Here is a 228,902-nt window from a genome sequence, read left to right as displayed (position 1 = left end):
AAACGGATGGTTAGATCGAAGCGCCAAGATCTTGCTCACCAATAATCATCCTTTTAGTAGCTAAAATAACGCTTCTCTCTTATGACTCAGAGACAAACGGTGTGTTGAGTAACAACTTGGGGAGACATCTGCCAGGCTGGAAGTGAGGAAGGCCACCATGTGCTTTTGCTTCAGACTTTTTAAAGCATAGAGGTCACCCTTTTACGGCAGTGTGGTCGTGTTGTCTCTGAGGACTGTGTGGTCTCACGGGCTAGACAGCTGGGAAGCACACTAGAAGTTAGCTGACCGTCTCCCTCTGCCACATTGGACCTTGGTGCAGGAGACAGGTTATAAAACACTGAGTGACAAACATTGCTGTGGAGGAGTGGGAAATGGAAGCTAATTGCATTTACATGCAGGTGAATATGTTTTCTGAGATGAAAGGATAGGAGATTCACACCATCTGACAAACACCCCCAGAGCGTGTGCACACACATCACTTCCCTGATCACCTAATTATAATCCTCACACAGTGCTCTCAGAAATAAATTGATCTTCCATTTTCAGCAGGAGTGAGATATGTTTGGTTTGATTGATTTAAAATAATCTCTTGATGTCCTAATGAGCAAAATCTTACATATGCTTTAAATATTGTAAAATATCATCTCCTTTTTAGAACAAACAAAGCGCAGAATGAGATACTGTCTGAGCCACACAATGGTTCTCAGCACCTCTGCTCATACAGAATGATGTAATGCTTTATTCATGTTTTTCGCAGGGACTGCTGTGAAATACTTTGTGATGATAATCACCGTACATCCACATTGCATTTTATCTCCAAATTCAAGAGTGTTAGTAGGAAAAATTGATTATGTGCCACCACTTATTAAACATAAAACCAACCTAGATGTCTATTGTAGTTCATTTACCCTTATTTGCACTAGGAAGCTCAAGCTTTGAAATGCCTTCTGGATGTTTATCAGAGTTTATTGAAGAGAAAATACACTTGGGGAAAAATAACCAGTTCACTTCCATTGATTCATTTTTTTTTTTGTCCATGATTCATTTCTTAGACATTTGGATGGTTCATTTGCTTTTCCTTCCAAATGTGTACTGTTTATTATTATTAATGATGTTTTTGTATTGCTGTGTTGTGTGGAGGCCCTAATCAAAACTGGGGCCCTGCTGTGCTGGATGTGCTGGATGGCGTGCCATTCTCAGAATAGAGTACATGCTCTAAAGAGTTTACAGATTAACTGGAAGGTGTGATCATGCAAGGTACAGAAAGCCTCCTGCAAACCAGTGAGAAAACTGGGGCCACACCACATGTTGCAGAAGGTACCTCTGAGTGCTTACTACAGAAATAATGTCAGCAGCATTAGTTAGAGAATATAATTCTGTTTTGCTGTAAGCAAAACCTTTTCATTCATGACCATCTGAAGTGTGACTTTCTAGCATAATAGATCAAATCCTTAAAGTCTTATTTATCCTGGCTTTTTTTTTTAGTGTGTGTATTTCAGTTCAATTTTATGGCACTCAGGGCAGTAAATCACGGCTAAAGAAAAACTTACAATACTTTAAAGTATTATCTGTTTATTGGTAACTAATCCACAATAACTGAATCCTCAAGGGCTGAAAAACAGATTGAAGACTGATGTTTATTATGCTAAACAGGCTTCATTTTTATCAGTGATAATCATGAGATTCTGCAAATATCTGGACTATTACTGGCTTCTTAATTTTATTCTTTGCCTGTTGTCTTTTTTACTATCTGAGCTTTTCTCGCTACCTAAACCTACTTTAAAATTTCATAGAAGAGTATTCACCATACTCATATGCACATTACTCATTATACATCATCTGACAGCCCCTCGAAGAATAGACTGAAGTTGATATGCAAGCCACAATAAATGGATTTCTATAATCAATCATTGATGGCAGAGCAAGAGATGTGCTTCCTTGTGTGAAATAGGTGGCATGGAAGCACAGCAATGACAGCAGTGCTCTTTCTACCCTGATTTTTCTTGTTCCTTGAGTCACTAGTTGTAGAGACAAGGAAAGCCCTGTGTTCTGGCAAGAGAGCAGAGGAAGGGAGGTAAGGGTAGAGGACTTTGTTTGCTGCTGGCAGGAGAGAAGGAGGCTGCCCTGGGGTAGCTGTGATGGGGCCTGCCATGTAATTAGCTGCCATGGGATCACTGCCTGTTCTGCGATGAAGCAAATTCCCCATCAGCACACTTTGGGGAAAGCTAAGGGGCACAGAGCCACCTTGTGCTTTTGGGAAGCCTGGAAAATTTGATGGGGTGAAATAGTTGCATTCAGCAGGAACAAAGTGCAAACTATTACCTTGAAGGAGGTGTTAAACAGACCCTACCTGGGGCAGGTTGCAGAAAACGCTGTACATCAGGAGCCTTTGAAGAAGCATGAAGAAAAGAAGTGACCTTAGACTCCTATGTTAGGGTGGGGAGGCCTGGGGACAAACATCTGCTTGTGGGACAACCTGGCGCCTCAAGAAATGAAGATAAGGTTGATGGTGATCTATGCCAGGAGGTTAAACCTTACAAAACTAACTGCCTGTGAAGCCCGTGGGCTGCCAGTGCTGGGCAGCCCATGGCCACGACATTTAGACAAACTTACATTGGGAGACACAATTAAGATCTCAAATTTAAGCACACCAAATTAACTGTTTTACCTGCGTAGCTAGCTTGTGCCCATGCACGGGGAAAATCTGTCACTCTGATCAGCAAGGTATATCCTAAAAGGAATATTACCTCCTTGTAAATCAAATGTCATTTGGATTAACTTTTAGTTAGGCCCTTAAAAGGGTTTTGTTATGTGTACAGTTTGTTTGTTGTTACGGATGGGACTGTGTCCCTGAAGCTTTTGAGGAGGGTGTAATCAGTGGCCCTGTGGCTGCATTCCTTGGTAAATGCTCTTTTGTAATTTGTCAGATGCCAAAACCAAACAACTGCTGATGATGGCAATTGCTTGCTTTGGCCACGGATACCTGCACTGCTGGTCTTTTCCTACCACTTAGTACTTTATCAAATTATCCGTTTTTTTTTTTCTACAGGACCCATTTCTGTGAGCAATGTGCACAATGTAAGAGGGTCGCTGAGTGAGCAGTTATTCAATGTATTGATCTCCCCTCACAGTTGGGTGTGGCACTACGCCCACTTTGCTGCACGCTTCAACCTCTGCTCTAAATGCAGAGTCACGAACTTCCTAATGCCCTTTCTGTGGCATCTGAATGCTTCACAAGCAATAACTTATTTTCAAAAAACAGTTGTTGTGTTCACCCTGTAGATTACAGTGTGAGGGCATAGAATTATTCAGGTGGAAATCTGCTCGTTGTGGGGGCTCGGCTACGGTATGCGGGCTCATGGAGGTATGTACCAGCACGGTGGCACTTGCTGTGTCCGGTGCGTGTTTCCCCGTCAGCTCAGTTGCAGCTGTGAGTCTGCCCTTCTGCAAATTTCGCACCAAGATTTCAAGTCAAGCAGTGAGAACATGAAGAGCAAACAGCCAACCACGACTTATGAAAAGTTTAAGTGATCAGCTGATTATTACATTGTAATTCTTTGGCAGAGGCAAAGTTGGATTCCCAGGAGAGCACTTAGCTATTAGGCAGTCCTTTTTCTTCCTGGAATTGCTTCCCTCATGACATCTGCACCTTCCAAGTTCTGCAACATGCTGAGCAAAGGTCAACGTATGGATAACACTTTTTTTTTTTTTCTTTCTGTACATCCCTGATTTATATCCAGAACAGATCCATCCTATAAGTCATCTATCTGGTTAGACTCTGCTAGGACTGAGTTGGATCTGGATGTTGTAAAGTGCAGTTACTGATGTTAAAAATAGTTGTCTATTGGAACCTAGATACAGCTTTTGAAGTTACATAGCATCAGCTGAATTCATAGCACTGACTGGAATTTGTCTGTGTGTTTAATGTATGGATAAACTAACTAGCTGATTGGGAAGTTCATGCTAGAAAGATGATAGCAGATGATCAGTGGGAGAATATGTGATATAAGAACTGATGACATGCTTATAAAGCCTGTTGTTTGTATTCAAGTTCTGAACTGGTAATCCTCCTGAGATGTTGTGTGATCATCAGTGGGCAAATCTTGCAAAGTTATTCCTGCTACTTGCTCTACTTGCCTTAATAAAGAAACTTCAATGAAAAAGCTGTTGTCAAGCTGAGTAGTGTCTGGCCAAGACTGAGTGAGTCTGGTTTCTGAGAGAGGTAGAATTAGAAACAAATTGAAGCAATCAGTCATTGTTAGTGAAAGAGCAATCTTCAGATGCTGGAAATTTTTGGGGTGCCAAGTGAGACCAACATGCAGTGTAGCTAGTGGTCAGAGAGAGAGGCAAGGAGAAAGAAGGAAAGAAGCAGTCAACATGATTGAGATCTCCTAACCTCCCTAAAGAGAGCTGAGCACTGTAAAGGATTGCTCTCAATCAGCAAAATTTTCTTAGTTTCAAATCTAAATCTCCCTTACTGCGATTTAAGTTCACTACTTTTTGTCCTGTCAGCAGACACAGGGAACAGATTATTCTCTTAGTCTTTGCAACTACTTCTATAGAACAAGTCTGGAAGCCAATCACCTTCTCACTCACTTCTCTTTTTAGGCTAAACAATTCAAATTTCTTCATATTTCCCTGAGGATATGTTTTGTAGTTCTTGATCATTCTCCTCACATTTATTTGTTGTTTCTGTGATTAGACCATATCTTTCTTGAAGTACAGGTCCCAAGCTGGAAGCTAAATTGCAGCACAGGTTTTACCAGTGGCATGTGCTGTAGGGGACTCCTTCAAACACTTCACCGACGGTGCTTTTGTGTGTTTCTGCCAATACAAGCACCTTTTTCTCCAGCAGTGTAATGCTGACCCAGGTTTGTCATTTAGTGCGTCTCTGCCATTGTCTTCTGCAAAATGATTGAGTAAGGCAATTTTTTATCTTCTTATGTTTTGTGCTATCAGTTATCCTGGGTGAACAATATTTTGTCCTTTGTTACTTGTTTACATTTCTCCTGAATTGTGTGCGACTGAGACAAGGTGGTTTCTTGTTACATGCATCTCTTGTTCTTTCTTCACTTTGGGTTACCCTGCAACTGTGCCATTCATGTTTTTCTAAGGAAGTACCGATTTTCTGAGACTTCTTTTCCCCTTGGGTATATTTTCTTTAGGATCTGTGAGTTTACTGGATTTCATAGAAAGCAGAGTTCATGATGTTTATCTTGCTGTTCTTCCTCACTCCCTTTATGAAAACAAGGAACACTTATTTCACAGTCTTAGCTACTTTTCCTCTCCACATTCTCAACCAGTTCCTCCCTACTGCTTGCAATCAAATGGAAAATGGGCTCCTTTCTAGCTGTATACTGAATAAACACATCATCAATGCCTTCCAAGAGTTTGCTGGACAATCTGTTCTGTATCTTTTTTTGCCTAATATATGTGCAGATGGCAAAGTCTCCATTATTTCCAAATCTGGAGCTTTGGCTGATTCTGCTAGCTGCTCTCAGAAAGCCTTGTCTGCATGATCTGCCCTGTTTAGCATCCCTGTGACACCACCCTTGTGCATTTTCTTCTTTATCCCACTGGATATGGATTATCCCACTCTCAGTTGTGCAAATTCAGTTGTAACTAACTGGATTATTGTATTTAAGGTTCTCAGCATTTCTTGTTCCTATGTTTCTTGCATTAATATACTGATATCTGAGATGTTCAGGGAACTGACTCACTGTCCTTCATGTCTTCCTTATGACCCTTATGAACACAAAGCAAAGATACCATCTCCCTTCTTTACAGGTGGACTGAACATCTGCCCACTAATTTGTAGAACAGTGTTTCAGTGCTCAGAGAAACCAGGTCCTTCTGCTGCTGCCATTTATGCAGACAAATGCTCATTTCCAAGATGTGTCTCTCACTTTCTCTCCCTTAATTCATAACTAGAAGAAGGAGTACAAGCTGAATCCCCTGCTGCCCCACCCTCGCCCTTTGCACGTTGCAGTTACTTTTGATCCCTTCAGGCTCCCTCCCAGCAGTATCCTTGGCACTCACACGGATGAAGAGCATGAGGAAATAATCAGTGAACTGGCAGGGCTTCCTCTTCTCTTTCCAGGAGTTTGAATGCACTTTTCTTCCAACAGCAGGGCAGAGTTCAGGAGAGGTGGACGCTACTTTTTGTTTCCTCTGTGAAGGCTGTGTGTCTTACATCTTTTGGAGAACGTGGCTTTCCTTCCTTCACCCCCAGCGCTAAATCCTTGCTTGCTGCGTGGACCCTGGCTCTTTGGCTTCCAAAGCAGCTGACTTCCTGGAAGAGCAGCTTACTCACCCCCAGCTGCTGTTGCTCCTGCAGACTACTCCAGCTGGCCAGCTTTCTTTCTCTGCATACTGACCGTAGTAAAGAGTTTGAGAAGTCAAGTAAGTTAATTAGAAGCTCCTGCCTGAGGTACTCTCAGAATATGCATGAAGACCCCAGTCCTGGAAAGAAGGAAACTATGAAGCAATGATTGAGGATTTTTTGTTTTCGAAGGCCTCTGACTGACAGGTGCTTGAGAGACCAGCATTGGCTGTACCACAGCTGGGACGGACCCATGTTTTGCTTCATGACAGTAGTGGTGCTGATCGTGCCAGGGGGATCTGCATTTCCACACTTGAACCACAAGGCATTTCAGGGACAAATGAAATGTTACTAACAGGTTTTGATTAATAATTAACAGCTAATGAAAACCTATGACTCCTACTGTGAGATCTGAGATGACGTTAAGAATGTTAGCAAAGTTTCCTCTTAGGAGAGAAAAAGGAGGAAAAGTGGACAGAAAATCACACAAATATTGACACAGTTTCTGATGAGTCTTTAAAATATGATAGTAAGATCTGAGGAGGTCGTATATCAACTTCTGTACACTGTAGTGGGGTCCTATTATTTTCCCGGGATAACTGCTGGGGATGAGGAACTGTATCCCCAAATCATCACAGTCAAGGATTAGAATTTGCTGCACTGGCCTGCCATATATATAGAATGAGTAGTATGCATGTATCCTGTGCAAAGCATTAAAGCTAACAGAAGGAGTTACAGCTGTTACCTGAATGAGATTGTTGCCTTGGAAGTCCCTTTTAATTAGAAGCATGTTTAAGCTCTGTCAGATGTAGTTCTATGTAGACTGACAATTCCAGGGTCTTTGGATGCAGAGCACAGATGAAGATCTTAACAGATACAGTCAATCCTGAATGCAGCAAACTGAAATAGAACATCACAGTGGTTTAAATTAATGATTTGTTGAAAGTCTGGTTTTGCTTATGTTTCAAGTTTTTGACTCCACCTCCCCTTTTGCCTTTGAAGTTCCCATTCATTGTACGCTGATCTTTGGTTTCTCCCAAGCACTTTCATCCTCTGCCTCAGGCCATGCCATGTACATGGGAGGAGATCTGTGCAAAATGCTTTTTTTCCAAATCTCTCCTTAAAATTATCTTCTGGTATGAATCTTATGAGCAGTGGCTTGCTGCTACCGCTTGCTGTGCCGCATATGGCATTTACCTTACTACTCCTCACTTTTCCCACCACATGTACATTTATTTTTGTCTCAAGCTCTGCCTTTTAAAAATAAGAGAGCCTGATGTGCCAGAAGGTGTTACCTTGGTAAGACCAGCTTTGCTTCTGTAGACCTCTGCAGCTGCCTGAGGATGTGAAACCAGAAGCTGCTGGTGGAAGTGGTGTTTCACTTTCTAAGGAGTTGTTTTATTTGGCCCGTTTAGACTCTAGTGTAGCTCATGCAGTTGTTTGTACGTAGAGATATGGATAGCATATAGTCTTGTGGCATAACATCTATTGGCAGTCCATACTCTGCTGAATTAAACCTGTGCTCTGGAGAAACCAATCCAGGATTAGGCACTGTGGGTCCAAGTCTTTTCTCAGCAGTGGAGTCAGTGCAGCTGAGCTCTTACATCCACGTGTCGCTGCTTGAGGATATTAACCTGACTTCAGGAGTAGTGCAGATGTTCAGCAAGGTGCTGGGCATTTCCAGAGCTAACATCACCTCTGCCAGCTCACGAATCTCTGCATTTCTTTGCTGCACACCAGAGACATGCCCTTAGATTCCTATGGGCAGAATTCACTTTCAGTCTGTAATTCTCTGTGAACAAACTTTGGGCATAAAAACGAGCGTGCAGGCAGAAGACAAAGATGTCAAAGACCACCCACTGAAACAAATAACCTGGCTGTGGACTGGGCCCCAGGATTACATTGTCCTCTGGAGCTGAACACAGCAATTACTTTGTGATGCCTACCCACAACAGAAGAAAAAGCCAAAAGGTTATGTGTTTTTTTTTGGATCTGATGAAAAAAGAAAGAGTAAGTGCAGTGATTTTAAAAGTAGGCACAGTGCATTTGTCCAAATTGGATGAATCAGGGTACAAAGACTTGCTTGCTTTTGCAATAATGCCTCCAGCGAATGACTACCAGTCATTGGAATCAGTTTTGTTTCTTGTCCAAAATAAAATGTGTTGTACAATCAATCATTCTTTGGGCCATCTCCTCCCTCTGTCTGGGTTGGCCCAGTCTCACTGTCTTCAGTTGTGCAGTGCCAGCTCATACCAGCTGGGACTCTATGCTATCATTTGCTTATTCATCAGATTCCAAGGGAAAAATATAAACAGTACTTAGCTTTCTTACTGCTCCCTGCAGAAAAATTGGGTAGTCTTATCTTCATTTAAACAGAAGGGAAAAATGAAATAGTGTTAAAAGTAAAGCCTTGAAATTTTGCTGTCTCAAGAAAAGGGGCAACTGATGTCCCACTGATGGGGCAACTAAAGCTGATGTCCCACTAAAATGGATAGGAACATTGTCACTGACTGGTAGATGTGGGATGAATCCCCAAATTGAAATAAAAGCCGTTTAAGAAAGTAGAATAGTTTTCAGAGGAATTCAGCATTTCATTGCTTCTACCAGTGTTACCAATATATTGATTATTTTTGTGATTTTCAATAAAGGCAGCAGCCAGTTTGGGTCCTTACCACATACAGAAATATCTGTTGTAAGAACTTGCAGAATGCTCAGCCTTTCTCAAAAGCAGTTGCTTTATACTGAAACAAATGTGGCCAGAAACAAAAAGTGGCACCCTCTCCTGTTGCCCCTGCACTGCCCAGGGAGCCACATTCAGTCCCTGGTCGGTTAGGCTGCCTCCCAGGTCCCCAGCACATCCAGGAGCATGCTTCCAGCACCGCACTGTTCAGAGAATCAGACTTCGAACTGGGACTTTGCTGGCATTTTGCTGTGCCAGGACCGTGTGAAGAATCCTAGCCTAGAGTCACATCCAATAAATCACTGTATTCCAGCTCTTCCACCAGCTGACTGTATGGCTTGAGCTTACAGAACAGATGTATACAGACTGTATACATCAGTCAAAACCATAGCAGAGAGTATTTTCTGTCCCAGGCTGCAAGCAAGCTTTAAGTTGTTTTTCATGCTACTTAGGTGGATAAAAATCTTATCCTTCAGGAGAATAAAACCAGAGCAAAGTCACTGTAGAGCCAACAGTACGGTAAATATGAGTCAGCTTTGTGTTGCGCAACGATTTAGTGCCATCTACAGTGTGAAATGGGTCTTGGAGACCAAATGCTGTTAAATTACATGCAAAGCAAAAAAACATGCACAAAAAAAAACCAAAACAAACACTTTATGACTTTAAAACAAATAAAGACATGATAAAAAGCTGGAAGAAATTAAATTAAAAGTTTAGTATGTATTAAACTAGCAACAAAAGATTAATGTTGTTTAATAAGCATTGTGCTTTTGGATATGATTCATTCAAACATAGAAGGATGTATTCATATTTACAGGGGTTTTTTTTTCTCAGCTCATTTATTTTTGCTATTTTTGATCAAACTGACCTTGAAGTAAATGAAAAATTAAAAGTCACCCCGTGCCCTTCTTAATAAGGCTTAGCCAACAGCATGCCAAGCCTTCTCTGGGTCCTCTGGTGTCTTCAGTACAACCTACCTAGACTTCAGGAGAGAATCAGGCCCCTGTTAAGTAAGTTCCATTTTGTGGAATTTTCCTTGTTAGTGCAGTTATTCACAATCTAGGACCATGTCGCCCTTTTTGAACTGGTGTGCTCTTCACCAAAAGCACATGAAGATTTTATTGCCCCTTAAACTTGTCCATGGGGGAGGTTCTCTCATGCCTGACTTCCTCTCCATTATCTCTTCTCTTACGTGCTCTGTTCAGGCAGTAAATCAAGTGTCTTTTTTTTTCCCACATGATGATAAACTGAATAATTTACTACTTTTTCCCCTTGTACAGTTGCACAGCAAGAGGGCTGAGCCTAGTTGCTCTCAGCCTTTATATGTCATAAATGCAATTTGGGATGGAGAATGAATTTCTGACAATTGGATGTGCACTCATCCTGAACTCTTACACAAATTGGCAGTCGGGCTCTGAATGATTGCAAGGGCAGCTTCCCAATTTCTGCAGTACCCGAGTGCTCAAGTGGAAACTCTAACCGTGATCTCAGAGAGATATTGATGGAGAATGACTTCTCCATTTGCCATTAATGATATTTCTAAAATTAAATGGATTTTAGAATAGGAACTGAAGCAGCAGGCTCTGATCTCAAGATCTCTCACAGTCTTTCTCACTGCTCTCTTCTCTCTCCTTCTCCTTTGCTTGTATCCCTCCTCAGTATTTTTAAGTCTTTGCCATTAGACCAATTGTTTTCTTATCTCAGTGATATTATATGTATTGTTCTTAGGGTAATACAGTGACAAAGTCAAGAACATATTTTATCCTTGTGTATACACACTATGTGGAGCAGGCTTATTAAATGTTGAAGCAATACTTGCAGTAATATAAAGCACCAGCCTTTCTTTCTGGTAAATTAAAAAATAATGAGAGATACCAGTTTTTATGTATTAGTAGGGCCATTGCTAGGTCCATGCAGAGAGCCCACACCAGTGGTGAAAGCCTTGTTGATTTTCTGAGCCTGGCAGCAGTCAGGCATAGATTTATCCCATCAAATGACAGTACTTAACCAAGATCTCTTAGGAGCTCAGTCACTCTTAAAGTCAGGAGAGGAAGACAGGCACCTGCATGTTAGATTCAGATCTTAGGTGCACATTGTAGGAAGGAAAGATGATCTATAAAAAGCAATGCTAGAAGGAATCTACGGAGTCCACACTCCTAACTTAGATGATAACCTCAATAAAGTCTGGGGGATTAATTCACTAGAGACTGGAGTTGAGAGGAAGGACACTATTTTTCTGCAAAATAAAAAGTTTTAGAATTGCGAAAAAGAGATTTGCTATGTCTGTGTTCAAGGGCACAAGAATTAATCAGTTGCTCTTCTTAAAAAAAAAAAAGATTTTTATCTTAAAGAAATACCTGACTTCAGTTTTTTTTTCCTTCTGCACAGAAACAGCCTGTAGAATATCAAATACTGAGTAAATGCTCAAGGCAAAATGATATCTATAATTAGCTTATAAAAGATTTGTTTATTCAAAACGCAGTGATGATGCTCCATCCCTGGAAACATTCAAGGCCAGGCTAGACAGGGCTCTGAGCAACCTGATCTGGATGGAGATGTCCCTGCTCCTTGCAGGGGGGTTGGACTAGATGACCTTTGAAGGTCCCTTCCAACCCAAACCGTTCTATGATTCTATGAGTCTGTGATTCTATGACTCTATGACTTGAGTGTTATTAAGCCTGCTTTGGCAATGCTCTTGAGCAACATGTATTCTGGATTATAATCAGGTAGCATCTGAATCCAGAGTTTGATTCTTTTCTCTTATATACTCTTGTAATTCAGGGGAAACTTCACTGAAGTTAGTGACCTTTTCCACTTTAAAATTGGAGTGAGTCTCAGCTCCGCAGTCCCCAGGCGGCAGCATTTGCGCTGTAGAGACACAAGAAGCACAGGTCATGGCTTGAAGAGAGCCAGGTCACCCTGTGTGCAGGGATGCTCCCTGCTCACGGTCAGGGCTATGCTGGGAGTCAGTTTGCCAAGTCTCCTTGCTGCATTCAGAAAAACCACTTCCAGCCTTTTTTCGCAAAAGTGCTTCTAAGAGCCTGTGCAGCTTAAACCAGCATTCCAATATAGGTTCAGAACAAAAAGACAATGAATTTTTGTTAAAATGTGTCTAGATTGGGTCTATCTGAGAAACAAACACTATAATAGTTTCTATTTGCAATTTGGAAAGTCCTGTATCTAAAGAAGTGACTAAGAGGAGAATCACCAAATCCTCTATAATCTACTGTGCTTATTATTGGTTTGCAATTTATTAAAAAATAGAATATTCCTGATATCAGGCACATTTCTAAATATAAAGTATATTTAATTTTATTGAAGGCAGGTTTTTTAATGTGTCCAAGCAGTAGAAATAGTTTTGATTTTCTTCCAAATATAAAACCTATGGTGGGAAAGTTATGACATAAGAAACTGGCCCTGCTCTAATTAAAAAAAAAAAATCCTGAAAAAAAAACCCAAGGTAGTTGTGGTTACTTCTTTTTCAAATTAGATACTTAAATTTCACCATAGTTCTACTGGTTAAATACCACTGTCACTATAACTGTCCTAAATTTACATTGCTGTAAAACTCCTGTTTTGAATTCCCCTCTATCTTGATGCATTTTTAGTCTTTAATCTTTTATGACAGTGATTGTTCAGAAACTAGTTCAGACTGACTGAAATGTTTTCATCTGTGAAAAAGCAAAAGCAATCAAACATAGTCTTTCAAAAATAATATCAAGGGTTTTATTTGTGGTAGTATTACTGTAGATAGACCAGGATAAAAAAAAAGATAGTGGTTAAAAATTCTCTTTCCAATGATGTCACTGCAGTAATTTTATCAGAACTGAAAAAAACTGCAGATCTGTAGATTAGTGATAATGAGTGATAATTTTCAGAGCAGTTTTAATATGTGTCGTACTTTTGTATGTTCCATTCTCTTTAAAATAAGGATTTCAAGGTGTACGTCCAGGGCTGGTTAACGATTCTCGGTGCAGCAGGCTTGGTTTCCTTAGCTGGTATTCTCAAACCGAGTACCATGGAAAATATGGACCAGCATTAACTTCCTGCACACTCGATTCAGCTTTTTAAGTAAAACAAGCAAGTGGCCTCATGCTGAAATAAAACTGCTGGAACAGACTTACGGTGTTATCTGCAATCTTCCCCCAGGAGCAGATGAGGGAGAAAATTAACTACAACCTCAGAGGGTTGGTGCTGTCTCTGTGTACGTTAATTGGAAGCGCTTTGCTCTGGCACCGATGGGAATGTTATGACCTGTATCACTGTAGCAGTGGCTGGAGAATCTACCCTCTCAGCAAAAATAGGAGGAAATGGTACTAGCTAACTAACATACAAGAAGGGACCTCAGTAACTCAAATTATTACAGTGGTAGCAGTCTAAAGAGCAAATGCTCTTAAACACAGGGCTCTGAAAGAGAGAAAGAGTGAGGAACTATCCTTTGGGATCAGGTTATGTTGGGAAAAATACGGAATGTATTTTTAAGGCAACAGAGAAGAAGCAAGCTGCTGGATAAACTGTGCCAGGAGAGCTTTAAAGTCCTCCTGCCGCCCTGAAGGGGACCAATAACAAACCTAGGAATAGCAAAAGGCTTTTGAAATCTAAATGCAATGTGAGAAAACTCCTCGGGCTTAGAAGTGGCGTGTAAGTACTGTCTGGAGGGCTGGCAATGCAAGCAGAGGTGAGGCTGGAGCAGACTGAGCATCCCCAGGCACTAAATGAGCCACAGGCTGAAGCTGAAGAATAGCCGTGCATATCTGGGGGGACTTGGACAAATACTGTTCACTGCTATGTAAAAATACGTAGACTGGCTGTAAATGCCACTATTGTAGGCAGATGGCTATGGCAATGGGGAAGACTGATTTGGACTTTACAGCTCTTAGTTGGAACGTTTGCTAAAAAAAAAAAATAAGATTATGCCTTGTTTTCTAGTGAATGTGCAGAAAGCTGGAAAATAATTGCCAAGCCTGGGAAGATTAATGAGAGGCACTGTTGCTATTGTAGGACAGTGTTTGATTTCATTTCAATACAGGAATTAATGCTGGTGAGGTCTGTGGAAGATGAAAGGAGAATCTCAGTATAATTTTATGAAGTTTCCAATCCTCACATCTGTAGAGAAAAATAAAGTTCATGTAGAAAGCATGAAACCCAAAAACTAAATACCTGAAAACAAGTAGAACCTGAAAACTGTTATTTTAAAATATCTTATATCTAGGAGAATCTCTTGGTGTTAGAGGGTCTGTCTCAGGAAGTTTCATTGCTTAGGGTGATCTACTGCATGTTTAGCTGCTATTGCCACAGCTGATGAATGCAAATCAGTCTTTTGCTCTCTAGTTACTTTAGACACCTGTCAGACATATTTATTTCTGTACAAATTCTGTATTTGTTACAGACAGGTCAGATAGGTGTTTGGGGAGGATTTACAGGAAAAAAAAAACTTGTTGTCTCTTCCTCCGTAAAATTGAGCAAGTAAATTTACCAAGATAATAAAATCACAGCACTGGTAAAATACATGCCAAACGTGTCTGTTTAATCACTGATCCACTATTGGTTTTTTTGTGTAGGCTGCTAACTCTTTGTTCTTCACACCTTGCTAATATATTCTGCACGTTATCAAAAATCCTCAGGCTGAGGCTCTCACCACCACCACCGCATTGCAGGCTGTCTTGGAAGCGAGCTTGGAGGCTGTGCTCTGATGAGGAGCCTAGAGAAGGATGCCATAGGTGTCTGCTTCAGGCTTTGGTAATTAAAGGCAGGAGAAAGCACAGAAGAAAAGAATAAGATGTATTTGGATAGAAATTAGTAGGGAATATAGCAAGTTGCACATTACTGCAACTGAGTGGAAATCTTCACGTCTGCATGCGACACAGATTTAATCTATTAGCAGTATTCATACTGGAAATGGCACAGCCCGTAGCTAAGGGGAGGATTATTTCCTTCCCTGCCTCTTAACCTTTGAGTGCAGAAGTAGCACATTTTACACAGATGTGTGGAGACTGTCAGATGTCTAAATGCTACTGGTAAAAGCTGGCTAGCTATAAACCATTTTGCAAACTAAGTTGCAAAATTAGCTTGGTGCTGGTCCTGGGCTAATAGCTCCTAAGCTTGGGCTTAGCCCCACGGCACTGTAACTTTCCTGCATCCATCCAGCTTTGTGGGCAGAGGAGTGGATACATCCCTCTCTGTGCCTGCCCAGCTACTTAATAAGCTGCTCTTAAATAATCTCCTACCAGTAATGCTGATAGCATTTTTCTGCCTTTGTCGGTTACCCTGCCACATATTCTGCTTTGATGCTGGACCAAGGCAGGTGGCTTCACATTTCCCTGCTGTGCACGGCTGCTCTCCCAGCAGGCTGCTTCACAGCTTTTTTCTACACCTGGATTAGCGACGTTTTGGGTAGGATGTGGAGGAAGGAGATATTCTCTGCAGTGGAGGGTAGGGAAGTATTTTATTTGAGGCATCGCTCATTTATTGGTCAGATCATTTTGTGGATGAAGGTGGTAAATGAGCTGCAAGTGTGGGCAAATGGGAATTTCAGAGAGTGTGCAATTGGGGGTGCAAATAATTTGTGTGGAGAGGCACATGCATGTGAATATAGGGAAATGAAGACTGTTAAGGCTCTAGATGGGAGGACAGGCAGTTTTCTCCATTTCGCCTTACGGCATCATCAACAGAGACAGACTCCTCCCATCTGCTGGGCTCAGCAGCATCATTGAGCAAGCGGTGGGAGGTGGCTGCATCATCCCAGGGTGCTCCTTTCCTAGAGAGCAGGCACACACACACATGCCTGCTGGTGCTGACCCAAGGACAGCAGCTACCCAGTATATTCTGTTTTGTGTTGGTGCTTCTTGCATCCAACATAAAAATGAAGGGACTTGACTGTCAAGGAGAAGGACTCCTTGCCTTCACTGAAAAGAGTTCAGCATCCTGCAGGCTTCGAGCGGTAGAAAATAGCAAAGAACTGGGAAACTTCTTGCAGCAGTAGTTACTGGCTGGTCAGGATTCCCCAGCTGTGCTCTCCCCTCACTGGGATAAAACAATGGGCCCTCTAATACACCACGGATCCCGACTCCTCCGCTTCAGGTCAGCCAGTTGGAGCAGCCGCTGCATCCACAGCTCCCCACCTGAGGAAAAAATGGGACTGGTGGTGAGTTCTGTCTTTGTGCCCTCATTTTCCCTCTCCTTACCCACAGCTTGGCTGTGAGTCCGAAGAGCTTCCTCTTGCTGTTCTTTCCCATATAGACAATATAGGTTTTCTTCACCCTAGCTAGAAGCCAGCTCTCCCCAGGAACTCCTCTCCATTCCTTGCAGAAGCTCTTCTCCTAGGCAGCAAGTTTGTTTCTGACAGGAAGGGAATATGCTCACAGCACCCCATAGAGATGTGTAACAAAATCCCATATCTGTGAGGTGCCTTTTAATGAGTTTTCATTATACTCCCCAGCACAACTACTCTAATATGTGATTACAGAAGACACATAACTAAATTTTTAGCACCAACTCTCTCTATTATATCAACTCCCAGTGTTAGTAGATACCCAAAGCTCTTGTGTATGATTAGCGATGAGCTGTGCTACTGCAACTATTAATACTGTTTCTATAAAGATTTTATTCATAAAAAGCTCAATAAATAGGCACTAAATGTACTGAGCCTGTAGGAAAATAAGAAATTTGCCATCTCTTTTAATGTGTCTTTTATGCTTTTAAATGTGTCTGGTGTATGCATGTTTGTGCACGGCATGGACTAAGATAATTTTTTTCCAACTGCTATGGGTTACTAGTGCTTCTAGTCCAAACATGTAAAATAATCCTCTGTGGATTATTTTTCCTTTAGAATCTCTCATGTCTCTGGGATTACAGCTGCATAAGTTAAATATCACATAATTTGGTTGGCAATAGACTGCTTACCCTGGGAGCATTCCAGTTTGTTTAGCTTTATTTAACCTTATTTCCTTTAATTTAGGAGACAGTCATTGGATTCTCAGCATTTTCACTGGCAGTTCTTGGACCAGCTGGATGGTTCCTGTGCCACCTTCCAAGCTATAAAAAGAAATAGAAAACATCCCTTCAAAATTAAGATCTGGAGGCTGCAATAAACTTTAACACTCCTAACTTGGACTTTCTTGAATGGGAGAACACAGTGGCTTGAGGGCCAGTTTAAAACAAAATAATTGAAAAATGAGTTCAGGTTTTATGTATGTCACATTGCTTCTGTACGAAAAAACCAAAAGTCCAGATAGAGAATAGGGCTAACTAAAGTCCCAGTTCACACACCATCATTGGTCCTGGGGGACAGGTCCCAGGTCAGAAAGCTTTTGCAAATATTGTAGAATTGGACCTGGTTATAAAATGGTGTAGTGATGCAAAATAGAGATAGGTCTACTCTTCCAGCTTTGGCTGCTATTGCTCCTGCATGGACCAGTCTGAATCTGTCATCAGAAAAATATTTTTATAGTACTTTTCATTTAAACTAATCTCAGACCCAAACTCTTGAGAGTTTAAGATTATTTTCTTGAAAGTTTAACCTTTAGATGTGTTATTTTGGTGTGTTCCCCCACCCAATCTACTCTTCCATCAGAGGAAATGTTTTTCTGCAGGTTGTGATTGTCAGATATGTCAATTTAGTTCCAATTTTTTGGTTAAAATTTGTGACATTTGAGGGATTTCCCCTGGTTGCTATTTATAATGAATGCTATGATAAATACTTTGAAGTCTAGACTATTTTTGAAATAAGTACAATAAGTAGTATTTGTTATGCCATGTTATATGTGTTATAAAGGAATGTCTTCTAATGATTTCGTGTCTGTCTTGCAAAAAGCCACAAAATATTAACCTTTTTTGATGCTTAAATATTAGTACAATACGATTTATAATTCCATTATGTAATTTGTAACATCTAATATCAAAACAGATTCTGAAAGTGGGGCTATGAATGTGTAAAAGTGTACATTCTTGCTGTACTTCTAAAGTATGATTTTCAAATAAATTGTCTTCTCTGAGTTGCCTTCAGTCTTTTAACCACAACTAATGTTTTCAGAGTGAGAATAGAGGCAGAGAGATAAAGTGGTACTGGTTTATTTTTTTCCAAAAAACTGTAGCTTTGTCACTGAATCAAACAGCCTGATCTGTAGCCCAGTTACGTATGTGGAAAGTTTCCCACAGATTTTGATGAGTTTTGGGTAGGCATCTACGTTCCTGGTATCCAGAGAAAACTCCATGCCAGTAACTGAAATACAGCTGGGCAAACACTCTGTGAAGTTCTGCTCCTGCACTCCATGAGCATGTCCACTGAAACCAATAATGCTATTTTGCAGAATCTTTTATAAAAAATGGTTTTGAACATTTCAGCGTGCCTGCTTGTCCTGCATCTGATTTTGTCATCCATCTCTCCCCTAGTAATAACTCAATAAATCAGTAAGGTATAACATTTCAGTCGTTGTACTTGTCCTTTTAAATTGTGGTCATAAATAATAAGATTGCCTGGTTATAATGCCTACTTGGAGTATGTGAGTGAAGCACTGAGAATTGCACTAGATGAAATGCGGTAAAAAAGTCATACAGTATTTAATATTTGGCAATATAGCTATATAGGGATATTTATATTGAAGCGGGGATAATTTTTAAAAACTACTTACCTAAAGGACTATGTAAAATGTAAGTATTTTTCATATTTTTTTTTTTCAGAATTCCAATCCACTGCAAGCATTTATTCCTAAAAGTAACATATATTACATTTTACAGGTGTTTTAAAATACTGCTGTTTTCATGTCGCCCTCTTTACTGATGGATTTCAAATGGATCTTTAACCCTGAGACTGGAAGCTCTGAGGAACGTGGTGCACAGAAAACCAAGATAAAAAGGAGGGAAGCCAGGTCGTTGCAGGCACCTTTATTGCTGTTAGTGTGGTATAAGTAAAGCTAAATAGCTTTACCAAATGCACATCAGTGGAGCCCTTTGCAAAGAGAGGCAAGAGCCACACTCCTGTAATTCTACAGACAGGGAGTACCAAACATGAACGCCTGCCCACAACCAGGCAGCAGGTTAGGAGGAGGTGGAAACAGACTGTTGGAGGAAGGTTCCCTGCTGTGTTTCTTATCGTCTATCTACATCAGTGGTTTGCATTTCCTGCAGATGTGCCAAAGCTGGTTTTAAGCTGGCTACAGGTTGTAGCTTAGGTAACACGTACATGCCTAAGGGTAAGTGGCTGAAGCCTGTCCTTTCATAGGAACATAAGTAACAGCCATTCCAGCTAAGGCAAAAAGTCTTTTATTGAATTAAACTTTGTAACATTCATATGGTTTGTGATTATAGTTATCTGCTGCAGCACATATTTATGCTAAAATACTCATTCTAGCTCTGCGTAAGTAGAAGGAGAAGTGGCCATGGTGCCTTTCAGACACTATGTTGCCTCTTCTCAAGAATGGATGCTCCGGATGAGCTCAAACTCAATTTAAGAGACCCAGTAGTATTCAGCTTATGGTCCATAAACACACTGTGTCTGCAAAAAGTAGATGAGGAATGTGAACCAATTGTCAGTAGACTTAAATTTGCTATAGATAGGGCAACATGTCAACTTGACAATTTGTAAGGATCTGCAGATTAGAAAAATGCCGACATTCCTGTGTAAACTGCAGCAGCTTTCCTACAGGCCGCTCTAAGGGTGCCCCGGTTCTATCAGTTAAGTTCACTTTGTGTTTCACACCAAGGCTCCAGTCTCTGACAGTCCACCCTTCAGTTCATCTTATGTAGCTCCTGGACTCCTCTTTGGAGCAGACCAATTTGTAGGAGAGACTGGCTAACTTACTGGCTGCTAGGAAGCTAGCCTTCAAGCACACAAGCAAGGTCTGTCAACTTGAGTTGTTACTGAGCCAGAGTCTGCACCCTGGCATGGGTCACAAAGATGGTACACACACAGTAAACCACTGAGGACCTTAGCAGCGTTGAATGTCACATGCTTTCTCCTTGCCTCCTTCATGGAAAATTCATGCCTTCTTTTGGTCTCTGTCACTGTTTTTGCCCAGCAGAGGCCTTTCCTAAACATTTTTACTTCAATGTAGAAATACTAAAGCAAAATAAAAACTGTACTCTGGGTTTTTTGTCTTCTATGTTAATGTCTTAGCCTTTGGGCCATGATGCTATGAAAGGTTTAAGAAGGCAGGTTTTTGACACTTGTCATTCTAATTCCTAAACCATTACTAACACTACACTGTGCTTTTATTTTAGCCATGTAGGTAGATGGTATAGTCAATTTTGCACAAGTCCAAGATTAAAGGTAAAAAAAAAAAATGCAGCTTATTAGGAGGACATCTAATTCAGCCAGGGTGATGCTGATTTTCACAAACATGGCCTGGTACCTGTCACAAATACTGTGCTTCTTAGAGCTAGTAAAGCAAATCTCTGATTTTATAATAGTCCTAGTACGTGCTCATTAGGCTTGTGCTAGTTCTCTATGCAGGTCACCATTTATTTCTCAAAACTCCACTGCTATGGCAACAAATTAAGTATTTTGTTCACTTAGAGGCTAATGAGATTACTCTAGAAGAGAAATTGAGGGCATGTATCGGAGCTTTTTTTTACAGTGACAGATATTGACAAATGTAATAATAAAGCTAACATCCACAGAGTTAGTTGAAATAATTGTCAGAATAAGAAGAAAATTACAGATTTGTAAATACAACCAAATAACCACTGTATTTCCTAACAATTTTTTTTTCTGAAGTCTTATTTATTCTAAATTGGAGAGGGAAAGAACAAACATTAACATCGCAAGCTGGCTACCCTGTTGTGATCACAATGCTAGCAATGAGACCCAGAGCTCTTTATTGCTCAGTCTCTCACTTTAAATCAGCTTAAGCCAGTGATGACTGAAATGCATTTGTCAAATGCCAGATGGCATAACTGATATGAGTTGGTGGCTTCAGCCAAGCTTCTGGTCACATCACGATCATTTCTGCCATGACTGCCAACAGCTATTATTCTATTCTATTCTATTCTATTCTATTCTATTCTATTCTATTCTATTCTATTCTATTCTATTCTATTCTATTCTATTCTACTCTAATTCGCTGCCCAATCCTAATTTCTATCCTACTATACTCTACACCTTCCTCCTCAGAATAGCTACATTCCTGTCCTCCCACAGCAGGAGGTCTAGTTGATTTTTTTTTTCTGTACATACTGCTGTGTGATAGTAACACCAAAGGCAAGATAGGAAGTTTTCCTTGCATTTTTAAGTCTCAGCATGGAGGCTAAGACTGGACATCTCCTCCTCAGAAGAAATTATTTTCCTGCACAAGACTATACAAACTGTCAGTAACATTGTGTTACTTTCGTGCATAGCCGTGATTTTATTTTCTGTGAGCAAGAAGAGGTGGCTTTGCTGTTCACTGTCTTTTGGCTGATGCCAGTTACGCCAGGTGTCTGAGCCCTCAGGAACAGCTCCAGAAATCATCCTGTGTCAACTGGTATACATGCTGTAGCATATCTCAGTTGAGCCTAATGGTTCAGTTTAATCCCAGATAGACATTTTCCTCAAGCGATTATCTATTTGACTATCATTCATGAGGATTAATGCTTATAGAGAGCAAAGATTTAGGAACAAATTAAATTTAATGGTCTCTACCTATTGCTGTCAAATGCACATGTCTGAGCCTGAGGGACTCCCATCTGCTGTTTGAACATAACAAGGAGGAGGTCGGTCCCTACATAGGTCCTGTTTAGGGGCTCCAGTCCCATCCCAAGCACCTTGCATCAGGGTGAGGTTAGCCTGGGTTTAGTGGTAGATACTCAGAGAGCACCATGTGGGTTGAAAAGTCCTGAGTGCCAGAGAAGCTCACCCTCTCCTGCCGCTGCTCCAGTTGACTCCTTATGTTTGGCTTTTCTACCTGGGATTACCACTGGCTCATCAGTCAGACTCTACTCTCCCTTGCCTCCTTTATTTCATGGCTGAGCCTTCAATCCAGATAGGCCTGTAGTGATTAAAGCAAGAGTTTGAGACATTTCAAGCATTTTCCCACCTCTGCGGCAGGGTTTAATCTCCCTATCACAACGCAGTTAATGATAACCTCCTGACAGAAATTGTAAGAAGTTTCAAAAAATCAAGATATTGGCTTAAAATAGATTAAATTGAAAGTTGGTTATCTTTAATAGTTTTGTGTTTATTTATAAAACTTACAAAGCATTTAGGTCCTTGCCTCTCATTTAGGCATTGAAATCCGCATTTGCTTCAAACATTATTTATACTGCATTTGAGTCTTTGAATGTGTCAGGCAAGAACTAACTTTTATTTAAAATTCAGATACAGACTCATGTAATTACCTGGCTCTGGAATCTGAGCTTTTAAGGAAAACACCAGGAGAATGTATCAAGAGTTGCTAACAGTGAACATCTCTATATACAAAGGTGTACATATATACCATAAACAGATATATAGACAGTTTTATTTTTTATATATGCACACATTCACTTTAATTTATGAACATTTTAAGAAATTTTCTGTACATGATTCAAGGTAGGAGAGCTTAAGATTTTTCATTTTTCAGAAAGGATTACCTTTCTAAAAGTAGATTTGTTAATGCTTGGAGATTAAAACCAAATGAACAACACTACATTTTGTGTCTCTGTTCAGAGCTGAATACTTGAAAATGTAATTCAAAGTAACAACAGTCATTTAAATAGTGAGTTCGGCTCTGGATGACTTATTTTCTTCTTACAATGTATTTCATTAATTTATTCTTGAATTATATTGTAACTGCAATGCACACGGTTACGGCAGACAAAGTTTAGTTAAAAACTAGCACAAAGCATACAAACAGTATGCTTTCAACTGCTTCCAAACCTTATCTACCTTATCCTGCAAAAGCCACAGTAGAAGGAAATAAGAGAATTAAGTCTCTTTAGTCAATGAAACAAATAATGTTGTTTATAACTAATTCCTCTGTAAGAGGCAGGTATATTCTGTAGCTCTCTTGGATATAGTTTTTCACCTTCATATCCAGACATTCATCTGACTGATTTTCAAGGATCACCTCCTTCAAGCACCAGAATGGTCCCTAGCAACATGGAGGAAGTCAAGCACAGGTCACAGGAGGCTTGCATGGATGAATGAGGCATTCCTGACAAAAGTCAAACACGAAAATAAAGCATAAAAGAGGTGAAAGCAGGAGCAGGTAACCTACAAGGAACACAAAAAACACTGGCCGAGTGTGCAGGGATGGAGTTAGGAAAAGTAAGGTCCACCAGGAATTGAATCTGTTGAGGGAACCTGAAGAGCAATGAAAAGGGCTTCTACAGGAACATCAGCAGCAAAAGGAAAGCTAGGGAAATTATGGGTCCATTGCTGAATGTGGCAGGGGACCTGCTGACGAATGAAGTGAAAAAGGCTGAAGGACTCAATGTCTTCTTTACTTTGGTCTTTTCTGGTAGGACCTGCCTTCAGGAATCCCAGGCCCCTGAGGCGAGTGTGACATTCTGGAACAAGGAAGACTTACCTGTCAGTAGAGGACAATCAGGTAAAAAAAAACAGACATACACAAGTCCATGGGACACAATAGAATGCACACACAAGTGCTGAGGGAGTTGGCCAATGTCATTGTAAGGCTGATTTTGATTATCTTTAAAAGGCCAAGGCAACTAGGAGAGAGTCCTGAGAAATAGCAGGTGGCAAATGTCACTCCTGTTTTCAAGAAGGACACGTAGGAGGATCTAGGAAACTACAGGCCATTTAGCCTCACCTTGATCCCTGAGATTATTCCTCTCTACCCAGCACTGGTGAGACCCCATTTGTGTCTCATTCTGGGCTCATCAGTACAAGAAAGACAAGGACATACCAGAGTGAGTCAAGGGAACGGCTAGATGATGAAGAGACTGGAGCATCTGTCATACGATGAGAGACTGAGAGAGCTGGGATTGTTTGGTGTCAACGAGAAAAGGCTTGGAGGGGGTCTTGTCAATGTGTATAAATACCTGATGGGAGAGTATGAGAAGATGGAGCTAGACTTTTCTTAGGGGCACTATGTGACAGGAGGCAATGGGCATAAGCTGAAATACAAGAAATTCCACTTAAATATAAGAAAAAACTTTTCTACTGTGAAGATGGTTGAACCTTGGAACAGGTTGCTTGGGGGCGTTGTGGGGTCTCGATCCTTGCAGATATTTGAAACCTGATTGGACATGGCCCTGAACAATCTGCTCTAGTTGACCTTGCTTTGAGCAGGGAAGTTGGAGAAGACAATCTCCAGAGCTTCCTTCCAACCTCAGTGATTCTGTGATTCTGTGAAATTTCCACTCATGAACTCAGAAAAGTACCATTTAGGTTTTTTTTTTGTTTCCATCAGCTGGTAAGTAAGTTTCCCATTCCTCATCAATTCATTGCTAAAAATATGTTCTTGCATTAATGACTTGTGGACTTTCAGATGCCTGCAGCTTTTATGTGTTCTCTTAAGTGAGTGCATGCAGAGGTAAAAAGCACATGGACATAAACCTTAGTGGCTTAAAAATGTTTCCAGTGGAGCACTGTACCCATTTTATTAGGCAAATTCATGAGGAACTTGCTGAGAAATGGTGACTTCTATTCAGCACACAGACTTGTGAAATTAATTCCCAGAGTGCCATGTTCCTGTATTTGCTTCTTTATGATATTTGTTCACAATTTAAAGCATGAGTCTCTATACTTGTATTAACAAAACAGGCAAAGCTATCAAATTGTTTGATGAAATAACAGATGATTGTATCAGGATTTATTTGGGGCTTAGCCATTGTTCAGGCACGCAGAAGGACTCATAAGCAATAAATTGCTTTCCATATACCTGAATTATATGCTGAACTGTACAGGACCTTGTTCAGTAAATGCAGGCACAGCTGCAATTTTCAGCTAAGAAGAAATTTTACATGAGAAATGGAATTAATATTTTCCCAGTGTACTTCTGCTTTATCAACCTGAGTGTCTTTATCAGGGTCACCACTGCAGTGTGTGAACACTTGGTATATTTTAAAGGATACCTATGGGAGCTCAGTTCCTCTCAGTGCGCAGTTCCCTATTGTTCTGTAATGAACAATAAGGCAGTTCAGATTGATTTGTCACATCAACAAAAATAAATTCAAGATAAAGATGAGACCTGCCTTCAACAGCTTATTCCAGTGACATCTGAAAGCCATTTGTCTATATTTTAATCACTTATGTTCTATGTTGTGAGACCTAGGTTTGGGGAAAGTGGGGCTTGTTGCACCAAGTGACCTGCCTGGGTGCTTCATGAAATGAAATAAATAGAAAAACTCTGACTGACTTCAGTAGGATCGGATATCACATGTCAGATTATAATAAAAGAATGAACTTAAATGTTTACTCTTAAATGATTAAATGTAAAAGAGTAAACTTAAATGTTCAGGTAGCAATGTATGGGATCTTGCAGTGAGCCCAATGGGAAGAAGGAGCAAACCAACACAGGGGAATGGGCCAGTGCTCTTTGCTTTTGTGAAGTACTGCTCAATAAATGGAGGCGATTCCTCTCCCAGTTAGCTCATGGCCTTCAGTTGCTGATCAGTCCCACTGTAGTCACTGCAGCTTGTTCATACTAACCAGTGGTCGTGGTTTGAGTTGGCTCCTCTGTCTTTTGGGGGCTTGCAAGCAGCAGGGAGTGTGGAAAGAATTATGGTCTCAAGGAAACGCATTGAGCTCTATTTTGGACCTAATTAAGTGGTGTTAGAAAAACACTGCACATTCAGTATTTTTAGAAGATTGCTTTGAGAAAAAAAAGCCAACCTGTTAAATGCCAGTGAACAGCATCTGCCCTTTCACCACAGTTCCTGGCATAGAATGTGCATCATCCCCAAACCAGGGCAGCAGTAATTTGGACGCACTGCCTTGCATGGTGAATAATAAAATGTACCTGTTTTTCTCCACCTCCACAGCAAGGTTCTCTTTGGCTGCCGCAGGCCTACTCATCTAACATAGCCCAGCGTTTTGAGGAGAGTATGTTGCAACTGCTTTTTTTAATCTATAAACATCAAGGCTCCCATGTCCTGGCTTATGAAATACTACTGCTTCCACCTTTCTCAGAAGTGTGAGGATCTGAAAAATTGCCATGGAAAGTTTCAGAGAAGAGACTTGCAGCTAGCCGTTCATTCCTGAGACCTGGTAAAAGATCATAGAATCATAGAATGGTTCAGGTTGGAAGGGACCTTCAAAGGTCATCTAGTCCAACCCCCCTGCAAGGAGCAGGGACATCCCCAACTAGATCAGGTTGCTCAGAGCCTCATCCAACCTGGCCTTGAACGTTTCCAGGGATGGGGCCTCCACCACCTTTCTGGGCAACCTGTTCCAGTGTTCTATAACTCGCATTGTGAAAAATTTTTTCCTAATTTCCAATCTAAATCTACCCCCCACTATTTTAAAACCATTACTCCTTGTCTTATTGCAACAGGCGCTACTAAACAGCCTCTCCCCATCTTTCTTGTAGGCCCCCTTGAGGTACTGGAAGACCGCTATCAGGCCAAGACAGGACACTGGGGAAGCTGACAGGACACACACGGGTGAAATAATTTCTCTCAGCGCAAATGAACAGTGATTATAATTATATTGTTATTACTGTTCTCCCACCACGACTGGTCTTCCCATCCAGGTAATGGCAGGCCCATCCCGGAGGTGCTTGGCCCAGCATGGGAACAGACTCGGCCAGAGCCACCTGCCTGCCTGCCTGCCCACCTGAGGTACACAGCAGGAACCCAGGGGGCCGAGGGGAGGAGAAGCAGTGAAAGAAATAAAATTCCTCTTTCAAGCAAAGATTAACGGGGAGTACACAGACACAGCACCACGAACAGCCCCTGACAAGAATGCCGCCATCCCTGCCCCACCTCCGGGCTCCCCCTCTTGCAGCCCCCCGCAGCGGCAGGGCTGGGGGGTGCGCACACCAGCCCCCTCAGCAGCCCCAAACATCCTCAAAGCCTCGTGGGGCTCCGCCGGGGCCCGGGGGGTGGGAGCTCCTCAAGATCTTCCGTCCCGGCAGCTTCCTGCCCAGCGCTGCAGCGAGCTCGGTGCTTCGGCGGAGGGCGGGCGTCCCCGGCCGGGGCAGGTGCTTCAGGGAGGGCAGGCGTTCCCCCGCCCCATCCCTTGCGAGGCTGCCCCCACCTCAACAACCCCCCCATCCCCGGCCGCCAGACGCGCTTTCCCTTTAAGAGTCCGTTCCCGCCCGGCCCCGCCTGCTCGCCCGCACGCCCGCCGCTCGCCGGCCCGCAGCCCTGCGGCAGCGGCACCGCTGCCGAGGCGAAGCGATCACCGCCGCCTTCACCGCGGCCGGGCGCTCCTCGGCGGCTGAGGGGCACAGCGGGGCGGCAGCATGTCCACCAAGGCGGAGCAGTGTGAGTGGCGGGGCCGGGCGGCGCGGTGCGGGCCGGGGCCTGGCCGAGGGGAGCGGGGGGATGGCGCTGCCTTGCTGCCGGTGCTCAGTCGCCCTGGCGAGGGTAGCGCTGCCCGGCCTCCTCCCGCGGTGTGTGGCGTCCGCGTAGCAGCTAGTGCAAGGGGAGGCGGGGGAGGGGGGCTGCCCGCATTCTGGCTCTTTCTGTCTCAGCCGCCGCCGAGTGTTTGGTGCCGGCGGCCCTCGGAGCATCTCGCCTCCGGCCCCGCGCCCTTCTGGGGTGGCGGCGCGTTTGTGGAAAGGCAGCGCCGGGGACCCGAGTGAAAGAAATGAGGGGTCGGGGGGAAGAAATGAGGGATCGGGGGGTGAGAGTTAAGATTGAGACCGCCGGCTTGGCCCTGGGCCCCACGCCAGGAAGGGTCCAGCCGGTGCTGTGCCCTGTCCCAAAGGATGTGCCCACCTGAGAGACTGGAGAGCCGGCTGTAGAGACCAGCAGCGACCCGTGCGTTGCCATCTCGAAGGTGGTCTTGCTGTGAGGTAGAAGGGAGATGTGCTGTCATTATTGCCCGTCCTGTTCTCCTTTTGGGTGAATGTAGGCTGGGTGTTGCTGTCTTGCCCGCCGTAGCCCCCAGTCTCCGAGCAGGACCCCCGACGTGCTGACATCCCCCTGCCCGGGGGCTAGCGCGCCTGCTCGCAGCCACAGACCTTCTAACCACCACGGTGACTGGATCCGATCAGAGCAGGATCTTGTGACATGGTGGTTGGGACATGGGCAGCTGGGCCATGCTGGCGTTCCCCACTGTTGTTACTGCTGGTGTGTCTGCAAAAGCACTGGTGGGAGGCTTAAGGAAAAATACCGGGGTAGTCCAGCTTCTCGCCCGTATCAAAGCTGCTTTCTCTCCTGGTACAGTGTCATGGTTGTGAGCTGGGCAGTCTGTGACCAGTAGGTTGGATTGATGTTTGTCATGATGACATGATGTGATCTGACACTTCTCATGCTGAGACTTGCTGTCTCCCTCCTCCAGGTCACTGGGAAGGATCCTTGTGTTTGTATGTGCTTATGCTGAACTGATCTAAGGAAAAGAATACTTGTATTTTTTTTAAATTAGGATTTACTGCTTATTTACAGTGATGGATGATGTTGCTATTAAAGTATTATGTGGATGCTAATTTATTGCTGTAGGGATGCACTTCTGGCCTCATAAACAGAGACACAATGTTCTGACCTCGCAACAGCCCAGAAGTGTGCAGTGTTCAGATCTGTACTGTTCTGTTCTTTCTTCCTTCCCCGCTCCCCACCTGAGTTCTGTAACTGTTTCTTCTTTCTTGTGATACTTACACATTAATTATGCTTCTTTCACACTGGCATGTGGAAGAATTTCTACTGCCTATTGTCCCAACACTGCCGTTGGCATTTTCTTCCTTTTCTATTCTGCCTTCTTTGTTCCTCCATTCCTAATGCTTTTGGTCTGCTCTGTCTGAGCTTTCTCTTTCATATTTTCTCCTCGTTTTTTTCTTTTCATCCCCTTGTACTGTTCAAGATACTGTATCTTGCCCTGCCATGTCCCTGTTGCTCTCTGTTTTAAGATTTGCTTGGGGTCCAACTTTCAGATCTTTCTACTTCCTAATGTTCTTTTTCCTGATGCTCCGGGTAGAGTATTTGGTTAATGGATGTATCCTGTGTGTTCTAACATACTGAATGTATTTTATTTACCAAGGCTGCTCCCCTGACTAGTTCTTATGGCATTACCAAAAATCTTTGTCTCTACATAACTTCAAGATTCCCTCACCTGCAATTTTTGACAAATGGTGGCAAACTCTGATGAGGATTATATTGATGTGCAAACATCACTACCCGGCAAACCTTCAAACTCCAGCTGTTGCTGTTGTTGCTTCTGCGCTCATTGACTGACAGGCAAGAACCAGACTGTCTCAGGAAGGAGTCAAGTCACATAAGTAATAATGAATCTCAGTTTACCAAGAACAGCAGCAAAACGCTACGAATGAGGAAACAGACTGATCAGAGCAGAAGTGGTGCTGGTCATGAATCTGTGGCCACCCTGCAGCTCTTTGGCAGGTTGTATAAACAACAGGTAAAATGGTGGCAATCTGGGAAATTGTCTCGAGAAGCCTCCTTTTTTTTTGTGACCACATGCATCTTGTATCTCATACCAGTGGTATTGACATTGACTTTCATGATTTGACTCATCATGGCATGGCTGAGGTGTTCTGTTGTATTCAAAGAAAATGAGTCCTTTTTCACCTTAAATAGCAATAACTGGTGTTTACTTGTGGTAAGTAATGTCCTGGGAATGCCTGATGCCCACTCTGGTCTTCTCCAGGACAGTGGAACAACCGAGATGATCTTTGAAGACTCCTAATGGTTTCACTCTTAATCCAGTCAATGCTTACAAGGGGGTTGGGGGGTTTAGTTAGGTCTGTGTAGATCCTAGGGAGATACCCAGCAAAGTATCCTGGAATAACTTTTTTCTTTTTTTTTTTCTCTTTTTAAAATTTGTTTTGTGTGATGACCCTAAGACAGTGGCTAAGTACTTCCACAGAGTGACATCACTTTTTGAAGTCTATCTTCAAAATGCCCCAGAAAACTGGGGCATTTACGCACTTTTGTATCTCAAAAGCTGACACTTGCTCTGGGGCTTTCCTTCAGAAGGTTCTTTGTGTTTTGGGAGTCTGTGCTGGAATTGTCTCTGTTCTGGGAAACAGAACTGAGAGGTGAGGTTAAAACCTTTAGCTTAAAGCTGGTGTGAATATTTAGGCTTTATTTATAAGTTTTATGTTTTGGTATTCTGCCTGGTGCAATTGTGTGACAACACTGATTAATAGAAATAGGTTTCCTTCTTTATTGAAAAAACCCAACAACTTATGCTACATACCCTATACCCTTTATTGAAAGTAAGTAGCTGTAGAGGCAGATAGTTCTCTGAAATACATCTAGTCCTGAATTCTGACACCATCTTTGGCATTTTGTTAATCTAATTCACTTACAGATATCTGACAGCAAACCATGGCAGCCACAGTAAACTTTGCATCTCGCTGTGCGTTTTTCTTTGTTGGTACTGTGAAATGTGGTCTGTTTTCTTTGCAAATATTTTCTTTACTTCATACTCGCCCCCCCCCCCCCCAGCAAGAGAAAGTAGCATCACAAAATATATTTATGAAGTAATTCCTTTCTTAATCTAACCTAATCTAGATTAGTTTTTATAGAGGTCTTCAAGACAGTTATTAAAAACAAACAAACAAAAAACCAAGTGTCTATCTTTAAATAATCTGATAAATTGACCTGCAAATCTGGGACTAAAACTGAGATAGTGGGCAGAAAGAATGAAGTGTGGGACGAGGGGAGGGAAACAGGTCTTGGACTGCTAAAATAAACTGTAACCTGGAGTGAAAGGCATGGTGACCAAATGTTGCTACCCCTGTGGTTTTGGGAGTGCGTAGGAAGCTCGTTATGGCTGATCTCACAGAGACAGGGATAACCTCCTGCAAAGCACAGTTCATGTGCCGTAGGCCTATGTGGTGGCCGAAAGGCTCTGATCTTGCTCCTGGCTATACTGAGGCAATCTGAGTCCCCGTGACAAAACTTTCATTTTCAGTTGTTTGATGGGAGAAAAATGTAGTGATTGACTTTAGTTAGCCATTAATGTCACCTTAAAATAAATTTGTGAAGTAAAACACCTAAAAGTGAGGAAATCTAATTAAAATTGGTTATGCATCCTTAGTGTGTTACTTTTTGCATATGCATTATGACAATGTCACTAGTTGCATTCTTACTTGCTATTTTCCCAGCCCTGTTCAGTCAGATGATGGGCTTTCTCCCTGTGATGAAGCAGGGTAATATTGTGAGGGAGACTTTTGTCTGTAGAAGCTTCGCTTGCTGCAGAAACTGGGACAGTACCACCAGTACAGCAGGAAACTGGAAAAAGGATGATCATGGTGAGGGCGGTTGAGTGCTGGAAAACTGGGTTTGTCATGCAATTCAGGCAAATAGTGTTCTTTGCTTGATAATTATTTGAGTGTTCCTCATTTTATGGATAACTGACTTGAAATTGTCAAACCTCGTTTGTTATGTGACTGAGGACTCATAGATGTTTTTGTTTACTGGATGTGGAAGTCGTGTACATGCTGCTATCTCATCTGGCAAAATGGCTCTTGGTATCTCAAGCTGAGCCTCCAATAGCAGTTGCAGATACTTTGCTTTTCGTGTCTGTCCTTTGGTCTTTTTCTGTAATACAGATATACTGTGTCACCCCATCTTATTCAACTTGTTGATGATATAGAAAAAAATCAGAATGCTCATAAAATGTTAAAATACTGAGCAGCAAGAGGCATAGGGATGTCTCTCAGGACGTTAGTGCCCTTCTGTTCAGTGGAGGACTTTATGGTATTCTTTCTTTAAAAAATGCCATTTGACAATGAGAAGAAAACAAAGTAGTGACTGATAGCTAGTTTAGGAAGCTCCTTCCACACTGAAGGAGCCCCGTAGGGGAGCAAGGTTTATCTTGGTGTAGTGAAAGACTGTTATAATCCATGTGCTTAAAGGCTGAAGTCATTCAGAAGCATCCCCCGTTTTAATTGCCTGTTACACAGTCTCGGTGCACTTTTAACATAACTAAGAATTCCCAGCCAGCTCTGCTTTTTTTGAGGCTGTGTCTGCAGTTTGGTGCCGTGAACACCTGCTGAGCAGTCGGCTGGAAGTGCAGTTGAGCTGGTGCAGCCCTCTGCCATAGCCAATGCACTCTGTTTCTCAGCAGAGTTATTTGTCTGAGCGGAGCAGAAAAGAGTTGAGAATGTGTTCAAGTGTCTCTGCATGAGGCTGTCTTGTGCCGTACAGGCGATGTAAGGCATTGCAGCTATAATGGGTAATCACTTTTTTCCAATACTGAGCAAGGATCTCTATTAGAAGATAAACCCACTATTATTTCTAAAACAACAACAAAAAATGGTTTAAGTAAAGGTGTAGAGCTTCTGCTGCTCTTTAAAATCCCTTCACTTCCTTGATCAGGCTTCCTAAGACACTTAAATAAACAGCACAGATCTTTTCCTATCTTTAGTTCATTGCATAAAGTAAATGTGTGGCCTAAAGTAAATCACGTAAGCTCTCTCTGTCTTAGCTTGTATCTCTTTGGCTGCAGAAATATTTTTCCGTCTCACATGAACCTCCTGTGATCCAATGACTCATTCATTATAAATGAGTCTTGAGATAATTGGAGACATGGAGGAAGTGTAGGGTGTTTTTGTTGTTGTTTTGATGGTGTTTTGTGTTTTTTTTTCTAATTTACTAGCACTAAGTTGATCTAATACAGATGCAGGCATTCACTTCCATGCTTTCCTGTTGGCATTGTTGCACCGGAGCATTCAGATTGTTCCGTCAAAGTGGAAGGAATGGAGGGACTTTTCTGTTTTTTTTACAGTTTAATTCTTAAATAAAAAAAAATCAGAAATGGTAGGAACAGACTTGATTCTGTCAAAGTCTGCAAAAAACCTTAATGAAAGTTTCTGTGTTTGTTTTTTATTGTCTTTTATGTAGTTGCTTCCAAAATCCGCTACCTTCAGGAATACCACAACCGGGTTCTCCACAACATTTACCCTGTGCCCTCTGGAACTGACATTGCAAATACTCTGAAATACTTTTCTCAGACGTTATTGAGGTAAGTTTTAACTAATGCTCTTGAAAAAAAAAGAGCTAAAGAATTGTAGGGAATATTGATTGACTTTGAATTGGTTGCAAGATTTAATGGGTCAATGCTCAGCCAAAAAGAGTCAGAGCATAATTTAAGAAAATAATGGTGTGAATTAATCTCTTCAGTGGCTGTTGCCCAATTTGCCCAGTTGAGCTGCTTACTGAGTGGCTGATTCTAAAATAAACTTGGTTGATTACACATTTGCTTGGCCCTCCTAAGACTTAGCTGAATGCACAAACATGCTGAACTTGTGAAGAAAGGAGTTTGTGACCTATAGATTTGTAAATATGTGTACTTGACAGTCCTGGTACCTCAGAATCTTAGAGCAATGAGCCAGATAAGCAGCTGGCTGTCAGATTTGGGTTCTGGTTCAGTCCCTTATAACAATAAGAGTAGACCACAAAGTTTGTATACAGATTTGGATTTGGATGGCAACAACAGGTCAGGGTTGTTCTGACCTGGAGTGTTGATTTAGTCCAATATTTAGTAATAATATTTAGTACTAAATACCATATGATTACAGAATGCAATAGGAAATACTACCTCTTGTCTTGCTAAAAATATATTAAAAATTGTGAGACTTAATTAGGAATGACATACATTCCATGGTGCTACCTAGTGGATTCATATTTTTGAACTGTTTTTAAAATGGATTTTTACAGTGGAAGCTGATTTTTGTCTGTCCAGGTTTTGGCTGACACTGGTTTTCATACCTAGAAAAATGTGGTTAAAGCTGCATTCCTATGCCTAGCTTTCTGATTTGTACCTGGAAAAATTGTCCCTGCTGTCAGAAGCTAGTTTGGAAATAGAGCTATTTGCCTTATTTGATGTGCAATCATTAACAAAATACAATTAATCCGTATGTTTGTACACATGCCCCTATGATCTATGCAAGTTGAGAAGCAAGAATTTAAACCTGGAAGAATCACCGTTATTCATTCTAACACTCATTTAAAGTGCATGGCGTGTATCAAAATTCTTGACCCTGACTCTAAGAAGGAAAGATACATAGACAGAAATGCTTGTTGTCAGTGGAACACCTGTGCACTGCAAACTTAAAAACCTCCTGATTTTAAACTTTTGAACATTTAAAGAGTAGAATTGTTCAACCACTGTGAAATTTGTTTCCCTCATCATTTAGAGTGTTGAAGAAACTTATGGCAACCAGTAGGGCATTTTTTTTAAGATTAATAAATTAAATTTTATCTGATTATACTGTAGCAGTGGGAAAAAAAGACGTTCAGTCACTGAAGATACCTTTGAAATGTGGTTCTCTTCCCACATCAGGCTGTTTTGACAGAGTATTTGCACAACACACTTAAATCACATTTAAATAAGATTCTGTATGACAAAACAGCCTCTGCTTAAATGCTGTGTGCCTTTGAGCTGTTAAAGGAAGAAAGTTGGACTTGATTCTGAACATTTTCTCTCTTAGCTGTAAACATCTAGTGCTATAATGAGATCTGTTTGGTTTTGGTCAGAAGTCCATGGGGACAGGATGGATTTAGAGTCTGCAGGTTAAAGAAAGTGTCTTTACACCACCCTGTTGTCTTCATCTTTCTAAGCAGTACAGCTGACATGTCCTGTCTGGCAAATTCTTCACACTCCATGAGCAGTGATGTTTCTGGGCTTGCTGAAAAAGCTTTATACTTAGTGACTGTGAAAGCAGATCAGAAATCAGGACAGCAATTGCACAATTGAGCAACTCCATTTCTTTGTTTCCTGTTCAGAATGGGACTGAACCAAAATCCTGTTGATGATAATACTGAACCCCATGGGGCAGAGGTGATACTCGTATCTGATATGCAGGTCTACACAAATGGCTTTGTCCTTCACAATCTGGCATCTGATCAGCCTCAGAGCTAAAAGGGCACTAGAAATTGAAGCCAGGATTTGGATCTGAATTTAAGTGGACTGAGTTCTGATGCTCAGCAAGGTCAAATCCACATTCTAAATGCCCATAACTGAGGAATTTGAACCATGGGTCAAAGCCTGAGTGCTATGATTGAACCAGTATAAATTTATACACTTGCTGATACTGATAAAGAAGCTGGATAAAAAAGCAAAACAAAACACACCCTGTTATTTAGTGTGGCAGATGGAAAGAAGGAAACTCCCACCCACTGTGTGCAGATCTCTGCAAGATTTACCCTAAAACTAAACAGACTGATTGAGAACCTTTCTGAAGAGTGTGTTCAGAAGTGTCTTTGAATATTCTGCATACTGATTCTTCTTTCTGCCTCCTACACTGAGACTCCATTGTGCAAGGTTTAACATCAATGGCAGAAGTACATGGTGGAGAATAATCCTTCTAGCTTGAGACACAGCACATGCAATGATTATGGGCTGCCAAGAGAATACTGATCAAACAGTAGCAAAAAATGCCCATGATTTCTGGAAATTTTGGGTCTAGTCTTCAGAACAGGTTGCTTGTGATCATCTACTATTTTAAAATAACTTTCAAAAATACTTCTCAGTTTGATGCGTAGTCTCTTTGCAGCTGTATTTTCTAGGACAAACGTTTCTTGATGAGCATACGTAGTCAAAGGGATAATGGAGGAATAGTGATTAGTCAGAGAAATTCCACATCATGATTGGGTTTTACAGTTGTAGCTTTTACTGTTTATTATACTTCTTACTTTTCCATGTTATGGACACGTTGACTGTGTTCTTTTCAGTGGGGCATGCTCACTGTTTTGGATCACGTTAATATCTGGTGTAATTCTGCTAGCTATAGTTGAATCTCACACGGGATTAATTTGCTCCTTTGCTCTGTACGTAGTCTCAATAAGTCACAGGCTCAGGGGTCGGGGGGAACAGTTGTGGAATGGCTGAAAAAATGAAATTCCTTATTTCTATGAACAAACATCACATAAAATCACCCTACTCAATGCATAACACATTGATTCATTTAGTTCTTCCTTAGTTTTCTCTTTGGGCAAAAGCATTTCTTTACATTACAGCATGAATTTGTTTCATGCCCTGCTCATTTTCAGTGTTTTCTCCCTCATTTGAGGAATGATCTAAGACTTAATAAACATCTTGCAGAACAGTTAGTTCTTTCACATTTTCTTGGAGAAAATTCTCCACATGTATTTCTAAGTAAAATGTTTTACGTAAGGAATAGCTGTAAATGCCCAGTGGCTGATTACCGGTGAAGCTTGTTTTGCTGCCTTGGCAAGATGCAATTCTCTTGTAGGCATTTTAGGAAACCTTTCCTGGAAGGCAGTAATTTGTGGATAGATTTGCAGCAAACGTGTACAAATCTTGAAAGAAGCCCTGGTAGCTTTGTCACTTGTTAGTATGTTCAGTATGAAGTTCGTTATGAAGTTATGATCTGCAGACACTCCAGGTTCTCAGTACTTGGTTTGAACAGAAACAGGAACAAACTGCAGTCATTGTATCTTGGTCTTAGGGAACTTCCTGCATTTGACTCTTCTGTTTATTGCTTTTAAAACATGTAGCCTGGGTCTAAAAATTTTTTTTTGTTTTATTTTCTAAATTTGGCGTGGTTGCATGTGGAATTTAGATACTGTCTCATTGCTGTTCCTAAAGTGAACGGAAGGTTGCCCTGGTCAAGATACAAGACTACGTGCTTTGGCCTCTGATCCATAGGTGGGCCACAGCTCCATGTTAAAAAGAAGGGAAGCCCATAGTGTAAGCTCTCCGTCACTGCCTTACACTTTCCAAAGCAAGGATTAATTAGTACAATAATATCCTTTCTGGAAATAAGTGCATTTGAAGTGATTGTGTTGGCAAGTAAAGGGATGGGTTATTGGTATCATCTGTTGGTAGATAGGGAAGGGATATAATTTAGTACCTTCATATCTCTAAACATGAGATGCAAAGTACAGCAAATGAACATCAAGCAAATTAAAAGGAATCAGCACTCTGATAATTTGTTTTTAAAGCCATACTTAAATCTTAGGTGATTTTCTGATATGATTTTCTGAACACTGTCATGACGGTCACCGTGTTTCTTGTACTGGACATTGGGTAACAGAAACCAAAATAATCTGCCAAATATGTAAGGCACAATAAAAAAAGGAAAAAAAAAGTAGTTTCTAAAAACTCAATATGTTTGTCATCTCTAAGTGCAAGTGTGATATGATAGTAGCCACTTGGCGTAGAGCTATACTTGTAAAAGTGTTTTATATATATGGCAAATGAACGATACCTTCTCTTATAAGCACCTTAGCAAGAGTTTAGCTTGTGTAAATTGTTGAATTGACTTGTGAGGTAAGATATTTCTATGCTAAGGTGATTATATAATAGGGATCTCTGTACTGTTAAAGAGCACTGAGGTTTCCAGAAGTGCTTGCTCTTGACATAACTCTGCTCTTCATTAGTCAGTGGAAATTTTAATGCCACAGACTTATGTCTTGTAACTTTTAACTCTGACTTTGCAAACAGAGTTAAAACGATAGCAACTGCTTTTGGAAATCCCAGCACGAAGATGTGCAAAATGTGCTTTTCAAAGGAAAAAAAAAAAGCATTGTGTATAATTTAATATATTCAAAAGGTGTATTATATTTTTATAGGCACATATGAAGATGATGAGCTAACCCTATAATTGCCTGATAACTAAAACATAACACTGCTTAAGTGACAATTTATTTCTATTTAAAATAGTGGGTTTTATTTTTTCAAAATAAAATTAGATTAACATGTTAACAACCATGTTTACAACATTCTTAAAATGACATAACAAGCTGGTTGACGTATAGCTTCTATTTTGATTCCCACTAAATCTTTTTATTTTTTGAAATTATCTCTCCTTTAGTTTATAATGAGTTTTGTTGAATAATAACGTAAGTAACAGCAGGAATGTATGGTAACATACTGTCTGATCTGCAGTTACGTAATTGGTCTTGCTTGCTTAGCCCTTAGATTTTTGAAGGTAACTACCCAAGAAGTGTTTGTATTCATAAAGTAAAATGTTTCTTCCCTAAACATGGGCAAAATTAAAAACACACATAAACAACCATTATCATTAGCTCACAAACATATGCTAAAGACCATCTACTATATATTATTTTATAACTTTTCCTAATATAGTTTAGTTAACATTTTAGAAATATTATATTATTTCTAAATCCATGTGCCTGTTTAAACTTCATTATCTCAAATGATACTGAGTGAGTGGTCATGAAACAGTATCATAAAATACATACAGACATTATTTTAATGCAATAAACATGTGATTTTTAAGATTATCTTAACAAACACACATGTTTATTCTTTGCTAAAACATGTTTCTGCAAGTGCCACACCTATATTTTGCATGTTTTCAGTCAGTAGTTCAAAAGATTATGGGAGGGGGTGGGGGGAGAATCTCTCAAAATCTCAGAGCAAAATACTAGCCTATTTTGACACAGCTGTTTTTCTATAGCAAGCACCTTTAATTCTCAGAATTTTTCTTAACTGTGAAACATGGGTAGGGCACTGAAACATGCATTTTTATATTTTTGCTCCTTATGAACCAGATAACACATGAGATGCAATGAAATTTTCCTAGATGTCAATTTTTAATTCTCCTATCTTGAAGCATGAAAGTGAATGGTTGCTAGATTTGTAGACACACTGGTTTTGGTAGTGATTGCATCTTATGTGGGAGGTATCTGGTGTTTTATTATTTGTTTTATAGTGTCATTTCAATGTAATGTGCTGTTCTTTGTGTCTTTGTTGTCTCTTTTTTTTCTTTGTCCCCCGAACAGCATTTTGTCCCGCACAGGGAAGAAGGAGAATCAAGATGCCTCCAATTTGACAGTGCCCATGACCATGTGTCTTTTTCCTGTGCCATTCCCACTCACCCCATCTCTAAGACCACAGGTCAGTTCCATCAACCCTACTGTTACTCGCTCCCTCCTTTACAGCGTCCTGCGAGATGCTCCATCTGAACGTGGCCAGCAAAGTCGTGATGCTCAGTTATCAGACTACCCATCTTTGGACTATCAAGGACTTTACGTGACACTGGTGACACTGCTGGATCTAGTTCCCTTGCTACAACATGGTCAACATGGTAAGCAGGCCCTTGAACCCTTGCAGTACACTTAACTTCAGTGCTGTGAATCCATGAATGATGCATAAATGCAGTAGAAGAGATGGGCCTAAAGTGACCAATTTCTGGAATTCAAATCTGCTGGGATGCATTTATATCAAATGTTTGGTTTGACTTTCTTAAATAAAATCTTTTTTTTTTGCTAACTGTGGATTTGGGTTTGAATTCTGAGGTTGTCTGACTTTTAGTGATATGCTGGTGGTATGTAACTAAAATACAGTGGTATGTAACAATAATAATACAAGTGGATCTAAAGCAAACCTGGATTTTGATTTTGATTGGGGTGTCTTCAAACTGGTCTATTTGGGGTGGCTCTCTTAAAAAGGCACAAATTACTTGCAAATGTGTATCTGGCCTGTAACATATATGCAGATTGAGTGTTTTGGTGAACGTCCATCTCTAAATAGAACAAAGTATACATTTAATTGAAGAAAAAACATGGTGATGTTGATTTGAGATGGCTTTAAAATATTCCTGAGTAAAAAGATAGCAATATCTCTGAGTTACAGAAAAGCCGTGTTTTCTTATGTTTTGACTTAGTTAATCACAAGATTTTTTTTGTGACTGTGTTGTATGTATATATATTGTTTGCCCTTGAGTTCTGCATATGTCTGGCTTTGTTAATCTGTGGCTTTCCATACTGGGATTCCGGAGCCCAGTGTTCTCCCTGTGTTACCTAAGCTAAATATTGATTTTTCACCATGGTGCCAGGGTATCTTACTTACATAGTTCAGTATAGGAAGATTGTTATCAATCTGATACACTGCTGAACTTCTTCAGGAGGGAAGTTGTTTCTCTTAAATAGTTAATTCCTTTTGAGTTGGCAGCAGCGTGTTTTGAATCAGACTACTGCACTAGGAAATGGTATGATTTTACAAGAGGCAGGGCTCCTAACAAATTATAGACTTAATTATTATAGACTTAATTATCAAAACAAACTTTTTCTTAATAGATAGCATGGTGATAATTGATAACCAGTGGAGACCTGTAAAGAACAAATAACGGTGGGCAAACATACTTTCCTTTTATGGCAGCACAATGGCTCTCCTCCTGGAGTTTTCCTGTCCTTAGTCAGGCTTTTGTTGCTGTGTCACTTGACATCCTGATAGGCAATCTGGGACATATGATCCCCCTTGAGTGAGGAAAACACTCCAGGAGTAATTACCATGGCTTTTCTCAGCTGGAGAGGTATACCAACTGGGCGTCTTACAGGAGTCTGTGCTGTGCCTTATTAAATATTTTAATTTTTTTATTTGGCTGATAGAAGTGAGAGCGCACTTGGATTTGCACAGGTTATCATGATGGCGAATAGCGTGGCCTTTGTGTGAAGGATATCAGGTTCCAAACTATCTTGGTAAATTGCATTCTATTTTGAAACATGTTTAGAAGAGAAATGTAAAATGCTATGTTTAAGCAGGAGAAAGCAAAGGCAGAAATGAAATGGGGGAAATACTAGCTTGAGAGCCATACTGCAGAGATCTGGGTGTTACAGCAGGTCAGAGGCAGACCATAATTCACTAATATATGAATATTATTCTAGCAATATATAAACAAGTGTTTTGTGTATGAGACACCCAAAGCATTTTGTTTATAATTCTGTCAGCCCTTGCAAGGCCTCGGCTGGTGTAAAGTTTTCAGGTTTGTCCATCTGGCTTCAGGAAAGTCATGGACCATTTGAGAGGAGTCCAGGAAAAAGAAACAAGAATGGTCTGAGGGCTAGAAAATGTGAACAGTGAGGAAAAATTGAAAGAACTTGGTTTGTCTAGCTTAGAGAAAAATGGGAGGGAGACATGATTATCGTGTACAAATATGTAAAACTTCCTGTGAGGAGAAATAAACTGAACCAAATTATTTGTGGTTACAGTTGATCAGAATAAGAAGTTATAGGCTTCTGCAGCAATGGAATTTTTGTTTTCTTAAAAGATGTTTTAATGATAAAGATGGTTAAGGACTAGGATGAATAGCCAACTGTTTTGTGGATTTTTAAGAACAGTTTAGATAAATACCTGCCAGGAGTACTTTGGTTGACTCATTCTTGAGGCAGGGGGAGGTCACTTCCTATTTTCTATGGTTCTATGTATGGAAAATTAAATTTTGCAATACAACTTGTTATTTATTTCTCCCTCAGCCTAGCATTTGACTGAAAGAAATATGTTTTTTATTAAATCAGAACAATCAATGTTGTTTGGGTAAGTACAACTGGCGCACTAGGCGGTCCTGAGCTTTGATCCAATCAGATTATGCAAAACCCTCAATGCTTAGCTGGTAAATGTGTGTTGCAAGAGATAAATACTCTCTAGCATTGATGGTCTGGTTGGACCCTTGCATAGAAGACTTCAGAACCACTGAAATGGAGTGCTAGTTTTAATTCTTATTGTAACTCATGATTACAGCTACAGATCTCTGAGTACTTTACACAGGCATTTTTAAGTCATTCTAGTTGTACAGATGAGACTGAAAGCCTGTGTAACTTACTTAAGGTTACAGAGTGAGTAAAAAAAGGAATCCCTCTGCAAGGGAAAGGCCTTATGATGAACTGGAATCATCATACAGGTTCAAACTTGGGGTTCATGTGCTGTAACTTTTCTTGGAAGTTTGTTGGTCTCAGCTCATTTGGAAGAGGGTATAAAGATGCCACAGTGCCCAGATACATAATAATCTATCCCTTCCCTTTGGATCTTGAAATGTTGCACATTTCTTGAGTATCCCTTCCAAAGGGCTACAGTATAATTAATAGAGTAAGTATGGAAATTCTTGATAATATTCCTTTACTTTTAAGCCTTGGCCATTTTTGGCCTTAATGGCTTCCCAGGCAAACAAGATTAGTTTAATCACATGTTGTTTGAAAAAATACAGTGGTGCTTCCTGTAGTCTCTATGTGAGGGGTACTTTGCAGTTTTCTTGAGGGTAATTAAGATAAAAATCTTACTTTTCTGTGGCTGATAAAGACTAGAATAGAATGCTTTTTGCAAAAGCAAGCCTTTGAATACCAAAGTGCATATCAAATTCTAATTCTAATAACGTCTGCTTAAATGCAGGCCATTGTATGTTAATCACTGTATGATTAAAATCAATGTTGATTTTAATCAATGATTTTATTGGCTGTAGTATTTGTATTCCCTCCAAACTCTTCTGAGTACTATTGAACAGTTATTTCCCTCTGTGTTAGGAAGGGCTTTAAAATGATGAGTGAAGTCTTGTCTATAGTAACAAGAGACTGTAGTTTTCCTCTCAGATTACTTTGAGGGGAAAACTTGAGTTTAAATGTAATTTTCAAAATAGTTTTGTAAACTAAAAAGTACATAGTCATAATTATTTTTCCATTATAATGATTCTATTTATTTCATTTTATTCAACAGATCTTGGGCAGTCAATTTTTTACACTACTACATGCTTACTTCCTTTTCTCAATGATGATATTTTGAGTACTTTACCCTATACAATGATTTCAACACTAGCTACCTTTCCTCCATTTCTGCACAAGGATATTATAGAGTATCTCAGCACATCTTTTCTGCCTATGGCCATATGTAAGTAGAACTCATTCAGGTATTGTTATGGCTCAGGATACATGGTGCACTGCTCTAATAGTATCAAACTGCAGGGGTCAAAGTTCAGTCTGTTGTAGAATTGTAGTGGGACATCAATGTACTGTATGTAGTTATGTAAAATAATTTTATGTGACTGTTTTTCAAAGGGAAATAATTCTATAATTTTTATTTATTTATTATGCTCTGTTTCTGTGTGAGTTCTTCCTTCATTTAAAAGGTCAAGATTAGCTTATTTAAGAAATGAACTGTTTTCAGACTCAGAAATTTCAATGCCAGCAATGGGAGTTTTGAATACAGAATCAATAGGCAAACTGCTCCTGAAACGATAGATGCAACAGCAACATCTGTAGTTTTTGCATCTGGACTAAATCTGGATATACAAGAATGACTCTTCTCAAAGTAATGATGTTGTGATGAATTTGCAATTTTTCTCCCTCTTAATCTCTTCTCAGCATTTTCTCATTAAGTTCTGTACTACATAGCTGTACCTGTAATGTCTCCTATCCATAAGTGTTAAGACTGAATCTGACAGTACGTGTCTGTTTTTTCTTTCTTTTTTCTTCCCCTCCCAGAGGGTGTCACATGATTACATAATTTCATAATCCCTGCAGAATATGAATCCTGAGGTGTATTCTGAATGCTCCTGTATGTGTGTGATAGAAAACTTGATGAGATTTCAGTAGTAGTGAGAAATTTAACCATATACTGCAGATGGAAGCCTTAGGGTCAATATTAAAAGTCATTTTAACCAACAAGCCTTTTACTATGTGGGTGATCAAACCCTGGGACAGTTTGCCAGAGAGGCTGCACATTTTCCATCCTAGCAGATGCTTGAAACGCAACTGGACAAGGTCCTGAGTACCTGCTCTAGTTGCCTTTTCTTTGAGCAGGGGCATTGGACAAGATGATCTCCAGAGGTCCCTTCTAATATCAACCATCCAGTGATTCTGTGAGAATGTTTCCTCCTTATCTGTATTCTAGACCTTTGGGGAAAAACGTGAACAACTTTTGTACGGAGATTAACATGGATGTAAGCATGTAGAAGATGCTGTTAGAACATCGAAAGAAGCATGATCCAGTGTTTTGAGGTTAAGATTTTATGGAAATTTATCACGTACATTTTCTGGCTTTACCAGTTAGTGATCTTGGAGAAATCCCTTAACTCCTCTGTACTTCAGTTTCCCCATGAAAAATAGTCCCTTGTAAGACATTGCAATGATGTTTTCTCTGTTGCCTTTGGCAGGTCTAATAACAATATGCAAATGAAAATTGCTAAGATGTATTTTATACATATGTGCAATAGGTCCTCTTCAGGTTAAGAACAGAATGTTGCATTAAACTCCTTTTTCTTCCATTAATGTTACCTGTTAAAGAAAAGGTCGTGTGGGTGACTTATCCTGTTCTGCCCTTCTTCAGATCTGTAAAACTATTCTCCAGAAGAACTGATTAAGCCAAATCCTTGGTTTACTTAAATAAATACTATTCCTCAGCTGCCGCTGGCAGAGATTGCATCCATGTAGAGCATGGGAGCAGCCTTCGTCATGCTGCCTTTTTCTGAAGAGTTTTGGTTAGATCTCTGTGCGAAACCAGTCTGCTGCTCTTTAAATTTGGCTTCTAGTACTCTTGCCTACTTTCCTGCTGATGGCCACATTTTAATTGCCAGGTTAGAGCTGCTGCCTATTTTGCAGTTTAAATCCATACAATCAGACCTTGCTGTAATAATCTGAGGGCTCTTATGTGTGTGGATGAGATTCAAAAAAGAAGAATGAAGTGCACTGAAGAGAGCCATATTGGGTCATGTGGAGAAGTACCAGATGAGAGAAGTTTTCTATTTTCCCTTCCTTTCCTTTCCAGTCGAGCGCTCTTTTAGTTAGCGTCCTAGTCTTTCCCCACTGGGAATCATCTGCCCCTTTACAAGGCGAGTGCAGAACCTTTCCTTCCACTAATGTTCAGCTCTGAGTCAAACTGAAAGGGAGGATGCAAAAGATTGTGTAAGCAGCTGGAGAGCCAGATGGGAGGGATGAAAACATCTCATTGAACTGGTAGCTACAGTTCTCTGCTTCTATCCCAAGTGCTTGGTATTTGGGTCCTGGCAGCCGGGCTTGGGAAGGTCCTGTGAGTGAGGATGGGGAAGATACACACCACATCTCAGTGTAGGAGGTTGTCTTCAGAGCTACATTGCCGTGTTAGAGTTCAGCAAATAAACGCCTACACTCTGCAGGGTTTTTCCAAGTGTACCATTTAATAGTAACCACTTAGTAGGAGACCAGAAGGAACTTTAGCCGCTTTATGTGCAAAGTCAAAGTTACAGCAGCTTAGCAGCACTTCAGTGCTGCTGTTCATTGTTATCTTAGCACAGTTCACGTAACAAGGGGGACTAATTTCTCTGATATGGAGCTGTAACTTGGACTCATACCATGTGCTCCCTGAGAAGTAATCTGTGCCATACACCAACAGCCAGCAGCTACCACCAACCCTAACCCTTCATCAGTACGCCTCAACAGCAGGCATTCGATTTTTTCTTGTTTCTGTACCCTCCACTTCCTTCTTACCTTTCCTACAATCCAAGCCATGGTTGCAAGTGACACTGTTTAGCCTGTAGGTTCTGAAGGAGAGTGCCTGGGAAGATCACTGTCTTCGGTTAGTGCAGCTCTGACAACGAAATCTTACTGATCTGAAAAATCAGGTGTGTGCTCTGTGAAGCAATACTATATTCTTAGTCATCTTTCTCTTCTAGCAGAAAAGATATTTCACCCCCTCCAATACAGAATGTTTCTAGTTTTTTTAGGAGTTTTTGGGTTTGGTGGTGTGTTTTTTTGTTTTTTGTTTTTCTTTTTTTTTAATTGATGTGGTACCTCAGGAATTTTATTTGCACCAGCGGGAATCATTTATATGCTATTCTCACTAGTTTTCCTTGTTACAGAATATAAAATGCTTTCTTTTTTTTTTTTTTTTTTTTCCTTTCAAGTGGGATCCTCAAAAAGAGAAGGTGTTCCAGCACATGTGAATCTATCTGCATCATCAATGCTAATGATTGCAATGCAGTACACATCAAACCCAGGTATGTGTAAACATACAATATGGTATCATTCTCTCTAAAACTATAAATCATGAAATACTGTGTCAATTGCTATCAAAAGGTTCACATGATGGGAAAAATCTGTCTCACCATCCAACACAGAATGAAAAATAAGTTATTTTAGTCAAAATGGGAATTTCTGAGCATCATGCTTGAAGTAATCATTACGTAGATAAGAGATCTCATTGTGATGAAGAAATAGGATTTGGCCCAGGATTGAAGAGTCTAATCTTCTCTTGCTTGACATCAGAAAATAGTATGATATATAACATCAGTGTTGGAGAGAAATCACCACTAACTTTAACTATAGAAATTCAAAGTAAGAGTTTGTCTTATATACTATGATTCCTGTCCCATGAAGTTCACAACTGATGGTAGTTTTTAAAGAAGACAGGTAATGCTGGCTGCAGACTCAACAGAACTGTAATGAATTTAAATGTAATTATAAGTTTCTAAATACAAGGCCATTCCCTCACTGCGGTGTGGTCCCAGTTAAATCAGTGGGATCACATAACCAAATCGAAACAAAAATGTAACCTAAGGGAGCTGTTACCTTGCACAGTAGTCAACTATCTCCAGTTTTAGGTAGATAGGTAGATGGTGTGTGTGACGGGGAACCCCACACTGCTGTATGTGCATGAGAAGTGTCGTATTATGCTAACATAGTTCACAGTGGTATGTAAAAGTACACCATTTAAAAAAGCTACTCGCATAAGTTAGTTTTTTTCATAAAGTGTTCTATTTTTGTTTGTCAATTCTACGTTCCAGCCATCTTCAGAAAATGTTGCTGTGTGCTTTTTGGGAAGTCCAACATGTAAAGTAGTTCGTTTGGCTCTCATGCTTGCTTGATGCAGAGTGGCTCCTATAGCCTTTGGTATACATGGGAATAATCGTAGAATCGTAGAATGGTTTGGGTTGGAAGGGACCTTTAAAGGTCATTCAGTCCAACCCCCCTGCAATGAACAGGGACATCTCCAAGGAGATCAGGTTACTCAGAGCCCCGTCCAACCTGGCCGTGAATGTTTCTGGGGATGGGGCATCCACCACCTCTCTGGGCAACCTATTCCAGTGTTCCACCACTGTCTATAAAAAAAATTTTTTCCTAATATCTAATCTGAATCTACCTCCTTCTATTTTAAAACCATTACCCCTTGACCTGTCGCAACAGGCCCTGCTGAAGAGTTTCTCCCCATCTTTCCTGTAGGCCCCCTTCAGGTACTGGAAGGCTGCTATAAGGTCTCCCTTCTCTTCTCCAGGCTGAACAGCCCCAACTCTCTCAGGTTGTCCTCATAGGAGAGATGCTTCAGCCCTCTGATCATCTTCGTGGCCCTCCTCTGGACTCTGTATAATATGTATTATTACATGTATAATGTATGATTACATGTGACTTCCATTACTGCCTCAAGATGAATGACAAGATACCCATTTACAGCTTTATATTGTGCCAGAGGGACAAAGTTTAAGTGAATTAGCAGATATTCTTAGACTAGATGTGTTTGAAAAAGATCTCCATTGCTGTGCAAAAAGCTATACACTCATAGTACTCGTTATCTTACTGCCTTCCTTGACAGAAATAAGTTACTAATACTTAATTTCTAATCTTTTGTGATACCTCTCAGGGTAATGATTCTTCTGCAAACCCTTTAAAATAAAAAGTAATTAAATGAGGTACAGACTTTTGGATGGACAAAGCAAAGCCAATCAACTAATTATGTCACTTCTGCAACTTGAGTTTCCATTTCAGTGTTATGTCTATACTATCTTTTCTCTCTCAGTGTATCACTGCCAATTATTGGAATGCCTCATGAAATATAAGCAAGAAGTATGGAAAGTAAGTTTATGATGATATATACTTTGTGGAAATGACTGTATTTGGACAGTAATGAAAATCAGATGGCTTGGAAATTGAACTGACTGTGTGCCAAGAAGTTATGAATGATCTGGAGAGGAAGGTCCCTCTGATTTTTAGTTTACAGAAGCAGCCCCATGTTTTGTAGAACAGGACTCTATTTCCTAAATACTGTGTGGTTGTGGCTCTAATTAGCAGAAATTCTAGTAACGACCAATCTTCTCAGTTCATATGCGACTAAACTTTTACAAGGACTGTTTGTGACTTTTGTCTTAGCCTGAATCTCATCTGGATCTAGTTATTTATCTATATCACACCTCTTTGCCCCAGAGGCTAGACAGAGGCTTCATTTGCTGTATGTTAGTATACTACGCAGGGTGGGTGGATGCTCCGATCAAACTCAGAAGCCGCTTGTGAACTTGTTGAAATTGATAATCTAATCTACCTGTGAGAGCATACAAAGGCTGTTTGGTAGGGCATGAAATATATATATATATATTTGTGTGTTCACATATCTTTGAACACAAGTAATATGTATTGAATTATGTTTTGTTACCTTGCAAAATGAACATTTTGTACGTGTCTTTCCTTAGGATTTGCTATATGTTATAGCTTATGGACCATCTCAAGTTAAACCTCCAGCGGTGCAAATGTTATTTCACTATTGGCCCAATTTAAAACCCCCTGGGGCAATCAGTGAGTACAGAGGACTGCAGTACACAGGTCAGTGCAGCTGGTTTTGTATAAGCTAAAATAAATATAAAGGGGAAATGATCAGAAGTGTGTTAATGTTACATGTTTACAGTTCTATGATGTGTTTTGCAATCTTTTGTTCGATAAGTTGGTACTTTCATAAGTATATACAATATGCATTTTTCTGTATTTTCAAAAGATTTTATGAAAAATAAAAACTCTGATCATTGTTAGTAAATATGTTGTGTTAGTCCTGATACTAACTAAATCAGAACAGGAGAAGAAATAAATACAGTGTTCTGAGTAGTCTGTGAAACTGCCTTCTTGGCATCGCAAGGGTTCTGGCTTATATTCCTCTCAATTATTGCTTTGGTTGCTTTTGTTGTGCCAGCTGCTATCCCTGCTGCTGTTGCTAAGACTCCTTATCTGGCTGCTACTGTAAAAAAAAGTCAGGTGATGTCTGGTGCAGTCAGTATAATGGATAAGTTCTCAAAGACTACAGGGTGAAAATGAGAGACAAAGTCAGCAATGCCGCTGGAGCTGAGTAGGCAGATGGTACAAAGTCCGCCAGACTCCCCAGTGATATTGATGGGACTGTGCTTCTATGGTGAGGGCTCTCCAGCAGCAATTCATGACTTGCTTTTCCTGCTTGCCTGTCTCAACCTGTTTCAAATAATCTCTGTCATATGGTATATGTTTTATTCACTTTTAAAGTTTGTGGACCAGAATGCAGCATTTTAAATAATAAAAATGGAGGATTGGAAGATACCCTAGAAGACCCCCTAGACCAACTCAAGTACATCCTCAGTGTTCCTGATACATGTTTGTCTGGTCTGCTCTAAAACCTCCCTTTGAAGGGTTGATAGATTTTCTTGACTTTTTGAAAAATCATTTTTCTTGTACTGCTCTGCATCACTTCCTTCATGCAAGCAGTGCTGTAAACTAAGCGTGATATTCCATCTGAACTTTTACTAGCACTGGGTAGACTGGAATAATTTTCTATCTATAAATTTTCTGTTAATGTATCGCAGAATGGGATGAGTATCCCATGCAATCTGTGGGCGCATGGCATTTTGAGCTGAGAGTGTCCCATACAGCATCCAAGTGATGCCACTTGAACATACCTTTGTTGTTTACTTCTTGTCATTACAAAGCTAAGGCTCTTTTTGTGGCTGGACTGTTTTTCCTTTATCATAGCTGTGGTTTCATTTTACCTGGGAATGTTACTGAATTTACTCAGCTACTCCTACCATCCTCCTCCTGGAGTGGAAGGATAATTACTTAATTAAAAGTGTTGGTGAGATCAGGAAAGATCTGCAGTGGGGATGTCTGCATCTTTTTCAATTTCTTCGCTAAGTTCATTTTTTAGTTATATCTGAAACAAGTCAATAGGCATATATATCCTAGGTTGTTTAATCAGCTGTGTTTTGGTTTTACAGCCTGGAACCCTATTCATTGCCAGCACATTGAATGCCATAATGCGATTAACAAGCCAGCTGTGAAGGTACTGCTATTTCTTCAGTGCTCAAACCCAACCATCTTGGGGATGGGAGGTTGCTCTTTGACCCCAGCCATATACTCTGGTTACGTGCAGGTGACCAAGAGCAGGAGCTAAGGGAACAGCAAAGCCTGTTGCGACCAAGGGGGCCAGAACTTTGTGAATATGTTCTTTGGCTGCCTAAAGCAATATGGGAGATTTCCTCCAACTACTGTGGGCCAAGTCTTGATATTAAACATAAGGATGGTTGCAGAGCACAGTCTAAGCTGACTCCTAGCTAATCCATGTAAATATTTTCCTGAACACATGTATGTCTGTAAATATGTGCATAAATATTACTATGTACAGGAAACATTATGTCAATTACATAGGTACATGTTTACCTTAGTATCTTGATTGAGGTCATATAGTGCACCTACTCTGATTGTGATCCTTTGCTTGGAATGTGTCCTAAAGGAAATAGTAGCAAAGCTTTGCTTAACTCTTCTGCGTACATCTTTGAGGGAGGTAAATGCTGTCTTTCCTGTTTACATGCAGGGTAACAAAAAGTGAAATTGCTTGACCGGGATTGTAGTGCAGTTTGATGGCAGAAGCAAGAACAACATCCCAAGTCCAGAGCATACCACAGTTAGGTGTACTAATTAATTAGATTGGTATCTAGTTAAATATGTAGATACAAGCAATTTTCCTGGCATCGATTCATATACTAACATAATTACATTTGTCAAAAAGTTCTTCAGAAAGCCTTTTCCACAGGCTATGATACTGATAGGGCATAATGGTGACACCGGTCTCACAAGTCCTGTGAGGGACCACTTTCCTGCCCACTCCAGTCATTCTCAGTGATCCCTTTTCATAGGAAAAAAAGCTGGAAGGTGTTGCTTTATGTTGTAGTGATCACTAGATTCAGAGTAATCCCTGAGTAAAGCAAAATAGCAATGCAATTTATGGATACAGGGTTTGCAGATGAAATAGAGATCGTCCAAAAATATTCAACTTAGCTTAACTTTGACAGAACCAGTCTTGATCAGTTGTCACTCAGAAGAATGCAGCCTGTTGTCTCTTGGATAGATGGATGTAAATTTGGTTAGCAAAGATGAGAAACATTCAAAGAGGCATTTGTCTTTATAAATAAGATGTTGCACTTGAATGGAGTAAGAAACATTTTGATTTAAGTGATTAAGATATTGTGTATGCATACTACTGTTCAGCTTTTCCTTAAATAGTACAAACCACTTAAACAAATGTGTATGCAACTGGCTATTAACTGTAACTGTTTTCTGTAACTGGCTAATGTGGAAGGATAAAAGCAAAGGCAAGACAAGGTTTGGACCTATGCTGCCAAGGAACTGTGGGTCCATAGTCTTTGTTCTGTCACTGGAATTGTGCTGTATAGTTAATAACTATGATGACTGAAAATTAGATTTTGCTGGAAGAGGTGTTCTTGAGAGAGAAAAACTTAGACTTTTACATTACCTTGTCCTAAGCAATGGATCCTCTGAGTGACTGTCTGTTTGGAAAAACATAAAAAGTCAGTCTGCCGTTACTATGCAGGGTAAGTTTGTAACACAAAATATGCTTGTCTTTCAGAAAGTAATAATACTGATACTGAAATATGTCCTATTCTCTTTCCATAGGTTTTTATTTTCAGTTACATCCTTCTCTTTATTAGAAATACTTTGAGATCCTGTATTGCCAGATGCTGAGTACCGTCTTTCAGAATACTGAATGCTCTCAGCACATACCGAAACTGTGTTATATTGCATATCCTAGTATTAACTTCAATGAACAGATGTGCTGATTCTTTTCCTTCTCTGTGTTTCAGATGTGCATTGACCCATCCTTGTCTGTGGCTTTGGGTGATAAGCCACCTCCTCTATATCTTTGTGAAGAATGCAGCCAGAGAATTGCAGGGTAGGTAAACTAAGAGCTGGAAAATGATCAGATGTAGTCAGACTCCAGAGTTCAGAACTCTGGAGTTATGCTTTATTTCAATATGATTAGTGTATAATTTATATAGATAATCCTGTTGAAATACATGGAGCACACTGACACTCAGTATGAATAAGGATTACAGAAATTTGTGCCACATGATCAGTATTTGCATCTAGCTTGAGCAGTAGTGAGTTTTGAAGTGAAGATCTCTGAATGAATCAATACTGTGGGATGCATTGACTATGATAGGGGAACCTCGTTAATGTATAAGCTTTTGCTTAGGAAACATTTTTCCTCTTCATCCTTTAGTTGTTAAAAGCAGGACATTACCCTGAAAGTTCTTTTACAGAGACTTCATTACTTTTCTCTAACATGTATTTCAGATTATTCTCTTGGGTATATTGTGAAGCAGCAGGGTAAAGAATTGAAATTGGTACAGGCTTGTCCAGTACCAGGAAGGAGTATAGGCTGAGATGAACTAACCTCACTTATTCTTTTATTTTCTTAATTTATTTTTTAAGCATTGCTAATTTGGTTTGCATTACTTTACAAGATCTCCTAATACTTACGGGAGTTCAAGTCATTAGTTCAAATGGACAAGGTTACAGAAGCCACATGGGGTTTTTTTTGTCCCCAGTTTAAGAAATCTTTGTATCACACCAGCTGTAGGAAAAGCAATTACATCTCACCTTAGGTTTTAAAGTCATCATTGATTTAAAGCTGCAGGAAAAAGTAATTGGACTTGGTAGAAGCATAGCTTCTAAGGAGCCTCACAGAAAATGATACTGGTACTTTTATTTTTTTTTCCCCTGTGTTCATCAGTTATTCTTCATTACCATTTCTTAGCCCTCAGACTTGCAGAGCACACACTAGTAATTTGATAAATTTATGCCTTAAGAGTAATTTTTTAAAAGCCATGAACATGGTGGACCAACATCAGCAAAGTGGTAATTTGCAATAAGACACGCACAACAAAGAGAGGTGATGTAAAGCAGCCTGCAATTTGTAAAACTACATTTGTAAAAAAACAGCTTCAGAATAATGTCAGTCCTACCACATTAATTTAGATAGATTTCCTCTGTGCAAAAATAAATGCATCTATAAATAAAGAATGGAAAACTAATTAGATATACAATTTTTATAGGGATCACAGTGAATGGTTGATTGATGTTCTTCTTCCACAAGGTAAGAGGTATTTTAAGGGTAGGTACAAGCTACTCATAGTTGTACAACCCTATGCTTACTGATATTTCTGCATACTGCATTACTTGACATGATGTGTTCTATTCTAAGGGAATTTTTTAGAATTTTAAAGTAGCTTGTATTTAATACTGCTTAATGTCTTTAAAGTACTATGAGAAATTAACTTATCCTCTACCTGAAATAGTGTGCAACTCTTTATATGTGAGGAAACAGAGATAATTGAAGAGATTTTCAAATCTCTTGAAGGATCCAGAGTTGGGGCCAAGTTTTTAAAAAGTATTTGTGTCCCTAACCAGTGTCCAAAAAAAGGGGTTAGTTCTTCCAGTAACCTGGGTCTGATTCAAAAGCTCTTAAAGCTTGTGAAAATCTGTTCTATGAACAGACGGCTGTAAAGGGTAGCAGAAAAGGACATAAAATATTTTTCAATGATCCAGTCATTGATCCAATCATTGTCCTTTGGCCAGTGAGAGAGCCTGATATTCTGTTATCCACCAGAATGCAGACAAAGCTTGCTGAACCCAGATTTTCCTGAATTTACAAGGACAGTCACATATTCCCTAAAATAACCCTTTCAAGGACAAAACAAAGACATGCCCTCTCTCTGTGTTCTGCAAACTGAAAATTCTTAGACAGTGGAGATTTTTTTTTGCTGTCTCCTTCTAGTTGAAATCTAATCCAGATTAAAAATGTTTTATTTACTTAAGGGAAGTACTTGTTTTTACTCAGCCACCTATATTTACTGAATCAGATGTTGCCAGGGCAACAGACTGGATAGCTGCTGCTTACAGGTTGACTCTGCAGACATTTTGCTATGGAGTTACAGGCCACAAACATAGTGGCTGCTTCTACGTAGTTCAGCCATATTCACTGATCTTTGATCCTGCGAGCTTTCAGAGGTGGTATAGGCGCATCAGCCATGTCTCCCACAGCGTGCCACAGTAGCATGCCTACCAGTGTACTATTGCAAGCCTGTCTGTGAGGCAGAAGTATAGGCAGAAGGAGAATGGGGTGCAGAGCCCAGCACACTTAATGCACCAAGGCTGTTCTTTCATTTCAGTGTAGAAATAGCCAGTAGGGCTAAGTACACAGTGTCCTACCTCATGCAGTCCAATAGGCTTAGAGTTTTCGATAATATCTGGAAACACAAGTTTAGCCTCAGAGGCTTACTGGCAGTGAGTCCATTTTCCCGTGGCTGCCGTAGTAAAACAGAGGGATCGTCATTCTGTGTTGATGTTTTGTATGCCTTCCCCTTACAGCTGAAATTTCTGCTATATGTCAGAAGAAGGTAAGATTCAGTCATTTGTGTGATGGGGCATGATTTCATGTTGTGTGTAGTGTCATTCCATTACTACGTGGTGTGTTCTTTTTTGTACCATTCCAAATTTTCACAATTTATCCATGAATGCATTTGTTGGTGGGTGGCAATGATTCGTCAACAAGGTTTCTTTTTGTTAAAACTGCTGATGTTTGATTTGAGTTGTAGGTTTTTATTGAAGTGGAAATTAGTAAAGCAGTTCAATTATGCAGTCGAGCTCAGTTTTTGTTCTAGAAGTCGGCTTGTGAAGAGGGTAGAGCAAAAGATTAATTTTAAATCTAAGTGTTTTGTATCTTCTCATCTCCTTGAAGTCTTAGATTAATCCTAAATTGGACAAAAATCCTACTGTAAACTGTGTAACATGGGCTGAAAGTCTTCAGTGCTTGGCTCTAAAAAGATAGCTGACAAAAATAATCTACTTGCAATACATACCAACCACTGTGTTTTAATAACATTTAAATAATGAAGAATACGGTGTATAATGTATTCTAGATCTTATGTGGTAAAGAAAGCTTTTATATTGGGCCAGATTACCAGGTGGCAAAAATAAAAGTAGTGCATATTTTGAAGGCTTGGACAGTCACATATGATAAGGCAGATCCTTACATAGCATAAACTGATGTGACACCATTGACTACTCCCCTAAGGATCTGCCAGTAGCTTAAAAAGACATTCTGAAGTATAAGCAGGGATTAAGAGAGCAACTGTAAATTTTAAAGGTTAAAGTTGAGATTGATGAATTAAATGTTGGTTTGGCCTACTCTGAAAGAGTGACCATGACATTTAAGTCCAGGCCCAGCATTTAGGCCTAAGCTCATCTTTCTGGAAGTTCAGTGGCACTTGGCATCAGGAGTGTCCACAAACACACTTACAGATAGTGATTTTGGAAATGACCAACACATGAGCCAGTTCCCCAGTGCTGACTTTCATCCCTGTTTTCAGTTCCACTTCCTGATACTTGTGACCTAACGAAATCTTTTCTGTTTTTCAGAACTGTAGTTCGCATGTCAGAAGAGCTGTTGTCACCTGCTTCTCAGCAGGCTGCTGTGGCCGCCATGGCAACAGGCCAGTCCGCTATTGCAAAAGATGCCATTCGAATCATCACAGCAGTGAAGTTGGGGCAGCCGCAGAAACCCATCTTTATCAGACCTCACCACCCCCTATCAATACCCGGGAGTGTGGGGCAGAGGAACTTGTGTGTACTGTGGAAGCTGTGATCAGGTAATATGGCAGCTTATCAAGCATCAATATGTAAAGCAGGATCAGGCTTTCATGTAAATATTACCTGCAAATCTTGTGAAAGTTGATTTTAGTTTCACCGGGATAAGTTCAGAGCACATGCACTGAACTCCTGCTGTGCTAGCAGAATACTGATAAGCTGTGAATGTTTTTCTCGTGGACGAAGTCAGCCTTGAATCTTAGAATTTGATGTTATTTTATTACTGGTCTAAGGAAAGAGATGACATCAGGTCCCTTAACCTTTAGTTATTCTTGATCAGATATTTGTATCCAGTGCAGGAAAGCTGCATTCACTGACCGCAGGCTTGTTTTATAGCTTGCTGAAGGAAGCAGAGTTTCATGCTGAGCAGAGGGAGTATGAACTCAACCGCAGGAGACAGATGGGCCTCTCTTCTTCCCATCACTCCCTGGACAACACAGACTTTGATAATAAAGATGATGACAAGCATGACCAACGCCTCTTGAGCCAGTTTGGAATCTGGTTCTTGGTAAGAAGTTCTTGCTCTCTGCTCTCACTCTTCTCGTTTCCTTCTCCTTATCTTTCTGAAGCCTCAATTTAATATCTTTTTTTTCCCATTTCTTGGATTTAGTTGGATACCTTTTCTGATTTGTAGGCAAAAGGGAGGAGTTCTGTGAAGCTGTCATACTTGGAGATTTCAGAACTAGTTTGGATAGAGCTGCTTGCTCACTCCTTTCTGAGTCCCGTTGTACAGAGTGTGTAACAGAATTATTCACCCCTTTCAGTTTTTGTATTGACTTTCTATGTACCACCATCTTCTGCTCGCAAGTGCCCTCTGCTGAGTGACATTATTTTAACCTTAAAAGGCAATCCTGTAAAGATGTGTCTTTCACCTTCCATCTTTCAACATCACTCTTTGGACCCTTAGCTTTCTCTCTTACCTCTGAAGAGGCTGGAAGAGTCTTAGTGGGCTGCTTTTGCTTCCTGCCTTCAAATTGGTCTAGCTGGATCAGTCCCAGTCATTGTACTCCAGCTAATTAATCTAGTGTGGGCTGACAGAGCGAAGCCCTGCTGGTTCTATCCCTCACAGTAGCTAGCAGAGATTGTTCCAAAATAGCAGGGCTGGTGCTAGCTAGTTCATGGGCAGGCCAGGCTGGAGCCTGATAGATCCTCAGAAATTGGATTCTGCATCTCCTTAAGGAGAGTTCACCTCAGACTCTTTCCAATTCACCTTGAGCTCTCAGGCTTTCTGCTCCTCTGTCACCCAGTGATAAGTGGGGAATTGTAGGACCCCTTATCCAGCATGTAAACAGAGATAGGGACAGCAGGGTGCCAGGTCTAGAATCCTATAATGCCAACAAAACTGCTCTGCTATTTCAAGTGACTACAGGAGTAAACTCTGTATTCTGCTGATATCTTGTGGGTGTTGTTGTTTGATGTTGTTTTAGACTTGAAGCCTTTTATTTTTAATTTTTTTTTTTTATTGTACGTTATTCATGTATTCTGTTTGAGATGATGTTTTGTAAAGACTGAAGGCCTACTTTTCCAGAAGTAGAATTGAAGTGAGAACAGAACAGGTTTTGTTGCACTGTACATACCTCATCCTTGACATTGCAAGTCTGTCTTTTCTGGTAGGGAGGGGGAGCTCACTGACTTCGTTCTGTTCTTACAAAATCTCTTGATCTCTCTGTAATGAGTATGGGCAGACACGGCAGAACAGATTGTGAGAAATAGTGGGTTGCTGTTTTCTTTTGTAAAATGAATACCATTCATCTAGAAAATGGTCAGAGCTCAAAAGTTCTTGTTAAGAAGCCTGCCAGCAGATACTGCCTTTGAGTTAACGCTCAACTGAGACAGGCACTGGGAGGCAAACACCTTGATTTCAGCCTGCAATGAAGTAGAACAGTGAAGACTACTTTGAATTGGCAAGGATGTTTTTAAGTGCCTCATTCCAAGGAAAAACATGAAGGAAAAGCACTTGTAAGATTGATTCTGGTCCTCTCTGGGAAGCATTGGTCTCAACCGTTTCCCCAGAAATGACATGAGTGTTTCTCCTTTGTTCACTTGCTACAAGGCAGCAGACACTGGTTTCAGATTGCCAAGTGCTGAGAATACAGTTTTCACTAGGAAGCGGCAACAAATAGCTGATACGTGGTTAAAGGAGCTTCCTAGATCTCCTGTTGTCTGTTATTTTCCATTCTTTGGATTCAGTGCAGCAGCTTGACTTGAAACATCATCTCCTGTCCCCAGAAGATACCAAGAGCTCAAATAGCAGGTGATAAGGGTTTAGCAGCATGCCCAGTCTATGAAGTGGGGTACAGACTTGGTCTCAAATTTGGGACAGTTTTACAGTGCAGACATCATTTTAGAAAGAGAGAATTTGGAGAAGGAGATAATAATACTAATTATTCATTATTATATGATAATTTTTGAGGACCTAAAACTCATATTCTCACTCCAACTAAGGACAAAAGATCAGAATTAGAATCTTTTTGCAAACCAAAGGTAACTTATTATGTTAAGTAGACATCTTCTTTCAGACTTTTTGAAACTCTTCATTTGGTTTGTCTTTTTATCTTCTACATTTTATATATATATGTGTGTGTGTGTGTGTGTATAATGTGTTTTAATGGGCATTACATTACCTTTTGAAATGAGAAGTCATCTTGAAGTTCAAACCAGAATGTTTCACTTTGTCAAACCTTTCTCTATTGATATTTTCAGTGTGCAAAATAAGAAACAAAAAATTCATTGTTTGGGTTGGGTTTTTTTTCCCCTCTCTTATTACTATTTTCTGGTTTGAAAATGTTTTGTCAATTGTCCTGTGCCAAACTCTACTTAAAACTGATGAGCTCATTTATCATCTATGTAACCTGCATCCTCGTATCTCTGGGAATATGCTAAGTATAGTAGACAAAGAATTTGCAACCTTTAAGCCTAGAAATGAAACTTGGTTTATGTTTCTGTCTTCCAGGTGAGCCTTTGCACTCCCAGTGAAAATACACCCACAGAGAGTTTAGCAAGGCTGGTTAGCATGGTATTCCAGTGGTTTCACTCTACAGCTTACATGATGGATGATGAAGTTGGTAGCCTGGTTGAAAAGCTCAAACCCCAGTTTGTTACCAAGTGGTTGAAGACAGTTTGTGATGTCCGGTTTGATGTCATGGTTATGTGTCTCCTTCCTAAACCAATGGAGTTTGCCAGGGTAAGAATAGTTTATCTGAAGGCTCCTTTATTTACCACAGAGATTAGTATCCTACATATGAAGACAATTTCTCCCCCAGCTCTGTGATGACAAAAGAAATCTCACTGCTTGAGGGAGCAATGGAGATCTGGAATTTTTCCTCTTCATAGCATTTTCAGTTTTACTATGTTAGAGGGCGAGGATTATTTACAGTAATGTGAAGACAAATTGGAAGGATATTGTAGGTATTGAAAGATACTGTACATTTTTGATAGCTGCACATTTCCATTATGCTGCTGAAGCATCCGAGCTTGTCTTTTTTAAAAGGTATCATTTGTCTGCTCCCAAATGTAAGCCGGTCCTTTAGTAGTCTGCTTTACTAATGTTTCTCTGTTCTTTGCATACTTCATCTCTGCAGCTATGAATGAAGGTTAATGAAATCATACAGTTGTAACTGAGAGGAACTCTAGGCATACTGATGCCATGTAGCTTCAGATACCTAATTTAAATGACTCAGTTAAGAGACTAGTCTGCCGTGGTTTGCCTTATTGCTGATGGAGAGAAAGAGGCTTAGATGGAAGGTCGTTCAGGGTGCTTAAGTGAGACCATTGCTGGAATTGCTTCTAGAAAGAGTCTTTCTTTCTAACATTTAATTATGACGCAGAACTCAACACTTAACCTGGATAGTGAAAACAGGCGATGAAGTCAGGCATGTGACTATTCCTCTACAGAACATGAAACATCAGCATTAAAATAGGAATTTATATTTGTGAGGGATTTAAGACTTTTTCCTCATTTATCACTGCCAACTATACCACATGAGCTTTTGTAAGAAGACTTATATTTTTTTGACCCTCTTATGTAAAATGTCCAGGGAACATGTTTTTTGTTTTCTAAAATTAAGTGTCTGGACTAGGAAGGGCCGTAAGGACTTGATATGATATACTATATCAGCAGGGATCAAGTGTGCATTCATGGATGTTTCATGACCTAATATATGGGATTTGCTGTATGTGCGCAGACCAGCATGTATGTGTGTCTTACTCTCAACCATTGCTCTGAAGATACACCTGGCTGTGGGAGGATTGGAGGGCACCTGAGGGAATTTGAGATGTGGATGAATGCATTGAATGCTAGAAGAAAAGAGATCAAGACTTTGAGGCTAAAGGGAAAAGAAGGACCGAACCTCATGCTATAATCTGTTATGGATCTTTTTCTTGTATTGGATCCAGCCCCTTTTATTTGAGTTTTATTACTCTCGCTGCAATACTTAAGACTAGACTGACAACTTGCCAGATTTGCAAGGGTTCGCTTGAACATGAAGACAAACAGCCATGAAATTAGCTGTGATGAATGGAGAAAAAACAGTTTGTTGGCTGAGATTAGTGGTCCTTGCTGCCAAAACAACAGGCATCTCTAGAGCCATTAGTCAAGAACAGCAGATGTGAGCCGAGGCCGGTTAGAATAATTAATCTCCCTAGGCCAGTTACTTATTTGCTTAGAAGTGTGGGTTTTGGCTTCCATCACTTAGAATCTTCCGTCAAAAAAACCCAAAACAAACAACCACAAAAGAACACCTGATACAGACCAAGATTTTCAAAATAAAGAGCCAGCAGTGTAACAAGTTGCCCAGAGCAAATAATTGACAGTGCAAGTTTGACCAAACAAATCTGTCCCTTGTTGAGAACTGTAAACGATGAGAGGTTACTCTGTGTCGTGTCCTGGAAGTGAGCAAACTTATCTGAATCTTGGACAGTGCTTTTGTGTACTGTGGGTGAAATGAGAGAGAGAGAAAAAATGCAATCCCCGTGGCTGAATTCTAAACTCAGGCTGGAAGGGTGCTCATGATCACCCTCCACAATTTCTTGGCTGCAACACACTGAGCATATTTATGGTGCTGGGCACGTTACAGGGACTAGAAGTGTTATTCATCAGTATGATTCCTGGAAATACCCACAGGTTGGTGGATACTGGGACAAATCGTGTAGTGCTGTGACCCAATTAAAAGAAGGGCTGAATCGAATCCTTTGCTTGATTCCGTACAATGTGATAAACCAGCCGGTGTGGGAGTGTATCATGCCAGAGTGGTTGGAAGCTGTAAGGACGGAAGTGCCTGATAATCAGCTGAAAGAGTTCCGGGAAGTGTTGAGGTAGGTAGACATATGCAATGACAGAATGATTCCTACTATGTTGATTGTTGAGGGTTTTAGCACAACAAATAAAAATGCTCATGTGCAATAGACAGTAGTGAGTAAATGCTTCTGAATTTTTTTAAAATTTTAGTTACATTTAGACTAAAGCATTTAAGCTTTGGGAAAGTTTCCTTTTATTGCTTCTGATATCCTTGAATCTGTATCAAGAGCCAACTGCATGGATGCTTCTTTGCTGTGAGCAAGGCACACTTTCAGTGGCTTCCTTCCAGCATGATGGAAGAAGCATCTTTCTCCTGGCCAGTTGTTGATGAGAAACGGTGGGGGTTAGTAGAGCTGGCACTGAAAAAGCGATGATTTGCATTGATGTAGATAATGTCTTCCCCTGTTGAGCAAAGAAAACACCAGAATAAGAATGGTGGCTGTCTGAGCCATTGAGTCGTGATTTCATGTGTGGTGTATGCCTTTGACAATACAACTTCACATTACCTTGTAATGGTTGAAGAGGCTCTGAAACTGACTTTAAGTTTATATTTGTAGGTACTGTTTAAACATTTTAGTGTAAACATGGAATAGTGGAGAAATGGTGAGATGAGAAATTTTCCAATTTTTACATTGGATGTTGAAAAAGATTGCTATCAAATGAAAGCATGCATGATATGGGATGTGATGTAAATTCTTAAGATGCATCACCAGGTTCAGAGGATGACCTTGTGCAGTCAGGACAGGTCGTGTCAGCAACCTCACTCAGCTCCCATGGAGGATGAGGATGCAAGTAAGATTACAGAAGCATCATCAGTGCTGATAGTGAGATCGCTTTTCTACCAGTTTTGTTATGTGTCATGCAGTGTATGCCATGGTAACTCAGTGATGCTATATTTTTGTTCTACTTTTCAGCAAAATGTTTGACATTGAACTTTGCCCTCTCCCGTTCTCCATGGAGGAGATGTTTGGCTTCATTAGCTGTCGATTCACAGGGTACCCATCCTCTGTGCAAGAGCAAGCGTTGCTTTGGCTGCATGTAAGTGTTCTCTCTTGATGAGTTGTGCTGAAGCAGCTTATGATTTCAGAAAAGAGAGGAAAAAAAAAGAAAGAGGAAAAAAGCACTGCTTTTCCAAGGATCGTGGAACCTTGCTGCCCTTCTTTTAGCTCCAGTATAGGGATGGTTGTTAGACAGATCCTGGGAATCTTTATGATACTAGCCCATCATGGGCAATATAGTGTAAGCCTGGAGATTCCTTTTACCTTTGAATGTCAGTTGTGTCTTTAGGACCATTCAGCTGTCTGACTTCTTGCCAGCAATAGTTCTTGATCTCCACAAAATTTGGTCTGTAGATTCCAAAATTAATTTCGGACTCCAGAAGTAGCTGTAGTTGTTCCTGCATATGCAGAACTGGATTAGATTAGCTCTGTAGCCGTCAACTTTTCTGCTGCTCTGGCCCCTTTTGTGCTATATTTGCCTACAAAGCTAGCATTCACTCAGTGTTCATACTCAAAAGCTGCAGGGACAATCATTTCAGCTGGGGACAGTGAATTCAAAAGGGTATAAAATTTTCCACAGCACCTCAGAGTAATACCTGTGTTCTTCATTGTCACTTCTTTTCTGCTGAGGGTTATTCTGGTTAAGCTTTTGCAAAGACCAGTTTACCTGATGACTGTAGCAGTTTTCAAGTATGCAGAGTTTTCAAGTAAAGTATGATTCTGGTTGTGAGTTTTTTTTTTTTTTAGATTTTTCTTGACCTGATAACAGTTAATGACAAATATGAATGAACTTATATTTGTCTGAGTGTTGGTGATGAAATAGATGATGAATGGTCACTCTGTGATTTGCAGATAACCATCCTGTCACTGTGTTGACACCTGTAGGCAACTGTTCTGACTGGGTTCTTGGAATAAATAGAAGAATTCAGTTTAAAGTAAAAATAAATATAGTAAATAGTTACTCATCCAAGTATTGGTAATACTTTTGGTTTACAGAAATATTTTTGTGGAACGATCTAACATCCCCATGTGTTTGTGCATAAAACTGATCTCAAGATGCACTCTTTTTTTTGACAGTTCTTTTTTGCACTGATTCTAACAGAAGTCTAAGCTTGCAGCTCACCTCATTGAATTCCAAAATTAAATGCGTGGAACTTGCTGAACTGAGGATCATGTGATAAAGGTGCTTATAAAATAGCTGGCATTTTGGATCAAACTTGAAACTCATGCGTTTTTTTTTAATTGTCTTTCCTCAGGTGTTATCTGAACTAGACATTGTTGTTCCCCTTCAGTTACTAATCAGCATGTTTTCTGATGGAGTTAATTCTGTAAAAGAGTTAGCAAATCAAAGAAAATCAAGAGTCAGTGAACTGGCAGGAAATCTTGCAGCTCGGAGGGTAACTGTTACTTATTCTGCTTGTTTTTTTTACTTAAACCACTTTTCCTGATAGAATGCATGTGAAGAATTAAGAAGTCATCTTTCAATATGGCACCATTTGATTGGAAACACTATAAATCTTGAGAATGGAAGAAAACTGGCATGACGTCTTCAGTTGATACCACTCTATCACATAGTCAGTGTAAAGTTAATGCAGATAGGAACTGCAGAAAAACTGCAGTTTTTCCTTAGTGAACTGGTTGGTTTGGGATACATTTGGGTGTTTGTTCTGTCTTTTCCAACTATTTTCATTCTCTGCACCTTCTGTTAATACCATAAACAACAAATTATTATCAACAGCTGGTCACTCAGAATGAGCTTTTATATTCTAGTACAAATTTGGTGGGCCTGGGAATGTTTTGTGAGGGTGACAGAACAGATGTTACTTCTGTTTCCCTGCATTTTTTTCCTCATCCAAGAGATGCAAAAAGTAATCTGAAGTTGTCTGTCAAAGGTTTATGGTCTGGAAGAAAATATGCACAAATCTATAGGCACTGCACAAGGTTGGACAGATGTGACTGATTTCCCAGTAGTCATGGATGAAGTGCTTCAATGACAGTAGGAACAAGAGTGATTGAAAGGTCAGATCTTTAGATTTAAGCATCTTGGCAGCTGATGATTCCTTAGAGGTGGTCTGCCTATCTTCTGACCTAGATCAGCAGAGAGCACTCCCACAGCTAGCCCATGACCACTTCTAAACTAAGCAGAAAAAGTGCTCAAACTTACTGTCTGGTCATTCAGACCATAGTTGACCTAAAAGTAGACCTTGTGTAATCTAACTATGTATCTCCCTGCAACACTTAAGAGGTTCTCAGGGTTCCTTAGGTTGCCTGCTGTGGTGTGGACGTAAATCAGTGCAGACATGCACATCCTGTTACTGTTGTGTCTAGTTTGTTTCCAGCTACCTGTATCCCTCCTATAGCCTTAGTTACACTGTTCTAATAAAGGAGACAGCCTCCTTTATTAACCTCCTACTATTGAAGTTTGTGTCTCTGGGTAGTGGAGCAGATCATTGTAATCTGATGGCCACTTTACTGCCTGCACCGACTTTCTGTCTGATTTATGATGTTAAAATTTCTCCTTAATAGGAATAAGATAATGGATGTCAGCCACTGAGTTTAAGAGAATGTATACAACTGTGCAGAGGGTGATTCCTATACTTCTATCATATTTTATCATTTACTAGTAGTATGGGACATGTGTAGATTTTGGAAAAAAAAAACTGCAGAAAGGAATAGTATGACTGTCAAAGTTCTTGCCATTCTCTGCACTTTTATATAGGAGATAGCTTAAATGTGTAACAGTCATTTGGACACATTGTTTTGTTGTCTCCAGGTGAGCGTTGCTTCTGACCCTGGGCGGAGAGTTCAGCACAACATGCTGAGTCCTTTCCCAAGCCCCTTCCAGAGCCCATTTCGGAGTCCAATACGTAGTCCTTTCCACAGCCCTTTCAAGAACTTTGGACACTCCAGTGGAAAGACAATTGATTTTGACTGTGAAGATGATGAAATGAATCTTAATTGCTTCATTCTGATGTTTGATCTCATCTTGAAGCAGGTACTTGTGGAAGAAAAACACCCACATTGAGGGGACACTGAAGTTCTGTGCCTCTCCTTTAATCCTGTGTTGAGTCCCTTTCTGCTGAGGGACTGACATGAAGTATAAAGCATTTAAATTCCTCTACAGCTGTCATCTGCCTTTACTCATGTAAGAGTTAGAGGTTAATGGTCAATGAAGAGAAGTTGGATACCTCCACATTTATGTTAGATAGCTGATATGAGTGAAAGGAAATTCTTCTTGGAAATGTGTTTATTTCTATAGACTAGAAGCAGAGGCTTGTTGATAGGGTTAGATTAGATGCATAATTTTTGGATAGCTAAATTTGTACATTGTGAATCCAAGGCCAAGTGTTTTGAATAACTGTCTCCAGGTAAAATTCATGGATCTTGTGCTTGAAATTGTCTATTTACTCTAGCTGTTTGAGCTTGGGCCTCAACATCGGTGGGAACTTAAAACTGTGAGTTCCAGTTCATCTCAAACTCTTCCCAGTACTGTAATATAACACTGGCAGAAATGTAGGAATAGGTAGAATAGTTAGTGTTCTGGCTTTTAACTAAATAATAATTCTTCACTCTTTTCACTCTTTCAGATGGAACTCCAGGATGATGGTGTCACTTTGGGCTTAGAGAACAGCATTTCAAAAGATATAATATCCATCATAAACAATGTGTTCCAGGCACCCTGGGGTGGTTCTCACACTTGTCAGAAAGATGAAAAAGCAGTTGAATGTGGTCTGTGTCAGTCCAGCATTCTGTGTTACCAGCTGGGTTTTGAGCTGCTGGAACAGCTTGCACCAAAAGAAGAAATCAGACTTGTGGTAAGTAGAGCAAGAAAGGGCCTATGTTACTGGTGTGCTGAAACTCCTCTTCTTCATTGTTCTTATTACATTGTGCACAATGAAGCAAAGCTGCACTGACCTTTGGCATGGAGGATTTGGGACGTTACAGCAAAATGCCATTGAATTGTAAAAATTTTCTAAATTTGAATTGATTGAAAGAGCCCAGGGAAGATGATTATTCATTCAGTGTGAACTCTTTCCCCGTCAACATTAAAGTGCTGTTTCACTTTGGCAGGATGCTCGTATGATACTATGTCTTAAGTGAAATGGGAAATGTCAATACTTACTGCTTTTCATCTTCTTTTAAAAGCTAAGAGTGGATATTTTGAAATAATTAATGATTTTGAGTGCATCAGTTGTCAAGCGAGCAAGCCGTTGTTGGTGCTTGGTTGTTGAAAATGCTGAGCACTGTTGAAAAAGAGAGTGTACTTCAGGTTGAGTATCCAGCTTTATCGGGCACAGATATCTGCTCTCCAGTCACTAGTGATCATTACAGTCCTCTGTAGCTTTGCAGGAGAATTGAAGCATTACCTGTGGTGTGACGAATTCATTTTAAGCTGTATGTCTATTATAGATAACTGTTCCATCTGATAGTTCAGAAGACAGCGTCGTTCTCCTTACTCTGAGTGCTCATTTGCTGTGACATGGTAGTGGCAGGATGGTTTTGGTTTTTTTTTTTTTTTCTGGTGATGGGCATAGCGATGCCTTTTGATGTGTAAAAGTTTCAGAATTCCATTTGGATATGTATGCTAATAGCAGGTACTGAGCATGTATTCAGTAACTTGTGCTAGAAAAATCATCTCATGCCCTTTCAGTTCAGATTCTTGCCTTATCCAAAAAGTAGCAAGTGGTGAAGTGTTTTGAGCGGTGGGACTTGGTACCATTTCTAAATCCACCATGCGATATATAACTTAAAGGTCATAATGGCAACCTGTAGTCCTGAGCTCCTGGACACAGGCAGAAGTAACTCCAGCCTGGTCCTTTCTTCAGTGTAAAAGTAATTGAGGTAGCTCCTGCCTCTAAGCCTGTAACTCTACAGTAGCGTAGGAAATACACCCCACTTCTGTCTGTTATTCCTCTGAGGTGAGGATGGCAAGTTTGGTGAAACCATGGCCCTGTGGTTGGATCCACCTGAACTCCAGTATGGATATACAGTGGTATCACTTAAATCTGTGTTTGAAACATAGTCTTTTCGGTATGCATTTCCTGATGCAGAATTTCAGATATGCAGGTGAGTTGAATGCACAAGTATACATGGAACAAGATTGTGTCTGCCTCATATGATCTCAGTTTGTCTCACCAAATGTAACTTAAACAGCAGGGTTTGGCCTCATGTGTTTAGATAATGTCAAGAAATGAATTTAACTTTATTATGTTCTTAAAGGAGCCCACAGATAACCTCGAGGATAGTCTTCTGTATACTAGACCTGAGTTTATTATAGGAACTGAAGGAGAAGAGGAAGACAAATCGGCACCAAAACATGGAGAAAACCCAGGAAATCACACAGAGACCACAGAAAATGCTGGTAGGTGGAGGGTGAGAAGGTTGAGTATTTCAGTAAGACTTTAAATGAAATGCTTCTACTCATATTGATTACAAGGTTCTGAAGCAGTCTTTCAAGTGCAACAATACACAGTCACTTTTTTTTCTCATGCATTTAATTCTTTCAACATATTAATTAAATAGGACGGCTGAATTTCTGTTGATAGCACTCTCAAAAAATGTTAGAAGAAATCTTGGCTTTTTGAACGTATAAAGTAGCAGAAACATACTACTTTGGCATGTAGCCGCATTCTGTGCTGTTGTAACTTTGCTGACTGCAGGGTTACCGTGGCTAGAATTAATTTGTCTCTCATCACTTTGACATTCTTTAGTTTAATTTTGAATCCACAGATGAGAGAATGTTAACAACGTTTTATGTAACTTACATTTTTAACAGCAATAAAGAATGACACAGAAAGAAAATTCTGTTATCAGCAACTTCCAGTTACCTTGAAGCTCATATACACTATACTGCAGGTAACAGTGATACTTGTTTCTTTAGTTTGGATTTTTGGTTAAGTAGTGTCATTGTGTTGAGAGTAGAACATCTACTTACACAGGAAATGTCAAGGTTTGAAGAACCAGATATTCTTTTTAACATGCTGAACTGTCTGAAGATCCTGTGTCTCCACGGGGAGTGCCTGTATATAGCAAGAAAGGACCATCCACAATTTCTTGCCTATATTCAAGATCACATGCTGATTGCAAGGTAGGTTTCTATTGCACATTTTGTCTTTGTATTTTGTTGGTTCTCCGTTGATGGCATCAAATAATTTGCAGATTTAGTATGGAAAATTAACAAAGGGTGGTAGGGAAGTGTGGGAATACCTTCCTACACTGTATAAGTAACTGTATAAGGGTACAATTAAGTCTAATTAAGAAATTGCAAATGACACCAAGGTATCTTGCATTGTCCATCATGGCTACTCTATCATGCACCACTTGTTTTGCAGTGAGTCGGAGAGTTTCTCATTGAACAACAGCATTGTCTGAAACTAAGGTATCTTCCCTGAGTCAACAAAATAAAATAAAGGGTGGTGTAAAGGCAGGCACATGATTTATAGATCTTTAGCATTAAAGCTGAGAGAATAACAGCATTGCACCTTGTTTTTAAGAGGTGAAGGAAGTTTTTTCATTTAGTATCTGAATGAATTGGATTGAAATCTGTGCATTTTAAGATTCTCTTTGGAAAAAGTGACTTTTGCAGAAAGCTCACTGAATAAACAGCAGCATACGATGTTCTGAAAAACAGCGTGTTCATCAGTGCTTACAGTTGCTCAGAGTCTATTTCGTTGAGCATCTCCTGAGACTGTAGAGTTTTAGCAGACTATGGAATCTGCCCTGAATCTAAATACTAGCAAATTGTGAACACTCAGCATCTTAGTCATTTGTGAATGCACGTGGTTCGTGGTGCCAAGACAGTTCATGTGGCTTATGCACTGAAGCTGGTCATGGCTAAGTCATAGCATAGGTTATGTTCCATGGCAGTTGTGCCTTGGCAAAATCTTGTCATGTCTGGAGCATTTCAGTGTAAGGAGTGTCTGAACCTGGATTTTCAAGAAAAACTGCTGTAGTTGAAAATTTGCAAGTAGCTCTGTTCTTGTACCAACAACTCTGTAGTATTCCCATAAATGCCCAGGATGCCTCATAGAGATTTTTGTGAAAAGTGCACTGCCACCAGCGTTACACTGGAGACTTATAGGAGAAAGGATGTCAAGAGAGTATTTTTTGTAAGCAGGCTTGCTCTTTTTGGTCTTTCCAGCTTATGGGGAGTTGTGAAGTCTGAATTCTCTCAGCTTTCTTCCCTGGCAGTCCCACTTCTTCTTCATGCACTCTCACTTCCCCATGGAGCTGACATTTTCTGGACCATCATAAACAACAATTTCAACAGCAAAGATTGGAAGATGAGATTTGAAGCAGGTAGACCTGAGAAATTTACACTGTTTACTCTTTGTTGCTTCACTGAAGAGGTAGAGCTTTCTCTGCTGTAACTGAGGAGATTATTATCTTTTTGCTGCTTTGGGGAGTTTTGGAGATAGTCTGGTGCAAAACAGTAGCACAACAATGCAGTAAAGTAGAGGAGAACATGAGACGTTTTGGATAATGAAAGTAAAATAAAAATTACAACACTTGCCAGCTATTTTTTATTGTTATTTTCTCAGATGTACATATTTTTAAGAGAGATATTTTAATCAGGACATAAAGAAGCCATTGCCTAAATTAATATGCATATTTTCTTTGTCTGGGAACATGACTGCTGCAGTGGAGAAGGTGGCTGTGTTGTGCAGATTTTTGGATATTCACTCTGTGACGAAAAACCACTTACTGAAGTACTCTTTGGCTCATGCATTCTGCTGTTTCCTGACTGCCGTGGAGGATGTCAACCCAGCAGTAGCTACCAGAGCTGGGCTGTTACTTGACACCATAAAGAGGCCAGCTTTGCAGGTAGGTTTTTTATATGGGGAAAAAAAAAACATTCAAACAGGAATCTAGGTTTTCACCCAAAGTTCAAAGCAGTTCAGGCATACAGCATCACAGTCACTGGTAGTAGCTCTTTAGGCAAGCCTTATGGGTCTTGGTAACTGAGATACGCACTGGCAATAGCCAAGGGAAATGATACTGCCCTAGCCCCAACTTACAATCATAGAATCGTTTAGCTTGGAAAAGACCTTCAAGATCGAGTCCAACCATAAAAACTTTGATAACTGCAAAAGATTATGATTGCATTTCAGTTGCTATTGTAGAAAGCTGTACGTGTTTTTTATTACTTTAAAATTTATTGACATTTTTCAGGTTAAAAAAAAAATTAAGTCTTATGACACTGTCGTAGTTCAGCTTGGGTGAATATTAACTCTGTCCTAGCCAGAACCAGGACAGACACCCTGCTGAGCTGACAGTGAGAAAATAAATTCAAGCAAAACTCAATATGGTTGTGACCTTTTCAAGATTTACTTAGGCATGTAATCTTAAGCATGAGAGAGACCCTGCCAATCAGAACTCTCATGATTAAAACTAAGCAAATATGAAAGTGGATCACAGCCTATGTATACAAGCAAGATTAAAAAAAGAATCTCATAGTACACAATTCAGTTGTAGTTCTCTGGAGAATACAATGAATATGTATTTTTAAAATGTTCAGTGTTACTGCCTACAAAAAGATGTTAATACTTGCTAGTTTTATTCCATACAGTGCTGTCGTAGTTCAGCCCCGATCGGGACCAGGCTATGCAGTCTCTCTCTCACTCTCCCCACCCTCCGAGAGATCAGGGGGAGATAATATAAGAAAAATGGCTCGAGGTTTGAGATAAGAACGGGAAGTCACCGTTAAGGGCAAAACAGACTCAAATTGGGGAAAACTATTTGTTTATTACTAAAACCAGCAGGATAATTAGACAGAGAACAAGATAACCTCCCCCCACCCCTCCCTCTTCCCAAGCTTAACATTATCTCTACTACCTTCCCCTCTCGAGCGGCACAGGGAGAAAGAGGGAATGGGGGTCACGGTCAGTTCATCACGCATTGTTTTACACCGCTGCTTCATGGTTGGGGGAAGAACTCCTCACATTCCTCCCCTGCTCCATTGTGGGGTCCCACCTATACGCCACAGTCCTTTGTGAAACTGCTCCAGCGTGGGTCATCTCTTCCACGGGGTGCAGTCTCCAGAACAGCTGTGCCAGCGGGCCCTCCACTGGCCAGCCACAGCCTCCTTCAGGCATCCACCTCCCCCGATGTGGGGCACTTCATGGGCTGCAGGTGGATCTCTGCTCCTCCTTGGGCCTTCATGGGCTGCAGGGGGACAGCCAGCCTCACCATGGTCGTCACCACAGGCTGCAAGGGGAATCTTGGCCAGGAGCAGCATTACTCCTCCCCCTCCTTCTTCACTGAGCTTGGCGTCTGTGGCTGTTCCTCTCACAAGAAAAGTTCTTCACAACAGGCTGCCAGACGCCTCTCAGAATCTCTTCACATCATCCATCTCATCTCCTCTCCACTTCTTGCAGCCGGGCTGGGCTGAGTTGGGCCCATTCAGCCGCCTGGCAAGAGGCCAGAGGGTGAGGCCTACAAGGCCCATGAGGCCTGCGCCTCTCCCTCTGCGCCTCTGCCCCCGCTCAGCTTCTTCACATCTTCTCTTCTCTTTTTTTTTTTTTTTTTTTTTTTTTGTTTTCCCCTTCTTAAATACGTTATTGCAGAGGCATTATCAGGGAACATTCTGCTACCAATTGGCTCGGCCTTGGCCAGCAGCAGGTCCGCCCTAGGCCTGGCCAAGTCCACTGAACAAAGGGAAGCAACTTCTAGCAGTTTCCTACAGAAGCTGCCACCTTAAGCCCCCCCTCACTAAACAAAACCACAACAAGTGCCTTTTCAAAATAGTTTTCAGAGAACTTGAATTCACTGAGTTCACTGAGACTGTTATCATTATACTGCACTTTCATATTTAATGTGTAGGTTTTATTCTCAAATGTAAGTCTTGACACTAAACCCAAGATTCTAGTGTGAATAAAATACAGAAGCATTTTGAGGCAAAGTGCTTCTGATACACTTCACCACATAGTCTTTCTTCCTCTGTTCTAGCTTGGTGAATCATTTTTTTTGTAATTATGGGCTTGATTCAGTTGCCTAAATATAAGCATTTTCACAGCCAGGGGTGTGTTAAGAGAATACTTTGATATTGTATACCAAATGTGTAGTAGGACAGAACTTTGCCTGTACCTTTGTATTCCTCAAAATTGTAGCAAATTCTACATTCTAAATATGGTGTTTGTTTACCTCCTTACTTACCTTACTTTACCATTAATATCAGTAGCATTAGTTCTGATTAAAAGGACTTGGTAGGAAAAGGAGCTAACCTTTATCCTGTCATAATTAACAGCAGAATTTGTGGGCTTTAACCTCTTTTTGCTTTAAAAAACGCATAAAGTTTTAGCATCTCAGTTTTGTGTTGTTTTTTTTTTCTTTTTCCCTCTATAGGGTCTCTGCCTCTGCCTTGATTTCCAGTTTGACACAGTTGTCAAGGACAGGCCCACAATTCTTAGTAAGCTTTTGCTACTTCATTTTCTAAAAGCAGATATTCCGGCTTTGAGCTGGGAGTTCTTTGTGAATCGCTTTGAGACCCTGTCTCTGGAAGCACAGCTTCATCTGGACTGCAACAAAGAATTCCCTTTCCCAACAAGTAAGCAGAGTCGAAATCAATCTGATCACCTTTTATCAGCTTCTGGAATTTCAGCTGCCTGCAAGGTCTGAGGGAGATGTAGGTCTCACCTGTATAAATTATCTGAAATTAAGTAATCTTTCAGGCCAAAAGAAAATAATTTAAAGTAAGCATTTTTTGACTGCCTGAATACAGATTAGACTATATTCTGTTGTACCTTTGGGTGTCATGTTTTAATCTCACTAGGATGTGATTGCTGGCCTTGGTTGAGATGCAGTCTGGTTCTGTGATCAGCTCCAACCAGTGTTAACGTGCTTGTTCTTTTGTAGATGTTCTTATGCTGTCAACATTGCTATTCTCAAAGGCCTAGGTCATGCCTGGCCCTATTCTGTAGTGGTCTGTACAAAGACAGCCCTAGGACCTGTATGACCCTTGAAAAACAAACAAGTGTATGGGGCACAGCACAAGAGGTACACTAACTGGTAGAGCTGGTGCTCAATTAACTGCTCTTGCAGTGACAATGTTTGTAAATGTTGTCCTGTCCATACTTGGTTTCTTGATAAGATACCACGTCTCCTTCCATTCACTAGGAGGGGCTAAAAAATAATTTGTGCATGATCATTTAACATGCTGAGTAATTGAAAACTTTGTTACCTAAGTGGTGGCCCATGAGGCAGATCTATTTCCATCTGATTTGCTTGGAGGAGGTGGGGACAGCTGTTTGGACAGCACGTGCTCCCTCAGCAACCTGATGCCTCCTCCTACACTTGCATGTAGGCCAGTGCCTACAGAAGCCCAGTGCTGCTGCATCCATACAGGAGATGAGCGGACCTGCAAACATATTTTGTTCTCCTTATGTGAGCAGCTTGACCCAAAGCTGGAAACTGCTGCTGTGGCCTCAGCACTAGATTCTAGCACCTCTAGCTGCAAATGTAGGGTTGTATCTTTAAATATGGGAGTGATTTAAAATTTAAAATATGCAAAAGTTATTTTTCAGGTTTCTTTTTAACCTTTCTCTTTGCCTTTTCAAAGATGTAAGTGTTGCAAAGGATGGAGTTACCAGCTTTAGTTGCTCAGATAATTAAACTCAAAGGGTTTGAATGCAGTATAGACATGCATATAGAAAAGTATTGGTGAACCCATTAAAACGTGCAGTTATACTGCTGGTAACACCACTGCAAACACATAATCACACTCACAGATTTTTGGAGGCGCTATTCAAATCCAGGATGATAGGGGTAGGTAGGACAGGAGGCCAGTGAGACAAAACAAGAGGCCACGTTTGGGTATGAGTCCACTAAACGTGATCCATACTTGTGAAATTTCTGCCATTTTAAGTAGAGGGCATCTCATATTGCCGTAGCCTGAAATTCAGGTTTTGTTTTCAAGAACTTGTTTTTGTCCAGTCTCTAAAGAAAGAAGTAACAGCATAATTTTTCACACACAGTTATGCCATTTCAGGTTTTAGATATTTCAGAATGAGAGCATGCAAATGAGTACCTTGCAGATGGACCCCTTGAGCCCATATGAAGTTTTCTTGACTTGAGTGGGACCTGAGGCCCAGTTGCATTTGGCACTTGGCAGCATTAGGGCCTCACTATGCTGTGGAATGAATCCTAACTTGGTCAATTGCATTTGCAAAGCTATCACTGCTGTCCGGACAAATGTCGCCAACCTCAGTGATGCAGCAATGTGGAAGATCAAGAGGGCTCGTTTCGCACGTAATCGTCAGAAGAGTGTGCGTTCCCTGAGAGACAGTGTGAAGGGACCAGTGGAGTCAAAGAGAGCGCTCTCCCTTCCAGAAACCTTAACCACCAAAATTCGTTGAGTATCTATTTATATTTTTGTGACACGCCTGTATCTTCTCACTTTGGATCGTATCCTGTTCCTGGGTACACGTCGGAGTTGTTAGTATTTATCCAATTGAGATAGGAAATTTAGGTTTCTGACTGATTTTGGCATTGTTCAGATAATGACAAGTTAGGGAGTTTGACAAAGAACACAGACAACACTATGTCTATTCTGTGTTTGTTTAAAATGCCAGAACAAAGTGCTGCAAGACTAGTTTGTGAATAGATCTCAATTTTCATTTGAGGCTAATACACAGTAGTTTTGTCTAAAATAGATAACAATGTTTGCAGAAAAATTCCTCTTACTAATTTATTTATTAATTGTAATTAATCAGTGTATGCAGCATATGCTAGACATCTTCAAAACAACTGCTAATGTATCAAATGAGCTTTTGGATATCTTCAGAAATCCTTTGTTAAGAAAACAATATCCATGCAATATAGCCTTCCTGCTAGCTTGTATAGGAGGACCTAGGTGCTGGAAATCCATAGGCCCAAGTGGAGCGCTGTACAGATGTCTTTCCAAGCAGAAATAAAGCTTACTCATTCTCATTCAGAGAATTTTACAAACACAGATTAGTCTTTATGTGGAAATCGGACCTCTCACATTGCTCGTACCCATATAAAAGGAATTGATAAAATGTTCAAATCTGGGTGCTGGTGAACTGTTAAGTTAAAAGGTAATTTATTTTCTCCAAAACAAACACCACAATATTTTGAGACTCTTTTAGGTAGTCTTTCTTGACCAATTTCTGATCCTGCATAGGGACTTCTGTGTGGTCACTCTTGTATGAGCAAAAATGAATTATGGAGAAAACTAGAGTTATAGAACTGGGTGCACAAAATCTGTAGGGTACAGAAATGACATGTTTCCAATGGTTACACTCACTGCCTGACAGCTGTACCTGAGTAAATGAACATAAATATACTAGCACCGAATATATGCTGAAGTATAAGGTGTCGGTAATTCCTTTTTAAACAGAGTTGCTCTTGTTTGGTTTTTTTTTTTTTGTTTGTTTATTTTTTTTAAGCTATGAGCTTGACCAGACACGAGCAGTCTGCTCCAGCACTTGGAGGAACACCAGAGCAAACACCAGGTGGGTTTGACAAAAAGGATGTTTTGATGGAACAGGAGAAGGAAGGCTCTGGTGCCAGCTTTGAGAGCTGACTCATGAGACAAACTTACACAAGATGAAGGTTGTCTAAAAGGCATAGTGAATCATGGCTCAGCATGGTTCTAAAAGGTGTAAATTAAAGTTTTGCTCTCAATCTGTGCTGAAAACTGCCCCTAGTTGTACATAGTACTTTGGGATTGAAAGAAGATTATTCAGACACAGGCAGTCAGCTGTGCTGGCAGTGCCTCATCCTCCTGTGTTTCATTACCCACAGGAACAAGTAAATCTTTAATAGGCTGGCCTCATGGGCCACCTGTATTCAGCCAGATCTTTGCATTTCAAGTTTCAGAGACAGCAGACAGAATGCTTTTGATTGTTGATACTGTAATTACAAGTGTAATTTAACACTTGTCTCCTCTCTATGCTTATAGACATCTTAAGTCCCTTGTTTTGTATTTACTGGCATTTTGTGAAGATGTCACCCTTCTGTCAGGCGTTTGTAGAATATCTAGCTCAGGAGAGTCCAAGTAATCTCTAAATAATTGTGATTACTGACAGTTCTTGCTCAGAGTCCTGTGTAGACTGACCATTTGGAAGTGAAAAATCTCAGATATTTTCATATTCCTTCTTCAAGATTTGCAGTATTTTCAACAGACACAAATTCAGAATTAGAACAGATCAGCTTACTGGATGATGAGCTTACTGGAAAATACATTGCCAGTGTGAGTGCAGACTAAGCTGTGAAATGGACTAGGAGAGTTTCTGAATTAGCAGTATAGAGCCCTCTCGTAGTTGCCCAGTGAGTGCAATCAGCTAGTTCCTTACAGAACAGTTTGTGCAGGCTGTCACAGGCTCATAGAAGGAGCAATGAAATAATGGTGCCATGAACAGATGCATCAGTGAATGGTTGTTCTTCATTTAATGGCACCATTCACCAACTGTGTACTGAGCTTAGAGAAACTTGTCACATAAGAAGTGTCGGTCTCACAGTAGGAATTGTTAGCCATTGGGATTTTATTAGATGTATTTTGGTATTTCACTGCGTCAGTTTCCAGGCTCAGGTAATTAATCACCTAAGCTGCAAGTTCAGGTTCCACTGAAAACGTATACGTAAAAAGTTGCGTGTAGCAAGTAACCACTCATTTGAAGAACAGTCTGATAATATGATTCAAAATTATCACAGATACATTGGAAACGAGGAGACAAATGACAAGATCTCTTCTCCTGCCCAGTATTTCTTTCTTTCTAAAATCTTAACTTTTTGTAAAATATTTTTATTTAAAGGTTTAACTTACAATTTTTAACACTTTGCATTGGCAGTACTGAGAATATCTGATTCAGCTAACTAACTCTTAACATAGATTGTACATCTGCTGTAGAAAAAACATTTGTCTGATGTAAGGAACACATGAATAAAGACATGAATCTGTGGACATTGGATTGAGTTCAGGAACGATGGCCATATATTAACTAACAGGCTGTGGTTTTGGTGATGTTAGAAGCTTTTCCTGGGCAGGGGGGGGATGTGTGAGCATGTGTACCTTGCATGTAGGCACGCACACACACACGCACATGAATTGTGCACGTGTATGCACACATTTTGAGGGGTAAAAGCCACCATAGCCACTGTAAAGACAGAGCTGCCTTGGTTTTGCATTCTGTGCTTGAATCTAAACAGCTTGATTTGGTACAGGATACCCTATATCATGTTAATGAGTGAAGGTTTAGTTCAAGCTTGATATAACTTAAGATCTATTTCAGACAGCAGAAGAAGGTTTTCTGGACTCTGAAAATCCATTGCCTTGACAGGACTGTAGGTTTTCTGTAGTTCTAAACAAGCACTTCTGCATTGCTGGTTCATTACAGGTTTCTGCATTAGAAGTAAAAACAGGAGATGATGGACATTCCCTAGACTTGATCCTTAGTAGAGCTGTGACAGACTGCTCAGGGTGAAACTCTGTTCACTGTGTCCTGCTGTATAGTTTTCAGTGAGAGTAAAAAATATGAGAAATGAGATTTTAATGCTTCAGAAAACTATCTAATATGATCTTTATGAAAAAGATCTTTATGGGCTTCTTCTCTGGGAAAAAGCTGTCAAAGTTTTGACATAATATATAGTGTCCCAAACACTAATAAATTATAGTGCCTACATTTTGGCCTAAGTTATTTGGGGGAAATAGGGACTCAATACTAAAAGGGGAAGTCTTCATTCTTTGTTTAAGCATTATTTGGTAGAATTTTCTCCATCTCCTACTTTTGCAGTTTTGTACATCCTCTACTGGCAAAGACTACTATCCACTAAATTTTGCTGAGGAAAGACTGAAAACTATGGCAGATAAGAATGTGGTGGCAGTGGGATTTGATTCTCCTTTAATGCATAGACGTGAGGGAATAATAACACTCAATTTGGCAGAAATGCACCGAGATGGGAAGAGAAGCAGCTCAGTTAAACATGGGGAAGCTGAGAAATGGAGTTCAGTGTACACAGTAGGCGTTAATGTGCTGTTGAGCCTGAGGCAACAGAGGAACAGTGCCCTCGGAAATGCATGCCTATCTGTCTCCTGTGTCTTCACCATGTGTATTTAGGCAGAAATGGAGCCCAAATTTCCATTCCCAGAAATGGAAAAAAAATTCTGTTGTGTTTGGTACCCTGTTTACAGCCTTATCCAGTGTCTGATACCAATGTCTCTTTTGTGCTGATAGGACAACCCTCCCCAGAGAATGATAATACAATAAAAGACCTACTGCCGGAGGATGCTGGGATTGATCACCAGACTGTCCACCAGCTCATTACTGTGCTAATGAAGTTCATGGCAAAGGATGAGAGCAGCGCTGAGTCAGACATCAGCAGCGCTAAAGCTTTCAACACAGTCAAGCGCCATCTGTATGTCCTGCTTGGTTACGATCAGCAGGAAGGATGCTTCATGATCGCACCACAAAAAATGCGTGTTTCGACCTGCTTTAATGCCTTTATTGCTGGAATAGCACAAGTAGGTGAAGGCACTTAGTACTTTTTGCAGCTATTTCTCATTGTGTGTTGTTGAAATAGTGGTTGCACAGCTTTCTTTGTGCCAAAATAATGGCTGAGTGCTTTAATTTGGGAACAAGGATGGCTGCTTGTGCTTTGCTCTCAGAAGGCTTCATGTAGCCTAATCAATTGCTTTCTGTGAGTTTTTGCTTTGCAGTTAAAAAGTAAATAGTTAAATAGAAGTATGCTAATTCATAACTTCCTGCTAGTACTGTAAACTTGCTGCATCATTAGCATAGAGGTAACTATTTTGTGTACATGCACACAAGCAAATACTATCACTGTATGAAAAATTTGAGACTCCTCCAAACCTCATTGCCCTTTTTCCTTATCCTTTGAATGCCTTGCTTTCCTCACATGTCATTTCTGTTTTCCCGTGCAGGAAGACCTGGGACCCAGGTGCTTTTGCCTGTTTCCTTGTGTGAATAGTCTGTAAACTCTTTGACATTCTTTACATGTTTTTACATGTTTTCCAAGTTTGGATTCCCAAACTTCTGTGATCATAATTGACCTGATTTTCAGAAGTACTACTTACTGCAACTCTAGACATCAGCCACGGCCCCCCCGCCCGCCCCTCCCCCCCGCTTTCCTCTTCCACCTTTAAAATGTCTCAGAATAGCTGGATCCACCATTTCTGTTTGAAAAGCTTCATAGCTCCCTGATGTCAAATGGAGCTTGATAACTTCAGTAAGACAGGATTTTTCTCCATGTAGCAGACATCAAAATTTTAATTTATATTTTGGGTGGATTTTTTTTCTTAGCTGTAGCGCTGCTTTGTGTTGGGAATCTCCTTTGCTGCAACAGAAATGCTATTTGCAGTCTGAAGATGCATTTTCAGAGTGAAAATTCAGTATGGAGCTCTTGAGATCTATTTCAGTTACACTCCCTCCCCTATTCATCGCTATTTGCTTTCCCCAGTCAGCTCCACAAAGGTTGGGATTGGGCTGATTTACTGGTTAATTTGTTTTGGTTCCAAGCTTGACTGGAATGGCCAGTTCAAGGAAAAAAAAATAAACTCAAATGTCTCATAGTATTTTTCATCGTAAAATATGAGTGCTTGAAATTCTTGAAAGCATAAAATGCCTTTTTCTCTCCGTAGCAGCAGGAGTGGGCAAGTTTTGGTGTTCGCAGCCAGTACAGTATTGCCCCGCATGGTGGCAATGTTGTACAAGCCTGCTCGAGTGGGGAAGCCAGCAGTGCCCGGCTCTGCCCAGCATCCCCGGCTGAGCTCTGCTCAACATTTGCAGCATCATTTATTCCAGAGTTTCCTATGGTGACTTAAGAAATTAGTTTTCTCAGCTTAAGACATGTGTGCGTTACAGTATATATTGTATGAAGGCAGGGCTTTGACTTCCTTGTATGGATGAGTTTTTCCTAACCATGCTATATAACTGTATCTCACCCTGAGGGAACAAGGCATTGCAGGATAGGACCATATTTGGTGATTATATATCATCTGTTTGACAAGCTAACCCTACATGGATAGACATGGGATTCGTCTATTTAACCCTATGCAGGCAGCACAAGAATTTGAGACAATTGCACATCGAAATAGAGAATTTTACAGGGAAAAACCTCCAGGCAGCTTGTTCTGGAGAGAACTTGACAAATGAGTTCTGTGTTTGTAAATTAGACTCATCCTCTTCTTCTAATAAAAACAAAACCAAAAAAAGAAAGAGACCTGAAGGAAACGTATGATGAGGATGAAACTCATGTTTGTGTTTGTTTAGATGTACAGGGCTACTGATAAAGCACAAGTCCACTGAGACTGCAGGGATGTGTTTGATCTTGGGGATGTACTGGAGTTTGGTTGGCCAGCTGTTATACATTCCTGGGTGTCAGCCAGTATAGGTCAGCATCAGAAACAAGGGCTTTGTGGATCTTTGTTATGATCTAGTTTAGTTGCTGATTTCAGGACATCAGCTATTTTTTGCCATGCATTGCAAGAGAGATGAGAAGATAATGAAAAACACCAACGCAGTTTGAATCGAAAACACAGTTTTGTCAGGGCAGTGAGAATATATGCCCACACTGCAGCTAACGGTCGGAATTCAAACCTCTAGGATAGGCACCAAATAGCATGATGCTCTTCAAATATCATGATGGAGGCGAGGCTTATGAGTAGCAGTAATAACAGCAACCTGTCTACAGCAACACCACCACTTGAAGTTGATGAGCATTTTATTTAGAACAAGATATTTTTCCTGAGCTTTATTCTCGGATCCTTTAGGATTTGCATGCTTAGACTTTCTGCATAACATCGCAGACACACACTTACCTTTGCTATACTGAAGAGTGGAATTCTTGTCTTGTTACCTGATTCCAGAACATGGGCCTTAAAAAACCTAACAGCTGATGTTGCAAGCCTGATGAGAAAATAATGAAAACTGGAAATGCAATGTTAATACAAAAACCCCAAATAACCAAAGTACACAACCCCCTGCCCCTAAACCCACAATTGCATCATGTCTGTTAAACATGGGATTTACTTAATAGAGTTTTTTTCTGTTGAAGCATGATCAACTTGTGCTATAATACAAGGCTATCCTAACATAATATATTCTATGAACTTGCCAATGTATGTTAAAATTCAGACTGTGCAGGACGAAAGGCTTTCAGAACACATCTTTTGCTTCATTTTACCTATCGAGCTAAAACGAGAACCTGGCAAGCTGGCAGAAAGTTTCACACTGATAATGAGACTTCCTTAAAAATGTCTGTTTCTGTTCACTTTCCTACTACCTCAACTATATTAGTTATTTTGATTTTCAGTGTCAGTGGATTTGATTTTGATGAGCTAACTCCTGTGCTGATATTCTTTTCAGGTGATGGACTATAACATCAACCTGGGAAAACACCTTCTTCCCTTGGTGGTGCAGGTGTTAAAATATTGCACTTGTCCTCAGCTAAGACATTACTTTCAGCAGCCTCCTCGCTGCTCCCTCTGGTCCCTCAAACCACACATTCGGCAGATGTGGTTAAAGGCTTTGCTTGTCATTCTCTATAAGGTGAGTGGTCTTAAAAAGCAACTGTCCACCTTAAAATGTACACCTCAATTTTAAACTTTTTACAGGGAATACAACTTGCACAACTGTGCAAGTGAAAGGAACTGTAAAGAACACTTTGATTTGTTTGCTCACTGTATTTAATTTCAATTAAATAGTTAGGCTTTCATCTGTGCTACTGACCTATTACTTCTGCTGTCTGTATTGTCTTTCACATAGTTACCTGAGGAAAAAAAATATAGATTTGAAAATAGGAAAATGCTATATCAAGTTCCAATGTATACTATTTTGAGTAACATAGAATTAGTGTTTAAAAAACTTAGTAACTTTAAATGGATGGAGGTGAGCTTAACAGCTTGTATTCTTTAGTTAAGTGATGCTTTTTAGGATGTGGTGTTAAAATGTGATGTGTTTTTATGCACTAAAATGGAGCTGTAAATACTTCTGATATGCTTAACAAATTTATACCAGGTCTGTAGGGCATACAAGGAAGTGGAGACACTAGAAATGAATGATAACATGCTGATTTGAAATCAAGTATTTGGAGAACAGTTCTGATGAGACAGCTTTTGCATTGTTATTACTAGTTGAATTTGTCATATAAAAGTCGAGAAAACAATATATTAGATCTTACTAATAGGGATTTTAAAAAATTATTTTTTAAAAAGAATTCTATGTGCCAAGCTGAAAACAGCTCTGCTTCTCATGATGTGTTTAGAAATGTATGATCAAAGGAAGGCAAAGGGCATCCAACTGACAATATTCTTGTCATTTTTCTGTTTTACTGCCTAAATGTTTATCTGACAAGAAAAGTTAGTTTTTAAGCTGAAGTTTTTCTCTTTTCACTGAACAGTACCCCTACAGAGACTGTGAAATCAGCAAGATTGTACTTCACCTAATCCACATCACAGTCAATACCCTCAATGCTCAGTATCACAGCTGCAAGCCCCATGCAACTGCTGGTCCTTTGTATAGTGACAACAGTAACATAAGCCGATACAGTGAAAAGGAAAAAGGTACTTTTAACACTCTCGTTTATATGGTAGTCATTGATTTAATTCATTAAGTCTTGCAGATGTTGTAGAAATGGGTGAATATGGTCTGAATTTTAGAACATAATACTCAGAATTAAGTCCAAGGTGACTTACCTGACCAGCTGTAGTCATCTACAGTAAAAGAACTTCACATTTTCTCTGTAGGCTAAGCATAGCACAGCAGTCTAACTTCCTTGGAGGGAGTGTACCTTAGACTTAGTAGTTCAGTCACCATGACTGGATAGATCTTGGCCTTCCTGTGGTAATATTAACTGATCATGTCCATGCACAAGGTGTGCAACCAGCCTGACACCACATTCTGATTATACTTTATAGTAACACGGCATGGTAGCAAATACTTGATGTTGAAAAGAGAAAATTATGAATTCAGTCTATAGTTTGCTTTTCTCTGTAAAAGGAGCTGAAGTTGACTAGCTTACATGCAGATGTATATGATGTAGATGTCTAAAGGCTGAAGAGAATGGTTCAACCCTTAGAGCCTGTGTCCGATTGTTACCTCTGTATGTGCTTGCCAGCTGTAACAGAGGTACTGTGATCATGTGAACTGGTGTGAGGTTGGGGCTTGAAATAACATGGTGTCACTAAATGTAGTTCCTTACAATTGTGAATTTTATTAAGTGATAAGTATTTATGATCATTTAACAGGTTCTTTTGATGTTAATCTGTAGCTGCCTTTCAGCTATTTTGCCTTTTAGCTGCTTATTTGCTATTTACATCCTCCTTCTCAAACAGTCTTCCTGGTGTGCAGCAAACTCTTCTTCTGAAGAGTACAAGAAGCACTCTTTATGCATGTCAGTACCTTTTCCTCTTTTGCTGCTTCTCGCTCATAAAAAGATATCCAGCAGAATGAGGAGACAAAATTTTGTTTACCTGAACACTCTGTTACTCAGCTCTAGCAAATTAAAACAACCTAACAACCTTACAATGAATGTAAATGATGTATTGCATATTCTCACTCACTTGGATGTTTTGTATTGCTAGAGGAGGGCTAAGAGGCTTCATATAATTGTCAACTTACTATAAATTGTCTTTGTTTTGAGCTGACTTAATGGCTTAATTCATAATTACTTAAGAATGCTGAGGATAGTAGTAATAAATTTATAAAATGCATTCAGTTTCTGGATTGGTTCTGAGATGTTTCTAAGACAAAGTGAGATGCCTAAGTACCCAGTTTGCTGTTCACAGGAAGTGTCAAGTTAGGTTTCGAAAAATCAGTGTTCCAGTCCTGTGTCCAACATTAATTCCCTGAGTGGCCATGTGTCTCACTTCATCATTGTTTCCCTGTGTTTAAAGTAAGGGGAGTAAAATTTACTTGCTTTCCAGAGCTGTTATAAAGGGCTTTGGGCTACTCAGAGGTAAGGGACCATAAATAGGCAAATTTTACTCTGTAAATGCTGACTTAATCGTAGGGCTGATTCTCCTTCTTTGCTGAAGTGCTGCAGGAAAAAGAGGATGTAGAAAAGTTTTCTTCCACCTGCAAAAAGCAGCCTGTATAATTCCGTAAGGACTTGGAAAGTTGAAGCCTTTCCCACCGTTTCTAAGGAGGCTTATTTAGTCCCTGGTCAGGTAGCATGTATGTGCTGTCATTATCAAAGGTGGTGCTTAGATGATCAACAGATGAGGATTTCATTGTCAGGCAGCAAGAATCCATATGCTAAAGGTGGATTTTCCCACTATTGAGCCTTTTTCCTAATTTTTATGCCAAGCTTTATTGGAATCATGGCAAATGTAGACTGTTGCAGAGCTGATGATAAGTCTTGTAAGAAGAAGCATTTGTTGCCAAGAGGAAGAAGTAGTTAGACACAGAGGACATGACATTAAAAGTGATCTCCTAACTTCTTAAACCCAGTCCCTGTAGAAATTTTTGTTATCAGCTTTGATTGATTTTTTTTTTCTGGATTCATCCTGTCAATTAGGTGCCTTATCAGTGATGCTTTTAGGTGGCAGTTCCATAGCTTCACATGTAGTAGCAACTTTCCACCAATTTCAAAGCTGAAAATATTAATGTTCAGTTTAAGTCTTCAGTTTCTGGTCATTCTAACTCTTTGTCTTACTTGACTTTTCATTCCTAGACATCAGATGCATTTCCTCTACATATTTGCTTACTAGAATAAACAAGGCAAACTTTTTTTTCTTCTTTTGAATGCTCTGTTTTCTGTATTGTCCCAGTAGTGTTTCTTATTTCCTTGGAGATGATAGATATGGATTTTTGCTTTTTTAATTTCCTTTTTTTTTTTATAGCCATTTCTTACAGGTGATGTGGTTATTTTTTGATGGGTAAACAGATTTGGATCTTTCTTACTCTCTTCCATGTCAACCAGCACGTCTCAAATTAGAGCATAAAGTTTTACTACTTAGGTCAATAATTTCATCATTCATACTCTTAGGTCTTATACTATTAATAGCTTCCCAAGATAATCCATTTCTTCTTTTTTTCACTTTCTTGTTTTGCTGGTTTATTACTAAATTTGCAGTTATTGTACTAATTTCTATGTTCTTCAATTTACGCTTTCTCACTGAGTACTACAGAAGTTATTTACTCATGTCAGTATCCAGATACATTCTATTTCTTCCATCTAAAGAATCTATGTTATTATTTGCAGGAAAGATCAGCTTAGAATGGTAAAAGCTTTAATATACTTCTGTTGCATTGTAACCCGTTTTTCATTTATCTCTGTCCTTTCTGACCTCAATTCAATATGTAGCAAGAATGGCAAAGTTATACCTGGGATATAAATTTTCTTGCAGACTTCAGATGATTCTTCATTTTCCAATTCAAGTTTAATTGAAACTAGCAGAGAATTTGTTACACAGACAGCTTTTCATTCAAAGAATTTCACTCTCTTAAAAGTAATAAATTTTTTTCTTTCTCCAGCAGAGGAAGACAGTGTTTTTGATGAATCTGATATTCATGATACACCAACTGGACCTTGCAATAAAGAGTCTCAAACTTTCTTTGCAAGACTGAAAAGAATTGGTGGCAGCAAAATGGTGAAATATCAACCAGTTGAGATGAATGCTCAGAGAAGTATGAATTATTTTGTCAGTATAAACTCTTACAGAAATACAATTTCCTACTCTTAGTTTCAAGCTACCACCTTTCTTTGTAGAGTTTGTTGCACTGCCTAATTTGTATACGAGAACATTTGAGGGCAGGTACTCCTCATTTCCCTGATTGTATTCTCTTACAGGAGTCTCAACGTAGGCACTCTAAAATAAAAGTGTCTAAAATCAGCAACTGTTTTCTGAAACTTTTAGTTGTTTTGAATGTAAAAATGTTTAAGAGGATTTGTTGCAACTTTCTTCCACCATTGACCTGAAGATTTTTATGCAAATTTATTTTTCCCAGAAATTGATTTTTTTTTTTTTAGTAAGGTGGGACTCTAGGGTAAGCAAATTTGTTGTTGCTGCTGCAAATACTACAGTTTTGAATTGGTAAAAAGGGAATACTCTGAAATGAATACCCTAAAAAATATTGAAGAGATTTCCACCACCACCCACCTGCCTTTTTTTCTTTTAGATGTTTGCACAGAGAAGGGGAATGATTCTGACTAGGGCAAACATCTGCTTGTACTTTTCTCACTGCTTTTTTTTTGCATGGTGATTCGTATGTGGAGCTCTTTGAAATATGGGGATAATAATGATCAGGAATATTCTGTTTTATGTGAAAATATGTCTTTCATAATCACAACAGCGATAACCTTTTAAAATGTTCTCAGTGAATGTGTTCACATAGTAAAACACCAATGCAGTGGTAGTTACAGCAAGTACAACTGTAGTCACTTTATGCCTCCCTAGGACAGGGAGGTATGACTGTGTGGTGCTATAGTTGCTAAAATGTACTGGGGTCTAGGATCACTGAGGGACAAATTCTCTGAATACCTGTCTGATCTCAGGCTTGTGCTGCCACATACTTACTGCTGTTGCTATCCTTGCTTCCATTTTAAGCCAACTTTGCTGCAGTAAGTAACATGTAGATAGGCTCTAATATACACTGATGCTGTAGTCCAAATTTATTTTGAAACCTTTTCAGAGTAGTCTACATAGCTCATTTCTTCTTTCTTCTCTCATGCCTTATGTAGCCACCCCAAGTGTCTGTAGAAATTACTTGTCTGTGCTATCTTCTATTCAATGCGTAAGGTTAAACAGTCTGTCTTCAGGGTACATCTGTCCAGGATGAGTAGAATTTGGATAGAATTTACATAAACCCTGTTATCCAAACAGTAGGGTTTTTTGTTGTTGTTAATTGTAAAAATCTGTAATGTGGCTGTGATGCTAAAAAAAATTTAGGCAATTTTGACTAATGCTGGGTTTGTATTTGAAATGTCAGTCGTGTTGAATTGTGAGATAAAGATGAAGATACCTGTCAGAAGTCTCCAACTGAGGTAGTATTAGCTTTTTCTGTTTTAATCAGGTGAAATAGAGCTGGCTGAATATAGAGAGACGGGGGCCTTACAAGACAGTGTTCTACGCTGTGTGAGAGAAGAAAGCATTCAGAAAAAAAAACTACGCTCTCTAAAACAAAAATCTCTTGATATAGGGAATGCAGACTCCCTGTTGTTTTCATTAGATGAACATCGCAGGAAGTCCTGCATAGATCGGTGTGACTTAGAAAAACCACCCGTTCCTGCTGCTTACAGCATACACAGGCAGAGTGATTATGGACGATCTCGGCAGAATTCTTCTACTAAAGCTGAAAATATAGAAACACAAGAAAATCTTCCTCATACAGACAGTTTCCAGGAAACAAGAAGACCTATCATACCAGAAGTTAGGTTAAACTGCATGGAAACCTATGAAGTGAAAGTGGACTCTCCGGTTAAACCTGTTGGTCCCAAGGAAGATCTAGATCTGATAGATTTGTCCTCTGACTCAACATCGGGTCCTGAAAAGCGTTCGGTACTTTCTACTTCAGATAGTGACTCTTTAGTCTTTGAACCACTTCCTCCCCTGAGAATAGTGGAAAGCGACGAAGAAGAAGAAACAACAAACCAGCTGAATGATGGAGTCTCCGGCAAAACTGCTGCATCGTCTCCCTCAACTCCTATCAATGTCTCTGCACTCAGTCTCAGCACAACTCCTCTGGTCCAGTTCAGCATTGAAGATTGCTCCAAAGACTTTAGTTCTAAGGACACAAGCAACAGTGCTTCAGCAGGAATAGAGGAGATCCTTTCCACTTCTCCGAATGATCAAAAAGACTCTTCAGAGTTAGTTAAGCCAGAAGAAATTCAGGAGATGTCCTGTGGGAACCCACTAACACTGAAACAGAAAAGGGACCTGCTGCAGAAGTCATTTGCCCTTCCAGAAATGTCCCTTGATGATTCTGAGCTCAGTGTGGAGGAAATTAGACCCAGTGGAGCAATTCCAAGCCCAAATGTAAAGACAGTCCTTATTAAAGTCCCTGAAGATTCTGAAAACCAAACAGAAAGTGATAAACTTTATACCAACACAGAGTCTGACACTGAACAAAACATGGAGCAGAAACAGGAAGAGGAGACTGAGGAGTCAGAATTTAAGATTCAGATTGTTCCTCGCCAGAGGAAGCAGAGGAAGATTGCCGTGAGTGCTATTCAGAGAGAGTACCTGGACATTTCCTTTAACATCCTTGACAAGCTGGGAGAGCAGAAGGAGGCAGGTGAGCTCAATCACTGGCCCAATCAAAAGGCTTATTACTGTGTGAAGGTTTTAGTAACAGATCAGTGTAGGGAGAGATGTGTGTGTGTATAGCATCTGGTGTGGTCTGAGGTAGCCGAATGCTGTCAGGTGTTTCTCTCTCACCAGGAGTGTACTGACCGTACAAGTATCGTGCATGTGGGAGTGCCCATTGGAAAAGGAAGTGGAGCTCAGTAGCAAAAATATTGGTTCTGGTATCCAAGTTAGGGAGTGAAACTCTGTGGCCTCTTTATGCAAGGAGTCAGAAAAATTGTCATACTTCTGTGCCTTTTATTCTGTTAATCTGGTCCATGCTACACTCATTCTCTGTTGTGTGTAGTGATTTTTGGCCTTTATTTCTTCTGCAAGCATAAGGCAGTGGAAAGCAGACTGGGTCATGAAGTGTAAAGCTGAGCAGGCTGCAGACTTCAGAACTCAGAGCACTTGGAATTAATCGCAGTTTGCATTTAGGATCAGACATACACACTTATTTTGTTTTTATACACTAAAAAACTTTTTATAGCCTTTATATTCAGTATCCACAAAGTTTACACAGCTTGTGTTTGTTAAAGATTTGAAGTTCAAGCGTGGGGAAAGCCATACAATATTTCTGTGTATTCAGGTTTTTGAGGTAATTTTAATACAGAGTTTTGTTACTAAGTTTTTCAGGTGGAGGGAAAGTGTGTTTTAGCTGTTTCCTCAGTTTCCAATTGGATGTGTCAAACAGTTTTAAAAACTGTATGCTGCTACCTCTTTGCTTCTGTGGCTGCTTTTTTTTCCCCAGGATTTTTCAGTTATGGGAATTTTACCAGTCTGTTTTTAACATATTGATTAAAAAGGAAAGAATCCTTCGCGCCTCAGTTCTTCGTCGCCAGTGAAATGAAGGGGAATATTTATGCATTCCTGACCTCACTTCTTTCTTAATTGCTTCAGAGGGAACCATAGAATAATTTCCTATTATAATATTTCACTTTTACAAGGGAAAATCATTCAGTGTGATCATAGTTATGCTGATCCCTTTATATTTCAAGCCTATCATCCCATTTATGGTTCCAGTAAGCTGAAGAACCACTGGAGCTTTGTAAGAACAAAAGAGAGCAGAGTGATTTTTGAACTTTTCACATAGGTTCTTAGAGAAGAATAATAATGAAAGAATTATGTGATTAGACTCAGATGCTTTTTTGACCACTAGTAACGGCCAGTTTTCATGCAGTAACAAACACTGTTGTCCTTGAAATGGCTTGGACATTTCAGAACTGTCCCAGTTCTGAAACACCATGTGGAACCTGGGATTATAGGTTATATGATAGTCATTTGGCTGCATGCATTTAAGTATGTCATCCAAGGGGAGCATAAATCATTTACAATGACTCATTAAGTGCTCACTTACATTACAGGTTGATACAGCCAATTCAGATAACTAGGTAATTTAGTGACTTGGGTAGTTTGATGTATTTCTTGTTCTGTTTTGCTTTGTTTAGCCTTATTAATTAGTTTATTTGAGAACATGTGTTGTAATTCATTTAAGTAGGCTTAGTATCACCATCATAATGGGCTGATTATAATTTCAAAGTCTTAAGCTTTGTCAGCCTGTTATACTTCCATATGTTTTAGAAGGGCTTCTGATGTAACTGGTCTCTAAATTAAATATCCAAATAGGTTGTTTCTTCAAGTACACAATGCTGGGCTACAGAGTTTCCTGCCTGAAGACTTTTTACAGCACAGATACGTACCCATTTTTATAGGATATGCTGAAACCAGCTGCCGACACTTGAATATTTTCTTGCTTTATTCTTCCCATATTGACAGTATCAATTATCATAAAATAAAACCGTTTGTTTTAATGGTTTATTTTTCTTTTTAATGATAGAATCTCAAACTCTTTGAATCTTTAGGATCAAGTGCTAGATAAGCAGCCTTTTGAATGAAAACTGATAACATGTTGGAGATAAGGCTTTAAAAAATGCTAATCTGTCACTACTACTAGCTTTACATCATCATTTCCATGTTGGTGGTTCTGTTAATCACTTTGAGCGGGGTCAAAATCAAACTCTATGTGCATTTATTAGTTCTGAGCTCTAAAGTGTATAGGTAGAAATCTCCTTTAAAAAGTGATTTTAAGCAGTAGATCCCTGTGCCTCTATAAAAATTCACACATACTGAATCCTTTTAAAATTGCTGGAAATGCCAGATGGTGAATGGATGAGGGAAAAGATGTGAAAAAGGCATCTAGGGAGAAAACAGATGGAAAATATTTATTGATTATAAATACTGGGAGTTTAAGCACAGTTTTCATATGCAGATCCTGCTGCCAAAGGACTTTCAACACTGGAAATGCCGAGGGAGTCATCATCTGCACCGACCCTTGAAGCAGGTGTCCCAGAGACAAGTAGTCACTCTTCCATATCAAGTAAGTTTACTTCTGGTTTGAGGATTACATCTAAGTTGCTGTATTTGTGTGTGAGGTGTATATCATGTATGGTAAAGGCTTTCCCCTGAGTTTCGTTGATTCTTGGAAGTACAGCTGTGTTGGATATCATTAGATCTATTAAATCTCTGAGGGTCAGCAAGATTTTCTGTTGTGACATAGCAAATTTGACAAATGTGATTTTCTTGATTTAGAGTAGGTAGCAGCTAAAAGCAGTATTTTACTAAAGCTGAATGTTTATTTTCCAGTGAGAGAAAGCATGGTCAGATGTCACTGCACAGAAGCAGAGGATGAGAGCTCCGCAGGGCTGTTACTAATGGTCTTCAGTACATTTCTTGCTCTATCTTGGGAAAAAAATCTCTTGCAATTTTTGTAAAATGCCTTGAAATGCCACTTCCTCAGCCGCTTGCTGAAATGCGGTAACTATTTATCTGAGACTCCCATACACACTTTCAATGGAAAGTGAACTGGGTTGGTTTAATTAGACATTGACACATGGCTTAACAGAGCAAATGTAGATAACGTTGGAAGGTGGAGGCATCTTGGAACACTAACAGAATCCAGACTGGCTTGTCCACCTACATGATGTTAAGTAAGGCATCCAAAGGTTGATGAGGCAGGACACTGACGAGTAGGAAAGGGAGGAGAAGTGATGACCTACTTCGATACCTTCAGCTGTTAGATCAGCTCAACCGTCTTGCTGAACTGCAATTTCAGATTGCTGCAGAAAAGTTAAATTTTAATTTCTGAAATTCGTCGTCTGCTGATTTGATTGGAAGGCGTGTCTGGCCTGTTAAAGGAAGGTGTTATTTTAGACATGCTAGGTGGGTACTCCAAATTAGAGGTTTCCTCTCCAGTTTTACCGTGTGTGTCTTGTGTCATGAGTGTGTCATAGTCAGAGTACGTTTATTGGCTACGTAATGATACAGGTGTCACTTGCTAACGGGGTGCCAGTTAAGACCTATCTCTGTCTGGTTTCACCGAGTGCTAGGTGTTCCTTTAAGTTGCAATATAGGAAATCAGGAACAGTATCTATATGATATTGAACCTACATTCCTTTGTAAATATTCCTTTCCTCTTTCTGTGTGCCTCAGTTTCCAACTGCAAAAAGGGACATAAATGCTTCCATGATCTCTCTGGTCCATTTAGAATGAAATACTTTTGACCTTCTACTATGTATCTTTATGGTGCTTCGCGTAATAAGTCCAGATCAGGACTGTGAGCACAAGGCACTTCTGTAAGACAAATAGGTAACATTATTTGTGCAGCCAGTGGCTGGCCGCAGAAAGCATACGTCATTAACTGTGATAGGAAGATTTTTGCCTTTCCACTTCTCTTCTTGAGCAGAGAATTCCACAGCAAGGGAGGGAGGATTGACTAGATCACTAGATAACTTATGAAAGGCTCACCAGCTACTATATGAAGGTTATTGATCCTCTCATAATTGTTAAGTTTCTTGTAGAAAAGCTGATCAAGGAAAACTTCCTTGCCTAGGCCTCTAGTCAGTCATAGGCATGAAAAGTCACATGCTGGTCCACAGCAGTAAGCCTTGCTCCAACACTGTTGAAAGGCTGACGGCTCTCTGGGTTTTTTGGGTTTTAGATTTTTTTTTTCCTTAACTTAGGCATATTTGAAATCATGACTGTCTTGATAAATCAGGTAAATAACTTTGAAAATCCAAACCTGCTAAATGATAGCCTGATTATGTGAAATAGGCATGAAATTTTTTAAATTACAATCGCAAAAGCTGTTAAGAAAATTCAAAGAGATAATTTTCTAGATTTTGACAGTCATCTGCACTCCAAGCAGTCTTGTCAGTTGTAACATTAATTGCTGTTCTTTCATCAGGAAATTCTATGCTTGATAAAGTGATAAAGCATCTATTTAAAATCCTTGCCCTGGAAACGATGAAAATTCTATTTTTCTCCTAATTTGCTGTGAAAGCCAGCTGCAATACAAGTTTTAAAAGTGAAACATGGGATGGTCTCTTGGTCTGTTTCAGTTCCAGAAGTTCAATTATACAAGGACTTATTTGCAGCAGTGCTGGAAAAGTTTATACTTGAACCAAAAATAGAGTGTAAACGCACTCTGAGACATTGAAAGGGTATAATGAAGGAAGACTTAAAATACTTCACCTAATAAAATAATTTTGATGTGCAGATTCCCACTGAAGTTATCATTGTGTTTATTATTACTCAGGGCCTGTATTTGTTTTGTTAAGGAGTACTCTACTTTCTCTGAATTTGAAACTCTCAGATAGAAATTCAGTAGAGCAAGTTTAGAATAAGTCACTCAGCCCCTCAGAGCTTTCTGAAAGTTGTAATTTATCCCTTGTTTGTGCTTTTTCATCACAGTTAATAAAGTGAAATGCCAGGTTTATTTTTGGAGCTTAGCTGGGTACTGTTTGGAATGTTAGAGTGAAACTATCTGATATGTTAATGCTCTTCTTAATGATGTTGAATGTAGTTGCAGATGAAAATAATCGTTAGAAGAAGATTTTGCTTTGCCCTTACTTTAAGGCCCTGTTGAGGAAAGCACTTAAACATACACTTAAGACAACATTTTAAAAGCTTTCCTGCATGGAGATGCGTGTCAGCAGTCTCACATGCCTTGTTCGAGCAGGGCTTTAAAACTCTGTCTTCATACTGTGGGCAATGATTTTGGTTTCAGTGGTAGAGATATATTTCTCAGATTCAGCTGTCAAAGTGAATGTATTATGTTGGCTCAATTTGAATTTTCTTACAAAGAAAGTAAGAAAGTCGGGAGTTGTATATGGTATGTGTTGTGGTTTGGCCCTGGTCACCACACAGTTGCTCACTCCCCCTCCCCCTATCCAGCGGGAAGGAGGAAGAAAGGAAAACTCATGGGTTGAGATGAAGACAGTTTACTAGTATAGTAAAGGAAAATGACAATAGTAACAAAATACAGGGGTACTAAAATATACAAAATGAAGAATGCACAGTTTCTCACCACCTGGTGTCCTAATGACTGATACAGTGGGACACTGCTCATCCCAAGCAGTGATCACAGAGACGAAACTGAGCAGCAAGCAAAGGAGAGAGGGGGAGAGAGACTGAGCATGACGTTTATGGCATGGAATATTCTCTGTGGCCAGTTTGGGTCAACTGTTCTGGCTGTATCCCTCCCAGCTTCCCACACCTGCATATTAGCGAGACCTGGAAAGCCAAACAGTGTCCTTGGTCTCTTTAGCAACAACTGATAACATCAGTGTGTTCGTTAACGTTCTTCACATACAAAATCCAAAACATGTCAACTACTGAGAGGAAAATTAGCTCCTTCCCAGCCAAAACCAAGACATGTATTTCTTCCCCCAGTTAAGCACTGAGAAAATACATGACCAAAAATGTCATAAATTTTAAATCCACAATTGTGGGAGGTTTTTTTTGTGTGTGTGAAGCATTATCCAGTGAGACACCTCTCTTAAAGCAAACAATAGTATCCATTTAAAAAAGTATTGTAAATAGTCAGATGAGGCAAAATTGAATGCCTCTTGTTTGATAGCTCCATGTAAGCAGAATGGTACTGGAGTTGCAAAAGGGACCCAGCTTCAAAGTCATTCTGGCTTCACACTTCAGAATAATGTGCAGCTCGTATGCCTGAGTGGTGGGTATTTAGGAGGCCTGTTCAGGTTGCATCATCCATGAAGGGTGCTGGTGGTAACACAGTGAATTTGTTTACCTACAGTAAGCATGGACAAAGCAGTCCTCCATACTTTGCTGGAAGGAGAGTGAATTTCCTTCCTTGGTAGCTTGTATGTGAGTGAGATTCAAGTATACATTTATCATTTGTCAGCATGGGAATTTTGGGGTAGTATCTTACACTTCAGAGATACTAAGTGTTTTGAAGAGCTTTCATGATGTTTGGAGATAAAAAGGCACATCCGCAGTTGGCACAGCAGATGAGATCCTGAATCCAAGTCACTTGTGACTGTTGTAATTGGGGCCAGAATTGTACCCTGTGAAGAGTACATATTGACTTGAGCAAGATCCTTAGAGCAAGCAGTCATTGCCCTTTCAGTATTTATCTCATGCTGGCTTGTAAGATCAGGAAAAAACAGTTCTACATGTTGTCTGAGCCCCTGAAATCCTTTTGCATTTCTGACTTGCAGCTCAGTTCAGACAAATGAAAAGAGGCTCTTTGGGAGCTCTGACAATGAACCAGCTAATGAAGAGGCAGCTGGAACACCAGTCTAGTGCTCCCCACAATATCAGCACTTGGGATACTGGTGAGCTGCATTTATTGTTCTTTATTTCTGTTTTCTAAACCAATTACTTTCTGTATCAATCCATTAGAAAAGTGAGTGTCTGTATTCTACCATTGCAGATAAGTAATTAGTCTCAGGTCAAAGTGAAACTTTGTAGTGAGTACCAGATTCTCACCTGGTATGAATTGAAAGAGTTACATATTTAGGAGGTAGTCCTTCTGGTACAGTGGTGTCCCCATAATTTTGCATATTAATTGGATTGTTTCCTGGCTTCATTGAATGAAATGGAAGTATTACTGTTGATTTCATTAGGCATAGGATTTTATCCCTGGTGCATGGAATAATTTATTTGCATGTATGTTTACCAAGATGTTGGTACACGAAGGAGTTGTGCCTTATGCAAGCCAGTTTTATTTCTCTTTAGAGAAGTTTCTGCCAGCTCATACTGAACACCTGAAGCTTCTGCTCACTCACTGGCTTGTTTTTTCTCCCTTTAAGATGAATGAAAAGCAATGAAAACTGAATAAAGCACATAATTTCCTTGTTACTGAAGTGGTTTGTTGTTTTTTTTTCTTTCTATAGAAGATTTTCTGTTATGACCAAATAGCAGATGTCACTAAACAATCAATTCATTCTGATTTATCATAAATGCTAGGTGTTTTGTTGCCCATCTTGATGTTAGTGACATTACAGAATCGAGCTTCCTAGGAATTTATCAGCAGATCCAGATGCATCCAGAGAAAGGAATGCTTAAAACATTACATGGAACTTAGCATGCTGAATGAATGTCTCACCACCAGTTCTGGACAGCTGAGTTTAAATTTTTGCTTAATTCAGTCTTCAGTGTTAAGTTCCATCAAACTAAATCTTGCAGCTGAAGAGTGACTGAAAGTATGGTACCTAGTTCAGGATTATCCTTTCTACTCCAGGCTGCTGAGTAGCATGCTCAGTATGAGATCATTAAATCATAAAGGTTAGAATTTGTCAATGATAACAGTGGGTTTTTTTGTCCTATCAGCAGGTAAGTTTATTTATTGAAGAGACTTAGCTGGTATCACCTAGTTTCTCAGGCAGGGATTTAGAGATTAAGAAGTTACTGCTTTCATTTGGCAAGGAGTAGTTAGCCTGTGTTCACGAAGAACAAGTCAGTACCCAAAACCGCTTAGGAACTCTGTCTTGTTAATCTTGTTCCAAGTCCACTAGCTTTCTTCACAACATCTATGACTTTTCCCTCCAACATTCATCCCAGCTAAAGGCTTCCAAGCAAGGAGATACAAAGTAAAATGTTCTTTTCTGGAAAGCTTTGCATCTCTTAGTCTCTTTTTCAACCACTAGCTGCAAAGTTAAGTTATTATTTGGACAGAAAACAGGGCCTTTTTTCAGGACAAATGCTCACTGTGACTATTTGTCATTTCAACGTCACACCACAATTTTAAGACTCATTATACTGTGGTATAACAACTAGGAAATAGTCTTATCCCGCATAAGTATATGGTGCATGCTTGGTTCATGCATGCCCTATTACTTTTTTTTTTTACATTGGTAGGTATCACATGCCTCTTCCATTTCTTATTTCAAATCACTCTTTCCCTAAGCTTGCTATCTGTAAAATAAAATCATTTTGTGTCTAGTTTCTGTCAGCACAAACTGTACCTGGCTTTAGTCTCTTGGGATTTCTAAACATTGTCTTTCTCCTTTTGTGACTCATATATTCCATGTCTTGTTGAATCTTTACAGCTAGCACTTCTTTTCTTGTTTAATGACAGTTACTCTTCTAAAATGTCTTCTCTGATCTTAGGTTATCTGTGTCCTTTTTCCTTTGTGGACTTCTTTCATCTTTCTTCACCCCCATCTCCCCGCTATGCTTAAAAAAATAACTCTTTTCTTTGTTTTTTCAATAGCTGTTGTGTTTGTCTTTCTCTTGTTTTAACTGTTTGTGGTGCTGGTGACAGATGCTGGATTCATAGTTCTGGAGACTGAAGTTCTGTATTTATTCACAGAGCAGATACAGCATGGAAAGCGACTGTGCAATGTCCCTGTTTGCCTAAACCCTGACTTGGAGGGACCACCACTAAGAATCAGAGGTTAGTTCAGTGTCCATTTGACCTGATATCCCTGCTAAGACTGCCAGGAAGGTTTTTAGGTTAGTACCAAATGGTGCTGAATTTTATGTTCCATTCAGCTGTATTAAAGCCCTTAATGGTACTGCAGAATGTAGATTACTGGAAAAATTATTAGACAAGACATTTTATTCAAGACAGGGACAACTGATAAGAAGTACTGGCTTTCTGCTAGTACTTGCTTTTGATGTCAACCTGGAAATAGAAGACTCTGTATGCAGAGTGTGGTTGAATCTCATTTCTTTATGAACTCTCCTCCCTCACAGCTGAATTACATCCAGTCTTTCTTACAGCCTTGCAATGGGGCAATGACCTACCTTCTTTGCTTGAGTCATGTTTTTTTCCTGCTGTTCAGAGCACAAGAGAGAACTCTTTGGAGCAGTTAAGTCTTATTCCACATTGTAACCAGCATTATGACAGCTTTTAGCATTTGTGTGCTGCAATGGGACTTACATCTAGAGAACATAACAGTGAAACTTCCAAAGTCATGGTAGAGGAATCTTTATTCATTTGTGAGGGGGGAAAATCTGACTAGAAATACGTGAAAATCTACTCCTATTCCTTGCATTCTGGATGATATCCTACGTTACTGAAGAGTATTCTGGACTTCCTGCAGTATCGGCTCATATCCAACAAAATGTCAGGGGACAATTATGAAGTACTGAACTCTGTATGTAAAAAAACTGATCTGAACTAGCTTAAGTGGAGAACCTTTCTCCTGTTTCCATAGTTAAATATTATCAGAACAGGCTAATGTTAACATAAAATCTGAATCTCCAGATTGAAGCAACCAGCAAGAAAGTTGATAATGGATTACTTAATCTGTGGCTGAATTGGCATCAAAAGGGCATTGGTACTCTTCTAAAAACTCTTTTGCAAAATGAGCTTTTCGTAGATTAATCTTTAGAATGAGATGCTCTTGGAGGCAGCTTGTATATGTAATGATGGTTTCTACCACCTGAGCTCCCTGGATCTGTTACTGGAGCTGAACTATATGGGACCAGGAGTAATGCTGTCTCTATCATGTCAGCGACATGTGGCAACCAAAAGAGGTATTTTTCTTTAAGAACAGAATCTCTCTTTCTGTCTTAGTGACCTGGAGAATGAAAGTGCTAACAATATTTAAATCATCATCACAAGGCATCTCAGATGAAAGGCCTGGCTCATACATCATAGTAGCTTTGATACAACTTTCTGATGGCTCATGAATGAGTCTGATTATTCTTCTTGAGGTTTTCTTTGCAATCAGACAAGGAGAGTTGCCTCTTCTGTATGTTTTTTTTTTCCTGCAATTGCCATTGTCTGCTTAATGAAAACAAAGGGGCCAAGGCACGAAAACCACCATACTGGAGAGATGTTAGACTGTTGAGACTACCCTATATTGGTGTAATTCTGGAACGCAGAACTCTGAGAAGCCAGGAGTTTGAATCTTCTGTTTTACATAACTTTTTCTATTAAAACAAGCATCCATCAGAAATTAGGTGCACAAAAAGTGCCAAAAGCAAAGGGAACCCCATATGTTGGCGTGATCACAGTGGCTATGCCCTCAGCTCAACAACTCAGCTTTGGAGAATAAAGATTCTTGTGAAGATTTTTCAACGGAAAGCATTTCTAATCATCAACCGTCCACTATTTGCAATGTTTCTGAACTCCTTATGAATTATTTATTCTAGCTGTCCTTTCCTGATTTCTCTCCTTATGCGTCTGTTGAGCGTGATATGAATAGATTGATGACCTGGTGTTGAGACATACGAACTTATTTCCTTCTTTATGTCACTGAGAACTATGGGAAGGCAAATCCCCAGAAGTACACAGGAAGACTGCAAATCTTTCAGTGTCTGTTCTCATAGCAACTGTAGAATCATCCTTTCTTTCTCTAAAAAAATGAATAGTTACAATTATATCTGCCTTCCTGGAATTTTTGTTCTTTGTTATCTTTTTTTCTAAGGATTTTTTTTTTCTTAAGCTTCGTGTTGTGCTTTTTTTTTTTTTTTTTTTTTTTTAAATTGAGATTTCTAGGTAATTGGAACAATCTAGCAGAAGCAAAGAATGTGCTATATATCCTTTTGTAGACACTTTTTATTTCTATGCACAATAAAACCATTATGGCTCTTCTTGAGAAAGTCTGCTCTTCAAACAGTTTGGATTTATGTTTAGTGATTTTTCTTTCCTTTTTAATTTTTTTTTTCCCTGTAATTGCCTTAAGGTGCCACAAAATCTAGCTTGCTGTCAGCACCCAGTATAGTTAGTATGTTTGTACCTGCACCAGAAGAATTTGCTGATGACCAGCCCACTCTGATGACTGACAAGTAAGTTCTTTTTCTACTCCTTTCAAAGAACTAGTTGAACTTCAAACAGGTCACGTAAAGTATAGATACACTTTATGGAAATACGAAGTCCATTCTATCATTTATCTCTATGTGAAGTTTTTTAATTAATTTTTTTTTTATGCTAAGGTAAACTTTTCCTCAACCCTGCCAGCAAGATATGCTTTTAAGGACCTGTGTGAGTTTGCACAGATGACATGATGACTCAGCCTATTGCGTGTGCATGGAGGGCAGAGGAAGCACTTTCCATCCTATTTTAAATCAAGGGTTCCTTGTGGTCCATGAGGAACCACTTTTGCCTTAGAAAAAAAAAGAAAACTCTTTTAAAAAATTCCTTTGGGTTTCTAGTGAAATAAATTACACATGATTACACATCAGGAGTTACCAACATAGCATTTTTAATTCTGATACTCACTGATACCAAAAGCTTTTGCAAAACTTAATTGTTTGGTTAAAATGCCTCTAAAGGAAGTGTTAAACATAAGAGTACTCATTTAATGGAGAAGTAAAGCAGTCAGCCAGGAGCCATGCATCGATTTGATCAAAAACTGGGAAGAGAAACTGTAAGTTCTTGCTTCTGTTTTTGCACTCGGTCCAGTAGACAGACATGCCAGGATGATCACTGGAGAAAGAGAGGGCCATTGTGCACACTGTGATTGGAAGTGGACTCACTGTGTGATGAACTGAAGCATCCCAAAATTTAGGCTTATCTTTGGCACTTCCTTCGGTTGTTTCACCGAAACTCTAGCACTACCTATTAAGATAGAGACCAGCCGAGCTTGACTTTCAGGACTTTATTGGCATATTTTCCTTCTGTTCAGTAACAAAGGCAAGAAGATCGCTTGTACAATTCCATTAAGTTAAAATATCACAATCTGTTGGAGTCATTAGCAACTGACTGATCGAATTAAGCAAGCCTTCCTACTGGGCTGAGATAAGCCAGTTTCCCACATTAGTTTGCCTTTTTCGTAGGTTGTGAAAGCCTGTCTCATCTCTCCTAAATTTGACATCCCCTTTATAATTAGACATTATGGAACCCTTTCAGAAGTTCATCAGTTGTCTTTGAGCATTTCAGGAAGGATAAGTGACTCAGCAGCAGATCTGCCCTGGGAAAGGAGACTTCTCTGAAATCTAAGGTTCTGTGCCCCAGAGAGGTCTTTTCATTTCTTTCTTAATAGCTATAACTGCTGTGGGAACCAATCAGATCATTGTTTCCTAATTGTATAATTTGTTATTCATAATTCTTGACTGACAGGAAGGACAATGTGAAATTATTCCATCTCTTTAAGATCATCTATGAGTGTCATTGTTTCTATCTATGCTGTTAAATAAAAGAGTGACAGGGACTTGAGCCCTCGCCTGAGCCCAAGTTTCATGAATTGGCTGGTGTTCACATTGCTGAGGGCTAGTCTTCACTGCTGCAGATTTCTCTTGCAAACTGAAGCAGTCTAATACAGAGTGAGAGAATTGGCTAGTGATTACCAATGAAGGACCCAAAACAAGGCCTGCCCTGTGGCCCTATTTTGTTTGTGAAGAAACAGCCAGTGCAGCTAGTGAGAAGCTTTATTAATGTTTGAAAGCCATGGACTGTTATTAATTATAGAAAGATCACAATTACATTATCTTTCTAAATAAATTTTGAATGGAATGTACTAAATAATAGTACTTTCAAAAGACATAATTATACACATGTATATATGGTAATACTTTGTTTTAAATTTGTTAATGTTGGTTTTGAAAACTGTTATTTGCAGATGCCATGACTGTGGGGCTGTTCTTGAAGAATATGATGAAGAAACACTGGGCCTAGCCATAGTTGTCCTCTCAACCTTCATTCATCTTAGTCCAGACCTGGCTGCTCCTCTGCTGTTGGACATCATGCAGTCTGTAGGAAGGTAAATTCAGGACTTTCGTCTCTCCCATATGATTTTGTGCCTGGGATTGGGTTTACATAAACTTCACTATGTGAAGTTATGTATTTTAGCACTCTTAAGTGAATGACATCTGGTTCTGTCTGCTTCTTTGTTACTCATCATTTTAGCAATTTCTTATGTAACTTATTCTACTGTCACTTCAATTTTGGGCAGCTCCTTTGATATCCTCCCTTTTTACCCTCCAAAGGGAGGTTCCAGCTTGGGAATCTTCCCAGCTGGTCCCACTATAAGCAGTGATGTAAAGAATTAATTCAGTTTTTCTGCAGTACCCTTATCTTCCTTGAGTGCCCTGTTTATTACCTGAGCAGCAATTGATGCAGCATACTTGGTGATGTGCTTCTTCATCCCATTTTATTTGAAGAAAACTTTACTGTTAGTTTTTATTTCTTCTGCTGGTTGCTCCTTGAACATTTTTTTTGGCCTGCCTTCTTGTGGTTTTTACATTGGATTTGTCAGAACTTATGCTTTTTTCTGTTATAATTTGAGACACGACTTCAGCTTTTTGAAAGAAGCCACCTTTCTTCTAATAATCTCCCTAACTTTTCCTTTCTTGTGCTCTCTTGAAGTCTTTCTTAACAAGTGGGGTACCTTGGACCTGTGCTTCCAATGTAATGTTCTTAAACAGCTTCTGTGCTTCTTGTAAAGACTAAATTTTCTTGGCTACTCCTTTTTGCTGCTTAAAAAAAAAATCACTTTTATATAGTTCCTACTTTAGAAATTACATGCAGATGTGGTCAGCTTTTTTGAATTGTATTGCTCCTGGAGGACCGTTGATTTCTAGGTATGACCATTCATTAGTATACCTGAAGCTCTTCAGGCTTTTCAACCATATTTTGTGTGCTAATTAAGACTAAGTAAAGAGTTGCATCTCCTTATGAGGGCTTCTTGAACAGCTGCTGTAGGAGATTGTTTCTGATAAGGTCTTAAACATTTTGTGTCTATTATTTTTCTCTTGTGACTTTTACCCATGGGATAATTGAAGTGCACCATTACTATTGTGCGCTATTTCTTCTCATTGCTGCCTGGCCAGTTCCACAACTTCCTGCCTAAGAGGTGGGAGGGATGTGTTGTGGGTATTTCAGAATAAACTTCTCAGCAGCACTAGAAGTGCAGAAATGATGCGCAGCTCTCCTTTTCCATGTTCTTTTCAGTGACTGAAGTTAAAATTGCTTAACTGTGACTTCTGCAGGGGCACAGCTCTTCACAGCCATCCCTCTCCACTACCTCCCAATTCTGTTTAAACAGAGCAGCTACTGAGGTCCTCCATTTCCCATTAATTGCAAGGCTGCAGTTCCCTGCTGTCATTGTTAATGAACTCTGATGGAGGCAAAGTTTCTAATCTAGACAGATGCTATCCATTCGGTGTGATTCTTGTAAACATAGCAGTAGTACAGCCACAGAGAGCAAATGATTTGGAAGATAAATTATCAAGGGATGAGGGCTGAGTGGGCTACCTTTTTCTATGCTTTGAGGAAGAAATGCTGCATCTTTGGAGTGAGACAGCCGATTGTTTTAGAGCAACAGGTGGCATGCAACATGGGTTATTCCTGGTAAATGCCCTGTGTTGTTCCTACTGGCTGACAAATTCTGACAAATTCTCAGTTCAGTAAGAGGCTTCTCACAAAGGAATTATTTTGAATACATGCAAAATAAGTAGCATATACAAGCAGAGAGGCATTCAGGTGCCTCATGTATGTGGAGTCATAGAATCATAGAATGGTTTGGGTTGGAAGGGACCTTTAAAGGTCATCTAGTCCAGCCCCCTTACAAGGAGCAGGGACATCTCCAACTAGATCAAGTTGCTCAGAGCCCTGCCCAGTATAACCCAAATTGCTGTCTTTCATCAGGCAGTGCTGTATCATTACCTCCAAATACCCATCTGACAGCAGAGATGAGAATGAATTAGACTTCTTGAATTTTTATTCTTAGAAAAAGAGCTACTACTTTCATGCTTAGAAGAGGAAACAAAGAGTTAGGGAATCCAGGGTCTTTCAGAATAACTAAACAATATACAGAAAGATTTTCAAAAGTTGTTTGGGTGCCAACAGACATCTATTGGGATTTTCAGAAGAGAAGAAGTTCTGGGTTCAAGTTACTGACAATTAGAGACTGACATGTTTATAAGACTCTGACATGCACTTAACTTTATGCTCTGGTTCCTGAATCAAGATTTTTGACTTGTTGATTCTTATTTAATTGATTTCCAGTGAGATTTAGCTTTCCAAGGATTAAAGCCTTGTTTGAAATGGCATTTAGGCTCTTGAGTTAGTGAGGAGCTTTGAAAAGCTTAACTTCTGTTCTTAACATGCACAAATTTGAACACATCCATTTACTGTCTGTCTATTTACTGTTCTGCTTTGTGGTCTGCAAAGTGGAGGTAATGATGGAGATTCACGGCTTCTGTGCAACAAAATATTTAGAGTAGTGATGCTAAATACATACAAGCTGTATCTTTAAAAAAGTTTCAGATGTTCCCAAGTATTTAGTGTAGTTCATGCCTCATGAAGTTTTTCCAAAGTTAGAAACCAAATGTTTTGTTTATTGTGAAAACCATGCTTGCATTATTGCATTCAAAAGGAGAGAAAAATTTTGCGTAGGACTTTGAGTTCTTTTAGAATAAATATTTTATGCTGTGTATTTATATACTTGAGTAGATTTTTGAAAATAAGTGTAATGTCCATTGGACTTGTGATTAGTCTCATTGCATTCTGCAGAAATCCTCACGTACTTGAATGTAAACAGATGCTACAGTTGTTCCAGAATCAAGGTCTGTATTGATTGAAGGTAGCTTCAGGCTTGTTTTCACCCAGAATTAGCTTTGCACAGCAGAATTAATGTTATATTTTAGTGTGGACTCCTCTTAACAACAATGGAGTCAGGGACTCTAATGAGTTTTTGTGATTCACACTGGGACAACTGAAGAGTATATAATCTTCAATCCCCTGCACCATCTTGCTTGAGAGTATTGCACTGTTGAAAGTATGCTGTGTCCTCAGCTCATCATGCATCGTTAATGAAAATCACCATTCGTTTTGGTTTACACTGATGTGTTCGACTGAGCTGCCTTAGGGTCCCTTTTGGATTTTGCAGTGGTGACTAGAGAGGAAATTGTCTTCAGAGCAGAGGCTGACAGAGGATTGAGCAACAGCTAAATCCAGCCTAGAAGGATCAGGAATCAAAGATAAACGTTGAAGGCCAGATAGCTCTGTGAGCTTTGGGTTTAGACATAGCAACTTATACCAGCTGAAATACCGATGGACAGCAGATGAAAGGAAAAGTTGCATGGATTTTGTATGTAAGAGATGCTTTCAGTGTACATCTTTATAATTGCTTTTTAGTGGCTTTTAGTACTAAAGATGTGTTGCTTTGATATTATAAGCCCTGATTCTATTTGTTTACATGTCCTGGATATTGAAGTGCATGGTTTTGCTTTAAGATTACATTGATTTTCATTACTGAATGCCCGTATTTGGCTTCAAAGTCTGTGTTTAGGTACTAAAATGAATGACCTGATTTTTGAGAACGCATTATTTCTCATCTGGCTTTGTAAGAGCTTGTAGGTACTTAGTGTTGCTGAAATTAGGCCAGTTATTTTGGTGCCAAAATCTGGAACTAGAAGCCCCACTTCAGGCTGCCAAGTAGAGAATTTTGGCTTAGTCTGTGTTGCTGTATTAATCAGAAACAATTCAGTCAGTAGCCAGCTTATGGCAAACTTTTTTTCTCCAAATCCCTCTAGGTTTGTAATTATCTATGATGTGCATGTACGGCGATAGCTTTATTTCATTATCTTCATGCTAGTACAGGGAGGCAAGTAGAATTGTCTTTAGAGCTGTTAAGTATTTGTGAGACTGCAAGACTGAATAGAGTTTATATGTCATGCAGACATGATTGGACTAAATTTATGTGCTCTTCAGAAGACCCTTCTGGTGACATTTTAAATGTTCTTCAGAATTCTTGTTTATTATTTAAAAAATTGACTTACTTAAAAACAAAACACAAAAAAGCGTATGAGCTTCACTTATTTAATTTTTTTTTTCCAGGTTGGCATCAAGCACCAGTTTTTCTAATCAAGCGGAAAGGTATGGTAGCAATGGATACCTTAGCCAAAATGAAACAATTAATCTAAAGCATCATCCTCCCTGGCCCTGAAATCAACTAAATTTAACTTTTAAAAAATTTATTTAAGGTTTGTGAGTAAGAGGAAAAACCTGTCCTTTCCCACTTGTTTCAAATATCTCATGTGCTCTGAAGATGAACAGGAACCCATATTCATATGTGTTGAACTTGAAAAAATTCAGATTCAGACGTAATTTAAATATGCATTCTGGTTTCCACAATTTCAGAACAGCTTTTTCTAGCTTGTTCTGTGTTCAGTATTTGTCTTGAGAAACTGTCTCCATTAATTCAATGAAGTGGATCATCCTTGGCCGTGGAGAACCCCTGGTAGTGATGTCTCATTATGTAAATCAGATGCTGAATAGGATAAATTCATTTTGAGGAGCTGTAAAAAAATGTTAAGACATGCAGTTTTTGAGTAAATAGATAACACTTTAGCTTTTTAAATGAAACCATTCATCTTATGAGTGATTAGGAAGTACTTTGTCTCTTGAAGGAAACTGCAAGAGGCAAATTAATATTTATAATGCGTGTGTTTACCTCTTCTTCATGTGTTTCATGGTAAAGCCAAGACCCTCATCCTGTATCACTGAAATTTACAAGGTGAGAGGTCAACTCTGATGACTCACAAAACTATGCAGAGAATCAGGGAAAATGCAACTGTTTATTGAGATGTAAATACCTTAGGTGTGTGTACATAACTGAAGTCATAGAATCAATCTGCTGAACTGGTTTTTGGATCAGGACAGTTCTGCTTTTGACTGAACACTTAACATAATTAAAAAGAATAGGATCATCTTTATTTTCTCCATGTAGACAGCTTTGAGAAGTGTTTCATCTGCAAAGCGATTTCTTTCTTCTTTCTTTTCCTTTCCTTCATTTCAGCATGATGATCCCTGGAAATGCTGCAGGTGTGGCCAAGCAGTTCCTCCGTTGTGTGTTCCATCAGCTGGCTCCCAATGGCATCTTCCCCCAGCTCTTCCAGAGCAATATTAAAGGTAACGTGCGGTACCTGAGTGCATTTCTGACCCTTCCAGTTACTTCTGTGTGGACAGCCAGTGCAAAAATGTCATTTAAATTTCAGATGGAAGTTTTCTATGGACATTGGCCACATCTCTTATGGACTTCAGTGAGCTGAGTTCCATTGCTGCTCTGAGCCAGCTGTTAGAGGTATGTTGGCAATTGACTCTGTTAATTATGCTAATTTTATTAGTATTATCAGGCATATTGGATCATTTCTCCTCATTCATTAAGATTTCAAACTTGCATCACCAAAGGCAACGTGAATTTTTGTTTTGTCCTCCCTGGAAGCAGAATTAGGCTGTCCATTCTCCCTCTGGGTTTTACTCTCACTGACAGTTCAGAGTTTTGGTTTCTTTTTGTTTGTTTGTTTTTGTTTGTTTGTTGTTGTTGTTGTTTTTAAACTCAGACCAGCTCCTGGAGCTGTCTTATATGTTTGTAATGTGGGCCATCCCTTCATCCAGCACAGTTTTTGGTTTCCAGGAACATTTCTGCTCATACATCTCAGTTCTCCCTCTCCGCTATATCTAATGGCAGTTTCTCTCAGTAGTTCAAAGATTTATTGCCTGCCTTTCACTTTCACTGACTGCCTTCTGTGCGCTTGGCTTGTTTCTACTGTAACTTTTATCCTCCTCCCACTAGCCCTAGTCCCTTGCGTGTATCCTGCTCTTCCAAGAACATGGCAGTTGCTTCATACAAAGATTTTAACATCACTTTAAAACTGCTTGTGTCTTTCCAGGCCTGCCCCTAGTACACAAGCCAAAAAAGCACACATAATCTGTTGAACACTGATGAACATATCTTGTTTAAAACTGTCAAAGGAAAACGTGAGCCATCCACTTGTGAACACTTAACAAGTTCTGCTTTTTAGGCTGCCATGCCAGTCTGAGCAGGTTATGATTTAGGACCCTGCTTATAACATTTTTGCTAAAAACCTTTTGGTGAATACTTTAGGAACTGAACTAGACTTAACTGTCACATACACAGTTCAAATTTCCTGCACAACATTTTATCATTAGCATTATAGAAGAGGTAAGTAGTATTTGATCTGAACAAATTAACCTCAGCATTTCGAAATACTGTGTAAGGGACCATTTCTGTATGTGTACATTTATTTACCGTTCTTGTTTTGTTTCCAAGGGTTTAAACAACAAAAAGAATTTACCAGCAGGGGGTGCAATGCTGCGCTGTTTGGAAAATATTGCTACCTTTATGGAAGCCTTGCCGATGGATTCGCCCAGCAACCTCTGGACCACAATTAGTAATCAGTTTCAGACCTTCCTTACAAAACTCCCTTGTGTTTTGCCACTTAAGGTATGATGTGTGGACATCTGAAATGAGCTGTGCAGCCATTGGTCAGGACGTACTGAGGGTGTGGATGAGAAGTCAGAGCATGTTCTTGTGAATATTTTCTAATGATTAACTAATGTTTCTAGAGGACTGGATTTGTTTGTATGTCTGATCTGTCCCTTTAATTATATTTTCTGTGGGTAAAAATAACAACTCTGACCAGAGTACTCTTCACTGCTTTATTGAGTTTTTTCCTCTACACTTTCTATGCCCTGTCTTTGTCAGATTAGAATACCACATTTGAGAGAATTAGCATTTTGGCAAAAAAAAAAAATCAATCTGGTTTTAACTGTTAAAACAAAATAAAACTCTCAAGAAGGGCAGCACCAACTAATTAATTTGTTAGAAGTACACCAATAGTCAGATAGGCAGAGACTACTGGGAATTGAGCCTAGCCTTTTAGCTGACCAGGTTGTAGTTCTCGCTGTAATCAGAATATAGTTGCAGAAACTGAATCTAGAAACTTTGGACTCTGATTTCTGAGTGCTCAGAGGACATACAGAGGGGTCTTATCTCCTGATGTGTACATTTCTGGATGTCTTTTCAGTAAACACAGTAAAAACTTTTCTGAGTCTTTCCAGTGAACATAGGATTCTGATGCCCTTATTCTGACTTTGTTTCCTGTGGCATGAGTAAGCCCAGTTGTAATTTCTTCTGTGTAAAACAATGTTGCTCAGTCTGAGCTGAGGGATCCAAAGTCTAACTTTGTGACTTCTAACATTGTCTTTTAAATTGGATGTCACCACCAAATTACATGAATGATATTAAATTCCTTGGCACTATTATGCAATAGTCAGATCTTGAAACCTCTTTAGGTTTTATTAAATTGAGGCATTATCCTACAGCACTTACTAAGCCAAACAGGCAACAGCCACTCCCTTTGTGTACTAGCCACCCAGTCTGTTGCATCTTGTCTAAATGAGATAAATAAAAATAAATTAATTGGATCTTAATAATTCCAACTGCATATCTGCCATTCACAGAACATTTAGATGGAGTGTTTACTCTGATTTCCCTTTTATTCATGGAAGGTAGAATTAGCGATACAAGTAAATAAATTACTTGCTCCTGAGCTTTCCATCTCCTGTTCCTTCCTCTGCAGTCATTTATGACTTTGCTGTTGTAGATGTTTGCAGGAGGGATGAGGCAAGATAATGGGTAGACCCTGGAAGGTCCCGTTAACTGCTGCAACCTGTGTGATTTATGTAGAAGAGAAATAAATTACACCATAAGGAACAACTTCAGAGAGGTCTCTGAAGCAGCTATTGCCAGGGCACATTCTGATGTTGTGGAGTGTGAGTTGCAGCCCTGTCTTGAGGTGTGGTGGAAAATGTCATAGCCCAGGGCAACCACAGGAATATAACATGACGTAGATGGTGCGTACCTCCTGCTAAGCCACTCTCTTTTTTTTTTTTTTTTTTTTTCCCCTCCCCCCACTCCCAGTCCATTTTTATCACAGTGGAAATATATCTTTAGGAAATTTTTGCCATAAAAAGGGTAAAGTTAACTTTTCTAAAAAGTTCTAGACTAGGCCTTCAGTGAAATTTTCTCATCTCCAGGCCCGTACTGTGGTATGTTACCACTGAAGGCATATGATTTTGTGTTCAGGAATAAGCCACTTTAGGCAAAGTAAGTAAAGATGAATCATCAGGGATCATTTTTCCTGCTTCACCTATAACTTATTCATAGCTGCTACCACTAAAAGCAAGATGTGTGCGCAGAAAAGTACTAACTCATTTTGTTTGTTTTTTTTTTTCTTTCCTGCCTTCAAATGTGTTCACAGTGTTCTTTGGATTCTAGTTTAAGAATCATGATTTGCTTGTTGAAGATACCTACCACTAGTGCCACGAGGGTAAGTTCCAAGAAGACAAAACTCTGTTGCCTCAGACTTAGCCAGCCTGTGCTGGTCTTATCTCCTAGCTAGGAATGTATTATATATAAGCATAAAATTGTGCAGTCTGATACTCTTTGGAGAATGATAAGAGCTTTGGAATCTAGGCTACAGTAACATGTGGGTGGGATTACATTCCTATGTGGGTGTGAATGTATATCTTCTTAAAGATTTGATGTTCTCTCCCCCCCACCTCCCCGCCCTTCTATTTTTTTTTCTTCCAAAAAAAAAAAAGTAATGAATTTCTAAGGAAGTTCTGCAGTACAATTCCACTGAGGTCAGTGAGGTTTTCCTGCATAAACACTATAGAATCTCTTATAAATGCTGTGTCAGAGGTAAAACTATTTTCTAATTTTTTGCTTCTAATTTCTCATACGAGCATGAAGGCAAATGCTAGATAGAATATCCATTTGACCAAAACGGTGGAAATCCCAGCAAGATAGCCTCAGAGCTAAAAATAATGCTGTTCCACTGGGGCATTTCAAAGTTGGAATGCTTTTTGTTTTGCTGAGCAACCAGTTATTGATTTCTTTAAATCATGTCATTGCAGAGTCTTCTGGAGCCTTTTTCAAAATTACTAAGCTTTGTAATTCAGAATGCTATCTTCACTCTGGCCTACCTGGTGGAACTGTGTGGTTTGTGCTACCGAGCATTCACTAAGGTAACAATGAGTCTGTATCTTCCTTTAGGGACAACTAGAAATAGGACAGACAAAGTCCTACTTCCCTCCAGTAGCATGTTTGTAAGTAAGGATGACATAAGTGTAAAGTTTCAGACATGTCAACAGTTCTAATGTAGTTTGACTAATCGAGTATTGATGGTGATTCAGTGCCTTTTAATAATACTGAGTTTAACATTCCCAGTATAAACACAGATAAAGGGAAGCTGTGGAAAACATTGCTCAGAAAAGTATTGTGGTGTGATTTCATGACTTTTTTGTATCTTTTAGAGATGATACCTGGTATTCATGAATGACTTAAAATGTCTGTGTAGTAATATCTTTCCTAATGCGCAAGTTTAGCGACAGACCTCGTGCAGTAAAATCTTAAATATCCCTGGTAGTGCCTTTTGAGAGCACAGCTGTGATGGGAGGCAACAGATAGCTAAGTAAAGTGGGAGACTCCAAGTTAGGAGCTTCCCAGCTTAGATCCTGTTTCATTCTGTATTAGGTATCTCACTTTGCTGTGCGTGGCTGTAAGCTGTGTAGAAAAGAGAACTGTATGTGTGCACCTTTTAAAAAGTTTTTAAAGATTCCTAGATTAAAGCTATGGTGTAAAAATAACACTCAGTTATTACTCAAGTTTGGTTTTGTAGCTATCGGTGAGAAGTTGAACAGCAACAAAATCCACAAAAAAAAAATCAAACCTTTTACTAAGGCTCTATATGCTCTGTTATGTAGGTTGTTAAGGTACTGGGCAAAAATGTTGCTTCAGCCGCTAAGTGCACAGTTTCCTATCCTCAGTACATTTGTCAAAACAGAAATTAATCCTCAGGAATCATTCTCTCATAAGTAGCTACATGATTTTCTATGTTGATAATGTACAACTGGGACATGTGTTGCTTCAGTCTTGATAAGACTTAAAATATCACTGGACAAACAGTGAAGAAGAAATTATAAAAGCAGTGACACTCTCACAGAGAAACTGCACTGCAAGAAAATAAGAAAAACTTTTATGAGATGTAGTGGTTTGAAGCACTAAATAGAAACTAACAGTATGTCTAATTACAGCAAGTGAATACTACTTTTTTTTTGTCTCATTTGAAAGAGAAGAGTTTATGAAAGAAAAAAAAATCCTGAGTGCAGAAGAGACTGTCCAGCTTTTTGGGCAAGGCAAAGTGAAAAAAAATGTTAACTTGAAGTCCAACAGTGGAGTTTTCATTGAAACAAAAAAAAAAGCCCCATTTAAAACTGAAACAAAGACATTCCTGTTGCATTTGTGGTCTGATAAGACTATTTCATGTATGCCTGCTAAAGCAAATTGTGAAATGTTTCACTCCCCTCATGTTCCACAGTTTCAGTTGTTTCAAAGAAAATTTAATTAAAACCATAGTATTAAAAAACTCCATGCCTTTCTTGCATGCTTCGCGGTTCAATGTTCTATTAATATATTAAGTACTTAATTGCACACAGGAAGCTTGGATGATAACGCTCAGTAAAATCTCCTTCTTGATTTAGTTTAATGCAACCTGGTGACCCAGAAGTGGAGTCATTAGTGAATGGTCTCCTGCAATTTATAGCCATAAAATACTTAATGTAGTGGAACTCCACACTACATTATCTTATTTCTGAAAGCTTACCATGGTTTTGTATTAGAAATATCAAATTTATGACTGCTATTAGAAAAAAAACAAATCAGTTGTAATGTCTGTGTTTCTCTACAGTGGAAATCACTGTGGCCAAGTAAGAGTGTTGTTTGTGATAGAATACCACGTAGAAGTGAATTCCAGAAGGAATATAATTTGTGAACATAGAAACTATTCAGATGTAATTACTTGTTTTGCAACTTTGAATGTGTTGGCTGGAACAAAACTCCAACTTTCAGCTAAGCTATGGAGGATTCTTGTCTTTCAAAGACCAAGCCACTCTTGATATACACTTTGGAGAGGTCAGTGCTGTACAGCCACTCCAAATCTTTTTTTTTTTATCTCCAACATTTACCTAAGACTCTGTGGCAGGAATATCTCAGTTTCTCTTGTCTTGGAGCCTGAAGACTCACGTCAATCTGATATTTCCTTGTCTGAGTTTCTGTTCCAGGTCATCAGTTTGATTTTTTTCAGTGCCTTTGGAACTCTTGTTGGAGAGTAGCATCTCTTCTGTGGATTGCAATCTTCTTGCCTTTAGTTTTCCTTTCAAGTGTCTTAAGGTCCTGAGTGGACCCTTTTTGACTTTCTTATCTCTTATACCTGCAGAAACTTGAACCTAAAGATAGCCTTTTGCTAGCATTCTGTGCACCCTTATTAAGTAAATGCAGAATGCCACTGAATTGGACATGACATGATTCTGCTATTCAGTTTTTTTAAGAATATTAAAGTGGCTGATTTTCAGTATTTGTAATTACCGTAGTAGCAACAGAGATAAAATGAAGAATTTTGCTTCATACTGGCTTACTTGGATGATAGCATACCACTGCATTAAAGAACCAAATTTACTATTCTTATTACTAAGTTTGGTCCCTGCAGTGTCCCTAGATACTGCTAGAAACAAACTTCAGTAGTTTCACGTTCTACACATAGACCTCTGGCAAGTCACAGTTTGAAGGTTACAAGGCATTTTTCTATAGGGATGCATAGATACTTGGGAGGGTTAATTTGGCTGAATAGAGGCTACAGGGGTCGTATTCTTAACTCTTTGGTACCAGGCTTACACATGTGACTCCCCTGGGAATTATTCTCATGGAACTAATACCCATTTACAGCTCTGTGGCAGAGTATAAAGTTCTTAAATTATGTATAAACATAGCTTAAACATATTTATCACCAGCAGAATGATAGGAATAAGTAGACTTTGATAGGAAGGATACTCTGGGCTATTGATCTCAGTGTCATCACTCCTGATTTACAGTGCAGGAAGCAAGAGGTCAGATGTCAAAAAACATTTTGTTGATTTTGCTTCATCTCTCTGCACTGCATGTGCTTAACAAACATTAAGAGTTTAGACTGTGAGGCAGGAGACTTCTTTGAGAAAGAGGTAGCTCACTGTTGGATATTCCTTAGAGCCAAGGAAAACTGGGATCCATGAAGCCTATGCTTCCTTCCCAGTGTTCTGACAAAGCAATTTATTATGGCCCAATTATATCCTGTGTAGCATAGTTGTTAGTCTGTAAAATAGGTGAATGCTTTTAAAATAAGTTTACCTCTCTTCTCTTCCAGTATGTGCAGGCTACTGTACTGGGTTACTGATAGGAACTTCTGTCTATTGTTTTGGAGGATGTAATTGTCAACTATCTGAGCATGGCACTGCATTACGTATGCATCTCAAGATTGTGAAGGCATACGACAATAGGAAGGGTCACTCTTGCTGGTGAATTCCAGCAAGTAATCAAGTTCTATTTGCATCTTGAGTATTATGTACCATTCTGGTTCCCTGTTCCCAGTTAGAATAGAGAAGAATCTGAGAAAGTTCAGATAACGATAACAAGAATGATCAAACAGTGGGATGAGTTCCACATGCACAGCAACTAAGTTAGGACTCTTCAATCTGAAAAAGCTGATGGGAGGATGAGAGAGGTCTGTAGGGTCACAAGTGACTCAGACAGGGATGGGTAATTTCATGCCTTTCACTGACCCTCACTAACTAAACCTCACAAGACTTCTCTGAGGAACAAGCAACTATTATTATCCCATTTTACAGACGTCACGGAGGAATTGAGGCCCTGACTGAGTACAAAGTTCCACACATTTCATAGAATCATAGAATAGCTTGGGTTGGAGGGAACTTTAAATATCATCTAGTCCAACCTCCCTGCCCTGGGCAGGGACACCTTCCACTAGACCATGTCGCTCAGAACCCCATCCATCCTGGCCTTGAATGTTTCCAGGGATGAGGCATCCACAGCTTTTCTGGGCAACCTGTTCCAGTGTCTCACCACCCTCACAGTGAAGAATTTCTTCCTTATGTCTAACCTAAACCTACCCTCTTTCAGTTTAAAGCCATTACCCCTTGTCCTATCACTAGTCCCTCTCCAGCTTTCTTATAGCCCCGTTTAGGTACTGGAAGGCCTCTATGAGGTCTCCCCGGAGCCTCCTCTTCTCCAGGCTGAACAGCCCCAACTCTCTCAGCCTGAATCACAGTGAATTCAGAGTTACTCACATTTAACTTAAGTGAGCAGGCAAGTGCATGAGATGTACACGATGGAAGACACTAGGCTTTAAATCTAAGGTGTGCTTTGAATATGCTTTCTTTAGTAGACAACATTATTTTTTCTCTAATGGTCATTTGAAAGAGAGCTCAGTGTAAGTCTTCCTGCTGATCAAAATTCTTGAGTTGCTGTGGTCAGTAGCAGGTTATAGATTTGTTCCACATTTTTATCTTATGGTCTGAAGTCAGAGAATGTCAAAGTAAAATGTAGAGCAGGCTCATCTTGTCTCTTGTACCTCCTCGCTGTCTTAGCTCTACAAATCTATTCTTAGGCTTCTGTATTCTAATCTCTATTGGCTGATTTTCCCCTATGTTTTAAAATGTTTCTGTTGTAGCAGCCGTAGCCAAGACTCTTGTTATTGTTTAAGTGGAAAAGTACTGCTAGTCCAACGCATGGAAATGGATGTCCAAGCTGCCTTAGTGCAGGCACCTTTATTTTAAGGGGGATGACAACAGAAAAAAAAAAAGTATGGTAGACGATTTTTGGCATGTTTAATGAAATAATAATGCTAAATACTACTGCCAGTTTTGTTCTCAATTCTTACTGCTTTCCCCTTTTCCCTTCATTATGGAACTACTTCATGAAAACTACACTGCATACCTGGGCTTTATAACTGTTTTGTAAAATCTTTTTATATTTCATGTACTAAATATTTAAATCATGGATATAGTGCCTGATAGAACGTCAAAGGGCAATCACCCTTCTTGTTGTCTGTTCAATCAAGTCTGTAGAATGACATAAATGGTGAATGATGTCTGCTTTTTTGTAAGACAGGAGAAACCAGTAGACTTCTGTAACTTTTTTTATTCTCGAACGTAGATAAAAAGTATCTTTATGGTTTACTAGTAGGTGTCAATGTTTTTCAGGACATTCATACTTTTGTGTTTTTGTATTGTAGGAAAGGGACAAATTCTACTTGACGCGCAGTGTGATACTGGAGTTACTTCAGGCACTCAAGTTAAAGTCACCCTTACCAGACATGAATCTGCTTCTGTTGGTGCAGGTACAGGAGATTATAATGTAATTCTCATACTGATTCTGTCTCGACTGGAATTTGGGAGTGGGGGCGGGAAGCAAGTCCAACATGGTTGCAGAAAGTACCAGCAATGTCAGGGGAAGCAAGAATTTTTTGAATCAAAATCCAATTATGTCTGTGACCATAGATGCATACATTTAGACTCCCACACTGAAATTTAAGAAACTAAATTGGGAATCCACATTTTCCAGGATGATAATGACCTCTGCATTGTTGCTGATGTATTGAGAATCATAGAATATATCTTGAGTTGGAAGGGGCCCATAAGGATTGAGTCCATTGAGCTTCATATCATGTCCCAGTGGGGCAGCTGCCCCACCTGCTGCCCTGTCTTCATATCGTAGCCCCAAAGCCAGTGAGCAGTTTCTGTGGGAAGCAGTGCTAGGTGATCACGGGCCAGAACTCAGTTTCTGTCTGTTCAGGCAGGCAGTAAGCTGTCTCCAGTCCCTGAGGGCCACTCCCTTTTAACATGGAGTTTTCCAGCAAAGAATATGTAGAAAATATTTCTGTTCCTTTCATTCTGTGGATTGCTGAGGTAGGAGTTAAGCTAGCTTTTTCATAGGAAAATCTGGGGAAGAAAGGTACAAACTTGTGAACAATCTTTTTGCCTCCAAAATGCCACCCATGGCACTGCTTGGCACCACAAGCCTGCCTCGCAAAAACAATTTGCTGACGTTCATCAATTTCAATCACAGGTAGTGGTCTCTCATTGTTTGTGCTAACCATTATATGCGTTTAGTACCTTCAGATGATAGAGGACCAGCATAACGGCCCTCCATAAGGTTCAAGCCAGATGTTAGTTATGTAGATCATTCATAACGCTCCCAGTATTACTGGTCCATGCACTCTTTCTCCTCCCATTATGGGTTCAAAGCTTCATATAGCTTACTGTGGGCTCGTTTTCTTTTGAGTACTGGTACATTGCTCATAGTAAATAAGTGGTTGCCAGTTGCCAGAGAAATAATGCTGACAAGTGAAATTATATAGCAGTTAGGATAACTCTGAAAACAATTATTATGCCATCAGTGTAGAGGAAGAACTTGAAATGGGGAAGAGTAATATTTGGATTTTTTGTTTTGATGGTAAAGGGTTATGTTTTAAAATCCATTTTAATTCAAAAAGCAGAAAATTGCCTGGTTTTTTTTTTTTTTTTTTTTTTTTTAAGCTCAGAATTCTATTTTTGGTTCCAGCCAACACCCATCAAAATAGCTTAACAACCACTGGTGTCTTTCAGTCTTACAGGTGCAGTGATGCAGCATGATACCATGTGCATCAGTGTTTGTTGACTTGAACTGACTTTTCCTGTATTACAGAATAAAGCAATTTTCCTGCATTGCTCCGTTGTATAGCTCAGTCCTATGGCTGCCCCAAAGGGTGGCAGGCTCCCAGCCTAGTCTATCCTGAATTCCTCATTTGAGAATGCAAACATGCCATGTCAGTTTTGGCAGTGGGATTTAGCTGGTAAACACTTGTCCTTCACATTGAGTCAATCTGATAGACACAGTGAGCAAAACTCTCTTTTCCATTATCTTTATCTCATAAAGATAAAATGATAGCTGCCTGGATTTTCCTCCTAGCACTGTTCCCATATGCTATATTCACTGTGGGATGTATTCATACCTTACACAACAGCGTCTAATGTGGATATAAATGTCTTTTATGATGTCTGTCTTTCAGAGGCTGATGAAGTGATTCATATTTCCTGCTATCCAAAGCAGCCAGCTTCTGTTTCTATGCAGTCGATGGTAAAGAATAGGGGTTGTATTCAGACCATCTGCCACAGATGCCTACTGGAGGCATGATGACTACTCCCATTGACTGTGCAAATTGGCAACCCTCAGTAGTATGTGGTCTGAATCATTCAACAGCTTCTTGAATTTAAATACCATAGTAACCACTAAGCCCATCTTAAGCACCATTGTTAATTTAAGAAAACTACTAGTAAAAACACATATGTATCTGATTATTTTAGTTTTCTTTCATGTCATTAATAGAATGAAGGGATTGCTCATCTATTTCCCACACAAAGCCCCTACAATATTAATTCAAATTATATGGTTTTGAATCCATAAAACTGTAGCAAACGGAAATGGTTTTAATTTCCAAGACAGTCATGCCTCCATGGACATGTTAGTCTGTATGCAAGACTCTATACAGACAGTGCACAGAGAATACAGACAATCAGTGAAAATGTTTGAGATAACGAAGGAGCTAGCAGGACTTTAAGATGGATCAGTCGTGGGCTGACTAACAAAGGAGCTTCCTCCGAATGTACATTTGACACCCACGTTCATCGAGATTACATGGTGCAATCAGTGTCACTGGTGACATCAGTGCTAAGATGAGAGTTAACTTTATCCCGCTTCACAAAGAATGAGAATTTTAACCAAATCACCCCAATCCTTGCATAGGTGTCTTGGATGATAAAGGGTACAGAATGTCTTGTATCTTTGATTTGTCCTAGCAAATTAAAGCCATCATGCACATGCTGCTGTTCCATGGGTTTCCATAGGAACTGCTTCTTCACCCAGCATTTTGTTTCACAGTACTTTTCTCTTGTTCACATTTCACCAGCACACATCTTCAGGATTTCCATTGACTTCAAATTATATTAGTGTCTTATTCGGATTTGCTTGTTCAGTCACGCTGTAGGGTTCAGTGTATCATCTGACCTGTTTTGTTTACATGATTCCCATTTTAGGTTGGACCTTCGGCTCATGTAAATTAGTCTATATCTAGTGATTCCAGTTTATATTACTGTGAAGATCTTGTCTACTAGTTACTGAATGGAAGATTTTAAAGTTACATATAATAGGTTTATAAGAATATGTATTTTAAAAACTCTGATTATGGCAATTATCTGGGTGTTGGATAAGATGACCTTTAAAGATCCCTTCCAACCCTATCTTTTCTATGACTCTATGATTATGAATGGAAGTATAATATAGAGGGATTATGATATATAGATAATTCACTACAGTCAGCAGACACTCCCATTTAGACATTATTCTGCTGCTGTATCTCAGCAGACAATGCTAGTAAGAGGCATGGCAGTTATTTGTCCATTTCTCATCTTTTTGCAGTGTGGGGGTATTTTTCTTTCCTTTTTTCTTTACATATGGCTGGCATTAAATCTCTTGCCAATGATGTCTTAATGTCTTATAGTATTTGTAGAGGGAGAAAACATAAATAACAGTGAATTGTATGGAAATGTATGAATTTTTCCATTTTGAGTTTGGTTTTCCCATCCTCTTTTGACTGCATTACACCTTTAGGAAGGATCCTTGGAACTAGTGGTCTGATGATGAGAAAGATAAGCTAAACAAAGCCTAATTATTCATTAGAAACAAAATGGAGTTTGTCAGCTATTTTTCACATATAAATTAATATCTGTTATTTAACCAAAACCCCTCTGTGCAAAAGATGTGGAAAGCCTACAGGAGGCCAAGAGAGGTTGCTTTAGCTGCTGCTTCTTCTTATTGTTCTTGAAAGAAAATACTGTCTGAAATAAATGCCATTTGTCTTTGGGAAGGGTTTTTGGTTGACTTATATGGTGAGTGCTGTGCAATGTCTGTAGCAGTGCACTGAACTCACTGTTGGATGGATGCTAAATATACTCAGCAGATTCTTCAGAGAATGATGGTCCTTTTTTGCAGCTGATGTAGTACAAGAGAGCCCTAATCTGCACACAAATGGTTGACTGAGAAATCCTTCACACAGGAAAACAACATACCTGTTGTCCAGCAGAACTAGCATCAGCATTGCTCTTTCTGAGATAGGGTGCATTAGGAGAAAACCATCTATTTGCGCAAGTCCATTAATGGTCCTTCTTTTAAAAGAGAAGTGGAGAGTCATGGCTGCTGTTTGAACTAAGACTCAGCTATCTTTACTGGATTGATACAGCCCATAACCCTAACAGTTTCTTTTGCTTCCTGTGTTATGATTAGAGCTGTGGTACAGAAGAGCACCAGGCCATCTCTCAACTGAAATGAGTTTTTGTTTTATTTCCATTTGGCTTGTTCTGGTATAAAATAAATTCTAACCAGAAGAATAGTCAACTGGAGCCAGGCCTATGTCTGAGGATACCTAATAAGATTATTAGTTTAAACTCAGGTATGTCTTTCTGGTATTTATCCCAAAGAACAGGCTCCTCATCAAGACAGTTTCTAAGGAGTAATTTCCAAATCTTCATAGGCAGGCTGAGTTCAGATTAAATCTGTCTTTGGAAGGTGAAGCTCGTGGAAGTGTAAGAGTAAATTTTAGGTCTGTAAAGGATACTTGGAAATATTTTCAAGAAGAGTGGTCAGTCATTGAGAGTACTGCTAACACACATGCATCAGACAATTGTAAAATACATTGTGTAGTCAATATCTGTCTCAGTTTGTGAAGGTACCATGGTATTCATTTTCAAAAAAAAAAAATTAAGGCTTAGACCTGTGACAGTTCTTTTCTGTGTGCTCTTTCTTAGAAAGTTACATTGCATCGCTATGGACAGAAGTTTCTCAAGTGGAAATACAGTATTAGGACAGCAAGATTTAGGAAGAATTAAATCATCTTCAGGGTGTCCAATGCATTATTGAAGCTTGATTGTTATGATTAAATAACAGTATTAACACGTCTAATGTATGAATGATGTGGACATCAGAGATTCTGATCTCAAGATGTCCACATCATTCAAGGTCAAGGGACTGGAGGATTTGAAAACAAAAAAGAAGCAAAGAAAAAAAAAGCCAGGAAAAGAAAAGCATAACAAAAGCAATTAGAGATATTCTACTACAACAGAATGATACTGACCTTCTCTTAGAAACAGCTTGTATTTTTGTAGTACTGTGGCCTGTATTATGCAGAAGTTATACCACACTGTACCGGAATGTTTTTAACTTCAAAATCGTTCATACAGTTCATAATTGTAGAACTTTATTGAAAGTGTCGTAATATCACAGTGAAGAACATGGCATGGTGTCTTATAATCCTCTATTATGATTTGCTCTATAATGAAAGAGGTACACTTGATATATACAAGGAATAGCAAAGGTCTACATTTTTGCTTATAAAGAAATTCTGATTTATTATATAATATTCTTCAGATTGCTCTTGCACAGCATATATATGTTAATTAAGCACATTAAAGTCCGATTTTTTTAAATTAAAATTACCTCATTTATAATGGTGAGTTAACTAGGTTGTTTATAAAAAAAGAGAGCTCTAGAGGCAAATTACCATGAATAAAAGCAAGAAGAGATCTGAACTGATTTTAATAAAATCATGAATAACTTAATAATGTCTTCAGGTTTCTCCAAAAATAATTAAAAAATAATTTGTCTTTAATTTCTTCTTAGTTTGTTTGTGCAGATGCTGGAACAAAACTAGCTGAGTCAACAATCTTGCATAAACAGATGATTGCCTCTATGCCTGGAGTAAGTACTGAATCAAACTCCATCTCTTCGTTTTGCTTTTTAAAAAAATGTGTTATTCAGCTCGTTTTGCTTCATTTTAATGGTCTTTCCTTTTCATTTCTCTTCTGATTGGCAAGACATACTGCAGGGAGAGGTTGAGATGTTTCTTCCTTTTTATTAATGTTGGAAAAGTTCTGAACTTACTTTCACTGATAATCTTTAGTAATGTAACTGACTTTAGCTGGAGCCTGTGCTCAAGAAGACAGCATGTGGGGAACAGACCAGCTGTAGGCCTTAAAAATTGGCAACAGGGAGGAAAGCTACAAGTCGTTACCTCCATTCCCACAAAAGGTTATCTGGTTAAAGAAGGGAGTTAATGGTATTTTTCTGTTAATGTATAAGGCATTAATATGTATCCTCCTGATGAGTGTGTTCAATCAGCAGTACTCATAATTGCCTAGGCACTGAACATGTACCTGATGAATATGTGAGGAAGCAGCACAATTTAAGGTCTTGACTTGTTCCATGACACACGTGACTGAGTACGCGAACAGATGGACGAGGGTTACCCAAGATCTGCTTCACAACTTGTTTCCCTGTATGTGTGTCTCTGTCAGCTTTAGGGGTGACCTAGTAGGATATTACCCGTATATCTTCTGAAGTGTGTGATTTTTTTTTTAAATGCAAATCTTTAATAACATCTTTCCTCCCAACAGAATATTTTAATTTGTACTTGCTTTAAATAGATAGGCTAATATTGATGTTACAAGTTATGATAGGAAAGCAATAATTTCAGAATAAATCGTGGAGAATCAGGCTTCCTGCTGCTTGAATGAAACAGAATAGATGGTTGGAGAGAAGTCTTTTGGAACTGAGCATTGTTTTCAGAGGTCTGAGCATAGTATCTTTTATAATTCTATTATTCAGTATTTTAGAAACCATATGGCATCATTAGTCCACATAAACTGAATGGAAGATATGCTGACAGGGCTGCCAGTGACCTTATTTTACTGTTTGTTATTCTGTCAAGAGAACTGACAGGCATAGCATTTGAAAAGCTATGAGGTGGTATAGTTCAACACTGTGTAGATTGATATTAACATGCAAAAATGAGAAGCACTCAGGTCAGTTGCTTAAAAATAGAATGCTAGCTGTTTTTCAAATACCAGCCACTAAAACTCAATTATGGCTTAATAATTTTGTGGTCAAAATTAAATCTGGTTCGTTTGTATCCTCAGATAGGGTAATTGGCTTCTGTGCTTCAAAGCATAGGTGATTAAATAGAGGTCAATGAAGAGTTCTTTTCCCCTATAAACTTTACTGCAATGTTTTGCCCTGAGTCTATGACTTTGGATACAGTAGTTTTTGGGGACTTCAAAAAGATACCCAATTTGATAATTTCATCACTTAGCCTCAAAAGTTAAGCCTTGCTTTCACGTGGCCCCTAAGTCATAGTTCCCCTTGATTTCAGCTAGCATTATCTTCGACTCAGACTGTTAACATGTCAAGAGACGTTTATGTGATACCTAGTGGATCAGTTGTATCACCTTCTGAAAGCTTCTTTCCAGGGTTCTCTGTCTCTTTGAAGCCTTTATTTAATCTGACAGCTTTGTTCCATTGACTACTTTGTGCACCTTGGGCACATCTTCTACTTACCAAAGGCCAAATTTGCATTTCTCACTGTGTTCTAGGAAAAGGATTATGAAAATGTGTACAGTGGGAATAGAACAAGCACCACAATGAGTCCTTTTCCCTTTGAGGTCATTCTTGCTCAGGTCGCTTCTCAATGCTTACAACTTTATGGTCAAACTGGAGCAGTTCATGAAGGATTTCGTTTATCCCTTTTAGTCCTTACCTCCCCTTTTGAAAATTGCAACTACCTTGAGTGTCATTAGAATGCTGTATTTTGAATGATTTGTCTTCAGGAATATCCTGAAACATTTGTTATTTTGAAAAAAAAAAAAAAAAACAAAAACCAAAAAACCACAAATCTCAGTGATGTTCATTTTAGTGATGTTTATACATACAATACCTGGAGCCAGTCATTTAATTGGTTTCTCCATCGTGATTAATGTGAACATAAGGGCATCTGTGCCTGTGACTGCATTTTGTTTTCTGGGGTTGTAGCTGACTGGTTCCACTTGCAGAAATCCTCAGCTGCTTGGAGAACTGAGTTGTTAAACTCTCATTGACTTGTTAAGACTTTGATTCTGGACCACTGTAAATTTCAGGATGACATGACAAGGATATTCTTGAAAGTTTCATCAGTTAGTCTTTTATTGCTGTCACAGATAAGAGTATTTTATGATGCACGAAGAAGCTACAGTGACTGGGCTATCTTTTTATACTGTCATCAGGTAAGAGGGCATATTACAGTGAGAAGAAAAACATCAAATAATACCTCTTCCTAATTAAAGTAGTCTAACAAAAAGTAAAATAAAGAATTTGAGACAGATAAATTGTGTTCTGGTGAATAAGAAACAATGACAAAAATATGAACATATTAAAAAACTGGTACTTAAACTTATTTCTTTTATGTTTTAGTGTGGAACAGCAGCAATGGAGTGCATGAGGCAATATGTTGGGGAAGTGCTGGATTTCATTGCAGATATGCACACATTAACCAAATTAAAGGTTGGTTCTGTGCATGCATTCATCTAAAGTGTATGTGCTTTTTTAACAAAAATATATTTTCTGTAATGAACCTGCCTGAGAGAAACAGCTGGAGAGGATGACTGAGTTTTTTTCTTTCTTTTTAAAAAAATGTTAATAGTCTTCTAGATTAGACACTTCTGAGGGATCACTAAAAAGTAGCTTATTCAGTGTTGAAATGGAAGCTGATGCAAATATACTGAATAAAAATGCAGGCTTGATTTTTTTTCTGAATTGTTGATGGTAAGCTAATGATAGGTTTTTCTGAAATGTTGATGATAAGCTAGTGTCATACCAAAATTACTGTGAGAAGTAGTTGGGTTTAATATAACCCATGGAAACATAAAACTCCTTGCCTGTACAACTAATTACACTCTTCTGCAGGAATCCCATGTCTCTTACATGCACAAACAGACATTTAAGTTAATTGGAAGTTCAGAGGTTATTAAAATGTAGTAATTGACCTAAAAAAAGAAAAAAGGAGGGTCCTTTTTCTTACGGATGCTATTGTTTTCATTGTCAGGTTATATTCTGTTAAGGTAGGGAAGACTGAGTAGTTCTTACTTCTGTAGTCCAAACTGCTTTTTGGTTTCTGTACGTTAGTTTGATGCCAGGTTGTAAGAGGAGTGATAGGAAAATACTTCTGTCAACATAAAATATTTTATGTAGGAATGAATTTCATTAAAACATCCTAGTAGTAATCAGCTGGTCAAAACCTGGAATTTCTGTTTCATAGGGGAAGCCAGTATCTATTACATTTCCTAGAAAACTGAAATTCTTTAAGATGTTTTAGAAAAGAACTAGGCTAAATAACATTGCTGCTGTATAATAGGAACTAACAGAAGTGTAGCCGTTTCAGTTGTTAGCAAAGGAGCATATATTGTTAATAGCTCAAATAATGTAATTCAGCTAATGTATCACTAATAGTCAGTCACAATGCTGTGAAGAGGGCAATATTTATTCTATTTATTTAGCATAACACCATCCCATTAGGTAGTTTTATTTTACTATCTGAAGCTGAGCTGCAGGTTAAACTTGGGTGGTTAAAATCCTCCTTTTTGTAGAGGAAAATGCCAGTCTTATAGTGGAACCATCTGTCACTTCTCGATGCCAGGCAAAGTTAGAGCATAGTCTTTTGAGCTACATGCTGGTACCCTGCACAAGGGTGGATTTCCTTCAGCACATAAAACGGAGGCAGAGATCTTGATGCTTCTAACTTCTGCAAAGCCAGCAAAACAAATGAATGGTGTGGGAGTGCAGCAGAGGGACCATTACAGAAATGGAGGAGAATCTATGCTGTCGGAGAGGCAGCCAATGCTGCAATCTAAATAGAATAAAATAGAATCATTAAGGTTGGAAAAGACCTCCAAGATCATCAAGTCCAACCATCAACACAACATACCTACTAAACCATGTCCTGAAGCGCCACGTCTACACGTTTTTTGAACACCTCCAGGGATGGTGACTCCACCACTTCCTTGGTCAGCCCATTCTGATGCTTGACCACTCTTTCAGTAAAGAAGTTTTTCCTAGTGTCCTGTCTAAACTTCCCCTGACACAACTTGAGGCCATTTCCTCTCGTCCTGTCACTAGTTACTTAGGAGAAGAGACCAGCACTCATCTCCCTCCAACCTCCTTTCAGGTAGTTGTAGAGAGCAATGAGGTCTCTCCTCAGCCTCCTCTTCTCCAGACTAAACAATCCCAGTTCCCTCAGCTGCTCCTCATAAGACTTGTGCTCCAGACCCCTCACCAGCTTTGTTGCCCTTCTCTGGACGTGCTCCAGCAACTCAACATTCTTCTTGTACTGAGGGGCCCAAAGCTGAGTACAGTACGTGAGGCGCGGCCTCACCAGGGCTGAGTACAGGGCACAATCACTTCTCTACTCCTGCTGGCCACACTGTTCCTGATACAAGCCAGGATGTTGTTGGCCTTCTTGGCCACCTCGGCACACTGCTGGCTCATGTTCAGCCAGCTGTCTACCAGTACGCCCAGGTCCTTTTCCACCAGGCAGTTTTCCAGCCACCCTTCCCCAAGCCTGTAACGTTGCGTGGGGTTGTTGTGACCAAAGTGCAGGACCTGGCACCTTCAACCTTGTTGAACCTCATACAATTGACCTCTGCCAATTGGATGCAGTTGGCTTTCTGGGCTGCAAGTGCACATTGCCAACTCTTGTTGAGCTTCTTGTCCACTAGTATCCCCAACTCCTTCTCCTTAGGGCTGCTCGCAATCCATTCTCCACTACAAAGGAAGAAGAATCCCAAGTAAACTGAAACATGTCTCTTGAAACTCGCAGTAACCTTGTTTTACTGGACAAAATATCTCTTTTTTTTTTTTTTTTTTTTTAAGTTCTTACCATGTTGGCCATGTGCCTTGAATCCTGTTGAGTTTTAAAAAGATACTCCAATAAGGGAAGCAGCCTTTTGTGCTGGAGTAGAAATTTACTTCAAAGCACAAACTAATTAATCATTTTCAGTTGAATTGGATTGCCTTCCCACTCTGTCCTTTAAAGTTATTCACCCATTTCTTTTGCAGTTCAGAACTGCTTTCAGAATAGGTAGGCAAATGAATCATAAATGAGGGAGAGATCTGGTTTGCCAGTTCCACAGAAGAACATGCACTTATCTGAAACCAAGAATGGGGAAAATTTATTTAGAAATACTTGCAGGTATCCTCTCTCCTATGTAAAATGTTTCTGTGGAAGGTGCTCTGCCATTTGCACTTTTTCCTTCTGCCCCTTCACCCTTGAACCGTAGTCTGATTTTTAGAAATGCTCTTACAATGCTTAAATCTGATGAGATGATAATTTCTTATGCTCAGTGGGACTATTTATTTATTAATTTTTTATACATGGATATAGGTAGGACATGAACTAAAACTTACCCAGTTCTTCACTGTTGTGTTTTGAAATTAGACAGGAAGCTTCCCAAATGTGTAGTCTGGCTATTTAAAACTAAATCAGAACCAAATGGTCTGAAATTTCATGTTGTTTTGATTTAAGGAATCTGAGAACAAGATTAACATAAAAAGAGAGTCAAATATGACCATAATTTTATGTATTGTAAAGAATAAGCTTTGGCTGTCTTTGGAAAATGAAAAGACAGTTCTTATTTAACAGACCAGATGTGGTTCCAACATAGTTAGAAAATATTTGCAAGCATTTCTAAGTTTACAAATAATCAGAACTTTAAACAAATTCACAACATCTAGATTGAAATTCTTGTAAGATGGATTAATATATTTGCTTATGTTTCCTGGATTTTATTAACAGAAGTGTTCCTAGGAAATGGGTCTTAAGATTACCCAGTTGTACACTTTCTTACTACAAGTAGGTTTATCAACAGCATCTGAACTACCAAACTAGCACAAAGAATACTATGTGATTTATATGACCAGTGATGATCCCAACAGCAAAAGTTTAATCTTGGTTTTCAAATTTTGAAATTTTCACTCTGTAGAAATTCCATGAACACAAACAGTTAAATTTGTTTATTCATTTCCAATGTCTTATTTTGTGTGTCTGAGAATAGTTTCTTTGAAAGAGACTGATTATTTTCAGTTCTGCATATTAGCAACTGCTGCGTTCTAAAAAAGGTATAAATGTTAATTCTCAAGATAATTACATTCCAGTTTATTGTTTCTGTTCTGTTTATTGTATTTTTTCCCTTTAGGATAACATGTTACTTGGTAAAGCTCAGCAAGGTTTTATTCAGAAGATTCCACCATTTTTAAAGAAGCATAATATATCTGCTTGCATACCTGTCTGTCCTTTTTACCTGACTCTGTAACAAAGTCATTAGATATTCATGCTGGTACATTATTTTCTTTTATCTTGAAAGAGACTTCAAGTAAAGGATTATAGAGAGTGTAAGCTGCTGGGGTCAGATACTTATTAATAATACTTATTATTGGTCCACTGATTTTTATCCTGTTACAATAATTTAATAACCAATGACCTGGATTTTCTTGTGCAAAGCATCTGGCTCTCCTTTTAAGCGAGCAAACGCACTCAGCATGTGTTCTGTTAGTCTAGTAACAGAAGGTAATGCAAAGTTAGCTTAATTAGAAATACAGAAGTATCTCAAGACGCATCAATGAAACATTCCTTAGAGCTGACAAAGCAGGATAATAAATTATCTTTCCAGGTATAAATATTTGCATGTTTCTTGGTAAAAGGTTTGGCTCTTTTATTTCCAGGGCTTAAAGGCATTTGTAGCAGCTGCATAGTGCAACATAGTCATGTTGCTGGTGGATGAATGACAGCTTATTTCTGTACATGTAAATGAAATATCGCACAGGGAAGGCATTTCCTGCCCAGATGCTGTCTTGTTAAATGGTTAGATTCTTTCATCTTCACTTAAGCTGTCTGGATGTGCAACCATTAGCTTGTATTCGTCAGCTGTTGAGTTTGCTGATACAAAAGGTGCCTATACATTTTGCACAGTTCTTATCTTGTGTGGGCTCTTGAAAATGTGGCCCTCTGTGGAAAGATCTGCATCATAAAGCTGTTACTAATATAGGGACTGGAGAATTATTAAAAACCTATTTCTGAGTTTTTTTCTGTAGTTTTGTAGACACAGTTAAAGACCCTGAGAAAGGAATTGAAGTGAAAAGAAATAGAATATTCTGTTGCTTGGAAGAACTTAGTTCAAGTGAAATACTAATTTCGGGTAGGAAATAAAATCTTTTGCCTTGCAGAGTCACATGAAGACTTGTTCTCAGCCCCTGCATGAAGACACATTTGGTGGACATTTGAAAGTTGGTTTAGCTCAGATTGCTGCTATGGAAATCACACGGGGAAACCACAGAGACAACAAAGCTGTGATCCGATATTTACCTTGGCTTTACCATCCTCCTTCTGCAATGCAACAAGGGTGAGAATGCTTTTCCACAAAAAGGAATCTTCACAAAATTCTGTGTTTGTTGTCAGATTTCATAGGTAAGATCTGCAGTAGGGAACGGTGGCTGTGGGACATTGAAACAGCTGGTCAGCAGCTCCCTGATCCTTAACTGAGGAGTTCATCAATGCAATATTTAATGTACGTGCGAAAGGGACAGTGAAGATAACTCCATTGGCTTGACTGGAGTTACCATGGAAATTAACTTGATTGTCAATCTAGATACAAGTAGTGTACTTGATCAGTCCTAGAATCATAGAAAATATATTGGGAATTATAGAGGAATACAGTGGGAAATGTCCTTTGAAAATATGGAGTACAAATAAGCGAGAACTGTAAATGTAAGCCTATTGATATGATGATAAAAATACTAACTTCATCTGGTTAAAGTTAGATGAGAGAAATCCTGCTCTTCAAGACATTTTTTTTAATCGCTTTTCACTGTGAGAAATCCTAATCTGCAGTGTTTCTGTATTTCAAAAGAAGGGAGATACTGTCCCTTGTCTTTCAAGGATAACAAACAAGTTGTTTTGAGTGTAGACCATTGGACTGTGTTTCAGCAAACCTGTATTCTTGTCCCAGCTTTGTCCCAGACTACCTGCCCAGGATTCTGGGGACTAAGCTGCTTAGGCTCCAGTCCTGTAGTTATGTCTGGATGTACTTTCACGTAGAGCATATCTAGTTTTGGAAATACGGAGTTGTTATCTCCTTGCGCTTTGGTTTCTTGCATGTGAAAAAAGGACTGTGTTCTAAGTTGAAGATAGTGAATTCCTTTAAGACCCTATAGGTACTTGAGGAAGAACATTGTATTAGAGTCTATTTAAAAAAATAAATTAATGTAATGCCTCTTTGGTGCTATGAGTCCTTGATCATGACATCAAATTAGAAATGAAAAACAGTAGTATGAGTGACCTAGTAAGTAGTGATTTATTGATTGAAAAACAATTTTTTTTTCCTGTGTCTATGAATTCAAATGAGTATGTAATGTGAACTTGGTAGCAGCAAGGGGACAGACAAGATAACACCAGAAAAATGTTACTCCTTTTTTAGATTATATAAGCGTGTTGCTTTACAATGGGACATTGCACTGAATGGTGTATAGATACTTAAGTATCACAAAAATGTTTCTCAGACCAACCAGTCACATTCTGTTGGACTTGTTGATGGTACGTCAAGTCCACTAAGTTCTGTGTGGTTCTAGTCTTCCCATAAGCTGTACCAGTGACCTGTGCCTCCATCACACTGAGACTGCATCTGCCTAGTGTGCATAAGGAGACTCCATATTTTGGGGAAAACCAGAAAACTTAACAGCATTGTAAAATCTGCTCTTTCTTAACAGGCCCAAAGAGTTCATAGAATGTGTCTCTCATATTCGTTTGCTGTCCTGGCTGCTTTTGGGATCTCTGACACACAATGTTGTCTGTCCAAATTCTCCATCATCATGCATGCCTATTCCACTGGATGCAGGTTCACAAATTGCTGACCACCTTATTGTTATTCTGATTGGGTTTCCAGAGCAATCAAAGGTAAGTGATTCTATGTTTTAAGTGAGATGTGTTATATATTTGCCTTATTATTGCAAACATTTATTTCTTCGTAAGAAAAAAGGAGGGATAAAACCTTACTAAAACCTGGGATCTATGGAAAGAAATCTCTGTAGTTTTTCTTGTATAGCTGCCTCCTCATGCATAGAAAACTAGTGATGAAATCACTACAATTCAGTTTGAGATTCAGCTATTTCAAATATCTCAGCACAGGAGTGAGGAAGGAAAAACTGAATTCCAAATTGAAGCTTTAGCAGTGACAATCTCTGTAGTAAATATCTCAGAAAGTTATTTATTCCGGTTGTATAGTAGAATTGGATAACCTATAAATAATGTTATATCAAAAGTTAATTACAAACAGGGATGGTTGAAGTACAGCTTTTTTCTCAAGGTGCTCTGGACAAGAAGAGTTGTTGCAAATCATAAGCCATTTGTGACAGTAGTTTAGCACAGATACAGCAGCACTCTTTGACACCAACCATGTTTTTATTAGCAACAGAAGCAGAACGATCACACATTTATCTTGTATGTTAAATGCCCCCTTTTTTCTCCTCATCCAGCCAAGACACTGGTGCTTCCCATTCATTTCTCCGGCCCTTTTTTTCTCTTTCAAATACCTTTTTCCAGTTACCAAGCAACCATTGCAATGTTTGGTGCAGTCGTACTGCCACGGAGCATGAATCACTGTTGCACTTGCAAACTGAGAAAACATCTCTGACCAGAAGCATCTTTCTCCTACTGAAGAAGTTCATGTCCAGCACTCCTGGAGGCTCAGACACTGTGATACATAACACGTATTAGCAAACAGCCATGCTTGAGTATGCAAAATGAATTATCTGTTAGCTTTTCAAAACTTGCTTTCCTTGACTGTGAGCAGTTCTTCCCAACAAGGTAGAAATGGATGACAGATTAACAGAACAGATGTAAGATGATGTATTCTGTACAATAGCCTTCCTTTCAGGTGATCAGAATCTGAACAACTTACCCCAGCAGCATTTTTTAAATAGAGCCATACATGCTGTAGCCTGCAGGCCTTCCACAGATTGCGGTGTTTTCCATCACGAATGTCTCAGAACTAGACTTGAGTAGCTGTTATGCAAAACTAACCTTCTCTGTAAAGGGACTGACCTTAATGTCATACACTAGGATTGCATGGGAGTGTGTGTTTGCAACTGCAGTTTTTAGTCTGTAAATATAGAAACAGTTTTTAAACATGGAGAAGATGTTATCAAGTGTGCCTGACTTACTAGTTCCTAATGGGAGGGAAATGTGGGAAAGTGAGGGGCAAGACTGCACGGTGGAATGCATGACAGAGGAGTGCTTTGATGAAAGCCTCTGCACTATGTCCCAATACACTTATTTAAATAAACATTTTCCTCTTTTTTCTGTTTCTGCAGACATCTGTTCTGCACATGTGTTCCCTCTTCCATGCATTTATATTTGCTCAGCTCTGGACAGTGTACTGTGAACAAACAGCAGTAGCTCCGACGGTCCAGAATCAGAACGAATTTAGCTTTACAGCAATCCTTACAGCCCTGGAGTTCTGGAGCCGAGTGACACCGAGCATCCTACAGCTCATGGCACATAACAAAGTGGTGAGTCAGGTGCTGTGTACAGATTTAGTACAGATTAAAGTCAGAGGGCTTGGCTTTGTTTCAGTGTTTCAGTGGAATACATCTGACTATGAATAACATCATAAAGCAACTTTGATGCTTTTGAGTAATTGAAGGGAAAGCTAATTAGTAGTGGTTTAACTTGGAGTGGGCCTGAAACAGGATCTAGCCAGGATCTGCCTGAAGCAGAATAAAGAGCTAGAGTCACTACTTGTTGGATTAAGGGCTCCCTGCATCAGGTCTCATTTTATGTATCTTCACAGTAGTCCTGCTGTTTCATTTGACTGCCTTACAGGAGCAACTAAGTAGTTTAGGATAATTCTGTGAATTTCCATTGGAATATTTTTTTACCACACGATGATGAAAAAATACACAAATGCTGACACTTGACTACTCATAACCCGTTGGTTACTCATCAAAAATAGGCTACATAAATATCTCTGGAAACATTTTTGAGTAATTAATTACTTGAAGGAAGTATCTCTAGATAAGGTTTGAAAGGGAAATACTCACTCTATCCAGAAATTGTCCAGACCATTTTTTGGAAATAAAATTTAAGCATTTATTTATCTCAACTACTCACTGCTATTGGAGCAGCTTTGTACAATAAGAACCCAGAGGGGTTCCAGCAGCCTTCTCATAGGTGCTACCTTTGCTTCCCATTGACTAATGATTCTCTGTGCCTGCAAACTTAGGGTGGAGAGCTTGTTCCTGAAGGGCAAGATATATTGTATTTCCCACTTCCTAGAAAGTCATTACAATCTGTCAAGACTTGTCAAAACTTTTTAACTGTAAGTGAGATGGTAACTAGTAGCTCTGGTCTGGCGAACCTGATTTTAGCGTTGAGTGAGAACCTGATTATAGCTTTATACATGCCTCAGTCCTCCAAGTCCGGTGCTTTTAAGATTTGGAATTTTCATTCTTTGTTGTTTTTTTTTTTTTAAATGGAGAGTTGCTATGTATGTGGAAATTATTTTATGTAATTCCCTTTTCCCCATGTGAAACACCTTCCACCCCAGGCAGGTATGGACCTTTGCCCCTTCAGTTGTAATTGTAAGGGCTGCCCTTGAATGTCTTTAAACCATTACACACCTTGTGTCTTGTCCATATCAGGCAAGGACCACCTAAAGCTGTCTTTAAATGGTATTTTAGCCTCTGGCATCTAGCGAGGTCTCTGTGGTTGACAAGCCACTGTTGGGAACAGTAGTTCATGAAGCTGCATTTGAATGGATGGGAAATGTACATAATGCTTCTAACTAGCCAGTTGTTTAGTCAGACACAAAGGCTTTTTGTCAAGCCTTAGGACAAGAATATGACCTGGAAGTCTCAAGTTCCAATCCTTATTCTGAAAGTATCATCTCATTATGTGGCTTCAGTGTAAGTTATTAAACTCTTCCTCAGCTATTACTCTGTGAAATGTAGATAATAATACTTGCCTGTCTCACAGGGGTGTTATGAGGTTAATTAGTTAGTGTTTGTAAAGCGCTTTGAAGATGAAAAGCACTGCATAAAAGCTAAGTTTATTATTATTGAGGGGAATTTACACATAGTTCAGACAGGCACTGTAAATACTCACTGCTGGCTCAGGGTATTTGTCTTGTACCTATGAATTTACACAATATAAAACATAAAATGCTGTCTACTACCAAATAACTGATATTTGCATCTGTCATAATTCGTGGTACAAAATGAAGAATTATGGACTAGCTGTTAGTTCGGAAAAATAAATTGTCTCTTGATGGCTTTTTTGGCTATGTTAATTTGCAAAGATTCAGTAAATAAAAATATCAATTTCTGACACACTGATTGATGAGAACTACACAGCAAAGGCGTGTAAAAGGATTTATGATGTCTGAAAAGAACAAAGCTGAAGGCAACTTGTTTTGATGTGTGATACGAATTAAAATACGTCAAGGATTTTGAAATATTTAACAGATAGGTGTTGCCACATCAGGGGAAAACTAAATAAAGAAAAATATCTCTTATGTGCTCATGTAATATTTAATCTTATATGTCAGTGGTTAATAAATGCAAATCGAGTGATTCAGTATAGCTGCCAAGCAAATATAGGCAGGTTCTTTTTAGAGACTGTTGGCTTAGTTTACAACACTGTTGTGCTGGACACTAATTTGTTTTTATGCTTGATTTTTTTTTTTTTCCAAGATGGTGGAAATGGTGTGCCTGCATGTGATTAGTTTAATGGAGGCTTTACAGGAGTGCAACTCTACTATCTTTGTAAAGGTAGGCATACCATACCACAAATACTTAGTTAATGAAGTTGCCTGTCCATTGTAATTTTTAGACATACTGTCCTCTGCTTCTCCTCCCACTCAAAAAAGAAAATGGAAGAAGCTGAGGTTGAATGCTAATGCAGTAGAGCCTAACGAAAAAAAATAAAATCTCTGGTAAGAAGTAAGACTGGACCACAATATCAAATATAAGTTCTCCTGATTTGTTAAAATGAACTTCTGATCTGCTTCCTCCTTCTGTTGTTGCAATGGTCTTACTCCTCTAATAGACTCAACTGATGTCACTGACTTTGAGGACCTCCAGCTGCTGTCTGAATTTTCAGCCATTCTGTAACTCTTAATCATCATAGGTCCTTTGCAGATCACCTCACTGTTCTGATCCTCACGTTCTTTTAGGTTGATAACAAAACCTTCGTGCCACAGTGGTTTTCTTGGAATGGTATACCCGTGTGTCTGACTTAGTCAAATATTATTTGATAGTGAATCTTCTTCCCCTTGGGTGTGTAACAGGGTATTCTTTGGTTAGAGAATCAAATCCTGCATGCTCCATGAGTGTAAAATTCTCTTTTTAGAAATCAGTGGTCAGTCTCCTGTGGGTCACCAGAGCATTTTCAGAACAGATTCCCAAAGGATGGGGGTAGTCTCAGAAACATAAATAAATTTTACTAGCCTTTTTTACATGTTTTCCCATTACATTATCCTGAAGGGAGTTTTCACGTAAAATAACAAATCAAGTAGTGAAACACTCTGAATCTAACTGAAATATGTTGATTTATATAGTTCTTTTATTGCCATAAAGGAAACTTGTGACTGTTGTTTTATTCCAGTCCTTTATGGTCAAGTGGGAATTAAAAATAAAGTAGCTAAAATTGAAGGTCCTGATGTCAACTGGTGAGAAAGTATTCACACGTATTGTGAAAATACAGATTTATAGTCAGTAATGACTTGATTAATTGTAAAACTTTTCAGGTCTCCAATAAATACTAAGTGTCATGATTTGGGGAAAGACTTACTGTATGTTTGAAGTCCTTCAAAGAGGAAGAAGTGTAAAGCTTATTCACACAAGAACCAGTGAGTGAGTGGCAGCTCTATAATTTAAAAAAAGATCAACTTTGAGACTGTCTCTTCTTAAGTGGCTGTAAAGAAGATCTGACCTTTGTTACTCCTACTTCAGAAGTCTGCAAGGATGACAATTCTTTGAATCTTAGTTGACTGGGCAATTTTTTGGAAGCTTGTTTTGTTCTAGAAAATCTTTTATTGCCTTGCCTTTGATAATGAAACATTTTTTTCTTGTGCTTTAAAGCTTTTTAAAAATGATTTTGTTTTAGATATAGGTCTTTCAAACAAAGTTTCATTTTCAGTTAAGGAAAGGACAGTGTAGTGAGAGATTTTTTTTTTAAACAGAACATTCTTAACACTGTTTCGGAGATTTATTCAGCAAAATTAATAATTCCCAATGACTTCCTCTTGGACCTGAGCATAGTATCACTGATCAATCCTGACCATTTATCATTCATATAATTATATTCACTGCAGTGTCTTTTATTCTACCTAAGGAATCAGGTGCTGCAAAATCTTCACATGTTAATGAAGTCATTGTATGATTCAACATACACATATTTTAATGCAACACAATGAGAAGGTGGTGCATGTCACGTGATGCCAGGCAGTTTATGGAACAGCTCTCTTAGGTGGACGTTTTCTGTATGAGAAGTGAGGGGAAAATATGTCCTAAAACAAGAGAGAAAGAGAAGACATAAACAATTCACCTGTCCTTCAGCTTTTTTTATGCCTGAGATAAGCACTCTTTCATCTCCTCCTTGTGTACCTGCTATGAGATTTCCTCCTGGCACTGTGTTGGCCCTTGCTATTAATTTTGCTATAACTCACACTGATAGCATTGAGACATGTGTTGATGGCTTCCTATAGTCTTTGAGCCATTCCCTGTATTCTCAGAGGGTATTTTTTTCATCTAATGTTAGACTATCTTTACCAATCTGGTGAGGAAAACAAAATTTATTTCCTGTGAAAACATTTCAACTGTTACGTGTTTATTTTGCTTTCTAAGTTAGACTGAGATATATATAGATATACACATTTACACTGATGCATACATGCCCACATATGTATTTGACTCATATTTTCCTCTGAGGTGGAAGCATTCTGCTTTAGGAGGGTGGAAATGAAAGTGTTCAGCTTTCCTCCTGTTTTTCTATGTCAAAGGAACTGGGCAACTAGGAATTCCAAGTTAGTCATTGATGATAGAGACCAGCTCCTTGCTAAGCACAGCTCTCTGATCATCAGATGTATGTCTGAGGAATCTGGGAGCCTACATTAGAGAATGGAGCGGCTCAGCAAACCGCAATGTCTTTTCCAGAGACCCAGGGGTTTTAGGCAGCTCCAGCAGCTGCTGGATAGACTTCCAGAGAACTGGGCAGAGTTGTGGAGCCAGAAAAGCACAGTGACCAAGCTGTCTCCTGCTTGGTTTACATCAAAACTTGCACTGGAATCAACATAATTGTGTTGAAAATATAAACTCAAAAAAATTGACAGTGTCTGACAGCAGTCTGTTCTTCCAGCTGTTCTTTCTAACTAGCTTTATGTGGTTTTCCTTTGAAGGAAGAAAAGACTGGCTGGGGATTAGGTAATAAAACTCAAGTGCTTCTATAAAAATGTCTTCTTGTCTCACTTATCTAACTGGCAGCAATAAGAGTGGAGGGTTTGCTTGCTTGTGCCTGCAGCAGAATGTTTCATTTCTGTAAATGTGTCTAGACCCTGGGAGAGAGAAGTGCCGCTGGAGGACAATGATCTGTATCTAACATTAGACCTCTGCAGCGTAGATATCAATATGAGCTAGTTTCCGTGAGAGCCCTTTATAGCCAGTGGAGATAAACAGGTATTTTTGGACATGATTCATCTTGATCTGTTTTAGATACCGGCTTTGGGACAAGATGAACTGGATGCAAGAAGTGCTTGATTCTCTCAGCTGCCTGTAAAAGATGTCCAGTGAATTGGTTCAGATGCAGAGGAGTACTCTGAGTTTTCTGCCTAGCTTCCCTCCTTGCTTGACATTCTTCTGACACCAGTCCTGCCACCACTGGCTAGCTCTGTAGGAACTTCATTAATGCTGGATGAAATTTTCAATGACATTTTGTTGATGGCAGTGAGGCATGGAGCATGGCTTCTCAGTATGCTTACGTGTACCCTCCTGTCCAAAAAACACATTAGGACTTGTGGTCACTGGGTCTTATCAAGCTCTACATCAGTGTGAGAGCCTATGGAAGGACTTGCAGAACTCACACATCTGCTGCATCTGGCTGCATTCTGGCTGTTTTGGCATTCATCTCTCTGTAAATGCTGAGGTTTCAATATCATTCTTCATGTGGTAGACCAAGTAATCAGTCCTGACAGAGTTGCATATGATTCTTCAGCAAAACAGCACTAAAATTGAAACAATTATCGTTCCTTGCACAGGGGAAACAGCACTTTATCTAATGTTGTCAATAGTGATTAAGTTTAACTTGCAGCTCCCAGTAGCATAATTGGCAGCTTGCGAATTTTAATGCCATTTGGAGGAACATTTTAGAACAATAACCTCAGTGGTTAAATGAATATTGGAGAACATGAACACTTTTGCTAGAAATGGCTCTTTATCTTCCTTAAGCTTGTCATGTTATACCTACTCAGAAGTTCTCCGAAGGGCAGGAGACTGAAATACACATTGATCCAATTGTGGGTGACAGATTCACGGACCTCTTCACCTTCCTGTGAATAGTTAAGAGTTTTTACCTGCGCTCCCAGGCCTACAGGTCACATTCTGCAGTGAACCACTGATGTGACTAGTGGCTTATAAAATGCTGGTTGCCATTTAAATATCTGGCCTATTAGCAGGAACTTTTGCTGCATGTTTTTTTTTTCAGTTCTTGTTGTATACTTTGCCATGCAGAATGTTTACTGTATTTATTCCAGTATTGCTCACCTGCACATACAAAAACACCCTCACAAGGAAAATAAGTGATTTCCTTTAACAAGTTTTGGGTTTTTTTTCCTGTACTCTCATTGTTGCTTTAAACAGGATATCAGTAATTGCTACTGTTGATTCATCAAGCTACAAACAAGGCAAGCTGTTTTCACCTCTGAGAGCTACCTGCCCCAAAACAGATGCATCATTTAAAAATAACCACATTTTTAGATTTGTGGTTCAGGCTATGCCCATTCGGACAGCTAAATGCATTAGATATACCCTTCTCTGTCTCACAGTAACTGGAGCATGTTTACAGTCACTTCTATCATAACAAAATGCACTTCTCTTCTTACAGCTCATACCAATGTGGTTGCCAATGATACAATCAAATCTAAAGGTAAGTTGTTTCTAGGACCTTATCCTTTTATTCTGGATGTTACACATTTCTGTGAATTCTGGAAATAAGATCACTAGATGTGGTCTTCAGACTCTCTGAAAATAGATCATTGTAGCGTATCCAGATGCACTGAATGGCTCAGCACTGAAGGTCTCAGGTGTGAGCGTACACAGAGCATCATCAGCTAAGATAGTTGTCCTGTAATCAGTACTGCGCTCCCTTTCCCTTCTGAAACACTTCCCTGTGTTCTGGGAACACACGTGTTGTAGTTCAGCCCCAATCGGGACCAGACTACGCAGTCTCTCTCTCACTCCCCCCACCCTCTGAGAGAACAGGGGGAGATGATATAAGGAAAAACAGCTCGAGGTTTGAGATAAGGACAGGGAGAAATCCTTAAAGTTACCGTCACGGGCAAAACAGACTCGACTCGGGGAAAACCATTTATTTCTAAAACTAGCAGGAGAATGAGACAGGGAACAAGATAACCTCCCCCCACCCCTCCCTCTTCCCAGGCTTAACATTATCTCTACTACCTTTCCCACCCCGAGCGGGACAGGGGGGAAGAGGGAATGGGGGTCGCAGTCAGTTCATCGCGCGTTGTTTTACTCCGCTACTTTGTTGTCGGGGGAAGAACTCACATTCCTCCTCTGCTCCAGCGAGGGGTCCCTCCCATGGGCCACAGTCCTTCGTGAAACTGCTCCAGCGTGGGTCATCTCTTCCACAGGGTGCAGTCCCTCCAGAACAGCTGTCCCACCATGGGCCCTCCACTGGCCACAGCCTCCTTCAGGCATCCACCTGCTCCAGCGGGGGGTCCTCCACGGGCTGCAGGTGGATCTCTGCTCCTCCGTGGGCCTCCATGGGCTGCAGGGGTACAACCTGCTCCACCATGGTCGTCACCACAGGCTGCAGGGGAATCTTGGCCAGGTGCCGCATTACTCCTCCCCCTCCTTCTTCACTGACCTTGGCGTCTGCAGCCGTTCCTCACAACAGGCTTGCAGACGCCTCTCGGGATCTTTTTACATCTTATTCACTTCTCATCTCCTCTCCACTTCTTGCAGCCAGGCTGGGCCAAGTCGGGCCCAGTCGGCTGCCCGGCGGGAGGCCAGAGGGTGAGGCCTGCGAGGCCCACAAGGCTCGCGCCTCCCCCTCTCTGCCCCAGCTCCACTACCTCACTCGTTTTTTTTCTCCTGTTCTCCCCTTCTTAAATACGTTATCGCAGAGGCGTTATCACGGGACATTCTGCTACCAATTGGCTCAGCCTTGGCCAGCAGCGGGTCCGCCCTAGGCCCGGCCAAGTCCACTGAACAAAGGGGAGCAACTTCTAGCAGTTTCCTACAGAAGCTGCCACCTTAGGCTCCCCCTCACTAAACAAAACCAAAACAGCAGGGTTCTGCTGCAGGGCCTTTCCTCCCTGTTTACTGAGATGGGTTGTTCCCTGAGCTGTGGTTTTCTTGATTTCTTAGGCTTGAGAGTCTCCTGACAAATCAGGGTTGGGACTCTTGACTCAGGAGATGGATTTTGGTTCTATAGCCAATATTGTGGACCTGCTTGCTTGGATAAAATGGTGCCAGCTGGCCCTGTTTGTAAAAGAGAGCAAGGTGGATCAGAGTGGTTTGCCAGTCAAGGTAATTTTGGTGATCAGAATAAAAGTGTTGGAGCTGGTCTCAGTATCAAGTGGTTTCTGTAAGCACATCTGCCTTTCATGGCAAGACTACAGTGCAGGTGTGGATGAAAGAAATGTGACATTGAGGCAGTGGAGGAACTTTCCCTGTCTAACAATCAGTGCCTTTCACAGTGCTGTATTAATGTATGTATTGAAGGAAAGAAACTGAATGTTTTGCATTATTTCAACAGCATTTGTCTGCTGGACTCCAGCTACGCCTTCAAGCCATCCAGAGCAATGTCAACCATCACAGCCTAAGGATGTTACAGGGGTCAGGACAAATGAACAATAGCTCATCTGTGCTCCGCAAATGGCTACAGTGCACCCAATTTAAAATGGCTCAAGTGGAAATTCAGTCGTCAGAAGCTGCATCTCAATTTTATCCTTTATGATTAATGTAATTTGTTCCAAATGTTCATTTTTAGCCTAGCAATAACAGGGTTAGAGCTGTAAAAGGCTTTTTGTATAAATCAGTATACAGAGTATATACTGTATCTATACTTTTTAGCCTAGGACAGATTGTGGAAAAGTTTATAATGGGTGAAGCTAAGAGCCGGATCCTGTCAGTCTTTAAGTACACTTCCTCAGGATCAACAGGTTCTCAAGTCTACATGAACATGTATTTGCAGAATTGGAGTCAAATGTATCACATTGTACATACCTCTCTGATAACTGAAATATCTTGTTCTTAAATGTTTCTTTACATTATTTTTGAAGCTGAGACAAAAATAACTTTTATTTAACTTCTATTTTTTTTAAAAGTAGAATTGTGGGTATTCACAAACATGTGGAAGTGCTATGTTGCTATTTTTTTGATGATAACAAAGGAAAACGGGTTTTAGGAACATTTATAGGAGTTTTTTTGGAGGGTTGTATTTTTTTTTAGATTCACAGCTGGCAATGCAATAAAACCTGTCACTATAAAACAGTGATGTTCTAATGAGGCTTTTTGTCATTATCTGGGAAAACAGCAGCTTGTAGAGGAGAGTTATTATAAAGTGCACTTAGAAATTAGGTTGTTAAACTGTGCCAATTAATTTGTCTTTTTCTTCAGTACTGTTTTCCAAAACTGCCAAGTCTGATTTATTATTTTTTGAAATATTGCTTTAGCTTCATTGATTCTGTGCTGCTCTTCTTTGTATGTTTCATAGAAGCCTCTTTAATTTTGTGACTACTGTGTTGTATTCTTCCGTCAATACTTGTGTACAGTGCAATTAAAAATGGATATCCCAGACCTATTCTTATTGATGTCTACAGAAATTATGTTGCAGACTTCAAGAGGAACATGATTGGACCTGAACATTTGCATACTATTATATTAAACATGATGTTTAATAACAGATGGATTTTACTATCATTAAGGGACTCAAAGCCTTTTAGAATAGCAGACTCAATTCAGTGGATTTTACATAAAATCTTGAGAGCACCATGATTTACCACCTCTTGTAATTAATACTTAAATCTGTGCAATCACAGTTCTATTTTCTGTATTTATGCCTGTAGTGCACTGATTAGCAGAATAACAAACACACATTTAAGTTGTGTATTAGAATTATATTAAATTCCTAGCCTTTATTACCACTCTCAGGGAGCAAAAACATTGATTCTGATTGCATGGAATCAGAAAGGCATACCTGTAAAGAACTGCCTGAGTACATTTGAGTTGTGGAGGGTCAATCTTACCTCAGTGCATTTACAAAAGAAGTAGAAATGTTTGCAGATATGGCATTAAATTACCATTATACTTTACAAAAACCCCACAACTAAAACTCAAAGACCTAACCAATCAACCACCCAAAAGACAGTAAAGCAAGTGCTCACTTGCTTAAACGATGCCCCTCTCTGTGTTTTCACTGGAGAGAAATTGATTTGGCTTTCCTTCCTTCCCAGATTCTCACAGCACTGTAGTCTAATCTTACACTGGACCAGTCTATTAAAAAAAACCCAACAATCTAAGATTCACCATAAGCTATTTAATTGTAACTAGTTTTGCTTGTATTTGCTTGCGGTGAGTGACTTCCATCTGACTAAGCAGTTTTTGAGTTTCTGGAAAACATTTCTGTCTTGATGTGAAGATTATTAAGAGATCCACCAGATGATAATTTCTTAGTGTTTCAGGCATTGATATTTGTCATGCTGAATTGAGATTGCACAGACCTGCAGGCATTTTCTTCCCAAATTTTCATAGTGGTAAGAAAAGGAAACAGTATTCTTTCTCCAGCTTTTGACTGACTATGAGGAAGAAAGAAGGAAGGGAAACGGAAATGATTATACATATTCCCATCACTTCCTTTTTTCACTCCCTTGTTGCTTGTCAATCAGCTAATAGTCATTACATAATCACAGCATGGTTGAGGTTGGAAGGGACCTCTGGAGGTCACCTGGTCAAGCCCCCTGCTCAAGCAGGGTGACCTAGAGCCAGTTGCCCAGGAACATGTCTAGATGGCTTTTGAATATCTCCAAGGACAAAGACTCCACAACCTCTCTGGGCAACCTGTGCCAGTGCTCAGTCACCCTCAAAGTAAAAAAAGAGTTTCCTGATGTTCAGACAGATTCCTGAAGGCTGGTCTTGCTAGCAAAGACTGAGGCAAAGGCAGCATTCAGTTCTTCAGACTTTTCCATGTCCTGTATAACCAAGTGCCCCATCTTATTCAGCAGTGGGTCCACATTTTCCCCAGTCTTCCTTTTGCCACCTATGTACTTATAGAAGCCCTTCTTCTTGTCTTTGATATCCAGGTTCAAATCCTGCTAGGATTTAGCTTTCCTAACCTCATCCCTGGATGACTGGACAATGTCTCTCTATTCCTCCCAGGATACTCATCCTTGCTTTCACCCTCTGTAGGCTTCCTTTTTGTGTTTGAGTTTGGCCAGTAACTCCTTGTTAATCCACACAGGTCTTCTGGGTTTTTTTTTTGCATGACTTCCAACTCATTGGGATGGACTGCTCTTGAGCTTGGAGGAGGCTATCCTTGACTATTAACTAACTTTCTTAGGCCCTTCTTTCCTCCAGCTCCTTTTCCCATGGGACTTATCTGAGCAGATCTTTGAAGATGCCAAAGTCTGCTCTCCTGAAGTCTAGGGCTGTGATCTTGCTTTTTACCCTGCTCCCTCCCCTCAGGATCCTGAACTCCACCATCTCATAGTCACTGCAGCCAAGGCTGTCTTTGATCTTCATATCTCTAACGAGCCCCTTGTTGGTCAGTATGAGGTCCAGCAGACCACCAGTCTTCATTGGCTCCTCTATCACTTAGGTGAGGAAGTTGTCACTAATACACTCCAGGCACCTCCTAGACGGCTTATTCCCTGCTGAGTTGTCCCTCTAGTACATATTGGAGTGGTTGAAGTTCCCCATGAGGACCAGGGCCTGCAAATGTGAGGATGCTCCTGTCTGTCTGTGGAGGGCCTCATTTGCTTATTCTTCCTGGTCGAGTGGCCTGTAGCAGATATCCATTACTTCACCCCTACCCGCCTTCTTTTTAATCCTTACCCATAAGCTCTCGCTTGGCTCCACATCCATCCCCAGGCAGAGCTCCATGCACTCCAGCTGCTCTATCACAGAAAGCACAACTGTCCCTCCTTGTCTTCCCAGCCTGTCCTCCCTAAAGACTTTGTATCCCTCTGTTGCAACATTCCAGTCATGGGAACCATCCCACCACCTCTCCATGGTCCCAACGAGACCATAGCCCTGTAGCTGCACACAGATCTCTAACTCATCGTGCTTATTCCCTGTACCGTGCGCATTAACGTACAGGCACTTCAGAGAGCCCCTCCAGTGTGTTGATTTCCCAGAAAGGGTTTTGGGGATTTCTCCATAATGGTGCCCTGTAGGCACTTCCTTTCGCACTTGCAAATTGCTGGTGGTGATCCCCGTTGAGCCCTGTTTTGTTGATTTTGTGATCCCTTCCTGTTGCATCACCTTGGGCCCTGCAGTTCAGAGCTGACTACGTGGTAGGCATTTGCAACTTTGGCCTTCAGGCAATAAAGAGCTGTGGACTGTGTTTTCAGTGGGACTGACTCCCTCCGTTCCTGGACTGTGTCTTCTTCATGCTCGTGTCTGCAACACAGACAATAACTTTGCTGAGTGACCACCTAAACAGGGCCCAAGTTCACTTATTGTGGGGTGTGGGGTCAATTTTCCTAGTCAAATGGAAGTGCTATTGGGCTGTGAAAGTGGGACAAGTAGAGAGATTCCTGTATTTAGATTTGCTGCTGTGAATCTGAAAGACAACTGAAAGGCAGGGAGAGGGAGGGAATATCAGGCCCTCGGGTGTGAGGTGGGTGAACTCAGATGGGTATAATGAATACTGTGGAAATTTAAAGGATGAAGACAGATGATTTGCATGGAAGAGCAGAGCCTGAGAAAGTTTCTCTTTAAAAGTCACTTCTAGAAAGTAGAAGCCATGATCAGGCATCTCAGGAGATAACGAATGTACGAAATGTGGCACAAGCACCTTCCCTGCCTTGCAAAATCTCAGCCTCAAAGCAGCTAGTATTCAGACTGGCAAAACACACACAAAAAAAAACCCGCAAATAAAGTGGTGGGCAGTTATCAAACACAAGCCAAAACCAGACCTGCTGAATCCAGGTCCATAACTCAACACTTTTAAGACTTTGTGGGAATTCAGATCTGGTTTCAGCTCAGGATTTAGAGATAAGAGCTGGTCACCAACCTACATCCACACCTGAGCACAGGGTTTGGTTTGCATCTGTCACCAGTCATAATTAATGTGGTTCTTAAAGAGCTGTGATATGTAGAGAAATGAAGACTGTAAATATGAATTGAGAAGCTGCTTTAGCACAGGGAATACAGCCTGGAAGACGGTATGACTGGTGATTAGGGATGTAATACTAACAAATAACATGGGGCTTAGCCAGATGTGTGTGGTTTAACACTTCATGAAAATCTCCAAGTGCACTCGAGGCATCTTCAGAAGTACCTGCATTAATTGTTTTTAACAGCACTGTAAAATATATCTTTACAGTGCCTGAGGTCAATATACAACTCAAGTGAGTCACTCGCGTTATCTCTCTGAAATAGCTCAGAGCAGCAATTCTTTATATTCTGTAGGAAGATTAGGAAGTAAGTAACATTTGGTCTTCCCTGAAAACGCTATCAAATAGCAGAGGCTGATCTTCCTGCTCTGCCATGCTCCCAGCCCGGCTGTGTCCCTGGGGATGTGTCACCAGGAGCAGAATCCGTCCTCTGATCACAGAGAGCTGCCGTTCAGGAGCATTTAGTCATCTGTTGCAATAAGCTGCTTAAATCAATGCCTCTTACCAGGCCTGACCTAGTAAAAGAATCAATTTACTGTGCACTGAACTGTGAAATTTTCAGCAACACTGGGCACTTCGGATGCAGTGACGGCTGAACCCCCACACTGGCCTGGCACGTTACGCAACTCGCTGTCCTGAAAGGGAGGTTAAGGTCTATGCCGGGCACCTTGGAGTGCCGTCCTGCTGCCTATGGAGAAAGCCCTTGGCTGGGCTGCACGCAGGACCACACAAAGAAAAGGCTTTTGCTGCACATCAGTTCCTATCTACACACGTGCCTTATCATATATGCAACATTTCTGTGACGTCTCATTAGAGCCGTGGCAGGTCAAAGGCCCGCAAACACACAGTTGGTTTTCTGGCTCTGTTTTTCATGCTGTGACAGGACTGAATGTGCTCTTGGACTGACGAACATTCTGGGTCTTGAGATCTCTCTGAACTCTGGCCCGCACGGCCTCCTTTCAAGCTGGATGAAGGTTACCAGAGCCCAGGGCTGTTTAGCCTTTGCTTTGTTCTGCAGCAAAGGTTCCTGTGCTGTTCTCCCAGCTGCACACCGCTCTGGGAGAGTTTCATCCACTGTTTTTCTTGTTGCATCTTACTGTGACTCTTCAGCAGGGCTGAAGTCTGTATTCCTGCAGTGGGATCTGAGTCTTGAGGGCACGAGGGCTGTTTAGTCAACAGTGTGGGTCTGTGTCTTAGCAGTCTGCCTAAAATCAGGCGGAGGCAACAGCATCCCATTTGGCTTAAAATTGACACACTGTTTGTTTGGCTTGATGCAAATTTGAAAGGAAGGGCTCTGCGTTTGTCTGTTGATTTATCACCCTGAATGACTCCTTTCACTTCTGCCTCTTCCAGCTGAGCACAATTTCAGCTGGAGGCTGAGCACCGAGGGATGGCAGTGAGAACAGCAACCAGAGAGGCAGGCATCCTGACACCTCTCCAACTGTGAAGGGATCGGGCAGAGAACCTGAATCCACCCTTGGCATCACCCCCGCCCCATGCTTGCTGCTGGGCAGTCAGGGGCCACCACTGGAAACGCCTTGGGTCGGATAACAGAAGGCCGCCTGAGGATGAGGCCTGGCCAGCCTGCCGAGCTGCTGTGGTGCCTAAATCCTGCAGCTGGGAACTGGGGGCTTTCAGCTATCGCTGCTTGCAGTTTGGGTACCCTAACTTGTGCGCAAGGAGCAGGAGGTGGTGAAGAGCTGGCAGTGCTTGGGAAGGGTGGCTGCTTTCTCATTCATAGTTACGAAGCAGTAACATGGAAAAGCAGAACCCATGACTCAGTCACTGGAAGTCTACATCATGAATTGCTTCCCAGTATTTTGCTGGATTTGATAGCTACCACAGGGCTGCTAGCCGACCGGTGAGCAGCCTCCTGTGCACCGCCCCAGGTAACCTGCTCTGACATTGCGTTTAACCAGCTCCCCATCAAACCTGACAAGCCATGACTGTGAGGCTCTGCATTTGATAGACACAAGGTAATGCTAGGTCAATTTTCTTGATGTACAATTCAGCAGCTGGGCAACATAACTGTTACAGCTGTTTTACTATTTTAAAACCTTTCAGAAAGGTACAACAGCATGCCTGTGAAGTTCTACACACAGAATGAAAATTTTATAGGTAATCCTTTCTGTAGGCAGGTTAGCTTTTCTGGCAGCTCCGTGGCTTTCATGTGAAGTTAGATAGATTGCAGAGAAGTTCTTTACAAAAGCTTTTCTAAACCTGTGAATCCTTGCCATGCAGGAAAGTGTCACTAAAACAGAATATAAAGGATCATCATTAAAAGAAATAAATAATTCATTAAAGCTATTACCCATTTTGCCCTACGGAGGAAATCCTGTGTACACAGTGTTGGTTAGTGAGATCCAAAGCAAGTACAAACTGCCAGACATGTACTGAACTCTACAGAGAGGCACGTTTTATACCTGTTAAGGATCAAACTCTGTATTTATAATTCAGAAGGAACAAGAATTGATGCTGTGAAGCAACCGAGCACCGCAGCAATATGCATTTCTGCTGCTAGTTGATTCCAGGGAGATGTCAGATTAAACTGCTAAGCTGATGCAGCCATGATTTGATCTTCCTACAGACACGTTTATTCAACAGCAAGTTTTGCCATCATTGCACAGTCAAGCCAACAATGAAGGTTTTCTTCTTTGTCATGGGGGTGGCATATTTCTTCTCCTGAGTTCAACTTGCCTCTTCAATTTGCTCTGATGACACACACCTCAGAGCTCAGCATCTTCCTAAGACATCTTAGTGCTCTGGTAGCTGCAGCTCTAATTTTGCTCAGGAGATTCTGTTAACCATACCTGACCACAACATTTGTCAGCCTTCCAGTAACATCTAAAATACTGCTGGTGTTTCCCTCCCAGTGATTGCCACTCTGAATACACTGAGCTGGTTCAAATATCAGATGCTCATGTGCTCTAAGTGTGTGGCACTTAATAACAATAGCACAGACATGTTTCCAGACTTTCCTAGGAAGAGTGTGAGAGGGTCAGACAGATTATTTTACCAACTGATACTCTTAAGCTAGCCTTCAAATTTAAAACCATTTATTTCCTTCTCTTTGCACCAGACACCCATATCTCAGTCCCAACAGCATCTATGCCTGGATCCCAATCAGAATTTTCTCAGCCTGTCTCTAATGGTTATTTAAGATCCATTGAGAGTTGTCAGGGTGATGAAAACCATTCAAGTCGGGAAGAAAATATGCTTCCCACTCCAAGGATCTTATGAAACTCAAATCTGCCTTTGCAGACAAAAACTTCCACGTTGCGACTGTCTTCTTTGGAAACTTTGCAGCAGCAATATTTATCTATGTTTCATTGTAACTACTTTAACATTTTTTTAACATTTCTGTCAAAAATGAATTGCAGTTGATTCATCTAATGTGTACTAATTTGCAAATTAATTCTATTAACTGAATTAGGCTTAACTGATCTGCATTGTCCAATTATTCCTCTGACTCACCCATCCACATACAGGAGCAGTAGCCTCAGTGGGTTATTGTTCTGTTCCTTTTGAATCACAAAACAGCTGCTCATTTTCCCCAGCTGTGAGGCTGAGATCAAACATTAGGGCTGTTGAAGATGCTTTGCTTCCAATTAGGGTCTTAGAAGTAAAGAATTTAATAATGTTGCCTCAAGTGTCACAAAGCGGAGTGGAGTGTCACAAGGAGGCCTTCCCCGTTCAAGGAAGGCCTGCATATGCTGCACGTTGATTTTTGCTAGCCCTAAAGGCATAACTTTTACAAAGCAATTACCTCCCTTGTTAGGTAATTATCTTTGAGTAAATGAAGTTGCTTCAGCTGTACTCTCTTCTCAGGTGCCGTCTGCACAGAGAGGACAGATTCTGACTTTCCCTCTGCCTTTCTGTTTAAGGAGATGGACTCGAGGATGCCACTGGAAGAACTGAGTGGAACAGTGCTTTTTTCTTCCCTGTTTAGTGTCTCAGCAGGTGAAAATTGTAGGTTTGGACAACTCTGACATGCAGCAAAAGATTTGGTGAGAAAAAGTTTAACTTGCAACTCAGTGGATAGTTTCAGAGATTAGGAGCTGAACTTTGGTTGATGGGACATTTACATCTCTCGTTAACTCTTGCAGGTCATTTTATTGTCTGACATGAGAGGGATATTTCTGCTGGGACCTAGAGCAGAGGGAAACATAGCATGCACCTCAAATACATCTGTGTGGTCTGGGTTGAGCTTAGATCTAAAACTAGCAGAGGCTTTGTCATGATTCCGGTGCAAAAGGAACAGTTGATCTTACAGTCACAGACAGCATGAAGGATCCTGGCAGTATCAAATAAAAAATCTAGATGTGATGCAGCTTAGTATCTCTAAGCCAGCAGCATCTTACCTGAGCTCTCCTGTGATTCTGAAGAGGACCCAGATCTTACATGCCCACCTTACTCCACAGTTGTTAATCTAAGTAAAATATTAATTCTCAATGCTGCTGTCATACAAAAAGCTGAAAGTACTAGTGAAGTGTATTGATGTTTTAAAAGTGAAAGCTGAGTCTCAAGGGAGTCTGCCTAGCTGGGAGATTCGCGTAATACCGAGATGAATCCGTCAGCCATTGCTGTCTCCTGGAAAGAATGGTGGCTCATGGTTGTACAGTGATGCTCACTTTTGGCTTTCTCTCAGGGAGTAAAATCCTTGACCCTTAGAGATTTCCATGCATTCATCTCAAAGGGAGCAGGCGCTTGAAAATCGTTGCAGTTCTGGGCTAGAGGCCTTCAATTACCACTCAATACTTAAATCTTTTTTTTTTTGTTTTAGAGGGTGTTTGGTTGCTGAAAATCTCCTTTAGGAGCCTTAATAGAGGTGGATAGCACTTTAACAACTACATAAAGGAAGATATATTTCTATCATTGAGAAGACTGATTTTTTTCAAGATAAAAAGAATATTACAAATTTGATGACTGCCTTAGTACGCTTGAGCAACAACATAGCTCAGAAAAATTACAAGGGTGATCCCCAAAGTGTCTTTGTAAATACCATCCTTTTTGTGCTCCGAATGCTGCAGAAGCAGTTAAGCCTCTCAGAATAACTTTTTAATTAAAGCAACAAAATGTACCACTTACCACAGAACTGAAGTGGCCTCCCCTTTGCCTTCTAAATAGGAATTATGATTTCAGCTTCTTTATCGCCACTTCTGCTAATCAAGAATCAAAAAGCAATCAAGTCTGAAGGGCCGTAGGAATCTCAGATTAATACAATCAGCCTGACAGTAGGGAGACTTCTTTTTTTTTTGGTATAAAAATAGCAATGCCAAGTAGGTCCTGTATTTTTTTTTTATTGCCACTTGTTTCACACCATTAAATGCTTTGGAAGAAAGGTACAGTAACTGCAGCTATTATAGGTAAACTTTAGATGAATGTACCTGTCAGAATATAAATGAAATCCTATATCACTTTCCTCATTTTGTTTTGTTTTCCCCATCCTAAATGAAATTACAGAGAATTAAATTTTTGAAGCATGACCATTGCACGGAGAATTATTCAGCTAAGAGCTGGCCACCTGCAAGAGGTTCTCTCCTCCCTCCCCCTTAAGCTTGTTATTCATTGTCTCTGCTACTAATTAGGTTTTCTGACTTAAACTTAGTTTGCAGATGATGGATTTTAAAAAATATTGTAAGGGACAAGACATTAAGGTCAATATTTGAAACTGGCAGAGGAGTAACCTCAGAAGGCTTACGCTCTGCTCTGCGATAGCCCGGGAAAGGGGGAGGCTGTGTGCTGAGCTGACACTCTTGTTAGTGTTTTTCGTTGTCGTGTTTTGGTTTTTTTTTCCCTTAAACCACTGCATGCAGCAAATAGCACTGCTGGTAGTGACACCGTAGCTATGAAAGTTAAAAGCCTCACTTGTTAAAAGCAGTGCCTGCTACGTGTGAAGGTCTTCCCTAAACACCTGGGAAATGCTTCTAGGGTGGATTAAACAATGTATTTTCTTGCGATTTAAGGATAAACTGACAAGAAGCACAAGGGAGAGGGAAGCATTACAAGCATTTTAGATAAACATCGACTGCTTTATTGCTGACTATTGATTCAGAAAGGGAGCTTTCAGAAAGGGCTGAAGGGAGAAGAGTCATGATCCGTGGCTAATTCTGCAGCAGCGTGGCACAGTCACAGCCCAATCTTTCATATGTATAAAATCGAAAATTCCACTTCAGTCCAGTTCTGCTGCTAGATCTACTTTAAATAGCCCTTTTCTCCTCCAGTAGGCTTAATGACTTCAGTACAGTCTCTTGTGATCTAAGGCACTGCTTGGAGCAAATTGGGTGATTGGGGTATGGTCCTCCACTGGTTTCATGGTTCAGGAAACCCTCTCAGGAGCAGAGTTTCACTATCTGGCTTACGGGGGCTAGAAACCATAAGGAGAAGTGTTCTCTGATAATTAATCCACGGTCTTTATGATTTTTTTTTAAAAAAGCACCTGCTGAATATACAGAGTACTTTCAGAGGACTTGCCTCTGGTAATGGCAGCATCCCTGTAGCTGTCAGGATACTTGCTGGGACCACGAGCTCCCATCCTGTGGACATGCAGTCTTGCCTGGCTGCAACAGCAAGCCATGTCCTAGCTGTGCCAGTGGGGGCTCTTTTACAGTGGCTTGTTCATCCCATATGGGAAGAGAAGTAAGCTTTATTGATAGTGGGCACCTATATATCAAGGCACCTGTGGCCAGTAGTAGTGCTTCTCCAGCCAAACAATTTTAGACTAAATGATACTTTTGGTGGAGTCTCGTCTCTCCCATGGATCTGAGTTGTTAATTCTGACAGGCTGGGTAGTTTCCTTCCCTGACTGATATGGCGGTGTCGGACTTGTTCTGCAGCCCAGTCATCTTCCTTGACTTCCATAGTATTTTTCCTTTTGCCATGGCAAACATATGCTTTAACTTGTGATCAGCCCTGAAGTGGTCAGGCAGTTGGACTAGATTGTTGTAGCCCCCTTCCAACTGAAATTATTCTATTCTATTCTATTCTATTCTATTCTATTCTATTCTATTCTATTCTATTCTATTCTATTCTATTCTATTCTACTGGGAATCTGTGATGTCTTTCTCCCTGGAAGCTCTTCTTTCAGCATCAGCTGTGGTCACAAAGATAGACAAAAAGATTCTTAGCCAGATCTGCAAAGGCTTCTTTAAGACTTCCTCCTATGAGATATGGACAATTGGGGCTAGAGCCTTGAGATCTTCTGTAAGAAATCTAATAATTTGTAATTCTTATGACTCATTCATATACAAAGCTATACCCAGGATGACAATCTGAAACAAACTTGGAATCAGCATTCAACTGGTTTACCAAATATTCCAGGAATTAACACAGTACTGACAGAACAACACAGGTTTTTCAGGTCATTATTGCTCCACATTTGTTAGAGATGACTTGGTACGTATATATGCAAAGGCTTTTTTTTCTCATACTGGGATTAAGTGGAGGGAATCACTAATTTCAATCAGTCTTATATCGGCAATAATTCATCTCTCCCCAGCAGGTTGATTAGGTTCACTGTAGGAAAGACAGCTGTAGGATATCCTGTGGCAGGAGAGAGTGACTGCTGAAACACTGCTATCCATGGAGGCGGTTCATTTGGGAAATGTCAGCAGTGGGTGAGATGGAAAGGATGGGTCTGAAAGCTTAAAAGCTAATGGTGGAATAGCCTGCTTGCTGCAAGAGAAAGCAGAGGACTTGCAGTAATTGTTGCTGATTTTATTCCAAGTCACTGCTCTTTATTGGATTAGCCAAGCTAAAATCCCCTCTAAATTAATGCTTAGGAATGAAACATTTGGAATAAAAGAAATAATATTTACGTAATTAAATTTGTCCACAAATTATCTGACCTCCTTTGCCATCACGGAAAGTCATATTTACAAATGTATATACTTTGATACTCCATTCAATTCTAGCATATATAGGTTTAAGTTGTCCCTGAAGCACTGAAACAGTTGTTTCATGCCTTTATGAGGCAAAATAATTCTGGGACTTGTATAGATCTGCTTGTAATACACATATAAAAAGGAAAAAAATCTTTGTTTAATCTGTGGTATTTGTTAAGTGAGACATAGTGATTACATTGACTCGAGTAATTGTCAGCAACCGAATAAGCCTGCACAGGAATAACCTGGGACTGGATGCGGAGAAGAGAGGTCTGACTTCCATCCTCTTGGTCCCAGAGTGGGACCAGTCTTAGACAAAGCATCTGTGTCTCAGTTCTTTCATCATACTAAGAGGGAGGTAAGACTGACCTCCCTCAGAGCAGTTTTATGAAAATGAGGTTTATGTTGTGAAGCCTTCTGAGAAATGTAAAAGGAACTTGCCCACCCCCAGTGTCTCTGTGTAAAGATCTTCTGTGAACAGAGGATGATGAGCAGGTTCAAAAGGACTTTGAAGGGCCTGAGAGATGGAGATCTGAGGTAGCTGTGGGATCTCAACGGGCCAGTGGAGGGCATATTCAGAGGCACTTAGCTAACACTGGGTGAATCATCACTGAAAGTAAACACCTCCATTTTAGAATCATAGAATGGTTAGGGTTGGAAGGGACCTTTAAAGGTCATCTAGTCCAACCCCCCTGCAAGAAGCAGGGATATCTCCTGCCAGATCATGTTGCTCAGAGCCCCGTCCAACCTGGCCTTGAATGTTTCCAGGGATGGGGCATCTACCACCTCTCTGGGCAACCTGTTCCACTGTCCCACCACACTCATTGTAAAAAATTTTTTCACATAGAGGAGCTTACATGCCTTGACTCCGTTCTCTTGCAATAACTCATTCATGCATCTATATTTTGTATAAATATTCATATCTGCAATAGCACGTCCATTATCCTAGAGAGGTGATAGATGCCCCATCCCTGGAAACATTCAAGGCCAGGCTGGATGAGGCTCTGAGCAACCTGACCTAGTCAGGGATGTCCCTGCTCCTTGCAGGGGGATTGGACTAGATGACCTTTGAAGGTCCCTTCCAACCCTAACCATTCTATGATTCTATGATTCTAAATACCACATGGACCTGTAAACAAAAAAAATAAAGCCAAACTGAAAATTTGTTTGGTAATCCTTAGTAGGTTCCAGTACTTACAGAGGGGAAATTACCCACTCAACAAATACTTCAGATGCTACGTTTCTGGATAAGATACCTGGCTTTGAGGGCATATCAAAATGAAATGAAAAAGTAGATTAGCTCACATATCAGATGGAGCAGAAAGAGTTTAATATTGAACTTTACAGATTGCATTATGTTTTGAAATTTAGAAGTGAACTTAAAGTCCAGATTGAACCTGACTGTACTTCTTGCCAGAAAGACTGATTATATCCTAAGAAGAGCAACTTGATATGTTCTCATAACAATATTTTGTTAGTGTTAATAGGCAGCCAAATGCCAAATGGAAGATTAATTGCAGCAATAGACAGGGAAAAGCTGAAATTTGGCTAGGAAGTCCTTAATGAGCAAAACACAAATTATGCATCATCATCAGTGACCCATAAACATTTCTGGGATGAAATATTTCTTCCTTTTAAGAAGCAAAGAGAGGTTCTTAAATTTCCCAGGGGAAAAACTTGGAAAGAAAGGTCTTAGCGATAAAAAGGCTGAAGGAGGAAGAGGTGAGCAATACCATGTTGTATTTTCCCTGGAAAGATGGCTCTTAATTTTGTGAATGTCTGATCCCTTCAGTGCTTTCTATCATTAAAGTTCTGGACCCCAAGCTACCAATGGGCATATATGACACAGGACACATCTGATCTCTTTAGCAGAATTTATATCCCTGAAGTAGCTCTCTGGTATACGTAGGATATCTACCTGTGATGCAAGAGGGGTATGCTGAATTGTTGCTTCTGTGCAAGGGACTTGTAGCCCATCTTTCCCCAGAGAAGCAGTGGAAGTGGTCCTGCTCATGAGGCAGGATTTTCTGTTAAGGGAAACGTCTGCTAAAAACCCAAACTTTTTTACTTCTTCAAATGTTTGAAATGTAGTCATCAAACACCTCAAAAGACTGAAAAGATACAACTTTCCAAATACCAGACCAAAATCCAGTGCTATCCTTTCACAATTATCAGCAATGATAATTCAACTTTGGGATGGAAATAGAGTGAGTTCAAGGTAGGAGCGTTGGCAGAATAATTTTTCCTCCAGACGTGGAAGTAAAATTATTGTTTTGGTAAAAATTGCTGCTTACAAAAATAGATGTTTTAATTTCCTAGTTGTGATGAGATATTTTAGTAAGAAATACACAAGGGTTAAGGCTTATATCAAATTCTGATCCTGCAGAAAATATTTTCTCCTCAAATTCAATTTCTACCTTTTTTTTCCTCAGCAGAACAACTTCAGGCCTTGCATGGCAGAGGAGCAACATTTATTAAGCTTCAGTGTCAGGAACCGATTAGCTTAGTAAAAATGTCACAGGGTGCCTCACTGGCAGGCATGTATACAGAGCAAAAATGCAGAGACCATCACTTAAATTCCAAAACAGGCAGCCTCTCGATCAATGCCAAAACACAGTCAGAAAATTAAATTGTTAAAAGTCAAGCTTGGTGGAATACGAAAAGGATGAGAAAACAACCTTTCTAGACTTGGAAGACTCGCTCCCTGATGTGCTCCTGGTTTCCTGCTGAATCCCCTCTGCACCAGCCCCAGGAGTTGTGCGAGCCTGTGCCGGAACAATTTAATCACCGATCCCAAAACTTTGCTGGGGATGCTCTGCATTTCACCTAGGGGAAGCTCGGGGCTGGACGTGAGCAGTCTCCTCTCCTCTGATCCTGACAGAGACGCTGAAGGGACCCTATGAAATGCACTCACTTTTCCTGCCATGACTAGAAGACTTTCTAAGCTTTTAATCTCAGAAACTTCCCTGGGAGAGGGAAGGAGCAGAAATGTGCTAAGAGGCAGCAGAGCCTTTTCAGGTCTGGCACCGTGATGGTCTCATGGTGCTGCTCTGCTGCGGATTGCTGGCCTGCCCCACTCCTCAACTTTCTTCTTCTTTATGGTGTGAAGGTGTGAGCCTGACACTCAGTGCGGGCCTGCCTCTCTTGCCTGCTTGCTGTCCTACGAGTGCAGTGTGGAAGAGCCATCCCGAAGGACAGCTATTTGTTTCCTTAGTGTGGTATAAAGTGGGTCAGTATCCATTGGCTTCAGTGGTGGCTCTTTATATGGGATAGGGAAGAGGATAATGGACGTGCTATTGCAGATATGAATATTTATACAAAATATAGATGCATGAATGAGTTATTGCAAGAGAACGGAGTCAAGGCATGTAAGCTCCTCTATGTGAAGAAATTTTTTACAATGAGTGTGGTGGGACAGTGGAACAGGTTGCCCAGAGAGGTGGTAGATGCCCCATCCCTGGAAACATTCAAGGCCAGGTTGGACGGGGCTCTGAGCAACATGATCTGGCAGGAGATGTCCCTGCTTCTTGCAGGGGGGTTGGACTAGATGACCTTTAAAGGTCCCTTCCAACCCTAACCATTCTATGATTCTAAAATGGAGGTGTTTACTTTCAGTGATGATTCACCCAGTGTTAGCTAAGTGCCTCTGAATATGGCTGCACTCAGAGCACGGAGATGTCTTCAGCCTCTCACTTAATGCTTTTCAACACACCAGACCCCTGGGAGCCTATGGACTACTTCTTGGGAAGCTGCAAAAGCTGACGAAGACAAGCAAGCTTGTATATACAAACAACAGTCTTAGTGTGTGACTTTTCCAGAGGAGCTTTCCACAGGACAGACAGAAGTGACTGGCCACCACTGGTCTGCTTGTGGGCTTCAGTGTCTGAATGATTCCCGGAGATATCAGCCTTCCTCAGTGCAAAGTTTGCATTTGTGAAAACCATATTTAAACACCTACCTCGTTTTAGTTAAACACCTAACTCCTTTCCGTTCTGCTTGCATGCAGTACAGCCACCATGGTGGGGCATGGGGAGATGCAATGTTTCGCACTTCTCTGACAGATAAAGCAGCTGCTTTGCCAATTTGATTTATACTGGGGTTTGAATCTGGCCCTTACCTCCAGTCTGTGGTCTTTCCCAGTGTTGTTGGGTAGGAATTTCATTCTTTTCTTTGCTCTCTCCCCACTTTTCACAATATTGACCAGACCAGGGCACTGACTATGACCCGTTCCTGCCCTGGTCAGTGCTCGAACCCCAGGCTGTAAAGCCAGAGTCTCCCTGCTCATCCCGGTCAGACTGGGGCAGAAGAAATAACCGGTTTGTGATGCCTGATGAGTTTTAGCACTCAGTGCTGCTTTGACAGATGGAGTCATGTGCATGCCCAGAGCAGAGCTGCTGTACTGGGGGGCTCCCAGCAGCCTGCGAAATTAAGCCCCTCTCAACCCAGGCAGCAGCTGAAGAGGTGCTCCAAAGCCCTGCATTTTGGATTGCTCTGTCAGATGTCTTCTGCGGATCTGGCTTTGTTTGTCGTGTCTGAGTCTTCTGTGAAGTACATGACAGAACAGGGATTTACATTATATTGTCCTGTCATCCATCTCCCTCTTGTTTTTTAAAAACAAAAATCTTAAAAGGAAATTTATTTTGGAGTGAAACTAATTGTTGATGAAGGGATAAAGGAAGTTGTTTATAAAGTCTGGGTCGTTGGCTTGAAACAGATGAGAAAATAGAATTTATGTAACAGGTCACATAGGTCACACTGTTCAAATTTCAAATTGTGACTATTGAGAGGAAAATTTTCTTAGCAAACTGTTTGCAGAAGAATGCTTGTATATTAGGGTTTGTTTAGATAAGAAATAATGAGACATCTTATTGCATGAAGAACGAAAGATCCTAAATGAAGAAAAAATGTCAGGTCAGAACATAATGCTTAACTCATTAGCTTAATGGATTTGGCTTTCTCTAGAATAGAAGTGGTTCTGCATAATTTTTCCTGATATTTTGTTATTGCTGTTTGTTTTTTTAATTCCACATTTGTGGACTGCTAATTTCTGATTTTTCTGATGCTGTGTTGCCTCAATACCCCACACCTTCTATAGAACATTTTCATATACAACAAAAAACCAAGCCCTGCAAACATTTAACCATAAGATGCAATTTTAGATTTATGCCAGTTTGGACAGTGAAAGCCTAAGAGGCTTTGCTGATTTTGCAGGATATATTCACATTTCGACCTTTCTCTGCTATGAGATTGATAAATATAGCAAAATGGGTTTTCACATCTTCAGGGTAGATAATTTTCTGTTTGAAATGCTGCTCTGAGGCGTGTTCCTTTTGTTTTATGAACTTTCTCCCCAGCTAGAAAGAAAAATAGAAACCTTCCAGTCCTAACTGGTTTGGACAAGCAAACCACGAGGGTCTGCAGATGTTTAGTGTGGTTACAAGAAAATGCCAGCATATATGACCTCCTTTTTCTCTTCAGGAAAATTAGGGAAGGATAGTCTGCCTTTGAACTGCTTTCTCCGTTGAAAGAAAAATACATTACTTCCAAAAGGAAAAATGCTAAGGAAAAAGCAGCATCAAAAGGCAGTTATTTCCATCAGAGACAGTGACAGAATATGGGTTGTCATGGCTCAGAGGGTAGCTGTCACCAAAGGTGGTTACTGGGGGTTTAGGGCCATGGTTAGACTCTGAACACAGAGGCAGCTTCCCAGGCTCTAACTGAGACCTCCCTACTTCACTGGACACTACAGGCATCCCAAGGAGTGTGGGATTTTTGGCTATTCTTTTTTTTTTTTTTTTATGCAGGTCACCGTGTCCCACAATTTTCCCATTTTCAAACAGGAGTAAAATTTCTGGATTTCTCCTAGCTTTTGCTATCTGTTCAGTTTTTTGGAGACAGACTATCTCTCGTTATGTGTACACACAGTGCCTAGCATAACTGGATCTCTCACATGACAGGCCCATCTGCAATGGAGCAGGGTACGTAGTTAGATGGAAGTTCATACATGGAGTCAGAAGATAATTATCCTTCTCCAATGAATGAAACTTCTTTTCCAATAGATGAGTCATAAAATTGTGACTGACTCTTATAGGTCCTTTTTCCTATCTTTTGCTCAAAAAGAAGCCATTTTCCATTTTATTTCACTCTCTGTAGTAGATTTGTATATCTTAGAGTCCCTATCTGTCTCAAATGAAAAATAGTGACCTGCCACATTTTTTAAGAGCGATGTCCTTTTCTTCTTCTTGCTAAGGTTTCTAGATATCACAAAAAGCATCTTGTCCTAAGTAGCACAGCTAGAGCGCCAGAAGAAGGCATTCAAAGTGCTATATGCACATATGGCTGCTGTTAAGAAACAGTGGTCGTTCAGTTTAAATAAGATGTTAGAAATATAATTGATCAGTTAGAGTCAATCATTTAGCATTAGGCTGTAAGAGTGGTAGCATAGTGTTGTGTGATTGAGGGCTTTAAACTAATGTTGCTGGTGGAGGGGAACCACAATCCATCCCACTACTGTCAATATGGTGCCAGGGCCACCAACAGGTGCCCAGAACCTGGGGAAGGATCACAGGGCAGCATACAGCACCTAAAGTGCAGCCCAAAGGAATTCCAGCCACTAATGAGGACCTAATGAGATGCATCCGCAGGTCCTGATGGAACTGGTGGATGAAGTTGCCAAGCTGCTGGACATCGTATTTGAGAAGTCGTGGCAGTCAGCTGAGGTTCCCACTGACTGGAAAAGAGGAAACATAACCCCCATTTTTAAAAAGGGAAACAGGGAAGACCTGGGAAACTGCAGTTCTTTTTTTTAAGATTCAATACCTGAGACTCTGCCAAGGGATACCACGGGTTTGAACCAAAGGGACAACATTGGATGCCCAAATGGCCTGTAAACTTCTTTAACAGCTACATTTAGAGGATTATGTTTCTGAGAAGTCCTCTTATAATTTGTAAAATTATAGGAAGCCAGAGCATAAGGAAAAGATACCGCTTTTTCTTTCTCTGCTAGTTTTTTATAATCTGGCATTTAAAAGAAATAAGTGCTCTTCAAAAAACCTTGTAAAATAAGTATGTCGCCCAAAAAGCTCTGTATCACTTGACTGGTTTCCTACAGTACAGCGCCATATAATTCCAAGGATAAAATAAATGTTATGGGCTTCTTCTTTCCATGTAATTACGTGGTATTATGTTTAGTTCTGGGACATCCTGACCATGGCAAGATTTCTTGGACAGCACAGAGACAAGATAACAGTTATCATTAACATGTCACAGCTTCAGGACATCTTGGCTACTCTTTGCCCCTGACAAGCAAGGTAAATGCATTAAAGCTAAAGTCCTTTGAATGTGTGACACAGGTCCCATTAAATAGATGATGAATGTTCTTCAAACTGGTTATTTAACAATAAACATTAAGGAGGCAAGTGGACAGGTGACTGTCAGAAGAGCAAAACAAGAAACAAAGCAGTGAAGCACAGCTGAGCAGGATCAAATGAGGAGGGCAGTACATTAGTGCTGTAGCATGGAGATCCTCCTGTTTACAGAACATTAATCTGGCAGTGACTGACTTTTAAGGAGAGGCTGGATACTGTGGATAAAGGCTCGTTATTATATTAATGCAGATAAACTGGCGCCCTGCAACCTGTCTGGAGAAGTGTTGTGCATTTGTCTAAATACTGGAGATAAGGTAATGAAAAGCTCTGGGAGGCTGGAATCCATCCTTGAGCTTCAGGCACAGGGCATAGTGCTGTGCAGGAGCAACCCCGGTCAACACAGATGGGGAGAGGGAGTAAGGCAGATATCAGCTCACTACAGGGCTATTTTTTTTCCCTGACATCTTGGTGAAGGGGGAAAAGGGGATGAATCTTTGCTTTTGATAGAACAGTTCTTTGACTCCAATGGCACTACATGAGTATTTACCAGGAGAAGATCTCTGCCCATTTCTGTGAATGGAGCAGGCTTATGGCAGCTGCTTTATTTTACATGAAATAGTGTAATTATGTGGGAGGGACAGATTGCAGCATTCAATCATTAGTGGGGCAAGACTGTGCATTATTTCTGTTCTTGGGTGACTATTCCTTATCAGAAACTGATAAGTTGCCCATAAGACAGTTCTTTCAGTATCTTGGTTTTTGTGAAGAAAAAAAAAATGCTGTAAATAATGGTAGTATCCAGGAGGTTAGGAAAAAAAATGTAATGGAGTAAAAACATGGCACAAATACAGACTGGGCGGAGAATGGATGGAGAGCAGCCCTGAGGAGAAGGACTCAGGTGTCCTGGTGGATGAGAAGTTCAACATGAGCCAATAATGTGCGCTTGCAGCCCAGAAAGCCAACCACATCCTGGCCTGCATGAAAAGGAACATGGCCAGCAGGTCAAGAGAGGTGATTCTGCCCCTCTACTCTCTTGAGACCCCACCTGGAGTACTGTGTCCAGTTCTGGAGCCCCCAACATAAGAAGGACATGGACCAGTTGGAGAAGGTCCAGAGGAGGGCCACGAAGATGATCAGAGGGCTGGAGCACCTCTCCTATGAGCCCAGGCTGAGAGAATTGGGGCTGTTCAGCCTGGAGAAGAGAAGGCTCTGGGGAGACCTGTTAGCGGTCTTCCAGTACCTCAAGGGGGCCTACAGGAAAGACGGGAAGAAACCCTTCAGCAGGGCCTATTGCAATAGGACAAGAGGTAATGATTTTAAAATAGAAGGAGGTAGATGTAGGCTAGACATAAGGAAGAAATTTTATACAATGAGGGTTGTAGAACACTGGCACAGGTTGCCCAGAGAGGTGGTTGATGCCCCATCCCCGGAAACATTCAAGGCCAGGTTGGATGGGGCTCTGAGCAATCTGATCTGGTTGGAGATGTCTCTGCTTCTTGCAGGGGGGTTGGACTAGATGACCTTTAAAGGTCCCTTCCAACCCAAACCATTCTGTGATTCTAAAAAAAAATTGTACCTGTGAACAAAATCAGTAAGTAAATCATTAAAATATGGAACAAAAGAGAGAAAAGAGAAAGCAAAAGAGAATGAAATTTTGAAGAGTGGTGTCAGTTCTGTTACCTCTGTCATTTGAACATAGTGACTGGGAAATGGGAACAGACAAATGACCTTTTTGCCTAGTTTACCTTTTCTACAGCACCCACTGCTGGTAAACACGGGGTATAATGTCCCCACTAGGGACTTGAAGGGGTTTTGTCTGACGAGTCACATTTATCTGCAGGGTGGTGATGGGTGTATATGGAAATAATTACCTCTTGGTCCACAAGGCCCTGGAAGAAAATTCTCCTGACTCCAGCCAATGCTTTTTGCAGACTCTGTATTGATGTCTCTGAGTTAGTTGCCTCAGTTTGCCTCAACTTTGAGTCTATATTCACTGATGCTGGCTAAGAGAGAGACTACTCATACTCTCTGTGAACCACGAAGGCTAATGCAAACTCAGCATGAGGTCATCTGCCTGTTCCCTCTTTCACATGCGTGTTCCAGGGAGAAACTGAAGCTTTGATTATTCCTTTGTCCAAAGCTTAAAAGTCATCCTCATCTCCGAGGATGGCTGCACGTGGTGCAGGGGGCTGCCATTGCTCAGCTCTACTGAGTCAAATATTCAAATAAAAAAATAAAGGCATCTGCTGAGAAAATCACATTTAATTATAAGGGAATAAAATGAACATGCTGAATAAAAGGAGACCAGAGCTGTTGTAGAAAGGAAGTTGAGTTAATCCATCTGGGAATTCTCTGAATATTGATTATTATTAACACTGATCACTTACGTAGCATTTTTGGGGGTCAAGTTCATTGCTGTGAATCATCACAACAAGTGCAGAATGTAGGTTATTCTTTAGCATCCAAATGTCACGTCTAATTTATATTAGTTTGGTTAGAGTCATGTAGTATTATATGATACTTGAGTGAATTCTGTCTTCATTACTGAAGGTTTTTTTCCTCTCTCCTGCAAATAAGAATCTCATCACTTGTGCATCTCCTTAGTCTGTCTCCTGGCGTATTAAGCACAGGATAAAATGTGCAGAACATAACATGGAATAAGTGCTTTTTTTGCCAGTGTCATTTTAAAATGTGTTCTTTTATGCAAAAGGAAATTTCAGATAAATCTTTTGTACTTTGATTTCAACAAACATCCTCTTATCTACTTCAAACCCCAGAACTCTGCAGCACTCTCTGCGTCTCTCTGAGATGTAACAGCACTCTTTGCTCTTGAAAGCCTGAACACGAACCCCCTAGCAGCCAGGTCATACACCAGCCAAGTCCATGGGAGCCCAGCCACTGAAATCAGTACAACTCTGCTTCCCCTCCTCAGGTCTTCAGATCTGGCAGAATCAGCAGATCTGTAATTGTTAGCAGCAAGGATCATCCACTGGGCACCGTACTCTCTGCAGCACCTTTGATAGTTGGGATCACCTTTTCCAATCTAGCATCAAGGCTTTGCAGCCTCAGCTGATAATCTGTCTCATGGTTCCTACACATTATTTACAGGTCATTGTCTTAATTCAGCTACTAATTGAAAATTAATATCAAAGATCTTAATATTGATCTTTTGATCATAATATCTTAATATCATAAGATCTTAATATCTTAATATTAAGATCAAAGCAAGATTTTAAATTATGATCATTTTCCAGGCAAACTCTAGGGCTACTGATGCATAATCAGACTGAGAGAAATTGTTCTGAAGCAGATCTCCCCCTGTATAGACAAGTTGTTTGTGTAAACAGGACAGCAGTGAGCGGATTTGAAAAACATTTGTGAAACAGCTAGTTTTAAAAATTCTGGTCGTACCACAAATAACATTGGCAGGAACATTCTTGGAATAAAGGTGCATTCTCCTGGACTAAACAGGACTTGAGAGTTCGAAATGTTTGGAAGAGGATTGGTAGCTGGTATATTTTAGATTTCTTTTTTTTTTTTTTTTTGTATTATTTTTTTCTTATTTCTGCTGATTGAATATAAGTCAAGGCAGAAAATTCCTGAAAACCCATAGGCACAAACTCAGTGCCGATTGTTTTTAAGCCTGCCTAAGCTGATGGAGTGTCATGTTGCTTTCAGCTGCTCAGTTCCCTAGGAGAAAGGGTATGTCTACGCAATGCGTGCTGAATTCAGGCAACGGTGTCAGACTGCAGCCATCAGAAGGGATGAGCTGGCTTTTCAGGCACCGCTGGTCATTCTTGTCGATGGCGCGTGACCAGCCAGCTTGGGCAGGCGATGCAGCCCCTCGCCCTAGAAGCCAGGCAGGTCAAAGGGCGCTCCCTTTCTTCCTTACACGTCTGAGTTGTTTTCCTTTATATGAGAAACCGCTCGATAACGGGAGGAAAAACAGGTTTGAAGGAGGTGTCCTATGGCTGCTGCAGTTTTTCTTAACCTAAAAAAGAAATTTGCTTGTGAGGAGGTGGGCTGCTTAACGTTTTAATATGTTTGTAAGCTTTCATTTCCACATGCACTTCAACACTGGAGAGACGGCCTTTCCAGAAAGCTGGACTGGGACCCTGAGCTCCTCTTCCATGTGCTCTTCAGACCCCTAAGACGTCCCAGTTTGGGTTTCTTTCTTCAGAGAGGGAAGCTGAGCCTTCAAGCAGCCATGACCCTGCAGTCACTGTGGAAGCCTGTGCTGGGTATGCTGGTGCTGACTGGGAGCAAAGAGGATGCGCTGCAGGCTTTTCAGTTGTCCTGTTCAGTGGATGCCTGACCAGATTGCACAAGCGACCTCAAAGGTATTTTTACCCAAGAATGATTATTTCCAGAATAACATTTTTCTACTCAGGGTGAACTAAACTGCACACATGAGCACATACACAATGTTTTTCTTCAAATTTTCTAAAGTCGTCTTGTGTAGTAATTACTCCGCTATCTTTTCCAGAATAAGGTTGGATTTTCTGTAGAAGTTTGTATGAATACTTCCAATTTTGGATGGACTGCTCCTACTCTGATTATTCATTATTATTGTTGTTGTTATTATTATTACTACTTAATTTTGCACTATTTCTCACTAGGATGGCCATGTCTGACACCATCAGACCAGATGATAACCCCCTGCTGAAATGCCCGCATGCAGCAGCATTTGCCCTCTCACCATCAATAAATTCAGACCCTGGGAGCCAGGTCCTGTATCGCAGCAGTTGTCCCTGTTCAGCCCCCCAGGCATAGGCACTTATCTCAGGGCAAGATGAGTTGCCATCTGGAGATGCCATCTTTCTCCACTGATGACAAGATCTAGATAATTTGGGTGTATTAAACACCAAGTTATTAGTTTGGTTAAAACTGAGCGAGAGGAGTCCTAACTCAGGTATTCAGTGGTGTCGTAGTTCAGCCCCAACGGGGACCAGACTATGCAGTCTCTCTCTCACTCCCCCCACTCTCCGAGAGAATAGGAGGAGATTTGACAAACAAAAAAAAACCAAACACGCGGGTTGAGATTAAACAAAAAGTAAATTTAACAGTAATGACAAGAAAACAATAGAGTGATGGAACACAAATACAGTATAATAGCTCACAACAGATCTCTACATCCAGTCTCTTCCAACTAGGAGAGCCTCCCTTCAGCACCCTCCTCACTTATATACTGAGCATGATGTCAGATGGGATGGAATAGCCCTTTGGCTAATTTGGGTAAATTAACCCCAGCTGTTAGCTAATTAGTTAACTATCCCAGCCATAGGGGCTACCAGCTTCAGTTCTCCACCCAGCTCAGGTAAATATTAACTCTATCCTGGCCAGAACCAGGACAAGTGGCTTTGCAAGTCAGGCTTCATAAATCATAGGTGTTGAGAATAAACCTCTTCTCTCGTATGACAAATGAAGCTGCAATATTATTGGTATCCCTCATGGTCCTGACAGCAAAAGTTGAGCCTGTTCTGATTACACAGTGCTGGGCAGAGACTGTCTCTCACTATGTTTGTACAGCGGCAAGCACAGTATAAATTTCATCACAAGACTCATTTCCATAAGTTTAAACTATTTAAAGGGAATGCTGAATTTAGAGCATCCCTTAAACTCATGATGGATCAGTTTCCTGTTTTTACAGTAAATAGAATTTCAAAGAAGAGGGGTTCTTTTTTTGCTCAGAAATGGTAAACTTTAATTCTACGAAGTGTTTGGCTTCTCCTTCTGTGCTATTTTAATGAAACAATTCGTATGTGAAATTATAATTACTGAAATAAACTTCTGGTGCTTTTTCCCATGCCTATTGCTATGGAGTAGTTCTACTGTTTTTAGTAGGGCCAGTGAAGCTGGCAGATGATCTTGTGGGTACCATGCAGCCTGATGCCTCAGCTAGGGAGCTGCTTGCTAAATTTGCATTTTTTTTTTTATTCCTGGCCAACCTCTCCAAATACAGCTGCAGGTCAGAAAGATCATAATGTGAAAATGATGAGTTGCTCAAATGCAGGTGAAAACCCAATTTGGAGACCTGAATTCATATTGCAGGTGATGTGGCATGAGAAAAAAAAACCAAGATAGCTGCTGAATCTGTAATTTCTTCATTCAGGTACATTCCTCCATGCCCGTAAAGCCTCAGTAATTCAGATGTGCACCATCAGTACTTTAAAACATTAGAAAAAGGATAAACCCAGAGATACCTCCCACTCCATTTTCCCACTGTCATTTTTCAAAGGGGTATCAGATTATAACAATTGCCTTAGTGACTGGGGCAGGGAGAAAAGCTTGCCTGAAAAGATGCCCTGAAACAGTTTATGCTGAATTGTCGTGGAAAAGTGCAAATATTTGCTGCTCATTTCTAGACAGGCACCATGTGTATACGTGTATCTGCATGTGTGTCGGTGTGCCCACACCCAGGAGGCATCTTTGAATGGCCATTGAACTGTAGCTTTGTCTCAGCACTGCCCAGCGTACTAAAAAAGAGGAGGATGGAGTAGATTCACGTGGTCATTCACCTGAGGGGTTTCTCATGCTGAGGGTTTCTTTCTACCTGCAGGTATGATCCACATCACCTGTTTCAACTGGGAGGCATGAAAAATACCCTTCATTCCCACTAACACAGTGAGTAGGAAGATTCTCCTTTGGTGAGACTCTGCTTATCTCTGTTAAGTGGTTTCTCTATTCTACTAAGGTCTCTTTCTACCAAAATATCTGAAGATTAGAGCATCCTCCTTTAAAAGCTTGGCATTCAATTACTTTAGGCAAAGAGGAAAAGATGAGAAGAACAAATCCAACCTCTGCTTTGGTAATGAGATAAATACGCAATGTTCAGGGCTCCCTGATAGATCTGAGTTTTTAGGTTGTTGGTAGAATTACGGGGAAAAAAACCATAGAAGGTAGAACTAAAATAAATTGTGGCATTGTTTTTGGCAAAATCAAAAGATTGTGTCTTGGGGTAGTCCCAAACATTTTGGAGTCGGAATATTCAACCTTTCTACTATGTCTGCGCCTGAGACATATATTAATGCCCAAAATATATGTTTTGCCATTTCAGGGTACCCTCTTCTCTATTCCATTTCTAACTGTTGCAAGTATTTTATGAGTAAAATTCACTGCTAATTTTGAACTTAATTTCCAAGTAGTTTTTAAAACAAATGAGTTGAATTGCTTTTATTCCGCCTTACCCTTGGCTTGTTAAATTTAATCCCTTCTCCAAAGACTGGAGGAATTAGAGAGTCTCAATAAAACAGTCAGAAGTCACTGTTGGGTTTTGTTTTAATATCTTTTCCCCAAATATCATTCTTGGAAGCAACGGAATTGTTCTTCTGCAACTCCTAGACAAAGGTCAGCTTGCAGCAGTGTTGTGTTTTGTTTTTTTTTGACCACAACAAGCAGACAGTCGACTTGGAAAGTTTCAACTTGAACTGTTCACACTTGAATAGGTTATAAGCACATTGGACAATGGGTCTTCAAATAGAAAGGGTCAAGGAAAACTACCACTGTATCTGGCATCCCCATATACTGTATGTACTTTTTGGGTTTTCACCATCCAAACTTGATCCTGCATAATGCTCCAAATGAAGAGGGGATAGGCATGATACATTCCTGAAAAGTTTTGCAGGTGACTTTTTGGCTCCAGAAGTTCTTTGAGGAAGTGTTGAAGGGACACCAAAGGCACGTACCCTGCCAGAAAAGTTTTACTTGGTGATTCATGATGCGTTCATCGCCTGCCTCTAAATGTTGTTACCGAAAGAATGACTTGAGCAGCCCAAATCTGTGTCCATCAAAGCAGTCTTGCCAGCCAGACAGCTGGTCGATAGGTCAATGTGACCTTCTGCTTCCAGGGAAGCTTGTTGGGGAAAAGACACAGCTTTCCTTCCCTTAGATCCAGAAGTCACAAGGGTCAACCCATTTAAAGCAAACAAGGCTCTGAAACATCCTCTTTTGAAATCCTCCCTGAAATTGTTGCGTTATTATTATACAGAGTGTTTTAACATCACTAAGGTGCCACCCAAGCAGCCCATATCTCTGTTTTGTGGGCACGGAGCCATGCACCCCATGGTTCCCCCACGCAGGGATCTGGCTGCTGGCCCCCAGCTGGGGACAGCCTGGCAGCGAGCACAGCAGGCGCCGGGCTCAGCCCCTAGCCCCTTGCAGGCTCCAAGCGTGATGGGAGCAAGGGGGCAAGGGGCCGTGCAATGCCTTGCTGTCTGTGAAATGGGCACAGTGACAGGGCTTCCTGCTCTCCGACTTCTCCCTGCCGGCTCCAAGTGTGTCATGGTCTGGGCTGGATTTTCTCCTGCTGCGTGAGGATGGTGCTGGGACCTTGGCATCAGGTGATGGTTTCCAATGCCTCGCTGCAGTTGGGTGTGGGCAGGAGGGGTCCAGCTTTCACAGGCAGGTGCAGGTCCCGTCCATTTTGCTCCTAAACACCTGCCTTTCAGCCGCCAGTGGAGAGGTGGAGCAGATGGGTGACCAGGTGCATTTGTATTTTACTCTCTCTCTAAAAGGAACATACAGGCCTTGAAATACTCTGTTAAGCAAACAGCTGCAAATGAGGTGTGAAGGCCCAGCCAGGATATATGCCTCATTCTGCCATTTGTAGTTCTCTCACCCCCCTCGTCCTCCCTTGCGCTCCCCCCTTTTTTTTTTTAATTTTCCAGTAGGCATCAATTAGGTGAGGGCTTTTCATTCTAAACGTTGGGATTTTTACTTGGCCTGCTAAGGCTGTCAGGTCTAGTTTGCTGCTGAACAGTTCATGCTTTGGTGCTGGACAATGCATGAATGTTTAAATTGCTTGAAATGTCTAATTGAATTATCCTCAAATTACAAATCAAAACAGGAGAGGCTGTCTCTGGCTCACAGGCTCGTTCGCTGGGATGTGTCTGCCATACTGCTGCTTTTCTTTGTATTTTCTTTTCTGCTTCCGACTACGGCTGTGTTAAATGAAACCTTAGATATGGAAAGCACTTCTGTTTGCGTGTGCAGGGGGAAGCGATGCCGAATGTACAGGGAAATTTATTCGCGTTCTGGCTCTGAGTTCTTTTTGTGCTGCAGGAAAATGAGTTCATGAAATTTATATCAATGCATAGGAAAGCAAACCAGCCAGCTGCTACTTACAAAGAAACTTCCTTTCTCTTTCAGCCACAGTGATATGTAATATAAAATACTTGCAGGGAGATATTTATAAACCCCATATAACTGTTTTTTTTTTTTTTAATGAGAGCTCACAGATTAAGGAAACCAACCAGCCAGAAAGAAGATTTGATGTATCTAGCCAGCACTCATGATAAAATCAGCTTCTTAAAGCCTTGCCATTTATACAGTGAGGGAGAAATTAAAGCCTGTAGGATTTTCTTTTATAAGCTGTTAAGGGAGGCAGAGCCAGGTCTCCGTGCATCACACTCGCCCTGTTCACCCCCTCCCTAGCAGCGTCAGGGGCTGATCAGAAACTCTGGTCACTGCTTCTTTCATGTGCAAAATATTTTAATGGCATTTTATAATACATGATAAAGGGAGTTTGACCACCTACTACCCCCAGCCTCAATCATTTTGCTGCGATATCTTAACTTGTTCGGTGACTGTCTGTACCTGGGGCACAAATGGGTGTTGGTGCTGCATCCTGTGCCCCACAGCTGCCCCATCCCTCCCTCTCCCCAGAAAATACCCCTCCAGGGGCCTCACACTTCATCCAGGCATTGGTGCCTCCCTCCGTGGCTGCCTGGACAACCCATGTGCTGTACATTAGCTGCTGAGGTAAGGAGCCCTTGCCAGGGCTCCCAGCACTGCATGGATGCTCACACTGGGACGGGCTGGCACAGCATGGCACTGGCACTGCTCAGATGCTCAGTCTAATCAGGAGAATTGCTAATCCCCATGGATATACCAAACCATGCCACAGTGCAAGACAGGGAAAGCAGGACAAGTGTTTAAACCTGGCAGTGAGTGCTTTTGTTTTAACTACATCCAAAAAGAAAACAATTTCAGAACATGCCAGGAATCTTGGTATTAACATTCCTAGTATTTTTTTCCTGAATAGTAGAGGAAAAAAAAAAATTAGATTCAGGCCACTTTCAAGGGTAACTTCTCTGTTAGCTTGCAATTAGACAATTGTTTCTGTGCTAAAAAATGGTTGAAGACATAATAGTTGCGAAAGAAGCTGAAGAAAATGGCTTAGATAAAATCTTTATTAAATAGAAGATCAGCTCTGGAGGGATATTTTTGACAGAAAAGAAATATCAATTAATATTAAGAATGTTAACACTTTAATAACTGAAGACTGATACATACAGTTGTGGGGTTTTTTAAGCATCTGGTGTGTTGGGGGCAAAGATTATACCTGCACGAGTCAAGCAAGCCCAAATCAAAGCATCTTTCAGATGTGGAGAAAGCCATAATTTGAAATTAATTGTACTGGACATCTATAAAAGTGATGTAGACCTCAGCAATGCACGTGTCTAGATGAAACCAATGAAATGCACCTGGTAATGATCGTGTAATACCAAAATTACATAATACACTGCATCTCTCTCATTACACATCTCTTGCTCCCTCTCCAAATAATATTAAAACCTGGTAATCTAATTTCTTTCTTGGTATCATAACGCTGGTTCCCAGTGATGGGGCAGTGGAGGAAGAGCACACCAGGCAACACCAAGCTCTTCAGCACGGCAAGATGCTTTGTCTCCTATTATTTAGCAATATTTTCAGTTATGCTCAAAACATAACCCCGGGTTTTATGTTAGGGGCTATTCTGCTGTGCTGTAGTCTGATCACGTTTGCACCAAATACTCCCATTGCTCGCTGAAGAGCACCAGTACTTGGGTCACTTTTTAACATGCTCGTACATTGATTCCTGTGACCACCTCACCATGACTAAAGCATGAATAAAGCTCAGCCAAATGGCAGTGAATTCTGGGCTGGTATTTTTACTGTTATTAGGACTCCAGGGACCTCACCTGAATTTCACTAGTGCTGTGCCCTACCTTCTTCTACTGACTGGTTTCCCAGCGGTCTCTTCCCAGTCCTGGCAGTCTTCTTACCAGAGTGACGTCCTTCCTCCTCTGCTGCAGACCGGAGGTACGCACGATGACCTGGCACCTTTGATGCCTGAAGTGGGGGCAAATGCCTTCCAGACGCATTTTCTTTCTCAGTGGTCACAGGGAGATTTTAATGTGGAAGTTTTCTTTAGCAAAATGTGGTTGATATTTAAGTCTGCTGGATATCACAGTATATGGCATAATGGTGACTGCTGTAATTCATTAAACTGCCACCTGATCATTTTGCATTAGTGTTGGTCTGTTCCATTTAAGTGCCTCTTTAAACTGGGATATGAAGTCATTCTCAAGGGACTGAAGAAAACTGTAAAGCCCTAGGAATCAGGCAGACAAACCTTTGTACCATAAGGCAAGCCTGTCCTGGCAATTAAAGGCAACTAAGATGCCCCCCATATTTAAAATAAAATCCCACCCACTGTCCCTTGCTCAAATTCAGCAGACCTCACTCGGACCCCTGAAGGTCCCTGGGGAGTTGCTTCAAGCTGGGGAAGGAAGAGCCCCACTGTGAAGAAGGGTTCAGGCTGTGACAGCCCCTTGGCTCCAGAGGACCTCACACAGACTGTAATTCCTTCACTTACAAAGCAGCATCAGTATATGTACACGTCTGGGACTAAAACTGCAGGGTCAGATGAGACAGAACCAGAACCCGGCTGGACACAGGCACCAGCAGCAGCCAGGAGCTTCTCCAAAACCAGAACAGAAAGTGTTCCAGCAAGCATGGTTAATTTGGGCAAAGATGTGCCTGAAGAGGCACTGCAGCCATTCCTCCCTTCAGTTTACCTCTTCAACATGTAGACTATGTTCTCAGCTCCATAACACGCAGGACATAGGAAACTTTTTACAAGTACATTTTTATTTAAAATAAAAATTAATTATGGTGCCTTTTTAAAATAGGGTACTGCACAATCTGTATATGCAACACAGTTTTTGGTACGGAACATACTTATTGAGCAATATCCTTAAATACTAAATATACATTAATGGCTTGTTTGAGAAACATGACAACATTAATTCTGATATTTTTTTTCTCTTTAGTCATTTAACCACTGATACAGATTTCCTATAAACAATATTCGTTTTCGTCTGTACATGTGGTACACAGTCAAGAAGGCAGATCTCAGAATATTTACATTCATGCATTGATTTAAATACAATATTTTGCAGTTTAAAATAATATATTTTTGTTTGTACAGGTGCAGGGATTACTATAAATACATATCTACCATAGACCTGATTCTCCATTGCTTGGCAGCATCTATGGTCATGACCTGGTTGGAGCAGGAGGCCCACGCTCGCATCACATGCTGTGACCATATGGCATGCAAGACTGGACAATTAGGTCTCTGTATAGATACATACCAATATATTTATATCTTATACTTAGTAGAACTTTCCTCTTGCCTTCCATGTCTGTTTTTGCAGCATCGATCCAAGGTAGTGATGCTTTCCTGGGCACATTGCTGTGTCGAGTCTGAGCCAGGAAGGGCAGCAGGGCTGGGGCTTCGGCTCCACCTTCCTGGTGCTGCTGAGGACCAACGAAACTCAACACTTTGCAACTCAGGCCCTTAAAGTGCATTCCCTGCTTGCGTCTGCTAGTGGTGATCCTTAAGAAGAAATTTTGAGTTGATGCTCCCCCTCAGACTGAACACAGCAGTTTTCTGAGTCTGTCTAGTGGTGGTCAGAGCAGAGCAGTTAACTTCTGCGTAGAAACTGGCCACCTTTGCATCTGCCGGGGATCTGGCTATTTTGTGAACAGAGCTATGCAGGACCTGGTGACTAAAAATAAACTCGAAATGCTTGTAAAGCTGCATTTTGGATCGCCAGTCCCCAGATCCAGGGTCACTGCTTAGTGAAGCCCTAATCCATCAAGCCTGTTCCCTTCTCTTTGTATTTAATTATAGTACAATAAGGAAGCACAGATTTTTTTTTTTTTAACAAAAGCTTTGCAAGTAGTCTGTAGAGTGTTAAACACAACCTTAAACCACATCAGCAAACTTCAGACATCGTTCCTCAGTGACTCCGCCTTTCTAGCCCCTCTCTTCTGAAGACTCATATCTGCTTCCAGTATACTTTTCCAAGCACCTTTCTGAAGATCATCTTAAATTTTGGTGCAATAGAGTCAACTGTACTTAGGCAGGAATCTAAAGGCAAAACCACCCAGTGCAGGATTTCCCATCCCTCCCCGCCGTGGAGCTGTGCAAGCACTGAGAGCAAAGGCTCTGGGCAAGCTGCTGCTCTTCTGTGGCCAATGGATTTTAAAAGCACACTGGGGAATTCTTGTTTATGAACTATTATGGCAATGATGTGCCCAAATATGTTTATTTATTATCAGCATGTTGGATATGATAGTGCAAATCTGCCTATGCAAATAGGATACATCTACATCTCTGAAAACACTGCCACAGAGCCGGTATTTTTATCTTGATTATGCAGATGGGTAAACTGAGGCACAGAGAGGCAAAATTACTTGCTAGTAAACAGCAGATCAGAGGCAGAGTTGAAAGTAGAGCCCAGTCACCGCATGCTGCTCCTTGGAATGCCCTGCCTCCCCGCTCTCCATGAAGTTTTTAATGCTTGTGTTCCACTGAGGAGACCTCAGGACGCCAGCAGTGAGTCTGCTTGGGGGTTACGTCATGCACCAGGGTTTTCTCTCAGTGAGGACATTTTACCATTGACATCACTGAAAATCAGACAGTGTCTGGTGAGCATCTCAAGACTTCTTATTGCAAAAACAGACACATTTGGATGGACATAATGAGCTACAAATCCCTTTTGTGATTTTGGCCTTGCAGAACATGCCTTTAAAGCTGTATTAGGAAATAAATAAAATCAACAGCCTTTAGGGGAAAGTGCTAATCCTGAGCCTGTATCATGCTAAACTCATCTGCATTCATACTTCATACTCTCAGCTAAACATGCAACCAGTCTCAAACTATGCCACATTTAGGCAGAAACAACTGGAGTAAGAAAAGAAAGGCAAAGATAGGTAACTACACACACAAAAAAAAAAAGTTACAGCTTAAAAAATATTCTAGAAATATACTTGCAATATTTTTATTATAGTATTTAGGGGCTAAGTGCTTCAGGAAATCAACATTTGGGACACTAGACTCAAAGTGTAAATTCTGTCATTTTAATCCCACTTTGGATCTAAGAATATATCACTGGGTCTTGTGCAAGCACACCACATGACTATGGCAGGGAATGGTCCCGCTCTTGGGCAAAGGGTTACATAGTCCCTTTCACGTTTGTAATTGCATTCACTTCTCAAGAAAGTAATTTTATGTAGCTAAACTTCTACATAGTGATGACAGGCTAAAAAGCTAAATTAATACCTCCATGAATTCCTCAACAGCAGTATATAGCAGCATTTCATTTTATCATTGAAAAGACACTTATATTTACATACACCCTATCGTTCAATAGGTAATAAAAAACTAGAGATGGGCCTGAGCTGAAACTGCTGATTTGAACATCACCTTTTTTGGTGAAGGTCTGCAAAACATTGTCTTCCTCTACCACCAGCCCAAACTCTACATCCCAGCAACAGACCAACTGCAGACAGGAATGCGTTCAAAATCAGCGTCTGATTTCTGCAGTTCAGGCACATCCTTATAGAAAACTGAAAGCATCGGTGTGCAGCCCCTGCGACGGCTGGGGCGCAGCCATGTCCTGGACCAAGACTGGGTCAGCGCCTGGGAGTTACTCACAGACACGGAGACCTAGTGGTATCGAAGCCTGAGGTCCAGACAAGAAGCCAGGGTGGAAATTTGTCTTGCATTACATCACTACTTTCAGCACAGAGGTAAATGGAGACATACACGTGGAGGCGTGACAAGAAGGGAAGATTTCAGGAGGTGGGGAAAGACCAGCATCTCGGCTAGTCTCATTGCCTTTACCCTAGGGGTTACTTACTAAGTCTAACCTGAGATCCTATGTGAAATGAATTTGGGTGGATTTTGCTTTGCTTTAAGTAGTCTGCGATCTACGTCATGGAAAGTACAACACAAAGCTACGACGCTGAATTTGGCACGATTGGCAGTCTCTGTCCAGGAGAGACAGAGACTGAGTTAACGTGGGCACAACCAGCTTACCAGACCCTCAAAAGTGGTCCTCCAAGCCAGACCTACAAAGTCCTCGGTGGGTCAGTTCAGGAGACTCGACACTTTCAGGAAACAACAGTAATCAGTGAATGAAGAGGACTTTGAAAGGCTGCTGGTCCTTTCAACACAGTCCCACTCAAAAACTCACACCAAACTGTAAATAGCTTTTCTGTAGAGGTCTCCCTGGTGGATCAGCGTGATGCAAACACAGAGAAATGTGTAGAATTTCACAAAGGAAGAACTTTTTAAAGATTAAAAAATAACGTGTGATGCAAAAAAGGAGGCTGATTAGGAAATAAATGTTCAAAGCACCTCTTAGTAATATCTTTCTTTCAATAGCAATGCTAATTGTTGAAATCTGACATTTTGATTTTTTTCGCCTAGAAAGTCTTCAGCCATGGAAATTGCATAGTCACCACACCACAGATGAATTTCCTGGGTCAAGTCACAAGTTCGTGCAATTTTTGGTTGCTTGTTGGCTTAACAGAAACCTTTTTTCCCTTTTTAATAATGAAATAATAAGAATGATAAGAATGAAGTGTAAGCATACAAAACTGGACAGGCTGGAGAAGCACGTAGGTGACAGCTCCCACCCGTGACCCTCAGACCCACGTAATGAGCTGCTGCCACTCTGGCAGATCACCTTGTCCTTGACAGATCTTATTTAATCATCTTTTTGTGGATGTTCAATTCAAACTGAAAAGTGGAGGGGGAGCGAGGAAGAAGAAGAAGCAGGAGGCATCGCGACATCGCTTTCAAGAGATGCAGCATGCAATGCTTACGCCTTTGTGAGGCCTTTTCTCCAGACAGCCCGGGCGGGCGAGTTCATCCTTCCTTGGAGAAGCAGCAAGCCTGAAGAGCAGCCTGCTTTTCTCTTCTGAATCACTGATGCGTGCACTATTTCTGAAATGAAGTCCTTGGCTGCAGAGCTCCTTTCGTTGCCTTGTTTCACCCACCTTGCATACTCCGTGTGTGTGCTTTGAAAGTTTACCACCTCCTGCCCCTCGGCGGGGTTTCAGGGATTATACGACCGCATTGTTATCAACTGTTCTGTTGTTTTGGGAGGAGGTCATTGCATATTCAGCCTGACTGGTTCCATTCTCTTCTTTTCTCATTGGTTTCCTTGGGTCATCCCAGGTTCGATGATGTACAGGCAAGGTTGAGGGAGAAGAAAGGACAGAGATAAACATCATCTTTGTCAGTACAGATTGAAAGCAAGGACATGTCAGGTGCATCATAACACGGAACATCTCCTCTCTGTTTTCCCTTTCTGAACACAGGTCAAACTAGCAGTTGTATTTTGTCAAGCCTCATGATCCACCTGGAAGATGAGAGGGTTTCATCATAAGCCCTGTTGATGGGCTGTTGGTCTCCCCGTGCTAGCATGTGTATAGATACAGGTGTGTATTTTGCCTGAGACAAAGGCTACTGGAAGGAGACCCCTCCACCACCACCTTCATCCCTGGAATGGAGGCTTGGGTGCTGGGTCAGGCCTTGCCTTGGGGCAGTCCTGGGCCTTTCTCCTCAAAGTGCAACATCATTCAAACTGGCATGATGACTAGTCATGTCCACTGAGGACCCAACTCACTCAGCAGTCATCATAAAAGCACCATGTTTTATGATGGTCACCAGGTCACTAGGAGGAGACTCATCTGACCAGTGTAGACATGTACATCTGTGGTGACCACCCCAGACTGCCTTCACAGTCAATGGAGAGAAACAGGTACTTTTAAAACACAGTTCAGAGCAGCTTAAAGTGGATACCCAAAGTAAGCCAGGTGCCTTGTGCCCAAGGCATTCCTGTATCTTTGCACTGTCTGTGAAGGAAGGCTTGTTTACTTGCGCAGACACAGATGTCCATGTTCTAGGTGTCTGAGTTAGTGACTGAGCATGGTGCCTGCTGTGACCTACCAGTCCCCCAACACCACCCACTGAAATATCCCCTTTTTATTTTGTTTGGTGGCCACCAGCACCATTTGGTAACACAGGCCAGGACCACCAATGCCAATTGTGGGGCAATTCAGGAAATGCCCGGCATGTGCAGAAATCTAACAAGCATCTGCACATCACTGACCAAAATCATCTTATTTGGGGCTTTGAAGTGACTCTGAAAAGGGAGACCTGAGCATAAGTCCCGTAACAGACCATGTTACATCATGTAAGTGTTTCCCTCCCAACTTCTCTCCTCAAAAGTGGTGTGACCTTTATTTAAAGCTGAAGCTCTAGACTGAGTAGGAGCAAAAAACTCTGTGCTTTCCACACGGATATTTCAGACATTACTGCTTTGAGTTTAAGGTGCTTCTAAGGGCAAAAAGAGGACCAGAGAAACAAATGTAATACAACGGTCAGTCTGTGCTATTGTTCTTGACATCATTTAACAAAACAAAGAACAATTAAGAAAAAAAATAGTTCATGACATTGAATTTCAGCAAAGTATTAGTGAAAGATTTATGGAGAATGATTACAGGAAGATAATTTTTTTTTGCTTGTAATCTCAAATAAAATACTTCCGATGGTGATATCTTACGCCGTTCTTTAGCTGGTAAGAGTTAATGCTTGTTAATATCAGCCGCGATTCCAGCTGTTAGAGAACAGAAATGGAAGGGAAGGGAGACTAAGAGCTTTGTTGAACCCTTTTTCAGCTATTAACATGCTGCACCTGTCCGTATCTGGCACAAGCTTCTGTGGGTCTGTCTTTCATGATATTGTAAAGCACCCATCCACTCCATCACATCCCTGACAAGAGGAATGGAGAATCTGACGGCAATACTTCCCTTATTTTCTCTTGGGCCAGAAAAACGGTGTGGCTATCTTTAAACTTCTCTGCTGCTTTCAAAAATTCCTTTTTTTTTTTTCACTTGCCCACCCCCCAGTTCCAATCCTGACAATCAGCTCTATGAATGGTCAAAAAATGAAGACATTCTGGCCACTTCTACTTGGTATCTGTTTGTCTACCGTTTACCCCTTCTTCCTTTATTTTGGTCTCCTGTGTGTTTCTGCATCTCTCCAGTTCCATTTTCTTTCCCTGTCTAGCCTTTCTCTTTTTTTCTTCATGTTAAAAAATGTCTTCCTCTCCTTTTTATCTACATTTTTATTTTTTCTAGAAGTGATTTCAAGACCAAATTCTTCAGTCCTCCTGAAACTCTTCGTCCTTTCCTCACCCTTTTTTGGCTTCAGTTTCTGTTCCCAAGAGCAGCAGTGTGCTCTTTCCCCTCCCTGAGCTGGTCTCCCAGCACAGACCTGTGAGGTTCGGAGACTCTCCGCAGATGGTGAGACCTCTCTGGAGACACTGCTGGAGAGGCTGCCGGTGATATTGCACCACTGGCACTAGCATGCATTGGAAGTCTATTTTTCAGAGCTTGCAAATAGTGGAATGGAGATTTTATCGGGGTTCTGCTTTTGCCTTATCAACTGCTCAGGGTTAGTACTAGCAAAACAGACCAACTACTTTCTTGGGTCTCAATGAAACGGCTATTTTAGGTCTTTATTGATTTATTTATGGTAGACACAAAGTTCAGGCTTGGAGACTGCTCCATTTTTTTCCTTCACATGATTTGTTTCCAAATGCATGTCAGGCATGGGTTTGGGGTCAAACCTGCCTTGGTTACATCATCTAAACGATAGGCTTGACAGACTTGTATGCACTTGTCACAGTGATTCCAATTGACCTATGTATTTAGATATGCAAAGTCATTTTGGCCTGTTGCAATTTTTCAACTACCCTTTTGCATTAGGGCACTAGCTCTTTTTGTGCCACTAGCTCTGTGTGTCACTAGCTCTTTTTTACCTCAAATTTCATCCACTGTTGAGATCGAAGCATGCAAGTTTTCCTCTTACGCACCAAGAGGAGCCCTCTTATCCTATTTTCTGCCCAATAAGCTCGATTACGCATGATCTTCCCACACGCCATACTCTAAGCCTCCTTTCAGTTGAAGCGCTGTGGCCCTGCATTTACATATTAACATTTCAGGGTTGCTTTTAATCAATGAAAGTGATGTTCCAAATTAGTGAGGGAATGAGCAGGAGACTGTCTGTATCTGTGACATACTCACTTGGCGGCAGGCGAAACAGGCTGTTCGCTAACAAGCAGTTTGGATTGCTTTACAGTATGATTTGCTACACATTGTGTTTTAGCAAACAAATTGGTGCACTCTTCATGCCAAACATCTGCAAATGAAAGGTACATGCAACTCTGTACAGCTTAGTACACGCCTGAAACGATGCATCAGGGTCCGTATTAACCTCTCCACCATGCATGCATTAATGTGCATGAGTCCTAAAATCAAGAAAGCATCAAAAACCATTTAATAGTGTATTTCACACTAGCTTCAATTTCAGATGATGTTGTAATCACATTATAAATCGTATTCATCAAAGAAACTCACATTGGCTTGTCATACTGGCTTGTACCAGTTCTCTGTAGAGTCCTGTGTAAAGGTCAGTGTAATAATGCACAGTCAAACATAATTTGTATCTTCTATCTTTAGACAATTTCTTAGAGACACAGTTTTTGGGCTTTGACCATGTCTAGTCACAAAACTCAGTTGGCATATTTGACAAAAACCTTCCTGTCAGCTTTTGCTACTGGTGTGAATTTGGCACAGATCTACTCTCTGTAGGGCAGCTGTGCGGTAGAGTACTAGGCGAGGGTTTCACCTTGTGTCTCACTTGTATACACTTAAGAAAATCTCTATATATGACTTTTCAGACAAAATTAAGCAAAAGCTTACTAGATGATTCATTTAATCAGGACTTTATTATGCCTTATTACTTATAGGCTTATTGAAGCTTTGAGGAGAGTAAGATAACCCAGAAACGGGAACAGAAGTTTTGTCCAGAAGAGTAAACTGAAAGAGAGTTTAAAAGACACAATACAATCCATGTGCTCATACTCTTCAAAATGCTTTGTCCATCCCTCAGAAGGTATGAGAGTTAAGAATAAAACCTGATTTCATAAGACAAGCCTGAGCATTGCAAACCTGTTTCCTACTGCCTCCCTCCATAGCAATGTTTCTGTTGAGTGCCAGTGCACCATGGCCAGCATCTGGGAAGGCTGGGCCTTGGGGAAACCCAGCCAAGCTAGGAAGGGGTGACCCTGGGCTGGCAGCAGAGAAATTAAGGGATCTTAAATTCCCCTCCTTCTGGGGCTCCCACACCCAACTCAGCACTGCCAAGAGTGAGCAACCTGATCTAGCTGAAGACGTTCCTGCTCCTTGCAGGGGGGTTGGACTACATAACCTTTAAAGGTCCCTTCCAACCCTAACCATTCTATGATTCTAAGAGATGCCTGCCTTCACGTGGGATTTGCTGCCCTGGATTATCCTCTGAGGGAAACACTTATCCTGTTTCTCTACAAAACAGGAATGCAGTTTCACCTCAAGGTGGCTCCTACCATGAATAACGCTGCTACCAAGCTCTGTGGGCAGCCCCACTTTTGCATGTCACAGCACAGGCCCGTGCTATGGGGAAAGATAAGCAGCTGGCGAGCTGCTCTACTGGCTAGCTTCTGTCTTGGCAGTGGCAGGTGCTGGGTCGCACGTGTGTCTGCTGATCCCCGGAGCAAAGCGGCAGAAGGGAAGAGGCAAATCAGAGAGCTGAAAATACATCACTTATACGTACAACGACTTCAAAGCTCTTCTCCATACCGATGAATATTTCATTAGCTATCAACACATAAAAATTAATGACTTTCAATAAAACTGGGTCTCATATGACACACCCATTTGCCTCACAGAATTGGTCTGTCCTGATGTGCCCCCAGTGCACAGCAGAAATATCAAAGCTACCAGTAGAGATCCAATAGCAGCAGCATCTTCCTGTGTTAGAAAAATTGTCCAAGAAACACAGTAAATACCTGGTAGGTATATTTTCACTCAGCTTCATATCCTGGGCCAGGATGCTAGTGGTATCTGTGGCAGCTATGTTTAGAGCTCTCAGCTAGACTTCACTGCTGGAAGCCCAGACAAGACAATGTGTGGGCTACAGTCACACTTCAAAACCATCCTTATTTAGCAGATACAGGATAGGAATGGAAGAATAAGTTTTGTAATGTTATTCAATTATTGGACTGTCTCTCCCAGTAACCTGAATTTTATAATATCATAAAGAAAATGAATGGAGGCTGTTTACATCTCACTACTGGGAGCACTCATCAAAGAGCCTTTGATTCATGCTGGCCATCGGCCACTGGCGGTGAATTGGTTCCCATGATAGCAACTGGCAGGAGAAGTGTACTCGCTTTCTAAGATCAGTTTGTGAACAGGACCCCTGCTAGAGGGGCTCAGTGCACTGACAACAGTTGCTTTTTGGGACATAGCCATTGAATTTGTGTGCAGCTGCCCACCATGAGCCTTGGTTAATTATTAACCTGGGCTGGCCAGCCTGGCGCTACAGCCCAGGCATATGGGGCTCATGTTAAAGAAGGACACTTCTCTGGAGGTAGTTTTCAGATGCGTGAAAAGAGAGTCATATTCTGACTTCTCCCTTTGACTGTCTCACAGAGGCCAGAAAAATTCAATCTGGATATTTTTTTGTTTGACAATGTAAAGATAAACATCAAAAAAGTAACCCTAATGATGAAAATTCTCCAAAACTTGTTTTTCACTATTAAATTAGTTAACAGCCATATGTGGACCATCTATCTGTCCAGAAAAGAACCAGCATACTATTTGTTCCTCATAGGAAGAGGTTACTGGCTCAACTATTTCCCACGTACAAAGCAAATGTTTTACAGTTATAATAAAAAGCAGCTCCATCTGGACAACTTTCAGCAATGCATTCACTACTGCTCAATGTTTGTCAAGGACCAATGTTTAATACTTTCAGTCTCCCAGGGCTTTTACACGGATTCCCTGTATTTCCATCTTTGGTCTGGTTAGATAGTCCAGCATCTAAAAGACAAGCAGTCATGCCCCAGTATTTATTACTCATTATCCCAATATGTGATGTTTTCAACTTAATCTTCCAAACTAGAAAGTCTTATAGGTAACCTGGATGGTATTACTTGCACTGTTTGGAAGGACTATGTATACTGGGTTACTTTCAATTTTGGACATTTGATGGAAGTCTCCTTCCTCAAGCCACATTGCCCCTTTGCTCTTTATTAAAAAAAAAAAAAAAAAAAAGAGGTGTATTTTCTGAATCAGAAAAGGCCATTCCTTCCCTAGAGACCTTTGAGTACTTCAGTCTCAGCCAAACAAAACTAGTGGCCAGCTGATAAATAAGATTTACAGGAGAAAGTAAGCGTACAATTTTGAACATCTTCAGACCTTTTCTGTCTCTTATATGTGGAGAAGGGGAGATCTGCACAAGTGCACAGTGCAAGGACTTACAAACAATGAGAAAGTCTCTTTCACAGCACTGCAAGTCGTGTTGCATCAACAGGCTTTGATCTAGCCCCAAGATACTGTCTCCTAAGGAGAGTTTCTTCTTTTCTGGCTGTTCATATGAGCATTTTCAAGCCTGCAATTTATGGCTAATTCCGCTCTCCCGCACAGCCATTTTTAGCTGACCAGTTTCTGGAGTATATTTAAGCAAGCCCTGCAGGCACGTGGGTGATTTCTGTTTTAGGGTGGTTCACACTCCCCTGTGACAGTCAAATTCCCCTTGCTGTGCATGGATTGAAGATCTAGCCTTTGTTGAGTGCTTCTCTCAGGGGGAAAAAAAAAAAAAATCCCTATGGAGCCGCTCTGCAGCCATTCATCAGCAGTTAGAGGTTCCCTGAGCTGGTGCGCTGGCACTGCAAAACGTGGTGGGCAGATCTCTTTCTGCAGAAGTGCATCTATCTCAGCCTCCTGAAATCACTCTGGGTATACCTGAAGGGAGGATTTGGCCTGTTCAGATTGCAAGTAATTGCAATAGATTGCTGAGCCACATGTGAAATTTAAGAAGTGGAGTTTAGTCTTCATTTATTTTCAGCTGTGCAAAGTCAGAGTAATTCCACAGACTTTGGTGGACTTGAGGAGCATTTGTTCTGATATTACAGAGAAAGATCTGTCCCTGGGAGACTAAGGTGATGCAATCACATGTCCTGCTAGGTCTTCAATTAAACTAACTTCAGAAATTATGCTCCTACACAAAACCAAACTTAAGGAAGAGAAGCAGCTTTATTATCAGGATACTGGACTATTAACTGACATCATTGATAAAAGTACTTTCAGTGACCCCTCACATTACAACCCATTCTTTGCATTCCCTATAATGATCTTTAAAAGGTTTTATTGACTGGAGTGATATTACAGCTGACGTTATCCATCGAGCGTTTTCAGTGCAGGATACATCATCCATATGTTTTGATGACAAAAGGAAAAAAAATGAATGGGTCTAATGTAAAAAAATGAGCTCATGTTGCCAGCCTTTCAGTCTGGCAGAAAGCCACTAAATGGGAAAAAAAAAAAAAAAAAAAAGAAGAAGAAAAAAATTACATCAAATGCATGGAACAAAGGCACCTTGCTTTGAACAAAGCCAAAATATGTCTGGAGGATGGCCAAAGCCATGACTGTGCCCAGCAATGCCCTTTGGGGATGAGCTGGGCAGGCTCCTACTCCTCAAAGGCCTCTCCTGCCACAGAGCAATGTAGGCAGCTAAGGTACCTTCATGGAGCTGTATAGTAATGCAGAAACAGCCTGGGATTATCAATATATATGTAGCTCCCAGATAAGTGCGATTATATGTCACTCTATTGCATTAGGCAGGATCTGCCCTAAGAAGTCTATAATTCAAAGAAAGAAGCCAGCTCAAATTTCTGCCTAATTTGTTACAGAAGATGATAAACAAGCTTGAACAACCTAGTCTAATGAAAAGAAAAGAGGGGACGGGATTGGTCTCAGGGGACACCAGGAAAGGAAAAGGGTGTTTGAATGGAAGAAATGGGAAGTAAACATGGGTAAATTTAGGCTGGAGTTGCACACAAGATTCTTCCGCTCTCAGAAGAATAATGATTTGAATTGTGACTGCTGGAGGAGGCAGAAGGGAGAGAGGGAAAACTACACAGCTTCAGGAAGGAAACTGGTATGCTTATGAACAGGATCAAATGCCACAGTGCCCACAATACTGGGGACAGACGGGGTGACCCAAGGGTCTTGTTCCAATCCCATCTTACTAAGATGTCTAGGCTGCCACCTTGAAGAATCAAAGAAGGAACACTAACTGCTTCAGGGAACTGAAACAACCGATGTAACAGGAGAAATCATTTCACTCAACTTCAAGTGCAGCCTCAGTTTCCCTAGAGTTGATTCTCAGTGATCAAGGCAACACCTATAGTCAGAGCTAGACATGGGGTGCGTTGCTCTACTATGGCACCCAGGTCTGGGCAATGACTGGGAACAGGCAACAGTTGGACAATGAACGCAGTACACTCTCCTAGTTTGCTTTTTTTTCCCCCCATTTCATGCAGATTGGAAGGGGGAAAAGAGTAGCATTTCCCAGAGCCTCCAGACTAGAGCAGACTGGATGCATTACTGCAGTAGCGGCATTAAGCTGGTGTCTCACTAAAATTAAAGTCATGGAGCTTGCATAATGATGGATAAAAATCTAAGGCTGCCCCCAAACTGAACTGTGCACACTCTCTGGGCTTTGGTGACCACAAGCTCAACACACAGGTTTGCTCCTTTGTTTCTGCACACATTTGTGACAGCTCTCCATGACCCACACAAAACTGAGACACACACATTCTCACAGGTGCTGGCATGAAGGAAACAAACACTCCTCTGCTATCTGCCACTCAGTAATACAAAAACACCAGTGGAAGCCCAAACTGAGATCTTTCTCTTAGTCCTTTAAAATTCTTCAGTCTTTCTGGAACAGACCGAAGAACACCTATCATGATTCAATGCTTTTCGTCCTCAAAGTGCTTAGCAAACATTAATTAGGAAATCTGGAGAAACATGCTTTTCAAGTGCCCAGCGGTACCAATCCTGATCAATACCTTGCTTTTTTTTATATAGATAACACATCTAAACATATACATTGAACAAACCATGAAAACTACCTACCTGCTTCTGCGCAGCCACAGTGAGGCCAGTAAAAGACATTTATAAACTATTATTTAGCTGGGCTCCCAATTAGACCTCCTTACAAAAATATATGTATATTGGAGGGGAAAACAGAGGAGGGAAAAGGTGCAGGAATCCCCTACCACGTCTGCAAACTGGCTGGCTGTGGTGCCCCGTGCTCCGGGTCAGGGTGAGCACCAGTACTGGAAAAATGTGGAGTTGGAACAACAAGGTGGTGGAGAAAGGAGATGAGCAAGGGCTGCTCTTCGCTGCTGTATCGCTGTCTCTCAAGCCAAGTACATTTCTCACCAGCCAAGTGACTGAGATATTGCCGTTTTAGGCACTGGACTTTTCCATTCCCAAAACAAACTTGATCTTCCATGCTATTTTGTGCCCAGGTTTTTTTCTGAATGTAGATAATGACCTTGCTATTTGATCTCTCGCAAACACAGGCAACAATTTGAACGATGGACTTGATCTATACAGAAGAACAAGGCTACTGCTATTTCACAGAAACATTTAAACAGAATTTCACAAAATTATTTAAATAGAAATGATTAATTTCTGTGCAGATTATGATTAATCCTCTGCAGATTTTCCATTATAGAAATGTCTTTAATAGAAGAGTGTCTGCAACACAAACAAATGCAAGGAACTGAGAAGAAAATTAAAACTTGTAAAATGAACTTTGCAGCTATCTAGATCACTTTGCATTTGAGGCAATCTGTCTCTGCCACCAACTAGAGCAAGACCACTAATTTCCAAGCTGCTTCTGACTTTCTCCACCCACAAAGAACAGTCAGCAGAGCCAGACCCTGCTCTTTGCAGGATAAACGCAAACTCACTGAGAGTGGACGGCACAGGGCGGTCCCAGCATTCCCATACTCCAGGTGTGCAATGTGGCAACTCCACGCAGAGGCAGAACAACCAGCCAGTCCTGCACACCTTGATGTCCACACAAAGGTTTGGTTTTGTGCAGTTTAGGAGCTAAGTGTCTTTAGACAATTTTAAGTGGTGACAATTTCTGAGGAAGGATTTGAGTTCAGCCAGTCTCCACATTGGCTTCTCAGGGCTCAGAGCAACTGAAAGGAAGAGACAGGTTAGCCTGCAGTTCCTGCAAACACCAAAGAAAGCACCATTTCTCTACCTGGGACCTCTTTTGAACGGCCAGAATGAGGAATGACTCTGTTTTCCCACTCTTGCCATGCACACAGCTGGGATCAGACCCTTTACACCAGACCCCCTGTTAGCGCTTCACTCCATCACCTGGCAGTAGCTTTGGGAATGGATGCTGCGATGCCTGTCTCCACAAATGCCCTCTGACATGGCTATTTAGCCAACTCTCTGAGACAGACAAACCAAGAGCATTGTTTTCCAGCCCATACTGGAGGGGGTGGCCACATGCCTGCTGACAGAGGGGACACCAGAGTCAGAGTGAGATAAGCCTGTGACGGAGCAGGACCACCCCAGCAGATGCCATCTTCTCCCACCCCAGCTCTGCCCACGCTGACCTACTGCGTGTCTCGCCTTCGCAGCAAGGCTCTCCCGAGCAAGGAGCTGTGTGCTGCTTAGCAACTTGGAAGCATTATAAATATTTAGCAGTAACTATGGGGGGCGCAGAGCAGGAAGGACAGAGGTAGCAGAAATCAGACCGTGAAGCCACACAAGTGGTGGCAGCACAGCTGCAAGGGGCTCGAGGGTGGCTGCAAGTGATCGACCTGCGCCCGAGGAGTGTCGCAGCTCTGTGCAGGGGGACCCCATCCACATCCTTTGTGCCTTGGGCAGTGTGGCTACACAGCAGCAAACAGCACAGCAAGGCAGGGGTGTGTGCAATGTGACTTCCCTTCAGAGCAGCAGGGACTCCCAAAACCAGCTGGTGTAGACAAGCACCCCTGAGTCTTCCTTTATCAACACCTGCTTTCAGCTAAGGCATGAAAAAGCTGAGACCTTGTTTGGACACCAAGTTGTGACTAATTAGACAAAGGTGTGAAACGAATGCACATAAATTACAGAGCGAAGTAACGCTGCTGTGGTCAGATGTCTCGTTACCTCTGGCTGAGATTCCCCACACAGGAGGAAGTGTGTCTGAGTGCAGCTTCTGCCCTTCCCTGAGCTCTACCTTTCCCTGGGGTCTCTGCACACAGAAGTCCAGGTTAGAGCCAGGCATCAAAATCAAAGTCAACAGAAGCCACAAATCAGAGGAGCCAGTGGTGGCACCAAGCCAAGGCTGCTGGCCAGAAGCAGGATGAAAGGTCAGGCAGAAAGGGAGTATCTTCTGCGTGGTCAAATCTGGGGCAACGTGGAGGTGATGCAGGAAACAAAGCTCTGCAGAAAACAAGAAAAGGTGGAGACTGGGAGGGGAATGGGGAATGCACAGAGGGCTGAGGTGCGCTGAACTGTCCTGAGCATCCTGAAGGTGGTCAGACGCATGTGATGAGTAGGGGACCAACTGGTGCTTAGCCGCTCCATGGACATGTCTGGCTTGTTGTCACCCCAAGGCAGAGCAGTGCGAGTCCAGGCAGAGCCTGCCTGGTGCAGTGTCGGGCATGTGTGGGAACCGCTGGGGCATTTCCACACTTTTCTGGCTTTCTCAGCCTAAATTTTGGGGCTTTAGAGTTCCTGCAAATCCACTGAGAGCTGCAGTTGTTCAGCCACCAAAGAAATCAAGCTTTACTGCTTTTACTCCAGATGCACTACAAATCCTTCGTGGAAAGGAAAAGGGGGCAATAATGGCACCCAGCAGGTTCCTATGGGATTCTTGTTGTGTAAAAGGGACTTCTGGGTGATAAAGAGCTGGAGTAACTGAGCTACACCCCTACCTCACTACCATGGGTACAATTCCCTTTGAGTCATAATAAAGATTGTCCCAGGCACCCCAGGATGCTGCTGCTGGGTTCTTGCAGGCTGTAACAAATGCAATCTTAGGCTCAGATATCCTGGACAGTCAAGCCAAAAAGTTTCTTCAAGTGTCCCTGCACGCTGTGCTGGGTACATCTCAGCCCCAGCTGTGGCTTTTCACCAGCAGGGTCAGCAACAAGTGCCCTTGTGTCAGCTTGTAAAAAACTATGATTGTTTTAAAAACTAAACGAATTTCTAAGAAAACTTTATTTCTTTGCCTTATAAGATTTTGAATATGTAAGAGTCTTGGGTTTAAACTCAGTTTTTAGACTAGTAGGTGAAGAGGACCCTGATCTTACATTTATTTAGATTACTTCAGAAGTTATGGCTTCAGGAAAAAATGTAACAGAAAACTCATGGTAAAACTGGCAACTCTCCTATATGTTTCAAAGCTCTAGTATCCACTTGTGTCTTCTAATTGTGCTGGTCTAAATCAGGAATATCTAAACCAATACAATTAGACCAACATGAGCATTATACTCTGGCATGAGCCTGTAAAATCCACCTGTGGCTAATACAGAGTTGCACCAAGGCAGTAACTGTCTAATTCTTGAATCTATTGCAAGATGCCTGCCCATTCAATGTGGTACCCTCATCTGCAGCAGACAACGGGAAAATGGCAAGTTCATTTCTGCTGACAGTGAAAAGTTAATCGATCACAGGATAGACCATAATGCTATACAGATTTCCATTGGCATCTTTGACAAGATACCACAAATTAGGAGTGAACAAGTGAAAAATGATCCATAGGAGAGTATTCTGTGAAAAACCTTGGACCACTTGCTTTGTGCTAAAGACTAAAGCCTCCTGCAGGCTTCTGGTGTTCCTGGCTATGAGAAACCATGGGGCATTTTATCCATTTATGATAACAAATTTTCTCCCTAGCAGAATGTGACTTTGGTATAACTTAAGAGAGATGAAGAAATCCTTCCCTGTAATAGTTACGCAAATATATAGTGCTTATAAAAATCCCAGACTGACACCACTGAAGAGCAGAGCCTCCTGCTTGTCTGACAAACACATACTGCACAGGCAACAGCAAAGCAAACTTTCCTGCACAGCACTGCCAATGTGGCTCGCCTCAGCCATCTCTCTGAATGAAAGGCTATTGCATCCACTATACTCCTTGATCCTTTATGCAAATGAACCTGCTAACAAGTAGTAGCAATACTTTCTCTATTCTACTTGAAAAATGAGGTCAACCCTTCTTCATCTTGATGCACCCAAAAAACATTGGGCACCACCAACTGTTAGTCTCCCATCCCAAATTCCCAACAATGCCACTGAATCAGCACAATGAATACAGCAGAGCTCTAGCATCTCCAGTGGGCTTAGGTCAAGTGTTAAAGCTGTTCAACAGCTTTGTCTCATATATGCTGCTTTGAAAATCATTGCATAACCAACACTCAGATTTCAATACTATTTGGAAGAACAACTGTTTTTCCTCGTACTAGCACTCAGTTTTCATCAAGTAAAGCCACATTTAGTTTAATAAATAATGATAGCTTTGAAAGAACACAAGAAAACCAACAAGAATTGAGAGGAGTTGTGCCTCTCCATCTGTGGAGATATTCAAAACCTAGCTGGACACAGTCCTGGGCAAGCTGCTCTAGCTGACCCTGCTAGAGCAGGAGTTTGGACTAGATAATCTCAGCCTGTCCCTTCCAACCTCAATCATTCTGTGATTCTATGAACTCATTTCTCGGTGGTTAAAAAATAGGATCTCCTGCAGAAAGATTGGCTGCTGAGAGTATTTAATTTGTCATTAGTAGATCATCTGCAACCTTATTCTAAGGATGGGAGTAAATTCACCACTGGGAGATGATAAGGCGTAAAGGCTAAGCAACACATGGGGACATTGGGCTTTGCTTAGAGGTGACAGAAGAGGTGTCACCTCAGGTGGACAGTGGTGCTCAGCAGTAAATGCTGATCCTGTTGTTGATAAGCATCAACATTCAGCCAGTGGAAAAGATAATGAGGCTACAGTATGACTGTCTTTTACTTGCTCTTCCAAAATCTTGAAGTTTGTCTTTCTTTCAACTGCCGTTAGTGACGTTCCCAGGTCTTCCCAATAAAGACATATTCCCCTTTGAATGGCTCTTCTTAGGGCACTTTTGCAGAGCTGAACTGGTTTGACTGGTTGCATCACAGATCTGTCCCCACAGATCTCTCCTTCTTCTTCCCTTTGAGTACAAGGGAACGGCACTTTTAAACACAGTTTTTCCACCAACTATCTCACTTCATCTTCTAAGTAATTACCATCTTTCCAGCCATCTGCTGAGAATTAAGGGACCATTTCAGTACAAACCCTTCTAACGTGTGAGGGAGAACAGAAGAGATTAACAATCTCAGTTCACCTTGACCTGTCTGCCATCAGCCATGCTGTGAATATCCACTTCAAAGCAACTAAGTAAGTTTAGGACATCGTTCTGTCTTCTCTCCCCACATGGAAAAGCACTGTTGTGCTGTGGTTAGTAATGATTTTGGACTAGATTGTGCTCAGCCTCAGTGCCTGAGGAGTGCTGAGCACAATCTAGCACAGTGCTTGCTTCTCCATCAGGAGATGGCCAAGTGGAGGACCACACAATCCCTGCTCTTTGGGGGAGTGAGTGGTACAAAATGGGCTGGGCAAGGGGTGTGGGGCCATGATCTGCTGTGCAGGACATACACCTCTGCACAATGGGACACACTCTTCCATACATAGCAGCTCACCACAGCCCCAAATTCCACTTTTTACCCTCCTTAAATAAGCCTCCATGTTTTCCCCTTGCAAGCACCTGCCTCATTTTCTCAAACAAAACAGACATTCTGAACCTTGCTCCTGCTACTGAAACTAGACCCGGCAGTATACAGCTTCCATTAATCATACACTAATGCTGAGTATCCTAGAAAATACCTGAGCAATGAATTTTAAGGCAGTTTAAATATGACCTGTCATTTTATTTCAGTGCAATGTTTTCTTCCATGTAATTACTATTTGAAGGTGAACTCAGCGCCTATTTAAGGAAGTGTGCATGTAGGCATTTATGATACCTTTCTCTGAGGCTATGAGACACATACCAAACTGTTGTGGCTTGACAAAGTTAGAATAGTGAGTAAAAGGTACATCATGTAAAACTTTGCTATCATCAGCCTGCTTTCTCTGCTGACTTAGCAACAGAGCTCTTTGGCAGCGAACTCTGTGGTACATCTGAGAGCAGAGGTATGAATCCTATCTAAAATTCAGCAGAGCCAAGGAGTCACATCCCTAGGCACAATGGGCTGCTCATGGGTCATCTCAAATGATATGGATGTTCTGGAGATACTAAGTACAGGTTTTTCATGTGTTGGAAAATCATCTGAAACACCTCCTGAAACACCTGCCAGACTGCATAGCTGGCACATCAGCTGGCAGAGAGACCAGGATGTTCAGCTTTGCTTTCCCTTTTGAGGTTTAAGAGATGGCTCCAGTATCTTAATTTTATGCAGGGAGCCAGGGATTTATTTTTCCCTTTTATGTAAATATCTTCCTCCCCTCACAGACACTGACACACCAGTGAGCTACAGAAACAGGATTACATACTGCAGGTCCCTCTCTCCCCCATCTCAGTTGCTTATTTACCAAACAACTCTTATTAATCCTCTTTACTGTGTTTACTTCCCACGTCCCTCCAGTCTTACTGTCTAACTACTATGCAGGTCCTTGGAGATGTTAAAAGAAGGCTTAAGAGACAGCCACCTCCAGAGCTGATTAAATGAGCCAAGCTCCACTGATTGTTTTTGAATCTATACCATTTTACACCAGATGAAGATTTGTTAGAGCTGTTGACATTCACAGTGCACTTGCCCAAGTCCAATCCACAAACCATGCGATACTGAAATGATCCAGTTTCCTCCAGCTAGTTTATGTGCTAGTTTATGAACTGTCCATGGACGTCCTGCTTTTACTCCTTGGTGACCGTCTTACAAGGAAAGAAAAAGAACAGCAGGTTTTTACAGGCAGAGACATGGTAGAGAAATATCTAGAGGTATTCCAGACTGAACCAGTTATTTGTCTGCTCTTGCTATATATTGCAGAAATCATTGGTTGTGAGATTACTTTCCTTATCCACAAAACGAGCAGAAAAGTCGCACTGCTTACAGTGGGCCTGAGCCCTATCCAGTAAGTGATTAAGCTTCTCCTAGAAATCTACAAATGTTAGACTGTGATTGCTGCTGGTGCTAAGTGTCAATCCTTAAATTTTTTCTAATGTGCCATGGAAAATTTTCTTAAGTTAAAATTTACATTTTAAAATAGAGGAAATATCCCTCTGTTACCAAGACCAGAAAAAACAGCTGTTACCCCACTGCCAAACTGAGGGTGTGTACCCATGCTACACGCCATGTGTGTACCCATGCTGCAGCAAAACACAGTATCACATGCGATCTCCTCCAGTGCTTGACTTATGCAGTAACACACATCTGTACTGGTGTGGCGATCATGCAGTGCCCAACACTGCAGACAACAGCATAGAATCATAGAATCATAGAATGGTTAGGGTTGGAAGGGACCTTCAAAGGTCATCTAGTCCAACCCCCCTGCAAGGAGCAGGGACATCTCCAACCAGATCAGATTGCTCAGAGCCCTATCCAACCTGGCCTTGAACGTTTCCAGGGATGCGGCATCTATCACCTCTCTGGGCAACCTATTCCAGTGTTCCACAACCCCCAATGTAAAAAATTTTTTTCCTTATATCTAATCTAAATCTACCTCCCTCTATTTTGAAACCATTACCCCATGTCCTGTCACAAGAGGCCCTACTGAAGAGTCTTTCCTGTAGGCCCCCTTGAGGTACTGGAAGACAGCTGTAAGGTCTCCCCAGAGCCTCCTGTTCTCGAGGCTGAACAGCCCCAAGTCTCTCAGCCTGTCCTCATCACACATGGGAAATTTAGAGGCTGCTTTAAGAGCCTTCAAAGAATCACCCAATATGTTCAGTCAGCAGTTCTCTGAGTATTAAAGCTGATTGACACATTTTATTATTAGTTCCATCATTGGCTTTCCGGGCTGCAAGCGCACATTGCTGGCTCATGTTGAGCTTCTCGTCCACCAGCACACCCAAGTCCTCTCCTCAGGACTGCTCTCAATCCATTCCCTGCCCACTCTGTGTTTGTGCTTGGGATTGCGCTGACCCAGGTGCAGGACCTTGCATTTGGCCTTGCATTTGTTGAGCTTCATGAGGTTGGCACGGGCCCACCTCTCCAGCCTGTCAAGGTACCTCTGGATGGCATCCCTCCCCTCCAGCGTGTTGACTGCACCATACAGCTTGGTGTCATTGGGTTGTACTTTATTACAAAAAGCCATAGTGCCTACAGTTGGTGATATGCTAAAGTTTTAGCTTTTATGATGGAAAACAAACCACTCCAGGAGAAACAGTTTTTATACAGATTGAATAAAAATACAGTTGAGTTACAATACCTGGAGGAGAGTCACTCTCTTCCTGCTACAGAAAAGCAGACATGAGAGAGTTTGATTTGGTCTGGCCCTTTGAAACCAGAAAATGAGATTTCAACTTAAGCACAACAAGATTTTTCTTTTCCTACTTCAAATTTGATTCTTATGAAAGTGAGAGATTAATACAACAGATCCAAGCTCTTTGCAAATAAATCTCTGCCTCCAGTTTCCTACTAAAACGTTTAACTCTTGCTACACCCTAGAAGCGGATGATTGCTGTTATTTCACTCTTCAGCATCTCTTCAGTGCTTACACTGCTAACTAAGCTGAGCCGTATGCTTTAGGCTAAATAGGATATAGATAGCATTGATGGTCAGGCTGTAAGCCCCACTTCATCTGGAAGACTAACAAGCAGAGAAATCAAGTTATTCCAGTTAGGCTTTTGCCATACTCTCCTATAATACTTACGGATTTGAGATACATAACATATGTGTCTACTATAGTACACAGGATCTATTATAGATAGGATACATGGGTATCCTATCCATGGGTAAAACTGGTACTACGATCTGATCTGAAGTCATGTTCAGTAGGAACTTGGTATTTTTATTTTGGTTTACTTCTTTTTTAGCTGATGGACTGGTGAGAATTTTAAAATGTTGTTCCTGTTGCACCAGAAAAAAAGATATGAATCACCTGCTGCTGCCAAGCCAGTTTTCATGCTTACTGGCACTTTCAGTTTTTGTTGCACCCCAGATTCTCATCAGAACAAGGGTTTCCAAATGTGAAGATGTGAATCTCCTTCCCCTGCTTCCTCAGGAAGCAGTAAAAAAGTTCCTGTCTAAAAATATTGGAGGGTGATGGTCTCATGCAAGGTTTTAGAGAGCATATGTTTGGATAATAATTCTTGCCACTTTCACATTTACACTGCTCATCAGACAGTAGGTGATGGATCTCAGCGACACCCCTGAGATGTTGACAAATGCTTTGCTATCTGTTTCAGAGAGAGGAAACGGAGTGGGAGAGGGCTTTGAAGGTGAGTTTGTGTTGGGCACTGTACGCAGTCCTGTCCTCAGCACACCTTGCCACTCTCCTGCTCTCTCCCCCAGCGAACACCTACATCACAGCAGGGAACTGAGGCTGGGACACCTCCAAAACCCGCAGACATGCCTGACGATGCAAAAAGGAAAGAATGCTGTTCAGTGGTGAGATACGAGGCTATCCTCACCCAGAGCTAAGAAAGAGTTTGGGTGGGTTCTGATTTCTACATCAAGGCAATTAGTGTGTGCCTTTCCTTGCATGATGAGGGTGATGCTGTATTGAGGTTACAACCTGACCTGGACACAGCTGGAGGACGAGTAGGTGGCGTGCAGATCTAAAGGAGATGGGTAAGTTATCAGTAAGAGACAACACACTGCCCTGGAGGTTGGAGACCAATTTGTCAGAGATGCTGCAATGACAGAGGTCCCAATTCCAGGAGATGTGCAGGAACGAGGGCCTGGGAGGAGGACTGCAGAGAACAGCTGGTGGTATAGGGGTGTAAGAAAGGATGGGCCAGAGCGCAGTTATGGAGCTGGAGGCTGGGAACACACAGACTTGGCTTCGGCGTCACACAGATTAATCCCCTCACTCTTTCTCTAGCTACCTCTACCCCCTAGCAAAAAACAGAGTGAAGGATTTCTCATGCTAGCTAAAGCCAATTCAGCTAAACAATACGGGATAATACTCTGTGTCGAAGGCAGAGATGCTTCTCTTGTGAAGCATCTTATCTTATTTCCCAGCGTTTATCAATAGATATCTTTTACAGCGCATCAAGGAACCTGAACTACTGAGAAATGCTGCCAGGCACTTTAGGGCATCTTTTTAACAGAGCTGTTTTAGGAAGGACTCATTGATGAAAAGAAATGCTCTAGTTACTCTGTAAAAATATAATTAATAAGATTTTCTTTTATAGCTGTCCATCACACATCTGAGCAGTTCTCAGCTTAGCATTTGTCACCAGTGTGAATGTCAACAATAAGAAGATCTAAGAGGAATTTTCACTTTTCTCTGAGCCTAATGCCTGTTCAAGCAGCTGACTTGTACGTTGATATTCACCCTGTTGACAAACAATGGATGTCTTCATCCAGTATCTGTATTATTCTTCACTGACATGAAGCATAAGACTTTGTTATGTGAATTACCACAGCCCTTTCAAAGCAGCTCTAAATTGTCTGTTTAAATTTCTTCTCTGTACCTCTCATCTACCAGCAACAGAGCAGATTTGAAGAGCCATTCCCCACTAGGCACAAGTTGCTCTGGAGAGTTACCACTCCCGTAGGCGTATTTTGCAGCCTTAAGAGATATCATCCACTATTTGGCACTAGGCAGACAAATACAATAGCTGTTTTTGAAACAAATGCAACTTTCCACATGGAATTCAACAAATCCCCTACGAATAGCCAATGGTAGATTAGGAACTACAAGTGAGAATTTTTGCACTGTGTTACCAATTTAATTTTACTCCAATGTCAGTCTCCCACAGATGATTTTTAACAAGTTCAGTAGCTAAAGTGAAAGTGTGCCAGCTCCTCAAAACTAATAAGCATTCATTCCAGCAGAACTAGAATAGCAAAGATACTTATGTAATTTTAATAAGAAATTAGATACAAGCTTCTGTCTTCTTGTTTGAACTCTCCTTTTTTGATGCTCTTGGATATACTATCCTCCAAATCCTGCATACATTTTTCAGACAACCACAAAGCACGTGCAGTGCTCCACTATTGTGATATCCCTGCTGAGGCTCATCAAAAATCCTGCAGTTGCTTTGCATTCAGATAACATTTTTTTCATGAAAGACATTTTCTTTTTTTTTTTCCCCAAAAACTGAATAAACATCATTTAATCCAAACTGTGATTCAGATGTCACTGCAGTATCTCATGAGAGTTAAGGATTTTGACTTTTTACACTTGAAATAAAAAATATTATTTAGGTGAAGAAATTATTCCCACTTGCATTTTTCTGCGTAACTGAAATAAATAATTTCTAACTACTGGAGGCCTATGCAAGGACATCTTATTGCAAAGACAGTGGTAGGGGAGCTGATATGGTTACTACACACCATGTTGTACATAGGCTTCACATAGGCTTTTAAATTAAAAGAGACAGCTTTGAAATGGATTCTGTAGATCATAATTTTGAAGCAACAATAAATTAGAAGTAGAGTCTCCAAATGAAAAACTACACAAATTACCCTAGAATTTGGGTTACAAGAGCTTGCATCAATTTGAAATGCTACAGTTAGTGACGGGCCTGAGTCAAAAATCTCACATCCCACATCTGAATTCTGACTACTACCAGAACTGGATAGGACAGTGTTTTCTGCTTCTAGACTTGGCCAAGCCAAAGCTATTGACACTCCCCAACAACCTGCAGCAATTTGATTTTGGGGAGTTCATATTAATCTGAACATCGTGGCTCCATCCCATTTCTAGTTTTTTCTCTTCTTCATGCCCATGACTGTGCATTAAACTTCACCCTTTACACAGGCAGGATGCAGTACATGCAGTGACTTTCCAATGAAAATGCACACTGACTACGGGATGTATTTTACATTTAGGACACTTTTAAATAAAACAAGGTGCCAGCGAAGTCTTGGGCCAGCCTTTGTGGGGTTGCATTGTATTAAACATAGTAAAAGCATCTGGAGTCTTACCTTTTTATGGCTTTGTAGCAAATGATGACAACTACGAAGAGGAACACTAGTGTGGTGCAGCATACTGCAATGATAATAACCAGGCCTGGCCACCAGGTCTCTTCAGTGGGACAAAAGGTAGACTTGGGAGCTGTAAAAAGGGTGCAGAAAAAATACATGAGTTCTCCCAAATAAGAACTGTATAATCAGATACGCTTCAGTCACCCATGCAATAGCACTATGCCAGGGCCACAGATACACACAAAGAGGATATTTCACATTTAGGACCCATTTTTTTTCCAAGCAATCAACTAGTTCAGTAGTAGATATTTCTTATCATGGTCCCCAGATGACCAAGACCTCTGTGTCAGTGTTGTCCACACACTTAGCATGAAAGAGAAAGACTCAGCTCTGCTACCCATGGGAAACCTCTCCTCACTCTGCATCTGCCAGCTCCTGCTGCATCAGATTTAGTTTGAGAGAGAGACATCATACTGATAAGGGCAGGCTTTCAAACCCCATTAGGGGAGGTTTATTGGGGAGCCACAGCAGTGCCTACCAATCAGTACTGCAGCTGCTATCATTGTAATCTCAGAGCGAGGAAGGGGGATTTGTTTTAAAAGAACAGGAATTTTATTACATCTATTAATTGCTTTTAGAGGACTATAGTCAACAAGCTTCCTTCCCATTACATTGCCTCTGAATTGCTTCTCCAATAGTGAAGAAATGTCAACATTCAGAAATGCGAACCTGGGAAGATATAAGCAATTATTATTTCAATTTTTTTATTCAATTTAGGGCTGTTGCTGGTGAGTAACAGAAAATGCCATGAGCACTGCCCGTGTATTGCAGAGGGGATGAGACCCTTAACGCAGTGTACACAACCACATAAACTCCATGAGAGTCTGAGTGTTCCTACATGAAGTTTAATGGTGAATCAGTCAATGGGACTGTCTAAACCTACATGTTCAGTTAAGTACAGGAGAGAGTTAAACATAGCAAAAGGCTTCTTTGAGTCTAATTATTTGATCTGATACATCCTATATTCTGAACTGTCTGTTATACACACCACAAATAGCTGCACAGGTTAAAATGCATCATCACACCTTAACATTTATTGTGAGCTGACTTCTCCTGTGCCTCCTATGTCTGATGTTTAGGAAGAGACATACAGATACTCTATTAGGTGAAATCCTGAAGTACACAATTACTGAGAAAATAATTATTTTTTACCAGTGTCATGATCTATAGAAGAACTGGCAACATTCACCCTGAGAAATCTGCAGGATCACCTTAGAAAAAAGGAGAAAAATTAAGCTGCAAAATCAAGTGATTGGAAGAACTAATGGTTTCTGGCTCCTCTTTCGACAATGTGTCCACTCCCAAACTATCTTAGCAACTGAATTTCTACTTCATTACTATATCAGCTGCAGAAGTCAGCTTTCAGTGGATGATGGAACAATTTATTGTGTTGTGATAAAGCTGTTTTTAATATTCTCTGAAAGTTTTCAATATTGTTATTTCCAGATTCCACAAAAGAGGACATTTCAAAGATGATAAAATGTTTGCATGAAGGAGCACGCAGTCTTAAGGCCAACTCCACTCTATGGTATTGCCCTGCCAAACACAAAAGGCTCCTGTGAAGTCAAAGGAAACACATCCATCAGTAGATGTCATGTAAAATTAGAAAAGATCATAAAAAAAATGGGGCAAGTATGGGTATCTAGACTTTGTTCTTCCTCAAAGGCAGGATCAACCAAACTAGTCATAAAGCAAAATGAGATGATGAGGCTCGGTTGCTCCTTGGCACAACAAATGAGACTGACAAATGGCAGAGACAGGGTAGAAAGCAAGGCCTGTCACATGCCTGTGTACCACATGCTCCTTGATAGTTTATCATAGTATTTTTACACGGAGGATAAACAGATATATGCGGAATTGTATAGTGAATATGACTCCTGATAGACTACACGTAGTTCTTAATGACATGAAAATAAGAATTGCTGATATGGAGGCAACTCCTAATCCATCTGGCTCAGTTCCCTTCCCCACTGGTTCAGGGCAGGCACTCAGAAGGAAGCATGAGAAATCACACTGGAAGCTATCAAAGCCTGTTTCTTAATGGCTGGTGGGTTTATACAGCTTTAAAAATTATTTTCTATTTCTACTCCTTATTATTACAGTGCTAGGTAATCTTGTTTTCCTTAGAAAAGTCCACTCTTTTTCCAGTAAGCTCCTGGTTGCATGCTATTTTCTGCCTTTAACAGTGTGCACTCACATAGCCCTCATTACTGTGGGATTTCTATGTCCTTAATGCTTTTCTCCTCATAATTATCCTGAGGAAGAGCAAAACTGCTCTTAATCCCCTTGTGCTGATGGGAAGCCCAAGCCTAGCCCACATGGATGCCTCTTTGTGCAGCAGGGAAAGAGAGGGGAACTTCCCAAAGAGCGATCAAGGTGCCTGGGAAGCACCATGTCCTCAGATGCCTCTTGGTGAGTCCCACGCTGAGCTCTTGATGTCAGGGAGGCACTGATGCTTCTGTCCCTTCGGGCTGGGGCTCACAGCTCTGCTCCTTGGGGCAGCCCAGGGCTGGAGAGTCTCTCCACTCCATCCTATGCCTGGGTTTCAGCTCATCGCTCAGAGCATAGGAAAAAAACAGGTTGCACCTGGAAGGGGCTGAGCTGGCATGTGTCATCCCCTCAATGATGAGAAATTATCATGGGGTGAGGAAACCTGCAGCACCCTCTTGCACCTGTGCCACTTTGCATGGAATAGCAATGCATTTCCCAGGCACTCTCTGGAGGAGCAAAGACATGGGTTCCAAAACCTACCCTAAGGAGATGCTGAAATTATGATAGGAAACACTGAGCAGAAGATGTCCCATGCTACCTATAACAATGACAATGCCCATTTTTTTCACTGCCCTGCAAAAGCTTTGATGAAATGCAGGAAAACACTTCCATTCTCATGGTTGCCTCCTTTGTACCACCTCTTTCAAATCTGTTACAAACCCCCAAAAGGTGTACGTTTCAGAACCAAATTGTGCCCTTTCCCCTGTCATAGAATCATAGATAAGTTTGGGTTGGAAGGGACCTTTAAAGGTCATCTAGTCCAACTCCCCTGCAAGGAGCGGGGATATCTCCAACCAGATCAGGTTCCTCAGAGCCCTGTCCAACCTGGCCTTGAATGTTTCCAAGGATGGGGCATCAACCACCTCTCTGGGCAACCTGTTCTGTTGTGTAAAGAATCAACAGCCTACACACTGCTGTTATTTACAGCTGTGTATCTGGGGAGCGGAGGACATCCTTGGGTGCAGGGAGTCCCTTCATCACCACCGCAGGGCTATCGAGAGCTGAGGGCTGGCCAGCCCAGCCATGGTCTTTGCTCCCTCGGTCTCATGTGAGCAGCTGCAGCTGCTCAGAGCATGACTGCCTCATCGTTTGACTCATTCCTGGCTGTTCTTCACTGGTCTCAAAACCAGCTACATGGAGAAAGTGATTTTCACAGGGCACCATTGGGTGGAAAGTCGTAGGAAAGTGATGACATTTTAAAGAAGGGTGAGCTAAGCAATCATGGCCTATCATCCTGACAGAAATCCTGCAAAAACAATGAAGATCTCATTCAATTAATAAAGTATTAAAATAAATAATTTATGCTAAACAGCACAGATTTAGGAAAACACATCTTATCAGACTAACTAGTTATTTTTTGAGGAGATTACTGGTTTGGTAAATGGATGTATTAGTGCTGGTGCGATTACATTAGTTTTTGGTATGACATTCAGCTTAATTCCACATGATGTTTGCATTATGAAACTATAAAGCTACACAGTAAGTGTGACACATACAAATTGAGTTAAAAGCCAGAGAACTGGTATATCTCAAAATCTAACTATAAATGGAAAGTCACTGCTGAGAGAACGTGTTTTTTAGCAGTGACTGCCCCCTTCCCCCCAAAACAGGGTGACAGATACTGGTAGAGTTTGTAAATGACTCAGGAATGTACTCCACAACAAGTGAAGACTAAGCATATTTACATTAGAAATAGGGTAATTAATTATTATCATTAAGGGTAATGATCCATTACAGTAGTCTACCAGCTCTGGTGGAGTATTTAATGGAAAAAAATAGTTTAAGGTAAACTTTTCATTTTTCCTAAAAGAATTTTAAATTCAGCTAAAGAAATTTGACTCGGAATAAGAAATAAGTACAGAAAATGCTCTGTCTCTGGGAAGTCCACGTGAGCCTTTTTTTTTTTCTTGGCCTTAAAATTTACGAAGAACAAATGTTGGTTAGGTTTACTCTTAGAGGGCCTACACCTTCTATTCCCAACAGCACCAGGCCTAAATAAATACAGTGAATAAACAGGCCCATTTCAGATCTACAGTGGGTGGCTGGATCCAAATTACAAAAAATAATGAAAAAGTACTTTTAGAGCCAAGGCATCCTGCAAGCTATTTCAGCACCACAGAAATCTTACACACTTGCTTTCTTTGACTAAATCTGTTTTGAAGGCTCAGCATAAAGACACAGCTCCAGTTCTAATGTTAGCAGGTATCTGTACACACATGGCTCTAGCCAGAAATGTGCATACCAGGGAAGATTAGCTCAGCTACAGCAGATTTCCCTTGATCCTGAGGCACAAAAATAAAGGTGGTATCACTGGAAGGAAGTTTCCATAAAATCACAAAGAAGTCTCTGATTTTTTTTTAGCAAATCCCAGAGTCGGCCACTCTCAAAATTGCCCTAAGCTGCTAAAAACAAGAAACAGTGATGAAGCTGTTTTTATCTTATGGATTAATGATTTTGTCTCGATTATAAAAGCCACACATACTTGTACTGCCTGCAACAGAATATAGAAACAGGACTTGGAATCCTTGGATACACCCGCAGGTTATCTTTAGTGGTCATGGCTGTACTCTAAGAAGCTCAGATTATGGCAATCTGGTACTCCCATCATTTATTTTGATTAGAGTTATTACTTTCCACTGCAATATGAGTTGTAGACTAATTGCTTTTCGCATAGGCATGCCAGGACACTGGGAAGTAACATCACCAAGTCTGTGAGGAGAGAGCCGGCGCTCAATTGCGGGGGTTATGTTGGGCTGCATTGGTGTCTCTGCGCAGCTCCCAGCAGTGATGCTGTGGCAGGGAGCCTGCATCAGGGCATCCCCTTCCACCGGCTCTCGTCCATCAGCCAGCCCAACAAAGCAAAGCAAAGCAAAACAAAGCAAAACAAAACAGAACAAAACAAAACAAACCCAAACCAAACACAGGGCTGAGCCAGTAAACAGCTAAGGGAGGCAGTGACCCGTGCTCCCCTGTGCAGTCCCAGGGGAGGTGTCTCTGGTCAAGGTCTGAGTGTGTCAATCCGCTTGCAGGCTCAGTCCCAAGCAGCTGGTGAGTGTCCACTGATGGGCTGTGGACGGGTGACAGTGACCCCCTTCACCTCTCTAAAATAACAGTAACTTCATGCCTAAAAAAGGAAGAGTGCTTTCAAGATAAATCAAAACTTATTATTGTTTTTCCTCCTGTTTTTATTCCTGTTTATTGCAGAAAGGTCAAGAGTGCTGGCGTAATCATCTTTATGAGACATCTGCCCGTTTTTAATATTGTATACTCACAACAGGCTAAACCCTGCCATCTCGATGCCTGCAGCACTCCTCTTGCTATTGTAGGGCTGCCTGAATTAGCCATGCACTTTTAATTAGCATGCTAGGAAGCGAGATTGGATTTTATTTTGAAGGCAGGCTCATAGTCCAAGGGCCTCAAGTGTTTTATCAGTCTTGGTTGGAACTTAAAAGGAATTGGAGATGCAGGGAATGTGTTTCTAGCAAACTCTACGTATGTCACTTATTTTAGAGACTTGTTGAACTGCTGGCTAAGGCAGAGTTTGGGGTTCTAGTCTCATCTTCACTCTTATTTGCATTATTATTTTGATATATTCACATAATTTGCATGTTGGCATCTCCATTTGCGAGACAGAGAGAAGCCACTAATTCCTACAGCCATTATCACACTGGGATGCAGGAACAAGCCCAGAAAACTTGGAGAGGTTTAGATATGATTTCAGATGTCAAAGTATATGAAAAGACTCCCAGGACACTTCATGCCCAGTTAAACATGGAGAAGGATTTTGAATCTGTTGCAGTTTGGGTCTCTTCACATCAAGGTCTGTCATCCAACCCCCTGTGGAATAAAGGAGCTCAAGGAACCCTCTGATTAATGTGAAGTAACTTGGGTTCTGGGAGAAGAAACCCTACAGAGGAACAGTCACACACACACAGTCACCAAGGCTTGGACACTTACTCTATAAGCATTGTGTTGTGTAAAAGATGAGAAACAAGGAGAGCCTTCATTATAAGCCCACATCTTCCCTGAGAAAGCTGATTTCAGTGCTGAGCCTGAAGTCTCCTATCTACTTTCATGTAAGGCCCTTCACTCCCCTCAGCAGTGTAAATTCACCCCAAAGTAAGTGCCGATTTACCTAATGCTGATTAACTTAATTGTATATCAGAATGAAGCCTTAGGCAGCTAATAAAAAAGGGCCAAGAACTCAAGTGATGTAAACTGGTAGAAGTCCACCCAGTCATGAGACTGGTGCCAGCCAAGGACCTTGTCCCAGCATCTGCATGATGATGCTTATAACAACTACTCCAAATTTTGCCGAAGGTCAGGAGCTCAGTCCAGGGTTCTCCAGGTGCAGGTTTTGTACCTAACCCAGGCTGATGTGGAGAGACCTGTAAGTCAGTGTCAGCTCAAGTGTCCCCTCTTCTTTTGCTGTATTTCATCACATAGAAATCACTACAGATGTGTTTTGGATAATCCAGGTGGTAGGAACATGCTATGTGTACCCAGGGCTGCTAACAATGAGAGGCAGCTGGCATGGGAAAAACAAATCCTTCAAAAGAGCCTTCTAATGAAGTTTGTGGTACTACTAGACCTTGATACAAATATAGATGTTCAGCTGTTATTCTAAAAGCCATTTCAGGAATAGACAAAGTATGTGTTCCCTTCGAACCATATCCATTGACACTCTTGGATTTGAAGAGAAAATTTCTGTGGAGGATGGAGGAGTGGAGGCTGACCAGGAGAGGGGGGGCCTTGGTTCCTCCTCAACAGGGCAGAAAGCCAGGCATGCATGCTCCTCCGCACGCCCCAGCCTCATGCCTGCCCTGATGCACAGGCCCTGGAGTTTGCACATGGCCAGAAGGAAACCTGAGCTCACGTTCACACTGCAAGCACAGCTGCACACAGGAGGCAATGCTCAGGCTGGTGACCATGTACAAGGATGGACTCACAGAAGGAAGGATTTCCGTTTTCCACAGAAAAATGAATCATAGAATCATAGAATTATAGAAGTGTTTGGATTGGAAGGGACTTTTAAAGGTCATCTAGTCCAAACCCACTGCAAGGAGCAGGGACATTTCCAACCAGATCAGGTTGCTCAGAGCCTCATCCAACCTGGCCTTAAATGTTTCCAGGGATGGGGCATCCAGCACCTTTCTGGGAAACCTGTTCCAGTGTTCCACCACTCTCATCATAAAAAATGTCTTCCTTATGTCCAGTCTGAATCTACCCTCTTTTAGTTTAAAACTATTACCCCTTTCCTATCGCAACAGGACCTGCTAAAAAGTTTCTCCCCATCTTTCCTGTAGGCTCCCTTCAGGTACTGGAAGGTGACCATAAGGTCTCCTTGGAGCCTTCTCTCCTCCAGGCTGAACAGCCCCAACTCTCTCAGCCTTTCTTCATAGGAGAGGTGCTCCAGCCCTTGGAACATTTTTGTGGCCCTCCTCTGGAAGAATAGACTTGTCTAACCATGTCAGGTTTCTGTGTGCTGTGAGAACAACTCCCTGATGTTTGTGTGTGTATACACAGGTAATACATATGCATACAGGTATGTATATACATGTATGCATGCACATACATGTATATGCATGTACGTATGTGTCTAAAACATATGTATGTAGAAAGGAGATATAGATGATATATATATATTCAATGTATGTATATAAAGGAGTATACATCCACATCCACATAAATAAAACAGCTGTCCATAGTTTTGTTAAATGTACTTGCATTCCAAGTAGCTCCTCAGGATTAATTAGTAAGTGTTGGTGACAGAACATGTGAGAAATTCTATCAACTCCTTTTTTTCTTTTCCCTCTTCCCTGCACTTGAGATTCCTTACATCAGCTGAACACATCAAGGCAAATATTCACGTCTGGGGCACCTCTGTATGTGTCTGAAATGATTCATTTTGAAGATACAGGAGCTATAAGAAATGAATGGATGCACTTCGCTGTCTCCCTGGCAGGTCCAAAAATCACCTCATCAACCTCCCTTCACAGTTGTTGCCTGCAGAAAACACACCCGGCCATGCTTGAACTGCTGAAGGGGAGATGTGGGAGCACATCACATCAAATGCCAAAGGCAATGCTGGTATCAACAGGAGCCCCAGGACCTGAGTCAGCCCCCCTCCTCAACTGGCCAGCCACAGCCTCAGAGACAGCCTGCAAGAGGCCGCAAACCTCCTCCGCACTGAGGAAGGTAGAGGCATTCCCAGATTTCAGCTATGGTGGATTGAAGACAGAAGTCCGAGCAGGTCCAGCCTCAACCACAGGAGCTGGTGGTGGCACCAGGCACTGTTGCCAGTGGCGTGTACACACAATTTAACCTTGAAGAAAGACAAACTGGATTTGGTCGTATCTGCAGTGGGGCAACTTCTTTGCCCCATGTTGAGCCATGATCATAACCAAACCCATTCAGCTGCTGGCAGAGGGTTCTGGGCACAGACTGTCCCCCTCCTGGCACCCCAATGGCAGCTACAGTCTCAGCCCCCTGGGAGATATGACATGACATAGAGGAGATACTAGGAGCAGACCACCTTAAAAGGAGCAAGAAGGTGTCACATGCACTGCTGTATGCTTGCACATATTTGCCCAGAGAAGCTGTGGATGCCCCATCCTTGCAAGTGTTCAAGGCCAGGTTGGATGAGGCTTTGAGCAACCTGGTCTACTGGAAGGTGTACCTGTCCACGGCAGGGGGGTTGGACTAGATAAGCTTTAAATATCCCTTCCAACCCAAACCATTCTGTGATTCTTTGATGTTTAAATGTTTGGCATGGAGGTGCTTTGGCATTGCAGCTGCTGGGCAGGATGCTCAGGACGCAGCCCCAGCCCTGCTGCTGCTTCGCCCTTGCTTCCCCCTGAAAAGCAGAAACAAAGCAAGCTCCAAAGGAGAGCTCCAAACACTAAAGCAGTGTCAAATGGATTAAATACAGTGAATACAATAAAATATGAGATTCCCACAGCACTGTGGCTTTCCAAGGCTGTTCTACTCAAAGTGATGGACACGCTGTTGCCTGTTTGGAGGGGGGGGGTGGGGGGGGAATGGGGTGCAGGACAGGCAGCACAGAAAGCCACATCTATTAACAGCTATCATCAACTTGAGGGACCAGGCCAACGCAGCAGGAATGTAAAGCAGGAATGGATGACAGCTTCACTAACAGATGAAGTCCACTTGGGGCAACTTCATCGCCAGTAAACCCAAACATGATGGGAAGGATTTGGATTATCACAGTCCCCAAAGAGCAGTGACCCAGAAAGCTGCTCTGTTGGACTTGTTCTCTGAGATTCTGCCACAGAGAACCAGCGCAGAAGGAAGACGTTACCCAGCAAGGAAAGACCAAAGAACTGCTTTACACCAGCAATATCCTATTGACCACCCTCACCTCTGAAGCATGGTTGTAACTATACATGACAGACTGGCTTAAAGAAAATAAGAACCATGTAAATTTGGAGCAAAATGTAATCCAGAAAAAAAAAACTATGTCAATTTTCTCTCTTCTTTTTTTTTTTTTACTTCCTCATAGATCCGTGCTCTTGCTGTTCCTTGTAAACTTAGGTCCATTTCCAGAGTGCCATGAGCTAGTCAGGTAAACAGCTACTACCAGACAACAGTGGTGTGCTCAGCAGAAAGCCTGTCCTGATTTACTGCCTCCCTGGAGTAGCTAGGTTAAATAATACTGGTGGAAACCAGCTATTCCTGGAGCAGATGATACTTCTGTTTATCACATTGTGCTGCAGACAAGTTTATATCACCCAGCTGCTCCGTGCATATGTTCCTACTACACTTTTAAGGGGGATACCACAATCACTACGCAGTGGGACCTTCTGCTATAATAAAAACATGTGTGGGATGATGCTGGAGAAATTCCCTTCCCTGCAGCTTTTACACTCTAGACACTGGTATTCTACACTCTCGGTTCCCCCCTCTCCTTAGTTCTCTTCCCCTTTCTATAAATACTTCCCTTCTGAACCAAGAACCACGCTCAGTTTTGTGCTTAGTTCTGAGGAGTGGAGTTTGCAGGAGGTGGAGGAAAGGGGCAGTTCTGCAGGAATTTTCTGAAGGTCATGGCCCTCGTGTTGCTGTGCTGCCTTGGTACATCTCGTGCAGCTGCTTTTCCCTAGCAGATTTGAGAGTCCTTTAGAAAATGTACGTATCATTAGGATCAAAATAAAAATAATACCAGATGAAAGTATTGGTCACTCATGCATAAGTGAAGTACGCCATGAGGAAGTAGCTTGTGCAACATCACTGCAGCTCAGTGAAGAAGCCAGGAAACAAAATGTCTTTTGACTCTCAGCCAGTCCTACGCTCTGGATCATGTTGCCTCCTCCTTGGGAGTCAGATACAAACAGTGGATTTGGCCATAGCTACATTACAAGGGTGGCAGCAGCAAACTGCTGTGTTGACTTCCCGGGCAGGCGCCAGGTCTCTGCCCCAGGCCGGCGTCAGTCTCTGCCCCAAGCTGGGACGCTGACGCCGTGCCCAGGAGCTCTGTGGTTGAGACCTAGGGATAGAAACAAGGTGGGATCCCACAAGATGCCCAGAAGAGCTGATGCTAAGCTTACAGGATAACTTGAATTGGTTTTGGCACAGCTGCGGAGGAAGACTAGTATTTCAGTTCTGAGTCCTACATGCTCATGGAAGAATGATGATGCAGGCAGCAGAGCAGTCAAAGGACTATCAAAAAAAGTAGGAAAGGAAAGTCTGTGCTCCAAAAAATCGGCAGGCTGAGGGCCAGATCTGCCAGCCTTAATCCTATTAGGTTGTTGGTAAAGCTGATAGAACCTGCCAGAACTGAGGTACAGCCCCGCAAATAGGAGCAAAACATGGTTTTAGCTGCCAAGGTCCTTTGGAGGAGAGTGGGGCTAGCAAGCACAGAGGGAGAGTCTTTTCTCTAAAGTGTGATCTGGAAAAGCAGTAGCATTTAAAGGCGTTGTGGAAAAAAAAGGCTTTTAAGGAGATTACATCATAGCTAGCTTCTGTGTTAACACTCGGCTCTGGCATTTTTCTTTACAATGGATGCTCACGTCAGCCACTGCCCTCTGATCCGACTTTGTCACATGTTTTTCTAACCAGCAGTCTCCCGATGAGACGCTCTTTCTCCCTCGCCATCTGATTCTCCCTCAGCAAAAAGGATGGAATTGTTTCTACCCCGATTAAATCACACCCTATCGGTTTCTGTTCTGAGCAAATGAGCACTGAAGCCTGCACCTTGCGATGCAGCCTCCTCCTCGCAGCAACACAGACGTTCTGGGCACCGTCACATTCCCCTGCTCTCTGCAACCTCCATCGGCACCAGGCTGGGTAGCACTGAGACAATTCTAGTGACACCCCCAGACTGTCCTAACTGCTGCCTCTTCATGAGACCCATCACTCAAGCAAACCCTGCCGCACTTGGTGGCCTGCTTTCCGAAACGCAGGAGTTGTCGATCAGATTAGTGGGTATCTGGTGCCTCTATGAAACAGGTCAGAAGTGCCTGAAAATTTGCTGTTAAATTAGTACCCTGCAACTTATTTTAGAAGGTGAACTGATTTCCAGAGGTTCTGAGCACTCAGAGAGCCAAGATGCTTTAACTTGGGTATGTAGATATACAACCTTAAGCTTAATTTTCTGAGTTTTATGACACAGGCTTTATCCTCCCTTTACTTAGGCAGACTATCACTGTGGGTAGAAGACAGAAATTCCTTTCAGGGTGTGGGTTCCAGTCTCAGCTCTCCCCTTTGCTTGTTGGGTGATTTTGGAAAGATTTTTCACTCACAGACTCTGTTTCTCCTTCTCCAGGATGGTGACAGTAGCGCCAGGTTTCCAAACTGGTGCAAGATGTACGGATAAAAAGTGCAACATAAGGCTGTATGTCAGCACTGTTGTTATGTCTTTCCCAGTTCTCTAATAGGGTAAATAGGTAAATTTATAAGTACTTCATCTATATTTCTACAAGAACTAGCTGTATTTCCCTGACCTTCCCGTCAACTACCTACTCAGGCAAACACAGCAGCGAGGCCACTGCGAGGTCTATGGCAGAACAGCAGCACGGCACTGACCTGGGGACAGTAATTCTCAGTTCTTTTGAACAGAGGCACCACTGAGAGGCACAGACACATCCAGCACAGTACCATCCACTTCATTGCACAAACACATGGTCTGGCTCTCCAGCCGCCAGCAATGGGCGCAGAGAGCATGGGCTATTCTTCAGCGGGGAAAAAAATCACTGCTGAGGATCATCTGCTTGCCCCAGCAAACCGTGGGACCTTGTCACGTTATGGCAGTTAAAACGGTATCCTGAGAAAAGAGGCCTGAAAACATTGAACTTTCATGCTAAGACTGCCTTTGCCATTTCAGTGCTCTGCTACCTGAAAGCATAGCAGTATACTTCCATCAGTAATCAACAAGTCCACACGCATGCATGCATACATACATACAGACATTTTTATATATCCCTCCTCCATTCTCCTTTGGCTGGCACAGATTTCCTAGAGAGGATCTAAAAATGAGTATGATACACAGAGGTGAGTGAAATCCCAACACATTTTAAGGATGAACTTAGCACCTGTAATAGGCTGTAATCAGCCTTGCAGACCAAGTGGGTACCACAGCTCATCCTCTGCCAGTGTGTTCCTGGTAAGCCTGTCCCTTGGCCGCTTCTGCGAGAAGCCGGTCGGCTGCCCCACTGCACGAAGCTCTGGCTTCCTCGCTGCATCTTGTAACAAGGTTGAAGAAAATCAGAAGCTTCGGTTCTGGCATTTGCTGTGGTGGGTCTCCTGCCTGCTGAGACCCACAGAATTCAACACAGGTGTGAACAACTTCAACACGGGCAGGAGGAGATTTGCTGCTATGAATTGAATGTGTGGAGACTTCTTCAAGCTTCTCAGGTAAAGGGCTACCCTTGCTTGCAGGCTTATGGCACTGGGCCCTGAGGCATTTGACATCAGACAAAAGTAGAGACCAGTGAAAGAAGTAAAGTGTCACTTCCAAACTGGAACTCACTGGGGACAGGAGATGCATTTTCCCACAGTGCTTTCCTCCTCCATCACATAGCCAGTATCACCTCCCAGATCCACCACAGTAAGACAGCTATGAAAAGAAATTAGTCTTCTGGATAGCTGTCTCTCCCAGTCAAGCTGACTTTCTTTCAGGCTGCTTCAGAGACTGTTTTAGGGCAGAAGACGGGCTCATTACCAGCTACCAGGTACTTCAGGGACAGACAAGCTCCTGCATGGAGTGGTGCAGCTGCAGAGGACACCTCATGGAGAAGTGACTGCCAAGGAGCAAAGACATGAGTAGAAAATTGGCCTCGTCCTCCCTCACAACCTGCTGGCTACCACCCGCCTCAGGTCAGCAGAGAGGAAATGCTTAGTAGACAGCACATAGAAAGCATCTGTCCCCTCCAAAATAAGGTGGAGTGGGCCATGGCTTAGGACGCTTGTTGGGAGTTAAGTGTTTTGCAAGGTTCATTCAGCACCTATCTGCATTTTTAGATGACAAAAGCCCTTAAAAAGCTACTCCTTGCTGTTACTGAGCCTCAGGCACCCTTGGATGAAATCCATGCCCCAATGGGTGCAGCTGAGCCTGTTAAGGTACTGTGGTAATGGCATCCATATGGACAATGTAGTACACTAGTGATAGACTCTCCAGGCTGTTAATTCCCATATCTGCTGACATACGCTCCTTTGTCAGGGTTCTGTTAAGTGACACAGTGATGCTTTGCACCACACGTTCTTGTCCAGCCCCTCAGGCTGCCTCCTTCCTCATATTAGCATGCGGTGACGGTGTGGCCGTAGGCTCTGCCTCTTGCTCCTGACACGGTGAATGCCTTACCTTCCATGCTGTGTGGGGGTGCAGCCTCCTCTTCGATGGGTGGTAGGACGAGACACAGCTGACCAATTCTGTAGCAATTACTGTTTTGAGCCTAAAAATAATAATCTTCAGTGCCTGACATCCACTAGTCTCAAATAAGTTTACAGAGGTGGAAAAACATCTCAGTTTCAGACATGATAACCCTGAGGGGCTGATAGGATAGTTGACTCTCTCGGGATCTGCCAGCAGGTCGGTGGCAGAGGGAGAAGCAGCACCCTGGGATCTCTTTTCACTGTTCCCCACAGGGTGAGCAAGACGCCTCGTCTGCAGCATTCACAGTACGTCACCATCACGTCTTCTGATAGCTTATCCATCTTTCAGCTCTTGCCATGAACAGGCCTTCAAAAGAGGGATGATACAGGCTGAAATCCAAACAGCTGAAATACGATTTCAGAAGTCTACACTGATGACCAGTCTTTCACCAGCAAATTATTAATAAGATACCTCAGGGCTGGTAGACTCAATCCCACAAAAAGATGACAGATTTCCTTAGTATAGTATTCTATATATAGATCAAATAGAGGTCCAGGTCTACACAACATCTTCAGGCTGAACAGGATTCACGAGTGGTGCCATCAAAGTCATGGGCGATGAAATGTGAGTAAAATTCAGTGCTATTGGTATGACTAAGATATTATCTCTTAGATCCTTTGCGGCTCTTTAGAGAGCTCAGGAATCTCCAGATAATAGCAAAGACTGGACAAGCCTCACAGCCGGGAGCTGAAACTTTCCAAAATCAGTGCCATCAATGAAGGCAGATACAAAACCATCTTCAGCCAACTGCAGGATGAATTTCCTAACACAAATTGTGGAAGATTTGGAAATACTTGGAATGTTTTCCTAAGGTGCTAGTAGCAAAAGTTTCTAAGGCACTAGTTTGTGTCCATGTCTGAAAAATTAATGATTTGCCTGGTGAGCATTGAGATACTATATGGAGAGAGCGACTGTGACAGACATATACTTTAGATTGCTCAGTACAGATGGTTTTAAAGAGTTCACTTTGCAAAGAAAGCCATACTGCACGTCATATGTCTGAATCTTAGGGAATAGCCGGCTAAGTAGCAGATACTCTGTTTGTGTACAGCATCTATATAAGCATAATCCTCCTGTTTGACATTACATAGTTTATTCTTGCATCATTTCAGTTGCTCAGTTACTGCTGGAAGTAAGGGCTACAGCTATCCCTTAAAAATGTCCCTGAGGAGACCAATTAATAATTCGCCTACCTAGTGCACTCAAGTTCCTTATCCAAATTGCATTCAGGTTCAACTTAAGGGAAATAAAACTGACGACCCATCCAGAGTAAAATGGAACCGAAATGTGAAATGCCTTCCAAACCAGGGGTAAATTTAATTCTAATAAAAATAAAATTACATTTATCAACTGATAAATTTTCATGCAATGTCCATAAAATACTGAATACTTAAAATGGCAATTACATTACATTAATAGATCAAGTCATTTCACCATGCCAAATGTCCAGCATGAAGTCCTCACTCACCACTCAGAGTACATTTGTAACTCTCTGAAAGCTAAAAGACAAGACACAGGCTACCTGACAGTCAGAAAACCAAGCAAATTGGTTACTGGTGGCCATCTGCACTTTCCTCAGGCTTTACACAGAAGTCTGGATCTGCAGAGGTAGGGAACTTTTGCAGAGATGCTGCTCACCATCGCTCTCTACTGAAGCCTACAGCAGTAGGCAGCCAGTGCTGCAGAATGATGCCCCGTACGGCTGAGGTAGGGCACCTACAGCTTGCCAAATCAAACCGAGGGTTAAACCAAACCCTCCCTTTGCTCCATGGATAGTCATTTCCTTTGACAATGGCTATGAAATAAGATTATGCACTGCTTCCTAAAGGAAAGGAAAATGTCCAGGGATGACTCAATAGAATCTGGTCCATTGGTAAAAGTCCAGTTTAATAGCAGCCTTTGTCAAAGAACAAATTTTTGTTTGAAATATTTCTAACCAATGAAATGATGAAATATAATCTCCATTTAAAAGACACTTCAAAACTATAAATCTACTAATTTTAATAACAATTAGAAATTCACAATTTGCTGCTATAAATATCGGGTTATAATGTGATATGATTTACTAGTGGAATCGTTACATTAACTTGCATAATTAATATAGTTTTTGGCAGTGGCATCAGTTATTAACCTATGTTTGTACTATAGTAATGGACACTATATACTCACTTTGGGATAACATCCCAAATGTCCAAGCTACTGCTTCCTTGATCTGCTATGCAAACTTCAAAATTACCCACAAGTTGCAATTACACAGGCAGCGCAACACCTTTATATCACGTTTACAACAAAGACAATGCACAAAACCATTACAAGAACACACATCTTTCCGGGTATGCTGTAGCAAGGTCAGCTGCTTAGCCTTCCTGCTAGAACAGCTTGTGCCAATTAAGAGTCGACTTCTGACTTGTCAAGACGAGGCACAACCTCAATTGTAGGTGAAATTCTGAGGCACAACCTACAATTACTTGTAAATCAGCAGACCCTCACTCATCAGTAACTTCACTGAAGATTTCTAATCTTCTTAATCAGTGTAATGGTAGGCATGTACAAATGGACTGCCACCCACTCAGGGAATTAATGTCTTCAGCTTAGCCAACTCCTTTTGCTTAAAAAATAAATAAATCAGGCTGTGGGAGTATGCATCTCAGAGTAGAAAGGACTGCTGTACTGCAGAATCAGTTTAATATCTAATGCTTCCTTTTTCAAAATTAGACAATACTTTTAGTCTATAGATAACAGAAATCCTACCGATTCCTGCACTGCAAAATCTGGCCTGAGGCGCTGACTTTTAAACACTTCAAAATGTATGAACGAGTGCATTTTCAAGAGAGTGGATTTTTCCATAATATGGATTTATCACTGCATTAAAAATGCAAAACAAATCTGCAAGGTCCCAGAGCAGGGGGAAGATTCATCACTTGCCTAAATAAAAATTAGACTTGACAAAACATTTAAGAATTTATTGTGGTGAAAAACTGTGAACTGGGAAAGTAATGGAAGCTGTGGCTGACAGACTGATCTAACCAGTGTTTTACCAAGACAGACAGAGAGCTCACAAGAGTGCAATATGAGGAGATGTTAGGGGCACGAGTGATGTCAGAATCCTACCACCAGAGTATGAGCATGAACCTTTCCAGTCTTACTTGCTTTCTAGTCACTAATCCAGCTCTTCAGACTTAATATAACATCCCAGATGTCCAAACTATTTCACACTTCATATTTGACTGCTGCTTAAGAAATCTCCTCATCCTAAAAAAAATTCTCAATTTAACTGGGAGATGAGGACTTGTAACTTTTATTCCTATGCCAGAAATAACTGTACTAAATGCAAAAAACCCTCAGGATTTTGAAGTCTTTATGTCTTTAGTGATAAAATCACAGGTGCCTGCAGTTTGAGGTAGGAAATCTAATCACTGCATTTCTGATGTAGGTGGGTAAATTCTGCCTAAATCCCATCTTGGACTCTTAATGATTTGATTCACTGTGCTAACAGAGAAGGTAGCGTCTGTGATGTGAGAAGAACGCAATGGGGACCCGAACTACACTCTGATGTGCCATCATCCATGACTCCAGGCTGCGGGGCTGCATTTCGATTTAGACTTGAAAATCTTAGAATCCTACTACCAGTTCTTAGAGCCACAATCCTCCAATAAAATGAAAGTGTATGTGGGCGAAGACAAGAACTGAATTCTAGTTTCACTTTGTAAATGATAAACAATGCTCTCACACAAGACTGTAACACAAGACAGTATGACAGCTGTGTTACCAAAACTGAAAGGGCTTCCCTGTTTCAGCATTCTGCTTGCATTAAAAAAAAAAAAAATCACTGTCTAGACCAGACTTGTGGTAAAATAATATTCTCTCACAGTAGCTGTCACTACCATAAATGTCTTGATGTAGGAGTCAATGTGCCCACTCCCCTTTTGGTGCTACTGTAGTTCTCTTCCATCACTGCTCAGTTTTGGTAGTCGCTATGTACGAAGTATGGATGAAAACATCTTCCCCATACTATAAAACAAAAACATCCCCATCTGTTTGCTAACAAATACTTTGGGCATCAGCACTCGGGATAAGTTAATCCAAGACTCCTGCCCAAATATCTCAAAAATACTCAGAAGCAGTCCTTCTGGCAGAAGAGCTGTAGATGAGGGCTGGTCCCTCCAAATGAGCCCTTAGGGTCAGAAGTGCATTTGCAGCACCTTTTTGGAAAGGTGCAAAGCACTCACAAGACAAAACATCTTCCCAAAGGGAATCAAAGTCAGAGCTCTCTGAGATGCTGAGCCCATACCACAGGAGCTATACCAGGCTGCCTGCAACAAAGTCTTTGGCACTTCATGCTTTAAAAGATGTGGTAGCCTCCAGGAGCATCTCAATCCAGTTTTGCAAGCACAACCTCCCCTCAACTTCTGGAGGACAATCACAGTCCTCTGCCAAGGCAAAAGGTCCTTTTGGCATTATGTAGACAAGCACATCAACATCTGCATGCATGTAGCACAAGAAACGATGTGGTGAGCATCAGGACCATGCTCAGCTCTCCAGCACGAATGGCCAGCTAGAGACAGGGCTCAGTGTGAGGCTCAAACTCATTCTCTGGATCCACACTGGGTTGCCTTTTCCATTCTACTGCCAGGATTTAGGTTGTACAAAAGCCTAAGGAAAAAACACTTCTTATTCTTTTTATGTCCCAGAGCCATACATTTTTTCCTTTCTAAAACAAGTTCCTGCTGAGAAAGACTATGCTGTTAACAGTCAGCAAGCCAAATCTGCAAATTTTAGATGCTTTAAAACCTACTCAAAGGTTTAAGAAGTTCAAGACTATTCCAGTACTTTGGACTCCTACATATACACACACATGGTGACCATCTGTCCTAAAAGATGCGAACGTCCTTAGCTTTCCTACTTGTACTGAAGGGACCCTGCACACTTTCTGAAATTAAGCTATACATCTGTGCTCATATAGTTGCCAAAAAAAGTTGTGCTCTTCCTGCAGTTGGTCATTTTTATCTTGGCATTTTCACCAGCCCAAATAATTAGTTAATTAGATGTACTATCTCCAAAGATAAAGGAAAATATTTCACCTTGAAAAACAAAACCAAACAATTACACCCTGGAGATTAGAGTCCCCTGCAGTGATGTCATCCACTTTGGCTTTGCACAGACTTGATTGTGCTTTATCTCAGCTGATAGCTCAGAGCAAACTTTCACTGAGGTCAGGAGATGCAAAGACCTCATTGTCTACTTACGTGCAAACGTCCAACGAGTCAAAGGCTCGTTCATGCATTCAGATTCAGCTGTACCAGTACATCTTGTAATGATATCAGATAAAAGCTTGTATTTCAGTTTCCTCCTGTAAATTTTGATTGAAGCAATGTTTGACTGGACACTTGCATCATCCAGAGAGGGGATGGCAGTACCATGGACTCCTCACCCAATGCAGGGGATAGGTAGGGCAGAGACAGCAAGTGTTGCTAACTAGCAAGTGAGGAGTTCATGCTGAACGTCTCTTCTCTTCCTTATACCATTTTGAAGAAGTCACTTCTGAAATGTTTTTTCCTCAAACCTTACACAGGTTAAAACTGATACTGACTCCAGAGTATGTCTAGCTTTAACCCTTTTCTGTTTTTAAAGTCTAGCTTCTACTTCCAAACAAAGCTCCTTCTTCTTTGCATTGCCCCTGAAGAAACCTGCACGCTCACAGAGTGTTTCAGAGTTGACAAAAACAGCAGTATTTTAGATTTTGAAGGGTCAACATCATTTGAACCAGCTTAATCTCATGGGTCTGTGAAGCCAGGCTAGAAATGCTGCCTAAACAAGTACTTTATCCACCTTGTCTCAGTACTGGCTGAAATCCAGAGACAAGGAGGAAAGCAGATGCAGGGGGAGGGGGTGGTGGAAAACAGTTAATGAAAGGCCAGGTTCTGAGCATCTCTATCTCCTTTGGGACATTACAGTCACATCTTGGGAACACACTCAGTTTCACTGAAAGTTCCTCCTTTCTTTGCTGTCAGCATCTAAACTTAGTTGCCCTTAGGCCCCCCAGAGCCTCATTAACTTTCCCTTCACTTCATCAATGAGCAGTTTTCTAGGCACGGGTAAAAGAGCAGGCTACTGCTTGCATAAGGAGAGTTACTCTGGAAACATCAATATGCCAGATCGTCTAGAGGAAGTGTAATTGGCTCAGTGACCATGTCTCCTGATGGTCCCTACCACTTTGTTGCACAGTCCCCACCATCCTAGTTACTTCTCACACAGGCTGGAGCCTCAGTTTCCTTGAAGACCCCCAGTAAGGTACACATCTTAGTGGTGGTGTTAGGTTGATGGTTGGACTTGATGATCTTAGAGGGATTTTCCAACCTTAAAGGTTCTACGATTCTATGATCCATACCAAACAAGACAGCAGTATCTCAGTGGGACGTCAACAAACTGCATCTGGAATGAACTCAAAACTGAAATGCTTCATGTGTCTCACTTTACAGAAAGAGAGAAGGCTGAACTAGCAATACTGAGAGAACTAGCATCCATGGGGATCAGTGTGGCCAGTCCTAGCCCTTATTTAAACACCACAAAACAGACAGATTCACTGGGGCAGACCAGAAGCCCTCCTTAGGGAGGAGGAGGCACATGGATATGCTGCCACAAGGGAATGTCCCGTGACAGCTGCAGAGTGGATGGAGTGAAGGCAGGAACAAGGCTTGGAAGGGACATGGGAAGCACCAGTGGTCTTCATGAAGGAGTTAGAAACGTGGGAAAAGGAGCCTGGGGTCATGGCTGAAGGAGGACAAAACCCGTCTACGTTTTCTTCCCTGGGCCCTGCAGATCAGGTGGCAGAGGCACTCCTTGAATTAATCAGTCCATAATTCTGTTGTCCATGTTTGTAAATATAGGGGCCACATGATCTAATTTAATTTCCCATATTCATATTGTTGAACAAATGACATGCCTCCCCAGGGTGCAACGAAACACACCCTACACCTTCCAGTTGTCAAGACATGACTATAATAGCGAGGTGCCTCCTAAAGCCTGGAAAGCTGGTGTTTCTACCATCACTCATGTACTTAGACCGACTGGTAAGTTGCGTGTGATTCTACTCACTTTCTGTGGAGGGAATTAGCTTATTGTCCCTCAGAGTAAAGACAACATTTACCAGTTATTATACATGAATTCCAGAATACACAACATTTAACAGATTTTGTTCAAATCTGTCTGCAGGACATAGAGCTAAAGGTCTGTCGCTGGATCAACCTGTAAATATCAAAATGCCTACAGAGACACTAAAAGCACTGCAATTGTTCCTGAAAGTCCTCAGTTGTCCTCAAGCACAATAAAAACCTTTCAGGGAGTGATTCAGCTGCTCACCGTTACTCTCTGCCATCCCATACATGCACCTAGAGTTTGCAAAACATTCAGGTGGTGTTGATGGAGAGGACACAAAGAGGGTCCCCTGCTTTTAAACAGCAGCAGCTGGAGACCAAACAGAACATGTTAAAGAGCACTAGATGGCTTCATTCAGAAGATAACTGAGCTGTCAGTGTCTGTAGTAACTGGATGGACAGGAACTTTGTATCTATTGGCTTTAATCATCAGGCCAAAACCACAGTAGCTGTTTTACAAGAATGTAGAAATGATCTAAACCTCTAACAACATTCAGTTTGATTGCAAAAAGAGCTTTTAAGGACAGCGCCTAGCAGGCTGCAGCCTTTTGTGGCTCACAAAGCTCTGAGAGCAATGCCAGCATCTTTCTGAAGTGCCTCACGGCACAGACACTGTACCTTGTAAAGGTAAAAAACTTGCAGCTCCTGGGCTGCTGCTTTTTGGCAGAGGTCTTTCCAGTACTTAACTTTAATCACTTAAAAAGTGCGAAGTGCAAGTCCAGCATCAATCACTTAATAAGAGCTTGTCTTGTCCCTTTACCACCCTCTCCTCTGAATGCTGTTTAAAAGCAGTGTCTATAACATCAATATTTAACCATGAGGCTTGCTCATTCTCACAAGGATGGAGATTGCTGTACATGTGGGCTGCACCACAGTGCATAGACAGCTGATAACAAAGAAAGCATCTTTCAAGATGAGGCACTTGATTGCTACTCTACAGCTTACTGGTGAAAGGAACGTGTAATCTATTTTTTTTTGTTACATTTGAAATGAAATAGCTTGTTTAAATATTAGTCATCTGGATTTATATAGCTCGTTTTTAGAACTGAGTTAGCATCTGGCAATCCAGTCTGAGTAAGCATCAGGCTATCCCAGTCGCAGGCCCATTTGATTTCTCTTTCCTCTTTTTGCAATGTGTGACAGACTTCTTTTTTTTTTTTCTGATATGATTTCCTTCCCACTTCACAGGAGACAAACCCACGCGCTCAGACCAGCTGCCTGACGGCAGCCTGGGGAGGGGAAGCAGCCTGGCAGCCGTGCTCTCCTCCCGGCACAGCTGAGCAGCCGGGCTGGTCCCTGGGCAGAAGCTGCCCTGCCACATCCCACATGGGCAAGAGCAGCTCCCTCAGGGCAAGGGAGTACCCCAGGTACAAGAAAACAGAGTGGCAATGTGCTTCATTTTCTGACTGTGAGACAAAAATCAAAGGAATTTTCAATACTACCATCCATGACATTTCCCTGAACATTGAAAAAGATTTTTCCTGCTATTAAAAACCTCCATCTCTGCTTTCCAAGCTATCTCTGTACTTCCTTTCCCAGATGTTTCACTGTTTTTTTGTTTTTTTTTTTTTTCTGCCTTTGCCTTAAATTTCTGCAATGTGGCACAAATGTGAAACATGCTCCTGGCAGAAAACACACTGTAAAATTCTGCCTGTCCTCTGCCCGGCTAAAAGCTGTGCAAAAGCCTTCTTCGTGTCTTCTGCACGTCTAGGGATGGCGCTGATAAAGACAAACAGCCAAATGATGCTACCTAATGATTTATTTTCCCTTGGGGGAAGCACTGAGAAGGATAATACTTTGCAACACTGTTCCCAAGGGAATTTACCTAAGCAAGGAGAGGAATTAATAGGCAGCCTTTTAGGGAGAGACAAATTTGAAAAAAAAATACAGAAGCGTTAAGGAGATATACCAGATCCAAACACCTGGGACCTGAAAGTGTCTGCGCAGGGTCCAGCCCATGTCCCTGCACCCAGCCAGCACAGGCAGTGCTGGCGAGGTCCATCCCACAGCAGACGGATTGCCTCTCTGGGGACCACCAGCAAAGCCATCGCTCTCCAGAAAGGATCTGTGCGTCAAGGATCACAGGAATAGCGATGCGGAAGGAAGCTGGCAGAGCTAGCCAGCAAGAACTGCAGGCACAAGGTGTGCCGGACAGGAGGATGCGAGGCTGGAAACCAGGAGGAGCTCGGATGGGCTGGATAAACTTGGGAGCACTGATTTGTATGAAGAGAAATAGATGAGCCTTAGCCTGTATGTGTATTAGTGGGAAAACTGCTCACTTGCCATTGACTCCTGGCATGCCTCTGACTTTTGTAACAGCTGTAAGCAATTTAAAAAAACCAAGCCTGACTCACTGCTGTGGTAAACCAGTAGAGCTCTGGTGTCTGTCCAGAAGACAGCCAAACTTGCAGGATGGTCTAGGCATGGTATTTAAATTTTTGCCTGCTTATAAATTAATTTGCCTCGGAGCACTCAGACCTCCAAGCTGCACATCTGACGAAACAGGAGGTCATGTAACTCAAGGGGAAGCACAGCACTGTTTCTGCATAGGAAAGTGTTTCCCAGGGCCAGGGCATTAGGGAATCATTTAAAGCTAGGGAATCATTTATAATACAATGAAAGCAGGAAATTTCTCTAGCTTTCCTCCAAAAGCCAAGCACTATTCATTGATGACAAAACAGATCTCCACCTCTATTGGAACTTTTTTCCCCTCCATCTGCTAAGTGGAAAATGACAGATGAGCTAGCTGTGCCCTCTCCCGCATCCCTTCTCCTTCTGCCTGTCCAGGTGTCTCTGTTGCTTTGCCCTCCCTCAGCACACCACAACCGTACCAGTGGCTACTTACTCGGCACCACTAGCAACCTCGGGGGCGGTGGAGGTGGAGGAGGCGGTGGTAACGGTGGAGGTAGCCTGCACTGGCAAATTTGCTGGCAGCCCTCTGTGACTTTCTCTGCTACAGGCTTGGAGCATGACTTCTGGGGCTCACCCTGAGTGATCTGTGAAGAAACAAGGCATTGCATGAGCAGCAGAAACAGTAAGAACTGATTTTCCATGAATGTTTTCCTTGGACTTGAGTACCTGAGCGGCTCCTCAGACCCGTAGTGAGACCTGAGCTCATGTCCCTCCCTAGGGCCACTACAAGGAGCTCTCTTCCCTACATGGTTCCCCTTTTTGATTTTTTTTGCTTAACACTTCACATATCTTCAAGACTTCTTTCCTTCTGTCAAATTTGGTTGAAATTGGTCAGCTGGTTTCTGAGTTATTATGGGGTAAGGAGAAGCTGGGCAGTAGCAGACAGTATGATTGCATAAGCCTTCTTTCCTTAGGAAAGCCATCTAGCAGCATGCATTATTCACAGGGTCATTGCTGCAAGCCAAAGAGAGCTAACAAAAATTACACGACAGGGTCAGGATTATGTTCATTTTCCTTATGGCACAACTGAAAGCCAGAGGAGATCTCGCCTCTGCTTTGTCAGCCTTGCTTTGATGTTCAGAGAGCATTTCACGGAGTGTTTCACTTCCCACCAAGAGGAGAGGGAGCCCACATTTTACTCATCTGCGGACCACAGCAATGACACGGTCAAAATGGAAAACCTACAAACTGTGACTCGTGGCCTCTGTAAGCTGCAGTGTCGGCAGCTGAAGACAGGACATTGCAGAATCCAAGTGTAGGCATCGCTTGGCCACAGGCAATGATTTAGCCAGTATTGGTATACAATATACTCAACAGCTTGATCTAGTCATGACAAGGACCATTTATTAACAGCACGTTTTCTCACCACCAATAGTAATATTCTATTCAGATGACTAGGGATTTAAGGAGTATTCAGTAAAATTCCTAATCCAAGGCTATGAAATGGAGTAAGTTCCCAATGAAAAGGAAATTTGCTGAACATCACAGGAGCTTCTGAGAGGTGTTAACTTTAGAGGTCTCTAGCCAGCTCTTTTTGAATGGACTGATACTGAGATGGAAAATACTGGATACAGTTTTAAGGAGATAAAGCCTAAAGCACTTTGAATGCAGGATTAGGAGACCACCTGGGACAGACTTGTGTCTCACTGAAGCTAAGGGCAGTTATGCTAGCTTTCAGCTCTTGCCTTGAACAGTTTGGTCTTGGGCAGGTTATTGTCCTAACAGTTTTGGCCTAACATAATCTTTAATTAGCCCTTTTCCATGACATGTTGGTGATTACAAAGAGGACGTCTCATGCCATGCTTTCTAACCTGTTTTAGGCAGGCCTATCCCATCCATGCCTATCCCCAGGGCCACCCAGGGTTGCCTTCTCCCCTCTCCTCTCTCCTGCCCAGATTTTGTTTCCCTTCCCATACTGTCTCCGGGTATGCAGTCTGTATCTTTTCCCCTTTCAGCCCAGCCCCTAGCCCCCAGCCCAGCCAGTGAGCCTCTCCTACCACCCAGAGCCAGGCACCGAGGGTGCTGTGCGGCCTCTCGGCTGCAGGAAAGCTGTACTCAGCCCTTTCATCTATTTCTGGCCCAAAAGAGAGACGTGGCTAATTAAAACAACATCACTGCACAAAGGACATGTTCACATGCGTAGGAGGTTTCTAAATGGAGAAAGATGCATTGCTCTGGCCTCGGGGAAACGGAGGTAGGGCTTTGTTGATTAAATATTATAGAGAGGGAGGAAAGAATAGGAGAGGCAAGGCACAGCTCACTTGGAAGGACAGCTCAGCACAGCACAAGTCAGAAGGCTCAGTTCTTTAAACAGCTTGTCAAAATCTATTACCAAACATAGGGAAAAACAAATCCAGCACGAGTGCTTTCCAACTTTCCCCTTCACCGTCAGGTAACAGTAAGAGGATGGTTAAAGACCATCCCAGACAGCTTCCAGGAACTTACACAAACTCTCTGAACGCTCTAATGAATCAAAGTGACTTGGCTTCATAATCCCTCACGGCAAGTAATAAATCTGTCAGCTCATCGGGCTTATTTATTTTTAAAGCAAGTTATCACAGGCAGTAGAATACCCGCCGTACCGCTTCAGCCCTTCCAATGCGCCGGGCTGGGGCGTTTGGGCCTCTCCCAGGAGAGGAGAGGGCCTGCTCCCTGCGGGGCTGCGGCACACCGGGGTACCTCCTAGCCGCACCCCTGTCACCACGTTTACTCCACTGACAGAGGAGAGGGCAACATCTCTCCACTGGCCCCAGCACAGGAAGCAACTATTAACTCCTAGCTACAACTACCAGTGCCTACCCAGCTCCCCAGCTGCTGAATCCTGCGGCTCGCTACAGGAGCCCGTGCGAGGGGAGAGGAGAGGGGCAGGGGAGAATGACATTGAGCAGACTTGGAGCCAGCTTCATTTGCAGACCAGAAGCGGCTCTGTGTACATAAGCCTGAAGACGGTGCTGGTATGGAAAAGCTACATGGACTTATTACTCTAACTTAATAATCAACCAGAACCAAGGGCTTGCTCTGTCTTTTTTTAGAACTATTGACTGCTTTTAAATCCCTAGAGGCTCTCCTACCTTAGGCTGGTAATAGATATTTTTCTATAAGTGGATATTTTTCTCAATTACTTTGCAGACAGGATTAACCCTACACGTGCCCAGCCACCCCCTGCTCCTGTGTACTTTTAAAATACTATTTCTGGAAAAAAAAAAAAAAAATTGCTTTGTTTCTCAATACCTTAGACTGATCCTTTATCAAAATTCCTCACGATCATTTTTAAATGGTTGGGAAAGAACTGACATTTAAAAGCATGGGTTTTATCACCTATTTGCTTCCCTTGTCATGTCACCCAGTAAAATGTCTGGTTGTTAGAAGATACCTGTAGGAACACAGATATTATCTGGCCAGGGGTTTGTCTTAGAGAGTTAGTTCAAAATAACTCTCTACAAGATATTGTAAGTGCGCCAAAATTTGGCAGGAAAACAAAAGACCTGAATCAAGGTTGAGGGCTTCAAGGAAGAGGAGAGAAATAGTCAAGGACTTCTGCAAGAAGATTAACTAAGGGCAACAAGATAGAATTAAGAAAAAAAGAAAAGACATTTGGCTCCTTTTCAAGGAAAAAAGTCCCGCTGTCGATGTCTATTAGTCTTCTTATGAAAGGAATGAAGGCTATTACTTGTGTCTTCTAAAGGTAAGCAGAACAAATCACTAGAAAATATGCTTTAGGGAACAATTTTGCTCTGGCAGAGGATGATGAAATAAATTACTCCATGTTTCTTTCTTACTGTCTGCATTTCAAGGTAAGTTGCCTTTACAGGAGATGGCAGGAGAAAAAAGGCATGTGGAAAGAGCCTGATCTTTCTCTGGCCAGGTCTGCTAATGTGAATCTGGCCTCAAACTTTACTCCTTGCTTGTTCTGACAGACACTACCACGGCCCCAGAACGGCTTTGGAGGCACCTCGCAGATAAGGACTAACCAGACACTAACCAGGCAGTGGTGCCAGGCAGTTCGTAGCACAGCGGTTGCTTTGGCAAGGAGTCAATCTCCGAAGACGGACCACACAGGTCCTGCGCCCTGGTTCTTGCTGCTGCACCTTCCAGCCATTCCTCCAGGTGCTGGAGGTGCCATGAGCACCTTGTGTGTCTCCCCAGCCTCTCTAAAACTTGGTGGCTTGTTTGGCATGAGGCTTTCTTAACACAATCAGCACTCGGTCAGTTTGGGCATATATGTTGCCCTGGACTTCAAGGTGACGCATTTTTTGCCCTGCTCTGAAAATACATAGATTTTGACTTCATGGATTTGTGCATTTGACATGGACATGCTTTGCAAAAAGGACTAATGTTTTTAAATATTCAAGGAAATGAAAATCTGATCCACAAATGTCCAGGGAAAAGCAAACAAAGTGGTAACTGGTGGTTTCCTTTTGCAGTCTCTCTGTTGAAGTTCGTGCCTGTGACGTATTTCTTTTTAATCCAAGATTTCCTTCAGAAACAGTGCTCCTAGTCCTGCTTTGCACAGAGCGGAAGAATAAATCTGCATGTGGCCAGAGCTGCTTAGTATTTCAGTAGAGTCCCATGGGGTTGCAGCAGTCCATGAGCATGCTCTACAGAGTGGGATGGGAAAAGAGGATTAATACAGTCCCCGAGGGTGGCCCTCTTCTGACTTTTTGAATCAGGTAAAAGGAGGAAAGCTTGAAAATAAAAGTGCAGTTGACTGAAAAGGCACAGAGACCTCTAAAAGCCTGCTGATGTGGCAAGAGCTTTGTCTCTTGGAAGCAGTCTACAGAGATGAGATCTCAACACCGCTGCGTAAATCCCTGGATGGCTCTGCATAATTCACATCAGAGTTAATCCAGATCCATGTTTATGAAACCAGAAAAAACGTGACCCTGCTATTTATCATGACACTTATTGCTCTTTTTTTTAATTATGTCAAAAGCCTCAGACAGAATCGTCCCTTCCTTCTTGTCACAGTGCTGGCTACGACACTAATAAGAAACGATTGTGGGTTTTGCTTTAGGTTTGTTTGGTTTTTATTAATAAGAAAAATGCTTCTCCTCTGATTAGCATCTGACTGATTCCCTTAAGTGACTCAAGGCAGGGCCTGGGGAGGGAATGCAAAGATGTGGGAGGGAAGGCCGCACATAAGTCATCGCACGGACGAATGGGTGAAGAGGGGCTGGGAGAAGAGACATAAGAAAACATGATGGCTGCTACAGATGGAGCAGGGGCAGGGGAGCGACATGATGGGACACTACTCAATTAGTCTAGGAGAGTATGGCTTGTGAGACTTTGAAGATAAGAGCAAGGATTATGACTCAACACGGGGAAGGGAGTCATGGGAGGGAGTCAAAGATGAGGGAGTTTCGGTCACAGGAATGCCGGCATGCTGGTGAGTGCTCCATGCCTGCCAGTCCCATTGGTACCTGCTGGTAGGAGCCTAAGATACATCCTAGTTTTGGGACAGCTGGAAAAAAACCTTGAGTATGAGCAGATTTATTGATTGCCCTTGCACAGAACAGCAGGCAATAGCAGAAGTACAGTTGATGAATGGGACAAAAAAACTTCCAAATTATCGCAAGGAAAGGCTGGGCCCCTTGGCTTTTGCATTTCACAGAGCCTGAATCAATTCTTATAAAGGTAATTATTTTTGAAAGATTGGCTTAGATCATCTGAGTAGTTTGCCAGAAAGATGTTTATGCAAGTTTTTTTTTTTGTCTGCTTGATTGACTTACTGATTACAGGAGAGAGGCTGTAGAAGGCATCTCTTTTTACACAATTGCGCTTCTCTCAAAAAGGCAGTTACAGTTTTGACTTAAGCTTAAACTACCTGAATACTTGAGCAGGACACCAGGCAGATAGCGCTGGCAGAGCTTTTCATGACAGGGGTATTGGTTTAAAGGAGGTTGTTTTTGTTGTATTTCTGTTCATTTTAATCTGTAATGAGCATAAATCCTCTTTGTCATTCACAACAACAGACAAGATGCTAAAACAAACAACATCTCTCTTTAATCCAAGAGATTACTAAGGGGAGTCATTAAATTCAGAACAGGGAGTAAAAGACGTGGAGTCTCCGCGGTGTTTTCTCCAAGAAAGAAACTGTAATTGTTCTGTTCTTGAACAGCACTTGGCTGGCTCATCAATCACTCCTCTGAAGACATATATTATAAATAAACTTTAAAATATCAAAGTGACGCATTTGAGTTGAGCTTTGCTGCCACTCTCTGAACCGGATGGGCGCTCTCCCTCCCCGCACACTCTCCCACTCCACCTTGCCGGTCACCCCACATTTCAACCAAGGTCACGCAACATCACAGCGTCCGAGTTGGCAAAAGCTGATTCAGCCCTTTACCCGGAGAACCCTCGACACCCAAAACCCACGGCAAAACATTACCAAGATTAGACTGCCGGAGCTGGGCTCCCTCCACTGTTTCTTCCTGGGCATCTCTGCCACCTCAAACGCGCTTACCATCCGGCGCGCCGAAGAAAAGTCCGCTACACCTCGCTCAGCCCGCACCGCGCCCAGCGCCGCCGGGGGCCGGGACCCGGCCGCCCACCCCTCCCGTGCCCTCGCAGCCGACGCGGGTAGGGGGGTTGGGAGGACACACACCCAGTCACCCTCCCACCCACACGACGCCGAGCAGAGCAACAGCTCTGCCCGCTCCGGGGGCCGCCTGCGCGACCACCGCCCCGCCAGTCGCCGCCTGCACCAGCCTCTTCCCCGGGGGTACCGGCCCCGCGGGGGGAGCTCTGCCTGCAGGCCCCCACCCCCGCACGCAGGGCAGGCTCGGGCGGCCCCTACCTGGACGGAGCCCCAGAGCGGGTGGAGGGCACAGTGCAGCAGCAGGGAGGGCCAGCAGCAGCGGAGCAGCCCCAGCAGCTCCCGGAGCAGCATCGCTCCTGGGCGGGCGGGCGGGGGCGAGGGCTCCGGGCGACCTGGGGAGGGAGCAGAGCGAGGCGGCAGCAGAGGCGTTGGCTCGCACCCATCCCCGGAGCGCGACTCTCCCAACTTTAATTCTGGAGGGGAGGGAGGGAAGGAGGTGGAGGGGAGGGGGGAGGGAGGCAGGGAGATGGGCGGGTGGGGAGGGGAAAGGGTGGTCGGGAAAACCCAGCGCCCTGCCAGTCCCGGCTCCCTCAGCGGGGAGCGCTGCCTCCACCCCGCCCCGCCCGCCGCCGTCCCTGCCCACCCCGCCGGCTCCCCCCTCCCCGGGATGCTCCGTTCACTGCTCAGCCCTGGGCTCCCTCACGCCCCGCGGTGGCGGGGGGGGGGGGGGGGAGGGGGCGGCGGAAAAAAAAAGTTTGGAGCCGGGCTGCGGGGGTGGAGGGACCGGGCGCTGCCGGGGCCGGGGTTGGAGCTGAGCGGCCTGGCAGCGCAGCCCGGGGATCGCATCTCCCCCCTGCCCGCCGCCGCAGTGATTTTTCAAGCCCGTCGAGGCAGCCCCTTCCGCGCTCGGTTCCCCAATGCTCCCCCTCCCTGCCCCTCCGTTCGGCCCCGGCAGAGCTGGCCCGGGGCAGGGACAGCCCCGGAGGGGGTTGCTCGGGGAGCTCCGGGAGGGCCCGCACCAGCCCCCCGCGCCCTCCCCGCAGCCGGGAGCCGGTCCAACCCGAGGAGGAGGCGAGGCATCGGCCGGCACTCCCCGTGTCCCGGGGCAGCCACGTCCCAAATTGCAGTCAGGTGGTTTGGAGGTTAAGTGGTTTTGGGGGTTGGTGGGTCTTGGGGTTTCCCCCCCGCCCCAGAGTGATGCGAGGGCTTGTCCGGTCACAGGTGGGAGATGTCCGGTCAGTGTCTCCAGCCCGGTGTCTCTGGGATGTACTGAGGAAGATGCTTTGCGGCATCCGTGCTTCTGTGTAATAGCAAACCACGCGGAAACGTTTAACAGTGCTTGCGGGGAAGAAGATTAAGGATCCTCTAACGTCAAGGCGCTGCACACCCCCCGCCCCTGCCCCTGCAAAGAGGCAATAGGAGAAAATCCAAGATGAAGAGTAGGACACCAAAGATGAAGATGGTTTCGCTCCCAGTGAAGCAGTTAATGAGCAGAACCGCTGCTCTGTGAATGGTGGTTGCTGCTGCAAGTCAGCCTTGGTGTGTATCAGGGACCACGTAAGCGTCTGTTGTTGGGTCAGCGGCACAGAGGTCCTGTTTCCAGTGTTTTGAATGCAGTAAGCAAGTGGGTTTGAACAAAATGCTCAGCCTAGGGCTTATATGTCATACCCAGAGATGAATGAGTTTGAGGATACTGGTTTTAGTTTTTCCTTGTATTTCTCGCACCCACTGAGCCAAGTTTAATA

At 41.3% G+C, this 228,902-nt stretch overlaps 2 protein-coding genes and 1 long non-coding RNA gene across 8 annotated transcripts; 1 reads left to right on the top strand and 2 right to left on the bottom strand.

Annotated features, from left to right (window-relative positions):
- Nucleotides 1–13,674: 13,674 nt before the first annotated feature.
- LOC147600508 (uncharacterized) lies at nucleotides 13,675–27,949 on the bottom strand. Its single transcript, XR_015258625.1, has 3 exons — nucleotides 27,807–27,949; nucleotides 16,905–17,036; nucleotides 13,675–14,108 (listed from the first exon to the last, which is right to left on the bottom strand). It is a non-coding gene; the product is annotated as an uncharacterized LOC147600508 (long non-coding RNA).
- Nucleotides 27,329–140,888, top strand: UNC79 (unc-79 subunit of NALCN channel complex). Of its 5 annotated transcripts, none has more exons than XM_086748284.1 (52): nucleotides 27,329–27,350; nucleotides 32,895–33,015; nucleotides 38,766–39,070; nucleotides 42,469–42,639; nucleotides 45,629–45,721; nucleotides 47,515–47,570; nucleotides 48,182–48,311; nucleotides 49,721–49,785; nucleotides 51,605–51,693; nucleotides 52,859–52,899; nucleotides 54,174–54,202; nucleotides 55,224–55,453; nucleotides 55,788–55,959; nucleotides 58,405–58,635; nucleotides 60,574–60,764; nucleotides 61,662–61,785; nucleotides 63,002–63,142; nucleotides 64,519–64,740; nucleotides 65,333–65,560; nucleotides 66,966–67,107; nucleotides 67,522–67,601; nucleotides 67,685–67,833; nucleotides 68,887–69,044; nucleotides 69,388–69,569; nucleotides 72,090–72,291; nucleotides 73,914–74,093; nucleotides 75,152–75,217; nucleotides 77,939–78,225; nucleotides 81,089–81,271; nucleotides 82,122–82,284; nucleotides 85,202–85,351; nucleotides 86,738–87,958; nucleotides 90,278–90,385; nucleotides 94,533–94,649; nucleotides 96,629–96,712; nucleotides 98,955–99,057; nucleotides 100,830–100,970; nucleotides 105,050–105,088; nucleotides 106,011–106,123; nucleotides 106,210–106,295; nucleotides 107,286–107,459; nucleotides 109,279–109,347; nucleotides 109,937–110,047; nucleotides 115,144–115,248; nucleotides 120,621–120,698; nucleotides 123,222–123,311; nucleotides 128,025–128,200; nucleotides 129,564–129,750; nucleotides 131,166–131,363; nucleotides 133,545–133,622; nucleotides 137,950–137,991; nucleotides 139,846–140,888. In XM_086748284.1, the coding sequence occupies exons 1-52, from the start codon at nucleotides 27,329–27,331 to the stop codon at nucleotides 140,044–140,046; spliced, it is 8,124 nt and encodes a 2,707-aa protein (XP_086604410.1). In that variant the 3' UTR covers nucleotides 140,047–140,888. The 5 variants fall into 5 exon arrangements, with proteins under 5 accessions (XP_086604410.1, XP_086604408.1, XP_086604409.1 ...); XM_086748282.1 differs by having other exon boundaries at nucleotides 85,199–85,351; XM_086748283.1 differs by having other exon boundaries at nucleotides 85,199–85,351; nucleotides 131,166–131,372.
- Nucleotides 140,889–173,977: 33,089 nt separating this feature from the next.
- Nucleotides 173,978–227,624, bottom strand: PRIMA1 (proline rich membrane anchor 1). Of its 2 annotated transcripts, none has more exons than XM_086748287.1 (4): nucleotides 227,416–227,624; nucleotides 221,053–221,203; nucleotides 196,836–196,965; nucleotides 173,978–175,962 (listed from the first exon to the last, which is right to left on the bottom strand). In XM_086748287.1, the coding sequence occupies exons 1-4, from the start codon at nucleotides 227,506–227,508 to the stop codon at nucleotides 175,863–175,865; spliced, it is 474 nt and encodes a 157-aa protein (XP_086604413.1). In that variant the 5' UTR covers nucleotides 227,509–227,624; the 3' UTR covers nucleotides 173,978–175,862. The 2 variants fall into 2 exon arrangements, with proteins under 2 accessions (XP_086604413.1, XP_086604414.1); XM_086748288.1 differs by lacking the exon at nucleotides 173,978–175,962 and adding an exon at nucleotides 183,121–183,216.
- Between the last annotated feature and the right edge of the window lie 1,278 nt (nucleotides 227,625–228,902).

This window comes from Chlamydotis macqueenii, chromosome 5, assembly GCF_036417535.1.
Source record: "Chlamydotis macqueenii isolate bChlMac1 chromosome 5, bChlMac1.mat, whole genome shotgun sequence".
Taxonomy (NCBI): domain Eukaryota; kingdom Metazoa; phylum Chordata; class Aves; order Otidiformes; family Otididae; genus Chlamydotis; species Chlamydotis macqueenii.
Note: the sequence above shows the minus strand (reverse complement) of the source record. Positions and strands in the feature narration are given on the sequence as shown.

Bases quoted from the DNA above. Each gene is read 5' to 3' on its own strand.
- UNC79 (XM_086748283.1), top strand. From the start codon at position 27,329: ATGTCCACCAAGGCGGAGCAGT. The intron at 48,312-49,720 runs GTCAGTGCAGCT...TTGGTTTTACAG, and splicing joins CAGAGGACTGCAGTACACAG to CCTGGAACCCTATTCATTGC. The intron at 107,460-109,278 runs GTATGATGTGTG...ATGTGTTCACAG, and splicing joins CTTGTGTTTTGCCACTTAAG to TGTTCTTTGGATTCTAGTTT.
- PRIMA1 (XM_086748287.1), bottom strand. From the start codon at position 227,508: ATGCTGCTCCGGGAGCTGCTGGGGCTGCTCCGCTGCTGCTGGCCCTCC. The intron at 221,204-227,415 runs GTAGGGGCCGCC...GTTTCTTCACAG, and splicing joins CGCTCTGGGGCTCCGTCCAG to ATCACTCAGGGTGAGCCCCA. The intron at 196,966-221,052 runs GTAAGTAGCCAC...CCCTTTTTACAG, and splicing joins GAGGTTGCTAGTGGTGCCGA to CTCCCAAGTCTACCTTTTGT.